The following is a 288,358-nucleotide window of genomic DNA, read 5'->3' as shown; positions in this document are numbered from 1 at the left end:
CTTTGGTGAGGTTATCTTTTGTGGATGGTCTTAATGCTTGTATATGTTCATCAGTGTTTGGGCACTGAAGAGTTAGGTATTTATTGTAGTCTCTACAGTCTGGGCTTCTTGTGCCCATCCTACTAGGGAAGGCTTTCCAGGTATCAAATAAACTTGAGTCCCAAGCCCAATAACACTGTGGTTTTTGTAGACTTTTAGAGGTAACACCTTGGTGGTCTTGGATGAGATCTGGAAGAATTCCCTGGATTACCAAGCAGAGACTCTTGTTCTTTTCCCTTACTTTCTCCCAAACAAAAAAGAGAGAGACTCTAAAATAGAGTTTTGCATTATCAAACTTTCAGTTTCACAAAACTAAGCGCACACAGAGAGAGAGACTTCATCTTGGAGTCCTTAGTTTTCTGGAACTGAAGGTTTGTTGATGCAAGTACCCCCATAGCCACCACCACCGGGATCTGTGCTGGGTCAGACTTGAAGCCAGTACAGCATTGGTTCTCATCCAAGACCCACTATAACTACTACTACCTGGCGACCACCTATGTTCACTCAAGGTCCTAGTGCTCTACAATCGGAAGGTTACAAAGACAGCCAGGTTTGTGTTCTTCCCTTCAGGGCAGTAAGTTCTCCCAGGCCCCAGGCAGGTCTAGAGATGGTGTCTGAGAGCCAGCAATTGATATCCAAAACCTTAGAAATTTACCTGATATTCTGTTCTGTTGTGGCTAAGCTGGCACTTAATTCACAATACAAAGGTCTCCCTGCACTTTTCCCCCTTTCCGTGGGAATTATGGGAGCTACAATTCAAGATGAGATATGGGTGGGGACACAGTCAAATTATATCAATGGGCTTCATATTGCATTTAATGTTACGTTGTGTTTAATTTAAGGACTATTTTGCCACAGAGTTTTTTTCAATGTCTACTCTACCCTCAGCTTTGCATCTTCCCTTTGTCCCAGACCTCAGAGCAGTCTGTCTTCATGCTCTTCACCTTTTCTATCTATAACTTGCTACTTGACACATTCCAGACTGGAGATAAAGTACAGGTTCTAGGTTGTTGTAATTAAGTCCATTCACAGGTAGGCACTGTGATCCTGGATCTTTGGGGTGAGGTCTTCTTTGTGCTTTCACTGAGTCTTGGCTGTGTGTTTTTGCCCAGCTTGTATTCTTACCTCCCCCATATGCAGAGGGTTTGTTCCTCTTCCACAATTTAAAGGTATTTTTTTACTGGTTTCTGAAGGGTGACAGTGTTTGCTGCCTGTTCTCAAATAGTGTCAGGTTTTTTGCTCCATAGGAGAGCTGCAGTGCAGTGGGAGAATCTGGAGGAGGGGATGAGTCGTGGCTCAGTTTCCATTTCTTACCGCGGCTTTTGTTCTTCTAGCACAGTTGTGTACTATGGAAAAAAAAAAAAAAAGGCTTTTCAGGGTTCTTGTCAATGACTTTTGTGAGCATCTGGTGATAACTTGTGGAGAAAAGCCGGAAGGAGTACCTATTTCCCTAATGCCTTCTGTCCCTAGAGTTTCTCTATTCTCTAACTAGTAAACACACATCCTTTTAAAAATCCATATTAAAATGTCAGATAATTTTTTAACACGTGTTTGGCAGCATCTCACCCTTCCAGGTAAGCAAGACCTCATGCCAAGTCTCTTTGTGGAGGCAAGTGTCTTTCTTTCAATTTTAAAAGCAAGAGTTCAAGATATTCACTAAATGAGAATACGATGTCATTTTAAAGCTACCATTCATTGTACAGTTACATAGCTAACCAAAGCAAGTAAGATGAGGAATATGTTACTGTCCCCAGCTTCAAAGAGGTGCAGTATCCACACGGAGACAATCACAGAAACAGAGACATTGAATACAAGGTATTACATATCATAATCACATGCAAATAGCTAGCCGGGGATATGTGGAAAAAGGGAATATCCTATTATTAGATGTTTAATTCCATTACACTGTTGGACTCTAGCCTAATATTGGAGCCTAGCCTAATATTAGTTATCAATTTAATCTATGACAAGGGTTATGCTCAAAAAGATTATAAAAAATTCATGTTAATTTTTATGCTGAGGTGACTGGAGATAACTCCTTTTCCCCTCTTTTTCCTATTCAATCATAGGCTCTTTTCCAAAGAAGAGTGCACAAAGAAACTACCAGAGAGATACGGGAAAAACAAAGAAAACATTTTATTTCAGAAGCTCAGAAAGAACATTTTGAGAAAAAAAATTGTTCAGTGTTATAGTAACTGTTTGGGTCTGTACATCAGGGCAAATTGGTTCTATGGCCATATTTTTTGCCTTATGGTTTCAAAATAGAAAGTTTTCCCTATTTTCCAACCTTCCATAAATTCAGAATTCCAAGCTATCATTCTGTAGTTTTCCAGAGCAAGTTATTCCCTGACATGAAATGCAGAATGCTCACAAGTTGATTAGTTGAATTATTGACATATAATGCTGCTCAGTGATTTCTATATGCTGATTATCTTTATTTGCTAACCAACATATTTTCTGTCATTCACCAAAGTTATTAATGACAAGAGATTTTTATAATGGTAGTTGTCTGCAAAGCCTTTGGTGATCAAGATATTTACATTTCACAAATACAGCATTAAGGTAAAAATTCAATCTTCATGTATCTTCTTGTAATGATAAAAACTCAAAAAATTTGTAACTCTCAAAAGATAGTGAGGCACAGCAGTCATTGAAGACCTCATAAGTCAAAATCACGTGCGGATTGCTCATCATTTTCTCCTCCTAGGGAATTGCAATATAGATAATGTTATTCTTTTAAAAATCTATTTCTGAATACACTGTGAAAAAAGAGAAAAAATGAAAATCTAAAAAAAAGAGATAATTCTTTAAAATTTTCAGTGTGGTATATATCTGTGAAATGGATAAAAACCCAGATATCTACATATTGAAAGTGCTTAGCAAGGAGTAGCAAAAAAAAGGAAACAAAACCTGGAACTAAAAATAAAATAATCATACACCAATTAATTGTGGAATTTGGAAATTATCAGTAAGACAATTTTTAAAATAATATTCCATGTCTTTATAAAAGCAATATTTAATTTATATATGTATACTTTTATAAAGTATACATATATATACACACACACACATATATATATATAGTTTACAGGCTATTATGGAACAGAGACATTACCTAAAACATCGATGCAGAGAAAATGACAACTAATATTTGGCTATGTCTTCTGTCTTCTTTCCCGGTATGTTTCTATATGTGTAAGTGTGGTATATACACTCATGTATAACAGATAATTATTTCTAATCATTTTACTATTGCATGTAGTATTTTATAACATTCGTATTCGTATTGTGCTATGTTTTTGTATGTGTATATGTGTATAAAATGCCTGTATCTAATTGACACATTACATATTATTGTGCATCTACCATTTTGCATCAGCTTTTACTTAGCTTTATGCCAATAGCATTTTCCAAATCTTCATAGAATCTTAAATGCTATTTTTTGAATGAATGTTTAGCATTACCTTGTATAGATATACTAATTTTATATAATCATTTTCAAACTGATGCACATTTACTTCATTTCCAAATTGCATAATATTTAAGGTGTTGCCATAAGAACATAAGTACTCACTTTTCTGTGGGCATATCTAGTTAGTCATAGAATGAGTATTATAAATTACTATATAAAAATGAATATGTGGCTGGGCACACTGGCTTATGCCTCTAATCCCAGCACTTTGGGAGGCTTAGGTGGGAGGATCACCAGAGGTTGGAAGTTTGAGATCAGCCTCACCAACATGGAGAAACCCCGTCTCTACTAAAAATACAAAATTAGCCAGGTGTGGTGGCACAGGCCTATAATTCCAGCTACTCAGGAGGCTGAGGCAAAAGAATCGCTTGAACCCAAGAGGCAGAGTTTGTAGTGAGCCAAGATCACACCATTGCACTCCAGCCTGGGCAACAAGAGTAAACTTCTGTCTCAATAAATAAATAAATAAATAAGTAAATAAATAAATAAGTATCAGGTTCTTGATACATATTTTTCGAGAAACACAATAGCAATTTTCAGTCTCACTTAAAGAATATGAAAATTAGCATTTAAATTTCATTTTAATGAAGATTTGCCAGTTCACTTGGAAATCAGATAATCCTCAGGACAAAAATTGTATGGTATGTATATCAATTATCTCAACCAAACTGTCTGTCTCCACCTCTCCCATCAGTCAGTGACCACAAAGTTCAAGCAGACATGCGGCAAGCAGATATATTATAATGGTATTGACACACATTTAAAAAATCAATACAAAATACCACAACCTAAGTTATCCTATAGATATACATTAAGATAAAAAAAAGTTTAAGACTCAATTTACTTTATATGAGTTAATTATAGGAAAATATTATAACAAACTCTAGTGACATATATTATGCAGTAAATCCTTAAAGATAATTCTATTTTGAATTGGTTAAATGTGGTAACTAAAAATATTCTATTACAAATACAATACTTAAGCAGCCTATGGAAAGAAAAAGTTTAAAAATAAACAGTGACAAAGATAGTTTGACCACTCAAATACAAGATACAAATTAACCTATAAGACCCTGTAAGAGAACTACTGGGTACATACTAAGTCCCAGGTTCTGTGTAAGACTTGGGATAATTGTAAATGTACAGATAGGCTCCATATTCTCATGCCACAATCTAATGGGGGACAGAGATAATAAATCAAACATGCATAACAATTATATATTAACAATGGTGACATCTATTATAAAGAACAAGTAAAAAGAAGTACAGTGTGTTATATGAAGGTATAACAGAAAAATTTGATCTTGATGAGATGTTAGGAAAGTAAAATTTACACTGAATGCTGAAAGATGCTTAAGAGTTAGGCACAGAGGAAGGCAGGGACTTCTCAAGAACCAGAGACAATCTATGTAAGAACTTGAACCAGAAAATACCTTGATGTATTTGGAAAACTAAAATAAAGTGCACTACTCAATGTAGTGAGTTTTAAATATAAGAGATAAAATTGTATCTCAAGAGCAAGAATTTCAATCACAGAAGTCCTTAAAGGCCACGTTGAGAAATTAAGAGTTGATCTTTAACAAAAAAAGGAGCCTGTTCAAAAATGTGCTTCAAAAAAGTAAAGAAAGAAAACCTATGGTATCTGAAGGAAATTTCACAGAAAAGATGCAGAACTATAAGAATATCTTAAAATTCTGAACTCCATACAGCATATATATCAGTTTTTACTTTACTCAGTAACAATGGTAAATACATTCCCCCAAGTAACCAATATTTGTATCACTTAAGAGAAATACTGTATATTAAAAAATGGCTAGGAGAAGGCAGACCCTCCTTCAGATACAGGAACCAATAATCTTCATCACTTAGACACATTTTTCCTAAACATTAAACCATAACATAGCAAATATCTACGTGACTCTATTAAAATTTTCTGTGATATATCTCATATATACAAAAAGGTGTAACTATTGCATGACAAATGGGACTTCTGCTTCCAGTTAGACTGTAGAAGTTGATGAAAAAACACTCTAACAATTAACAAAATCAGATAAATTAAAATGCTTATTTTTTTAAGTGTCGGAGAGTTGTGGTTACAATGGAACTTAAAAGACCTGCAGTATAAAGGACAAGCCTAGGTGAGAAGAAGATGGGGTGCAGGGCCTACTTTCCTTCCTGAGGGTCCCTAAAGGAGTCTTAGCAGGGGCAGAATTAGAGCATCTGTCATGGGCAGAGGACCCAGATGAGTAATTAAAACCAGGCAAACATGGAGAACAGTTACCATTTTTCTATCTAATCATTCTGTTCCCCAAATCTTAGACTTTACTTTTTTTTATTTCAGAGAAAATCTCAACTATTATCTATGCACATGTTGGTTTCCTTCCTAATTTTTCATGTTATCTTCTGATTTACCAATTAGATAATTAGATATTTCTCTTTTTAACACATTTTCACTAAAACTCTTCCATAATTTCTTTTCCTTATTTTCCTAGTGGCGAACTAAATATCTGTTGACTGACTGGTTGGTCCACGTCCATATGTTCCAAAACTCTAGGTCAGACAAAAAACAGTGTCCTCATTGAATAGGAATTAGTGGAATTATATGGAATTTAAAGAAGCTTTATTGAAACTGTTAGAAAAAGAGACTGTTTTTGACAAACCAGAAGCAAGTAACCTGTTTCACAATTACTGGGCACTATTCGATTAGAAAACTATTAATAAGTTTTGAAAATTTATACAATTACCCTTTATAAATGCCATCATAAATGGTTTAAAGACTATATTCTTAAAGAAAACAAAGAGGCTCTTCAAAAATTGCTAAGAAATAGGTTGATCTGCAATTTAGATACTTATGTCAATATCAACTTTTCATCTGGTGTGCTGTATTGAACTCTTAGTTATTTGACTGAGAATTTTATATGACAAATGATTATCAAGTGATGTTACATGGTTCTTTTTGTTAATATTACCCAGGAGTTTTACTAATTCAGAAACTTTTCACACAATTCAATTATATAAAACATTGGATTAAAAAAATGGGAGAAAATTTTAGGTTAATAAGCAACAAAACAAATCAGTGTTGCGTACTGTGTGTTCATTTTCAAAACGGTAATTAGAGCATGACTATTTGTGTAAATTACAGATTAATTAAATTTCACAAGGGTTAATTTTATGCTCATAATACTTTATTTAAATGTTTTTCCATGTGCAGTAGCTCATACCTGTAATCCCAGCACTTTGGGAGGCAAAGGTGGGAGGATTGCTTGAGCGCAAGAGGTTGAGGCTACAGTGAGCCATGATCACACCACTGCACTCCAGCCTGGAAAACAGAGCAAGACCCTGTCTGGAATAAACAAATAAATGTCTGTTATAATAGTAACAATAATTCACAATATAGAACAGAACCAGTTTAAAATATAAAAATTTGTCAATTGAGTATCAATCCCAGTAAAAATGAAAGACTTTAAAATTTGCCTGCAAATTAATCTGAAGTTATTATTTTGTGTATAAACACTAAGGAATCTAAAACATACTAATATTATATATATATATATTCAATGATAAATGAGAACTAAAATATTCAAAATATTAAAAGACCCAAAGTAAAATAAATTAATTTTTATAAGATATTGTTGAGAATTTTTTAATCATTTATTCAAGAATTCTATAATCATTTTGGTTAATTCAGAAACCAACAGCAATATAATAAGTTTTTGCTTTAGAGTCAGAGAATCATGGGTTGAAATCTCTGCTTTTAAAATTTACCATATCTTTTACCCCACAAATGCAATTTAATTTATCTGATTCTCAGTTTCTCATTTATTCATGAGAATGAATAAATAAAATGAAAGGGACAAATATTAATCTCCTGTGCATGTGTAAAAATCAATTACATTCATTTTTATGAAGTATCTAATAGTAGGTTCAACCTGTAGTGAACACTGAGAAATATTTTCATTTGAATCAATAAACATTTTATCACGGTTCACAAAGTTATTCACATATTTTTTTAAATCTCAGAAGTTCTATATGCAGCAAGAATTAAACCTCAGTGAGCTGGCAGAACCTCTCCCTGAAAACACAGGTGGCAGAGGAGTAATGAACATCAACAACTTGTGTTTCTCCAGATTGTAAAGCTGAAGGATTACTTACATGTACATTGGTATGAAAATAGCTTGGTTTACAATAGTGAAGTAAAGGAAAGCAAAATATGGCTTGGAAGATAAGGATAGTCTCTTTAATAAATGGTGTTGAGAAAACTGGATATCCACATACAAAATAATTAAATGAGACTCTTATCTTACACAAAAATCAACATTATATGGATTAAAGACCTAAATGTAGACCTGAAACCATAAAAGTCTCAGAATAAAACTCCTTGGCTGGAAAGCTCCTTGATATTGGCGTTGGCAATGATTTTTTTTTGACTGACACACCACACCAAAAGCTCAGGCAACAAAAGCAAAAGTAAGCAAGTAGGATAAAGTTAAACTAAATATGTCTGCACAACAAAGAAAACAATCCAAAAAAGGCAGCATAAGGATTGATGGAAAACATTTCTGAACCAAATATCTCATTAACCAAGGGACTAAATACAAAAATATATAAGGAACTCGCACAACTCAATAGCAAAAAGCAAAAACAAACAAACATTCGAAAATGGGCAAAGATCTGAATAGACGTATTTCCAAAGATGTCATACAAATGACCAACAGGTATGTTTAAAAAATGCTCAACTCTATCAATCATCAGAAAAATACAAATCATAACCACCATGAAATATCACATCACATCTATTAGAATGGCTGTTATAAAAAGACAAGAGGTAAGATGTAGTGAGCAAGGGCGTTGAGAAAAGGGACTCCTTATATGCTGTGGACAGAAATGTAAATTATGCTATTATGAAAAACTATATGGAAGTGCCTCACACAATCGAAAATAGAACTACCATATGACCCAGAAACCCCTCTGCTGGCTATGTACCCGAAGGAAATGAAACCAGCATTCTGTAGAGATCTCTACAGTTCCATGTTCATTCTAACATCATTCACAATAGCCAAGGTACAGAATTAACCTACATGTTCATGGATGAATGAGGACATAAATTGTGGTACATATATATAATGAAACATTATTCAGCTGTACAAAAGAAAAAAATACTGCCGTTGGTGACAACACAGCTGAAATTGATAGACATTATGCTAAGTGAAAGAGGCCAAATACTGCATGATCTCAGAAAGACAAATATGGCATGATCTCATTCATATTTGGAGTCTAAAAATAAGCTGAATACATAGAAACAGAAAATAAAATAGATAGAGCAGTGGTATAACCAGAAGCAGGGAGGAGAAGGAAATGAGGAGAAGTAGGTCAAAATGTGTAAGTTTGCAGTTATATAGAATAAGTAAACTGAGGGACCTAATGTACTGCATGAGGACTGTAACTTAATAATATTGTGAAGCATAATGAAAATTTGCTGAGTGTAGACCTTGAGTCCCATTTCCTCAAAAGAGAAAGTAATGTTAACTATGGAAGGTGAGGAATTTGCTGACTAATTTGCTTGACTAATTATTTCACTATGTATGTGTATACCAAAACCTTATTCTATATACCTTATATATATGCAATAAAATAAATAAATAATGAAAATGTAGTAAATCCAAATTTGAATGTACCATGCATATAAAATACAAAATGCACCTTGAAGACTTACTATGAAAAAGAATGCAAAGCAACTCATTACATTTTTTAATACAAATTTCGTGTTAATAGAGTAATATTTCAAATACATTCAGTTAAATATAACTTGCCTCTCTCTAACTTTGCTATTTCAAGAAAGTTACATAAATGGAATCATCTAGTATATGATCTTTTGGGACTGATTTTTTTTTCACTCAGCACAATACCATTGAGATACATCCACGTTGTGCTTATCGTTAGTTTATTCCTTTTTATTCTGTTCAACATTGACCTGTTGTAAGATATTTTTTTTTTTTTTGAGATGGATTCTAGCTCTGTCACCCAGGATGAAGTGCAGTGGCGTGATCTTGGCTCACTGCAACCTCCGCCTCCCGGGTTCAAGCTTTTCTCCTGCCTCAGCCTCCTGAGTAACTGGGATTACAGGCGCGTGCCACCACTCCCGGCTAATTTTTGTATTTTTAGTAGAGACGGGGTTTCACATGTTGTCAGGCTGGTCTCCAACTCCTGACCTCGTGATCCACCCACCTCGGACTCCCAAAGTACTGGGATTGCAGGCGTGAACCACCGCACCTGGCTGAATTTTGCCTCTTATGAATAAAGCTACATATGAACTATCAAATAAAGAAGAAGAAAATGCATGAACTATCCAGTTTAAAATCTAAATGACAAAACATCTAAGACAACAACAGAGCTGCTCGGTACTTAGACAAATAAAGGTAATCTAGGTCTACAGTGCTTTCTACTTCTGGCTCAGTCCTACTCTCAGTAAGTTCTATGGTAGGCTTTGTGAGAAAGGGGGCCAGTCTATGTTACACTGTATTTTCCTTTATTTTTTTTTTTTTTACCTTTTTTGTTATTAAACCAGCACAACCCTATCTCTTTAATTTTATTTCACGAATGCTCAACTTCTCATGCTTTGACCCAAAATTTAAATCTCTCTAGTGACTTTTAAAAAACTCTTGTTTTCCATTGCCTTTTGCTTCATATTGGAATAGAATGGTTCCTAGGGGAATAGGTGAATGAATCAGCAAATGGTCAGCAGGTGAATGTTAAATAGACTCAGAAATAATAAAAAGGTATAAATTATTGATAAACACAACATGGTCCCTAGGGGACAATCTGGGCCAATGTCCTATCTTCAGTTTACTGTTTGAAGAATAAATGTTTTTAGCATTTAACTTTCTATTCCAAGCTGTATATTCTATTTTTTAAAGCTACTAAATTTTATAAAATTCCATCAGTATTACGTAACATAATTTTCTTTTTAAAGATTAAGAACTAGATAAGAACTTTATTTGAAAAAAAGTGTATGTACTGTGAAGATTGTTATAGAAAGTCACAAATATTTCTTGAAAATCCTGTATGAAACACATAACGATGCAAAAGGATAGATTATTGATTGACTTATTTCTATTGGAACTGTATTTAGACTCCAAATGCTTAATAAAAACACTAAATTTATGTAAACAGAATTTCAGGAGCATATGACAGTAAATGTCATAAAGAATATTACTAAAAGTATTTTTAAAAATAGTTAGATTATCATTTGAGTATGTATATTTGAAAAACATAATATTAATTAGAAACTGCTCCTATCAAAAGATTAGGAGCATAAGAGGCCAATTCATTTTGTCAATGGCTTTCCCTGGATTATCTAGAAGGAAAGCATGAGACGGTGATACGCCTCTCATCTGAAATATTGCAATAGCTTCTTAAATTGCTTCCTAGTTTTCCACCTAGGTGCTTTCACCTCTGATCATATTTTCTTTTTTTTCTTTTGTATTTTTGAGAAAGGATTTCACTCTGTCAGGCTGTAGTGCAGTGGTGCAATCATAGATCACTGGAGCCTCAATTCCTGGCTTCAAGTGATACTCCTGCTTTAGCCTCCTGAATAGTTGGAACTGCGGATGCGTGCCATTAGGTCCAGCTAATTTTTAATTTTTGTCAGGTAGAGATAAGGTCTTTCTACATTGCCCAGGCTGGTGATCATCTCCTTTTTTCTTTCTTTCTCTTTCTTTCTTTCTTTCTTTCTTTCTTTCTTTCTTTCTTTCTTTCTCTCTTTCTCTCTTTCTGTTTCTCTCTTTCTCTCTTTCTCTCTCTCTTTCTCTCTCTCTTCCTTCCTTCTTTCTTTTTTTTTTTTGATGGAGTTTTGTTCTGTTGCCCACACTGAAGTGCAGCGGCACAATCTTGGCTCACTGCAATTTCCAGCTCCTAGGTTCAAGCAACTCTCCTGCCTCAGCTTCCTGAGTAGCTGGTACTACGGGTGCATGCCATCATGCCCAGCTAATTTTTGTGTTTTTAGTAGAGATGAGGTTTCACTCTGTTGACCAGGCTGGTCTTGAACTCCTGACCTCAAGTGATCCACTCACCTCAGCCTCCCAGAGTGCTGAGATTACAGGCATGAGACATTGTGCCTCTAACTGGTGATCATATTTCTAGCATGCTTAAAATCATAAAAATATGCCCCCAAAATCTTCTTTGAACAAGCATAATATTTGGTATGGTCCACAATGGGCATGTGTCTCTTGCATCTTGTGTCAGACCCTGCCTTCCTTTCTGTGAGCCTGCCATATGTATTCCCTGCATTTTCTCCAAACTCGAAGTCTTTGCCTGGAATTTCCACGCAAATTCATATCCTAGTCATCCTTCAGATATTGAATAAGTAGTTAATGTTCTGCCTTCTCCCTCAACAAAGACTAGGCTAAATTTCAATATTTCAATATTGCGTTTATGTCACTGTGTATCACTCATTTGTATTTCTTAGCAAAGTTGCAACTTTAATAATCTATTTGTATGAGTATTTGACCAATCTTTATGCCAACAGACTGACAAAAAAATAAAAAAGAACCAAGTTTTCTTTTGTTCCCCAAAGTATCATCAGAATTTAGCACTATTTCTGGGAAATGGTAAACATCCAATAAATATTTTTCAAACGAATCAATCAATGAAAATGAGATAACATTCTGTGATTTCAAGAAGTTGTATCTACAGTTAATATTGCTCTTCTTTGGAAAACTCAAGACCACTTACTGTGAACAATCATTTTTTGTTCAGTAAATCCTATTAGCTACACATGCACTTACTCCCTTTTCATGTGCAAATTAAGAAAATAGAATACAAATGCTTTCCAATGTGGGTTTATTCTCTTTCAGATACGTATTTAAATGGTTTGTCATCCTGAATTCTAGCAATATTGCACATTTATATTTGAAAGCACTTAGTGATGTCAGAAATAATTATCAAGTAATATGTAAAAGTATGTAATTACTTTGTGCTGACGTGGCACTTGTAAAGTAATTGCTTGAGGGGGATGAATACTTGAGCACACATAAAAAGTGAAATTAAATAATTCTGGGCCAAAAAAAAAAAGAAGACACGAAGGCTATTTGTTCCATGACAAAACTAATAACGTTATAATAAGAGGAAAAAAGAAGAGTGATATAGATAAGATAATGAAAAGAAGAGAAAGAACAGCATGTGTATGTGTGACTTTAGAACTTGTCAATATCGGACTGCTACACTAGACTAGTTTTCTCTCTCTCTTCCCTACCTCTCTAATAAAATAGGGGTATTTAAAATGAAAGTGGAAACATAATCTTCCTAGTTTCTGTTTAAGTATGTATAAATACGACATACAACATTATTTTCACACAGTATATTTTGAAAAATCAAAATGTTATAAAATGAAAAAAACCAAACAGATAACTGCATAATCTGGTAACTTTCTAAATAGTCTAGAAGAATTTGACCTGTTTTGAGTCTTAGTTCAAGTGAACAACTATAAATGGCTCATTAACATTAGTAATCCAGGAATGACACTGCCCATTCATCAGAGAATGTGTGATTAGGCAGCAGGGTCTTAGTCTAGAGCCTCATCTTTTCTAATTTTGAAAGGCAGTGGGCGTATCTCATTTCTTCATATTAAATGTCTATGATGCTTATTTAGATTAGGAAGCATTAATATTTCCTCAACAGATGAAAACAGATGGCAAGCCAGCATCTTTTAAAAAATAAATGTATTTGAATTTTAAGAGGGAATACTGTTCACTTTGCTTAAATACATTTCTGTATCTGTCTCATTTGTCAATGCTGAAATCTTAAATCAGTCATTAATCCAGTATGATTTTTACCTAAAGGTAATAAGCACAATTGAATTTCATTTTGCTGAACTAGATGATAGAAAGTAAATAACTTTCTCTTCTTCGATGTTAATCTGCATTTCAGTAATGGTTATGATTGTTCCCATATATCACACACTTTCTGTAAATTGGCACTTTGTAGCTCAGGAAAGAATACATTTTAGAGGCTCTATCCTGGCTATAGAGCTACATTCAAAATAATGTGTCAGAAGAAATCCTGTGACAGCAAGTTATGCCCATATTCCAGTGCATTAAATATTATAGAATATAAAAGTTAAATATTAAGTGAAAACATCTATTAGCTGAAGTTCTTCAGAGAAACAGAATGAAGTGTGTGTGTGAGTGTGTTCTTGTGTGTGTGTGTGTAAAAAATCTTCAAGATGAGCCAGCAGGTCATTTATCAATTAAATGAGTCCATTGCTAGTCAATGTCTTTATTACAGATCCTCGACAAGTAGATAGATGGAATATAAAATTATATAAATATAAAAGCCAACTGCTTAATCAAATAACTTTTTTGCTAGAGATGTCCACCACTGACTATAAAATTTAAGAAGTTTTTTTAATGAATCTTGGGTAGGGAGTAAACTATACAAGAGTGAGCAAAATGACCTCCAAGGAATAATATTAAAAATACGTATCAATGCAAACATATTTAGCATCTGTTATTTATACTTTGTGTTCTAAGATTTTAAAATTTAAAATATATGTAGAATGGCTGAAGTCTTTTTTGAACTCACTCCTCTCTAGAAGTTCCCTGCTAGAATGACCACCATCATGTTTGCCTGGATTATTTGAATTTCTTTTATTTTATAATCAGTTATAGTTATTCTTAAATAATATCTTGTTTTGATTTATGCAGTTTATTTTCTCTCATTAGAACACTAACCATAGTTATGTAACTGAAGAGACTGGGCACTATATAAAAAGATGTATAAGAAAGATATCTATTAGTCTCAAAATGTAAAAACATAAGCTAGTTTTCACAATTACTATTAAATAACTGTTGCTACATGTTGAGTTCATAAACTACATTGCTACCATCTGTGCAGAAATACTACACTGAGCCATTGATAAGTATTGTAAATAGAAAATAAATGTGAATATTTCATGGTTCCTGAATAAAAATGGGAATACTCATTGATCCCCATGATAAAACTACAAAACAAATAAATTATAGACAAAAAGTAGACTCAGACTCTAACAAAAATTAATATAATAATTCCCTTAATTGTTTTTGAATTTTATTTTCAATCGCGGGCATTCAAGCTAGAAACTAGAAGAAAATAAAAAGACTGGCCTGACATGATGGCTCATGCCTGTAATCCCAGCACTTTGGGAGGCGGAAGCAGGTGGATCACTTGAGGTCAGGAGTTCAAGACCAGCCTGGCCAACATGGAGAAACCCTGTCTCTACTGAAGATACAAAAATTATCTGGGCATGGTGGTGTGCATCTGTAATCCCACCTACTCAGGTGACTGAGGCAGGAGAGTTGCTCGAACCTGGGAGGTGGAGGTTGCAGTGAGCCAAGATAGTGTCACTGCATATAAGCCTCCGTGACAGAGTAAGTTTCCATCTCAATAATAATAATCATCATCATCATCATCATGATAAATAAGGGGAAATAATAATGACTAGTAGAAAATGGAGAAAATATGTAAATTAAAATAAGACAAGTAAAAACATAGTAAAATAATTGTAATTGTGTTCGTTCACATATTGAAAAATATTTAAAGCACTAACATTTTTATTTCAGTATAATTACTGAACAAAAGCTAGAACTAAAAATTAGGAATTTTCTTTTTTATTCTTGTGGTATTACTACAATAAATCTGTCTTACCAGGTCAATTGATTTTGTTTTAATATAAAAACTATAATCCTTAAACTCATATAAAACCTAGATTTTTTTCAACTATCATAATTTCCTGTACTTATCATACAATCTCCAATTATAAAACATCTTCTGAAAATGATGTGGGATCATCTGCTGTAGAGGAGTAATGGTGTCGTAGCATAGTTTATTGTGTGTAATGCTGTGATATTGTACAAAGAGAGAAAACATACACTACGCCAGACAACCTTGGTTTAAATTTCCATGTTGCTGTTTTCTTATTGTTATGTATTTGGGCAAATTACTTAGTCTCTCTGTTCCTTAGATTCCTCATCTGTAATATGGGATTAAAAATAATACCTGGTAAATGTGAGAATAAAATTAGTTAATATATAGGGAGACCTTAGAGTAGTAACTGACACAAAGTAAGCTGTATAAAGTATTAGCTATGAATATATTAAGAAGTAGTATCACAAATATTTTTAGCATGTTTCTCACAATTAAGCACACATTTTTCAGGGCAGCACTGAAGTTCTTACCCAATGTAACCTGGTCTAATTTTCTAGAAATGTTTATTATATTTATGACTGTAAGCCATTGTTCTGTAGCTTTTTATATTAATACACTTTTATATCGCCACCAAATTTTTAAATTGGAGTTTAGAATTTGAAATCTCTGCAGGAATTTGCGACCTAGGCTTAAAATATTTCTAAATTGTCACCTTGTTATCAATGCCACCTTGTTATTTTGAAAACATGGTTAATAACACTGACTAATTTCTTGAAGTCACTAGCTTATTTTGGGAAAAATCTTTAATATGACGGGGATACATATGCTTTGTTGCTGAACTGAACTCACACAATGGACATGCTTAGCTCCCATACCTGATACCTCATGAAACATGAACGACAGACACATGCATGTAGAACCTAACCCTTCCATTTTCCCTGACACTTCCATTTACAGAGAGAAGTTTTGCTCATACAGGTTAGATCTCACTCTGCATGTTAGAGCAGGACTATAAAAACAACTGTGCAAACCGAAACTGTGCAAAGAGATCTTAAAAACCAAAGAAGAATATACAATTGACTGTTCAGGGACCTTTAACCATTTTGACAAAGCATTAAAAATTCTCACATTGTCGGTTATGAATGCATGGGAAAATAAAAAATATATTTAAATTTTATTTCGCAAACTGAAATTTAAAATATTAGAAACATAGACAAGTAGAATGTTGTATTCTTCATAAAATTTTGTCAAGACTAGGCGAAAAGCTCTTGCTTCCTTCTTAGTATACCACTTATATTAAGGAGAGAAATAACTGAATAATTTAAAAAGTTGTAAAGTTCGATTTTGTGTCTCTATTTTAGCTTGTTAGTTTTACATCTTTCGTTATTCTTTTAATGGTTGCCCTACAGAGTGCAACATACCTCCTTGATTTATTAAAGTCTAATATAATGTACTTCTATTAGCATTTTTCAGAAAATACAAGAATTTTAGAGCACTTTAACTCTATTTACATCCCTCTTAGGAATAAAACGAAGTCAGATAATTTTTCATATTTAATGTCCAGCATTCAAATATTACCCATCTTACCAGGAAGTAAGGCTGCATGACTAAAAACAGAGCAAAAAACAGACCATATAACATATCCATAGTAGGTTCAGATATCAGAAGTATCAGACACAGATCTTAAAATGTGTATGACTTATATATGCCAGAAATCAGATGATCTGATAAAGAAATACACTAACTTCTATGCTATGAAAAATACCAAATGGAAATTCTAAACCTGAGTAACACAATAAATTAAACTTGGAGCTGAAAATATGGATCTAAGCTTTTTTAAATAGAAGAAAAAATGTATAAATTGAAACATAAGTGTCATTCTAGGTTTATTCCAGCAATACCAGTTTACTTTATCATTTAAAAATCAATTACTATGATTTGCCATATTAACAGAATAAAGGAAAATGCACATTCCAATAGATCAATTGTATCTAGATACTTATTTTTGACTTAAAATTATGGCAAATTAAGAATAGAATAAAGCATGTTCAATCTGATAAAAAAAAAGTATGTGAGAAATAAAATTACAACATGATAATTCAGTTGTGCTTTGCTTCCAACTCTATCTGGCAAAACTCTGTGGGTTAGCACCCAAATCTGCTCTTTTTTTCTCCCTGTAATTATAATAGAAGCTTAATTAATATGAGTAGCTTTTGCTGCAATCCCAAACACTCCATCTGGTGGTTACTTGATAGAAAATTGTGAGAACAAAAGCACACAGCTTATCTTATGTATGAAGTCCTATATTGACCCTGAGTTTGCCACACATCCTGTGTTTCTTTTACATCTAAGAGGTAGGTGTAAAATATGTGAATTATCATCAACCTAAATGAAAACAAAGAATCTATCTACAAAATTGAGAAAGATCTTTTTGGGAATTTTTCCAGTAGATTGCTTGTACAGTAGTCCACCTTATCTGTGAGGAATAGGTTTAAAGTCCCCCAGTCAATGCCTGAAACTGCAGATAGTACAGAACCTTATATATGCTGTGATTTTTTCCTATACATATACACCTAATATAAATTTTAATTTGTAAATTAGACACAGTAAGATTAACAACTAATAATAAAATAGAACAATATAACTATATACTGTAATAAAAGTTATATAAATTTTATCTCTTTTACTCTCTCAAAATGTCTTACTCTACTGTTGTGTTGTGCCAGCTATGTTGCCACAAATGAGATAGTTTTTCTCTTTTTAAGACTGTATAGTATTCCATTGGGCATTTATACCATATTTTCTTTATTCATCCATTGATGGACACTTAGGTTGCTTCCATATCTTGGATATCGTGAATAAAGCTAAAATAAACATGGAAGTGCAGCTCTCTCTTTAAAAACTAAAAATAGAATTACCATATAATCCAGCAATACCACCTCTGGGTATATACCCAAAGGAATTAAAATTGGTAAGTTAAAGAGATATCTGCACTTCCATGTTTATTTCATCATTATTCACTATAGCCAACATATGAAAAGATGACTTTGTTAAGGAAGACATAAATATAAAATTTAAAAAGTAAAACAATGCTTCATTTGAAAACATCCAAATGTAAAAACTTTCTGTGTAAGCAAAGAAATAAAAACAAAATTATAAGTACAATCTATTTATTGCACAAAGCATTAATGGCTATGAATATTTAAAGAATGCCTAGAAATCAATGAGGAAAATGCAAACAACTAAATAAGAAACTTGGCAAAGAATAGTGTAAACAATTCACATACACACGAAGTGAATGGGGACAAAATTCCCCATTAACCAGAATAAATCAAATGGAAACAATAAAATCTCATTTATTTCCCATGACATTGGTTAAAATTCAAAAGTCTAACAATAATATATAATGAAGATTTGGAGAAATAGGCACTCTCAAACACCAATGGTGAAAGTACAATAGAACAGCCACCTTGGAAAGCAATTGCTGCTATACAGCATAGTTGAAAATATATATATACTGGTAACTGAAAATATTGTGTTTCTCTTTGGAAAAATTGTATAACCTTTTTTCTTAGTTTTCTAATTTCAAAACAAGTAATACTGGCATGTATTATAAAAATGTTATAGGGATAAAATCAATAACCAAATGCAAAGCACTCAAAATCTGGTACTATTATTTTTATTATTATCATTAGTGTAAACTAGGAGACACTAATATATAGGCACATGGAGACATTTACAAGCAAGCATTGCAGCACTGTCTGCAAAACAAATGAGTGTAATGTAATTACTCATCAATAACATAGTGAGTATACAAATGAATTAGTCTCATGCTTAAATATTCTTAGAAATAATTTTTAATATTTTTTTAAAAAAATAATTAATACATACCAGATACTTCATTTAGGCTTAAATGATATGAATTTGTTTATGATACTAATTCTCTTTAGTATTAGTATAGTATAATAATAATAGGCAGATAAATCCATGTTCAATATGATGCTGTGAACCACAAAACCAGACAAGTAAGGAGACTGATTTTATTCAGGCTACTGCAAAGGAGAGAGCACCTTTCATCCTAAGATCAGAGCGTCTCAGCTGAGTGGTCCATACTAGATATTTATAGGGACAGAGGATAAGTTACGGACTGGATGATTTATACCTGGGATTGTTTTGTAAGGAGGGGAAGTCTCCATCAGTAGGCTGGACAGGAAACATTTTCTCTGTGTTTCGCTAGTTTAAGGGGAAAAACATTTCTAAACTTAGCTAATAATTATTGGACAAAAGAATAAAAGTTGGCAGGAGGCAGAGTGAGTTCAGAGTGAGTTAAGGTCAGCCCTTGTTATTCATAAGTTGAAAACCTTTTAAGGTAGGCAAATAATACCAAAAAGTGTACGCACACACACGTGAATAAGTTCACTTACGTATGTGAACTTGCAAACGTAAGGCTGAATATTTGATGCAAATTTTATGATAGGCAATACCTCTAGGAAAAGAGAAAATGGAAGGTATCTTGCATTAGATATCAAAGTAAACTTTAGCTTTAACTGGAATATTTATTTAAAAATAAAACAGGAGGTATTTGTGACAAAATCTTAACATTTTTTCCTGATCAGTGAGACTATATATGTCCCAAGAGAATTATTTTCACGTATTTTATGATTTTATGAAATTATGAAAATGATAAAGCAAAGTAATCAGTGAAAATAAAAGAAAGAAAAATGGAAGTGATAAAATAGAACAGAAGAGGTGAACAAGGGAAAGGAAAAGCATGAGCTCAAGAGTGTGAAAATGGGGGAAGTGTTACATAGAAGAACTGGAGTATTTCTGCTGTTGTGTTGTGGAGGACATTTAAGTCTTTTGTGAAAGTAAAAGTGACAGACGTCAGGTTGGAGTGCATCAAGGGATGAGTAGAATGTGAGAAAATGAAGACACAGCAAGAAATATTTGAGGAAAGAAAAGGCAGAAATAGAAAGGCAATGAAAAATGTGTAAGGATGCAAGGAATAGCTTCTTGTTTTATTTGGCTTTTGTATTATTTTCGCAATGAGAAACAGTAAAACAGTCTTTCTCAATCGTGGCTACATGTTAGAACCACCTGGGGATTTTAAAAATTGCTGGTGCCTTGTCTTATTCTGTTCAGGCTACCATAAGAAAATACCACAGACTAGGAAGTTTAAACAACAGACGTTTATTTCTCATAGCTTTGTAGTTGGGAAGTTCCAGATCCAGGCGTTGGCCAATTCAGGTTCCTAGTGAGAGCCTGGTTCCCAGTTGGAGATGGCTGTTTAAAGAAGTCATTCACGACACTTGTTAAGATTGTAAGAACATATGAAGTGGAGATTTACAGGCAAGGAGTAGGGTGAGGTCAGTGGACAGAAAATTATGAAGTGGAAACATCGGGGATTTTGTTATTATTTTTTACCAAAACAGTTATTAATTAAAAAATAAAAGAAAGGCAAGGTACAGTGGCTCACACTGGAAATCACAGTGCTTTGGGAGGTTAAGCAGGAAGAATTACTAGAAGTTAGGAGTCTGAGACCAAACTAGGCAACATAGCAAGACCCCGTCTTAACAACAATAACAAAAAAATAAAATAAAAAAATTAGCTGATTGTGGTGGTGCACACCTGTAGTCCAAGCTACTAGGGAGGTGTGATGGTTAATACTGAGTGTCAACTTGATTGGATTGAAGGACACAAAGTATTGATCCTGGGTGTGTCTGTGAGGGTGTTGCCAAAAAAGATTAATATTTGAGTCAGTGGGCTGGGAAAGGCAAATCCACCCTTAATCTGGTGGGCACAATCTAATCAGTTGCCAGCAAATATAAATCAGGAAGAAAAATGTGAAAGAGAGAATTATATGCATATATCCTATTAGTTCTGTTCCTCTGATAGAACCCTGACTAATACAGGAGACTAATGTGGGAGGATCACTGGAGCCCAGGAGTTTGAGGGAAACAAAACAAACAGAAAAAAACAAAAAGAAATACATTTTTAAACTTTATTTTCTGTTAACGTCACTTTTACTTTCTTCATGGAGATCCAAATTTCTGATCTATATATTATTTTTCTTCCATCTCAAGTTTATTTTTCAGTTTTATTGACTTATAATTGACAAATAAATATCTTCTTTTGACATTTCTTGTAGATTACGTCTGCTGGTGATAAATTCACTAAGTTTTTGTTTTTTGAGAAAGTTTCATTTCTCTTTAACTTTTCAGAGATGATTTTTGCTGAATATAGAATTCCAGGTTGATTTTTTTTTTTCCAATACTTTCAATACTTTGCTCTCCTCTTGCTTGAATAATTCCTAACCAGAAACCTCTTGTGATTCTGTTCATTGTTTCAGTACAGATAAGGTGCCCCACTTCACCTCCCGCACCCCCCAGCTTCTTTCAAGATTTCTCTTAGGTTTTATGCAGTTTGAACCTGATATTTCTAGGTAGAGACTTTTTTGTATTTATCCTGCCTCATGCTCTCTAAACTTCCTGGCCCTATGCTTTTGTGCCTGCCATTAATTTTGGAATACTTTCAACCATAATGACTTTCATTTGCTCCATCCTCTCTTCTCATTCCAGTATTACAACCGTATGTGTGTTACACTTTTGAAATTATCTCACAGTTCTTGGATATTCTGTTCCTTTTTATCATTTTCATTCTTTTTTTTTCTCTTTGCATTTCTGTTTTGGAAGTTTCTATAAACATTTCTTAAAGCTCACTGATTCTTTAGTTGGCTGTGTAGCATTTTCTGATAAACCAATCAAAGGCATTTTAAAATTTTTATTACAGTGTGTTTGATTTCTAGCATTTCCTTTAGATTATTTCTTAGGGTGTGCTTATATTACTTATCTGTTCTTACATGTTTTCTACTTTTTCTATTAGAGTTCTTCGTATATTAATCATAGTTATTTTAAATTCCACGTCTGATCCTTCCAAAATCTGTTCTGTTTCCGAGTTTAGCTTTGATGCTTGCTTTTTCTCTTAAAACTGTTAACTTTTGTATTATAGCATACCTTTTATGTTTAAAGGCAGGCATGATACATCAGTTGATAGTAACTTGAATAAATTTGGCTTCAGGGTTAAGTTTTAGATTAATCTTGTTGAGTGTGGCTATGTTTAACATTTGTTGTAGCTGTGGGTGTCAGACGCCTCAATTTCTTCGTTTGTTGTTTTTGCCTCCCTTATTGCCTTTGGCTTTTACTAACAACCTCTTATGTACAATTTACAACTTTTTCAGCTATCATCCACTGTTATACTGGAGTCCTGTTTGTGTAAGACCTGTTTGTGGAGTCCTCTTTGTAAGGTGCAGTATTGGTGAAGCATCCTATAAAATTATGATTGAACCTCAGTCGTTAAATTGGTCAGAGTTCTTGGGCTGTGACCTTCACAAATGTGAAGGTGTTAGTTAGAGGAAATGCCCTCTCCTACACGTAATACGTATTTCATGCAAAATATTTTACCTTGGAGAGCACGACTTTGTCATGGAGAAGGTGGAGGGAATATTTCACAATGGTTACTCTTTTGGGCTCCTCACCATGAGAAGCTGGTGGGTGTCCTTGAAATAAAACCTTTAAAAAATGTGGGGGTGCCCTTGAGACTTAAGACTATGACCCCTAGAAATTTCTCATTCTCATGCTATTCTACACTCAGCCTCCAGCAATTTGTCAAAATTACCATTTAAGTGTTCCCAGTACTTTATGGCTCATTGGATTCTGCTCCAGGTAAGTTCAACTTGGCTGTGATTGTCTGGATTTGCCTGTCTCTCCAGATTTGGGGTAAGGGGTGGTTATTGTCCTGTGACCTCAGTTTTCAGATATACCAAAGAAAAATCATTGAACTTTAGTTTTTTTCTGTCTTTTTCTTATTTTAAGGACATGAGTGAAGACTTCAGCTCTTACAGTTTGGATCTTTAGATGAATTCTTAATATCTCAATGACATAAACAAATCTGAGCCCCAGTTTTATTGGAAGTGAAAAGCACACCCTATTGGTGAGAGTTGAGGGAAACAATGAAAATGATTTTTTTTTTTTAATTTGGCAAAGCATCTGAAGCTCCAACTGTTACATGAAATGCTATTGACAAAAAAATCCCTCCAAGGCAGTCAGTGTTAAGAGTCCCAGTGATTACAGAACTCTAACACTGGTTTGCTATGAAAACTAGAAAGCCATAGGTTCTATTCCTGGATCTGGATAAATTCTCTGTTCCTCCTTTCTTTAAAATTTATAAAAGTCCAGTTTTTAATGCCTGTTTTATGGGCTATATTCACTTGCCTACAGTAGGCAAATTTGTTAGTTGTATGCTATGCACTAGGCACTGTTTAAGCACTTGAGGTTAAATAGTATGCAACAGAAAAAAAAATCCCTGCCCTCATGCAACCTACATTCTCATGTAAAGATAAAGAAAAATGAGAAAAATACATAAAACATAGTATGCTGGATATTAGTAAGATCTAAGAGGGAAAAAAGCAGACAATGGAAACCTGGGGAAAGTTATTTTAGATAACATGACCAGAAAAGAGCTCTTTAAAAAGATAGAGTAAATGCCTGAAGAAGGTAAGGGTCTCAACCATGCATCATAACTGAGGAAAACATTCCAAGAAAAAGGAAGAGCAAATGTGAAGGTTCTGAGTTAGAGCTGTCCCAGAGTTTTAAGGACCAACAACTAGGAAGCCAGTGTTGCTGGATTTGAGGCTAAAGGATGTAAAGTCAGAGAACAAAAGTAATATAGACAGGAGGCAGGGAAATACTGGGTAGAAGAGGGTGGTCCCCAGTGAGGGCCCCACCTTCAAGCCTTGACCCACAGCCCCAAATGAAAACTTTGCATCCCTGTTTTCCGGCTCCAGTGTTGCCTTTTCCAAAACCACCCTGGCCCATCCTGGCCCCCATCCTGTACCAATAAAATCCCCAGGCTCCACTGGCAGAGCAATGACAAAGAAGGAAAGAAAAGAAGCAGCAACTTGACATTGGAGAGAAGCAGCTTGACTTCGGAGGGAAAGCTTGATGGTGGGACCTCGGAAAGGAGCCTGGTCCGGGCCGCCAAACTCCTGCAGAAGAACACCTTCCCATTCCACCCCCTTTCCAGCTCTCCATCCTGCTGAAAACCACTTTTGCCGGCAATGAAATCCCCCACATTTACCATCTTCAATTCATTTGTGTGACCTGATTCTTCCCGGATTCTGAACAAGAGCTCAGGATACAGAGGGCTGTCACACTGAGCTGTTAAACACTAAATCCATCCATGGACGGCAAAGCTAAAATAGGGCACTGTTAACACATGCCCTCTTGGGCTCTGGAGGGTCACGGATACCCCCCTAGATGCTGCCGCAGGATTGCATGGAGTTCTGCTTCTGCCAGTGCCCAGAGCATTCATCTCAGTCCCTGAACCTGCTCACCTGCATGCTCCCCACCCTGCAAGGGGCTGAGAGCTGCAAGTTGGGTAAATGAGCCACCCCTTTCACAAGTCCCGCAAAGGAGTCAGGGAAATTTTCGCATTTCAAAAGCAGAGTAGAAAGAGAAAACTCATCTTACAAGTGCTTATGTAGGATCTTGTGTCTGTGTGTGTGTGTGTGTGTGTGTGTGTGTGTGTGTTTGTGTGGAGAGAGAGAGAGATTGAGAGAGAGAGATGAGGGGTCTTGCAATGTTGCCCAAGCTGAATTTAATCTCCTGGGCTCAAGTGATCCTCCACCCTCAGCACCCTGAGTAACTGGGACCACAGACATGCACCACTATGCCTAGCTGATTATTTTAATATTGCCAGAACTATAGGATCAAATCTGGGTAAGATAGAAATCCACTGGAGGGTTTTGAGCAGAGACATGACATAGTTTGACATAGGTTTAATAAAATTATTTGACCAGCTGTTCCTGAGTAGGGAGAAAATTATTGAAAGAATTTTTTAAAATGCATGTTTTTCCAGGCATGGTGCCAGGTATGTATTATAAAATAAATAGAGTTTCATTTTATATCAAAAACCATCATCTATGACAGATGGTAGAATTAGTGAACTACAGGACTAATAATATTTGATCGAAGGAAGATGAAGGAAAGGGAAGAAATACACAGAGGCAGACATGGGTGTTGTGCCATGTTCTCAGTATCCTAGGGCTGGGGTCAGAGACTGACATAAAAGAGGTGTCACTGAAAGTAGAGGAGGAGTATTACAAAGAGAAAAGATAACAAACTTGGAGTTTTGCTAAGATGCGACTCTGACACAGCTATCTTATTCTGATTCCAGTGCAATTCCTTAGAATCATCTCAGCACTTTTATCCATTAAATTTTCCTTGCTTGCTGCCTGAGACATAGTTGTCTTCCTATTTAGTCTGAAAGTTCTTTAGTTAGTTTGCTTGACTTATATATAATTGTTATCATTCCTTTGCCCACTTCCCCAACATCTTCATACAAATATTTCTTTCAGATACATGAAAATGTGACCTCATTTTCTGATAACTGTTTCTCATGTGTATCAAAGCCCAAAGTGTTTAGCAATTCAAGAATGATATATTTTATTCTTGCTGAATATAACTTTAATTTTCTATGGTGATCAATAAAAACAATATAAATTCCTTTAGGAAATGTGTCCCTGAGAGAGGATAGATACATAAGTGAAACACGAACCTGACAAGAAATGAGAATCCAATAAACATTTACACATTAACTTGAGAGCACTTTGCAGCTTGCCACATTTCTCTAAATTAGGATTTGATATAGTGAGGCTTTATGAGAGATTTTCTCCTGTAAGAGCATTATTAAAGTTATTCACACTACATTTGAAGTCTTAGATTATTGAGAATCATCATTTCTCTGTCAAAGCAAGTATTAACTAATTGGTAACAGGGGACTAGAAGGTGTGAAAAAATACACATGGTCTTAGAGGTAATTTATTTTTTGAAAGCAGTTGTTGACGGTTTGACATTACACTTAGTTAACACTTCTAGGGGCTTTTAAAATTATTCTCTCTGTCAGGCAGAACAGTTTCTATGCTTTCACAAGACTTATGAACAGACATTCCTTTTTTGATTTTCTTTCCATGCATTTGAATTAAAATGCAAACCTCTGTTGCTGCCTTTGCCAGATGCTATACCAACATTTGTAACAGCTGCAATGTCCTTTACATTCAGATTTAACATTTTCACCTTTCAAAATGACAATTATTTTCAATATTTCGAATGTCTCTTTGGCAAGTAAGGAAGATCCCAGAGTAGAGCTAAAAATCTGTTCTATATAAATTCTGGAAAGAAGAGACGCTTAAGCAGTTGGCAGTAAACACCATCAACAACGACTGTATTTCTTGCTATAGAAAATAGTCTGCCTTCTCCAAACATCTCACATTTTATTATAATTTCAACCGTTTCTCTGCTGGATGATGGTGACCTTTTCAGATAATAAAAATTTTGTAACTGAATTATGATTTTTTGACAAAATCAGCTGGAATTAGGCTTCACTGAGGTATTTTAGACATTGCTAAAAGGTGTGTAATACTTTTACCTAGACTGGGTGCAATGGCACAGCTTGTAATCCCAGTACTTTGGGAGGTTGAGGTGGGTGGATTGCTTGATCTCAGGAGTTTGAGACCAGCCTGGGCAACATAGTGAAACCTCATCTCTACCAAAAATACAAAAAATTAGCCGGGCATAGTGGCACACACCTGTGGTCCCAGCTACTCACGTACTGAGGTGGGAGAATCGCTTGAGCCTGGGAGGTGGAGGTTGCAGTGAGCCGAGATCATGCCACTGCACTCTAGTCTGGTACAGAGTGAGACCCCAAGTCAAAAAACAAAACAACAACAACAAAAGTTTAGCTACCTGCTCCTATGACTGCAACTACTCTGGCAACTTGGTTTCTAACACTGGAAATGACTTAAAAATGGCAATTGTTTGGGTTTTTTCATAATTAGCTATAACATTGGAGCTGAGTGTGGTGGCTCATGCCTGTAATCTCAGGACTTTGGCAGGCCAAAGCGGGCGGATCACTTGAGGGCAGGAACTCAGCAAGGACCCCAGACCATCAGCACCTATAGGAAAAGTAAACACAATTTCTTTCTGGAGGAAGAGAATATTAGCCTAAGACTCATGTTATTTGTATCTGTTTTTCTTAAATAAAATGTCTGATATACAAAGATCAAGGGAAATAGTGGGATGCATCACAAATGACCACAAACTAAAATAAATGAATAAATAAATAAATAAATAAATAAATATCAGGAGATAAAACTAGGCTTAAAAACTTCATCAGTGAACCAGAAACTCTAAAATTAGTATAGTAGATTTGTAGAAAAATTAAAATTCTAGAATAAAAAATACAGTAACAAAATTAAGAGGTCCCAATAGATGAGTTTATTAGCAGATTTAAAACAGCTAAAGAGACAGTTAATAATTGAAGACAAGTCAGAAGAAAGCATAGAAAGTGATAGGCAGAGAGACAAAAGATGGGGAAAGAAGAGATGGTATGAAAAACTGACATATGTTTAATTGATTCACATGAAAAAAATAGTGAAAGTGAAGCAGAAACACAATATTCAAGTCTTAAATTTTTGCAAATTAAAGACACCAATCCTGACATGCAAGAACCCAAAATATTTTCAAGAAAGGATAATAAAAATAAACTTACAACTTGTAAAACTCCAGAAAGCCAAATGCAAAGAACAAAGTTTTACATAAAGAGCCCCAAAACAGATGATCTTCAAAAAATTGAGAGTATGAAACTAATCTCTAGAGCAACAGTGGAAGTCTAAATAAAGGTTAGCTTGTGATTGATGGCAAAATCACAGTCTTAGTGTAAAGCAGTAAAAGTTTACTTCTTGCTCACGTCTCTATTCAGTGAGATTGGATGGATCGCATCCATCTTGTATGCATGGCAGAGAAGGCACGATTGTGGGCAGAGAAGAAAGGGCAGAAAGATTCCACAAGATGATTTAGAGAACTATGACCCAAAGTACCTTACTTCACTTTCTCATATCTCACATTGGCTGGAACCCCAATATATGGTCCATACCTAATTACAAGAGTCTGAAAATGTGGAGAAGACCATTGTTTGGTGAAACCTAGCCATCTCTCATGATTTTGTACAAGTAAAGTGAACACATTGAAGTATGTCCTTTTGAGCAAGCTATATACATATTTTTTGGCCCAACAGAAGGATGGATTCCTAAAAGATGTGTAAAATAAAAGTTTCAGAAGCTTTAAAAAAATCTAGGCTTGTGGTTTCTTTGGCAATATAACTTTCTCAAACTCTACATTGCATTATTTTAATTTTATTTGATTATTCAAATTTATTATTATTTATTTAAATGATTTATTATTTAAATTTATTTGATTTTTTCATGCGCCAGTAACAATATCCAATAATACTCCAAATTGTTTTATTCAATCATATTCATAAAATATGCTCTTTTTTTTTTTTTTTTAACTTTATTGACTTTCCTTTCTCTCTCTATCCCACCCCTTTCCCTTAATTCAGGCTACTCCAAACTTATTATTTTGGTCTTTGTTTAAGTTATTTTATCATTTTATCCAATTGGGTAATTTAATTGTTTGTAACATTCTACTTATGTTTTAATATTTTCCCTGAGTTACTATATTTAACTGAATAGTTTTGCTCAGCCTCTGTCTTACAAAGCCTTTCTAATATTTTCTATTTTGTCCTGATATTTTCAACACTTCAAGGTCTTGATTTATAGTGTTCTTTATATTACCATTCACTTTTTGACTTGTAATCTTATCAATAATTTCTTAAACTGCCATCCATGTCACTGCAAGTTTAATTGAATATTTTGTCATAGCATAATACGGATCACCAGATACTCTGGTGAACAGATTGTCTAGTGTCCTGTATAAACAGAGAATACATGATACATTTCCTCCCTTCACAATATATGGTTAGCATCTTATCTCTTGTTTGTATAAGGTCACGGAGTAAATCTGAATTTCAGCATGTACATACTTCTCCATAACCCAGTAACTTCATCTGCAGAAGAATATGTACCTAAGTTTGCAGGAAAAATAGGTTTCCAGTGTGATGCTCTGTATATGTGCAATTTCAATATTAAAACACTCAAAATTAAGGTTCAAAGAGATATTAAGCATCACTTAATTTGCAGTCTAGTAGATAGAAGACCAAATTCCAAACATTTCCATTTCTCACACTGTTCATTCATTTTGATTCTGTTCAAAAAAAAAAAAAGTGAAAGTATTTTGAGTCCTTTTACATTTTAACCAAAGTTTACCTGATCAGAAGTGGGCATTCAGTTACAGAACATAAGATGAACCTACCCGACTTCTTCCTCAAGCAGAAAAGTTATTTCCACGGTTCTCAATGTAAAAATTGAGTCTCACCCCTAGGCACATAATGAGCAATCAATAAATTCTAGTTGCTTCTCTTTAAAGACAAGAAAGACACATTGCTTATTTAAAGCCGATGTATAAAGCTAAGCCATCTGTACAGTTTTATTGTTCCCTGCGGTAACAGAACTATCAGGGATTGCTAAAGAGATGGTTGTTTAAATATAAACACTGAAGGCCAATCCATCTAAATATTGGAGTGTGTTTGCATGTAAACTGATTAATACATATTTAATTTATGCTTAATAGTAAATTAGGACTACCATCAAGATAGACTTCACTGAACTTGAAAATCAACAAAATCTGTAATATTTATTTTCAGGGACCAACTTCTATTCTAAACATATTTAAATGGATACTTACAAACTTAAAATGTGTATTTTTTTGTGTAAGTGAAACTCAAAGTTCACTGAGAACCACTTTAACACTTATTTAGAAAACTATTCAAGTTACTAATGCATTTCCCAGCATCTCAATATATCAGCAACCAAAAGAATAATGTTATTTATAAATATTAATAAACATACTCTCCCTTAACACCAAAAGGTAGATGCATTTTTATACATGAGGTGTCTCATATTTACTTATTAATTCTCTAATAAGCAATTATATAGAATTTTGCTTCCAAGAATATCTCTGAAACTTCTAGGCTTGGTATTTACCTGCTTCATGAAACTGGTTATTTATCTGAAAAGAAACCTATTATTTAACAAAAAATAACTCTTTGCACTCTGTTAAAGAAGAATGAACAAAATCAATGCAATTCAATAGCTGAATTTTTAACAGGTAATAGCCTTTACACATACATGGAATTATATGAAAATTCCCAGTCTTTATGTAATGAGAGCAGTCTGGATGTTTGACTTGAATATATTATGTCACAAATTTTCTAGAATAAGACTGAGAGGTTTTTTTTCTAACAGTTTTAATATACAATAAAATCCCAAATGTATATAGACATTCCACCACTGAATTAACTTGTCACATAGAATCTTGGTTATACCCATTGTGCCAAAGAGTTTCTGTATATTTAGTGAATAGATACCGAAACATCATAGAATGTCACAAAAACAGAAAATATATTAGAAATAATTTAGTCCAATACTGCATGTTCTCATTCATAGGTGGGAATTGAACAATGAGATCACTTGGACACAGGAAGGGGATCATCACACACCGGGTCCTATTGTGGGAGGGCGGGGAGGGATAGCATTAGGAGATATACGTAATGTAAATGATGAGGTAATGGGTGCAGCACACCAACATGGCACATGTATACATATGTAACAAACCTGCACGTTGTGCACATGTACCCTAGAACTTGAAGTGTAATAATAAAAAAATATTTTAGTCCAAACCCTTTCTTTTCAAAGAGAAAAGTGCAATCTCATATAAATGCCACTCCAAATCCTCCTAGTGGCAGAAGCAAGGCAGGTCTGACTCTTGACAGCACTACATGGTAAGGGGCTTGAACCAACTACCTTTCTTCTGGCTTTACTCCCGAAACTACCTGGCTAAAACATGGGAATTGGTGTTATTGTGTAATAATTACTCTGTACGAGGATGAGCTGAAAATAACTATCACCATTACTTGACCAATAAAAAACCAAGATATATGAATGTAAGAGGTATTAAATTCCTAGAAGCATGACTCAGTTACCCATTATTTCTCATTAAAAAGTCTCATGTTGATATTATTGACCTTTCAAGCAATACTTTTCTGAGATATTAGATGAGTAAATAGAAAATCCATTTACATGATTCAATGAGTGAAACCTCTGTCAACTAAAGGGTTATATTACGAAGCACAGCACATTTGGATGACTCATTTAGACCTCTAATTCTGTTTGAGATTTACTCCATTAAGCTGAAAACTAAATATAATTGGCTATAGTTCTAAAATAAGACATAAAGATAAGCATTCTATTAGGAATCTGTTCTATATAAATAATTTTATAATCTATTTTTTATAAAAACATTTTAGCAATTGATAGGCATATGAATTAGGGTAATTTAAATGGGAATTGAAAAATTCAAATTTTTCCTAAACTGCAAAATAATTCTTTATCTTAACAAAGAGACTCACTCTCAACAATATTCAACATATGAGAATTAAGGACAAAGTATTACCTATAAATGACCACATTTTCTCTGCTAGAAAAGAACTACCTACACATAACTAAATTAGAGTATAACTTAAACACTAAGGGTATAACATACAGAAAATAAAATAGAAACTGTAGTGCAATGCAAGAGATTGTAGCAGGCTAATGGCATTGCTTTAATATATAGTTAGTACATATGTGTTTGCTATTACAATACAATCTAGAATTGCACTTAAAATAGGTTGTTTTAAAAGTTTAGCAAAAGAATAGACTAACTGATTTTACTCAACTTGAGATCTTTTAAGGAATTAGTAAAAATAATAAATAGTGCTTATAAAGTCCTTACTATGTATCAGGCTTTATGCTTATTATTTTAAGAAGGGCTCTACATTTAGTTCTCATCTCAGCCACTGGAGGTGGTGGGTACTCTTATGCCAAATCTAGAGTTGAGGAAAGTGAGATATATCAAATTTGCCCATGAGTGCAGCCAATAAGACGAAAGTTAGAGACTCAATTCAGAACTACAAAACTTCAAGGTCCAAACATTTAGTCATTATGTGCAGAGAGGTAGTGGCATGAAGGAGGAAGAAACCAGCTCCTAGTATGTGGCAGGCACTGCCCCAGATTCTGGATATAGGAGTGAGAAACAGGCAAAGTCCTTATCCACATAGAACTTAACATTCTAGCCAGAGAGACAGGTACTAGACAAGCAAAAACATAAATACATATTAAAATATAGACTACAATACAATGAGTAAGTCATGAATAAAAACATTCTATGTGAGATTATAGACTGAGTGCTCTCTTAAAGACGTTGATCAGAAGAGGTATCTCTGAGGAGATAATATTGAAGCAAAGGAATGAATGAAGCAAATGAGTCAGAGAACATCTAGAATATCAAGAGAAAAGGTGTTTTAGGGAGGGGAACAAATAACAAACCCTGAGGTAAAAGTGTGCTTGGAAGAATAGAAGCCACTGTGACAGGAATGGCATAAACCAGAAAAAGAGTAGTAAGAAATGAGATGAGAGAGGTAATTAGGAGTCAGATCATGTGTGACGCTGAGTCCATGAAAAGGACTTAGGATTTTGTTTTGCATGGTGTGATTAACCATTGGAGGATAGAGACATAGAAGCTTCATAATTTGATGTATATTTTAAAAGACCCATTCTGAAAGCGGTGTAAAGAAAAAACAGTGTATGACCATGACTTGCAGTGAAGGTACTAGTTAGGGGATATTATGGTACGTCAGGCAAAACGGATGTATTAGTATTGCACCATTTCTATACGTAGTACTAGACTAGATGCTGGAGATTGAGGGAGTAAGAAGCAGTCAGATTGAATGTTGCTTTTGATCACAGATTTAATTTTATTTGCTGCTGGATTGTAGATGTGATGTGACCAAAAAAGGATTAAGAAAAATTTCATAATATGGCTTAAAAATATATCTTCTAAAATTACTGGAGGATAAACAGACTTGGTCTGAGAAATAGTCAAATAATCAGTGTGTACATATTAACTTTGAGATTCCAGTTGGTTTTCCATGTGAAGATGTTGAGTAGCAAGTCCAATATAGGATTCTAGAGTTTAGGAAGAATTTAGGGATGGAGATGTATCTTTGCACTCTTCAGTGAGTTGCACTATTCAGTGATGTATCTTTGCACTATTCAAAGAATGTATCTTTGCACTATTCATAATCAAGGAGACTAGAAGATTTCAAGTAAACCCTTGGTGTACATAGAGAGGTGCTTTGAGGACTAACTCTAGAGGCCCCTCAAACCTTAACTTTGGAGAAGAGATGGAGGATTGAGTTAAGGGATTGAGTTAAGGAGGGTGAGAAAGGGTGGAAAATGAAGTAAGAAAGTAGAATGTGATGTTCTGAACATGAAGTATAAAAAGTGTTTCAAGAAGGGAGAGATCAACTCTCAAATATTGTGGAAGGAACAAGTAAAATGTGGACTAATAATCTGACATTGACTTTGATAAAATAGAATAACTGGTGGTTACCAAAGGGACTGAATTATTAGACTTCATAGTCCCAGCAGATACTAAAACGTAGAAAAATATAGAAAATCCCTAACTTGACTTCCTCCAGGGATAGGTGAAAAGTTTAAAGTAGCTGCACCCAACCAGTATAATGTCTGGATGTTTTCTGTGCCAGAATAACAATATCCTAGTTAGGCTACTATGAGAAGCCTCTTGCCTCAGGGTCAGAAGATCACAATTAGTTGCAAAGTGTAATGGTGGTAAAGAGAATATTGCACTTGTGAACAAAAACTGGGACTCTGAATTAAAGAACTGGGTTCCACGTTCAGTTGCTTCACTCAGAAATTCTATTACACTGTTGCTTAACTTCTCCGTTTCATTTTCTTCAATAATAAAGTGTTTTAAAAGTTTTCAGCATATAAGCTTGCTTTAAGAACTTAGTAAATAGTTGGTTCATTATTACTATTATTATTGTGACAATGGCAAAAGAAGAGACCCCCTACATCAAGCTCCCCACACACAGAGCATTAACCTTCCATGTGCCAACCCATTTTCTGCACTGAAACCAGAATAATTGTTCTAAATTTAAATGTAATTAAGAGGAATTGTTAAAACAGGGAAACTACTCTGTATGATACTATAATGTTGGATACAGGTTTGCTCAAACCCATAGAACATCAAGAGTGAAAGCTAACATAAACTGTGGTCTTTGTGTGACACTTCCGTGTCAATATAGGTTCATAGACTGTACCAAATGTACCATTCTATTGACGGTGGTGGAGGTTGTGCATATGTGAGGCAAGAAGCATATAAAACTCTCTCTACTTTCTGCTCAATATTTCTGTGAACCTAAATCTGCTTTAAAAATAAATTCTATTAAAATTTAAAAATAAAAACATACTGGCGTATCTGCATATTTTATGAGGATCAGAGGCAATATATTTTACAAGGATTGTTGGCCAGGGTGCAGTAGGAAGAGGATATAATTGGAAAACCGAAGTTATTGGTACCTTCACTTCTACTTAGAATGGCCTTATTTTTGCTAATATTTCTGCAATGGATAGGAAATTAAAAAGACAAACCACGTATAAAACGATGAGTTGCATTTTCCACATATATATGTGTATATATATATTTGAAACAAAAAAAATTATTAATAAACCCTTAAGTTATTATTTTGGCTAAAAACTTGTCTTCTCCAAAGTGGAAGTAGCCCTGAGAAACACAACATAAGAGTGTATTAGCTGTGGGGTCATCAAATCTGTGGACAGAATGCTTGGACTCAAGGCTTATCTCAAACACTCACTAATTGTGTGACCTTGGACAAGAGATGCAACTTTTTAAAATTGACAGATAAAATGTATATACGTCATGTGAATCATGATATTTTGAAGTGTATATATGCATTGTGGAATAACTAAATCTGCCTTTTCTCCAAGTTGCTCCTAGATGCTGAAGAATGCCCTGGGGTATTATTAAGTAACGTCCTGCTTTCATTATCCAAGTGGTACCTTAATATCCTGACATAGCTGATTCAGCCGGCTAAACTCACTGGGATCAGATAATGTTTTAAACACTATGAGACTCCAGTGTAGCATTACATTGACTGAAAATTGTGAAAATCAGTTTTAATGGTCCACTTCAACAAGAACTATTACAGTTCCATTTTTAAATAAGAATAACCATTAACATAATAAATGGTATCCTGGCAATATAAACTTTTAAAAATTCAAACTGTTCTTTGTAACTAGAGCTTGGCTATTTTAAATATGCTCCTCAAATCATTGAGGCTCCTGGCCTTGCAATTCAATAATGTCCAGATAATACAACTAATGTATTTAAATGTATAAAGATGTATCTCATGGCTTTCTGCAGACCATTATTTTATTTCATGAATGTAAATGGTCTCATTAGCCAAGATTGCCATGGGCGTAAAGCATCAACCAGGTCTAAAAGTGCATTTTAAATGCTTTCATAATTCTTGGGCACCTTTTGAGAATTTTAGTGTTTTCTTTTTAACTGTCATTCATGAAATTAAGAAAAGAAAAGAAAATCACAACATAGAAGGGATGAGGTAAAACTCAGAAATTAAAGCCAGAATGAATATGTGGTTCCTCTGTTTCCTAACTAGAGACACTGTTTAAAATCATCTGAAAATATTGTAGAGGGGATTGAAGAGACGGGAGTTTTGAAGTAACATCTCTAAGGGAACTCTTGAATAAACGAGAAAATTCAAAAAAGCCTAAGGGAAACATGAATGTTAAAATGACAGAATTTTACTACCCACTCCCCATCTGCCATAATCTTTTGTCATAACTTGTAATAAATAGCTACGTTTCTAATTGAGATTCTAATGAACGCTAAGAGAGTCTGAGTGGGTTTTTGGAATTTAAAGGAGGGGAGGGAAATAAACTCATACAACAAGGTTTCCGAAAAATCTAAATGGTTTAATTACTCAGTGGTTAATTTGTAAACCAGATTATTAGTCACTCAGTTTTCACAGTTGACGTTTAAAACGTATAAAGCCATGGAGTTCAAACATTGGGATGAGATCGCCCATTCAATCTAGTGTTAAATATATACATAAAACTTAGCTCCTCTCTCTACCTACTGAATCCATTTTAATGAGTGTGGGGACCAGGGAACTGTCACTTTTATCAGAGTAGGACCACTGACCTGCCTTTTGCTTTATCACCAGTTGTGTGCCTATGGCTAAAATTTCATGATCAAATTAAAGGCTAAAGAAAATTATCCTCTTTTAATCACAAACCATATAATCCTCAGGCCAATTATATTCTTTATATTAGTAATATGACTCTCTCTAGGTTGCAAGGAGTCATGACCTCCTTGGGGGTCTAAATTCCTGAAATAACTAGAAAGTTATTGATGAGAATTTTGAGTCACCCTGGGCAATCTACCTAACTCTGCTGCTTGCAGAGACAATGCTTTACATGGATTTTTCTCTTCCAGAACACAGGGTTTTAAAGCCTGGTTTCCTGATACTTACTGAATCTATGAGACAGTCCAAAAACGGGGCTGGCAAAAACCAAGGCAGTTTCTCCTGACTCCAAATCCTGCACGTCTTTCCTTCCCAATGCAACACAGCAAAACATGGCAGACCTTCTAGTTGGACGCTCATTCCCACAGTCACACACTCACCTGACGCTTGTTTGGGTTGCTATTTGTGTGTTTTCTTGACTCTTTCTTTCACAAAACTGAAAATAATTTATGTGTTTTCTGACTTCTTTTAAGTTGCATCATTTTTAGTTCAATATTAATGATACATAGAAGAGTTTTTTGTGTATAAAATTAACTCAAGCTAAAACATATTATTTATGAAGATAGTAAATGTTGGATTTGTTAAGTTACTTGTAAGCATAAAAAAGACAAAAACAAAGTGGACTAATGAGTTAATTCCCTAACATCGCTGTAGGAGGTAAGAGCAGGGTAGTTGTTCAAAGGCAGTTTTGATTGATCTTTCACCTTTAAATTTCTGAGTATACAATTGATCCATCTCCATCGAGCTTTCCAGCAAGCATGCTTTGTTGATGAATTTATATTTTGGAGACTGGATGCTTCCTCAAGTATCGTGTTTTTGGAAGGGGCCATCATTCCCTCTCCTTCAGTCTATCTGACCAGGCCTGGTAGAAATTACATAGGAGTTCAATGAAAGTCTCTCTAGACAGGTCACACTGGGATTAGAATTCAGGTTCTAGCAATTACTAACAAGAACCTGAAGAAGTTGAATGATTACTGTAAGCCTCAGCTTTCTCATCTAGCAAAGCAGGTAAATACAGAAACTGCCTTATCTGTTGCTAATTATCTATCTATCTATCTATCTATCTATCTATCTATCTATCTATCATCTACCTTCAACTGCAAAAGTTGAATTTGAAGATATTTTTTGAGACTTTGCAACAAAGTCTTCTAGATTGCAGGATTATAAAAATGAAGAAAATATACAGCTCTCCTTAAAATGTTTGCAGCTTAGGCCGGGCGCGGTGGCTCAAGCCTGTAATCCCAGCACTTTGGGAGGCCGAGGCGGGTGGATCACAAGGTCAGGAGATCGAGACTATCCTGGCTAACATGGTGAAACCCCGTCTCTACTAAAAAATACAAAAAAAATTAGCCGGGCGTGGTGGCGGGCGCCTGTAGTCCCAGCTACTTGGGAGGCTGAGGCGGGAGAATGGCGTGAACCCGGGAGGCGGAGCTTGCAGTGAGCAGAGATCACGCCACTGCACTCCAGCCTGGGCGACAGAGCGAGACTCCGTCTCAAAAGACAACAACAACAACAACAAAAAAAAAAACACAAAAAAACCAAAAAACAAAAAAAAGTTTGCAGCTTAGTTGGGAATTAGAACTTCCAGTGTGGGGAGAGTTAAGTGTAACAGAAAGACCAAATCAGAGGTCCATTGGGAGCTTATAAGTGGAGCACATAACCCAGTCTTTATGCTTATTGTGCATTTTGGGGAGCAGTGGTGGAGATGAAGAAGGGAAGAGAGAGGCAGCAATGAAGAGAGCCTCCTGGGGGATTTTTGAAAATATATTCTTGGTTTATGAAAGTGATTATTTCCAGTCATTATTTTTTTATTAGTGCAGGAGTATCTGTGTTAAAATAGAACAGAGTTTCCTTAAAGGATAAAAACATTCTACCAAAGCAAGTGACTTTAAAAGCTGGTCAGAATATAGGTAGAAAATTAAATATCCATTACCATATATTTTGTATTGATTTGAAAAATGCCAAGTTATTTTCCTCACAAAATAGCAATTGTCATGTGCATAATAATGGGTCTTATTAAGATAGAACTGTAATAGTTACTATAAACCTTTAGGAACTAAATTGTTTAAAGTATGGCATATATTTTAAGAGCACTTTTCCTTCTTTAGCAAATTAACTTTTACATGCTCTTTAGCAAAAATGCATGGATCACCATTGGAAAAATATCTCCTGAATGCTCTCACACCTCCATCCAAGTCTGATTTATATGTCCACATATTATCTTTGCACTGTCGTTGTTGGTTTGCTAATCTATGCTTTCTGCTAGACTCCTAGCCTTTATTGGAGTAATATACAGTTGACCCTTAAGTAACATGGGCTTGAATTGTGTGGGTCCATTTATATGTGGATTTTCTTCAACCTCTACCACCCCTAAGGCAGCAAGACCAACCCCTCCTCTTCCTTCTCCTCCTCAGCCTACTCAACATGAAGACGATGAGAATAATGATCCACTTCCATTTAATACATAGTAAATATATTTTCTTTTTCTTATAATTTTCTAAATAACGTCTTTTTTGTCTAGCTTGTTTTATTATAAAAATAGAGTACATAATACATATAACATAAAATATATGTTAATCAACTTTTTATTATTGGTAAGGCTTCTGATCAACTATAGGCTTTTAGCAGTTAAGTTTCTGGAGAGCCAAATGTTGTACACACATTTCTGGCTGTGCAGGGATTTGGCCTCCTTTACCCCAGCATTGTTCAAGAACCAACTATAATCTATTCTTGTATGTTGTTATTTACATGTCTATTTTTTAGCATCGAACTTGACTCTAATAACTTTTACCAACTATATGGTGATTCAACTAGCGAAAGGATTAAACCGATCAAAGCCATATCTTAATGAAAGCCGTGACAGAAAGATTCTGGAGATTTGATTTAATAGGCAGAATCATGACCTGTCTCCAAAAAATACCATATCTTAATCACCCAAATCTGTGACTGTTACACGACATGGCAGAAGGGACTTTGCAGATGTGATTAGTACAGACCTTGAGATGGGGAGATTATCCTGAATTTTCCAGGTGAGCCTCAAATGTGGGGAAGGTGTTTAAAAGTGATAAAAGGCAGCAGAAGAGGAGAGTCAGAGCAATGATCAGACAGAGAAAATATTGCTGGTTTGAAGATAGAGGAAGAGGGCCTCAAGAGGAAAAAAGCAAGGAGATAGATTCACATCTAGGGCCTTTAGGAAGATACACTGCATGATCTGGCTGTTACCCACCTTCGATCTCTCTTCATTTTATGTCATGCTACCCTTGACTCACAGTGTTCTGGCTGAACTTGGTTCATTTATCATCCCTGCCACTGCTCTTACCTTCAGTATGACATGCTCTTCCCCTACATTTCCCCTATCCTAATTGATCTTACACATCCTTCCTGTTTCAGTTCAAGTGTCATTTCCCCAGATAAACCTCATTGGTCAAGCTCTCCACTCACCCTCAGTAGAGGTCAGATCACTTTATTATTTGCTGTCACTGAACTATTGTTCATTCTATTAGAGTACTTACTTCATCCTGTATTTGAGCATTCATCAGAATGATGGCTACCTTCCACCAGACCAGAGGCAATGTGAGAACTTAGACTGGATTTGTTTTGCTTAACATTGTGTAACCAGCCACCGCCGTGTCACAGTAACTGGTATAACTCTAATAAGAACCAGATAAGAAATTTTTGAAAAAAACAATTTATTAGTGCATCTCAAAATAAGATATTGGGAGGTTTAGTAATATGGAATAGAGAGAAGCAATTTCATTAACCTACCCTAAATTTTGTTTATTCACTACGTATAATTCCCAGATTCCTACCAAAATAACATATTCATTATTATTGCTCTCCCAAATATTTTTCCTTACTTCTTGATCACAGTTTGAGGTGACAGATACAATTATATTCAGTTTAAGGATAAACAAAAGCAGAGTTGTTAAATGTCATAGCCAAGGAAAACGTTAATTTTATAGCTAGGACTAGAACTCAAATTTTCTGATCATAAAATAAATGATGTAAGACTCTTTCAACTAAGTGTATATTTCTAAAATGGCCTGACTCAAATATTGACATGGAAGTTCCTTTGGTATTCCGGGCTAGTGACCACTTTTTCAAAATTTCTCTTTTGAGACATAATCAAGATTCTGTCATCTTAAGATCTCAGAGCTCAAAGAGCATGTAAAAATTGAGCAGTATGTTAAGGTGACATATTCCAAGGCCATTGAAAGACTCATAACTCAGAGGACATATTAACAAGCAGTACAAGTCCTGGAGTGGTGTCAGTTCGAGACAGAGAAGCAAAGGAAATGAGATGAGTTCCTTTAAATAATGCCAAGATCATAAATTCAAGAGTTGTATGAAAGAAAATATCAACAATGGGTAATAGAAGATCAGCAAGAAAAATATTTTAGTAACATGATATGAAAATTGTGTTACACAGCATAGTCTATTAAAATCTTAATTTGATATTTTCATGACATTAAAAAGAATAAAGTATATATAGCCCTAAAATATTACTTATCTTAATTTTTAAATTAGTTTCATTGAGGTATAATTTACATAAAATTGAATTCCCACATTTTAGGTGCACAACTTGATTAATTTGAACAAATATATGTAGTATAACCACCACCATCAAGACATAGAACATTCCCATCACCCAAAAGAGTTTGACTGCACCTTTTTGCAGGCTGTATCCTCCCTTTTCCATGGTCTTGATAACCACTAATCAACTTTCTATCACTATAATTTTTCTTGTTGCAGGATTTCATATAAGTAAGACGATGCAGTGTTCTTTTGTGTCTGTTTTCTATCACTTCACATCATGCTTCTCAGATACATCTGTGCTAATTGCATATATCAATGTTGTTTTCATTTTGGGTGGTTCTTATTTTCTATCTTCTACCAAAGTCCTTGTCACATTTTTTTCTTCTACCAAAGTCCTGTCAAAATTTTTATATAAAAATGCTTTAAAATGAATAGTACAATTAATTTAAAATTGCTTGCTTTGATTTTAGCCCCAAATAAATGGTTTCTGATTTTCAAACCCCACATCTCTTTCCCACCCACAACTAAGGCCACAGGACTTTGACAATCCGGTTCTAACCAAGTACCTAAAGAAGAAAACGACTTCACTTCCATTCTTGACTCATGTCTACTAAATTGCATGCTTTTCTCAGTTGAAATTCTCTAATCCCATGATTTTATTCACCTATATAATGACAATTAACAAAATTGTGTCTTTAGATCGACTGGTCACCTGAGCACCAGACCTTTAGTATCTTCCTCTTGATCATATCTACATGGCCGTGTCTGCCCCCACACACAGGTCTGCTGGAACTGTGAAGAGTTTAAACTTTTACATTCCTTAGAAGCTAACAAGCCTTCCTGTCAGAGTTTCGTGGATGCTGGTGGAACACATGAGACTCCTGAGCCAGAGATGAAGGACTTCATCCCACAGGCACAGTAGGCAGCATGAGCTTCATGTTGCTTCAGTTTCTCGCTCCTCCCAGATCTCATCAGGTAATGTGAAGTGACCTGGGTAGAAGCTGGACACACAGTGGGTATATGTCACTGCTTAGAAACCATGACCTTAGGAAACTCCAATCTTTTAAGGGGACTGCAAGTGAACCTGTCCAATCATTGCCCCAGAAGGAATCAGTGCCTTTATTTCCTTAGACAACAAACGAATCTACCCTCTGCCCCAGAGGGAGACGTTGTATCTATTTATGTTTGGTGTTTCTATCTCCTTAGAAAGGCAACCCAGAACAAAAGATGCTACAAGGAGAGCAGAAACATAAGGGACTCAAGGAAAACTATCTCTCAAGAATCTCAATCCCCAAATCCTCAAAGTGCAAAGCATAACATCTTTCTTACTCTCTCAGAAATTTCTGCCAAGTGTGGTGGCTCACACCTGTTATCTCAGCACTTTGGGAGGTCAAGGAGGGAGGATCATTTAAGGCCAGGAGTTCGTCACTAGCTGGACAACACAGTGAAACTCCATCTCTACAAAAAATAATTTAAAAAGCAGCTGGGCATGGTGGCATGCACCAGTAGTCCTGGCTACTTGAGAGGATGAGGTAGGAGGATGGCTTGAATTTGCAGTGAGCCATGATCACACCACTGCACTCCAGCCTGGGTAACAAAATGACACCATGACTTAAAAGTAAGAGGAAGAAGAAGAAGCAGAAGCAGAAGCAGAAGAAACAGAGAGGAAGAGGAAGAGGAAGAGGAAGAGAAAGAAGAAGAAGAAGGAGAAGGAGGAGAAGAAGAAGAAGAAGAAGAAGAAGAAGAAGAAGAAGAAGAAGAAGAAGAAGAAGAAGAAGAAGAGGAGGAGGAGGTGGAGGAAGAGGAAGAAGAAGAAGAAGAAGAACAAGAAGAAAAACAAGAAGAACAAGAAGAACAAGAAGAAGAACAAGAACAAGAAGAACTACTCTGTTCCTGCCTGTTGGTTTTATTATCGCTGCTAATATTGTCACCCAAAAGTATGAGGATAATACCTGACTTAAATGTAGTTACTTTCTCCTTCTTGAAAATGTTTATATCTAAATAGTTATCAAAATTATCCTCTTCTCTGCATTCTTATAGTGTATTTTTAACCTGAGTCCTATTTGTTACTGTTCTGAAGTGGAGCAATCATCTAGAATAGTAGTTCTCTAAGTGTGGTTTTGGGTCAGCAACACCACCATCAACAGAAAACTTGACAGAAATGCAAATTCTGGGCCCCACTCCATAATTACAGAGTCTCTGGGGGTAGAGCACAATAACTGCTTTTGCATGTCAAGTCTTCCAGGTGATTCTGATGTATATTGAAGTCCTAGAACTCTCTGTTCTCAGTTGTATGATCTCCAGTCTTCTCTGAAATAGATTGTCCTCTTTGCCATAAAAGTGAGTCCATAAGAACACAAACCTGATCATATCACTCTCTTGTGAAAATTTTTAATATCTTTATAACTGGAGGATAAAGTCCAAGATTCTGCTTAGGTAGGCTGCTCCAGAAATCCCTCCTAAAAGCTTTAATTTATAGAAAACCCTTCATCCCCTCACAACACCTGTGCATATTTTTAATAAACTACTTTAAGAGGCAGTTAGACTTCAAATTAGACTCACCTGAGATTGACTTTTTACTGTATACTAATTGTGTGTCTTTGATGAAGTAATACATCCTTTTTAAACTAGCTTTATCCTCTGTAAAGTTGGGATACTAATGGCACCTGCCTCAGAGTGAGAGTATTTAATTCAATAAGACATATAAATGCACAGTGCATTCTCCTTGTTAGCACAGGCTTATTTTCCATTACTTAAAATTTGTTTCACTAATTATTATTTATAATATTTATTATTATTATCATTATTAATAATTATTATTATGGTTGTTATTCTGGCAACACAATATATATTACAGGTCTATGCTTACCTAACTGTACTCTTCTCTTATCTGAGTGATAACTGCAGCCCTGACAAATGGTTTTAAATAAATGTTTTTTAACTAAACCCACTTAATATGTTGTCAATAAAATATATAAAATCAAAAGAAATATAAAATCTATATAAATAGAAACTCATTCAGGTGAATAGTAATTTATATATTTAAGCCACCATAAATAACAAAAAAAAATTTCAACTTATATTGATTTGGCACTTGTGCATTACCCTTGAGAATACAAAGATTGATAAAACGTAATTCATGTCCTCACAAAGCTCAAGGCCTCGTGGGGGAAGACATTCTAGTAAGCAGATACATTGCAATGATGTATTTCATAAGGATATGTGCTATTGAAGTTGCCTCTCCCAAAATTTGATAGAATCACCGCCTGGGCAGGAAGGAATTGGGGAAATGTTGTATCCAAACTCATAAAATAAGGTACTGCATATTGAGGATATAAAAAATACAAGCTGGCAGAAAAATTTGTGATTTCGTCTCTTACAGCCTCTTCTTTATTGTCGAATAAAGTTGGTGATAACAGCTTCCCATTGAATGGAGAAGAAATAATTCACTTAGGAAATACTTTTCGTCCAATTGGGACTGAAGATTGGTAAGATCTTGACAAATGCTGTGTTGGGAAGTTTGCCAGGAGATATTTCTAACTGAGCAGCACCTTCGAGAAGTAGGACATACATGCACACCAGAATCAGGGCAAGAACACTCTTCATCTCTTCCAAAGTAGAACTCATAAAAAGAGATGATGTTGTGCTTCCAAAACTAAACCAATCTTAATGTTCCACTGATTATCTCAGGTACGACTGAGGCTATCAGACATCCTGCATAAAAATGACTGGAAACATGAAGCAAATTTAATCATCTACAGAAGGAAATTAACATTCCCAAGAGATCTTTTAAAATTATTTTTATAATTTCAAAAATTGATTCTTCCATAAAAATAAAAAAAATGGATTTTATGGAAGCTTGAAGATTTGCTCAGTATCTCAGTTTTTAATCAGACACCCTTTAAGAACTAAGAATTCCATCAACCCTTTTCCCTGCAAATTATACAACATTGTTGCTGTCATTGTCATCCAGGTTAAAATGGTGGGTCTTTTCTTTAACATGTGAATTTTACAAATATTCAATTTTTGTATTATAGGCTGTTTTTACCTTGCATTAATTTGTAGAGTGAAACTTTCTCCACTTATTAACTAGGCTTTCGAATAAACCTATTTAACACAAAAAAGTGATTGCCTAGAGTGAGTAATTTTTTAAAAACCTACATATCCTTCTAGAAAATAGAATAGGACAATATCCAGAATGTCTCTAATAGGAAACAGTGTCTGCCATTTAATGCCATTTTTGATAACTGCAAATTTTCTTATACAAACAAAATTTGAACTGAAATTTGCAGAGGTTCTATAAAAAACTTACTCACAGTATTTGGGCAAATAACTGCAGTCAGGTATCCAGTTACCTGTAGAGTGAATGGATAACCTTCACCCACAAACATCTCCACTTATTAAGGACATGGATCCTCTAATGTGAGGTTTTCAAGTTTCCTTGAATCCTCTTGTACAACTAAATATACTCCTGCAAAACACTCCTGAATGCTTCTGGTCATATATTATTCTGCTCCCTCCCTCTGACGATATGTTACTGTAATAAATCATCACTACAGCGCACTGCTGCTCTGATGAGCTGTTGCTTCAGTACACCATTGAAGCTGTCACAGGGATGATGTATGAGAAAGGCATACTGATGATATTTTACGCAAAAGATGGTGCTACCCGGGGAACAAAAGGTTTAGGAGAAGAATCAACATAATTACCCGATAAAAGTCAAACCGCACACAGCATGTTAGGAAATGCATTCATGGGTATGGTAAATCACTTCCCCTTAGTGTGTGGTACTTCTGGTGCTACTGTCATAAGCCTCTTTCCCTGAGCTACAGATTGGTCTATTATAAACATTTTTTTTAGTGGAAGCAAAAGCTTAAAGGGTGAAATTAAAATTCACCTAAAACTCAAATGTATAGGTTTACTCACAGAATCTGTACTGTAAACTAGTAAACTGGTACTGAAAGTTTTGTTTATGTTGTTGGAGAAGGAAATATTCCCTATTTGGAATGACCATGTGGGATTATTTCCCGGGAAAAACAAAACCTTAAAGGGTGAAATTAAAATTCACCTAAAACTCAAATGTATAGATTAACTCGGAGAATCTGTATTGTTAAGTAGTAAATTGGTGCTGAAAGTTTTGTTTATGTTTTTGGAGAAGGAAATATTCCCTATTTGGAATGACTATGTGGAATTATTTCCTGGGAAAATATTAATGCCCAGGCTAAACTCAAGAATTAATTAAGTTTTACACTCAATTACTTACCATGTAACATTTAAATGTCTGAGGAGCCACCTTTAATCATGACTGCTGGGACAAGGTGCCAAATTATTTAATTTAAAAATAGCCTCCTGATTTTCATTTTTCTTGCCTCAGTTAAAAGAACATAAAACCAGGAATATGCAGTTCCCTCAAGTTCTCAGAGAACTAAAAGCTTGACACTTTTCTTTCTTTCTTTCTTTCTTTCTTTCTTTCTTTCTTTCTTTCTTTCTTTCTTTCTTTTTCTTTTCTTTTCTTTTTTTTAGACAGAATCTTGCTCTGTCACCTAAGCTGGAGTGCAGTGATGCCATCTGGAAGTCTCCGCTTACAACCCTGTGAAAGCTGATTCTCCTGCCTCAGCCTCCCAAGTAGCTGGGATTACAGGAGCTCACCACCATGCCTGACTAACTTTTGTATTTCTTAATAGAGACAGAGTTTCACTATGTTGGACAGCCTGTTCTCGAACTGCTGACCTCAGGTGATCCACCCTCCTCAGCCTCCCAAGTTGCCGGCATTACAGATGTGAGCCACTGCACCCGACCAATTGATGCTTTCTATATCTAGTTCTCCGTATGTAGTCAATGCTAAATAAATATTTGTTGATTTCATGTAAACTTCATAATTACTAGTTCCTTTATGATACCAGCTTTATTCCATGATGAGAAATATCCATCAACCAAACCAAGCAAATGAAATGAGCAGAAAGTATCCTAGAAGAAGAAGGAAATTTTTCTATGCTAAGTTTTTGAGGATTTTTGCTTGTTTGTTTTAAGTTAAGCTCTTGTAAAGAAAACAATATGGGGGAATGCTCCACATCAACCCCAGGATGAGGACCAGTACTGGTCTGTGGCCTGTTAGGAACTGGGTCACACAGTGGGAGGTGAGCAGCTGGTAAGTAAGTGGAGTTTTATGTGTATTTACAGTCGCTCCCCATCACTCGCATTACCTCCTGAGCTCTGCCTCCCGTCAGATCAGAGGGGCAATAGATTGTTACAGGCGTGTGAACCCTATTGTGAACTGCGCATGTGAGGGATCTAGGTTGTTTGCTCCTTATAGTAATCTAATCCCTGATAATTGATTTGCAATGGAACTGTTTGATCTCAAAACTATCCCCCACCACCAGCCTGTCATCGGAAAAATTGTCTTCTATGAAACCAGTCCCTGGTGCAAAAAAGTTTGGGGACCTCTGCTCTACACCTTCATGCAATCAATTAATTGCTATTTTGCTCATAGTTCTAATATAATTGACAATACATTTAATATTTGATCACATTCTGTTTTCATTTTCTATAAAAATTCATCCAGGTTGGTATAGGTAGGTTTTCAGGAAATTGTCTAACGAGCATCTGTACAGATTGCATTTGCTTGAATTGTTAGAAAATGTAGGTTAGTCTCCAAAGAAGACATAAAAACTGCCTTTAATTTTTTACTTTGTTCCTTTTTCTACCTTCTGGAAAATACTTAAATTAGCTTTTCTCTGGAACGTTGACAACTTATTGCTTCTTAATCTAAATCGGGTTTTGGTAACCTCAAAATCTCTTGTTTAAAAAATCTTTTCCTCTTCTTTTATGCTGTATAAAGCTTACCTCAACCATCCTAACCTCCTGGGTGGTACAGCAAGGAGGTGGCCACTTGTTAGAATAAATCTCTCCTGCAACCATCTGCTTTCTGGTAGATGCCAACAAAGGCTCAGATAAATCTATCCACAACCAAGGAACCTGGAAGTAAAATACTGTCCGGGCGCAGTGGCTCATGCCTGTAATCCCATCCCTTTGGAAGGCTGAGGCAGCCCTACTAAACTATAGCTGCTTAGGATCAAGCGTATTTTCTAACATGTGCAGAACGTGCAGGTTTGTTACATAGGTACACGTGTGCCATGGTGGTTTGCTCCACCTATTGACCCATCCTCTAAGTTCCCTTCCCTCACTTCTCACCCCCCACAGGCCCTGGTGTGTGATGTTCCCTTCCCTGCATCCAGGTGTTCTCATTTTTCAACTCCCACTTATGAGTGAGAACATGCAGTGTTTGGTTTTCTGGTCCTGTTTTAGTTTGCTGAAGATGATGGCTTACAGCTTCACCCCCTGCAAAGGCCATGATCTCATTCCTTTTTATGTCTGCATAATATTCCATGGTGTATATGTAACATATTTTCTTTATCCAGTCTATCCTTGATGGGCATTTGGGTTGGTTCCATGACTTTACTATTGTAAATAGTGCTGCAGTAAACATGCATGTGCATGCATCTTTATAGTAGAATGATTTACATTCTTTTGGGTATATACTCAGTAATGGGATTGGAGGGTCAAATGGTATTTCTGGTTCTAGATGGAAAGATATTTACATGGCCAAAAAACATATGAAAAAAAAAGCTCAAAATCACTGACCATTAGAGAAATGTAAATCAAAACCACACCATCTCACGCCAGTCAAAATGGTGATTATTAAAAAGTCAAGAAACAATAGATGCTGGCGAGGCTATGAAGAAATAGGAACACTTTTACACTGTTGGCGGGAATGTAAATTAGTTCAACCATTGTGGAAGACAGTATGGCGATTCCTCAAGGATATTTTCTTGCTCTTTTTAACCCTCTTCACTAGGTCCCTATCAAGAATTAAATAAATAAGTGTTAAGTGAGGACATGCAAATAAAATCATTACTGCCAAATATATGAAGCATGAATATTTGTAAATTCAACATTTACTTTTAGTATAAAATCTCTTTCTATGCATATTATAGGTATATCATAGATAATTTAGACATCATAGGTAATTACCTATCAAACTTGTTGGTGTTCAGTAAATATGAGCTTTTTTTCTCTCTCCTACAAAAAGCAAGAGTATCTACAGCATGTGAACAGTTCAAAGAATGTAAAGCGCTGTAACCTAGAGTCATCTTCCTATGAAGATTTGGATCATTGTTCAAATATTGATCAGCATAGTGTTGTGGGAAGAACATGTGCTTTGGATTCAGACAAAGTGTTAGTAAGTGTTTCAACCACTTTTTTGAAAGTGTGAATTTGGTAAATTTCTTAACATTCTTCAGTTTCTATCTTTAAAGTAGAAATAATCACACTTACCTATTACAGAAAGGGTTGCTGCAAATATCAGCGCAATGACCTTAGGATTGTGCTGGTTGGAAATGGTGACTCAGGAATGTTAGCTGCATCTCTAACTCAGTTACACCAGAGTTATGGATAATTAATTATCATATGATTAAGTTAATATCAGTGTATTCTATTATGAGACTTTAGGTGAAGTTATTAATGTGCTTGGTGTTCTGTCAAAAATATATAATCCTTTTATATTTACATAGTGCCGCTACTAGATTATTCAGACCTCAGTGGCAATTAGAAGCTTAATACCAAGTAGAAGGGAAAACAGCAACCATTGGAGTCTATGGAAGAGGAAAGTGTTAAAATGGTTGTGTAAATTGTTAAAATGGTTGTGGAAATTGTTAAAATGGTTATTAAGACTTTGTCTGAATCCAGAGAACATGCTTTTTGCTTTATACTAGGGACGTGTGTGTGTGTGTGTGTGTGTGTGCGCGCGCACGCGCAAGTATTTGTGTAGTTATGACTTACTCTGCTTTGCAAGACTGATTCAGCCTACCAGAATCTAGGTCAGAATCTAACCTAAGCATAACATTTACATAACAATAAAGTCCATCAGATATTATCAATTTATTTATTGATAATAAAAACCACCGTATGATTTAAGAAGTAACCTGGTGAAAAATATTGAAAAAATATATTTTACATAACTTTTATGACATTACTTTTATGATATTATGAAGGTAAAAATCCTGTTTTCATAAAAAGAAAATCTATGATATATATCATTTGAGCACAATATGGTGTGTTTTTTAGAGAGATAGTTTGAATATTATTACTCTTGGCCTCATACATATGTGGTTCAGCAATTAAGCATAAGCAAACATTAACAAAAATAATTCAAAACAGATTGCAATCGAAAATAGAAATCATGAAGATTTAACGGGGCTACAAGAATGTTATTTACCTAAAGTGGTAGATGATTAATGTATTTTCAGAATTATGTTAAAAAAAAAAACAAAGAACCTCAACAGAAAAAAAAAATACTTATCATTGTAATCCCAGCTTTTACATTATGGCACTCCATCTGTTTCTTATGAAGGTAGTGTAATAAAGTGTATCCTATTGTAACACCAAAGAAAGAGATGGCTTGATATTTGTAAGTGTCATTAATGGACTTTATATAATCTCTATCCACCTATCTATCCATAAAATTTGAAAAAATATTTCTCATTCCTATATTTATTAATCAGTATTTCAGAAGTCATTCACTTTAGAGTGCGTAGTTTACTGTGGAAAAGCATAGAACCACAGTGGGGTTCAAGACTCACTCAAATGACAATTTTTTTTCAGCTTGATTTTTTTTAAGCCCACTCTAACTTCACTCATCTGGCTGATGATTCAGGTTCTGTCATTTTGCTTTTCTGATTTCAGTTTTCTTTTTTCATGAGTCTTACTGTAAATAACATGACACAATAAAATGCAGCCCAAGGTAGTAATATATCATTTCTATAACAAAAGTAGTTTACCTTAACCCATAAGACAGTTTTGCCATGCAGATTTGGAGTATGATATTATGGCAATTTGTAAGCTCACCAAAAGAAATTTTGGAAAATGCAGTGTTATATTACTTTCATGGAAATCTTATATTTAGCTTTATTTTCTTTTCTCATTAAATAGTAGCACCTTTAATACATTGTAACTGATGAGAATCTCAACAGATATATTGTAAATGTGTGTGCCTATGATTCAAGGCTTGGAGAAGGAATAGACTAAGGAGGATCTACTTAAGTACCACCTATGCATAACTGGCTGCTACATCTTAGAGCAGGAATGATAAACAGATCTACAGTTTCAGTTTTTTGGTACAGCATTTTTCCCTCCACATTTACCTATAAAGCCTATAAAAAGATAAAATTTTCTTCTTGAAAAAGTATTTTATAACAATTCCCATCACCTATCTTAATCATTAAGTTCTCAGACTTTGTTAACCACTTTTAAATAATATTTTTTAAAAAAGAGTGAGTGAACAGGAAGCAACATGAAGGAGGCAGACTGAATAAGGAATACTATTAAACTATCAGGGTTAGGATTTAAACCAAAAGGGAAAACATAGGCACATGTAGAATAACAATAGTGAGGATGCACATAGCAATACTATTTGGAGGGAATCGTGATGAAATAAAGTGAATATATTGGACTAGGAATCAGAAAATTTGGTTGTAACAGTGACTACCATTAAATGGTATAAGATGTTTGGTAAATTCATATTATCTGTCTGAGTTTCATTATATTCGCAAAAGGTTATACAGCTCATGACCTGCATTACACTTTTCAACTCTACATTTCTACAATGTTGATATAATTTCATAAAAACAAAATAGGGGCAACCCATTTTGTTTCAGCACACAGTTTTTTAGATATAAGAATTTGTCCAGCATTGTGTAAATTAAAAGACTCAAAACTAGAGAGTCAGCAACAACTACAATGCAATCATGACTACAGAATAACAACCTCTCAAAGGGACTATAAAATGCAGCATTTGATACTCTGCAATTTACTTACCTTCAGGGCTGTGTCTTTGAGCAAAACTGTCTAATGCTGTGACCCCACACTTTTAAACGTTCCTGGGCCAACGTTCTCATATGATCATTGGAACAAGCAGGTGTAATTTTTCTTTTTGTTTTACAAAGGGCTTCATGTTTTGCTTCAATTTTGGAGCTCTGGCAAACAACAAGCTGCACCTACTCCATCCCACACTGAATGACTCACCATGATCAAAATGAAATATAATAGAAATTACTATGCCAGTATCCAGCCCTAGTGTAGCACACATACACACACACACACACACACACACCCCTATTTATCACTATTTGGCAAACCAGGGCTCATAACTCTAGGTATGATGGACTGAATGGTGGCAGACCAACACTCTTAACAAGAACATTAAGAAAAACTAAAAGAAAAAACAAACAACAACAGCAAAAAATAAAAATAAAAAATAAAACCAACCAACCAACCAACCAAACAAACAAAAAAACTATTAAAATCGAAACTTGTGAAAGAGGGAAAATCAAGATATTGGTTTTCTAAAGAGGAAAGCACCCCAGAGATGTGAGCTGACTGTCTGGAGTGGCTTTTTTTCCCTAGGGAAAATGATGTGTCTTGGCACAGGGCAAGAGATTCGCCATTTGAGTTTTGTAAAAACAGATGGCTGTGACCAAGGGGCAGGGGAACCAGTGCTGCTTTGTGTGATCTTGAAAGTTTGGAGAGACAAAGAACTGAAATCTGACTTGTCTCAGAGGTAGAATTATTTCTCATTGCATGGTATATGCTGAATTCTGAAACCAAGCATGGCAGAAGACTGAAACACTAAGAAAAATGTCTATGACAAGTAGAATTCAAAGCAGTCTCCCGAGATGATGAGACAAATATTAGAACAAAAGTATCCCTAAGAGCAGGTTCCTGATAAATTCACAAGCTCTGAGTTGAATGTCCTGCAAGAGGATGTCTGTGTTCAGGGGGAAATAGAACCAAGCCTTACCAAAATCTACTGACCTCCATCTGATTGCATTAAAGTGATCAGACAACACTGTATCTCTCTGGCAAAAGAAGTCAAACAATTGAGCAAAATAGAAAGGATTTTAAAAAATATATTAATTGATTTATTAATTTAAAAAGCTTTTAGGAAAGAAATCAAACAAAGAAAGGAACCCTCTCTAAAGGAAAATAACATTGTCTGCAAATTCTACCATATTTCACCTGATGGTCTGGCACTCAATTCTCCATCTGCAAATTCTACCATATTTCACCTGATGGTCTGGCACTCAATTCTCTTAGTAGCCACACCAATAACGAAGACTAAGAAAAGGGGAATATTTCCTGTTTCAATAATGACCAAGAAACAAGAGAGAAACCACACAACAGAAAAATCATAGGTAATTAGAATATTACAGTAAACTACAAAATAACATCCAGTAAAGGACATTTAAATATTGTAAGATTGTTATGTTTACTATAATAGATTTTATATTAAACCAGTAGATGAAAACAGTAAGATTGTTGTTAGAAAACTGATTCTAATAACTGATAAAAAGTCAATTATGTTCTACATTGTATAAGAACATAAATTCAAGAAATAGGAAAGTTTAATAAATAAAATTAAGAAACCAATGGATAGTGTTAACATCAGAATAAACATAATAGAAGACAGGTCCATAAAAAAATAGCTGAACTGAGGCAAGAAAAGAAATAAAAATAAAGAAAAGCCTCAAAGGCATGTAGGAACCAGCAGAAATATCTGACATGTATTTAGAATTGAAAGAGAAAGATTATGAACAGAAAGAATACTGCAGTATTTAATGACCAAGTATTTTCAAACTTATGAAAGACATCAATACACATATCCAAGAAGTTCTACAGATGGGGAAAGCAAAGTGACAGCACTTTTTGCTTGACTAGAGAGCTAGAATGTTGCAAATCTGCTCACATTTTCTCAGAAAACTTTGCATAGCAAGCATGCCTCTGAATTCTGAACCCTAAATATGTCAGGTTTTTAGGCCACCTTGGTTGGTGGTGATATGATTACACCACTGTCCAGGTTGCTGAGACTGAGACTTCTCTCTTGCCGACCAACAAGACACCACCTATATTAGACTGAAAGCTTTGGACAGTAGATGGTAGAGGCACTCACTAAATTCTGACCTAGTGGCAAATGGCAAAGGAGTTCCAGCTTTCTGAAAGAGTAGTACGAACTTATATTGCAGGCGTTGCCAAATAATTGTCAATTTGTCTTGGTTCTTAGGTGACAGTGTGAGAGCAAAGAAGGCAGTGGCAATGCCAAAGATAGCATACCAAATGCCACTATTTTATGTAATGGACTCAGTTGCAGTCACAATGTCCAGAAGAGATGGAACAATAAGAATAACAACTAAATTCAGTTGCTAATCGTGGCCTGTAAGCCCCCAGTTAACGTTAGCATTTTTCACTTATACCGAGCTGTTTATTTGAAATATTGCATCTCTTACAAATTCTGTAAACTTTAACTACTTAAGGCAGTGATTTCCTTCTTTCTTCCTGGAATGCTCTATTGTTGCTTTTGGACCACCCCAACAGGATGGGGGAACTGATTGAGGAATAATTCAGGTGTCAGACTATCATTTCTCTATATGTTTGTTTTCCTGATCAGAATCCACTATGTATTTTATGAGCATTTGCAATACAAGCACGTAAAACATCAACAGTACTTATATATTCACCAGTGGAAACCAGAATAATATATTATTTGGATCCAAAGTGTCCCTCCCTCGAAGATGAAAGTATAAACTAGTATTTTGCACAAATCTAAAATGATATGTGTGAATTAAAACAATGTCGGTGTTAAGTGATCTTACCATAAAATAAAAAAAACTATGTTAGGTGATGGATATGTTAATTCACTTGATTACAGTGATCATTTCAATGTTTCAAAATGTCGCATTGTACACTGTACATATATATAACTTTTTTCATTTTCATTTTTGATAGAGACAGAGTCTCTCCCTATGTTGTCAGGGCTGGTCTCGAACTTCTGGGCTCAAGTGATCCTTCCACCATGGCCTCCCAAAGTACTAGAATTACAGGTATGAGCCACTGTGTTCAGCCCAATATATATACATTTTATTTGTCAACTACACCTCAATAAAGCTGCTATAAAAAAAAAAAGACAATGTCTATAGGAAAAAAAAATAGAATTAATAAGGGAATCTCTCAAGAAGTCGGATACAATGCCAATAGAATAAATGAAAAAAGAAAAAAAAAAATAGGCCAGGCGTGGTGGTGCATGCCTGTAATCCCAGCACTTTTGGAAGCCAAGGTGGGAGGATAGCTTGAGTCCAGGAATTGGAGACCAGCCCAGGCAACATAGGGAGATCCCATTGCTACAAAAAATTTAAAAATTATCTGGGCATGGTGGCTTGCATCTGTGGTCCCAGTTACTCTGGAGGCTGAAGTTGGAAGATTGCTTGAGCCCAGAAGGTTGACGGTGCAGTGAGCTGTAATCACGCCACTGCACTTCAGTCTAGGTGACAGAGTGAGACTCTGTCTCAAACAATGACAACAAAAGACACTTGTTTATTAGAAACAAGAAGCAGGAAATAAAATTTTAAAAGTGATGTCATTTGGAATGGCATCAAAAAACTTTATATACCAAAGACTAAATCTGAAAATACTGCAATTGTATTTAAATAAATTCTTAAAATCTAAACACGAGAAAAAATTCCTTCATTTGTGGATTGGAAAATTCAATATTATAAAGAAATTAATTCTTCCTAAGTTGATCTAAGGATTCAATCCATCCTAATCAAAATTCTGTCAATTTTTTGTGGACTCTGACAAGCTGAATTTTAAAGAATGAAAATACAAAGAATCAAAAACATTTGAGAGATCTTGAAGAAGAACAAAACAAGATGGTTTAGTCTACAAGATATCAAGGCTTATTGTAAAGCTGTAGTAACTACAACGCGGTGGCTATGGGACAAGAGTATGTAAATAGACCATTAAAATAGAACACAAAGTCTGGAAACAAACCCGCTCCTATACAGATACATAATCTATAACATGAGTGACAAATGAACACTGAGTCAATTTTATGAAAGATAAATAATTCCATATAGAGTGTTGATTTATATGTTAAAGATAAATAATAATAAAGGCTTTAGAAGGAAATATAGGAGAATATCTTTATGTTCTTCATATCCCATGGCAACATTTTCTTAAGTAGAACACAAAAAATACCAACCATAATAGCAAAAACAAAATTGGATTACATTAAAGTTAAAAACTCTACTCATCGACAGTTAGCACTGATAAAATTGTAAGCCACAGACTGGGAAAAGATATTTTAGACACATTCAACAATGACTTACGTGGAGAATATATGTCTCTTAAAAATCAGTCAGAAAAGGACAGTCACATAATTTTAAAATAATAAATAAAAATTCTGCATAGGTTTTTCAGGAAATAAGATATCTAAAATCCAGTTAGTGCATTAAAATGTGTTCAGCTTCATGGCTGTTGGTACAATACACATTAAAATTGTAATGCAATAGTACCACACATCCACTGGAAAGGCTTTAAAAAATAAAAATAAAATAAAATAAAAAGTAAAACATATCAACTGTTTGCAAGCAAGTAAAAACCACCAGGTGTCTCACATACTACTAGTAAACACATAAATTGGCTTAACCACTTTGGAAAACTGGTGCCATCCATAAAGCTGAAAATATGCATGTCTTATGATCTAGCAATTCTCTTAGGACAAAAGGATATTCAAAAGAATGCATACATATGTTCACCAAAAGACATTTACAATTATATTATTTGCAGCACTATCCATAGTAGCCAAAATTGAGGGGAAAAATGTCCAGAGGTTGATGAATAATGTATGACATAGTCACATAATTGAATATTGTATTGCCTTGAAAGAACTAAACTATGTATAACAACATAGATGGATCTCATGAGCCTAATGCGGAGTGAAAGAAGCCATATAATAAATAGCGCACAAATTGTAAGATTCTACTTACATCAAGTTCAAAAACAGACAGAATGATTTATTATCTAGAAGTCATAATAGCCACTTCTTTAGAGAGGAGTAGGGCCCAGAAAGTGTTCCTGGGGATCCATTAATGTTCTGTTTCCTCTTCTGAGTATTGTTATAATGAAATGTGAGCTTCATGAGAAGTCATTGAGCTGCATCATTACAATTTGTTCACTTGTATAAGTATTTCTTTATTAAAAAGTTTACTTACAGAGTCAAAAGCCAATAGCTCTAAAGGGTTATGTTTGTGCTGCAGCAAATGGACTGGGTAGAGTAGGTTGAGTTTCTTGTTAGGCTGATTTTCAGTGGAGATCTTGAGCATTCAAGATGTTTATGTGGGGGTAGGCTTGGAGTTCAAACCTTCATGTGTAGGGGAGAAGATGAAACCAGCATTGGACAGAGGTAGAAGGCAAACTGTAATGCAGTCACAAAGACAGACTCAGCTCACCTATGGAGAGCTCAAAGCTGGACAGCTCTTAAGAGTTCTTCACAATGGTGATAAGGGCGTCTCACCTTCTGGGTGACCAGTTATTGGACATGGCCTGCCCCTGGAAAACCTGTAATCTGAGTTAGGCAGTTTTCTTTAGCTGGAGCCACCCAAAGTCAATGTGAGCAAAGGTCATCTTCCCGCAGGATGCCCAGCAGACGGGGAAATCAACTCTCCATTCCTGTAGGGGTCTTTTGGTGGCCCGCCACAACATTCACCACACAGAGGATCCCATCTGAAGGCTTGAAGAAAACAGTATGTGACAACGAAGGGAAATGGAACATTGAACAATGTTAAAATAAGTAGGAGGATATCTCCTGTTCAGTCATCCTAAATTCTCAAGAATATTCTTCCCTATAGCTAATCTTAATCTCTCATGGGGCAGTTTTAAATTCATTTAAATCTGGCATCAAAAAGTAAAATAGCTGCTGAATAAAAGAAAACTTTATTTCTACCCTTTCAAAGCCAGCACTGTAACCTACACCTACAAGCCCAGACAAAAGATTTTAAATTGCTGAGCTAAACATTTCAATTCACAAAGGCTTTTGCATTTCCTCTTGTAAAAACCTTTGAAAGAATTCAGTAAAGTGGCAACCTTCTTTCATTTTTCCTATGTCTCAAAATAAGAAATAAGACAGATTCGAAAAGAGAAAAATCACTCTCTTAAATATTGAGCAACATTTAGACTCAATATTTTTCCAAATTCTAAATTTAATACTTGAATATTTTTGTTGCAATATATCATTTGGCAATAATCAGAGGTATAGATGAGACTGGTTAAATGACTACGATGTTTTGTTTCCTTAAGCTTGATTGAGATTGTATGAAGACCTCAAATATTTACTTTATGCTATGTATGCATATTAATTACTCTGCCTATTATCATCATAAATCATTCTTTCCCCTAATGGCATACTTTTCACACTAATAACTGAAAATTATAAAGGCAAGCAAACTAATCTATCGCACAAAGACGATTGATTTTGTGAATTCAATGAAGCTTAGCCCTATATGTCTAACAACAACTGTCTGGTTATATTTTTCCCTACCCTTGTGCTATAAATGCCATGTATTAGGAGCAAAATCTCGGACCACAAGGAAACTCTATTACTCTTTAATATCTTTTTTTTTTTTTCCTAAGACGGAGTCTCGCTCTGTCGCCCAGGCTGGGGTGCAGTGGCGCGATCTCAGCTCACTGCAAGCTCCGCCTCCCGGGTTCACGCCATTCTCCTGCCTCAGCCTCCCGAGTAGCTGGGACCACAGGCGCCGCCGCCACGCCCAGCTAATTTTTTGTATTTTTAGTAGAGACGGGGTTTCACCTTGTTAGCCAGGATGGTCTCGATCGTCTGACCTCGTGATCCGCCCGCCTCGGCCTCATAAAGTGCTGGGATTACAAGCATGAACCACCGCGCCCGGCCTATTCTTTGATATCTTTAAGAAACCACAGGAAAATAGGAAATACGCTATCACTTATAAAAGGGCAGACTATAGTGTCGGCAAATTTATCTAATCTAAGTAAGAAAGAACCTTGGTAAACTAAAGCATTATGACATCCCTAAAACCTGATATGGCCCAAGTCATATCAGGAAATACATTCCCTTCCTTTGAATTGATACATATTCCTAGAATTCAGGAACGGCTTTCTATGTTTATGTCTACCATGCATGGTACAAATGCTATAGTCATGAACGAAAAGCTTACACTTTCTCAGGCACAATTTGTTAACCTATTTAAAACATGCAAAATCCCTATTAGATAGGTTTCTTTTTTTTTTCTCTGCTTTAATGATGAAGAAATGAAGTCACCAATGCCTTGCTCAGGGACAGGAGTAACTAGAGAGTGGTGGTGAGATTTCAACCCAGGCATCCACCCAGGTGGCAGGGACTCCTACTAGGCTGTCAAACTACACTGCCCCTCTTGTATCTTGGTAAATAGTTCAAGTAAGTACATGCTTGGATTAGCTGGTATTTCTACTCTCATGTTATCTTCATATTAGTACTGTGTAGTAAAGAATATGTTTCATAGCACTGGTGATGTTGGACAAGGCAAGTGTTGCAAATGGAGTTCTGTTAATAATGAAACTATGGAACACACACCAACAATCTAAGAAGTTGTTACAATAGGCTTTTCCAAGGCTCAGAACCAATGCTGTAAATGCTGCGTTGCATCATCAGTCATGATCATCATCAAACAGCACTTTTTTCCTTTTTCAAGAACAGTCTATTGGTGGGTGAAAGCATCATGACTTTTAATCACTGGGTGATTAATATACTACTCAGTATTTCTGTCCTGAGTGACTGAAAGAACTAGGTACAACTTGTACTTTTGATGTAACGGCTAGTGCCAGCTAGTTTCCCCAGAGAAGAAGAGAGGACCAGACAGGAGCTGGTATTTCAGCAGAAAATTTAATCTTATTTTTTTTTTTCTCTCAAAGCAATCTTCAGCATCATCTACAATAATCTAGAAACCTCAGTGTTAAAGAAGAAATCTATGAGAATTGTACTCTAAATTAAGATATAATATTATGTTTTTTTAGTGGGGAAAGAGGGAAGCATTGTAAATGACACATCTCTTCACTGTATTTTCTTCTTCATCATCGTCATCGCCCCTTTCCCTGACTTGAGCGCATTTAATGAAGAAGTAATAAGATCAGTCACAAAATCAATATACATTTCCCAAACAAATACTTAAAGTAAATTATGTTGGTCTAAACAAAGTGAAAACTGTGCTTTTTGAAAGGGCTGTATTTTCACATTAAAGAAAACAATGAAAAGTTAAAAGTCCATTTCATTTTCTTCCTTTTCCAAATTTAATAATGAGGAAAAATAATTCTTAATATAAATATTTTATAAAAAGTTAACTGACTCAAACCTTTCTCAAAATCAGTTACTTTCCTTTTTAGAAGTTTCACATTGCAAGTTCATTGTTTCTATGTATGCTATGAAACTGCTGAGGATCACGTATATTACATCCTTCAACATTCTTTATTTTTATGCCAATTAATTATGATATGTTCTCCTTTATTCTAGAGCAGGGAGCACATACATCATCATGTTTTTCTTACTGCTTAGTACCATGGAAATTCAGAAACAGATTTTTAACTTGTCCTCTGAAAATAAATAAATATTACTTTTAGGTAGCTTCTTTTTCTTGTCCCTTTTTTCTTAAAAAAAAAAAAAACTAGCATTTTGTAATAAGTGAGCTCAAATATGTTTTAGAGACAGGATAAATAAATAAAATTAAAATATTTAGATGTAATAAATCAATACACAGAAAAAAGAAATATTAAATAACACATTAGACATGAATTTCAAGTTTAATGGTATGTAGAAAGATCACTATGATTTTGCAATTTTTATATTCACATTCTGGAAATAAAGTTTTGTGCTATGTAAGTTGTAGGTCCAGGTATTAACTATAGAAGCTATGCTTCTCTGAATACATCCCTTTATCCTTCCAAGTATACTGTTATTTTTTAGCTATATGTGCCAATTTTATTCTGTAATATGGTCACTGTAACTATAAAACAAATTCAGCAGATGCAGGTCACTTAAAAACGTCCAATTCAACTGTGTGCTTTTTAGAGTAGATTTGTCATGATCTCTAAATCAATCAAAGGAAAAATATTGTTTGCCAAGTATTCAGAGAAATAATTGCCTGTTATCTTCTTCGGAAAACAAAACAAAACAAAATGGCCAAAGGGTAATAAAAGAAAAGCAATCAAATCAGTGGTAAAATGGTGCAACATTGTGTCCCTGTGGATAGAAAAACTTCGGAGAACAGAGGAGTCTCCCTGAGCCTGATGGTTCAAGGTTTTTTGAAGATGAGATTGAGGTTAAACCCAAGAAAATGACAAGAAGATGAAACAAGACATACTGTAAACAGAGCTACAGATGTTGGAACATTTCAGGCTTGAGTAGAAGGTTCATGTGAGGAACAATGAGAACATTGGGGTTAAAAATTAAAATTTTTAATTAAAATTTAACATTGGGGTTAAAAATTAAAATAGTATCATTCTCAAAGAAATGGCAATTTCGTAAATGAATGTAAGATTTTTCTCCTGACTGTTAACTGCCTCAGGACCCCATCTTCTCCGTTCAGTTTCCACAGAGAAAGGGCCTCTTCTAGTCTCAAGGGCTAGGCAAGTGACAATCACTTTGTGCCTCAGTTTCCTCAGCAGTAAATTAATGATAGCAGTATCTAACTCATAGGGTTGTAGTGAGATTCAAATGTGTCAATGCATGGAAAAATACTTAGTACAGTGCCTGGAGCTTAGAAAATTGACAATAAACATCAGCCATTATTATGTCAATACTAAATAAAAACTCCTTCCACCTCGTATATACTTCTAACTACTTCAGTGATTCTCTTTCCTCTACAAAGTCTAATTGATGGAGGGCAGGTGAACCCCTAAACTGGGGCTTCACCTGGGAGGGTTTTTGTCTTCACCTAGGAAATAATCCAAAAGCACGCTGGCGGAGTCAGCAATTTCATTGTAGCAGCAATGTACAGTAGCAACAGAGGTATTGTCCCTCATGGAGCAGGTCTACCCCATGGCAGCTGTGCCCAGAGCAGCAGTATATGGGGTGTGGGTCTCTGTATTTATACCCACTTTTAATTATATTAATTAGCATGTAATTAAATGTGCTTATAAATACAACTGCCAACCAAATTCAGTGGGCCATGCAGAACTTTCTGGAAAAATGTTTCTAGAACTTTTGAGGTATTTCCAGGACCATATAAGGTAACTTTCTGGTCTTTGCCAAAGCCCATTGCCATGGCATTTATAAACTGTCATGGCACCAGTGGGAGTGTCTTCATGTTAATGAGGAGTGAGGGCAACTAGAGCTTGCTTTCATCGCCATCCACTGGTTTCAGCGGGCTTTTTCACTGCTCCCTCTTTCAACAAGATGTGGCTTTAATTAGCAGGGTTGCAGCCAGGGTCAACCTGTGCTCAGAAAGTAAGTCCTGATGAATTCCTACCTCATAATGATATCTCTTGATATTCAAGCTTACTCAGTTATAAAGATCAGAGGGTGTTCTAGTCAGGATTCTTCAGGAAAGCAGAACCGATAGGTTAGAGATAGATGATAGACAGACAGATAATAAGGAATTGGCTCACATGACTGTGGAGGCTGAGAAATCTCAGGATTTGCAGCAGGCAAACTGAACATCCAGCAAGTCGGCAGATGGCGTAGTTCCAGTCCAACCCCAAAGGCTTCAGAAACAGGACAGCTAATGGTGTAGATTCCAGTCCAAGTTGAATCTGAAGACAAGAGAAAGCAGATGTCCCAGATGGAAGACAGCCTGGCACAGACTGAAAATTCTTTGTTATCTCACCTCTTGTTCTTTCTTGTCCTATTCAGGTCTCCAAGGATTGGATGAGGCCCACCCACTCTAGGAAGTGTAATTTGCTTTAATTAGTCTCCAGACTCAATGTTAATGTCATCCAGAAATAGACTCTCAGATACACCCAGAATGATGCTTAAGCAAATGTCTGGGCACCCTGTGGCACAGTCAAATTGACTCTCACAGGGAGTGAGAGTCACAATGTTCACTCCAATTTGTTATTTCATTCCATCTGGTATTTGTCAGTTTCCTAGCATTCCACTGAAGTTGGCCTTAGTAATATTACTTCTACTCTGCATGTGATCAAATCCATGTATCCTCTTCCCCTCATCTAGCTTGTTCTCTCGGCTTCACTGGAGACGTCTATCATTTCCTTTCTGACTTCAATGAAACCACATGTTTTCATGCTTAGAGTTTCGTTTTCTAGGCCTACTTTTTTTTTTTTTTAACCTGACCTTGAAATGTTTAGTATTTTGAGCACTTTCCCTTTAAAATACTACATAGGTAGGTTATTCATCTATTGTATCTCAGCTCCAAAATCACTCTTCTATAGTTTGCTCTGTCATACAGGCCTGGAACTCTGCAAACTGTAGGTTTTAGACTCCTTTGTCAGACAGCTCCTTGATCTGCCTATTTGTTGGTCTGCCTAAAAGGAAAATTAGAAGATAAGAGGAAGTTTTGTTGTCCTGGTCACATCACACTAGCAGTTCGGTTTGCCCTATTCTTCAGAAAATTGTGGTCATTCCCAGAATCAACCTCATTTACATCAGTACCACCAGGAGGAAACCATTCAAGTTCTTCTGTTACCTATGAAACCTATTAGATTTCCTCTGTTTGAAAGTTCAAATAATGTTTCCACCTTCCTGACTGGATTCTGACTGATACATCGTTACACGCTGACATTTTCACTTTAAGATATTCAGCCCAGAGCTGGATTTCTATTCATGTAATTATGTTTTTCTTTTTACAGATTGATCTTGGTATCATTTGAATACCATGGAATTCACTATATTTAAATGTACAATTCAATGACTTTTAGTATGCTTCCAGAGTTGTGAAACTATTACCGCAATTTGATTTTAGAATCTTTACATCACCCCTGTAAAAAATGATGACCATTTGCAGTCTCTCCCCATTCCTTTGTGCAGCCAAGGCAGCAATATTACTTTATTTCTCAATTGATTTACTTTTTTGGGACATTTTATGTAAGTGGAATCAAACAATATATGGTATTTTGTTAGTGACTTCTTTCACACACCATAATGTTTTTCAGGTTAATCCAAATTATAACCCTTAAGAGTACTTCTTTCTTTTTACTGTCAATAATATTCTATTGTATGCATACACTACATTTTGTTTATCCATTTACCAACTATTGGATATTTTCTCTCTTTTTTGGCCATTAAGGGTAGTGTTGCTATGAGTATTTGCAAAGAAGTATGTACATATGTTCTCATTTCTATCAGGTATATACCTGGGGATGGAGACATTGGATCATATGGTAACTCTGTGTTTAACATTTAAAGAAACTTCCCAACTATTGTACAAAGTGACTTCACCATTCTACATTCCCACCAGCAATGTTTGAGGATTTTAATTTCTCCACATACTTTTCAACCTATGTTCTTGCCTTTATTTATTTTTTTTATTTTAGTCATTCTTGTGGGTGTGAAGGAATACCTCATTATGGATTTAATTTCCATTATTTAGAAACTAATGATTTTGAGTATGCTTATTGGTCATTTGTGTAAATTCTTTGATGAATGTCTATTTAACTCTTTTGCTCATTTTTAATGGTATTTCTTTCTTTTCTTTTTCTTTCTTTCTTTCTTTTTTTTTTTTTCAGATGGGATTTCACTCTCTCTGTTGCCTAGGCTGATTTTAAGGCCCTGGTCTCAAGTGATTCTCCCACCTTGGCCTCTCAAAGTATCAAAGTACTAGCGTTAACTTTTGTTCATTGTTAAAATATTATTTTCTTATTACTGGGTTGTAAGACTTTTAAAAATCTCCCTTCTCAGGTCTATACATTGCAAATATTTTTTTTCCCAGTGTATGGCTTATCATTTCACTTTCTTAATGGTGTCTTTAAAAAACAAAAGTTTTTAAGCTGATGGTCTTATTTTATTCTTCTTTGCTTGTCATTCTGGAGCTATATCTAAGAAATCTGTCCAGTACTTATTTGTTTTCTCCAAAATTGCTTTTATACGTTTAACTCTTACATTTAGTTTTATCATCAATTTTGCCTCGTCTTATAATAAATTTCTATATCAATTAATTTTGATATCTTCACTTAGATGACTGATAAGATCTCAGACAGCATCTCAGAGTGAAGGTGCTCTTGGAATTTTTCACAAGTCTTGGAATTTTGTCTCCTTACACTTCCCTTTCCAAGCAAGCATTGTGAGTATTCATTTATTTAATAAATATTAAACATTGAATCATCTTTAGTCCTATCTTTTTTTCACTTCTCCCCAACCAATTTCAGCATCTCAGTTCTGTCCAACTCTTTGTATTTTCACTACTCTTATCCTAAAAATCAGCCAGCTTATTAGTTTTCCAACTGATATCACCATTTCCTTCCAAATAGGTGCAATCTCTACTCCACATAGAAACAAAATTGTCTTATAAGACTTAAATCTGATTGTGTCACTCCCTTGCTTAAAACAATGCTCTTAAAACAAGAAGCTCTTAATAGGTTTTAATTGATTGTTTCCTGCTGTAGGCCTGCTTTACAGTCTGGGGAAACCTATGAGCCCCTTCTCAGAGTAATGGTTTTAACTACGTAAAATGACATATATAGTATTACAAAGAAAATTGCTGAAGTACACTTATCAAACTATTTTTTAAACTAATTTGTGAGATAATGTAAGAAATTCATTTAATACATTAAACAATAAAATTTAATGGAATGTTAAAACTATTACACTTACATAGTGCTGACAGCACAAATGTTGAGATGTCTGCAGCAACTATAAAGTACCATGAAAATATCTCTCATTTCTTTTGATGACAACGTCACAGGCTCTTCAAATGTGATGGTTATTTGGTAAATTTTATTATGGGTGGGTAAAAAGGATGCAGTATTGACTTATTCAAGTGAAGAACCCTTAGTCCGTTTTCCGGGTTTTTGTTTGTTTGTTTTGTTTTGTTTTTAGTTATAACAGATTACCTGAGACTGGGTAAGGCTGGAAAATCCAAGATCAACGGGCCATATCTGGTTGGCTTCCGGTGAGGGCATTGTGCTGTGGCATAACATGCTAGAGAAGTAGAAGGAAAACCAGACAGGTGCAAAAATAGTACACAGGAGAGGCAGCCTCATTTGATAACAACTTGTTCTCACAGTCACTAGCCCAGTCCCTTGAGAACTCATCAAGTCTCACTTAATGACCTATTGACCTCTTAAAAACCTCACCTGTTATTGCTGTCACTTCAGGGATGAAGCCACAACCCGAGTTTCAGAGGGAACAAAAATTTGAACCATAAAAGACCCTTAAATTCTATCCACACGTCTCCAAGGAGTGACCCCTAGTAGGAATTCCTAGGAATGGTTACAATTGTGTTTACAGCAAACCCCTTACCACGGCTTAAAAGACCCACTTGATTTGGTACCCACCTGCCTTTCACCTCAGTGCCTGCCCTTTAATCTCACTCACTAAGATCTAGTCTCACTCTGCCTTACTGTCTCTCCAGGAGTTCTAGAATGTGCCAAGCTCATTTGGCACAGGGTCTTTGTACATGCTGCTCCTTCTGTCTGGAATATTTCCCCGACTCCATAGCTGCTTCCTGACCAGTCTTCCTCAGCACACTTTATTTTTGTCATAATAAAATGAATCACACATTTTAACTATTTTATGCAATGGTTTTACTTGCTTAAAAATATTTTCTCTCCTACTAAAGTATGTTTGTGGGGCTAGAGAACAAATATAATGCCGTCAATTATATCCCATCCCCTGACATAGAGGAATCACACAGTTACCGGTATATATTGCAAAACTAGTGTTAAATAAATAAATGATCCTATCAACCTCCACAATCTTTCCCCTGAATGTCATTTTTCCAAGTGTACTATTGCAATAGCTGCAGCCCTTGCTTTCTTACTTGTGTGTTGTTGTTGTTGTTGTTTGTTTTGGAAACAGAATATCACTCTGTTGCCCAGGCTGTAGTTCACTGGCATGATCTCAGCCCACTGCAACCTACACCTGCTGGGTTCAAGCGATTCTTCTTCTTCAGACTCCCGAGTAGTTAGGATTACAGGCGTGTGCCACCACGCCTTGCTAATTTTTTATATTTTTAGTAGAGATGGGGTTTCACCGTGTAGGCTGGGCCAGTCTCGAACTCCTCACCTCAAGTGATCCACCCACCTAAGCTCCCAAACCTGTGTTATTTTTAATGAAACAGCCAGAGTTGTCTTTATTTATTTTTATTTAATTTTTTATTATACTTTTAGTTCCAGGATACATGTGCAGAACGTGCAGGTTTCTTACGTAGGTGTACACGTGCCATCGTGGTCTGCTGCACCCATAAACCCATTATCTACATTAGGTATTTCTCCTAATGCTCTCTTTCCCCTTGCCCCCCACCCCCTGGCTGGCCCCGGTGTGTGATATTCCCCTCCCTGTGTCCGTATGTTATTGTTCAACTCTCATTCATGAGTGAGGACATGCAGTGTTTGGTTTTCTGTTCCTGTGTTAGTTTGCTGAGAACGATAGTTTCCAGTTTCATCCATGTCCCTGCAAAGGACATGAACTCATCCTTTTTATGGCTACATAGCATTCTATGGTGTACATGTGCCACTTTATCTTTATTCAGTCTAGCACTGATGGGCATTTGGGTTGGTTGCAAGTTTTTGCTATTGTGAATAGTGCTGCAATGAAAATACTTGTGCACGTGTCTTTATAATAGAATGATTTATAATCCTTTGGGTATATACCCAGTACTGGGATTGCTGGGTCAAATGATGTTTATGGTTCTAGATCCTTGAGGAATCGCCACACTGTCTTTCACATTGGTTGAACTAATTTACACTCCCATCAACGGTGTAAAATGTTCCTATTTTTCCACATCTTCTCCAGCATCTGTTGTTTCCTGACTTTTTAATGAACGTCATTCTAACTGGCATGAGATGTTATCTCATTGTGGTTTTGATTTGCATTTGTCTAATGACCAGTGATTATGAGCTTTTTTTTATATACATGTTTGTTGGCCACATAAATGTTTTCTTTTAAGAAGTGTCTGTTCATGTTTTTTGCCCACTTTTTCATGGGGGTGTTTGTTTTTTTCTTGTAAATTTGTTTAAGTTCCTGGTAGATTCTGGATATTAGCCCTTTGTCAGATGGAGAGATTGAAAATTCTGGATTGAAAATTCTTTTCTTTAAGAATGCTGAATATTTCCCCCAATCTCTTCTGGCTTGTAGGGTTTCTGCAGAGAGATCTGCTGTTAGTCTGATGAACTTCCCTTTGTGGATAACCTAACCTTTCTGTCTGACTGCCCTTAGTATTTCTTCCTCCATTTCAACCTTGGTGAATCTGACGATTATGTGGCTTGGGGTTGCTCTTTTTGAGGAGTATCTTTGTGGTGTTCTCTGTATTTCCCGAAATTGAATATTGGCCTGTCTTCCTAGGTTGAGAAAGTTCTCCTGGATAATATCCTGAAGAGTGGTTTTCCAACTTGGTTTTATTCTCCCCTTCACTTTCAGGTACACCAATCAAACGTAGGTATGGTCTTTTCAGATAGTCCCATATTTCTTGGAGGCTTTGTTCATTCCTTTTCACTCTTTTTTCTCTAATCTTATCTTCCCACTTTATTTCATCAAGTTGGTCTTCAATCTCTGATATACTTTCTTCTGCTTGATCGATTTGGCTATTGATACTTGTGTATGCTTCACTGAGTTCTCGTGGGCATTTTTCAGCTTCATCAGGTCATTTATGTTCTTCTCTAAACTGATTATTCTAAGTAGCAGTTCCTATAACTTTTATCAACGTTCTTAGCTTTTTTGCATTGGGTTAGAACATGCTCCTTTAGCTCAGAGGAGTTTGTTATTACCCACCTTTCGAAGCCTGCTTCTGTCAATTCATCAAACTCATTCTCTGTCCAGTTTTGTTCCCTTGCTGGCAAGGAGTTGTGATCCTTTAGAGGAGAAGAGGCATTCTGTTTCTTTGGAATTTTCAGCCTTTTTCAACTGGTTTTATCTCATCTTTGTGGGTTTATCTATCTTTGGTGTTTGATGTTGGTGACCTTTGGATGGAGTTTTTGCATAGGCGTCCTTTTTGTTGATGTTGATGTTATTTCTTTCTGTTTGCTAGTTTTCCTTCTAATAGGCCCCTCTGCTGCAGGTCTGCTGGAGTTTGCTGGAGGTCCACTCCAGACCCTGTTTGCCTGGATATCACCAGCAGAGGCTGCAGAATAGCAAAGATTGCTGCCTGCCCCTTCCTCTGGAAGGTTCGTCCCAAGGGGCACCTGCCAGATGCCAGCCAGAGCTCTCTAGTATGAAGTGTCTGTCAACCCCTGCTGGGAGGTGTCTCCCAGTCAGGAGGCAGGGAAGTCAGTGACCCACTTGAGGAGGCAGTCTGTCCCTTAGCAGAGCTCGAGCACTGTGCTGAGAGATCCAGTGCTCTCTTCAGAGCTTACAGCCAGGAATGTTTAAGTCTGCTGAAGCTGCACCCACAGCCGCCCCTTCCCCTTTGAACTCTGTCCCAGGGAGATGGAAGTTTTATCTATAAGCCCCTGACTTGGGCTGCTGCCTTTCTTTCAGAGATGCCCTGCCCAGAGAGGAGCAGTCTAGAGAGGCAGTCTGGCTACAGCAGCTTTGCTGCACTGCATTGGGTTCTGCACCCAGTTCGAACTTCCCAGTGGCTTTATTTGCACTGTGAGGGGAAAACCGCCTACTCAAGCCTCAGTAATGGCAGACGCTCCTCCCCCTGCAAGTTCGAGCATCCCAGGTTGACTTCAGACTGCTGTGCTGGCAGCGAGAATTTCAAGCCAGTAGATCTTATCTTGTTGGACTCCCTGGGGGTGGGATCCACTAAGCAAGACCACTCTGCTCTCTGGCTTCAGTTCCCTTTCCAGGGAGTGAATGGTTCTGTCTCACTGGTATTTCAGGTGTCACTGGGGTATGGAGAAAAACAACAAAAAACAAAAAACTCTTGCAGCTAGCTCAGTGTCTGCCCAAATGGCCACCCTGTTTTGTGCTTGAAACCCAGGGCTCTGGTGGTGTAGACACCCAAGGGAATCTCCTGGCTTGCAGGTTGTGAAGACCGTGGGAAAAGTGTATTATCTGGGAAAAGCATAGTGTCTGGGCCACATAGCACTGCCCCTCATGGCACAGTCCCTCATGGCTTCCCTTGGTTAGGGGAGGAAATTCCCTGACCCCTTGCACTTCCCAGGTGAGGCATAGTCTCACCTTTGGCTCACACTCTGTGGGCTGCACCCTCTGTCTAAGCAGTCCCAGTGAGATGACCAGGTACCTCAGTTGGAAATGCAGAAATCACCTGCCTTCTGCATTGGTCTTTCTGGGATCTGCAGACTGGAACTGTTCCTATTCTGCTAACTTGCCTGGTCCCAGCGTTGTCTTTATAAAATGCATATCATATTGTCACTCCCTTATATAACACTACTCGATGGCTTACTTAGACAAAATCCATAGTCCTTACTTGTCCTACAAAAACAAGCATGGCTTCACTGTTGCTTTACCTCATCCATTTTAAATGTTTTTTCACTCTTATTAAGCAACCATAAGTTAGGAATTTCATTTCTGAGTGGTGAATTTTGCTAGTGTTATTTCTACTTATGGGAATAAGTGTCCTTTATCTTTTTCTTTCATTCTTCAGTTCTCAACCTAAATGTCACCTCTTTAGAGGAAATATCTCTGAATATGCTAACCAATTAGGTTTTCCCATGGTTTTCACGATTCTCAAATGTGCCAGGAATTTTGCTTTGCAGTAGTGAGTTGCTTTGCGCTCACTGTATGATAGTGAGTGCAGAGTGGATTTATCATGAAACAAATAAAGCTTAAAATCCAGAGCCTTCCTGTTTGCATGGACCCTGTCCAAGACTATTGACAAGTCTTAAATATATTTAATTGATGTTATGCTCTTGCAAAAATTTAAATGCAAAGGGTTCAGTCTACTCTTTCTCAATATTCTGGCCTATTATTTATCAAATAGTAACTCACATTTATCTGTATGTTAGTGTAAGAGCCATGAGCATTTGTAAACTATCTTAAATAAAACCTATAAACAGAGTTAGCCTGGATGAGAAAAAGCTGCCATGTCCCTGCTTTAAACTGTGTATCCGTATAGTTTCATGACAAACGGAGACATTAAGTGGAGGATGACACATCTAGTGCAAAAATTACTGTGCTGGAGAAGCCAAGGAAGTCATGAAGACCTACTACAGTGAAGATCAATTTAGTCATTTTAATATATCTGTCAGAGAAGTGTAAGGTATATTATCATCAACTATTTTAAAGATAATGAATCATAAATTGAAACATGGTCTTACTAGAAATCAAAGCAACACAAATTAAAATAATGGAACACTATGTATCACCTATCAAATTGGCAGAAGTGAATAATATTAAATTATGGAAAGGAGACCAGGCGTAGTGGCTCATACTTGTAATCCTAGCACTTTGGGAGGTTGTGGCAGGAGGATCTCTTGAGCTCAAGAGTTTGATACCAGAGTGCATAACATAAAGAGACTTCATCTCTACAATTTTTTTTTTTTTGATTAGCTAGATGTGGTGGTGCATCCTTGTAGTCCCAGCTATTCGGGTGGCTGAGATGGGATAATCACTTGAGCCCAGGAGGAGGTCAAAGTTGCAGTGAGCAGTGACCATGCCACTGCACTCCAGCCTGGTGGAACAGAGCAAGATCATGTCTCAAAAAAATAATAATAATAATAAATTAATTTTTAAATAAATAAAATAAATTATGGAGAGGTAATCATGTGACACTTTCTCCTAGACTTTGAGAAGCAATTGGTTGTATGCAACAGGAACTTTCATAAGGATCACAAACATTGGCCTAATAATTTAACATCTAGGATTCTATCAAGGACTGTAGGAAGATTTATATGTAAAAATTATATATTTTAATTTTAGTTATAATAGCATATCTTTGATAATGATGCATTGAGTAATAGAAAAAATGGTTAAATAAATTGTGCTACATGTATATGATAGTGTTTAGAATTTTATTTTTTATTTATTTATTTTTTTAAAGATAGGTTCTAGGTCTATGGGTCAGACTGTAGTAGAGTGGTGCAATCCTAGCTCACTGCAATTTTGAACTCCGTAGAATGCAGCGATCCTGCTGACTCGACCTCTAGAGTAGTTAAGAATATAGGCACATGTCACCATGCCTAGCTATTTTTAAAATTTTTGTAGAGATGGAGTCTCTCTATGTTGCTCAGGCTGGTCTTGAACTCCTGGCTTCAAGCAATTTTCCCACTTTAGTCTCCCAAAGTGCTAGGATTATAGGCATGAACCACCACACCCAGCCAAAAATTCTACTTTGAGAGACTTGTTAAGGAAAAGAGAAAATATGTATAATATATTGCTAAGCAAAAGAAAGGAGATTAAGATCCAAGCATGGTGGCTTACACCTGTAGTCCCAGCTACTTGGGAAGATTACTTGAGGAGTTTGAGGCCAGCCTGGGAAACATAATGAGACCCTGTCTCTAAATATAAAGAAATAAATACTAAAAAGAAAAGAGACTGAAAACCTGTCTACATAGTAAAATCTTAGTTATGTATAACTACCAGAAACAAATATACCAAAATGATAACGGAAGTTTTCTCTGGTACAGAGATAATAATGCACAGCTTTTATTTTCAATTTTTATTTTTCTATATTTCAAATTTTCTGTAATGAGAATGTATTATTTTTAAAACATGATGAAAAAATACTATGTCATATAAGCAAATTAAGTCATTTTAATAAGAAAAAAGTGGTTAAAGTATAGGCTTCTTGGACATAAATGGAGATTGCATACACTCAGGAAATTGTAGTGAAAACAGACAAGATGAATTCTGATGAATCAACTCTGCCTCTTGTAAAGGTTTTCTTCTTTGGCACTTGGGTGGTGTTGGGTAATTAGCATGATGCTGACAGATGCTTAAAAGAAGTGTTTGAAATAAAGTTTTCTGACTTACTAATGAAACTACAAGGACAAAATCAAATGATTGAATAGAACTCGTGATCTTAGAAAAGACTGATAATGAATACTAAATTGTAATGAAGTCCACAGTAACACTGAAATGCACCATTTCATTTGCCGTTAACCTTTCTGGTATGCTACTCAGAGGTCTTTAAATTCTTAGGACAGGATACCATTTAACGACAAGGACAGGTGACTGTTTCATTTAAATGAGCACACTTTACTAAAACATGGCCGGGGAAGAAAATCAGTGAATGATATATGTGAAGAGATACGGAAAATCTAGATGAAATTAAGGCAAAAACAAAGGAAGGGAAGGAGTGTTTTTCACAGAATTTAGCAAACTACTGATACTTCCATATGTGTTTTGGATACAGCACATTTTTTCAAAGTAATAAAATTTTCGAATGAATAACAGTCTTTTACAGATATCTGACAAGAAACATTTAAAGCTAATTCCATAAAGCTTTCTTCAAGTATTTATTCAAATAAAAAACAATCTCTGCAGAGAAGTTCCGCTAAGGGAGCAATTCAGTAGTGAGATCTGAGTTGGAACACATATTGTTGGAAATTGGCAGTATTGAAAAAAATAATTTTGCAACATTTCCACTATCACATTTCATAGCAGCAGAAAATTGTGAATATCAAAGTTACGCTTCACAGCCCAGGTTCAGGATGAGACAGGTGGCATAGTAGTATGAGAGATGAATCAAAAACATAGGGTACTCTTTCACACGATACTACAAGTTTTGAGTTGATTTTATTTTTAGCTTTGTGGTTGTAATGTCACCAAAAAATTCAGAGGCAACGCATCCAGTTGAGTGAGGAAAATAAGTGCACTATAATCCTCTGTTTTCTGCTGCAACTCCTAACCGCCTTCCTAGTCTCAGCATCTGATCCATGCTACCAGCCAAGTACTTTCCTGAACCCTGGTAAATGGCAATGCCTGCTTCCTAAAGCAAGGTTATTCATTCCCTTTCACTAATGTAAGAACTTCTCACATGGGTTTAAGTTTAGGGTTTAAGACAGCACCTATTGACTACCTCACGGCTTCTGCAGGTTAGAACTCTGCTAGCTCGAGTGTATCCTCAGCTTAGAGTCTCCCTAGCCTCACTGAAATCAAGCTGTCAAGGCCTGAGTTCCTTATTGGAAGCTCAGAGGAAGAACCTGCTTCCAAGCGCATTCGGGTTGGTGCTTGGATTTAGCTCAGTGGGATTGTAGAACCAAAGTTCATGACTCTTAGCTCTCAGCCAGAGGCCTGTCTTTGCTCCTGGAAACTTGCTCCTGTATCTTCTCAGGCTTTCTGTGAGGCCCCCTCCAGCAGGGAGAGGTGAGACCCTCTTATGTTTCCAATCTTTCTGATTTTGCCTTCTGCTGCACTTCTCTAACTCCAGCCAGAGAAAGTTCTCTGCTTTTAAGGACTTTTGTGAAGACTCAGAGAATCTAGTTAAATCCCCCCATTTAAGGTCAGTAACCCTAACTACCTATATGAAGTTACTTTTGTAATGGAAGGTGACATATTCAGAGATTCCAGGGATTAGGAAATGGATTTCTTTGGGGGACCACGCTGTCTACTACACAGGTACTAGATGTGTGCCAGATAATTTATTATTGACTTGTTTTCATTGAATTTTAAAAATAATTAGAATAGATTTGTAAGATACAACCAGTTTTGTAATTTTTAAGATGTTTTCAGAAGAGCTGTAATTACCTGGTCATTTAGAATGTATTACAACTTTCAAGTAAAAAATTCACCAAATCCATTAGAGCCATTACCTTTCAGAGAAAACTTTGGGCATTTGCTCTGCTTTATTTATCAGTATTTTGACAAAACCAACAAGCAAACCCCTCACAAGAATTTTTCAATCCTTAGTAGCTGCTTTCTGTCATTAAATTCAAGAAACTAAGCATATATTGTTAACCAACATTTTATTAATTTATCTCAATAAAGGATTCATTTTGCAAAAGTGAAACGTCGTATTCTTTGATAAATATCATCCCATTTGAGCATTTCACAATGCATATATATCAAAACATCAAGTTTTACACTTTAAATATGTGTAATTTTTGTCAGTTATGCCCCAGTAAATGAAAAAAATAAAGTATGATAGTTATCTATAAAATAAAATTGCATCTAAAAGTATAAGTCTAAAGCACTATTGATGTATATATGAGTTATTACACATTAAATAATAAGCCAAAAACCATAAAGAAACTGACATTTTAATGACTACACTTAAGCAATGATGACTTACAATTTAAGAAGCAAAATAGAAACATTTTAATGAGGATTTCAAGATCATGCTTACCATGGACTGACAGCAAATACTTAAAATTTCAGGAATTCCAAATACATACACACATACACATACACAGAGAGAGAAAGTGCTTTACAAACTTGCCAATTACTGTATGGCAACGAGAATTCACAGAATACTGATTTAGAATTCTTAGTAAACTGATCTGGTAGGGCATCGCTTTAAAATTATGAACAACTAAATAACATTTTTAAAATAAATTGTTTTAGATCTAGTAAAAAAAAAAACCCTATGTTGTTGGTAAAAATACAATTTTGTGGAGATATTCAAAATATACATTTTTAAAATTTACCTTTTTGGACACTTCGCATCCTACTAGCAGGATATTCTTTGCCAGTGAGCGGTATGCAGACTAAGTGCCTCTCCTGATACATGAAAGCCCTGATTTGCCACATTTCCTATTACCATGATATGAATACTCTCACCAGGGCCCATTTCAAGGTCTCCACATGATGTCACTGAACAGGTTGCTAGAAACATATGCACATAATCAGATCTCCTGAGCAGGCTGGAGGCAGCTCCAGTACACCACAATCTGTAACCTGGTATCATACTTTGAGAAATATTGTTCTGTGGTTAATGTGCATCCGTCATCATCAAATTTCATTGTCAGACAGACTTGGGTCAATAGTCCAACTCTTTTCAATGACATCGACTTAATAGCCTCTGCAAACAATTAACTCATCCATTAAGAGAGGATAATACTACTTTCTTAACAGTTTTGTCATGAAGATTAAATTATATAACATATGTAAAGTGTTATACCCAGTGAATGCATTAACTCATATTATTATTATCATTGTTACAAATCTGTTCTAGAGAAGCAGATTTTGCTACCCCAGATATAGAATAAACTCTGTAAATAAGCTCTGTAAAACATCATAATGAGAGTCTCCTAACAATATAGCATAATGTACAAAATATTTATGAGGTTTCAAGAATAGCCTACACACACGTGCATGTGTATACACACACTGAGCCCAGTACCTTTAGAAAACCTACTGTACTAGTCTGTCCTCACACTGCCAATAAAAACATATCTGAGGCTGAATACTTTATAAAGAAAAAGTTTTAATGGACTCACAGTTCCACATGGCTGGGGAGGCCTCACAATCATGGTAGAAGGTAAAGGAGGAACAAAGGCAGGTAAGAGAGCATGTGTAGGGGAATTGCCCTTTATAAAATCAGATCTCGTGAGACTTATTCACTATCATGAGAACCGCATGGGAAAAAACACACCCTCATTATTCAATTTCCTCCCACAGGGTGCCTCCCACAACATGTGGAGATTATAGGAGAGACAATTCAACATGAGATTTGGATGGGGACAGAGTCAAACCATATCACCTACTATGCAAGTGTCTTTACTTATCAACTGATTTTAACACTCAAATATAGAAAGAAATGACAAATTTTAAGGCATGGATATTTATAAGCTCCATTTCGTATACCATATTCTTTGAATTATTGTTCCAAAATATATGGAAATTTTACTTAGCAAAAGATGTTTGAACTAAATCATTCATAAATGCTTTCCTAAAAATGACTAAGAGAAAAAACAGAAACAAACTATACTGAAAACCATCTTTCATATGAGTATCCTGAAAAATATGCAGTATTCTTGCAAAATATGTTTGGAATATAATCTATATTTCATGAAGTTTAGTAACTTTTTTATATGACAGCAAAAAGCACTTTAACATATAAAAGTAATAATTTGACATTTTTGAAAGTGTTGTTTAGATCTCAAATGATCCCTATTTGTTAAATAATCTGAATACCAGTCTATGAATATAATATCATACCAAAATGAAATAAAATAAATGTAAGAGAAGCCATGTAAGCAGATATTTGTGTGCTGGCAAAAAGTGGTACAATATGTTCCTTTCTCTTAAAATCTCATTATGTTGGTCTAGATTAATTTCTTTTTCCAAAAGATATATTAAGTTTATTTCATTCCAGAAAGATGGGGCCTGTTACTGATTAGTTGAACAAAGACTAATATCAAGCCACTACTGATTTTCCCAATATATTTAACTGCAGCAACCATGTGAATCTGTATGCACATTTTACCATCATTGTCTGTATCTATTCCATTTCAAAGTTCAGATAAAGATTTCAGATAGCTTTGATAGATTGTAAAGAATATCGTTTTATTGTCTTTATTTAGTTCCCGAATTTCAGGTAGCAAGTAGTGAGAGTTTAAGATATCAAGCAATTTTAATCTAAAAAAAATTATTGGTTGCCCAAGGCCAGGCGCAGTGACTCATGCCTGTAATCCCAGTACTTTGGGATGGCAAAGGCGGGAGGATCTCTTGAGCCCAGAAGTTCAAGACCAGCTTGAGTAACGAAGTGAGACCCTGTCTCTGTGAAAAATCCAAAAGTTAGCTGAGCATGGTGGTGCATGCTTGTTGTCTCAGCTACTCAGGAGGCTGAAGTGGGAGGATTGCTTGGGTTCAGAAGGTGGAGGCTGCAGTGAGCCATGATTGCACCACTGCACCCACCCTGGGTGGTAGAGTGAGACACTATCTCAAAAAAAGAAAAAAAGAATTATTTGTTTCCTGAAGTTGAATAGCAAGTGACTCATAGAACTACAACTCATGAAAATCTTACACTTTAACTGATCATTACTAAAGCTATGTTACAGATGTAAAAACTAAATTGTGGCAATATGAAGTGATCATTCTTTCAAAATACAGACAGCAAGCAGCAGAGCTGTGTTTCAGTCCTTACATGTATAACTACAATGCCTGTGATATAAAACACTAAGCGAAATTGGCTTAGATCCTTTCATTGACATGTAACGTCACCTTCCAAAAGGCCAGTGATGTTTTAACTTTGTTTTTACTATCCTTTTAAACGGAAGACTTTAATTTTTGATATAATCAAATTTATTGATATTTAGCCTTAAGATTTGTGAATTTGTTTTTTTAATCTTATTTAGCAAGTCCTTCACAATATAGAGCGTAATGATTATCTTCCACAGTGATATTACCAGTATAGTAAAACCTGTTACAATCAGGTTTTTAATCCCTCTAGAGTTAGAGTAAGAATTAAGTTTTATTTCTGTCCTTTTGACTAATCAGTTTTCTCCAAATGTTCGGTTATTTATTATTTTCTTTTGATTTGGGGGCCACTTTGTTGTAAATTAAGTTCTTATAAAGTTATATACCCAAATAATATCTTCCACTCTTCTGATTAAAACCTCTAAAATTTTATGTAGTTTAAATGACAAACTCCTTAACATGGAATTTATTTCTTTATTTATTCCCAAAATATCTACTGAGCTTCTACTATGTGTCAAAGCTATCTGTCAGAATTAAATACCATCTCTGCCTTCATGAATCTTGTTGTCAGGTATCACCGCCACTGAACAGGTAATTACAAGTGGATGGTGATTGGAAAGAGGAAGAATGAGTTGCTATCAGAGTGTTCTGGGTGCCTGCTAAAGTCTAGGGGTTAGTGCATGTCCTCATTTATAAGTGAGAGCTAAGCACTAAGCACACATAGACATAAACATGGGAAGAGCAGACACTGTGAACTACTAGAAGGAGGAGGGAGGGAAGGGATCACAGGTTTAAAAAGTACATATCACCCACTACCTAGATGATGGGATCCGTACCCTAAACTTCAACATCACACAGTGTTCCCATTAACAAACCTGTACATGTACTCCCTGCATCCAAATTAGAAGTTGAAATTTAAATAATAGTGATAAGTCAATAAAAATAAAAATATGGGAATAAGCCATTAATAAAAATAAAGTCTGGGGATTAGGACAAAGTACACTATGTGAATGACATTTCCCCTAAGAAGGCAACGTGGAAGCAGAAGTGGCCAAATGAGGGGTAGAAGACACATGAAACAGGTTTCAAGCAAAGGAAATACTATGTTGAAGGACATAGAATACATGCGGATTGCGGCTTCCCCTAGACACTGGGTCACTTCTCTAGTATAGCTGAAGCAAAGAAAATGTCAGAGGTCAGATTCAGATTGCCAAGAAGTGTCAGAGGTCAGATTTAGAAGGTCTTTGAAGCCTTACACAGACCTTTCCCATCTGCCCAATAGCTGAGCTTCATTTCTTTTACTTTCCTTAACATTCTTGCTATTTTCAAAACATACCATGTATTTTCACATGTTCTTGTGTCTTTCAACATGTTCTCTCTGTTTGTGTTGCCCTCTTACTTCTCCCTGTCTCCAGTAAACTCCCACCATGTCCGTCATTATTTAATTCAGCCTTTACTTCAGTCCTTAAGCTTGTCATACTTTTGTCAGTCTAAATGATGTCTTGGCTAGCAGAACACATACCTGTCACCTCCATTAATATGCACTTAGATCCATTTCTTATTCACATATTACCCAAATACTATGCTGTGTGTAAGTACCTTTTCTCATCTTTCTGAGATAACTGCATAAATCATGGAATGGCCATAAGGATTAAATGAGACTATTGATGTAAAGCACTTGGCATGGTGTCTGGTACATAACACACCTTCAATGAAATTCATTATTTGTATGATAATTATCAGGTTTGTCACTACTACCATCATCATCATCCTGCATTTTCCAGAGACTTCTCTGAAATCTTTCACTTCTTAGAAGATATATATCCCAGAAACTATTTTTATCCATATGTACTTGTCTTTTATATTTGTTATGTTTTGTTTCCTCCATCTTCTCTGGGTTGGAGAACAAGAACCTAGTACTGAATCCATGGTTTGTGTCAAGGCCGGAAGAACATTTGGTCTGGCTAAAGTGTGGAAAGAGATAAAACCATATTCAAGCCATTCTGAGTCCTTTGCTTTCTCCGACTTTCTTATACACATTAAAACTCCCCAATAATAGAAAATTTGTATCATTTTTCCACCTTATCTACCACTAAAAAATATCCATTTATATATCTGTGTATTCAAAAAGTAATATAGACCTGAATGATGACTTCTTCCCCAAGAGCTCCGGTCTTAGTACTTCAGGTGTGCTTCAGACCTATAGCGACCATGGCTAAGGAGGCATCAAGCGTTCCAGCCCAAGCCAAAGTTGACCATAATTGAGGTCAAATACTTCAATTATGCTGCATGCTAATCTAATATTTTCTCAATATATGTCTGTCTAGTTATATGTTCCTTGCTTTGGAAAACGCATATTTGTTTTGTCATTTGATTTTTTCAGAGTAGCTGAAAGCATTCATTTTAAGTACTAAATTAGAAGTATGAATTTAGTCAGGTAGCGTGATGCCTCCAGCTTTGTTCTTTTGACTTAGGATTGTCTTGGAGATGCGGGCTCTTTTTTGGTTCCATATGAACTTTAACGCAGTTTTTTCCAATTCTGTGAAGAAACTCATTGGTAGCTTGATGGGGATGGCATTGAATCTATAAATTACCTTGGGCAGTATGGCCATTTTCACGATATTGATTCTTCCTATCCATGAGCATGGTATGTTCTTCCATTTGTTTGTGTCCTCTTTTATTTCACTGAGCAGTGGTTTGTAGTTCTCCTTGAAGAGGTCCTTTACCTCCCTTGTAAGTTGGATTCCTAGGTATTTGATTCTCTTTGAAGCAATTGTGAATGGAAGTTCATTCATGATTTGGCTCTGTGTTTGTCTGTTATTGGTGTATAAGAATGCTTGTGATTTTTCAAACTATACTACAAGGCTACAGTAACCAAAACAGCATGGTACTGGTACCAAAACAGAGATATAGACCAATGGAACAGAACAGAGTCCTCAGAAATAATACCACACATCTACAGCCATCTGATCTTTGACAAACCTGAGAGAAACAAGAAATGGGGAAAGGATTCCCTATTTAATAAATGGTGCTGGGAAAATTGGCTAGCCATAAGTAGAAAGCTGAAACTGGATCCTTTCCTTACTCCTTATACGAAAATTAATTCAAGATGGATTAGAGACTTAAATGTTAGACCTAATACCATAAAAATCCTAGAGGAAAACCTAGGTAGTACCATTCAGGACATAGGCATGGGCAAAGACTTCATGTCTAAAACACCAAAAGCAACGGCAGCAAAAGCTAAAATTGACAAATGGGATCTAATTAAACTAAAGAGCTTCTGCACAGCAAAAGAAACTACCATCAGAGTGAACAGGCAACCTACAGAATGGGAGAAAATTTTTGCAATCTACTCATCTGACAAAGGGCTAATATCCAGAACCTACAAAGAACTCCAACAAATTTACAAGAAAAAAACAAACAACCCCATCAAAAAGTGGGCAAAGGATATGAACAGACATTTCTCAAAAGAGGACATTCATACAGCCAACAGACATATGAAAAAATGCTCATCATCACTGGCCATCAGAGAAATGCAAATCAAAACCACAATGAGATACCATCTCACACCAGTTAGAATGGCGATCATTAAAAAGTCAGGAAACAACAGGTGCTGGAGAGGATGTGGAGAAATAGGAACACTTTTACACTGTTGGTGGGATTGTAAACTAGTTCAACCATTATGGAAAACAGTATGGCGATTCCTCAAGGATCTAGAACTAGATGTACCATATGACCCAGCCATCCCATTACTGGGGATATACCCAAAGGATTATAAATTATGCTGCTATAAAGACACATGCGCACGTATGTTTATTGCAGCACTATTCACAATAGCAAAGACTTGGAAATCAACCCAAATGTCCATCAGTGACAGATTGGATTAAGAAAATGTGGCACATATACACCATGGAATACTATGCAGCCATAAAAAAGGATGAGTTTGCGTCCTTTGTAGGGACATGGATGCAGCTGGAAACCATCATTCTTAGCAAACTATCACAAGAACAGAAAACCAAACACCGCATGTTCTCACTCATAGGTGGGAACTGAACAACGAGATCACTTGGACTCAGGAAGGGGAACATCACACACTGGGGCCTATCATGGGGAGGGGGGAGGGGGGAGGGATTGCATTGGGAGTTATACCTGATGTAAATGACGAGTTGATGGGTGCAGCAGACTAACATGGCACAAGTATACATATGTAACAAACCTGCATGTTATGCACATGTACCCTACAACTTAAAGTATAATAATAATAAATAAATTAAAAAAAAAAAAAAAAAAAAAAAAAAGAAGTATGAATTTAGTACTTATAATGTACGAAATTCCCCGGGCACGGTGGCTCACGCCTGTAATCCCAGCACTTTGGGAAACCGAGGCCGGGGGATGGCATGGTCGGGAGATCGAGACCATCCTGGCTAACACGGTGAAACCCCGTCTCTACTAAAAAATACAAAAAACTAGCCGGGCGAGGTGGCGGGCGCCTGTAGCCCCAGCTACTCATGAGGCTGGGGCAGGAGAATGGCCTGAACCCGGGAGGCGGAGCTTGCAGTGAGCCGAGATCGCGCCAGTGCACTCCAGCCTGGGCGACAGAGTGAGACTCTGTCTCAAAAAAATTAAAAAAAAAAAAAAAAGATGAAATTACAGAAATTAATTTATAAAAAACAAATTTTAATGTTGATTCTCTTTTAAAGTAAGCTTAAATGTGATTAATATGTAGCTCTTGATAAATTGGTATGGTAATAATGAATGCATTAAGTATAGCAATGATAATTCCGAGATCATAGAACATAAATAATGTTAACAGATATTATCATCCCATGCCATTAATGATCTCTGATAACCAGACATTAATTCCTACTAGTTATAAATCACTGTTAAGTTCAACCCACTATGTATTTATAGTTTAGTTTCTATATACAGCCAACCATATATATGCATCCCTTTTTTAAGGTTTTACTTTAAGTTCTGGGATACATGTGCAGGACATGCAGGTTTGTTACGTAAGTATACATGTGCCATGGTGGTTTGCTGCATCCATCAACCTGTCATCTAGGTTTTGAGCCCCGCATGCATTAAGTATTTTAACACACTCTTCGTTCTCCTCCATTTCTATTTCCTCTGCTCAGTGATAAATTGATTGCTGCTCAGTTCAGACACAGAATTGAGCACCAAGGGACTCTGACTACAAAGTGATGTTAGAAGGTCAGGATGAATCATAGCAGCTAATTTAGATCTCCATACATGAAAAAAGATGAAAGAGACAACCTGCCCATAATTTTCATATTATAGCAGAGGGTAGAAATAACAAATATAGACAAGGATTTGATGTTATGCCAAGCATTTATTTTTCCAATACATGAAAGTTCATATAAGCATAAGTTATCATTTTATGTTGCTATGGCAGTCTTTAGAGAGCTGCACACAAAATGTGCCGTCAAGCCATACACAAGAGAATTGAACTTGTATCTTGAGAGAGGGAGGAAGAAGGATATGTGGCAGTTGGTTAAAATAAGGAGTTTATAAGATGAAATATACAAACATAAGTTTGTGATATTAGAGACTTAAGCATTCAACAGAATTTATACACTCCTAATGTTGAAAGCAAGACACTAAAGATAGAATCTATTCCACTGACGTTATTTATATATCACATTTGAAGGAATATATATGCTTTAGTAGTTAGAAGAATACTTGAGCTAAAGTCAAATATGAAAACCAGAAGGCATGGACTAGCGATAGGATGAATGCTCCGAGAATATGAGTACCTGTCTTTTAGAATGGGAGCAATCACCCTGCAAAGTAAATGACTAAGAGAAGCAATTAGCATAAAGGGTTTTTAAATGTTGTTAAATGATCATATAATTTGAAAGAGTCATAAAGGTTCGCGTCATTATAAGGACTATATACAACACTTACATATTTTCAATGTACTTTATGATCATTAACTAGTAATTAGTGAAAAACTTTCTCACGCCAGAGAAATAAATGAAAATACATTTTTTGCTTTCCTTACCATATAAAATCTCCTAGCTTGTAGTGGATTTAAACTCCTTGTTTTTCTTAGTATCTAGCAGAGGTCTAAACCTTTATGATTTGTGCCAGTGTATTTACAGAATGATTTAAAACATTCTTAACAAGTTAGTATTCAAACATCATTAAATATTTAATACTGGAGGGATGCTAAAAGTTATCTCCTGTTCCATGAGAATAGTGTTAAAGAACACAACAAAAGCTTATTAAAACTGCAGAGCTGGAGCAGCAGAAAAGTAAGAGAATCAGAAATTAAAATCATTGTTTCAAGGCAAGCTATGACTAATGAAAATGTACTACTGATCATTACCTTGCATGTAAACTGCTTTTATTGACAACCACACATAAAATCACCAGAGGAGGTATGGAGAGTTATAGGAAGGAAGGAAAGCAACAAAAGCATTAAATCTTACAGTAACTATTTCAAGTATTGTTACATTAATTTACACGTGAAGAAACTGAAACCGAGAAGGGTTAATTTAATAGCCTAAAGAATAGAGTAAGCGAATGTCAGAACAAGGATTCCAAGTTTATCTGATTCAAAATGGCTTCATCTCCTTGTCCTTCTATTTTCACTGCATCATCTCTGCCACTTCATTACATGCATAAACAGCGTCTAAATCTGAGTCTTGTACTGAGAATTCTGTCCCCTAAAGAATACATAATGTACCTAAGTTCCCGAGATGTGAGATTTGATACTAACGTTTTCTAAAGTGGGAGAAGTAATGGGGTAAAGAGGGAAAATGAAAGTTACATTGCTCTTAAAAATGCTGCTTTGTGGCAAAGCATAGTGATTTTGCTAGTATTCCTTGTATATCTATGCAAACGGGTTTCAGGGACATAAGGAAATAAATAAACGAGGATATTATGTGTTGCTTTGGAAATGACTAGGCAGCTGCCATGAGTAATTCGCTTGTATTAATTCTTGACATTCCTCAAATATAACTTAACTATTATTGTTGTCTTTGTAGATTCATGCTCATGCCAAGTATCAAGAGGAATGCTCTCATGGACTATTCGGAGCCCCAATTTCTGTAACTATCACTTCTCAGTGTATTGAAAGCTGCTAAACATTAGAATCAACTGAACTGACTTTATTGTTTTATTACACTATATCAAATTGGATTCTTTGAGATTCTTATTCTCCAAACAATGAAAGGAATAAATATAAACTGTGTCTGACAAGTGAAGAAAAGATGGAGATCAATAGTTTGTTAAAATAATTTTGATGTAAGCTATTATTATAAAATAAAATTTTTGTAGAATAATGTAGGTATGCCACTGTTACTAAAAAGTTTTTTATGTATTCTCATCATTTAAAGCAAATATAGCAATATGTATTAATTTAAACTCAACAAATTTTACTATTAAAATTATATCTAGATAGAAACTTATAATATTCAAAACACGTTAATAAGCAGATTAAGAAAATGACCTAATTTAATAAAAAATTACAGTTACTAGCTTGTGCCTTTGAATGGCTAGTTCAAATTATTAACAATTTCAGGAAAAAATTTTAAATTAGTGATATAAAACATAATATTTGCAATGTCCTTAGGTATTTGTCCTAAATTTGATATCATATGGTTTCATGTTTATGAAGAACTATTTCAACCATGTCCTAAGTTGGTTTACTACAGTGTTGCATATGACATCAGTTGAACACTCATAAGACGAGTGTTTGAATAAAATAAGTTAATAAATGATAGACATCTCCCTGAGTACTTCAGTTTACAGCAGTCTCAGATTTTTTAAATAAAAAGATAAGATTATTCAAACAGTGAATTCACACTCTGGTGTGCTCAGAATCACCCTGAGGGCTTATTAAAGTTAGCTGGGCCTTACTTACAGAGTTTCTGATATAGTAAATCTGAAAGAAACATTGGGGTAAAGGAGACTGGAGCAAGATTTGCGTCTCTAACAAGTTCCCAGGTAATGCTGATGGTTCTGCTCAGTGATCATCCTTCAAGAGACACTGCTATAAAGAAGGCTATTGAAGGTGTTTAGCCACCTGAGTATGAGAATTCAGAGTATTCTGTATAATACTTCATGACCAAATTGACTAGCTTGATCACAGTAAGGCAATTTTAAACTCATTCCAGAAAAAAAGGTTTGATTTTCATAAATCATTCATAATGTAGTTATTTTATAGTCTTCATAATTAGGTGAAAATATTTTATAAGATAAATATATTACCTAAATACTTCTTTGGGCTACCAGTCAGATTTAAGTTCAACATGCATATATGCCACTTTGGGTCATGTGAGGACTATCCAATCCAAGCTAGACCCACTTTGTTTAAATTAAACAATGAGACTAAAACATCAGAATGCATGAAACTGAAAACCCAAGGTGACATTCTCCTAAACATTTAGTCATTATGGGGAAAAATAACAAAACAAGATAAAAAAATGAAACAAAACTGTTAGTTATTCATGTGTTTCAGCCCTTTCTGATATTTGCCAACCTTATAACCTAGTATATTTTGATCATCTGTAACCTATTATATGAGTTACCCACATCATTAAACTCCTTTTGGGAAATAAAAATGATGGAATATATAAAACATATTAGATGCAGCCAATAAATAAGCCATTCCATTATATGTATTTGACCATGCCTACCCTGAAGGAACCTAATAAAATAACACTTTCTTAGCATATCTTTGTTAAAATATAGCTGGTAGTAGATTTGAACAAAATCTACATGGTTCATTATGGGAAAATACTAATTCGCAAAGTTTATTGTTTTAACATGAACTAGAGTTTTGTTTACAAACTCTAGAGATACAACTTAATGAACAAAACTGATGAAACCATGATTCAAGAAAAATATTAATTGAAGAAAGAAAATTACCTTTGACTAAATAAAAGATAAATTATGGGTTAATTACCCAAGAGCCAGACCCAAAACAGAGAAATAATGTTTAAGGTCCAGAATTTACTTAATATATAGGTAATTAATATCATGAGAAATAAATTTTAAAACCCTAAACTACCTATAATTAGGAAGCATTTAATAGGTTTTCTTTTATCTCTATATTACTCTCTTTCTTCTAATTTTGATGATAGTTTCGATGGTTTGAAGCTGTACTTACGAATTAATTTCACAAGAACCAGCCAATACCGTTTATATATGGTCCAACAGTATAAAACAATGATTTACAGTGACTTATGGTGATAAAGAAAACACTTTAAAGCCCATCTGGCAACCTCAATGCAGATGGCCAGGATTCACTGGACAACTATTGTCTCCCTAAGCTGGGGTCAGCCATAAGGAGATTAGCCATGGATAATTATTAATTCCCAATTGCTTGCCGGGCCGTATGGGAATACATTCAACTATGAAAAGCATCAAACTGTTCCACTTCATATAATAAGAAAAGCAGATAATCAATGACTTGAAACAAATGCTAATGACAGTTCTGTGTACAGATCTGAAGCTGGCACTTGAAGAATGTATGCAAATACAGTAAAAAATATGTACATTATAACAAGCCCAGCAATATTACAGGATAAATTTTATGTCTCTAGTAAACAGAGCAGAGTATCAAACTAATTGTTCAGAATAAATGTAGAAACCTCAAATAAATTTATTTATTTGTGCCTCAAGTATGAGAGAATGAATCAGCATGGTAAAAATAGAATACTACATTTAGAAGGGTATGGACCTTGGAACACTTTGAATGACAAGACTAAAATAAGGAAGAAAGACAAAGTCCTGAAATGCTTAGGTATAAATGACTGTTATGTAGGTAAAATCCACATGGATTCATTGGAAGAGGGCTAAACATTTCATTGTGTATATGGGAACTTCTACTTCTGGTCAAAATGGAATAACAGAGGCTAGATTTATTCTCTACAATTGCAAAGCCAGAAAAATAAAATCAAATCACTCTTACAACATGAGGCACAAAACAATGAGAGACACTGATTTCTGAGGGACAGAAACAAATTAGGCGAACCCTCCAAATACCCTCAGATGTATTACCAAAAATAAATTATGTGGACAGAAAAAAGGCACATGAAAAGGGCTCAAGATCATGAGTTATTAGATAAACACAAGTTAAAATCACAACTAGATAGCTCTACATGTCTACTTAAATGCCTAAAACTAAAAAGACTGTGCTTGTAGAGTGTTGGTGGGCATATGGAGCACTTGAAATGCTTATGTACTAGTGTGGTAGATAAACATACACCCACCACAGGGCACAGCCAATCCTAACTTAGAGGAGATGAATGCGTATTTTCATTAAAAGAGTTCTACACAAATATTCATAGTAGCTTTATCTGAAATAGCTAAAAACTAAAAACAATTGAAATGTCCACCCACAGGATTATAGAATATCTATAAAATGGGCTCTGAGACAGTGCCCTCAGAGTAAAGAGGCTAAATAAATAAATAGAGAAAAAGAAAATAAAGCAAAAAACAAAGAGTTAATGTTCAGTTACCAGAGGAAGAAACTATGGACACACATAGCAATTTAGTGTGGATGGGTATTAAGTGTTTATGCTGAACAGAAGAAGCTGGATTTAGAAAATGCATTCCTTTCATATAAAATTTTAGAAAAATAAACTATTCTATAGTGAACCAGATCATTGGTTGCTTGTGGATGGTGGAGACACAAAAGGGCAAGAGAACAAGATTATAAAGGGGCACAGAGAAATTTTGGGTGGTGATGGATAGGTTCATTTTCTTGATTATGGTGATGAATTATCACCATGTGTGAAAACATATGATACACTTTAATCATGTACTGTATATTATAGTTCAATTATACCATAATAAAACTGTAATAAAAATAAGCAAATAATTCCGTACATAAGAAGTTGCAGATGTGACCTATCTGTATTGGAAAATGTCAACTAGAGCATGGTGAAGAGGAGAAGTTGTAGGAATTCAAAGTGTTGCAACCATAGATCAGAATGTGAGATCCTGGCAATCTTCGGTATTGTAGCACACTATATATATATATAGTTATATAGATAGATAGATAGATCCTGGCAATCTTTGGTATTGTAGCACTATATATATATATATATATATATATATATATATATGTATATATATAGTTATATATATATAGTTCTTTGAATATATATATAGTTCTTTGAAAGATATATAGTTATATATAGTTCTTTGAAAATATATATATTCAGAGAATATATATTCCTTTTGAATTCATAAAATTCTTTTGAATTCATAAAAAATTCCTTTATGATTGAGAATGTAAAAATAAGTTTTCAAAAATAAATCATATTATATAATTTGAAGAAGTTTGCAGGACAAAGAATTAGCAATAACAGGAAAGTTAATAAGAGAATATTAGGTCAAAGTTGTACTTTAATTTTTTGGTATGACAAATCATACAATCGAAGCAGCATTAAGAAGAGAGATGTCTGAGAAGTCACAATATCCAAATGTAACACTCACAAATATCTATTCACTTTGGTTGCTTCAACATATTGAATTTAGTGTGTAACAGCTGAAATTGTGCCATTTGTTAAATGGCATTAGTCACAATGAGTTTGGCTTCTCTGATCAACTTGGGTGCCCTAGAGACCTAGACTTTGAAAGGTTTGTAAAAAATGTTTTTATTCATTTTAGGAACAATTTGTGATATATTGGACAGTGAGAGAAAATGGCAAAAAATTCTAATATCAGATGATTTGTGGACTAAAATTATTTTAAATGTGCTGCAAGGATCATAACTCATAGGGCTAATCAATAGCATTATTAGCATTATTAATTGAAAGGCATTGATGCTCTTTACGAGTTTATAACAGCTGGGCTAGAACACTTAGGGGATAACAATTATCTTGAACCCACAAAGCTTAATTAAATTGGGATAAATAAATAAAATTGGTAAGTCAATCTAATTAGGATCAAATGCAGTGGTGCAATTATATTTTATTATAAGACAGAGCCCATGGAGTTGAAAAATAATCAACTTCCATGAAAAATACATTAAATGAACAGCAACCTTAAGGAGAAGCTGAGAAGAAAGTAACCCATTATGCTTGGTCATCTTAGTCTCAGGTAAGAGAATATGTCATTATTTTAGTAGTATCATACGATTGACTCAGAGCCCTCTTTAATTTCACGCTATATAAAAGTCAAACAAGGATACATAGTTCATTAAAGAGTATAGCAAACACAATTAAAAAAAAAACTTTTAAAGCAGTATAGCATGCAACTTTTCTAAATGATATGTAGAATTAATCAGGAAATATTTCAAAAATTACCAAACATAGGGAATAAAGTATACATTGTTTTCAAAATGTTATATCATCCTTCTAAGAAAACTATGATGTTTGTGACTTTAAAATAATAATGTTACAGGATAGAGAACTAAGACTCTCAATGTCCTAAACTACAACAATAAAAAGTTAATATCTTCATTACAGAAGAGAGAGTCCAGCCCTTTGAGATGAGCAGGGACCAAGTTGAATCTATGGGGCAGTGACCACAGACTAGCCTCTTTCTGTAACAAAAACACTTCCAGTTTAGCTCATTGATCATCACTTAATATTATCCTAGATATAAAAACTTTTTAAATTGCACTGCAGATAATGTCAAGATAACTCCAAGTTTTCTCTGTAATTTAAGAAATATACCTTGAAATTGTAAATATTTTCTGCATATTTTATGAAATAATGAATTTAATAACCAAAAAGTGGCAAAGAAAGAGGGCCCACTCTAATCGTTGCCCAACTAATTTTTTCAACATATATTTTTGAGTCAGTGGATTTTAGAGTAGAAAAGGAGAATATTTTCTAATGCCAGATCTCCTTGTAGAGCACTCTGAGCTATACAACATTTTCAGTAATTCCTTTAACTTTGAATTCACATCAGTAGGCTTATTGTTAACTTCTAACATCTCTTTCTCACAAAACTCAGATCAATAATTGGACTCATCTTCTTTTTAATATGGCAATGCTCTTAATTTCTGGTGATGGTATTCATCCTAAACACTCTTTCCAGTTTATGTGACAGTCCACAAAGGTTGTAGTACACACAGAACCAATATTTCTCCTCTTTGTATACACTACAATTAAGTCAAGTGTGAATTTCTGTTCTGGATATGAGCAGTTTCATCCAAGTGTATATATCCTAGTTTACAAATGTGATTACTTTTGTTATTCCATGTTGTATAGCATTAATATGAGGTGTCATTTAATAGTTTCTTTTGACAAATAATCTTGCCAATGGCCCGTTTTTCCTGCTTTGCATGTTTCTCAGCAATAGTGTTTCTTGTTTACATTCTGGCTATGAGACATGCCACTTTGAATTGTGCCTTTGTAATTTTGTCTACTTTTCTACCTTTTAATGTTAAATAATTAATTATATGTAAGAAGGATTTGTTATTAAGCTTGTGGAGGGAAAAGATATTGATTCATTCAAGAAATTAATGCATTCTATAAATCATGATAAGCATTGATGGCTCATGAGACTTTTGATACATTTTCATATTGTGCACCTCTGTGGCAACTAGGGCTCTATGAATTGCAAAGTTAATAGAATGCAATTTTTACCATTCATGGAGATTCCTTCTTCTTTTTTTAAAGCAAATTTTTTTAAAAGCAGCTTTTCATGAATTAATTAATACAGCTACAGAATCACCTGTTCAAGAGCATATAAATTCACATTCTGTACTGGCACTAGGCCCTGATTATTTGCATTAATAATGTTGTTGTAATCATTATGTGAATAACATTACTACATTTTACTTCAATAACCCATGTTTTGGCTAATAATTCAGTCAGCATTTTGGAGATTTAATAGAACACAACAGTAACGATTAAAATGCAAACTTAATAAAGATAATGACAAAAAACGGATGTAAAATTACATTTACAAATGACCCTCTGCTAATTTAGTAGCAGCCAAGGCAAACTCAACAAGGTGGGCCATATAGCACAAAGTGATATTGTTTTAAATGTAATGAAGTTTGCATAAAAGACTTATAATAAACTCTTTATTTCAATTTGTAAAATGAACATGCATTTTTGTTTCAAACTGTTTTTCCCTGTAAGTCACAAAACTGCCCAAAGACCAACAGGTTTTGGGAAAACTTGCTCCAGTGACTTCCTGACTTGGTATTAAAACTTATTCTCTAAAAGACAAAGTTTCTCATTATTTTAAAAATTATTTTAAAGAAAAGATGATCATGTTCCACCAACATTTCCAAGGTACATTAAACCTATATTCCAAAAAGATTTTTTACTTTTCACATTAATACAATTTTTCACTTATTCTCTGTTTCAATAAAGAATTTTGCTCAACTGTCATGCCAAATAGTCTTCTGCCTCATTTAGCTGAAGATTGTGACACATAAATAAGAATAAAATAGAAACGAAATAATGAAATGTAGGCCTAGAAGGAAAAAAACTGAGGCAAAATTAATATAAGTGGAGAGTTTATTTGGTAAATCTTGAGGATTGCAAGCAGATAGCATAGATTCAAGTCTCTCTGCATACACACTCCAATTAGCAGCAGTTACAAGTAGGTTTTTAAAGAAAAAGAAGAGGCAGTTCTAAAGTTGTTCAGCAGGAATTTACATTAAAATAACCTAAACTGGCCAGGCATGGTGGTTCATGCCTGTAATCCCAGCACTTTGGGAGGCCGAGGTGGGCAGATCATTTGAGGTCAGGAGTTCGAGACCAGCCTGGGCAACATGGTGAAACCCCATCTCCACAAAAAAATACAAAAATTATCTGGGCATGGTGGCATGCACCTGTAGTCTCAGCTACTTGGGAGGTGGAGGCATGAGAATCAAGAATCGCTTGAACCCGAGAGGCAGAGTTTGCAGTGAGCCGTAATTGTGTCAGTGCACTCCAGCCTGGGCAACAGAGCAAGACTCTGTCACAAAAAGAAAACAAAACAATCAACTATTAATTGTCTATACATTGTTCTTTATTATCACAAATTCCAGGAACGTGAAGATAATGGATAAAACAGCTGGTCAGGAAAAAAGTGGCTTTAAACAATTGACCCCAGGCATCGGAGCCATGGCAGCAGCTGACTGAAGTTCCATACTCCTACCACTCCTGGCCTGATAAATTTTGCATGCCTCACATAACTCAAACTGCTCTGGGCTATCTTCCTTTTCTCAGAAACCTGATGGAAATTTAAACACCTAAGAACACCCATGAAACCTACAGCTGAAGGTGCAGTTGTATAAGGTGATTAGTTTTATACCTCGCTCTTTTTCCTGGGGCACACTTTTCTTATTCTTTGTTTTTGCTTTTGTTTTAAAGGTCAGTGTCACATAGAGTTTTGACATTTTTTTGATATAAAAAGCTAATAACATAACCCATCAGATTATGTTTTGGAGACACTGGATTACAATAATATCTAATGGAAATAGAACAGTATGAACTTCAAAGAAGCTCAAGGAAAAAAATATGAAAACTAATGTATTAAAACAAAAAAGTTGATAGATAAGGCAAATGTAGCCTATAGAATTAAGCCTCACTTCTGTGCCAGTGAGAAAGGAAGGGTTTCTGCTTTTTTTTTTTTTTTTTTTTTTTTTTTCTGGTCACACAGGCTTATGATCTGCAGTGGTACAGAGGAAAACATGTTTGTAAAAACGAATCTGGAGTGAGCCAATCTGACACCAGCTTTAATAAGTTCCTGGCTTAGAGCCAAGGGAGCTGAAGTACAATGATACATTAAAGTTAATGACAATGGTTTTTACATTATACTAGGACAAATCACCACTTTGCAACTGACTAGGGGAAATAACAACAAACTTTGTTTCACAATCAAATAAATACTAATGGGAGAGAGGGAAAGAAGAATGTAATTTAAAACTTAGTGTTTTGTTGATGAAAAAAGTCAAATTGTAAAATATTTGACAAGCTTCTGAGCCAGATGTGAGGGCCATGACCCATGACACAGTCTCAGGAGGTCCTGAGAACATGCCCCCAAGTGGCTGGGTTACAGCTTGATTTTATACAATTTAGGGAGATAGAAGGCCAGGTGCGGTGGCTCACGCCTGTCATCCCAGCACTTTGGGAGGCCAAGGAGGCACGCAGATCACCTGAGGTCAGGAGTTCAAGACCAGCCTGGTCAACATGGTGAAATCCCATCTCTACTAAAAATACCAAAATTAGCTGGGCGTGGGGGCTCACACCTGTAATCCCAGCCACTTGAGAGGCTGAGGCAGAAGAATCTCTTGAACCCGGGAGGCAGAGGTTGCAGTGAGCCAAGTTTGTGTCACTGCACTCCAGCCTGGGGCACAGAGCGAGACTCCATCTCAAAAAAACCAGAGAAAACAAAAAACATAAATCCATATTGTATTTCATTAAGAAACTCTTTTTTTTTTTCCTTAGAATACTTAGGTGAATCACTTTAAATGAAAGCAGAAAAAAACAAAAAACAAAAAACAAAAAACACTCCTCTAATTGATAGGTGACCATAGCAATAAAATGCCATATAGCTATTTTAGAAATTACAGCCAATTTAAAAATAATTTCAATCCGATTTGCAGGATTTCCAGAGTCAAATCACAACTCAAATCTTAAAGCAGTATTTTCTTTCTGCCCATAATCTACAAGTTGTCCATTTTGGCAATGTCCTTTCAAATGATGCAATTAGCGATCCCCAAGCATGAAAAATACTCAGAATTTCAACTGATATTTTATAATTTTCTGAAACTTGTTTGAAGTTAAACTATTCTTTTAAAACTATATAATAAATTAGTGGCTGCATATCACTGCTTCAAAAGTCTACCATTTGATCCATTGTTTGTTTCACATAGCAAATGTTAATATCACTGAGAGGTGTTTTCACCAATAATACAGATTGGTTTTGAACTACTAAAATTTTTCCAGAGCTAGGAGATTTGTTTAAACCTAGTACAATTATGTATAAACCATGATCATAAAAATAAGAATCATAAAAATACCAAAGCTGGGAACACTCGTTCTATTTCATAGAATGAGGTAATGGCAATTTCAAAAATCAAGAAAGAAAAAGAAAGAAAATCCTATCAAGGCCTAAATTATAGCATAGAATCTAAAAAATAAGAATTCTTCTGTTACTCTGTGCCATTTTTATCTTTCTTGCGTCAAGATACAGTACTCTTCAAGCAAGTACAAAGATTTTGAATGCTGGTCCACATGCTAGTTTAGAAAACCCTTTCCATTTGCAATCCATTATTTTTGAAAACTAAGAGCACATACCCAAGGCATGGCTTGCACAAACGTAAGGAGGAGAAGGACAGAGTAATTCAGAATAAGTAAATAATCACTTTTTTGATGGCTGCGAATGTGCCAATCATGTATTATAAACATTTTAAACATATTAACACATGGATTCTAATAATAGTACAGGATTATTAAACAGAAGTATTTATTCCTTGAAAGCACACAACAGCAAAGAAGTCTCAGAAGCAGCAGATTTTGATAGTTAAACATCTCATCTGTACTTGACTAGTTTTCTTTGTTGCTAAATTGATGCTGATTTTAATCCTTTTTTTTCTTAGATGTAACCTTTATTACTCCCTTAAGTGGCCTTGATTTTTACCATTTAGCTATTCATTTTTTTTCCTGCTTATGAAATTATGTTTTAAGGCCTTATTTGATATAGCTAGGGACCCAAAATGCCTTCAGTTCTCCTCAATTTGCCTGCAGTTTACACCGGCTTCTTCCTGAGAGTAGACTAGACCTCTGATTTACCCTTTGCTTATAACATTTACTGTAGAAAGCTTGTCATTGTTAATCCTTTCTCTGCCTCTTTGAGATGTAAATCATTTTAAAACCTCTTTCTAGTTTTACAACCCAGGGATGTCTTTCTCAAGGACCTGGGAGCCATCCCTCTGAAATGCAATCAGCAAGGAAGATAGTGCCTTACCTCCCAGTCTCTGTGGAAGGGTAAGGTCTTCACTTCACTGGGCACTTTCTCCCAAGTTGTAAAAGCTACTTCCTTTCATGAAGATAGGAGGAGAAAGTTTACTTTTCCTTCAGGTAAAGCCAATTAGCAAACATAGAATGCCTAAGATCTTTCCACTCCAGCTCATACAAATTCTGAAGCTTTCTACCCCGTTGTTTCAGGGGAGTTGAGTGCAAACTGAGTTCTGGCCTCTCTCTTCCGTTGCAAATAGCCTTGAACAAATTCTTGCTTGCCTGTTTGACTGTCTGGTGTAATTTTTTGATTTGACAACAGCATTTCATAATAAGTTTGCCTGTGGTCACTATTTTTAATTTTAAAAGCACTTCCGCATGTACAAGCTAAAATGCATCTTCTCCATAACTTGTAATTGGCAAGAAAGTTCTTTAAAGTACTGACTTTTAAATGTTATTTTGCTTGCCCAAGAACACAAATAAAACCATGGCTACTGTTTATGGATCTCTTCCTACTTCCATAGGTAAGTCTATTGCATACATTAAATCAATTCTCATAACTATCCCATAATGTAGGGAACTGAGCTGCTTCAGCAGGAAAATTGGGGCCCCTAAATGAGGCCAAACCTCAGCCATGTTGCAGCAGCAGAGAGATTCTGAGAAGTGTTTTGGGAAAATGATATGCAGACTTTTGCTTTTTATATATCAGTAATCTCAAAGGAGATAGATCAGAATAGTGTTGTCAGTTCTCTTCTATGGAAGGACAATTTTTAAAAAAACAGTGATAAAGTTGACTTTATAACCAGTTATAAAATCGACTTTATAAAGGAAAAATTACTTTGAAACCTAAAATTAGAAGGGATGTTATTTGAGAGTTAGGATAGCTTTTTAAAGTAATTAAATTTAAATTTCTGCAGGAAATCATCTATCTCATGGTTATTATTGTCTAATTTGGAAATCATTAGTTTAGAATGCATAAGAATATTAAATCTTGGAATGAGAACTATAGAAGTTATGCTGGAAAGTATTAGAGAGAAAGAAAGTGATGGAATATGGGACAATGAAGGCATGAGTATGAGCATTCAAGACAGGTGGCTTGGTTTACTTACCTAAGGAACAATGAACAATGATTACACAGATCTGAGTTAGGTACAGTTGAAGTTGTTTCAATGCTTGGAAAGACCTGAAATCCCCTAACTAGATCAATATGAATTTTGCACTAATTAAAAAAGGTGATGTCCTCTCAGAAGTCCTAAGCACGGTGGTGCCTGATAAGCCTCTAAGTGAAGAAAAAGGTGGCTCATCCTCCAAGCTGAAGCAGACCTGGGAGAGGACACATGGCTTGGCTAGGAAAGAACAGGCTGGATCTCAATCTGTACTCCTTGTTTTTGCTGGGTGCTGTTATAAATTTCACAAACTGTTTTTTTTTTTTTCCTGCGGAGGCTCTGAAGCCCCAGATAGTGTTTACGTTTTGTTCTCTCTAGCTGATTAATGCTTGTGCGCAGCACTCTAGATAGCATAATAGTGTAAATCTGCCCCACATAATTTATCCATCACGAAGAAATTTAGGAGAACAAGGCCTGCTTTTTTCTTCTTCTTTTTTTTTCTTTTCCTTTGGATCTTCGGCCTGCCAGCTTGCCCTATATATTTTGGACTGGCTAGCCTCCACAAATATGATAGCAAATTCCTTAAAATTTATCTCTCACTGTCTTGCTCTCTCTCTCTCGACACATACACACACACATAAAATGCTACATACGTGTATATGTGTATGTACATCTGTATCTGTATGTTTGTACATACAGATATGTACACATTTCATGTGTGTGTGTATATATATGTTATATACATGTGTGTGTGTGTGTGTGTAAGATTTAGATTTAATTAAGTGCCCTACATTTTATCTGGCTATCCTAGTTCGAAGGAAAGTCACAGGAAGTGTAGAACAGACCTAGCATGACAGACTGATTTCAGTAATGTACCTAATGACCATTAATTTATCAACTTATTTGTATTTTCTTTATGACAAGCAAACACATGAAAAGCTGATTTTAGTGCAAACTATGCATGTCCAATGCCATAGATGCCCAACGTCATTGGTCCTAAGGAAAAAACAAATTGAAATTAAAATCCCAATGAGATACCACTCACATCTACTAAGAAGGTTAAAATTAAATGGACTGATCATACCACGTGTTGACAGAGAAACTTGAACTCTCCCATGTTGCTGGGGGGAATAGAAAATGGTACAAGTTTGGAAAAGTTTTCCAGTTTCTTAATATAGTTAACAAATGCCAACTATATTATCCAGACATTTACACAAAAATACCAAATCCCATGTATATACAAACTATTATGCACAAATGGCTATAAAAGCTTTATTGGTAATAACCAGAATGGAATGCAATCCAAATGTCCCTCAGGAGGTAAATGGATGAACAAACAGTATATTTATTAATGAAATACTAATAAGCAGAAAAAAAGAATGAGCTATTGTTTCAACATCAATAAATCTCAAACGATTTCCCTGATTGAAAGAAAACAGATTTTAAAAGATTATGCACAGTATAATTTAATTTACATAAAATTCTAGTAACCAATCTATAGTAACAGAAAGATCAGTGCTTTTCTGTAAAGGGCATGGGTAAGGGGCAAGAAAAAAAGAATTATATTTAACAGGAACACTTAGGCAATCAATTTCTTTCTGGGCACTGCTTTGACTGCACCCCCAACCTTTTGAAATATTAGATTTTTGTCACTTATCTTAAAAGATTTAATAAATTATCTTTTGATTTTTTTAAATTCTATGATTTATTTAAAAGTATTTCCAATGTTGTGGGGCTTTTTAAAGCATCTCTTTTTTATTTCTAACTTAGTGTTATTGTGGTCAGATAGTATAGTCTGTAAGATTTCACTTTTCGAAACACATTGATCCTTATTTGATGCCAAGCCCATCCTCTGTGTTGGTGGATATTAAATGTGAACTTGGAAAATATAATTTATATTTTTCACTTGTTCAGTGCAATTTTATTTTTTCTTTTTTTTTTTTTTTTTTTTTAGATGGAGTCTCGCTCTTTTGCCCAGGCTGGAGTGCAGTGACGTGATCTCGGCTCACTGCAAGCTCCGCCTCCCGGGTTCAAGCAATTCTCCTGCCTCAGCCTCCTGAGTAGCTGGGATTACAGGCACCCGCCACCACGCCTGGCTAATTTTTGTATTTTTAGTAGAGATGGGGTTTCACCACGTTGGTCAGGCTGGTCTCGAACCCCTGACCTCGTGATCCACTCACCTTGGCCTCCCAAAGTGCTGGGATTACAGGCGTGAGCCACCGCGCCCAGCCTGTTCAGTGTAATTTTCTATGGGTATAATTTAAGCTCTTTTGGTTTATATTGTTCTTTATAGTTATTGCTGATTTTTAAAATTATTTTTATTTCAATATGTTTTGGTATACAGTTGGTTTTGCTTACATTAAGAAGTTCTTTACTGGTGATTTCTGAGATTTTAGTGAACTTGCCATCAAAACAACGTACACTGTACTCAATATGTAGTGTTTTATCCTTCACTCCTCTCTCAACCTTGCCTTCCGAGTCCCCAGAAATGATTGTATCATTGTTACGCCTTTACGTCCTCATAGCTTACCTCCCACTTATAACGGAGAACATACAATATTTAGTTTTATAATAGCCTCCAGCTCCATCCAAGTCGCTGCAAAAGACATTATTTTGTTCCTGTCTATGGCTGAATAGTATTCAATGTTGTATATATACCACATATTCTTTTTCCATTCGTTGGTTGCTGGGCCCTTAGGTTGGTTACATATCTTCACAACTGAAAATTGTGCTCATATAAACATAAATGTTCATGTGTCTTTTTCATATAATAACTTCTATGACTTCTTTTCCTTTTGGTAGATACCCAATAGTGGGATTGATGGAAAACTTACTGTTTTCCATAGTGGTTATACTAGTTTGTATCCCCACCAGCAGTGCAAAAGTGTTCCCTTTCCAACACATTCATGCCAACATATATCATTTTTTAAAAATTTTTAAATTATAGCCATCCTTGAAGAAGTAAGATGGTATCTCATCTTGATTTTAATTTCATTGCTGAAATTAAAATTAAAAATTTTTAAATCTCCATCTGTTAATGTAGATTTAGCTCTTTTTAACTGCAGACCTTCCAGTTTTATTTCATATATTCTGAAATTCTAATCAATACACATTTTTACTTGTTACATTTTCTTGATGAATTGATGTGTTCATCATTATGAAATAATTTATCTCTGGTGAGATTTATTACTTTGAAGTCTGCACTAATTGATGTTAATAAAACTGCACAAGTTTTTAAGCAGAAAGTTTGTCTGGTGTATTGTTTTCCATATTATTCATTTCAACCTATGCTTGTTTTGATATCCACACCTACACTGTGTGCATCTTTTATATACAACATACAGCTATTTCTTGATTAACATCAAGTTTGAAAACCTCTTGTCTTCATTGAATTATTTTTTTTTCTATTTATATTTGCTGTAATTTTTATATCTTTTGGCTTACGTCAACCATCTTGGTATGTGTCTTCCATTTATCATTTCTCTTTTTTTTGTTTTTCTGTTACTCCTTTCTCATATTACATTGGCTTAATTGGCTGGGATTTTTTTTTTTTTTTTGTATTTTCCTTCTTTCCTTTTTGGGCTTTTTAGCCATGTTTATTTTCTATCATTAATATTTAGTGTTTGTGCTAGTTTAATGATATTCAACTTTATCAGACTGCTAAATTTCAAAGTTTCATCACTTCACACTTCACTCATGTGCTCCTTTTCATTCAACAGCTGAATGCCCTCTGGTTTCGCCTACGTCTGTCTTCAAATGGTTATTTTTCGTCTATTTTAATGATAGAGTGTATCGTTAACTACAGGGAGATTTTTCTGATATAAGCTACTTCACCATCACCAGAAATGTAAGTCTTCATTTAATTTTATACACATGATAACATATATTAGAAATTTCAGAATAAATAACACATTATCAAATATCTCTAACAGGTTATTAAGACTATTCCAGAGATATTTGTTGTTTGTGTTTGTTTTCACATCATGATGTCTATTTTAGATCTGACATACACTTCTTTAATATGTAAGGCTGAATGTATCTTTAATGAATCACTGAGATTCCTTATTCAAATTACGTTGGTAGCCTCACCTCTTTTTCTTCTAGATTTATTGTTCAAAGCAATATATTTCAAGTATATGCTATGTATGACTCAGAAGGAAGTCTTCACATTTATCGAGTGAAATAAGATACAAGAGAAGAGTTTTTATCTTGTCTCAAGAAGTTTACTATACAGTTGAATACAACAAACATGTTAAAACTAACTTCAGATTTTTAAACCTGGCAATAAAGTGTGTAATGTGTGTACAGATTTACGGGTCATAAGGTTTAGGAAGGTCTGTAATGTCTTATTCGCACACATCATTGCATCTTCTCTCACTCTCAATTACAGTTTTCAAGCTAGAACTCCTGAAGACCACTCACTAGTTAGACTCAGATAAAGCAAATTAGAATTCACACAAAAGGTACATTTTAAAATACTTTTTAAATGGATATAATGCTATCAGCTCTTTCACAGGAGTTAAGAGAGTCCCCCAAAACCAATGAATCAGAAGCTCACATTTTTGAATACTTTGCTTTTCCTTTGTTCCGTGGTTATGTATTCACTGGTTTATATTTGTGTTTGTATTTAGAAAGAGTATAGTGTAGTCTATAATCTCTCTGGATTTTTATGATAAAGGAAGGTAATTATTTCTTCTCTGTTAGAATTATCTTGGAAAAAATAAAAGTACTCAGTACATTTGATATGATGTGTTTACCTTTTTTTTCCCCCCATATCTAGATAATTAAATGTTATTACGGGGTTATTATCAGAGAATTAAAGCCATTACATGGTCAAATTTAAAATCCTTCAACCAGAATTAAAAATACTTTGTCAGTACAAGTATTGACCAAATACACAAACCCAGTTTTCCACTCTCAAAGAATGGACTGTCTGGGTACTTCTGAACTATTTTTTTCACAACACTTGTTATTATTTTTCAGGTTGATGTGGATTCGTTTCTACATAATTATCTGATTTGTTTATAATAATGCAGGCATTCTTACAAAATACAACTGGCATCATGCCTAAAACTCAATACTTTAGCAAATTTTATGATATGGATTCCAAACTTATTTCAAATTAGCAAAGCTCTTCACTGGGTCTGGAGTGAGAAAATCCCATAGAAAAGGTGAAAAAGCACCAGACAGAGTAAAAGAATCACGGAGCATATGAACAGTCATATATTTCAAGTTGCTAAGGGCAGTCTTGTAAGATGCTGAGGGACTATTGCCCTCTAAATTGTCTCTTTTCATTCCTCTGTGTATTTTATGCTTGTTTTAGAGGCTCAAAGGCACTGGATTTATTTCTTGTGGAATGCAGCTTATATTTTAGTCTCCTGTGTTCAATTTTACATTTTCCAAAGTGCACTACATTTAATAAATCTAAGTTAACAGTTCTCAAATGAATATGGGCAATTGTCAACACAACACAACACAACACAACATATTTCTGAGCTGTTTAGAGGTTGTGGCACATACTCAGGAATCATGGCACTGCAGTGATATGCACACATGATTAAAAATGCTTTTTTGCTGCTTGCGAATGATGTACAATTTAAAAATCAAATCATTTGACTTTATTTTAGCTTTAAGCATATTTTAGCTTTAAGCATATTTTAGCTTTAAGCATAAAGTTTGAAAGTGATACAGAATATCTGAAATTGAATGTCCAAGACTAAGGATATCTGCAGAAATACTCAAAGAAATAAATTATTAATCTTCAGATAATTCAGTTATATCAGCACCTGAATTATATCCTGTTGCTCAACACAAAAGGAATAAATATACTACTTGAAACATTATGTCCTTTACACAGAAAAGAAATTCTAAAAAGTGAGTCAATTGCAGGTTCAAAACAAAGTTGAAAAAATAAACATAGAGGAATCTCTTTTGTATTAAACTCGGGAAGCACCTTGAAAAGGAAGTATTCATGTAAGTTCTTTTTCAGTGTGATGCAAAGGTTTGTCTCTAATTTTTAAAAAAAATCCTTAATAAAGTAAAATGAATTTAATGATTGCCATTAGAGTAAATATTTTTTTTCTAGAAGTAAGAAAGTTAAGAGATATCATTAGGTACCTTTTAAGAGATATTGTTCACATGAAGGCCATTACAGTTATGCGCCTAGTTCAGTGGGAAGATGTATGAGTTTGCTTTATTTATATCCTGAATTATAAGTAACTTAAATACCCTAGCAAGCTGCAAAGAGAAAATAGTCTTTCATCTTACAAAAGACTTCATGCAGCTGTCCTAGTTTTGTAACATTATAGGGGAAAAAGTTCTGCAGGTATCAATACCCACGTTTTATCACTGAGATATAGTAACGGGAAGTACATGTTCCAAGGATGGTGATACAGTTATTTGTGCTTTTTGTCCTCATCCCAATCTCATCTTGAAGTGTAATCCCCATAATCCCCAGGTGTGAAGGGAGGTACCAGGTGGGGAGGTAATTGAATTTTATAGAGGTGGTTTCCCCCATGCTGTTTTTGTGATAGTGAGTGAGTTTTCAGGAGATCTGATGGCTTCCTAAGCATCCGGCATTTCCCCTGTTAGCACTCTCTCTCCTGCCACCTTGTGAAGAAGACGCCTGCTTCTGCTTCACCTGGCACCAAGATTGTAAGTTTCCTGAGGCCTAGCGAGCCATGCAGAACTGTCAGTTAATTAGACCTCTGTTTTGTATAAATTACCCAGTCTCGGGTATTTCTTTATAGCAGTGTGAAAACGGACTAATATAGGTGGTCTTTATGTCTTTGGCAACTTATAAATGGAAAACAAACTACGTGAGTCAGAACTGAGTCTTGGAATCCAACTTGAGTTGAATGGCAAAATATATACATACATACATAAGAGGATAAATATTTGACATCTGGCCTCCTTTCTTTCATTAATAATTCTGGTGGTGTTTAAAACAAGCTTTCTAAATCCCTGTAGTTTGCATATTCATAATAAGTATAATAATACATTGACTTAATATCTGCAGGCTGGAAAAATAAATTAGTTCCCAATATTAGATATGTGAAATAATTTCTTTCTTAAGTTGCCTTTTCTTTCTTTGTTCAGGTTATAGTTCCAATTTTTAATCTAATTGTGTTTCAGAAAGGCAATTTTCTATAGTTTAAAAATATTTTCCTTGTAGACAATATCCCCAACTCACATGCTCTCAAATGGTTTGCAGTTATTAAATACTTTTTATTCTCATATTTCAAACTAGTTATCTAATTAATCTGTATTTACTCTATAATACAACAAAATGAAGAACTACTGAAAAGTTTAATGTTTTCTGAATACCTTTACCATCACTTCTAGCTTCATAGGAAAATAGGTATGAAAGGGCAGAAACAGACAAATAGTGTTCAAATCTTTGTTTGTTCTTAGAAGAAAATGAATGTTTTAATTTTTATACAATGCATGCACCTTTACAGTGTCCTTGAATGTAAAGTGCAATGTAATATCACACACGGTAACTTTTATTTTTCTGGGTATTGCCTGTAAGCAAGGCAAAATTGTTTGAGATGCAAAAGAAAATCTTTGAAGAGCATTTTTATAAAGTAAAAAGGACTTCATTCTTAATAATTCCGATCGAATGCATCTCCAAAGAGAAAAGACGATCAGTGCAGTTAAATGCCCTGTTGTATTCCAGTAGAAACTTATTTCTCCTGGGTGGATTTCGGCTCTTCCTGTGATGTAATTCAGGCAGTTTTTAGGCACCATTCCTTGTCTTAATGCTTTGCTTCTAAAATAGATAAACTTGATGACTTTAGATTATTGCTCTCCCTCAAAATTTAATCACATTTTACTTCTTTCAAGAAGATTTAGATACTTAGAATGCTAGAGTCAACTACAGAGTATTTATTTCTCTTAAAAGTTTTATTATTTGAATTTCTATAGACTTGAGAAAGAATTTCCATTCAGTAGACCTCATCTTTTCAGATTTTCTTAGAATTTGTGGACATGTCTTACAAATCTCCAGTCATACAAAAAAGTAAAGCATAAAGAGAATTAAACAAATATTTCAAAAGTTTAAAATGTAATATGAAAACTGGAGCAGTAGAATAGTGATGAGTTGTAACAGGTTTTCACATTGGGGATGTCCTTTGATAGTACACGATAATCCTGAAAAGCCATGTTAGTTAATTGGATGCATTCAAAATATGATATTCCATTTCTTAAAGGGAACTTTGGGGGTAGTAGTGAACATAGAAAGGTGTTCAATAATATTGTTTTTGGATCTCTCTCTTTTTCTCTCTGATAGAAATAAAATTAATTAGGCAAGGGTGTATTATTTTACTCATATAAATGGTCAAATTAGTGATGTGTTAATAATTAATTATCATTAAGCGGGACTGAAGATTTCTTCAACTTTTTTATTGAACTTTTTTTTGTTTTCTTTAGTTTTAATTTTTTAGTTTTTTTTATTTTTTTGAGACAGAGTCTCACTCTGTCACCCAGTGTGGTGTGCAGTGGTGGAAACATGGGTCACTGCAGCCTCCCGTCTTAGCCCCCTGAGCAGCTGGGACTGCAGGCACATGCCCAAGTAATTTTTTATGTTTTGCAGAGATGTGTCTCCCCTGTTGCCCAGGCTGGTCTCAAATTCCTTGCCTCAAGCAATCCTCCTCCCTCAGCCACCCAAAGTGCTGGGATAGACGCCTAAGCCATGATGTCTGCCCATTCTCTGACTTTTAGAACAAGTTTCTACCACTACTCTTCTAGAAATAACAAAATGATGCAAGAATGCTTGGGCAGGTGGGAGGAGCGCTTTCATTCGTGAGTGGTTTCATACTTACACAATGAAAGTCACTCAGTAATGCCAACCATAATCTAGACCACAAAGACTCCCAAACAACTACCAAAATTAGACATGTTGTCAAATAGGCCACAGTCATAGGCTAGTTCTATTAGTTCATCCATTTGATTTTATTTTTTCAAAGTAATCCAGGGATTTCAGTTTGGTAAGATTTCTGTTTATTTGGCAAATGCAGTGCCTAATACTGTTCTAAGTACTACTTCATAAGTGTTAATACATTTAACTGTTTTAGCATGCATAGGAAGTAGATTATATTGTTCTACCCACTGCATAGATGGTACATTTGAATACAAAGAGGCAAATCTTTTGCCTGGAGTCACTCAGAGAATAAGTAAGCTAGGAACCAGTAGGTCTACATCTAGTGGCTAGACATGATGGTGCCAGATGGTCTCCCCTAATGACTTCTGAAAAATTCACCTTAAGAGGTATGTGTGTGTGTGTGTATGTGTGTGTCTATGTGTGTGTGTATGTGTGTGTGTGTACGTGTCTGTGCATGTGAGCAGGTTGATAATTTAGTAAATCAGAAATTAGAAGGTCAATACACACCTTTGCTTAAATAGTATATGTACTGTGTTGGGATGTGGGAGTGTAGGGACAATTTTAGTTGATTTCTGGACATGGTCAATAAGTTCAATAAGTGTTGAGCCCTTCCTGCTGCCAGAGGTTCTAGGGCGTTTATGTGATCCTTTCCCTTCCCTTAGTTATCTTCTTCACACTTGTATCTCATCCATCATTAAGATTTATTCCACTTCCTCACATTCCACTGATGATTTTGCTCTTCTGTTTAGCAAGAACAATGAAAGTAACCCAAGAAGAAATTCCGCATGTTCCCACTTGAACATGTTCCCATTGATACTAGTATCATTATGACTTATTATCTCTATTTTTCCATTTCTGGACTCTTCTTTTTTTTCTACCTAAGACCAATCTTTATGCATTCACTATACCCGTTCACTCTCACCTTCTAAAAGATATCACTTCAGAAATTTTCTGTCCTGCATTGGTTAGCAAAAATAGTGAACTATTGTCTTATCTTTAAAAAACTCTCCTTTGACCCTGCATTGTCTTACAGCTACGTCGTCCTCTGCAATCCAACCACGTCAACGTCCAGAAGCCAAGGACTACGAGTAATAGACATATATAGTTCAACAATACTGAGTTTAACTGTGATTCCCAACAAAGGAGAACACATAGTACATAATTGTTGGGCATCTTAGTATGAGGATGTTAGAAAAGGCATATTATCAGATCTTGTGCTTCAGTGACATAGGAAAGTTTCAAGAAAGCAAGGTCTCTGAATTTGATGCTGCTGGGAATTAGGATGATATCCTGATTGAGTATCTTAAGAAACCTTATCTAAAAGGCAGAAGGAATAAAGGGAAAGGTAAACTTGTTGAGTTCATTATACACAATGATATTTTATTTTATTATTTATTTATTTATTTTTGAGTTGAAGTTTCACTCTTGTTGGGCTGGAGTGCAATGGCGTGATCTCTGCTCACTGCAACCTCTGCCTCCCGGGTTCAAGCGATTCTCCTGCCTTAGCCTCCAGAGTAGCTGGGATTACAGATGCCTGCCACCACGCCTGACTAATTCTGTATTTTTAGTAGAGACGGGCTTTCACCATGTTGGTCAGGCTGGTCACAAACTGCTGACCTCAGTTGATCCACCCACCTCAGCCTCCCAAAGTGTTGGGATTACAGGCATGAGTCACTGTGCATGGTCCACAATGATGATTTAAATAGGATTAAGAGAAAGTTTAAGGTTCTTCAGTGGCAGATATTTAAAGGCAATACTATTAATTACACACAAAATTATATTTTATCTTTTGCCAGCCTTTAAAGCAGATAAAATAAGTCCCCCTCCATTTTATTGTATTGTGTTAGTTTATTTTGTCACTTTTACCCTTTGCTTACATATAATTTAAATTTCTTAAAAATGCTTGAATATGCAAAATGCTTCTCTAGTATACTCCGGATCTGTCAGTTGCAAGTTTTGACAGTAAATAATACTCAGCAATGACTCAAACCATTAGGCATTTATTATTTTCTTAATAAGTACAATGAATGAGAATGTATCACTTAAAATACTTCATGATATTTTCAATAGCTACCATTATTTCAGATAATATTTTCTAAAGAAAATTTCTAATTTTAAATTAATATGTAGATTTCCATTAAATGAATCTATATCAAACCAATCAAATACTCTGCCATTCACATAGTATTAAAAAGTGATGTTGGTTACAATCTTTATAGACCTTTATTTAAAAAAAAACTAATTGGATTATTTTAAAATTAGTTATTATCACCTAATATTCCAATAATAAAATATGACCATGACTAATAATTATAATAACTAATTTTTGAACAAACCAATTAGTTTGATAACATACATATACTTTATAGATCATTTCTTAGAATCTTGCAAAAAGAAATACTGACATATGGAAAAAAATTACTGATTAGCAGCTCTTTGGCAATCACCATAGAAACTATTGTACTTCCAAGTCTGCATTGTATGCATCAGTATTGCCATGTGCAAATCTATCTTATTTTATCTTATCTATTTTGATTTATCTGGGGAACTAAGATAATGCTGTCTTTACTATTCTATTTCTACTGTAATTAAATATTTCATTTGTTATTTATTAAATACAAAAAGATTTCTTCATGTAATCTCACAGAAGCTAGACTGTCAGGTTGTAGTTTCAGAAAAACATTTAGGGAAAAAAATGCCTTCTGACTGTGAATTTATACAATGAAATTGTATAAATTGCATTGCATTTATACAATTTTTAAAGAATCTGGAACCTTCCCTAGCTTTTCTTTATATTTGTTGATCTTGACATTTTTGAAAAATATAGGCACCTTATTTTGTATAATGTTCTTTTATGGTTTGTATTGTGTCCTTCTAAATAGAAATAGGTTATACATATCTGTCAGGAATAACACAAAAGTGATGTTGTGTCCTCAGTGCATCATATCAGGACACATTTTACAACATTTTTTTCTAATCTTATTGATCAGCTAATTCATTGGTTCAGGCAGTGTCTCCCATATTTCTGCACCAGAAATTATTGCTTTTTCCTCTGTAATTAATAAATTCCTTGTGAAAAAAAAGTTGAGTGTTATGTAAACATGTTTATTGTCTCATGTTATACACTAGTTTTAAAAAACTTTGATGAATTTCTACTTTCATCATCCCTTCAATATTTATTGGTTGGCATCCTACTACAAGAAAGTACTTGTATGAATCTCTAATTATTTATTTGTTTGTGCCAGCGTGGACTCAGGTTATAACTCAGGTTATGCTCCATGCTCTTAAAGCAATATCTCTGTTAGGAGTAATACTTGAGTTTCGTTGTCCCACAGCCATGGAAAACTAGGATGTGGACACACCAGAGTGAGGTTAAGTGTGGAAATTTAATAGGCAAAAGAAAGAGAAAAGCTCTCTCTGCTGCAGATAGAGGGGTCCTGGAGAAAATGAGTTGGCACTCCTGTGGTGAAGTGCAGGAGGTTTTACAGATGAGCTTGAGGAGGCAGTGTTTGATTTACACGGGGCATGAAAGATTGGTTAGACCAGGTGTGTGCCATTCGCATTGTGTGCAAAAATCTGGTCACCCCTACTCTAATCTTTGATTATGCAGTTCGGTTCTTTACCTGGCCGGTGCCATATTGCCTGCTTCTTTTACGGTACGTATGGTGACAAATAAAAGGGAAGATGAAGCCTCCATGTTGAACATACCTGGCCCACAGGTAGGCTTTTCCCAGTGGAACAGCTGCCGGCATTCACCCATGGATGCTTCCAGCTTGCTCATCTATGTCCGCAGCTTGATTTTTTTTAGGCCGCTCTTTGTTAGAAAGGAAATGATTTTGGGGGCTGCTTTTTATTAAAAAGAAAGCCTTACCGAAGACCCCTTTGTCCTCACTATCTGCCTCTCCTGTATCGCTCACTATTAGCACTTATTTTGATGGTCAAATTGCAAAAGACTATTTGAAGTGCTTCAAATCAATGATGTTTATAAAACTTTCCTTACTCAATATGGAGTTGGTTCCCTGTATAATAGTAGAATGAACATATAATGAATTTTATTTGCTGATCCCCATGGTGGAGAACCTGACAGAGGCACCTGTTGGGACATTTTCTTTTTCTTTCTTTCTTTTCTTTCTTCCTTCCTTCCTTCCTTCCTTCCTTCCTTCCTTCCTTCCTTCCTTCCTTCCTTCCTTCCTTCCTTCCTTCCTTCCTTCCTTCCTCCCTCCCTCCCTCCCTCCCTTCCTTCCTTTTCTCTCTCTCTCTCTCTTTCTCTTGCTTTCTTTTTGAGACAGAGTCTCGCTCTGTCACCCAGGCTGCAGGGCAGTGGCGCGATCTCGGCTCTCTGCAACCTCCACCTTCTGGGTTCAAGTAATTCTCCTGCCTCAGCCTCCGGAGTAGCTAGTACTACAGGCGTGTGCCACGATGCCCAGCTATTTTTTTTTTTTTAATTTTTAGTAGAGACGGGGTTTCACCTTGTTGGCCAGGATGGGTTCGATCTCTTGACCTCGTGATCCGCCTGCCTTGGACTCCCAAAGTGCTGGGATTACAGGCATGAGCCACTAAGCCTGACTGGGACATTTCTATGGTAGTTGTTAGTGATCAGGAGGAGAGGATGCCCTGAAATGCTAAGCTTTTCACTCCTAAAAATTCTAATTCAATGTGCAGTATGAAGTCTGCAGAAACACCCTAAACAAGAATTCTGTTATGTAACAGGAATTACTATGACTTAGGTAATCCAGGAATCACATTCAGAGAAAACTGTCTAGTAGCTCTAGTAATAATATCTCTTTAACTCACTGTTGTATAGCCAGTCCCCACCCCATACAGATGCTTACTTCTAAATGAATGAATGAATGATAAGATTTACAGAAGCTGAATTGAAGATGGGGAAGGATTTTGACATGAATTACAACCAATTTGAATAATAATTTTCTATAAATATCCTACTTTCTTGTTTTCAATTTTTTGGTCTTTTTAAATCAACCTCTATTCTGCTCTAAATTACTGTACTTTCAAGCAACATTGTTTGAAACTTTCGCTAACAGTTTGAATAGGTTTAAGAATGCAGACACCTTTTTCTAATTGTTTATATATTAATAGCCTTGAAGATGATTTCAACTGCAAACATAACATGTTATAGCGGTTATCATAACAAAACTGTCCCTTTCCTATTTCTGGTAGATGCATTTGTTTCTCAGTGTGGTTAATACTGAGTATTTTTGTTTCCATCATGCCTTCTACTTCTAGCCCTCATCCATTGTTTCACTAATTCACTTCTAATCTTTACAGTTGCCCAAATTGTTTATTGGGAATTCTTTTGCATTCCTGTTTGATTTGTATGTACACCAATGTGGTGCTATGAAGGTGAACTGATATTTAAAACTTAAAGACTTGCCTACATAAATTTGACCATAAGCCCACGTCACACATTTTCTCACCGAAACATAGAGCTTAAAGGGTTATCTTTTTAGAGACCTTTCCCTTCTGAGCACCTGGAGGAAAAACAATAAACTTTTAATTACTTATACTTACCTACCTATGTGATGTTAACACATACATTTAACAGGTGAAATTACAGTATCATCATGTGAAACCTCAAATTATGAATGTTCATAGCAGTGTTAAGGCAGAATGGAAGTAACCTGGGTCAGGTCCTGCCCTATCACTCAATGCTTGTGGAATGTTGGCCAATTCATCAAACCTCTTGGAGTTTCACTTTCCTCGTGGGTTAAATGCTGGTAATAATACATGTCCTCAGAAAATACATGTGCAATAATAGTGAAACATACTTCATATAAATATGTTTCTTAAATTTCAGTTCAGGAGCATTTATGTGATGAAACCTCTCCTGATATAATTATACATAATAAAAATAATCCATAATGCATGTTTAAAATTTAAAAATGTCCTTTCTAAATAATTGGTACATATTATTCAACTAATTATTTTCATTTTGGAAGCTAGATATTACATGCTTAGGTTAAGGAAAGTGAAATATGAACCTTTTTAAGTTTTATATATAAGTGAGACTTTTCTTTGGTCTCTTGTGCATGCTTATAGTCATATGCACATTCTACTTAACCCACCATGAACTAGGAGACTAAATTTCATTAATTTATTATTCCTTTTGATGAGGGAACTGGATGGTTTTAAGTACAAAGGATCTATGCCTGTCGTACAACCCTGGCATTGTTAACATCTTAGGAAAACAAGTAGTGACATATGCTCATCCCTGACCCACCATTGATGAAAAAAAAAAAAAAAAAAAAAGAAGACAGCAATCTGTGCCTTGAACTAGAACTAAGAGAATCCCCTTTACTACCAAACTGTGAAATGGCAAAAGCACAGGTTAGTTATCTTTATGAAACTTTAAATCAAGATATTGAAGACCACCTAGAAGTGATAAAGATCAGAATTACTCACTGATAAATCAATTGAGAGCTGCAGAATTGACCCAGTCCTCAACTCATTTGATTTTCTGGCTATTGAATATATTGTTAAAAGGATTTTGGTGGACTAAAGAAGTAGGAAGAGAGTATTTAAAAGAGAAGAAAAAAACACAAAATCTTAATTTATGCCACTTGAACCATGATTATATTGTATCTTTTCTCTACAACCCAAATAAATCCCCTTTTATTAGAGGAAAAAATAGGGCTTTATTTTGATCTTCACTAACCCCAGAGAAAGTAATCCAAAACACCACAGAGAGAAAAGATAAATGAAAACACAGAGCCCATATTTAGTTATCTGATTTTAATTAAAATTGCTTGGGCATCCTGATCACTTTTCGTAGGTGTGCCACACATTTTGATGAATGTACATAATTTATTTTTGCTAGAATTGAAGCTTCATAAATTTATAACAATATTGGTTAAATGGACCATTAAGCTGAATAAATTAAACCAAGTCGTACAAAGTCGGTAAAGCTTCCTATAAAGATAGTGGCATAGGAGGCTTCAGGTGAAGTTAAGCTACCATGAAAAAAATGGGAGACACCTGGCATGGTGACTCACACCTGTAATTCCAGCATTTAGGGAGGCAGAGGCAGGAGGATGACTTGAGACCAGGAGTTAAAAGCCAGTCTGGGAAACATTATAATGAGACCTTGTCTAAAAAAAAAAAAAAAAAAAAAAAAGAAAAAAAAGTGGGGGCAGTGGAGGTATCACACAAGGCAATGGAACATTCTAGAATTCTGATTAACAAAGCTCACACTGGTTATAAGCACGTTAAACTGTATTTTATCCTTGTCCCTTATGTTCTTTCAGATTATCTTTTTTTCTCTATGTAGCAGATTAATTTCTTGCATTCTATTTTTTTGCGTCACAAGTTCCTTCTTACACAGTGTCTAATATAGTATATACACTCTTCATAGTACTTCTAGCTTCAAAGATATATTTAAATCTTAAATACACTGTTTGGTTATTTTGCAAGTATACACCATCATAGATCATCTTTTCATTATTGCTTGTGTTTTATTCTATATTTTACACAAAGTTTTTTCTTGTCATATTTCTAATAGTTACCATATATGAAGTTCTTGGAGATTTCTATGAACCATCTCCCTCATGGTGTGTTATCATCTGTTTGGTCATTTTTGACTACTAATTCATATTTGGTCTAAAATAATCTATGGGAGGTAGGGGTGAAACTGTCCTCAAATGACACTAGCACCTTTATGGATCTTGGCTTGATGCAGGTACCTTGCTGCCTTCCACGAGCCCAGCGCTGGGTTGGAGCTGCTCCCATGGCAACTTCAGTAGATCTGTTGGTTGACAGTTTAGCTTCATAAAATTTAGCTTTTTCTTTTTCTTTTTTCTTTTTGGAAAAGGTGGAGGGCTTGTTGGGATTTTTCTTCTACCCTGTGAGCCAACTATTCAATAACAAGTTTATGAATCTGCAAAGTGGGTAACCCTCAGAAAATCTGGTCTGCCATGTTTTTATGCTATCATCCATTCTTAAAACAATGTCCCACCTCAAAGACATAACAGAGTATCAGGTGAACCAGCCCTCAATATTTCAACATAGGTTCTTTTCTATTTTCCCTAAGTGTCGGCTGGTCTGAGAAATAAAGAGAAAGAGTACAAAAAAGAGAAATTTTACAGCTGGGTCTCTGGGGGTGACATCACATGTTGGCAGGTTCCATCATGCCCACCTGAGCTGCAAAACCAGCAGGTTTCTATTTTACTAGGAAAAGAACTCAGCAATATTTCTCCTACTCTTTTTCTGCAATAAAGAAAACATGACTCTGTTCTGCCCGGCCCCACAGGTAGTCAGAACTTATGGTTATCTCCCTTGTTCCCTGAACATTGCTGTTATCCTGTTCTTTTTCAGGGTGCCCAGATTTCATATTGTTCAAGCACACATGTTTTACAAACCATTTGTGCAGTTAATCATCACAGGACCCTGAGGCGACATACATTCTCATCTCACAAATATGACGGGATTAAGAGATTAAAGACAAGCATAGGAAATTATAAGAGTATTGATTGGGGAAGTGATAAATGTCCATGAAATCTTCACAATTTAAGTTCAGAGACTGCAGTAAAGACAGGCGTAATAAATTATAAAAGTATTAATTTGGGGAACTAACAAATGTCCATGAAATCATCACAATTTATGTTCTTCTGCCGCAGCTTCAGCCAGTCCCTCCATTCGGGGTCCCTGACTTCCCACAATTGAGAATAGATTGAGACATACTGGTGAAGTGCCATCAACATGACAATATAAATATTTCCATTTTCTCATTACATGGAAACATAATTTAATGTCACATCCTGATTAAATTATTTTTTAAAAAAACAATCGCAAGGAAGTTTCACAATCCTAGTGAGGGAACTGAAGCCTAATTAAGATTGGAAAGTCAAATTATTAGAGTTTCAGCTATCTTCTTATCCTCCTAAATCAAACCATTATTTATTGACAGTCTAAGATAATAGAAAAGATAAAGGGCAAAATGTCCCAAAGTTTTTTTTTCTTCTTCTTCTTCTTCTTCCATTTCTACCATTTATTTTATGTGTTTTTTTTTTTCCCATAAGTTACAATTATTCTGGTCATCAAAGTTTTTCCTTAAAAAACCTAACAATGCCTAACTTGAGTGATTCACAGACTTACATGAAAATTGAAATCATGTATATGTTAGAATGTTATGGAACTTAAAATTACGTATCTATAGAAAAACTTTATTATGATAATTTTATATTAAAAAATCAGTCACTTAGAAGAAAATGTTAAACTTTAATTACAATGATACTCATTTTCTGTACCGAGTTGTCAGGAGGTATATGTTGGAAACCAGGTTGGCACCACCATCAGAGCTGAGAATGATGACAATAGAAGTCTTCATTGTAGTGAGGTACCAAGAATTGAGGAAATTATTTTCTTCCATGTATCTTACTCTGCAACAATTTTTTCTTGTTTTTTTAAAATACAGCAAAACACACAAGAAAATACAACAATACACTGAACTCTCACATTCTCACGGCTTGTCTTCCTACATTTATTTCAGTTCAGAGTACACTTTGTATGTATCTCTTCACTTGTTAGTTCTGAAACAGTACCCTATTTCTTATATTTGTTTTAAACATCTCCAATACTGAATATTGTAGAAGCCTATTTGCCAGAAAGATAGCACTTGAGCTGAATGAAAATAATCTATTCGGTTCTGACATACATTCTGACCTCAAGTTTTATGCTTCATGGCTCATTTCCAAGGTTAAGTGAACTGGATTTTCAGGATCAATTCTGCAGTCAATTGAATTAACATTTTTAAGACTGTTTTATTATACAAGTGACTCTTACATAAGCAAAAACATTTCAAAAGTGGTTTTAATTCTTTTTAATGTAACTGTAATGGAATTTCATAAACATAACAGTTATAGTTTCATTGAAAGTAATACTGTGTGTTTTACTAATGTGAATTGTTCATTCCTCTAAATTTCTGAAAAAAAATTCTGAAATCTCTACTAAAGAGAACCTTTACAAATGTGCATTTTTTTCTCAGTATGCTCATATAATTTAATTGTAGAGGTTGGATCTAATTTAAAAGTCATTTACTTTACTTCAACACTTAGCCTCAAATTGTGTGTGTTCCTGCATATGTGTATGTATGTGTGTGCATGCTCTCTGTCTATATGTATACACACACACATATGCACACATAATTCAAAGACAAATACATAATATATATTATATATAAGTTGTGTAGTGAGTTGTTTTTCCTTTTCCTTTTATTTTTGGACATTTAAAATTACTGCATGTAAAATGAAATTGGTATATAGTTATCTAATGTTTTAAAACTTGATTGTTCGTAAAGTATTGGTCATATACAATATACAACATATTCCAGATCTTGAAATACAAAAACATAGTGTTTATACTCACAAAAATAGAACACGAAGCTGTAGGGTACTGAATCATATAATTTTTTCCAGCTTATAAAAATATAAACTATTACCATAATTATATTCATTAATAAAATGAAAATGCAAGTTTAAGTTTTTGAATGAAAGTATGCTGTACTTCTCAACATTCTCATTAGTTACATAGTTATTAATATATTTGTTTCTAGTGTCTGTTCACATGAGCATAAAATAACCAGATAACTAAGAGCTAAAGTTGAGAAGAGAGCTTATTAACATTCATCTTGGCATCACTGACAAAAAGTAATATCTATTGTATATTATTTTTTAGTTTCCTAGAGCTTCTTCATTCATGAGATTAAGATGAGCTATTGTAAGATATAAGAAGTGAGTTTGAGTCATCAAGAGTACATTGCATTCAGAATAGTTTTCATGTTAAGCCAGTATCATTGCATTCTATTTTTTTCAAGTGTATAAATTATTAATTACACATATGTCACTGTGACTTTAAAAAGTATTGTATTCTCTAGAACTTCATTTTCTTTATCTACTCTGGATGCCTGGAAGACCACTTAACTTATACTCATTATTGTCTTTTTATTTTCTCTATTCTGGTGTTTTGTGTTCAGCAATGAGGTTGGGATCATCTAAAGGCAGGCCTTTGTGTTCTACTCAGTCATCATCATAAGTAGGAAAGATTTGTTCTTTATTTATAATCCCATTCACATATGGATATCAATTCATATAAATAGTTGAATTAGGTTGGGTTAAACTTCACTCTTTTAAGATCTTATGAGTGTATTTGAGTGGCTTCAATTAATTATGACAATTTTCTATTTGAATATTATTTCCCAATTTAGGATACCAAATTGCATGTATTTTTCCTTAATGTATATATCTCCAAACAGAAATTCTCTGTTTACCATATAACAATAATTGACCGTTTTACATAATTCCCATTATTTCCCATAATAAAGCTCTATATTTTTATAGTGTTTTACAGTTTACACAGTCTTTCACTTAATCATTCACAAGCCTCTGAAACAGGATAGTAGTTAACTCAATTTTAATCATGAAGCTATAAAAGTTCAGAGAATGAGAATGGCATCGAGGGCACAGCAAAAATGTGGTGAAACTGAGCTTCTGACCTAGATTTTATAAGCACAGACCAGAGGTAATTTCTGGTATACCACACTGACACCAATGCCCAGTAACATTTCATAACAAATAATTCACACTCTATATTCTGTGTTAACAATGAGATTAAATCTACACAATAATATGTGACAATTTCTCAAATAATTCAGCTAAATGTTCTTTCCTTAGCTACTGAAATCCTTATCCTAATATAAATTAGATGGTTACAGCAAATAAGATATTTCTCCTTTCATTCAGTACCATATTTTCTAGTCTTATTGCCTAACAGTCACTTGGCAAGTGACAACAATATGCCAGCATTTACCAGGCATTATGAGACTCTTATTTTTACATTGCTTCAGATACATCTCTCGAGGTCCCAATCACACACGTAAAAACACACACACACGGACACATCCTTTTCAGTTAAATTCTGAGCCAGTAGAAGTTAGCATAATAATGAAAAAGTGTCAGAATGCAACACACACTGCCTGCCTTGATTTGCTTGAAAAATTTTACCCACAGAATCATACGTTACAGTATCCACCAAATCACAGCCTTAAACATCTCCCATGTTTGTTAAGGTCTTATCCCACTCTTCTGAAATCATTTCAATTATATTTAAAATGCAAATGCTATTAGTCCTTTCTTGTTCTTTATTATATCCAGCCAACTAACATGACTGTATTAGCTTTCATTGCCAACTTTGATACACCATCATATATACACACAATATACATTATTCATAATTAAAAAATAAACATACACTAACATAAAATAAATTGGTTTATCTATTAGTTGTCATATATATTTCACCTGCCTCCAGGCATCGTTGACCAGAAAGAGTTAAAAAATAAGTTGAAGCTTTCATCAACTTTAATTTGATTAGGTCAACTGTAAATAAAACTTTAAATGGTGACTTGGAAAATAATTAGGGTTATTATTAGAACAGTTTGTAAGCGAATATATGTTAAATTGAAAATCTGAAGATTAATATTTACAGCTAGTGCTTTAAAACTTTAACATGTTTAAACTAAATCATTTAGCTTCTTGCAGTGTGTTTAGCTTAGTTTATTTTAAGCTCCTGTAGATTTTATATTTCAATATAAATGCTAACACTATTTGCATTTGCATTTCTTGGGCATGTGGGTCATATCACAAATATCATTCCTACGTTGTGTAACTATGCCGTTGACATGAAAATAATTGCCTATGTCTGTTTATCATCCAATGTAGTAAATGTAATTGTGCATCAAGATAAAATAATTTAAAACATCCTCAGAGCGCAGAGTGAAAAGGCAGCTACCATCACTTAACCACTACTACCTCCTGCATGTATCTTGTAGACAACTAATCTCAATTGTAGTCATAAGCGAAACTTCCTGGCAAATCAAGATATTTACCAGATCCCCGATCTGGTGATTGCTTGTAGAAAAATCTACTTATTGCCTGTAAATTACTACCTAATTTTTTCTTGATTTTGTTCCTTTAGTTGACTGATCTAGGAATATTTCTTTGAGAGACTAATTTGTGAATTGAGATTGATAATTTAGGTTTGATCTCCAGAAATCCATTTTCTTAAGATTTGATTTTTATATTTTTATGCTGATTTTAAACAATGCAATGGTGACATTTCAGATTAAGGGCTTGGGTGTATTTCCTTGACATAGACAGTAACAAGTAAAATGCATCTGATTTTTCAATAAATTAAACTGTTCAAAATGGGCATAATTTGGCACACCCTGAGTTTCTATTGATGCTCCTATATGGACAAGCGGAAAATATTTAAATATATTGACTTCCTGAACTATTATCTCTACTTAAAATTTAGCCATTGTTTTCCATAAAGAAGTGAATCCTCTCCCTGTCTACAAGTAGCTCCAAGGATTTCACGTCAGGAAATCACTACCATATGCATTGATATTTAGTAGTAAAATATAGCATAAATTCCTTTCATGTCATTATTTTAAATCATATAAATTCATAACATATTTACAATTATCACACGTCCTTTTATAAAATAATTTAAGCAGTAGAGTGCTGGTAAATGTTTAACAACTTGTTCTCCAGAGAAAAGGGTAGTGTTTGCTAATTACTGTTGTGGTCGAAATAATCCCACCAAGGCTGACATCAACATACCAAAATGATACCACTGTATCTGGAGTTGGGAAGAGATATGCATAATTAGTTCTTGTGAGCTCATTCTAGTTGGTTTCAGTATAATACTGAATTTAAGCAACTTGATAATATATATTTATTTAAATGATTTTTGGAGAATTTTCCAAATAGATTTAATATTAATTTTATCAATCAACTCTTCAATCTCTGTTTTTAAAACAAAGCATATATCTCAAGTATTGTCAGTCATCATATATAGCATTAGTTTTCAGAATAAAAAAGAAAACTAAAATAAGCAACGGCAGAACATTTACTACTCTTACAATTAAGCTCAGACGACTTCATGTAAATACTACCTATTTTAGAAACATTCTTCCAGCCATCTTAAGAATTTTTTTTAAATTAAAAAAAAACACTGAATCAAATTTAATACTGCATTGATATAATCATCTGCACATAAATAGCAATTGGGTATATGCAATAATTTTAAATTATTATTTAAATGTGAACCTTTCTTTTTCCAATCTATCACTGGTAAACATTTGAAAAAATTAATGAGAAAAAACACACATTTTAAAAGCAGAAAAAGAAGGGTGAATGATATGTGTTCCTTTTCTAAAATACATCCACACCTCCGTTTAGTGATATGTGCAACAATCAGCAGGTTTGACAACATAATCCAAATGTACTAAACTATTTCATCTTCTTGCAGACAACAACGGGATTATTACAAACTGTATTCTCAGCACCTTGCTGATTTAACATCTATGTAATTCCTGCACCACATTCTGATTTTATTAAACTGGTCAAATACACTGTTTTTTTTTTTTCTTAATTTGAAAAACTTGCATGTGTGATTAAAAGTTATGAACAGTATATTTCACTCTGTTATAATTTTTTAAAATATATATGCATATTAATACAGCAAGAAGCATATCTATATAGTTATAAAACAATGTTTACAAAACTTTATTCAAATTAAAGAACTGTTTGCAGGTAATCAAATTTATTGGATTATCTATTTTTATGAAGCTGAAGGTCACTTTTACATACTTCATTTCTAAAGTTGGGCTGCAAGTTTACAGAATCCGACGTAGTTCTTCTTTGTGTAATCAACATATTAATATTCTAATTTCACTGTCTGCCTTTCAAAAAGCACTTTTAGAACATGATTCTCTATACAGTGTTTACTATCTGTAAATGTATTAGGAACCCAACAATGAATTATTTTCAAAAGAGAAAGGAAGGAAAATAATAAATCCATTGTTACTTGAATATATATGCACATTAGGCTAGTATTAACCTAGGAAAAATAATAGGTAGAAATATCATTTTGGTCATGAAAGTCATACTCTAAGAAGCTCATCTCAGACTTAAACAATATGATGACTTGCAATTGCCTTCCTTCCTTTGACAAATCTAAACCACATAGAAATCATACATTGCTTGGTTAATTCTTGAGGGACATATTTGCATCAGAATTTAAAGATGGATTTTAATCTTTATAACATTATATTGTTTAAGATTTTTAAGAAATCAGTATTTTACTCAATATGTTTGCAACAAGAAAGGTTGGGTTCTTGAAAGTCTTTGGAGCATGTAGAACTCATGACCTTGAAAAATAATTCTTGCATCAAAGAAAATCTCAATTCGCTCTGAAGTCTTTCTAAAATACAAATATTTTATTCCAATGTTTTGACATTCTAATGGCTCAGAAGAACAATTTATATGTCCTTGTAGCTGTGCTCCTCCTTGAGATGTGAACTGCAACAGGGCTCAATTGCTTTACTATTATTTCTCCATTTCCATGCTTCATTTCCTTCATGTAGCTCGGGCTGGAGAAAAATCAGCATGTTCTGATGAGTTTAATACTATGAGGCAGTATGATGGACCTGAATTTAGTGGAGATTGGAGCTCCAAAATAAATACAACACCATGTGTCAAATAAAAAAGAAAAGATATTCTCCTGTATGAATCAGAAGAGAGAATAAAAATCAATGAATAGACAGCAACTTTTTTTTTTTTATCATACCTACACAAGCATCTCAAAACTATCACAAACTTTAAACATTATTTACCTTTTTCTTATTTGGAACACTTCATAATTTATTGGATAAACAATGGTTTATATTGCCTTAAACTAAATTTTACTGGCTTTTGTGGCAGGGTTTTCAGTTAGGAAGGAATTTCTGAGAATTTATATATTGCTAAATAAAATATTTCTGTTAGTCAAGAGCAACATAATTCTGTTGGATTCAATAATATAGTAAGCTCTAAGCATCTCTGTAAATTAAATTTGTCCCAAGTTTTGATATGCAAGAAGTTCCAGGGTTTTTCAATAGCTCATCATGTTCTCTTCCTCTCAATGACAGTACCATGAAGGTATGTACAGGGCATCTTTGACTCACTGACAACACAGGGCACTACTTTCTCATAGAGGTTTGGTGCCTTTGCAGGTAGATGAGAGTTGCTATCTATTCACAAACCACTGAGCATTTCTTTTTATCAAAAAACCTTCAAACGCTCAGAGTCTGTGGTCAGTGCAGTCCCTTAGATAAGTCTAATGAAGATATGCCTCACCAAGGCAGAAACCTAAACAATTAAAAATGGAGAAATATTTACAATTATCTCTCTCCAGCAAGTGGAGTTCTTGTTTTCTGTATGTAGTGGTTTATTTTATTTCATTTCATTTTATTTTTTGCTGTTACTTTTTCTTCAGTACATTTCAAATTAAGGTTCCAAGGCTATGAGTACAAACTCTCTTGGCCAGTCCCATACATGTCCGCGAGTCGTTTAAAGCGAGGTCCCCAGTCACTTAGGTAGTCATAGTTCTGATCAGAGTTTGAGCTGATGGAATCTAAAGAGCTGAGTGACTCAGCAACTGAGCCATTTCCTTCGAAAGCATATGTCTGCAGGGAGTCATAAGGAGGAGCACCAGGATCAACATCGGCTTCTTTTAATCTTTCCCAAATAAATTCCCTAAAGATGACATTATCTGGGATGCTTTTAAAAGCTGGTCGACTCAGGAACTGAATTTCTGGAGTCACATCCCTCCGGGTCTTGGTGTCTCGGATGACGTTGAGGTTTCTCAGTGCAGCCATGTCAAAGGCTTCCGTGTCCTCCTCTCCCCCGCCCTCATCGTCGTATCTCACAATATTTTCTCTGATGTCTCTTTCTTCGTCAAAAATAAGGGGCTCTTTTTTCCGTCTTCTCATGGTGACGATAAGGAGGATCAACACTGAAACAATGAGACAGGAAGGGAAAGTTTCAGTAAACTCACCCATTGCCCCACGTCATGGTAAAATTAGGCCCAGGACACTGAGTTATAGGTTTTCTTCCCTTTAAAGAGAAATGAATTGGCCACCTATTTCCACGAGGATTCACAGCGGTAGATGTGCTAAAATTGCTAAAATGGCTTTAAAATAGAACACTTTCATACATCAAGGAACCCTTTTTCACACCTGTTCAGAACTGATGTCTTCCTCTTTAACGTAACCTCCAATGTATTTGATAGAAGAAATTGAAGGGCCAGTTCATAATAAACATAATCATTTCAAAGCCAGGAAACACAAAGGGATTTTTTTGAACTCCTTAATTGCTGGAAAGGCAAATTGAAATTCATAAATGTTTTGTGTCTAATTTAACAACTGCAATTTCAGAAAGAAATGGATTATAGCATTCAGTCAGGTTCTTTGAAGAAATGCCTACTCCTTCTCTATGAAAGTCAACTGTTAAATAAAATCCAGCATGTCAGGCCATTTACAAAGATTAAAAGCTTCTCTATAATAAATTGAGTCCCACTTTCATGTATAACATACTGAACTTGGTCTTTATCCATTATACCTACAGACAGAATACAAGCTGTGAGATTTTCAGCAACTGTCCAAGCTAAATTTAAGAAATGAATCACCCCTTTAATGTTGGGAATTTATCTTCCTATATCAAAACTAATAATTAAATCTTAAAGCAGGAGGTTGCACTGTAAAACAAGTAAGAACAACTACACTGGCTATGTGGGGGACTTAAACAAACAACGTATTCTGTGCATTTTTCACTAGTATACACAAATAAGGGAAGTGCTCTGGCCTCCGAGTGACTGCATGCTCCTTGATTTGGGAATACATTTCATTTCACTGCTACTTCAACTAAACTACAATGAAATAAAAAGGGTGTTCTTGAATTTTGGAATTTAAAAATATGTAAAGCAATGAAGTACCTTCATTCGTCTACAAAATACCTTTTAACAATTTATATTGCATCAGCTTAAGATTTTTTTCTGGAAAGTCGGAACAGCCCAAAACGTATATTATGTGGATTATCGTTTTGGGTACGTTATTGTCATCATATTTTTAAAAGCGGGCATGAAATATTTTTAAAGTATCTTGTAAACTTTTTACTCTGGCATTAGGAACACTTTGGAAAATAAAAATATAAAACCAAAAAGGGTATCAATGTGTTTAACTGCAGTGTACTTAACTGCAGTAACTAGGGGTGAGGCATACTCCATCCCCCACCTCAGTGTACTTTCAAAAACCAAAAGACTGAGCACTTATTTAATTTTAAATAAAATGAATTCATCTTCAATAAAAATATATGCTTTCTTAAATATCTGTCAGCTATCTGTGTTAACATCATCAACAGGAATGTGACTGATAAACAAACTGTACTGGTGATCTGTGGAAATAGTTGTGAAAACAATTTTGTGTGTGTGTGGCACTTTTTCCTTATCTTTCCCACTGGATCCTACTGTACTGCTCTTCTCATAAGCTTTACACTTTAAGGATGACCTACAGTTCAGAAACTGATACATTTCTGAGCTTTTATGGCCAACTTCTCATGCTGCATTGGCACAGATATGCCTGCTCTCTTTTTGCTCCTGTTTACTTCATTTGGATATTTTCAACCAGCTTCACCAAGAGGGCATATAGGTATTAGGTTGATGCAAAAGTAACTGGTTTTTGCAATTAATAGCAAAAATCGCAATTGCTTTTGCACCAACCTAAGTTCAAAAGTTACTGCTTGTATATCTTTCAGTTCCCATTAAGTAGTCTGGTATTCACCTTCCTTCCCTGTTAAGCAGATTGTCCTTTCTTGTCTACTTAGAATTAGCACTTTCACCACTCTAATGCCTTGTGGTTGTCAAGGTACACGCCAGAATGCTACAACAGGAGCTGCAGCTTTGGTGTCAGAAAGGCCTTGTCCAACCTTCCTACATATTATCTGTGTGTTGTTGGAACAAGTAACTTTCAAACTAACTGAAATTAGCAATATATGATAATCATAGTCCACATCAATCTTCACAGTATGGACTGAAGAGATAAAGAACATTGGAAATAACATAAGTAGAGTTAGCAGAATCCCAGTTACTTGTCAGTGTGCAACAGAGCAGTTTGTTTTTAAGGTAACAAGCAACATAGAAAGTGTACCATATATGGCTAGGCATATGTACCAAAGATTAAATGGGAAATAGGAAAGGTGGTGCCGTGAAAAATGAAGGTCTGCATACAGGACATATTATTTAACACTCACAACAATTCTCTGGGGTAGGGGTTTTCCCATTTGATGATTGTCTTAGACACATAAAATAACTGTCTAAATGTAATTAAATGCAGTAGTGAGGGGTGAGGCATACTCCATCTCAGTCTGTCTTCAAAACCCTCATGCTGTTTATAACACTGTATGTGTAGTACTTTCATAGAAGGTGATTAAAAAACAAAGGCTAAGGGTGACAAGTATGAAAGCTCAAAAGGTAATTGCTTGCTCAAGAAAGACAACGATTTTAAAAATACATGGATGAAAAAATAATTATGTTATATTTATATACAACTTTAGTTTCTGAAATTTTTTACATAGTTCCCCCAAAATGAAAGTAACTGCAGTAGAAAGAAAGTAGAACCCAGTAGAACTTGTTAGTGAGAAATCAAATAAAGGAAAGCAAGGAATGAAGAGGGATGTTGAGAGAAAATAGTGATGGGATGTACAGATGGAAGCAGGTAGAAATAAGACATCTGTTACACATGTTGAACAGCAAAATTAAGGAGGAGAAAGGTCCAATTGAGAACAAAAGGATGTAAGAAATGAATGAGTATGAGAGTCAGTAAGGGTATAAAGAGGGTAAGAATTACATAATAATTAGATGCTCTTTTAATTTAAATCAATGTCTAAGTAGACAAAAATATTTCAAAATTATCAATTCTTTAATTATAATAAATATTGTCATAAATATATACCTATATATAGTATATATCAATTATTTCATATATTCGATTAAATGTATTTCATGCTACTGATAAACTTGACTTTTGATTCTCAAATCTTCAAAGTAAAACTCTAAAGTACCTGTGGGTATATCAGCCCTAAGGTACAATACACATCAAGGATATTAATGTCTTATGCAGTTCGCTTTATTTCCCAACCTTGTCTAAGGCAAAGAAAACCATGGTATTTTGGAAGGTCAGATAATTTAACATTTGAATGACCTCAGAGAGTATTAATTTCTAACTATGTAAGTGCATATAAAAAATAGAATTTAATGTTTATATAGAACAAGAATTAATTGTTCTTCATAGACTATGGTGTTAATCACTGTATTAAGAAGAACACTCTGCCTAAATAAGCATAAGATTATATATTTTAAGAGGTTTTATCATTTCTCTTTTCTGTCATATGACCTCTACTTCTGAGTGGAAATAGAAGAAAAGATTTAGTTCTAGCTGAAATCTAGTCATATTTGACACTTAGATTGTTGTGGTTGTTCAGGAATTTACATATCTGTTTAACAAACATATGTTAACCATTTATGACCTGCACTAGGTATTGTAGTGTAATGTTGCACATAGAAGCAGACATGTAACATTTACTCATGGACCTTACAATTCATTGGGGGACCAATAGATATTGATCCAAACATTAAAATAAATAAATGCAAAAGTGGAATTGTAATAATTGTTCCAAAAGAGGGAAATGTGATCTTAAAAGAAATATACTAGGGGAAATAGATGCAGACAAGAAAGACTTAACTGCTGATAACTGGAGGCTGAGGGTAGGGACGCGAAGGAGATGTGATATGGAGGAACATGTTTGGTACAGTGACGACAGTGAGCAGATATTTGAGGCCAACGTGACTGGAGGACAAAGAAAGAGGTGAGGTAAGGGTGGAGCTGTAGGCATGAGTCAGACCCTACAGGCCCAAGAACAAACGTATTTTAAGGACCGCATGATATAATCAGATTGCTTTAAAAAAAATTAAAAATTAAAAATCATTCTTACTGGACCAAGGAGAGGAAGATAGGGCAGTCGATGTCAGAAAATAAGTTAGAGTGCTATTACAGCAGTAAAAGCACGATGCAGGCCTAAATTTCTGGTTTTGGAATTCAGTCTTACAACATTCAATTCAGCATTTTCTGAGCATCCTAGCAGGTAGGAAATAGTGCTACCTACACTTGGCAAAAGCATATCAAGAGAGGGTTCCTACAAGTAAGCAGTTCCAACACTGTAGACTGTATATTCACAGATAAATATAGTATGAATCTTAGTGCAATTCATTGTAAGAAGATACAGACATGCATAGGTGCAGAGAAATATGCAGAAAAGAGAATTACAAGAATAAAACTACATAAAATTACAACACCCTACTGCGAACTATGTTACAAATTTTGATGTAATTCTTTATACTCTTTTGAACTGATGTGTTGTTAGCTTGATTTTTGTTTTATTTTTAGTTTTTGGAGACAGAGTCTCACTTTGTCACCCAAGCTGAAGTGCAGTGGAAGGATCTCGGCTCACTGCATCCTCGACCTCCTGGGCTCAAGCAATATTCCTGCCTCAGCACCTCCAAGTAGCTGAGACTACAGGCATGCACCACCACACATGGCTATTTTTTGTACAGACCGGGTTTCACCATATTGCCCAGGCTGGTCTCAAACTCCTTGAGTTCAAAAGACTTTTGCCATTTTGCCCAGGCTGGTCTTGAGCTCCTTGAGCTCAAGCGATCCTCCTGCCTTGGCCTCCCAAAGTGTTAGGATTACAGGTGTAAGCCACCATGCCCAGCCTTTTGTCAGTTTTAAATTAGTTTTAGTTGTCCAGCAATTGGATAGAATCATTCTCTCAAAACCAAGATAAATAAAAGGAAGGGAATATGGAGAAAAATATTGATGTGCAAACACACACCATACTACAAATCAGTGGGCACCTTTCTTCTCAGCTGTACTGTGATCTTTGGCAGATGTCTATCTGCACAGTAAAGTGGAGCATGATTTCTACTGGACTATCGTCAAGTCCTGTGGTCCTAACCAATCTTCCCACTTGATGATAACCATGGACTTACTGGTCTCTACAATTAAGCATCCCTTCTTTCCAATGAATGTATTCTATTAGGAACTGTCATATCCTCTTAAAGATGGCAGACACTTTAGAAGTCACCTAGATTTGCTCTACAGCAGGGATGTCCAGTCTTTTAGCTTCCCTTGCTCACACTGCAAGAAGAATCGTCTTGGGCCACACATAAAATACACTAACACTAATGATAGCTGATGACCTAAAAAAATTGCAAAAATATTTCCTAATATATTAAGAAAGTGTACGAATTTATATTAGGCCAAATTCAATGCCGTCCTTGGCCACATGTGGCCCGTGGGCCTCAGGTTGAACAAGTTTGCTCCACAGGCACGTGTAGTGTTCAGCTTGTCTTGAGTTCAAAACCTCATTATCATCCTGAGTCCCCTACTCTGGATGTTCTGTGTCTGGAAATGTCAGAATTCTCAATATTCAGTTTTGGCACCCAGAACTAGCAGACTTCTGCCAATGAAATCTGATCACCACAAAATGATACCATTGCTAAATAAGGCTATATATATACACACACCCACACACACATACACATACATATATAGTTATAAATATATATACCCTTTATATATATGCCTATATATGTATATACATATAAAATAAATATATTTAAAATTTTTAATTTGTATGTAATTAGGGAGTAGAAGTGCAGACTTTTTACATGCATTTATTTGCAGTGGTGAAGTCTGTACATTACCCAAATAGTGAACATTGTACTCAACCAGTAGTTTTTCAACCCTTTCTCCCCGCCAACTCTCCTACCTTTTGTAGTTTCCAATGTCTGTTATTCCACCGTGTTATATCCATGTGTACCCATAGTTTAGTTCCCACTAAGAATAGGACAGCTATAATCAGTTTAATGATTAGTGTACCTATACGGTATACTTGAAAAATTATCTAATCAAAATAAAAAATCTGCCAGCACAATCTGTATACTATTTCAATAATTTATTTTAAACAATCATCCACATTGACATGCAAGTATAACTTAGCCTTCCAATAACTTTCTATTTTGCATTTGGCTTTCTAAGGCTACTTATATTAAAGAGAAAGTAACTCCACTAATGTATTGTTTTTTTTAACATATTTAAAATGTTGAATCTGGTATCCTTTTAAAATCACTCAGTCATGTAAATTACATCCCACTAGGTTTTTACCTAGCCTAAAACTCTGTAAAAAAAGTTTTTAAAAAACCAAATCACATAAATTTATATTTGTATCTGTTAAATATCACTTTCTTAAGTTTGATCCATTGTTTAGTGGCCACTCCCACAGGTTTAAAGCCTAAATTCCATTTAATTCAATAATATTTTTAATGAGTACTAATTGCTAAGACTGTAAGCCATGTGAAGGGCAGTGACTTTGCTTTCTACAGATTTACCTTAAGCACAAAGAATAATACATGATAGTAAGTATGTGCTCAATAAATATTTGTTAAATGGATTAATAAATTATAGGCAAGGAAATGTGACTAGAACTATGTAGACCTGTTGGACTTGCCATCAACAAGCCCAACATTTTGAATAAAAAATAAACAGTTAAATATTATAGAATGAATTAAATATATAGTAATATAAAATATACTAGGAAAATTTGTATGGGAAAGGGATTATTTCTGCCCAGGATCCTCAGAGAAAGTCCAACATAATAGATGACATTTGAAATGTGACTTGAGGGATGAGTAAGTCTTTACCAAAAACACCATAATCTATATGGTCTCTTATGAACAATCATCATTTCTAATTAGCCATAAAATAGTCCTTTAAATTTTCATTGTCTACCATAGTTGCCACTAGCTACATGTGGCTATTGAGCACTTGGAATGTGGCCATTCTTCATTGAGATACACTCTAAGTGTAAAATAAACATATGATATTCAAGACTTAAGTTTCTTTTTTTAAAAAAGTAAAATACTGTCTTAATAATCTTCATGGATTACATATTAAAATGATAATAGTTTGGTATAGTGTGTTTGAAATACATTTTTAGCATTTATTTCAATAGTTTCTTTTTACTTTTTCTAATAAAGTTACATGAAAATTTGAAATTACATATGTGTTTCACACTGATGGTTCCCAATAACTTTATTTTGGACAACTGATCTAAACAAAAGACTGAAACACCAGAATAATCTAATTGCATATGGTCTTAGATGTATTCTCATATTTATTGTCCAATGACATATTGAATAATAGGACAGCTATAATCAGTTCAATGATTAGTGTACCTATAAGGTATACCTGAAAAATAATCTAATCAAAATAAAAATTCTGCCAGCACAATCTGTATACTATTTCAATAATTTATTTTAAACAATCATCCACATTGACATGCAAGTATAACTTAGCCTTCCAATAACTTTCTATTTTGTAATTCTTCACCATGTATCGATCCTGTTGATTTACATGAAGTTTATTAAAAATCTGTCAGTTTTTTCTACTGGGCACTAATTATGCTTTAGTAATTTTTTTTCTTTTTTGTTTATTTCAAAAATTGTTTAATTCTGTTTTTTAAATTTATTTTTAATTTTTTGAGACATTTTAATTTTTTAAATTAAATTTATTTATTTATTTTAATTTTTCTCACTCTGTCACCCAGGCTGGAGTGATCATGGCTCACTGCAGCCTCAAACTCCTGGGCTCAAGCAATCCTCCTGCCTCAGCTTCCTGGGCAGCTGGGACTTTGGGTGCACGCCACCATGCCTAGCTAATTGTTTTATGTTTTGTAGAGAAAGAGGTCTCGCTTGTTGCTCAGGCTGGTCTCAAACTCTGGCTTCAAGTGATCCTCTGGCCTCGTCCTCCCAAACTGCTGGGATTACAGTCATGAGCCTCTGCTCCCAGCTTCTTTTCCTTTTAATATTGAACTGAGTTTGAATGTTGTTGGCTTCAGATGGATCACAAATAACCATGATGAAGAAACATGGTATCCTCACTCTTTTCAGGGTCAACTTGAAACTCTCTCCACTGCCTCCAGACACACTATTCCATCAGAGCTCAAACAGGGAGGACATTAAGTGGACATGGTTTCCTGAAATTTTCCAACCAACATTTATCTTCATATACCCTCAATATTATTAACTTTTATTTTATGTAAAAGTAGCCTACTCCACATTGCCACTTTCTTATATCCTGATTGCTCTCAAACCAGAGCAATCTGAGTTTTCCCTGTATTTCCCAGGGACCAAGGCTACCAATGACTGACATTTTGCTAAATCCAATGAGCACTTTGTGACCCTTTTTTTACATGGCATGTGTGTCCTATTTGACACAGAACCTCATGGGAAGTTGTGTGGGCCAGCTCTCTTGAACTTACCCAATAGTAAACAATGCAGCTGCTTGCAGCCAGTTTAAAAGAAAAAAAAATTTTATTTTCTTATTTCAAACTATATATATATTTTTTTGTAGCCGCTCTCTTCTGAGAAGTACTTACAGTAAATATTCCTCAAGTTCCATACTTGGCTTCTTGGCTTTTCACCCCACATTCTTCCTAGGCAAGCCCAGTGAAACCCCGGGTTCAACTGCCTCTTGTATGGCAAGAGCTGATGTCTCTGACATCTAAATCTCTCATTTATCTCTTTGGATAACCAGACCGTATTTTAAAATGACTACTCCTATTTTTGATAATACAAATACATGTACTCGTCAGAATATAATAAATGTTCAAAACAGTAATTATTATCATTGTTATGATTTGTTATGACCACTTCCTTTACTGATAACAACGTTCTGTCCAATGGCTCTCATTCATACACCATTAAAAATCTGTAAGTTTAATCTCATTAACGTTCCTCTGATTTGTTTCCTATCTTGTGTTCTTTTCTCAAGTAAGAGAATACCCAAACCAGAAACTCCAAGTCACCTTTGACTCCAGCTTCTTCATTTCCTCTTTGCTTCAACTCTCCATCACCGCATGCTCCACTCAACCAATTCTTCTTACTCACTGTAACCCACGGAATACGTCTCAAGTCCCATCCCTCAGTCCATGGCTCCTGCCTATTTAAGGACCTCATCTGCGTTGAATCCCTGTTATTCCATTTCCTGGATGTATGGAGGTAAGTGAGATCTTTTACTTCTTGCCTCAGTTTCCTGCTCTCCAAAATGAAAATCATAGTCTTTACCTCTTTGAAACCACTTCATAGTAACTTTATGAAGATTAGGTGAGTGTCTAATTGTAAAGGGCTTAAGTAGTGTGACCCACATAGGCAATATCTGTTTTTATTCAATAATAGGTCCTACATTGTGGAATTTCTACAATAAATTCATACGATTCAGTTCCAAACTTTTTGGGTCTCACTAAAATTTGAGTCGTGTAACTCATACACAGATAAAATGTAAACTTTACCATGCTCTCACTTGTGATTTTGATGACCTCCTGTAATGTAGTTAATTTATCTGTTATCTACTCTATTCTAACTGATGGTAGAATAATGAATTATAGAGGATACTAGACCTATTCTTGAAGGGATTAAAATATGTGGATAAGGTTGCAAAATTCACTGTAGAGTACAATAAATAATATTTATGGATTAAAAATATTGTCTCTGTATGTGCCTATGACAGGCCCCAATAATATACTGGTTAAGAAGACAGACAGACTTGAAGATCACTACATTGAAAAGCTTTTATATTTGAGCAAAACAAACAAACTTATATAGTTACAAGTTGTGATAAGCACTACAAAAGAAATAAATACTATGATGGAGAAGAATGGTGCTTAGGACACTCCTCCTGGGGAGATAACACTGAAGCTGAGGCATTAAAGATAATCTAAACTTGACAGGTGAAGGAATGCAGCAAGAATGTTTCAGGAGGAGGGTAGCACACTTGAAAATAATGGGAAGAAACGCACTGTGGGTCCTCCTACTGGGTGAGAGAAGGATCCGACAGCCTGATACCTTAGAGAGGTAAGCAGGTGGCTGAACATGCTTGCTTTGTGGACCATGATAAACATTTGGATTTCATGCAAGTGCATCTTGATGCTTTTGAAATGTTTCAAGCAGAGACGTAAAATAATTTATGTCTTAAAAAGGAAAGTGATAGGAAAAATGCGGGAGTACCAGCACCATCTGGTTGTGATCAGAAAAGGATGTCATCAGAAGTGGCATTTAAGCAAAGATCTGAAGGATGAGTGGAAATCAACCTGTCATTTTGTCTGGATTTATGTGCTACGGAATCTGAGGCTCATGCAGATCCCCAGTAACACAAGGCTAAAATTTTATCTTGCGCTTAGGGACCCACTCTACCACTTTTACTTTTGCAAAGGATAACTAAAGATTCATAATTGATATGATCCAAGTGAGTGATTGAGATATCAATTGTAACATTTAACTGAATTTTAAACTGATAAATAAAATATCTCTGACATCTCTTCTGCAATATTTTGTCTATCTACCTTTAGTTATACATTCTAATTTGTTTTCTTTTTTTTTTTTTTGAGACGGAGTCTCTCGCTCAGTCGCCCAGGCTGGAGTGCAGTGGCGCCATCTCGGCTCACTGCAAGCTCCGCCTCCCGGGTTCACGCCATTCTCCTGCCTCAGCCTCCGAAGTAGCTGGGACTACAGGCGCCGCCACCACACCCGGCTAATTTTTTGCTTTTTTAGTAGAGACGGGGTTTCACCGTGTTAGCCAGGATGGTCTCGATCTCCTGACCTCGTGATCCGCCCGCCTCAGCCTCCCAAAGTGCTGGGATTACAGGCATGAGCCACCGCGCCCGGCCCTAATTTGTTTTCTTAAGCCATTATGTAGTTCCATGGCTATTAACCTGAAAACATCATTTAAATTCTTTTAATTTGTGACACATCCATTTTCCTGAAGAGTTAAAGAGATAGACCAAATCTCAGAAAAAATGTCCTAAAAATATAGAGTCTTGGGAAACAGAAAAAACAGGGTCTAATGGAGATACTCCTACGGGTAACAAAAATAAGTCAAATCAATTATTCTTTTCTACAATTGAGTACATTCAAATCATTCATGCTTCATTCATCATGCATGTATGGAATGTTCTGTATGTGTCAGATCAGCATCTGATCAGCTGATATAAATAATGATAAAATAATGCTCAGTCCTTGCCTCTAAAAGCAGTCTACTGGAAGAGATGGACAAGGAGATAAACCAATGAAACAGACAAGTCAGCCATGTCAGATGCTCAAAGACTACTAGATACAAGCTGTTGTGGGGTCCTTAGGAACAGCACCCAACCTGGACTCAGAAGCCAAAGAAGTGAGCCTTGAATTTAAAAAAAAAAAAAAAAAAAAAAAAAAAAAAAGTGACCCACTTGTAGATTCTGGGAAGAGGTATTCCAGGCAGAAAGACAAAGTAGAATGAGTCTTAGAAAAAGCAACTGATGCCATTTGACTAAAGTACACCAAGTAAGTAGAGAAAAATAAGGTTGAACTGGGTGAGAGCTGTCTGGTCCTGGAGAGTCTGTTATTTTAGTCCATAGACAATGGGGTTTCATGAAAATACAATTTTAAGCTGGGGTGTGTCAAAATCCCATTTACGTTTTAAAAGCTTACTCTGCAATACTGATGGATTGGTTCTGATAGAGAATGGTAGAGTTGCCACAATTCAAGAGGAAAAGAAAGGACCCTGGACAAATATCAGGTGCAACAATAAGAGACAGAAACAAATTGATCCAAGGCCCAACAAACTAAAGTTAACAGTATGTGTGGACTAACTGACCCTGGAGGATGCAAGCGAGAAGAGAGAGGCCTGACTGATTCCACTCAGAAAAACATATAAATGGGGTTCAATAAGAAAAAGAGGCAGACATGTAGGAAAATTGCTCAGGATTGATGTTTTTATGGAGATTTCAACTCTCCAATAGAACAAGGAAGCTACACTGGTCGACCTGCTGTGATAGATCATATATGCTTAAAGGGGCCAATTCTTTCCAGGTCTCAAGAAAAGGAAAAGTTTAACTAAAAGGGATCTTTTCCCAAAACAGGTATCGCAAAATTCATTTCCTTTAAATGTGTGAGAGAGAATGATTTCACCTCAGTCTCAGTTAATATAGAAAAAAAAAATTCCTGGGTACAATGAATGGTTTATGCACAAAGACAATTTGTATATTAGATTTTGGTTGTACTGGAATATAACCGCAAATTTAACATACACCCTTCTAAATGTGTTTTCTAAAGACTGGAAGGAATTGGAAGATACTCAGAGTTAACTGGATAAATAATAAAGCCACTATGTGAAACACAGCAAAGATACTCTGCACCTAATTTGGCAGTGCCCAGGCTGTAATATCCACAGACCTATTGGCATTTCCTAGAAATGGAGGGTTCTTTCACATGGGGAAACACATATACAAAAATACCTTATAAAGAACATTTAGGAGGCAGGCTTCCCTGTGTTTGGGTCCTGACTCTGACACTCGTTCGCCCTATAACTTTTTGTGTATTTCCTCTAAGTTGTAGTCTTCTTATATAAAATGTGGGCATAGTAATACTTGCCTAGGAAATTTGTTATGAGCATTAAATTAGATAATGCTTGTAAAGCACTTAGGCTGATGTTTAGCACATAGTACAAGCTTATGAAATGCAATTCATTTTTTATTATACTCATGCTTGTTTGAGAGAGGAACACATCTGCTACCATAAATTAGCCAACTGTAGTCTGCACATTATTATCTCTAGGGCTGTTATGCCAATTATGTTCTATCATTATAGATTATGATGGGGATCAATTTTTTTTACATAGAGCTACCACTTTTTTTTCTATGCAATTTAACGTATTTTTTCCTTCAGTAATGCTCACTATCACTTGCAAAAACAAGAAAGTATTTTTCTGTTGGAAAAAAGTCATGAATAGCCACAGTTACTGGTGACCAAATATAGTTTAGTACTTGGGAGATCAGGGAAGAAAAGTGAAAAGATGCATGACAGCTAACTGTCAAGCTGACCATCATAGACATACTGGAAGAGACTGAATCCCATGCAGTGAACAGCAAGTTTCTACAAACACCTTATTAAACCTGAGTTTATGAAGTTGGGCTGGTCTAACTAATTCCAATTGTTTCAGAAGAGCAAAGAGCTGGAAGGAATGCTACAGGACTTCAATTACTGTGACCTCGAAGTCCAAGTACAGAAACACCCAAAACTTAATATAGTAAATTCAGTGGCAGCTTTATTGTGCAAGAAACAGGTTTTATTTTTGTGTGTGTGGAGGAACAGAAAAAATTTAGCTGTAATATTTTCAGAATAGGAGTACAATATTTAATATTGAAACCATATTTTTAAACAAAACAGCTGAAATTCTTCCCCTTTATTAAAAAAATCTACTGAATAATCTAATGTCTTAGTCATTCATAGATTTTTTTTTCCTTTAAAGTATTTTTAGCCTGGTAGAAGAATAACTGTGTATGTCTGTAAGTGTGAATTTAACTATGATTAAAAATGCATAATTAAATTAGTATTGATGTTACTCATGGGTTGTAATTTCTATTCAAAATTTAGAATACCAGAATATCTTGCCCTATATTGATGGACTTTTTCTGCATGAAAAATAATTGAGGCATCTAATTGATTATTTTATGATGAAATGTGAGTATAGCAATAACGTATCTCATTCAAACTGTACTCACTGTAAATAAAGGAATCCCATGTTCTAAGTTTTGGATTTTTTTTTTTTCATTTAGAGAATTCAGGTGCAAATAAATTAGAGAGAGAGGTGAGAGCAAGAATGAGAAATTAGAAAGCAGTTCATCCATAAAGTTAGAAGAATACAGATAGAGATGAAGACTGACAAATACAACTTCAGGTAACATGAATTATTTCAGCAATATATAGGAGTAAACATTTTTATATTTTCAAGATGTATTTCTTGTGCAGTTTAATAAAAATCAGTGATTGAGAATAAGGAGACCTAGAATCTTATCCCATCATATCCTCTAACTGTACTCCTACAAATCCTCAAACCTACCCTATACCTCAAGTTCTCCCTCTGTAAGGTTTAGGTTAGGATGGATACCTGGGATGCCTTCCAGCATTAAACTTCTGGTAACGTCAGTGCATCCCCATCCGTCATGTTACAAGTAGCTTTAATTTGTCACATCACTGGAACACAGACTTAACACGTAGTCAAGTGCTTTTATTTTTTAAGAGTCTAAAGTCCAGGTACTCTATAGTTTCATTCTTAACTGAACTTGATTTTCAAGTTGTTATTCCCATCTCCACCTCCTCACCTTGCTATTTCCTAGTAATATTTGTTCAGAAGTCTTAAAAGGTTTGAATTACAAATCCTGGTACCTAATGCCTAGAAATGAGACTCACACCACTTTCTGAGGTGTCATAAAGAATGAATTGTGTACTAGAACTCCATTTTCATGCCAGGCTGCAGGCCTCACTTGCACCCCCTTGTGAATACTGAATCTCATTGACTTCAGCACTTACTGTGTGAAAATCCAGAGTCTACAATACTGGCGACAAAACTAAAAACGTCTAAAAATTCCTGATTATCTGCTTTTAAAAACTTGGGAAATAAGACACAAAGAGACCACATTTCTGAACTAAAATGCTAGCATTTGATGATACTGATTATTGTGTGGTCACTATAGAAATGGGAGCTGCAAGAAGAAGTCCCTTGTTCCAAACTGTATTTCAGTATAATAGACTTTGTTTTACTTAAGGTTTTGGAGACTTGAAGTAACTCTTAAAAAATGAATAAAATATAGGGCACAAAAAAATTGACCCTTAGAAGTAGAAGAGGGATTCCAAATTTGGTGTCTACTTAAGCAATATGTTCAAATTTAGCAGAAAGAGTAGCCATACTTAAATTCTGACAAAATCCCTCAAACCTTTATGCACAGACACACACACAAACACACACGCACATACTGTATGTGTATACTTGTATATATCTAATAATGAAATCTAATAAATCTCTATTTCAGTGGCTTTCAGTAATAATTAGCTGATAATTTTTAATTAATTAGAATCATCAAGCAACCTAAATCGCAAAAAAAAAAACCCCAAATTCAAAGGTGAAAGTATTTACTAAAGTGAAGCAAGCTTCATCAGACAGCCTTAAAATAATCAAAAATCAATTCATTATTGAGGATCATTAAAATTGGGGGAATACAATCTTATTCCTTTAAGGCATAATCTAAGTTGTTTATGACAAACTGACCAAACTTAAAAAGTCTTCCACACATCATCTACTTGTCCTCTCATTATTCTTTCTGATTCTGTGCCTTCAAGCTAAAGATATTCTAAACATGGATGGAATTTTTAAATCTTCTAATGTAGGTTATTCTGCTACTATAAAATAAATATGCAATTTACATCTTTTTTATTAAGTTTTAGATTCCAAAATTTAAATCTTTTGACTTCCCTGGGCCACACTGAAAGAAGAATACTTGTCTTAGAACACATATAAAATAGACTAACAATAGCTGATGAGCAAAAAAAAAAAAAAAAAAAAAGGCACACAAAAAAAAAAAAAAATTTCACAAATTTTTTTTTTTTTTTTTGTTATCTTTTTTTGAGGGAGACGGAGTCTTGCTCTGTCACCCAGGCTGGAGTGCAGTGGCTGGATCTCAGCTCACTGCAAGCTCTGCCTCCCGGGTTCACGCCATTCTCCTGCCTCAGCCTCCCGAGTAGCTGGGACTACAGGCGCCCGCCGCCTCGCCCGGCTAGTTTTTTTTTTGTATTTTTTAGTAGAGACGGGGTTTCACCGTGTTAGCCAGGATGGTCTCGATCTCCTGACCTCGTGATCCGCCCGTCTCGGCCTCCCAAAGTGCTGGGATTACAGGCTTGAGCCACCGCGCCCGGCCTATAATGTTTTAAGAATGTTTAAGAATTTGTGTTGGGTCGCATTCAAAGCCATCTTGGGCTGCATGCGGCTCACAGGCCACAGGTTGGACAAGTTTGTTTTAGAAGCTTCTAGACTAATAAAAAGTTGTTTGCAATTTTTTCAAAATTTAATCCCTTAGATTCTAATTAGATTTAGCAGGTAATTACTTTCCATTTCTAAAGAAATTCTGAAAGTTTCTGCAACTGTGTCAAGTTCTATGCAAAATACAGTTTATTTTCTTTTAGATTTACTTGTTTAGCTTGAGTTACTTAAGACAATAACCTCCATTTTCATGACAGCATTTATAATGTATTAGTAAATGGGTCTTAGCTGATAATTTGCCATCAGTAACACTTAAAATTTATTGAACGTTCACCATATGGTAAGGTATATTGAATGTTTACTCCGTTCTTTATATGAATTGTTTGATTTAATTCTCACAACAATCTTATGAATCTAGTTTGGTTATTTTTCACTTTTAAGCTAATTAACCAGTTACTGAAAGATTAACATTAACCTTGGGAAGAAGGAGTGCAAGTTGGAGGCAGAAGTAAAAGCTCAGTTTACCTAAATCCACAAATCTAGTTTTTAAACATTATACAATGGTGACTATCATTGTAAATGCTGTTATATAAAAATATCATAAGTGGATTCACTAATTATATTAAAACCCAAGAAAACACAGAGTGTAGTTTCAGGTAACATATTAAGTGCTTGTTGTCTGTGTTACAGGCAGTTACACTGAGAAGAAAAATGTTGCTTTGGAATGAACCCATTACCCAATGTCTACATTAGACGTCTCCCAATTTTTAAAAGGATGCTGCAAAATCTGAGTTCCTGCAAGCCTGAGTTATAAATTGAATTTAACCGAGTAACCAAGTAATCATAGAAATGCACAATTAAATGTGCTAGTATTTAATACTTTAAAAGTATAACATTTGCATTGCTGAAATTGTAATCATTTCAAATTTGCAAATTATTTAAGAAAGCCATCTTAAATATTTTCTTTAAAAAGTAGAATATAAAGCCATAATTTCTAAAATAAGCATATTATCAAAACAATATAGAAAATGTATTGTCCAGTCTAGTGTATCTCCTCTGTCGAGTGCTCTAAAGCAAAGAACGGGGATAAGATAGATTATTTTTAATCTTAAAAAACATTAATTTAAAGCATAAGCCATTTATCTTCACTGTTGTTTTGAAAATGAAATTGATAGAACTTTTGTCTGAGTTATACTTTAAATATACCACTGGAAAGTGTGGCCAACAATTGTATTACTTAGTGAGCAAAACACCATCCAGGCCAGGAGCGACGGCTCACTCCTGTAATCCTAGCACTTTGGGAGGCCAATGCGGGTGGATCACCTGAGGTCAGGAGTTCAAGATCAGTCTGCCCAACATGGTGAAACCCCATCTCTACTAAAAATACAAAAGTTAGCTGGCTGTGGTGGTGTACCCCTGTAATCCCAGCTACTCAGGAGGCCGAGGTGGGAGAATTGCTTGAACCTGAGGGGCAGAGGCTGCAGTGATCCGAGATCCTGCTACTGCACTCCAGCTTGGGCAACAGAGTGAGACCCCATCTCAAAGAAAAACAAAACAAAACAAACACCATCTAGTAGAATGTCTGCATATGTTCACCAAATGGAGAAGAAAACAGGCAAGTCGTGACACATGGTTATTGTGACAGCTCTTTCAGAGCAAGTCCTGGAAACAGTACCTACCCAATAATGTCAAGACACAGGCGAGTATTGCTATCAGGGCTCCTGTACTGAGGCCAGCAGGTAAGACATAGGCCTCTGCATTGCAGGTCTGGGCTACACCGTCGGCATCACAGTCACACACGCGGATGGTGAGGGTGTTGGTGCTGCTAAGTGAAGGAGATCCACTGTCCACAATGAAAATTGGCAGATAGTAAACCGATTGTTCCTGTCTCCGGAAGCCGTTTCTCCTGGTCAATATTGAGGCTGTATTGTCTAGGATAACGAAAGCAAATGTGTAACACAAGATTTCTGATGGAATCAGTCTTCCCAAACTTTATTTAAGTCACTCTATTTTCTTTGATGCCTTAATTAGGGAAATCTCTGGAGTTGCAGATTTATTTCAACCATTTTCTTTGAGTTCTCTGGGACAGGGGGACATTTCCAGTTTAATACATTATAAGATACTTATGTTATTCTACACAGTATAACAAAATAAATAGTTATGAAGTAAAACAAAATACAAAAATGTTTATGCATCACTTATTACATTAATTGCAACTTTATAAAAACTACACCTTTTTACTTATCTTAGATTTTACACCATAAACTTATAGAAAGGATGGTACATATTAACAGCTTAAATATTTTGCAGCATCATCATATAGTACAGATAAAATTTTCAATCTATCCTTTTTTTGACAGGTTTCAAGACCAATATTTAAAAAGGGTAAAATCAGCTATTTTAACTTTACTTAAATTGAATATACAGGGGTATTCAGAATAATTTTATTGTAAAATTTTAAAAATTCTATATTCGTATTTATAGCTACTCTATGTGTATAAACATTTTGTCAGTGATAAAACAGGCCACTTATGTTCAATTTGTATTCAATATTTGATTTCATCTAAGCAATTATAGTAATTATAAACTTTAAAAAAGTGATCAATAAGTCTTTATAACATGTGTGATTTATATATAAAAAATATGTTTTGTCTCTGTTAGCAGTTTTCCAAATAACTTGTCTTAATTCAATAATTAGAGTATTTATGAGATTTTTAAAATTAATAGCTATTAATAAAAATATAAAGGAAAAGAAGAAAAATCAGGATCAGAGTTTCATGCAGTGTGCTTTTATATATTTTTCTCTCTTCCAAATTGTCAAAAAGATTTATTCAATGATAGCATGAAAAAATTAATGGTACTCTAGTGAAACAGCAGGATGAAATCTGTCTCAAACAGCACAAAACAGCAAGCTCATATTAGACTGCAGAAAATGTATTACATGCAATTATAGAAGAGACAGTAATAAAATGATTTGATTTTCAGATTCCATCTGGTAGATTTTTATGTAAACAAATCTTTTATTTTAAAATGTATGAATTCGAGAAGGTATTCAATAAAAAATTAAGCTAGAGTTGTTGAAGGATATGGTTTTCAGTAAGTTCCTGTACATTTCACAATAGCATGCAGGCTTATGCCTTTGCCTCCTACCAATTCAGATGTCAGATGCATTTATGACTTGATACAAAAAGTTTTAGAAAGTTGATTTGTAATCTAACATGACTGATATCAAAATGACACACACACACACACACACAATTGAGGAACACAAGCTGAAATGCCTAAAAAGTGAGAATATGACTCTATATTCAGAAAAGCGATCCTATGGAAGACTTCTTAAGAACTGACTTTCTCTGTATTCATTTGTTTTCCTTCAAGGTACAGTCAAGGGAGCTCTGGGCTTAAAGTAGATAATTTTTCAATTGTGTGACAATGTGGATGTCCTATAGATGCAGACATTTTAGTGCACGTGCTGTACAGCAATCATGGTGGTATTGGATGATGACACATGGGGGATATATTCACATTCTCCTTGTGAAGGTCATAAATTCCCTTCTCTGCATTTGTACCAGACGAATCTAAATGCTGAGAATTATTCTTCTTAACTATGTCTAAGTCAGTGAGTCTGGAGTTACCCATGTAGAGAATGCTCTACCTTTTATATTACTAAAGGGACACAATAGTATTCTCATTGAGTAGGAAATAAGATCAGGAAAAATTATTATTTTCTGATTGAATTGTTGAGGCCTAGGTTGCGCTAAATAAGGTGATGGCTTCAGGCAAAAGTTCTTGTCCACCTTTTGGTAGTAAGTGTGTTTTAAACAAGCCAGTACTGACTAGCAAATCCACTTCTGTATTTTTCCCTAAAACCAGATTTACATAAACAATATAAATTTTTAAAAATAGGTATTTTCCATGTTGTTGGGGGTACTATTCACCCTCTACGTCAGTTTCAAATGCTCTCCTTCCTCTAAAATAAATATCTTGAATAAAAACTCATACAAATATATAATTCAAAATTAGAGAATGATAGCAGGTTCTCATGCTTTAAGTTCTCATAATTGTCAATATATAACATTATGCAAAACTAAAATCTACTTATCGGTATTTGTGTTTTTTTACTGTAATGATATTTAGGAAACCGCTAAGACTGTTTACCTTTGAAGCAGAGAAATACAATCTGACATGAGAGGGAGTCATTTTGTTATTTTTAATATTTCTTAGCTCATAAATATGTCATTGTTTTATTATTTGCATGAATTACATTTGCATTTATGTAAAAATAAAAGAGTAAAGGGTGTTATTATTGAAAACATTAAGTCAAAGCTGATTTAGATTAAAATGTGTAATGTCCAGTTCTTATGTCTCAAGTTGCATCTATGAGCACAGTACTTATTAGGGTATTTAGTTGACCATCAACTTATTATATTATTTGAATAATTAACTTGGTACACAAGTAAAAAAATGAGTGCCTATAAGAAAACAATAAGAAAAATCTAACTTTCCCTCCTATTTGGCTTTAGGCCTAAAATAAGTTAAATAGCACCTTTTCCTTCATGACAGTAAATCCATAGATAAAAATTACTTGAGGTGCTCATTGCCCTTTAATTAATGTCTTTGCTTTAAAAAAAAAAAATCCATAATCAGTATTCCTGAGGGAGAAAAATACTTGCTTAGAGTACCTGGACCTGCTGCCTCTATCAGTAACAATATTAATACATTACCTTTGTTATCTTTCAATGAAAAGTTGTGGTTATTTGTTGCATCCGTTGTTAAGCTGAAGTAAAACTGATGTCCATTGGATGGCTCATCTTTATCCACAGCACTGATTTTCTGGATAACCTAGGAAAAGAGAAAGTAAAAGTTGAAAGCACACTGGTGTGCTATGCTTAGTTTTCTGTGTCAGGACAAAGCAGTTTTACACTTTATAATAAATACCATCTCCCTGAATGAGCTAGGGAGAAAGGATCAAATGTATTATTATGAACCCAATCTAAAAAAGGGCTCGGAAAAACAAATCATGTCCTTTTCTTAGTTCATGTTTGAATTCACTTTTGTGAACTTCAGAAATAAGCTGTTCCAATTGATTAGACATCCCGGGAAACATCACAAGACACTGAACAATAGATGAACAAACCAACCTGAGATTGAACTGCACTTAATTCTTAGAATTGTAAGACACTTAAACCTGGTTGTGTAAGGTGGAAACAGCCCAATCAGCGTACTATGCTATCTTTCTCCTAAAGGAGTTTAAGTTCTCAGCCATTTAACAGAGCTTTTACAACGTTTACCTTTTCTTCCTGAGGAATTTTCATCACCCCAATTAAGCTGGAATTTGAAGGTTCCTTTAATATTAGTTCATGCTACACATCAAAGTGTTAGTTTTGCTGAAACAAGCTGATTATGTTTTATCTCAAAGCTGGAAGAATTTCAAAGGCAACTGCTGCTGGATATTTTTTAAGAAACCACAAATTAGAAGCAAAGTGTTCTGAAGACTCTTACCTGCCCTGGCTGGGCATTTTCACAGACGGTGGTCTCATAGTCCATGGCAAATTCAGGGGCATTATCATTGATGTCAAGAATAGTGATGGCCACATAGCCTCTTCCTACTTGAGATGGATTCTCTAATAAATAAGACAGTGTCTTATCATTTACGCTTTGCCCCTCTAAAGCACAATTCTAATAATAAAATGACTAAGCTGAGAATGAAATCTAGAATCATAATGCTGTATTACTTAAAAGGACCTATAGATAATTGAAAATATGATCCAAATACACACTCACATACATTCATATGTATGTATATATGTATATATGTGTGTATATATATACACATATACATGTGTATACATATATGTGTATGTATACATACATATGTATACCCAAATATATACATATACATGATTATATGTGTATTTGGATATACATGTATATATATAAATGTATATTTATAGTCTATATGTGTACTTGTAGTTTTTTAGTCCCTGATGAGAAAATTGTTGAAAGAAGAATAAATGGTAAACCATGAATTTCAATATTCTTTGATGTTAGAACTCATATTTGCATGACTATACATTTGTATTATCAACACATGTATTATAAATGCATACATATTAAAATACACAATATATCATATACATATATACATGCAAATATGCATTCAATTTTCAATAGTTTTTATTACTTATTATTTTATTTTATTTTTTATGAGGGACTAAACTTAGTTAATATCAGAATATTCAAATCCAGATGTCTTGGTTATAGATCAATGTACTCATTATTATAAGCTATTTCACTAACTCCATAACAGCATTAACATGATATATGAATTGTGATCAGAAAACAAGAAATCCTGTGAGGGCAATATAGGGCCATTGTTTTTTAGTCCTTGGTTTTCATAAATTTTGTAATTATTAGCATACAAAGACAGTGAAGATAAGTATATTTCACAACTTAGAAATTTGGTATTCTCAAGTTTTCGTTCAATTCATATAAGGAACTATTTTAATTAAGTTGAATTTACAACCTCATGACAATCGATTCTCCACTCACTGTCCTCCATCTTAATTTAGTTTTAAGCCTCACAACTTACGGCTCTCCATTGCAAGTACTGTGATATTGTGAACAGCATTTGTCTCTCGATCCAAAGACTTGGCAGTTGTGATGACCCCACTGTTGGCATCAATATTGAAGTATCTCTCCAAGTCTGTGTTTCTGTCAATTGAGTACCTAATTGAACATTGAAGAAAAGAAAAGCCTTCAACATGCATGTTTGATTATAATTTGCTAAAACTATTTCATTATTTATGTAGCTCATCACTAAATCCTACTGACTCTCTGATCTGTCATACTAATCACATAAATGCATGCCTTGTTTAAAACTCTACCCACATATTAGATGGTTTATAACCTGTGTCTCACTAATATATTTGCTTTTCTGTCAGACAGTACTAAATGAACACCACAGTGATCTTCACAATGGCTTTGAATATGCCATTAGAACTACAAGTTCATTATTACTACTATTATTATTTATTTATTTTTGATACAGGGTCTTGCTGTCACCCAGGCTGGGGTGGAGTGGATCACTGTAACCTCGAACTCCTGGGCTTAAGGGATTCTCACACCTCAGCCTCCTGAGTAGCTAGGACTAGAGGCATGCAACACCATATTTGGCCATATTATTATTATTATTATTATTTGTAGATGCAGGGTCTTGCTATGTTCCTCAGGCTGGTCCTGAATTCCTGGGCTCAAGTGACCCTTCTGTCTCAGACTCCTAATATGCTAGGATTATAGACGTGAGCCACCATCCCTGGCTAAATTCATTATTATTATTATGACTCCTGTAAACCATTTACAATATATTTGGTAACCCTGCTCACGATTATGGACCCTTCTAAAATGAAACATGTAAATATCTTGCCCATTTTTATATACTTAGTAACATCTTTTGTTCTGACAGCACCAACCTGTTATTAACCCTCTTTCTTTTCTTTTTTTTTTTTTTAAATCTTACTCAGTGGTCTTGACGACATGTTTCAAAGTAGAACCCCTGAGATTGCATGGCTATTTTTGCATGTAAAAGCCTTTTCTCGAAGTATCTGTAATCCAAATATTTTTTCAGCAGTGAAAAATTACTGCTCCACTTGTATTTTTGTCTATGTTATTATTTGTTTTATACACAGAATTCACCCTCCCCTCATGATGATCATCTTCAGGTTCCTCTCACAGTCTTTCTGGTTGGGTGAGATGGCTCTCATTTAAAAACAAACAATTAAACAAACGAACAAAAGAACAAACAGAAAAAAAAAGCATACACCCACTTTAGACATGATGATTAGTAACTGCTTCAACTACACTCATGATCCATTAAACATAATGGTCTTTCACGTTCTTCACCTTCTTGATTCCTGATTTGCTCCTTTACTCCAGTTGTCATGGATTCTTATGAACATACCCTTGACTTGTCAGCTCTAATATACGCATCACTGTTGGAAACTCTACTTCAAGCATCTTACTCTCTGTTCACCACGTCCTACTCCAGCAATTCTCCATCCTGACAGGGATCTACAGTTTATTGACACTAGCAACATTTTCTTAAAATCAGTTTGCCTTTATTTCCTCACATCTCTCTTACCAATTTATGTACTATGAGCCCTCATTATTAATCCTCCTGTATATATGCCTATTACATCGTAATATATCAAACTTAGTGACATCAAACAATAATAATAATACATCTTATTTTGTTTGAGTCAGGAATTTGAAAGTGTGTTTGTAGGGCAGTTTTAGCTCTTAATCTCACAGAAGGTTGTAGTCAATGTTGGCTGGGTCAACCGTGATTTGATGATTTGACCGGGATTTGAGGATCCAGTTTCAAAGTGTCTTATTCACATTGATGGCATGTGCATGGCATGGATGGCGAGCTGGTGCTGCCAAATGGACTCCTCTTCACAGCACTGCCTGAGTGTCCTCATGGCAGGAGAGCCAGCTTCCCCCATTTTTCTCAATTTATCTGACAGTGTGTTTTTTCTTCTTTAATTTCTTAATATGATGAATTATATTGATGAACTTCTGAATATTAAACCAATCTTATGCTTCTGGGATAAACTCTACTTTATCATGGTGAATTATTCTTTTATATATTGCTTGATTGAGTTATCTAAATGTTCTGTGGAAAATATTTGCATGAAAGTCTTGATCAAAGTTTTCTTTTCTTGTACTACATCTACCTGGTTTTGGTAGTAAGAATAAGGCTGTGTAAAAATGTTGGGATGCATTCCCTCTTCTTATATTTCCTGAACAATACTGTGTAGAATTGGTAATTCTTCTTTAAGTGTTTGGTAAAAATTTGTCACTGAAGTGATCTGGGCTCAAATATTTCCATTTTCAGAAAGTTTTTAACTAAAATTATAATTTATTTAATAGTTATGGGATTATTTAGGTTATCTATTTCATGTTGAGTTTTGAGAGTTAACACTTTTTGAATAATTGATCCATTTATTCCAAATTGCCCAAATTCTTTGAAATTATAAACTTTATGTCAGTAGATGTGTTTATAGTATTTTCTTATTCTGTTTTTTATGTTTGCAGGGTCTGTAACATCTCCTCTTTTGTTCTTAATATTTATCATTTTTTCTGGTTTTTTTTTTTTCAGTGTTGGTAGAGGTTTATCAATATTTAGGCCTGTTCAAAAAAACAAGCATTTAATTTTATTGATTTCTGTATAATTTGTTTTGAAATGCATTGTTTTTTGCTCTTATATTTATTGTTTTATTTCTTCATCTTGCTTCGGATTTATTCTGCTAATGTTTTTCTAATTATTACTCCAGGACAGGGGACAGTAGAGGGAAAATAATGGTAAACTCATCACAGGTTTGGAGATACTTTGTAGTACCCTTATTCACTAAACTACCTGCTAATATTTACTTTTCAGAGTTCTGATGGCTCCACTCTATCCAGGTTTCATAGCTGCATTTACTGTGAGATACAGGGTGGAATATGTTTACTTAGAACAGGATTATGTGTGTATCTATGTATACATATGTATATATACACATACTTACATACTACATATATATGTATGCAAACAATATACATATATAAAATACACTTCTATGTAAGTAATATTCAATGGCAATATGACAGCTGATATTAATGTTTGATAAGAGGACTGTAACTTAATGAGATTAGAACCCATACATTCATGCATCAATTGAGCCAATATTAAAGCCTGAATTGTTCTCTTTGTCAAATCTCTAAGTTAATAACTGAGATAATGTTTGAATATTCATGAAAAAATAAATGTCTAGATTCTTAAAAGCAAAAAGGCCTTGAACTTGACAGACATCGGTCTAAATGAATTCATGAAATTCCCCACAGGGCTAAAGTCAATAACTAAAACACCTGCCTCTCTTATCAATAGTCTCAAAGATCTTAGCATTAGAATAAAAAACATTAAAGTGGAGAATTTATTTAATATGCTAAATGTCTCCAACCACTATTTGCCTCACAGAAAACCACAAATAATTTAGGGATCTAGTTATAACCTAGGCCTTCTCTATCTGTTTTGAAAAAACGTAGGCCACAAAAGTTTCTATCATTCAAATATTTATCATTTCTGAATTATAAATTCTGCAGCTTCCCCTATAGATATATTTATTTATTTATTTAGACAAAATCTACTCTGTAGCCCAGGCTGGAGTACAGTGGTGCAACCATGAGCTCACTACAGCCTCAACCTCTCAGGCTCAAGTGATCCTCCCATCTCAGCCTCCCAAGGAGCAAGGTCTACACACGTGGGCCATGTGCCAAGCTAATTTTTGTATTTTTTTTAGAGACACGGTCTCACTATGCCTCCAGGGCTGGTCCCTAACTCCTAGGCTCAAGCAATTCTCCTGCCTCAGCCTCTCAAAGTATTAGGATTACAGGCTTGAACCACATACCACGTCTGGCCCCCCTTCTAAATTGTGTGTATTTGTTAATAACTATAATTCCCACTTAGATCTCACTAAATAGCATATATATATATATATGGTAATTTATGATGTTATAATTTCCTTATGTCTTCCATTTATTCATTTATGCATTTGGCAATTATTCTTGAGCACCTGCAAGTGACATACTTCAGGAAATACATTACATAAATAATTTTTTTAAACTTGCAACTGAAATAATAAATATTGAGGAAGAAACTAAGAAGTTGTTATGAAGGAGGTCAGGGTATGTTTGCAGAAAGGTATTGACTTGAGAAGACATGGGATGCTTTGGCAAACACGAGGTTTAGACTGACAATCCAGAACGGTCCTGGTGGTTATTACATTTCTTAATGACAAGGACTTGGGATCACCTAGTATTAAAGGGGTTTCCTATTTCTACCAGTCCCTCTGGACATGCAAAAACCTTAAGTTGTTGTATAAAGCATTAGCTAATGTATAAAGTTGCTTGAGAAAAAAAAATCCTTAGGTAAGAAAAATAAAGAAAATACAGATACTTTTTAGAATGAGAAGTGTAAAATATCTCTGCCTTAGTAATGTGGGAGGGCTCATTGAGTCAAGAGAAGAAAGGCCCTAAAAGAAGTCTGGAAGGACACACTATTTGATGTTGTGGATTGACTGGCCCAGGGACTTGAGAAATGCAGTTGCCTGAGTTCATTGAAGGCTGAACTAGAAGTATGAGGATACGTGATTTCTTAATCATGAACCACCACCAACTACAGTGCAACTTCTGACGCCATTAGTGGTATGTGGACTTAGAACAATCTCTCTAGCTTCTGCAAAATACAGCCTAAAATACTTGGCCACCTTTAGTGTATGTTGGAGTGAACAATCAGAGAGATCACTTCCACATTTTTGAGCAACAGCAGTTAAGCCTCTGCCCCATCCACTTACTATGCTGACAGCTCTGTATCTCAATATCCAGTCTCAAACTAGTTCCTGAGATTTGTGTACACTGCTTTATAGATGCCTGCACTATGACTAACACAATCTCGATACATCTATGAGCAAATTTATCAACCTTTTCCCCAAATTACCCCACCTTCTGAACTTTTCTCTTTGCAGGATGTAATATTTAAAATGTAGTTTACCTTCTTTCCTTAATTCTCAAACAAATATGAAAAGTCATATAGTGGCAGAAACTTCCATTTGCATACCTAATAATTATATTTCTCTTACGTCCTGTTAAGAGAACTGTGCTTTTGTTAGAGTCAGCCATACGTCCAGCTGAAAAATTATATTTGCTAGCCTCCTTTGTAGATGTGGTGTCTTTTTATTTAAGTTTTGGGAAATGAAGTACAAAATACATTTTTAGCCTACAGCCTAATTGAAAAACTCCTTAAAGCATGAGTGATAGTTGTTAATTTATCTGGTATTTGATTTCTGCCCTTCCCCTTTCTCTCACCTGAGGCATAAACACAATGGAAGAGATCCAGAAGCCATATTGTAAATAAGCGGTGACAAGTGCTTAAAAAATGAAGCCAAGGCTCTTGATGGCATTATACTGCCAAGGTGTCAGTCCTTGAGAGCATAGCTCCCGACTTCTCATTAGTATGTCATTAGTGTTAAGCTTTGCTGCTACTAGCCAAGCACAATTTCTAACTAACGCAAGCATATGTTATTATTGAGGTTATTTCAATACTGGACTCTAAAATTTCACAGTTGGGGGTTGGATCCAAGATTTAGAATCATGACTATTTGAGCCAGTTTTCCAGCATACTATGTTGCATATACATTAATTGTAGTTTCAGCCACCTACATCTATATAATTCAGCTTCTATTTGGTTTTTTTTCCCCCCTCTGCTTTCCTATCTACACTCATAACCAGTCAAACTGATGTATTAATTGGTGAACAAATATATGCCACACACATCTCCAATTCTGTGCCTTTTCTCATGTTGGTCATTCTGTATCCCTGTTTTTCCTCGTTTCCAATTATTTCAGTCCTGCTATTCCTTGAAGAAGACAAACTAGTAGCATTAAAGCAGCATGCCTTTCCAATTACATCAGAAGTCATGCTTTTTAAAGAAAACCTGCAGGGTGTGTGATCCGTGGAGTTTACCAAATGTTCCTTGTGCTACACCACCAGGAACCATAGACTGAGGATTAAGGGACAGTGTTTCTGGCCATGACCCTGTCACTAACCTACTGTACTAATTGGGGCTTTTCATCTGTGCTTTTTCTGTTTCTTCATTTGCTCAATGAGAAAGGTTTACAAGATTAATTATCATTTTCAGATCTAACACTGAATTTTTTAAAATGAGTTTTCATATAAGATCTCTTCTACAGCTACACAACAAGAGGGTTTCTGCAAAAGACCATATCTCATACATCTGTGTGTCTTCAGTGTTTGAACATCTGTTACAAAATGAATTCCCTAATGAATACCGGTGATTATCCTGCAGCTATTTGATAAGCTAAAGAGATCAATTAAAATGTTCTTCTTTATATTCACAGGTAGCATTCTTATCACCAGCTATTAATTTGCATATCAGTGTTCACAAACAGAAAGTGGGGGTGAGTGAGCTAGATTAACACAAATATATCATCAGTACTCCCAAAGTGGCAAAAGATAATGTAATAAAAAAGCATCAGCAAGTTTCATCAATTGAAATAGATGAATAATTTGAATTGAAAATTTAACCTACTATAAAGTTTGTCAGTATGTGTGTGGGCATTTGCATGTGTCTATGTGGATTGCTGTAAGGATCGTACAGGTTTGATATAGACCTCACCAAAATCCTGGAACCATATTTTCTAACTATGTGGCCAGGGATGTATTTACTTCTAAGAACATAGTAATAATAATGCTTGCCTCTTAGGAATTTAATGATAAGTAAACTTCAAAATAAACTATTGAGTCCGGGCCCTGTGGCTCACGCCTATAATCCCAGCATTTTGGGAGGCCGAGGTGGGTGGAATGCTTGAATTCAGGAGTCAGAGACCAGCCTAGGCAACATGGCAAAGCCCCAGCTCTACAAAAAATTAGTTGGCTGTGGTGGTATGTGCCTGTTGTCCTAGCTGCTGGGGAGGCTGAAATGGGAGGATCACCTGAGCGCAGAAGGTAGAAGTTGCAGTGAGCCATGATTGTGTCACTGCACTCCAGCCTGGGCAATAGAGTGAGGACTTGTTTCAAAAAAAAAAAAAAAGAATAAAAATGACCTATTGATTTCTGAACTTAATGATAGCAGACACCTTGCTCACCCCTCTTCTGACTACGTCAACATAATTTTCCTTTAGGGTTTTAAACTTTTTCAAATCTCATATGCAATCTTCATGGCACTCAAGAGGTCCAGAACGTTTTGGAGAAGAGACGGCCACATATATCAATATATGCAAAAAAACAAAAACAAAAACAAACAAAACCTCTGCAGCAAATGTGAATCTTAAACAGAGAGCTGCAAGAAAAGAGTTGCAGCTGATTCATCACAGTTGCCACATTCTGAAGAGCCTGCTACAAGTACTTACAGAGGAACCCTACTCCTCTCCTTTTCTGAAGATTGGTCATTCAACTTTTTCCTTTGATTCTTTGAGCTATACCCAATTATTCCAATAAACTTCTTTCTTTTTTTAATTAACCATGGCCAATTTCTGTTGATTACAGTTAAAGAATGTTAAGAGGACAGTACATGATAAAAAGTAATATTCCCTAACTTTTTAACCCCATGAATAATTCTCTACCATTTACACCAAGAACATTGAATTTTGGTATTCCTTTATTAATGTGACTTTTCATTAAGTATTTTATTTAATAAATTATATATTATATTTTTAATATACGTGTGTGTGTGTGTGTGTGTGTGTGTGTGGCAGGGCATCACTGTGTCACTGAGGCTGGAGTGCAGTGGCATCATCTCAGTTCACTGCACCCTCCACCTCCTGATTTCAAGAGATTCTTCTGCCTCAGCCTCCCAAGTAGCTGGGATTACAGGCATGCACCACTACACCTGGGTAATTTTTGTATTTTTTGTAAGGACAGGGCTTCACCACATGGGCCAGGCTGGTCTCAAACTCCTGGCTTCAAATGATCCACCTGCCGTGGCCTCCCAAAACGCTGGAATTACAGATGTGAGCCACTGTGCCCAGCCCTCAATAAGTATTTTAGATATGAAAAATACTGTAAGAAACAAATCAGAACAAATGTAATTTTCAATGAATTTATTTAACCTGGAGTCTTCCAAAAAGGTAACTAAGAAAGGCTTCGCTGACAGCAGAGCTTTGTAATTCTACAGCAATATAATAAAACATGAGAAAACAGCCGGGGTGGTGGCTTATACCTGTAATCCCAGCACTTTGGGAGGCTGAGGCAGGTGGATCACCTGAGGTTAGGAGTTCGAGGCAAGCCTGGCCAACACGGCGGGACCCTGTCTCTATTAAAAATACAAAAATTAGCCAGGCATGGTGGCGGATGCCTGTAATGCCAGCTACTTGGGAGGTAGGGGCAGAAGAATTGCTTGAACTTGGGAGGCGGAAGTTGCAGTGAACCAAGATTGCACCACTGCACTCCAGCTGGGTGAAAGAGAAGAGAAGAGAGAAGAGAAGAGAAGAGAAGAGAAGAGAAGAGAAGAGAAGAGAAGAGAAAAAGATGGCTCAAATAAATTAGGCATTTCCTAGAAACTTTAACTCTACAAAAATTATCTCTGGATAGTAAGTACACTACTCTAACAAAAACACTTTATGTTTTCACCAGACATGAACATATACTCTCTTTTTTCATTTTTAGTGGTAGTTATGCTAAAATGAGCAGTATTTTGAAATAGAGTACAGCTTATAGTCTTCTCACAGATTTAATATCCGCTACTTTTTAAGTTAATCAGTTTTACTGCTGCTATTATTTTTCTGTATGTTATGTTATCAGCTTGCTAATTTTCTTAGAATAAAATAGATATTCACAAATAATTTAGATTTCATATGTGCACATAAATGCATTAATACAAGCTACTCAAAAAATACACATTGAATTATTCAAATACTCCAAGTATGTTCACACTAGTCACAAAAAGGAATTTCTGATATACTATTACCAGTTTTTATGTGAGGGTATACAATACCAGGAATGTTGAAAAAGCCCACAGGTAAATATTATCCAAGAATCCTTTAACATAAATATAAACATATTTCTATAATTAGATTATTAGAAATGCTTAAAATGATGCCTAGTACTTTTTCTTTTCCTGTATTCATATCTGATCTTATTTGTAATAATATCATGTTCCATTTCATTGGTCATTTTTAGCATAGGAACTTTGGGTTTGCTGTGATGCCTGCAGAAATGAATTTGCTTATTTCATAATTTAGTACTAGGCTTTCAAGATATAACCAAATAAAACATAAATGTATTTTGCATGATGTTTTCTTGGCTTGTCCAAATCTTGCCATCCCTTGAAGCCCTACTTACTCTACCTCTCCTTCACATGAAATCTCACAGCCTGAACTTGGAGTGCTGATTATTTATCTTACAATTTGCCATATTACAGTGCTGGCATATTTTTCCCCATATTGTTTAACTTTTATGAGATCTTATTACTTCATCCAGATTATAAGTTCCTTAAGGTCAGAGGAAATGTTTTATTTATCTTTGTTTTCTCATTAGCATTTCCCCAGTGCCTTGCATAACACAGGTTTTTAATGAATGCCTGTTCAGTCATTGATCAGTCTGCCAATGCTGACATGAAAAATGAGTCAAATCCTCTAGACTTTAGGCTCTTCTTACAGCTTTTACCATCTTGGATGAGAAACACAGAAGTGAAGTTTCTATCATTCAGAAACATGACCAGAATCAACAGACCACAATCTGTCCTTCCAAGTTCAAGAGATAAAGCCCAATATTGAGTACTTAGGGCCAAAATACATGATGTGATAAACAGCTACTTATCAAATAACAAGCCAGAAACATGCTTGCCCTCAATTACCCATTTTTCCTAAAAAAAAAAAAAAAATTTTCCTCTAAGTATTCTCAAGTATCAACTAACTTCCACCCTTGGCTTTGACTGCAATTTTAGTTTACATATGGTTTTATTTCCACATACCACCCCCTGCCACAAACGGACAGTACAGTGTACATGAAATGGTGGTTTACTGGACTTGCGGCTTAATCTTTCCATCTATGACAACTACACTTGTGAACATCAAAATGCTCAGGTTCCAATAGTCATGTAGGTGCCCCAGTCTTTTTTAAAGGATTCACAGAGAAGAGTTATGCTTGGTTGGTACTTCAGTAAAGTAGGTAGACATTTTAAAATGCTGCGCAAAGCAGGGATCATGTAGGAAGACAATATCAACTTTGCCTTGCTGGGGGCAACTAAATATATATTTTCTAGAATTTTAACTTATTGCCTCATATATCAGAAAATATTACAAACATAAATGACATATGCTAGATTTCAGTATTATACAACAAATAATGTCAATAAATTCAAAACTAATCATCCCATTGGCTATATTATTTTACAAGTCAAACCCTACTGGTCTAATTTTAAACAATTACAACAAAACAAATAATGCTTTTTCATTCCTCAAAGAACTACAATATTGCTAAAGGTGTAACGCACAAAGCTCACAATTGTTAAGACTCCTCATGCTCCATCTCAATCTGGAGATTCACTTTTCCTAGTACCTCAGAAGACTGCTATTTATTCATCTATTAACATATGTTTTATTATGTTAAACATATATTATGAGACAGGATTTACATTTTGATAGTTATTGGAGTGCCTAATGCAAATACATGTTTATATTCATCAAAAAGCCCTACAGTATGTTATATCTTTTGGAATATGTATGAGTACAAAACAACCTGCAATATAGATTGCCAATATGGTTGCGTATAAAATGCTATGTCTCTTTTACTGACTTCATTAATCTCAGAATTAAAATGGCATGAAAACACAATAACCTATAATAATAGCAATACATAAGGATAATACATGGTAATATTTAAGTCATGATTCACAGTTTAAAAGCTTCATTTACTTTCTCTCTCTTAGTCAATCATCAGAAAATCCTGGGATAAAGCATCAGTTACTTTTCCTTTTTGCTGGCTAATACAAAAACATAGGAAGCAAGGTGACATCTCCTAGGTCGTTCCACAAACAGCAGTGCTGGGAAGGAAACCAGTCTTCAAGAGAATGCATGAGAGTAATGCAGACTCAACAAATTATAAAATAAAGAGACTGGCCTCTTAAGGGATATTATATTAAAGGATAGAGGAAGAGAAGTATGAGAAAGACAAATGCAGAAAAAAAAAAAGGTGCAAATAATTGTGCTGACCTTATGAAAATCATGTAAAAACTTTCAAGTATGTAAGTATTAAATGTGACTCAAGAAATTAATTCTACAAATGCAAAAGAAATATTCATATATTCAAAATAAAAGTTTAATTCACTGGGGACAAAGTCTGTCTATTTCTCTATTTGTGAGATAACAATGTAAGCTAATACTAACTTGAACTTTCAGGTCACCGTCATTACTTTTAAGGAAATGAAAGTGGGGTAAAAAATATGGTGCTGGGTAGGTACTCTTTCACTGATAAAGACCACAGAGATTTTTACTTCCAAAATCAGAATTTCAGCCTTTGACCTCTGTCCTTCAGAGAACAGACCTGGAGCTCACTTCATCTCTCTCTAGTCACTACTTGCTCTTTCTCAAGTCACCTTCCACTTGGGCCCTCTATTCCTTCTTATTCTTCAAATTATTATATAATAACATTGACATTTTTTCAACAAAAATACTATAAAAAGTGAAATATTTTCTATGAAAGGCTTCAACAGAACGACAACAAGGGACTGGGTAATAAAGAATTTGAACAGGATAAAAATATCAATGCAATCAATGAAAATATTCTTAAATCCTTTCATTTTACTTATTCATTTATTTATTTTAGAGACAGGGGTCTCACTATGTTGTCCAGGCTAGAGTGCAATGGTTACTTACAAGTGCAATTGTAGCTTACTGCAATCTAGAACTCCTGGTCTCAAGTGATCCTCCTGTTTCAGCCTCCCAAGTAGCTAGAACTACAGGCATTTGTCATCCCACCTGGCTCCATCATTCATTTTAGTAGTAAATTATGATATATATTAATGTCTTTCTTTCTCCATATCTCCAACTTTATGAAAGCATGTCTCTCTTTCCATTAAATTAAATGATTCAAGCAAAAACCAAATTGTCCTAAGCAGCTAATCTATGCCAGTAATTGTGCTGTGGTTGATTGTTCATGAGGGCAAGAGATTTAAGGTTTCACTAAGAGATGGAATGCTATAACAAAACTCACACTCATCTTTGCCCAAATTAATATAACTTGGTATGTGGGGCTGAACTGCAGTCAGGAAATTTTCTTGACCATGAAGGCAGGGCAATTACAGAGAAGAGGGGAAGGCTTATTCTATCTGCTATATTTGTGATTCATAAATATTCTTGTGCACAGATTATATTCTCAGAAATGGTCTATTATCACCACATTAAAAACAGTATAATCATCAATACATTCTGAAATTGCTGTCTAGATAAGGACATAATATGTATGATCTCATTTTTTAAATAACTATTATTCTATACCAATCCTTTACAAGGTTCTCTATATATATACACACACATACACGCATACATATATGTATATATACTACTTTAAAATATGTGTGTGTGTGTGTATAAATGTATATAATCACTTTATTAGTTTAGAAAGAAACAACATTATGGGCTTTTTTAAACCAACAAATATTAAGTAATTTTCATGATAATTTAGAGTCAAAGTCCAGACTTATCTCAAAAGTTAGCTGAAAAGCACTTACCATTGTTAAATATTATTTAAATCTAAAAATCTGTAGATAGCTTATAATTGAACATATCTGAATATAAAATAATCATTGTGTTTTCTTTTTCTTTTTTTACCTTATAGTCTTTGTAATCAAAATCAAACCTTTATGTTGAAAAGTGAAGTATTTCACTTACAAACCCAAATAAGACATATAATACAATAGACATTTTATTTCAATTATATTCTATTTTTTATAATGTTAACTTAAACAAATAAGTCTCATAGAAACACATGTATACACACAAAAACACATGTAGATCTCAGATTATAAATTATAGCTAAAAAGTGCAAAATGTAAGGTTGACATATTTTGAAATGCTTATATATCACCATTGTGTCAGTATTAAAGATATTATCTGGCTATAACAGTGTCTAGCCTTGATATAAGACTACTGAAAGGATATTCTTAATAGTCTTTACATGTAGATAGTTTTTAAAAATTTTTTAAGTGGAAATATTAAACTGAACAAATATATATCGTTCAAGTAGACCAATATCAATAAAATGATTTGTTTTCAAATTAGTCCCTAATTTGAATTGCTGATATAATTATTTTTCTAACATATGCATGTATCCTACAACTAAAACATGCATCGCTTCATTTTTGAACATGCTTTGCTTTAAAATAGGTTCAGGATAATCAATTGAATAGAAACATAAGCTATGGCTTGTAGATAATAATGGATGACTAAAAACATGGCTCATTGATAATGGCCTTGATAATCAGATGACGATTTTGAGTTAGTAAAATGTATATTTCTAATCCTGTTTTACCTCTGCTGCTATAACTCTCTCTATATATATATACATATATATATAGTTTTTTATTTGTTATGAACAAAGAAGCATCATAGCATAAAACAAGAGTTGTGAATAAAGATGCACTGTTTGTAAAACCATAGAAAAGGAGAGCAATGACTTTTTACCTCACAGGGCTATTGGAAGAATCTGGGTCATGAGCTGCTACAGTGCCAATGATATTCCCAACCTGGGTAGCTTCTGACACCTCCATAGGGTACAAGGGTGAAGAGAACACAGGGGGCTCATCCACATCTTCCACAATTATCTTCACGGTTGTTGTGTCGCTGAATGGACCCAAGCTTAGAAAGCGGGGGTCGGCATCTTTATTTGCAGCTTCTATCCGTAGTGTGTAACTTGTTTTGGCTTCAAAATCCAGTTCCTGTAAAGAAAGTCATTAGGAAAATTAAATTACCGGTTAAATAGTCAGCAAAGCAGAGCCTTTTCATTTATGAATGTCAATAAGCACAGGAAAGACTCTGTCATGTAAATGCACCATCAGCATTCAAAAATAATAAATAACAATGCCAATCAGAATTCTTGCTGCTTTCCTGGCTCACAAACAATGGTTAGTGCTTCTGAATCAACTTCATCCACTCTGCTGCTATACGCTGCATGAACAGACAGATATCAGTCTTTGGAATATTATTTGAAAGAAAAACTGGTCAAATTTATATTTTTCCAACAGGGACTTTCAATGTAATATTCTTCCACCATGTGATTTAACTGTACTACCCACGGTGTACTTTAAAAATTAAGAAAAACATCACTTTCTATTGAATTTCTCATTTAAAGGTCAGTGATTTTGGGTACTCCATTAGGATTCTGAGTTTTCAGGGCACTCAAAGTGTGGTTGCAGGGGCAAGTGTGCCATCCTGAGGTTGTTCAATCTGCAAACATGGCCAGTTCTTCTCCATGAAGCACCCATCATGTCTGCCTTCACTATTCCTCCATCAAAATATACTAGATTATTGGGGGAACCAGCCCCCAATATTTCAATGTAGGTTCTTTCTATTTTCCCTAAGTGTCAGCCAATCTGAGAAATAAAGAGAAAGAGTACAAAGAGAGAAATTTTACAGCTGGTCCTTTGGGGGTGTCATCACATATTGGTAGGACCGTGATGATGACCTTGAGCCATAAAACCAGCAAGTTTTTATTAGGGATTTTAAAAGGGGAGGGGGTGTACGAACAGGCAGTAGGTCACAAGGAATCACATGCTTCAAAGGGCAATAAAGATCACAAGGCCAGGCAAAATTAGAATTACTGATGACGGTCTCTGTCCCACTGTGCAGGCATTGTCTTGATAAACATCTTAACAGGAAACAGGGTTCGAAAGCAGACAAACCGATCAGACTAGAATTTACCAGGCTGGAATTTCCCAATCCTAATAAGCCTGAGGGTACTGCAGGAGACCAGTGTGTATTTCAGTTGTTATCTCAACCGCATAAGACAGACAATCCAGAGCAGCCGTCTATAGGCCTACCTCCAGGAATGCATTCCTTTCCCAGAGTCTCAATTATTAATATTCATTGCTGGGAAAATAATTCAGTGATATTTCTTCTACTTACACATCTGTCTATAGGCTCTCTGCAAGAAGAAAAATATGGCTCTATTCTGCTTGACCCTGTAGGCAGTCAGACCTTACGGTTATCTTCCCTCATTGCCTGAAAATCGCTGTTGTTCTGTTCTTTTTCAGAGTGTACTGATTTCATATTGTTCAAACACACATATTTTACAATCAGTTTGTACAATAGTGGTCCTGAGGTGATGTACATTCTCAGTGTATGAAGATAACAGGATTATGAGATTAAAGTAAAGACAGGCATAAGAAATTATAAGAGTACTGACTGGGGAAGTGATAAATGTCCATGAAATCTCCACAATTTGTGTTCTTTTGCCTCAGCTCCAGCCTTGGGGTCTCCGTTTGAGGTCCCTGACTTCCCACAACACTAGGTCTCTATTTTAGGAGGTTAACAGTTATATCTCAGAATCTTTACACTGTATCTAATTTTCCAACAGGATTTACATGCTACAATTTTCCTAAAAATTAGTGAACAACTCAAACCACATGAGAGCTGAAAAAGGTTATAAGGACAATTAAACTAGTTGCACTAGCACAGCATCATCTTTGAAAAATAAAAATCATATACACAACATGTAGACGTTGTTTGTGACAATAACATGCTCCTTTTTCTTCAGTGGATACAGAAAGTAACAGCTTTTTATGACTTTCAATTTCAGTCTCACCACTGCAAAACTGTCCCCAAATTCTTTTTACATTTAATGATGTAAAACAAAAATAATTAAAAATAGTTAAAAAAAGAACTGCATAGGAATACTGCAAAATATAATACATATTTTACTTAGTTGTCAGTATATAAAAATAAAACATTATGAAATGTGAGCTAATATGTAATACTGAGAATTGTAATTCTAATTCATTCACTATATGTTTGGGTGTACGTATGTGTATATATGCAGGCACACATTTATTCCAACTTAACCCACAAAGGATGTGATAACCAAAATAAATAAAACAATATAGTTACATAAGTATAAAATAGGTATAAAATAGGATATATATACACATACTGTATTATGTATCATATATCCCATACTGTGTACAGTGCATATTCACTTTGCTACATAAAATATAACACATATATACACACATATACACATTTTATATAAAAATATATATATATACACATTACATATATACACATGTGTGTACATATATATATATAAGAATATATACATATATATGTATGTTTGCACACAAATATTAAAGAGATCCCATGGTTTATCTCTCAGTAAGAAAAATGAAAAAAAAAGTGTATAAATCAATACAGAAAATAGGCTTACAATATCTAGACCAGACTGTACTTACTAAAATGCTTATTTAACATCTGTCTTAGCCACTAGATTTGAAGCCCTGACCATTTTGTTCATCACTTTTACTCCCAGTACCTAAAATGCTTTTGATACATAGGGGAGTCTTAATACATTCTTGAGCCTCCTTTTCTTGAATTAACACAACAACAACAACAAAAATTAGAACACAGATATTCAGGTACAAGAGGCTGAAAATTAAACTATATATCTGACCCAAAGAATCCTGCTGGTCAAAGTGAGAGACAAGGGAAGAAATATAGTCAGGTATATTGTTTTTCTTGAGCACAAAAACACTTTATAGAATTGCTCCAGAATGAAAAAGTTTCAATTCTTATCTAAGGTTTTACATAAAAATGTTGGGGCACATGGAAAATACTGCCATAACAACATTGTATTAACAAACTCAGTAATATTTTTATGAGGCTAACTTTTTTGGTTTTTTATTATCTAAGAGTTGGTTTTGTCCAATGGTGGTCAAACAAAGGTGAGAATCAGAACCTACCAGAGACCCTTCTAAATCATGTGTGGCCCCTTCCAAGGGATTTTGATTCAGCAGGTGCAGGATGAGGCACAGGCAGATATAGTTTTAGAAGGCTCATCAGGTGATTCTGATGCAAATTTCCTCTCAAGAAACCTGACCTATTCATTAAAATTTTCTTGGGCCTATATATAAATTCCAACCTTTATTTTGGGGACACTTCTCAGAAGCATTCTCATTTACCTAAAGGCATCTACTGAGAAATCAAAACATACTTGTAAATAGTTTGGATAATAATCTCAGTTTGTCCTTATATTCTTTATAAAAATTACTAACTATAAGAGAAAACTTATTTTCAAATATGATGTGTCTGTATGTAAAAGAATATGCTTAGAAATCCCATTTGTCAGCTCCTTTCAAATCAATGCAAAACCACAACTTTATTTATTCAGGTTTTCACATTAGCAAAAGGCATACCAAGTATTTCTGTATTCAAGTAAAAGTTTGTCTCCCTTATGAAAGAATAATTTAAAATTTACTGCAGAAATGAATGCAATTTTTTATAGCAACTTATTTTTTTAAATGTGTCTAAAAGGCAGTAACACGAGGTATAGACATCTGGATGCTAAAAAGTCATGATGAAACACAGCATTATGCATGATGATTGGTTGCCTAAAAGCTATTATGAAAATAAAGCAATAAAAGAATTCATGCGAAAGTCTATGAATCAAGATTACAGACAAAAGGAATTGCTTCACAAAATTATTTTCAGAGCACATCAGAATATGCCAGGATCTAGTTTTCAAAGAGGGGAACAGTGTGATGAATAAGACTGTTAAGCATTTGAATAAAAAATAAAGTTTTACAGTAAAATTTACTTTTTATTTGATTTCTCATTGTTGATTTCTAGATAAGTAATATAGTCCATAACGATTAGAATTAATTATTAAGATTATACTTGAAGAATAATAACAATTGAGAAAAGACACTAAAGAAAGAAATAGAAAAAAATAAAAGTAATTTCTAAATAAATTATCTCAATGTTTGAAAGTACATTGTATTAGTTCGTTTACTGGCTGCTGATAAAGACATACCCGAGATTGGGCAATTTACAAAAGAAAGAGGTTTAATGGACTCACAGTTCCACGTGGCTGGGGAGGTCTCACAACCATGACAGAAGGTTAAAGGCACATCTCACATGGTGGCAGACAAGAGAAGAAGAGCTTGTGTAGTGAAACTCCCCCTTATAAAACCATCAGATCTCATGAGACTTAATCACTACCACAAGAGCAGTATGGGGGAAAACCGCCTCCATGATTCAATTATCTACCACTGGTTCCTTCCCACAACACATGAAAATCATGGGAGCTACAATTGAAGATGAGATTTGGGAGGGGACACAGCCAAACATATTATACGTATAAGTGGATACTTACATAATTGGAAATTTAACCAGGATTAAAAAAAAAAAAAAGCTTCTTCTCTCTTTTAGCGTCTCTAGCATTCCCAGAATGACTCTGTGGCTTCACCACTTCAAGTCTGGAATCAAATAAGGGACATACAGACCGGTAGATACTTTTTGAGTGACATCTGTGTTAGAGACACTAAAAGAAAGAAGCAGTTTTTTTGTTGTATTAGTTTCCAAAGTACAAAAGTAGTCTTTAAATGTATAATTAATTTTAAATTTATAATTAATTTTAAATTTATAATTAAATTTATAATTAATTTTAAATTTATAATTAAATTTATAATTAAATTAGGATTAAATAAAAATAATTAAAAAGATTAAATAAAAAGAATTCTGTGTAAGGCAAGGGTCTGCAAACTTTTTTGTGAAGTGTAAGTATTAGTGACTATTAGCCTTTGCAGGGCATACATTGTCTGCCATATGAAAATGAATAAATATGATTGTTTGCAAATAGTAATGTTTTGATAGTTAACTCAGATTTTAAATTCTATATGGCTTTCACGTATCATGACACAGTTTTCTTGTTTTGAGATGTTCCAATCATTTAAAAATATAAAACCATCTTTATCTCCTGGGCTGGGCTAAAATAGGCAGGCAGTTGTTTGCCAGTCTCTCATCTAAGGAGCCCAATATGGTAAGGCTAACATTACAAGTGATTAGCATCCCGTACACTTTCTCTCTTCTAGTATATATCACCTGCTGCTCCTTCTTTCTCAGATGATTCAAAAATTGTATTTATTTCTCACATAACTTAGTCATTCCTCTCAGAGAAATTTTCTAGAGACTATCACCTTCTTAATAAGCATTTCCATAATCCCCTTACCTATGTAATAAAACTTTTTTTATATTAAGAGCTAACTACAAAGAGTTGTACACACAAACACAACTTTAACATGCATTTTAAAAAATGTAAGATTAGTGTTTCTTTTGCATTTTATATTTGTGTCCGCCCCCCAAATACCACCAAAATTATACCACCATACGTTCAAATCCCAAGGTGATGCTATTAGGAGGTGGGACCTGTGGGATTTAATTAGGTTTTGAGTGTGGATCCTTCATGAATGGTATTAGTGCCCTTATAAATGGGACCTCAGAGAGTTCCCTCACCCTTTCTGCTATGAGAGGACACAGGATATGGCTGTGTATGAACCAGAAAGAGGGCCCTCATCAGACACCAAATCTTGACTTTGGACTTCTCAGCCTCCATAACTGTGAGAAATAAATATTTGCTGTTTAAACATCCAGCGTATATTTCTGTTATAGTAGCCCAAACAGACTAAGACAATATTATTACACATGAAAAGTAAAGAGCAAAGAGTTCTAGTGAAAGTCCAAAAAGCCCACGTTTAAAGAGCACAGATACTACATGAACTCACGGTCATGTGTATCCATCACACTGTATAATGCTATCCTGCATAAGCCCTTGTTGACCTCACCAACTTCATGAGGTTTTTGTAAATTATTGAGAAATAAATAGCACCTAGAACAGTGACTGACACAAAATAATCACTGTATAAATATGTGCTGTATTACTATTATGCTGTTATTAGAAGCATTATTTCCTGCTAGATAATAAGCAAATGGAAAGTAAAGAGTATATGTTTCTCATCTTTGTTCCGCTCTGGCACCTAGGTTGTCTTTGGCAAATTCTATTGTTGGATTAAAAAATATGACTATCACAAATAGTGGAGTCTCAAAGTTTCCCCTGCCACTTGTAGTCTTTTCAATATTAAAACAAGTTAATTACTGAATTCATTTAATAAAATCATTGCACTTTATTTTTCTTCATTAATATAGCTTTGCTTCTAGTTTATAGCCAAATATATACTCATTAGGTTCAATGACCTTCTTACAGATCTTGCGCGTTTAGCCAATGATGTTGTTAATGTTTCAGGAATTGATCCAAGTTAAATCCTTCTAAAATTCTCCATTCTGTTCTCTTTAATGGTAGCATGACACTATCACAGCTGGATAGTGTATGTGTATATGTGTGTGTCTATATACTAATGTCTTATGTTTAATGTTGATTTTGTTCAATAGTTCTATGATGGATTGCCATCATTAAGAGTATTTCTTTCTCTGGAGATTCTAGCTGTTTTTTCAGATGAAAGTATATTTTGTAGCTTTCAATATCCGTAGCTTTTCCTTACTTCTTGAACAAATAAATATGAATATTTTTTCCTAAATGGGCTTAAATGAGATCATACCTATGGAAAAATAACCCTCATTTATAACTTTTCCCTTACAATAATTTTATGTTAGGTCAGGCACAGTGGCTCACATCTTTAATTCCAACGCTTTGGGAGGCCATGGTGGGCAGATCATGAGGTCAGGAGTTCGAGGTCAGCCTGGTCAACATGGTGAAATACTGTCTCTACTAAAAATACAAAAGTGAGCTGGGCACAGTGGCACGTGCCTGTAATCCCAGCTACTCGGGAGGCTGAGGCAGGAGAATTGCTTGAACCCAGCAGGTAGAGGTTGCAGTGAGCTGAGAGCATGCCACTGCACTCCAGCCTGGGCGACAGAGCAAGATGCCATCTCAAAAAAAAAAAAAGAAGAAGAAAAATTCTCTAAATAAATATACTATCCAGAATCTTAAACCTGATCTACAACCTTGGATGAGGTATAAGAGCAGGAATAATTCTGTACATTTAAATATAATGATTCCCCAAGAATTTTCCAAAGTAAAATACATCCTCTTTATTATGAACAACTGCATTCTGTGGTTTCTATTTTCATATTTCCCTGGGTTATGACCAAGAAGGCCTTATGCTTCTTCTAGCTTGAGTAAATTTAGACAGGTTTCTTTCTAATTTTAGGTCCCGATCTCTCTTTCGAAAATTTGTCATTGTAAATCTTTTCTCTGCCCTTTTAATATGCAAATCTTTTAAAAATCCTCTTTACACTTTTGTTAACAAGGAATGTCTTCCTCAAGGACCCCAAAGCCATTTCTATGAAATTTTATCATTAAGGAAGACAGAACCAATACATCCCAGTTTCTGTAAAAGGATAAGAGCCTAACTTCAGCAGAAGCCTTGTTCCAAATTGCAAAACTATCCCCTGTCATGACGATACAAGAACATTTACTTTCCTATTGGTTAAAGCCAATTATCAAATACAATTGGCCTATGATCCTCACCCTCCATCCTGGTTCATAAAAACTCTGCAGCCCTTTGCTTTAGCCAAATTGAGTTTGGACTGAGTCAGGTTTCTCTCTCCTATTGCAACAGCCTTGAATGAAATCTTCCTTACCTGTTTAACTGTCCTGTGCAATTTTTGCTTTCACAGAAAGTGTTTTTGGTAGGTAGATGAGGGCTCTATTTTGAAATTTTTGGGACTCATGAATTTTAGCAAGAACTTATATTTTCTAGAGAAGAAGGTGAGAGAAAGATAATATATAAACAACAAATACTATATTCTATCTAGGTGCACGCTGTTGTTGCATTCATAGAGGTCTATGGGTTATGGGGGACACGAGCTCTGGAGGCCTTGCCAGCTCTGTGTATTCTCTGCAGCGGAACTGACACTTTCTTATCATTCTAACGGTACTAGACTTGAGATTCCTATAACAGGATCCTAACTTTATTAATCTTACAAATCTACAATAGATATGATTATTTTTGAATAAAATAGAGATGTACTGATTTACAGAGAAAAAAAAAAATCTAAGGCCAAACAAATTACCTGAAAAACAGTAAAATAAGTGTAAGCAAATTCAGAATAAGCAAAAGAGATTACTGGTTGTCTCCATGTCTATTTTATACTTTTATGACAGTCATTATCATTATTATTTTAATTATACTTGAACACAGATATTAGGACAGTACATGAACAAACACTTGCAGTTTGCAAATATATTATTACCAGTAGATAGAAAGTATCTGTGCTCCAAAGGTAGGTTGAAACAAATAGAATAAATAATGCAGAAATGATTGGAGACTAAAACCATAAATTATACAAGACATGATCAGGAATACAATAATGATATAAATATCAGGAGATATTATTTTCATCATCTAGTAACACAAGTTAACATTGAGGAATGTTATCATCAAAGTAACCACAGCCATCACGTATTATTTTAAACTGAGCACAGAATTTCTGGCTCTGCCTATCCAGATTCTTATTCATACTTAGTTAACGAGTGTTTTCCTTTCTCTCTTCTGTTCTCCTGTCTGGATCAGCTTTCGCCCCCACAGAAATGTTCCAGTTTGATTTCTGCATTAATTAATTTCATACTGCTACAGTAACAAATTACCAACGTCTTACTGGCTTAAAAACAAATTTATTGCTTTATAGTTTGGGAGGTCAGAAATCTAAAATCAAGTTGTTGGCAGAGCTTCATTCTTTCTGGAGGCTTCGGGGGAGAATTGTTCCAGTGTCCAAAATCTGCAGTATTCTTGGCTCATACCCCCCTCCTCCATCTCAAAGTGCATCACTCCAAGCTTGGGTTCCGTTACTGTATCTCTTTTTTATAACACTGACTCATCCTTCTTTCTTCTTTAAGGAGCCTTGACTGCACCCAATTATGTGATCCAGGATAATGTTCCCATTAAGCTCCATAACTTAATCACGTTTCCAAAATTCACTTTACCACATAAGGTAAAACATTCACATATTCCGTGAATATCTTTTTGAGGAGGAGGCATTATTGTGTCTACCACAGCCTCCTACTGTGAACTTAGGTAGTCTGTTTTGATTTTATAAGCATAAAGCAGAAAACAAGCCTTGGAAAGGACGGCATTTCTGCCCAGCATCTAAAACCTGGTTTACCTTACAGCTCAGGCCAATTCCCATACTATGCTGAGGTCAACATTTTCCAGTGTGCACTATAGCTATACCCAATGACTTCTAGAGGGTTTCATACATTGTCTGGAAAGCAGAATCCACATTATGACCTGAAGACACCTTAGCATATGCTTTCCTGGAACCCTTCATCAAACAGTGGCAAATCTTAACTGATCTTGATCAATAAAATGACTTTGTGAGATAGGCTAACAGAGGAGAAATGATGATGAGGGAAGTAGGCAGATCTGAGATTCAGTATTTTCTTTGCCATTTCATGAAGTGTAACCTGAAGGTTAGTTAGTCTCTCTAGAGCAGTGCTGGATCTCAACATATTTTTTTGACTTTCCCTGTGTCCACAATACCGTATTGCTTCTTTCTTCTCAGGGATGTTTTTCCCTTCACTACCTGAATCTAGGTTGTCCTGTGTCTTGCTTGGGTTGATATAATGTGGCAGAAATTATGATGTGCCAATTTTGTCTAACAGCCTCAAAAGACCATACAACCTCTGTTCTTACCATTCTTGACATAAGCCCAGGTTACCCAAGGGATGACAGGAGGCAGAGGTCCAGGCCCCTTGTTTTCCGGGCAGACAGACAGCCACCTTCATGGAGGCAGAGCCACCATGCTGAACAATAGCTGACGCATGTGTGAACCCACTTAAGACCAGCATAAAAACATTCTACTGAGCCCAGGACAAATTAATGACCCACAAAATCATGAGCTAAGGAAATTAAAGCACCAGGTTTGGGGATGATTTATTAAGCAATAAGGTGGTTGATACAACCACAGATAGAAAGAGAATGAGAGTTGGTGACCAGTTTTTGTCAGGTGATGGTAGCATATCCTGATAAAATGAACCAAAATAAACTTGAAATGGCCAAATTAAACAGTGGAGGAGAAGTCAGATCTTGACATGGGAATTTCTTTGAACTCAGCAAGAACTCCAGTTCCTTGACTATTCGAATCTTTGCCTTATCCGTTATGTCCCATCATTACTATGTATCATAGATGTCAGGATCCATCAATTCTCTCTTCTATTGATAATATATGCAATTTCTTCTATTCATCTAAATATAAAAATTTGTTTATTAGCCTTTTTAATAAGTTATTTTTAACTCCTCTTAAAATACCTTAATTCTGGAAGAATAAAACAGTTTGCCTTCTCTGAGTCTTTCTTTGCCACGATAACTTACATTTTTCAGTTTCACCAAGAATTGTCTAAAGCCTTCTTTTCATCATTTAATGTATGCCCTCCATGGATGTTATCAATGGTCTCTTTAATTTCTATTACCATGCATGTGCATATAACTTCTAGACCTAACAATGTACTATAGACCTTTTCCTTGAACTACAGACCTATGTTCATGACTTCTTAAACATATTTACCTTGCTATTACAGTGCATCAAACATCACTTGCTCCAAGCCATCCTATACATCTCCATCCCATTCTCAAAGAACAACACAAGTATTCAGCTATTTACACAAACTAGAAACACTGGCTTTGTCTTTAAATTCTCCTTTTAACCTTCCTCATACAATTATTAAATTCTCTCCTATCTACTTCCTATATATCTCTTTCTTGGAATCCTACCCATTGAAATTGACCCAGGAATCAACACACCATGGGAGGGCTGGGGGGAAAGGAAGGACAATTTTACATGATCTGTGACTTGTACTCAGCAAAATAAATTCCATAATGGACTCACTGGAAAACATCTTTGATATACACATATTCTGAGAATACTGCTATAATAACTATCAAAATTTAAAAAAAAATCAAACAAAAGCTGAAATACTCTTAAGTGAACAAAATCAACAAAAGTTGAAATAATCCTAAGTGAAAAAAGTCAGTGCCTTTTGATCAGGTCAAATGTGTCAACATGTAAATTAGTATAATTTTCTTCAAAGAATGTTGATTTCTTATTTTCTTTTTTTTATAAAACTCTATGTTCATCTCTACTCTTGACTACTCAAGCACAGGTAAATTTATACCTTAATTAGCAGAAATAAGTCTATATACACAAACACACACACATAATGATTAAAACAGTATATACTTATATACATAGTAACAATGATTGAATTAAGTGGAAAATATAATCTGAAGTCCAGAAGCTCACCAAATTTTCTTGGCCTTGAAAACTAAAATAATCCAAAATTTATGCCTTATAATGGTCTAATGAGAGCAATGTCTTTGCTCAATTTTAAGAAATATGCATCCTGAGCAGCAGGATTAATTGAACAAAATGTTTGAAAGAAAATAAAAATGAGAGGAAGAAAAATAAATTGGAATTAACCTTGGTTTGATTTTCTCTCACCACATATCAGCAACATTTATGAAATACTAAATGAAATACATATTTGATTGTGGAAATTAGCCCTCAATATTGCAAGTAATAGGCAAAAGAAACATTTCAATACAAGATAGTAAACCCCAGATCGTCCACATCTGTGCAGCTTGAGTTGAAGGTTGGAAGGACACTGTGCTATCTAACTTAGCGCAGTGAATGGCAGGCAGACGGCATTAACAGCGCCTCCACATCTTGCTCTATTATTTTGACTTCATTCAGCCTTTCATAGGGTATGGATATGAGAATATTTTGAATCTAGCACAGCAAAATTAGCCTTTAAAAGCCTAAATGTCTTAATAGTGTGACAATGTGGACCACCAAAGAAACCACATGTCAGATACTGGATGCTAGTGTCTTTCATAGGAAATTAATTTTGAAAATGCTCATTTTTTATTCTATAGTAACTCCATAGTAATGTGTTTTATAGAAAAAAATCCATATTTAATCACAACTGAGGACTTATATTGAAAACTGAGGTCCATTGGAGGAGAGCCTCCTATTATATTAAAGAAAAAAATTGAAAAAAACTGAAGTACCTAATTTTAAGTTATGATAGCAAATGTAAAAAGAAATAATTCTAGGTAAAACAAAAACTATTGTATTCACTCAAATGTGATAATCTCTATGTTTACACTATGTAAATTTTCAAGTCCTATTTAACTGGTTATAAAGGGTATCACAGAAGCATTCATAAATGGTCAAGAAATAGTATTTGCATTGCTTTAACTGTTTAAGATGAAAATTTCATCATCATTTTTACCTTTAAACTATATAATTAGGTTTATTCTTATAGGAATGATTAAATCATAAAAAACTCTATGTCATTATTTACAGCAATCTTTAGCCTTCCAAATTCTGCACATTTTGTCATATTAATAAATATTTTCTGCATAAGATATTGACACAATAATAGAATAACCACCAGCATTTTTTCATGTTTCTCTATTTATTCTTTTTCAAATATTTATTTTAAAAATGATTGCTTTTGTGTTTTTCTCTTCCTGCTTCTAAAATTATTCTATGCCAAGTATAGCACATTCAGATGCTGCAACATACAATGACAATTTTCACAAACTGGAATAAATCTCATTGTACATATAATAGTACATTATTTATGAAAAGGGTATGGACCAAAGCTTTATTATAGTATAGAATAGAGAGAAAATAGATTCAGATGATTATCAAGCATGGTTTGCAGGTAGAAAGTAATTTAATTACAATAGAAGTTACTCTATCCAGATGGACATTGAAACTTGATTGTCCAAATGTGAAGTAATATTGAGACATTCAGAACCACCAGAACAAGCACATTTATGACTTATAACAAAAATCTTGTCAACATCTGAGCAACGTCTGATTGTAAATGTTTTCTTATGTGGAGAAGGGACTGGGAGACCAACCAAAAAACTGTTCGTTTTGGTGGACTGCTATCTCAGTAAAATTTTAAAAATATTCTGCAGTGATAAAAGGAGGCCAAATTTATCTCTTTTTTTTTTTTTTCCAGAATTTCTGAGTTTTAGTCTTCCAACTCGGATTCAAAAATCCATTCTAAATTTCACATACAATGCCACTACTTTCTGGGACAGAAAGAATACTGAACTTAGGGGACTCATATATTGTTTTGCAGATCTCTCCTGCTGTGAAAGGTCCCTGGGAAAGTTTTATCTAGGGTATACTGTAGGCTCCATGTTTATTTAAATCTTGGTAAATAGAATTGAAAATCAAAATCCTGTCTTGTTAGGGCCACAAACAGTAAACTGTTAGTTCAGACTGAGGAATCTTAAGAACAAGACTTCCTTGATTCTGAGAAAACAACTCCAAATAAACTCCAGTTACAAAATGGTAAGCAAATATTTTCTTCTGAAATTGAGTATAGAGATACCGTTGGCCTCACGATGGAAAGACACCTGGAAATGGGGGTAAAGCCTGCCTTTGTTGAGCCAGCACATCACATTCTTTTAAGATGGAAGGTTTTAGGGATGTGAATGAGAGTGATGGATATTCCTTACATAGGTCCTCACAGGTTGCTCTTCCATGGTTAGAGTAAGCCCAGAAACTCACACAAATGTTCTCATGAAGTATATACAGTGAGTGTATTCATTTTTAACTTGTTTTGTAGCTCTCATTATTGAAAGTTCTCATTAATTTAACAAAATTGTGATAAATTATTTTAGAATTTCTAAGTATATAATATCATTCTATAATAATTATTTCACTGCTTGCTTTCAATTGCTGATATTATTCTGTTTCCCTTAGTATTAGGTAGATTCTTTTAAGACTAGTTGGAATAATAAAAATATATAGTTTTGAGTTTAAACAGCAATTTTTTAAAAAGATGTATTTAAAAATGAAGAAGTTACATCAGGTATAAAATAACAAATAAATTTTTTAAAAAAAGTTAAAAAAAAAATGAAGAGGTTAGAGGCAGGTTATGAACTAGGTGTGGGGGACATAAAAATAACTTAAGAAGTGAAGCAATGATCACTAAGCTTAGGATAATGTCAAAGGGAAAATAAACAGCCAAGAGCTATCATGACAGGAAGAGGCAAGGAAAGAAATTTAAAATAACTTCAAGGCTAAGAAAGAATAAGAAAAGACAGAAAGAAGAAGGAAAGAAGGAAAGAAAGAAAGAAAAGGAGAAAGAAAAAAAAAGAAAGAAAGGAAGAGAAAGAAAAGGAGAAAGAAAGAAGAAAGAAAGAAAAGAAAGAAAGAAAAGACAAGAAAGAAAGAAAAGACAAAGAAAGAAAGAAGAGTGAGAAAGAAAAAAAAAGAAAGAAAGAGAGGAAATGTATTTATAACCAGAAAGTAATAACTTTTTAAATAAATATTGATATTCATTATAATACAGTCCTTTGAAAAGAAGCGAAAGGCTTGAAATGAATTAAAGTTATCACAGACACTTCCATGAATAAGTGTTTAAGGGAAATAAACAAATATTTTAATTTTCTACTCATATTTTATTGAGCTGCACCTAAAATACCTTACAATATGTATCATGTGTAATCCATTCTATTTGCAAAGCATTGTACCTATATGTTCCTATTTATCTACAGCAGTTTTGTGAAGGAGCATTAAGAGCCCTCTCATTTATATTACCTCATCTGTTGCCCACATTCCCTTCCTCATTATTCTCCAGTGAAATTGCCCCAGTTCTTCTTTCTGTATTTAGCAGGTTATCTCATAAGTGAAGTCTCTGCACAGGTGGTTACCTCTGTGCCGCTTTCCCTTGTCTACCTGAGAAAAACAGTGTTATGCATCCACTATTCAACTTCTTCCTCAGGGCATGTTCAAATCCTTGAAAGCCCTGATAGAACTGACCAGTTGGCTGACAGATGGGGCCTGAGTTCTCCTGGACACTTCTAAAAAGCCTTGGATATTTATTCAATCCTTGTGACCACAGCTAAGTCTATGAAAAAGATCACAATATTTATGGAACTGGGACATCTACATTCCATGATTAGACCAGTTCCCATGACTGAAGGGACACACACACACACACACACACACACACACACACACACTCCCTTCCTAGAAAAAAAAAAAAAACACATCTTGCTGGTCCAAGCGCTATGCTTCTTCTGTTTACTGTTTAAAGAAATAACAGGAGCGGTTTTTTAGACTCAAAAGATGAGTATGGTAGGGGGCATGAAAGCAGAGCACAGGGGAGTCAGCAGGCAGGGGGAGGTTTGAAGAACTGGAAAAAACTTTACGTTGCTTTCCAGGAATTACAAGTAGTTTAGTGACTGCTCTAGATTGTTGAGTGAAACTGAGGAATAGTGATATGTATCTGGCAACCATGAGTCTGAAGCACCACAATTTTTTTTTTTAATTTTACCTATTTCAAATAGCAAAGTTTCAAATATCTCGTTTTAATACCCATGTATCCTATTCTGATGAGTTAATGATCATAAAAATTTTACAGACCATACTGCTTAGGTTCATGCCTTCTGTTGCTATATACATTATTTAACTTTTAGAATCTAATGGTTCTGCCTCAGAATGGTAAATATATTATCCACATTAAGATAAAACTTAAAAATCAGATCTATTGGCCGGGCGCGGTGGCTCAAGCCTGTAATCCCAGCACTTTGGGAGGCCGAGACGGGCGGATCACGAGGTCAGGAGTTCGAGACCATCCTGGCTAACACGGTGAAACCCCGTCTCTACTAAAAAATACGAAAAACTAGCCGGGCGAGGTGGCGGGCGCCTGTAGTCCCGGCTACTCGGGAGGCTGAGGCAGGAGAATGGCGTAAAAACCCGGGAGGCGGAGCTTGCAGTGAGCTGAGATCCGGCCACTGCACTCCAGCCTGGGCGACACAGCGAGACTCCGTCTCAAAAAAAAAAAAAAAAAAAAAAAAAATCAGATCTATTTTCCTCACTAGAAAACTGAAAGCAAGTTTAAGAGATCCCACTTCTAAGCATCTAATAGTTCTTTGCAGTTCATAGAAAGCATATGAACAATGTTTGAGGATAACAGGACAAATCCTGGATTATTCTGGAACCAATTACAGGGTAAGAGGCATAGAAGCTACACATAAACTTTGAATTATATATTTCAATACATTAATAAAATAATTGCTGAGAATAAGAAAATTATGCATTAATGGTAAATTTTCATCTAAAAACCAGATGAATATACAATTGACCCCTGAAAAACATACGGGTTAGGAGAACCACCCCCGACACAGCCAAAAATCTGTGTATAACTTTGGATCGCTCAAAACTTAACTACTAACATCCTACTGTTGGCCAGAAACCTTACTGATAACACAATTAGCCTATTAACACATGAATAGACTAATATCGTCATATATTTTAGGCATTCAATACATAACTACTTTTTCTTAAAATTTTCAAGATGTCTAGGCTACGTAAGTCATCTGTGAGTATTTTCAAATTGTCACAAATTAAAGATGGCAATATAGTTATTGAAAAAATATCCATATATCAGTGGACCCACTTAGTTAAAGCCCATGTTTTTTAAGGATCAACTGTATAACACTATAAGCTTAAACTGCAGTAAAACTCAAATGTATCATTTCCACTATTTTTAGTCAACTCCTACAGAAGTTATTTTTTTTTTTTTTTTTTTTTTTTTTTTTTTTTTTTTGAGACGGAGTCTCGCTGTGTCTCCCAGGCTGGAGTGCGGTGGCGCGATCTCGGCGGCTCACTGCAAGCTCCGCCTCCCGGGTTCACGCCATTCTCCCACCTCAGCCTCCGAGTAGCTGGGACTACAGGCGCCCGCCACCACGCCCGGCTAATTTTTTGTATTTTTAGTAGAGACGGGGTTTCACCGTGTTAGCCAGGATGGTCTCGATCTCCTGACCTCGTGATCCGCCCGTCTCGGCCTCCCTTATGTTTGTTTATTCTAATGCAGATGAGAAAGTAGGATTGTTTGGACACTGGAACATATTAACAGACAATAAAAAATTGTAAAATTTTTGAAAATTAGTTTGGAGGTGGAGGGAGCTTTGGAAATAAAACTTAAGCTCCTATATACGAGTTAATTTTCCACTATCTAGTATCTACTCAGAACTACATGGAGAAGAAGGAGTGTAGGAAGAAAGCAAAAAGTAACATTTGCTAAGCCTAAAGATTTTTAGCATGAAGAAAACTGAGATTTTGTTTTCATTTATCTCCATGTTGATATTATCTGCTCTGTATAAAAGCACCATAGGTATTTTTAAAAATATTTTTACCTATTTCAAACAGCAAAATTTCAGGTATCTCGTCTTAACACTCATGCATCCTATCAGGATGAATTAATGAACATAAAAATTGCAGACCATACTGCTTAGGTTCATGCCATCTGTTGCTACACATTATTTTACTTTTAGAATCTAATGGTTCTGCCTCAAATGGTATATATATTCTCCACATTAAGATAAAACTTAAAAATCAGATCTACTTTGCACGTTAGAAAGCTGAAAGCAAGTTAGTGCCATCCCCTTAAGAGTAATAAACTATGACTAACTTCTTAGTCTAAATTATTGTTCATATAAACAGTGTATTTAGGCTCAAAATAATATAGAAAATCATGATAGCATTCAACATCTGAACTGTCTACTGATGTGTATAAAATCCCTGGGTAACTAAATGTTATTTTTTTGACCTTTGATAGCTACTCGGTTTGGTTCTACACTTCATAGTAATTCAGGATGAACAAGAATTGTTTCATTACATATGAAGATTTACCTTGGCTACTTATGACACAGAAGTAATATGAAATTTTTCACCACTGTTGTTTCTTAAGGTTCTCCTGTACATTCTGTGTGCTTAATTATTCCTAATCTTTGATGTTATATAAGAAAACAAAGAATTAGACAAGTATTTATGTATTAGAAGCCATTTAAGAAAATAAAGTTTAATTTTAGTTGCTAACAATCACAAGTAAAAATAATGGAGTTTTGACCTCATATTCCGTGAAAAAATTGTTAAAATATTTAGCTAACTTCTCATATAATGGTTGATGAATAAATATTTAATAATAACCAATTATTGACTTTTATTAGATTCAAAGCATCACTCAGATTTTGGGCAGAAGTAACGAATCTCTAGTATCAAAACCAAAAATTCTATTAATCTAAATTTTTAAAAATTTGGAATGTTTTTAAATCATAATTTATTAAACAGAAGATTATATCTTTCTTAATACCTAAGAGAACTTCATACATGAAATTTGGGCCCACTGAATACCCTGTCTGTGACTTATTTCTACATTTATAAAATAATTACCATCTCTAATAATAGTCACAGTAGATTATACAGTGTTTTTAATGAGATTTAGTTCAGTTTGGCCTTTGAATAACTCTTTTATATATTTAACAACATTTCAATTATAACAATAACTATTGAATATTACATATTATTGAAAAAGCAGTAAAGGTAAGATCTAGAAATGATACTACTAACATTTTAACATTTTTCTTGTAATCTGTTATTCTGTATAAATATACTTTTTATAAAATGTGACTTTGTAAAAGTTTGGATACTGCCTTTTTAATAATTTTTCAATAAAAATTTTCATATTTATTTGCAAAAACAACATCATCACATTACTACAATGATGGATGCAAATTTCTTAATATGATATCAATTATTTACCATTTCTTCAATTGTTCAATATTTTATAATGTTTCCATATTTTCAGTGTCCTAATAGTAGCTTCATGAAATTGTTGAGAAAATAAAATAAAGCCTGTAAGTTACTCAAAAAGAAAAGCCTGACAGATATTAATTGCTAGCTGTAAGAATAATGATTGTGATGCTTTTCTATTGTTATAAGTGATAATCAAATTTATCCTTGCAATTTTTTCATGAGTTTTATGCTTTTAGATGACATAATTTTTAACCTAGGTTTTTTATGTCTCCTTTTCTAACAATTTTCTAAAATTTCCAGAAATGATATAAAATTGGAAAATAAGTTTTATATTTCCTTTACTAAATCAAATATTTTATATTGAATTTAGAATTTTCAAAGATTCGTGCTACCTTCATTATAATATATAAAATACAGGTAGTTGTTCAATAAAAAGTTTCAGTTTGCATTAAAAATTCTTGAATGTGAACAGATTGATTTCAGATGACTCTTTGAAATCTTTGAGCAGCATTATACCTTACTGAATTCCTTTTATTTTAGACAACAAAACAAAACATTTTACCAACAGTTGGCCTACTCTAGTTATTAAAACTTTTATACACAGATTGTAACCAGCTTAGCTAAAACAGCAGCTGTCCACTGGAAATAATTGCAGAAATGTATTTCTCATTGGTCTGAAATCAAACATATGTTTTCCTATAACAACTAAAATATAACTTTATTTATTGATATGTGCTAATTATTGAAAAGCATTAATTACAAAGTTATACACTGGATTTTCATACTGACAAAAAATTCATATCTTAGGGATCAATATATTGATATATTTTTAATGTTTCAAATAGTTGATAAACTAAGACTACATTTTGAAATAACAGCTTTTGAGTTATTATTTTTGATTAAATACTTGTAAAAAGTCATGTCTCTATATTGAAAAGAGAAGAGTCCATTTTCTCCTATAACTGTGTTGAGAACTAATTTAAATATATTATGGAAAATAATCTTTAGTTTAGGCTGTACTGACTTTCCGTCTCTTTCACACTCTCTAGAAATTACGATAGGTTTTACAACTTTTCATGCTCTTCTTGTATGAAATATTCAAGTCTCCCAATTACTATAAATTTTAAATGGCAATAATTGTTAATGTAGCAAGTCTTCAACATTTTGGTTTCTACTTGAAATTATATTATTTTCATTCATGGAGAAAATAATAGCATATGTTGTTTGCATACACGGCTTTTGGTTGATTTTAGGGTTTCATTAGTGGAACAGTCAGGGCAGAAACATATTCATCTCTCCAAATAGGTCTTTAAAACAGCACATTGCCAGTCTGCTTTATTTTTATAGTGCTATAGATAACGGCTGTGAGTTTCTTAAAGAATAGAATTGATGGGTGTTATTACAAATGTAACTCAAGGTTCCCTAAGAGTCTGACACCTAAAAATAAATGCATAGCTTATCTTACTAAAATTAAAATAGTAATGATCCCATATGGCCATTCGTTTTGTCTAGTGCATTCTCCCATCAAACAGACAGGACTTCTCAGTAATCTGTGGTAAGAGATAAATAAAGAAAACATTACCTTCTGTATAGTAATGATTCCTTCCTGTGTTTCTTTGTCAACAGAAATCTTAAAAATGCCCAATCCATCACCATCCACAATTCTGTACTCCATTTCAGCATTAGCTCCAATATCTGCATCGGCAGCTTTAATTCTGGCCACAACTGAGGCTACCGGTAATGACTCTGGGACGTTATATTGATAAGATCCTGTGAAATTCAAAACAAGAAATGAACACATTATACCAAGACAACTAATAAAAACTTAACTATTGGGTTATTTTGACCTCATCTTAGCGTAACTTCTTTTTATTTTTTGATAAAAAATATGCTAAGATAATGGAAAACAAAAGATGTTTCATATAGCCTTAAGAGATTTGATGGGGATGATTAGTTAATAATCATTGTGATAGCAGAAATAGATGGTGAGGAAAAGCAAGAGAAGAATCTCTAATTCCTGAATTTCTGGTGGTGAGAAATATCCTACACTGAAAAATAAAAATAAATTTAAAGTAATTATAATTGATATATAATTATTAAATGTAATTCAATATAATAATTACAATAATGTGTAAAACACTAGGAAATAAAAATAGAATAGATTGGGCTTCCAATGGGCAAATACAAGCCTAAATCGTTTTCATAACTTAATGTTGGAATTTTCTTAGCATCTTTTACCAAGAGAGTTTCAGAAAACTGGGTAAGAAAACTGGATAAGAAAGGATAAGAATGATTTGTGTGGGTCGTACGTAGAACTGATTTGGGCCACAGTGGTCCAGGAGCCTAGGCAATATTAGTCGAACTGAAAAAAAAAAGCCAGTAAAAGAGAAAAAAATAATTTTAAAAAATTTTTGTTTAAATTTTGTAATAACTCCTCATCGCCATCCCTCAAACTAAAGAAAAAGTTTGGGGGCAGATGAAGAAATACATGAACCACATCACTGAGAAATGAGGAAACACCTCAGCACACTATATTCCTTCACTATTTTTTCTCTAATCATTTACTTTTTCCTGCCTCCTCCATCTTTTTCCGTTTCCTTTGGTTGTTAAATTTTGTTGCATTTGTCCTGTCTTGGGAAGGGAGAAGAAAGGATTCTCTCTGAGAAGAACATAGAAAGGAAAATGTGTCTGTATGATGGAAATATGTATTAGACTGAGACTTGTTTGCAATTTTCTAGATTTTGTGAATAGTTACTGTTTGTTTTTAAAATGATTATAATATATGCTATTACTTTTGAGTGACCCCTTTTACACATCTCAAAGTGTCCTTTGTAAAATTCAAAAATGTCAAGGTTAAACTAGTGATTCAATGGTAGAGAAAAATCCCAGCAAAAATGAATAACAATGATATATCCTTGGCTTTTTTCACTTTAATAAGTTTGAGGGGAATCTATAATGGCCTAGAAAACCTATATCTTACTAAAATTCTACATAATTTTATCAATCTAGGCTTAAACAAAAAGAAAGCAGTTCATTTCATTATAAGCCCAAGATAACTGCATTATTTGCTTTTATAATTCTAAAAGTCCCTCCTTCTCCATGATTAGCCATCAAGATCACAATTAAGAATAGGCTTACTTAAAGAAAATAATGCTAAACTTGGGGTCATCTTTTTATATTACCAGGAGATATCATTTCTTGTATAATATAAATATTAAAACTATATAAGACAAAGATGAAAATTTTAAAGAGGCAGTCATTGAAGGAAAAAACAGTGACACTCGTATTTGGTCAGAAAGCTTCCTTTTTTGATACAATTCACTTCTAAATTCTGTTGGTAGGGAGTTTAGTTCCCATTTGTACTGGAAAAGCATTTTAGAGACATTGTACAGACATTGTAGTCTGTATAATCTCTTTATTTTCTTGAGCATTCTAAAGAAATAACACACTTAGGGAAAAAAGGGAACTAAAAAGAGAGTGAGGTGAAACGTTTTTTCAAACAGCACACCTCTGCCTAGAGAATTTTTTTTCTTTTTTCTTGGTTAAGTCAAAAGCCCCTTTGGTCAAATAAGTGGAATTGAGGGCATTTGGTTTTTTAGTTCTTTAGATTGGTTTTTAAAACACTGAATGTTTGCACAAGAAAGATGTGGGGGAACTACTAATGGAATGTTCAGTGTGCACAAACTGGCTTTAAAGAGTGTGAAATGAAAAAATGGAAATGTTTATTAGTCTTTTTTAATTTTCAAAAATAAATCAATATTTTAGTGCATAGAATGAATAAAATGTATTTGAATATTTTTAATGGGCAACAACTTTATAATTTACAAAATATAAAAAGTAATTCTTAGAAAAAACACTAATACATAAACACAATTAGTAATTGTCTAGTATTGAAAATGTGAATGAAAGAAAAATCTTACTACATTTAAGACATGGTAGTCAAAATTTGCATTACTTAGAAGTAATGCAAATATATGATGGCTTCTATTTCTTCTCAATACCCTTATAATCCATATTGCTGAATCAAAATTATGTCTCTAATGAAATGTAAATTTGGAAGAATGAAGTAAGATAATTATTTGCTTTAGAAATATTTGAAAAAAGTCATTTTAAAGACGTATTTTATACTGTCAGGAAAAGTTATTACACTTGTATCACTTAAGAAAACAACTTACTTCGAGGAAAGCGAGGTGGGTTATCGTTGACGTCCGTTAGGGTCACAGTGACTGATGTAGTTCCTGACAGTCCTCCATTTTGACCAACCATATCCTTTGCCTGAATAACAAGCAAATACTGGTCTTTAGCCTCTCTATCCATGTTTGGAAGGGCAGTCTTGATGACTCCTGTAAAATTTCAAATCCCAGTAAAACCCATCATGAATCACTGCATTTATACTAACAAAGAATACTGATACAAGTAGTAAGTCGCTCTTGAGTTGTTGCCTTTTGTTGTTTCGTTTGTTTACAAGTAGTTTTACTGTTTATTAAAGACCAAAGGAATATGATAGTTTTACACAATGTTACAAAACAGAGAAAACGTTATTAACGTGGTTTTCTCAATACTGAATAAAGAGGATTATCTTTAGGTTTCAGGGAAAAGTGGTTAAGAAAATAACAATTTATAAATAAATAAAATGGCCTTTTACCTAAAATAATGGACAATCACCTGTACAAGTACACAGCAATGAACTCGTCCTTTTCTTCCATCTCAACAACTTATAAAAATGCATAACCACTTATTATCAGTTTTCAAGTTAAATAATATTCTTACTATCCTTAGCAACAAAACTTTTGTTTAAATCTGAGCACACTAGCTCTCAAACACAAACATACACATACATCAGCAACAGATCTGTATTTTAAGCATTCAAATTACACTTATTTGAGAAGTCCAGGTTGCTTATTTATTTTTTGACATTACTCATTTATTCTCTTACACGAACTGTAGTTGGATGCTATTGTCACGGTAATCCAGGCTCACTTTACGTAACTCTTTCAATGAATCCTTATGTGTGTCTATATATTTTATAATTGATCTTTGAAATATTATAATAAAAATGAAAAAAAAATCATATACAAATTAGGTCCAGGTGAAGTATCTAATACATATTCTTCTTAGAGCCATAATGATTTTATAGATTTTTCATGTTTGCTCTTCAATACTTCTGTTAACTCTAATTTATAACAAAGCAAATATTGACTTCCCTAATACTGTCACCAAACATAAACAATCTTTGTGTGAGAGTTCTGGGACATATCTCCACCTTTTCTTTTCTGTTTTTTTGTTTGTTTGTTTGTTTGTTTGTTTTTTTTGCTGTTAATCATCTTTATTTCTGTAACCCTTTTTTTAAAAATTGAGCATTACTTATTTTGAACATGACTAACACATATTTCATTTATATGAAAAATATTAATAAAACGAGTTATTTTTAGAAAGGAAGTCCCACTTTTATGTTTTTTAAAAAAATTTGATTCATCTCTCATTTTTCCTTCTAATATCAATATGTGTGTTATCGTCTGTGCATATTTATTGTGATGGAGAGAAGTCTATAACCCCTCAACTAATCAGTAAGGGAAACACTGCAGCCTCATCCTCTCAAGGGTTTGCTTAGCGGAATTATTTTTGAAAAGAAATATAGCATCGTTAAGATCGAAGTCTGGTAGTCAACGTTTCTCACTTATTTTTCACACATCTAATTGTCTCTTTATAAGTGAGCCTATAAATAACACCTTTCCAAGGCAGAAATCATCACAAAGTTTGCAAATCAATGCAGGTAGGAAAGGTAATTTCCAAATGCCTCAACTATTGAACATATTTTTGACAAGAATAACATAATTGGGAAAAGTTGATTTGAAATAAGAACGCCCACTACTAATAGATTTCTACTTGTAAGGCATTTGCTCGCTTTTACTTTTAAGTAAAAACTGTCTAAATTTGGAAAAGCATTCTCATACATTGGATTTCATTTGTGTTTTGTCATGTATTATATAATTGTATATATAAATACACGCACAGACAGAAAATTGTTAATATCATATTACTGAACTAGTAAAGTCTAGTCTTGACCAACTGGATACCTCTAACTCTGTGAGATTTTCATGCTTAATAATAATCAATAATTTTAAGTCACATAGGCTTAGCAAAAAAAAAAAAAAAAAAAAAAGGAATTCTATCTGTGGGCTCTTTGGAAAAGACATTGGCTCATATTTTAGGCTTTGTGAATAATAATTTTTCTATAACTACATCATCTGATACCATAACTCAGAACTTTTCATTTATTTATAATCCATGTTCACAAAAAGCATTGTGCATGTGAAACATAAACTTATATTGCTATTGTTCAAAGTTGTTTTTAAGTATAGGAAAAAAATCTGATGATCCAATATCCTATCAGCCTCAGATGATTTTTTTAATGCATATTCAGCTACTATTGAATCTTTTTAAAAATTTGGTATATGTACCTCATGTAACAGATGATAGCCATTTCTGAAATCTTCCGCACTTTAGGGAAGGAATGGAACACAGGTTCTGCATACTCAGGCTTCAAATTACCCTCAGGAGTCTAGACAACTGCATGAACCCAAGGATTAATAAACAGGGGCTGGGGAGATTCACATTGTGAGGGCTCAACCCTTTAGGTTTGTTCTCACCAAAACTAAATAAACGTTTTTGGATATCACTTTGACTGGACTACCATTCCAAGGGGAATCTCAATATTGCAAAATCGGCTTCCTCAGGGATCTTATTAACTGAGGAAGTACCTTCTCACAGCAACCAGGATCTGGGTCATCTGCACTTCCAACTCCCAAAGCCCTTCATGCCTCCTTCTCTCTCCATTACAGCCTTTATTGTCTGTAGCTATTCCAAGAATTCTAAAACCATACAATTAGACTTTAAAGAAACTGGTTTCCTTATGGTTTTTATGTACTTAATAATATATATCAAGAGGTAAGTGATACCAAACAGTCAAGCCCCCAAATTGGGACTTAGCCCAGGAGGTTCTTGGCTTTGCCCAAGAAAGAATTCAAGGGTAATCCAGTGGGTTTTGGATAGCAACTTTTATTAAATGGTACTGCTGTTTGTGGAGCAGTGCTAACTCATAGTCACTGTGCCCAAACTCTGCAATCTATGGTCTCTTGGCAAAGTTATTTATACTTATGTAAACCCAATTTCAATTACATGCAAATTAAGGAGTGGGTCAATGCAAATTGAGGGGTAGATTATTTAGAAATTTCTAGGAAAAAGGGAAGTAACTTCCAGGTCATTGCAACAGAGACGGGTGGTAACTTTCAAGTTGTTGCCATAGTATTTATAAACTGTCATGGCACTGGTGGGAGTGTCTTATGCCAATGAGCAATGAGTGCAGCTAGGACTGCTTGTGTTGACATCTGCTGGTTCCTGCCAGTTTCTTCACTTTATCCTGTCTGAACCAGATCCTGTTTTGGTCAACAAGGTTGTGACCAGAAAATAAGTCCTGCTGGTCTCCTACCTCATAAGGACCATGAATGAACTAAAGCCATTTGGTATGGCCACCACCAAAATGGAGCCGCCAATGAAGGCAGCACCATTGAGATATGGACAGGAGAATGATGCAACAGCAAAAAAATAATTTCAAATACATGTAGTTTGGCTGTTTGCTTTGCTTTTGTTCTAACAGAACTAATTGGATATCATGTTAGCTCTCTTGGTAACTCCTTTAAAGATAATTATTTTTGTGTGATTATTCCCTAGTGAATGAGAATAATAGAAATAACTGGTAATGAACTGAATATGTATTTATGTAATCAGTTTCTGTCAATATGTATTCTTAGTATTTAAAATATCTCAGTGATGCTTGTGACTAATATTAACTTATTCTGTTTTACATTATATCAATGAGTGCTATGTTACATGATGTTTAGAAATATAGTACATATTCAGGAAAAAAAAAATCCAATACGATGTTTTGCTAATAAAGACACAATTGAATATTTTAATGCAATGTGATCAGCTGTTATGCTATCTCCCCCATGCACATTCTGACTGGATAACAATGATCACTTCTGTAAATTTATTCTGAGTCCTAACTGCCACCTTCTTTCCCTTGGACAGCTCCTGTTGGAGCAATTCACCAATTATAATAAACTCAACTCATTCTGTAACATATTGATAACTATTGAAATTAAAAAAGAAAAAACTCGAAACCTTGAGGCATACAAAGTTAACTAAAAGTAAATTAGAAATAAAATGGAGAATGGGATGTATAAACATCCTTAAGTACGTGCATCTTTGAGACTTGAATTGCATTGTGAAGATAAATGTACCACTTTATATTTTAAAAATATTATGAGTGCAATACATTGTGTAGTCTTGTGTTACATATTTGTAGAATTACAGAGACGAATACAGATTGGGGTCAAGCAACACTCTTTCTTGCAAATGTAGACACTGAGGCAAGAAGAAACAGATCCTGAACAAAGCAGTTTCAAGTTAAAAAAGATATTCATGATGCTTGAAAGTTAAATTTCAAAGGAACTTAGAAACTGAAATGAGCACAAATGTTTCAGGCTTGCTTTCTATTTTTAAAAATATCCTTTGATGATAATCGTTTAAATACTGGAATACAAATTATAAATGAATTTCATATAATAGGCAATAAAATCAAGTATGGCACCTTTATTACAGACATTTATCAGTAAATCAAATATGAAAGAAATGCACAGCCCTGGCTATGCAGAAACTATGTTACTGATTAGCTGAGAAAACTCTTGGGAGGAGGAACCTATTTATAAAACAAAATCACAAAAGTTTTTGGATGCTCATTTTGTTTTACACTTAAGATAAAAATCTGCTAATGAGTTTCTATTTCTTCCTAATTTTGTGCCTAAGCTCTGTATTATTTGACTTGTCTATCTGTAGTGTAGATACGAAAGAGCTGTAAAAAGATGGAGAAGAGCCAACAACAGTGAAGTAGTAAAGTTGGAAGCTTCTGGAACATCAAAGAATTCCAGTGCTGGCAGAAAATGAAGAGTCATTGAGGAAAGGACTCTTTTTGCAACCTGTGGGAGATGTTCTCAGCAAGCTTTCAAAAGAGACAGCACTCTTGCATAGAATGAGAACCGGGAGTGTGTGAAGGGTGTAGTTGGAAGGGGTCACTTGTTATGGCAATACCCTTTACATAAAATTATGATGTAATAGGTATGCATGCAACACATAATGCAGTCACCACGTAATCATACTTCTTATGTCTAAAAAAAGAAGTCCTAAATGACAAATGATGTTTAACACTCAATTCATTTTCCACGGCTTGCTTCATGGTCAGGTGAGCTGTACCATCATTCTTACCCTGTACTTAGTTTAAAGCTCTGCTGCTGATGTCTTCAAATCCTTAATCATTTAAGAATAAAGGACCTGCATGTTCATTTTAAGTTACGAATTAGGTAGCCAGTCCTCCCATATATCACATAGACCCCAAAAAGTTATCTGTTTGCTTGCAGGTTACAAAATAAATAGATACACCTTAGAATGATCTTAAGTATGTTTAATGGAATAAATGTAATGTCCGTAATCCCCTAGTAAGTTTGTGGACACTATGAAGATAGGTGTTGAGAAGTTTGAAGGGAATGTGCTTTACCTTGTTTCCAGTGTCATGCTACCTTGCTTGTTAAAGTCAACCGTCAACACTGGGTTTTGCAACTACTCACATTCTAGCTTGGGGGAAGGAGAAATTGATGCAGAAAATACAGTTTCCCTCTGGTCATTCAGCCTGTAAATAGTGCTATAGATGAAAATTTGTGCTCTGAGATTTTAGTCATGTTATTTTCTTAGAAATTGAGAAGAAGAAATTTATAGAAATACACCTAACAGTGATGGCTTGTGCCTATGGTTACATAATTTTTATTTAGCATAATTTCAACATTTTTCCTGTCAAAATTTTACTTTCTGACCCAAAACCCTCAGATTTGAAGGAGAAATAATGTTATTTCTCACATATAAATGAATCAGACAGACATCAGGAAAGGAAGACTAACAAGACTAAGTGAACCTTGATTTACAATTCCCCATGCCCTTTAGGTCTGAAAACTTCCCATTTCTGTCAGAAAAACATGTAATTTATTTTTTCTCACAAGAAATGTACTCTACGTATTATAAATTAGCAGAGAGGAAAAAGATGCCCAGAATATCTCTGCATTAATGACCATGTAAAAAGAAGTTCCAGTGATTACCATAGTTACAGTATTAAAAAAAACTAAACTAAACTTTCCTCTTCTCTTGAAACACACAATCCCTTCAACTCTGAAATTAAAATCAGGTTTGAAGTATTAATAATGTAATCCTATGACATATACCATTGTCTAGTTGATCAACCGGTAAGGCTTTATCTCCATAGTGTTACATGGAAATCCTGTTATTCTGCTGCAAAGCCAAAATCACAAGCCAATCATTAGTAGCAGCAAAATATTTAATCCTTGAACTTAATACACGCTATTTTTGGACAAGTTATATAAGGCAGGAGTGTATGATTGTGAGCAAATTGTCAGGAACTTGTCAATGTCTTTTTAGGTTGTCAAGAGTAGGCATAGAAGGGAAGAGGTGGGTGTTTGAATTTAGGTTTCTCAGATCTATCATCCAGTCAAACAGAAGCACGCTTTCCACATTCACAGGATTCATATCATAAATCAAATACTTTCATTTACTTCTCCTTTAATACTTGCTTAATCATGACTGTTTCTTCCTTGTTAGACTTTCCATGTGGTTTCCAAGCCCCATCTCTACACTGGTATAAAATATGCATTCCATCTCTATGAAAGCTCTAATGAATGAGCTAAGATTGAATTTACTTCTCTGTTCATGCACATTACAATGGTCATTCCCAAAAGGTGTTCATGAGAATAAATTAATATTGCCCTTTTTATAAATATGAAAAACAAGATCAATGACATTAAAATATTCATTTAGGATTACAGGTACTGATGAATATTCATAATCATAAATTTATATATTTGAATAATTCTAACTCCATGATAAAGGCAAAATTATTTTTAAAAAGAGAAAACATGGATTTTCACAGTGATTAAAAAAATCAGTGTTATTCACACCCGCCTGTGTGAATCAGTAATATTCACACCCACCCGCCCTTCCCTACACACACAGGACCAGAAAAACTGAATACATTAAAATATCAATTAATAACCAAGATAACAATGTCCCATGGTATAGTCAATGTAAACGGTTTCAGCTTAAAAGCAAAACAGAACAAACCAACTACATATTCTATCCATACCACTTTTCAACCCAGTACAAATTGTTCCCCCAAATTAAAAAATAGATATATTTAGTTTCGCTTTTGATTTGGCAGATCATCACCCTAACTGTTATGTTTAAACTTATTTCCCTGAGAAAAGTACCATCTGGAAGAATAAACTGAAACTACTACCTATTATATTACATGGCAGAGTGGTTTCTGTTTGAGATGTAAAGATTACCATGTATAATTTCCTGTGTGAATGAAAACACAAAACAAAACACAAGTAAAACTCTGAGGTAAAGTATCAAAATTTCCTTAAGCATTCAGGAGATAGAAACTGAAATACTTTTGAATATATAGCATTATTTTTCATTTTGTTAAGACACTGATGACTAAAATAAAATATTTTAAATGGTGATAAATCCTCAATAATATGACGCTTACCAAAGTAGACATATTGGGAGAAGCAGAATAAAATAGTATGTTATTAGTGTCAACTATATTTAGAAATAATCATATTAATTGTAAGAAACAAACAAATTATGACTCTACAAGAATGTCACATTTCAATTTTTACCTGTCTTTGGCTCCACTGAGAAGTATGGCTGTCCTTGCAGAATACTGTAGACCACTCTGGCACTGTTGCCATACGTAGGATCATCAGCATCTGTCGCTGTCACTTGTACCACTGAGGTCCCTAGACGCCAATCCCAAAACCACTGAATTAAAAACTTCCAAATACCACAAAACAAAATAACTTACAAAATGTTACTGATTCCACATTAAGCTTATTTGAAATTTTTCATTTATCTTTTTCAAGGCACATAAAAAAATTGATACCGTATTATTTTAAAATAAACCAGCTCCAAAGAGATGACAGATATTAACAAAACCCTTGAAATATTTAAGGGATAAGAAAATATTCTGGCAAAAAAAAAAAAATACCATCGATGATGCACATTAGGCTGGGATATACTCCGAATCGGATGGGACTGAAACTTTAGGTGTCTCATCCATTGGGTTCAGGTAATATATTTTCATCAAGAGCAGCTTCTATAAGACTCAATCACTGTCTAGAAAACAGCATGATAACAGCATCTTGGACACTTGAATCATTGCAGGTACAAAAATGTCATGGTTAAGATGATCCAGATAGAAACCAAAATGTCATTAACTGGTAAAGAATATTTGATGCACCTAACTGGATATTAGGTGGCTACCCTATCTCCTTGGGATTTTTTAAAATTTTCTCTGCCAATTGATTTAAAAACAAAACAGGAAATGAAAATTTAAACCAAACCTCTTCGGCAACTTTAAAAATTGCATAGATAGGTTTTTGGTTGTTACATATGATGTACAACATATGATGTTACATATGAAATGTTGTATTCTTTCTTCATTTACTATGTATTCACACATTCAATATGGAAAGCATTTCTTCTGATCTGTTATTTTTTTCCATTTGGAATGTAATCTTTAAAATATCAGAAAGACTCATGTTTGCTTAGTTTATATATTTAGTTATATACTATTATTTAGTAAATATCCTGTCTTTTAAATATGGAACAGGTCCCTTTCTTCATGTATTCTTTAAGTCCTAGTTTGTTTCAAATAATTACCTGAATATGACATTTTAAAGCTAACATATTTTTAGATTGATTTCTATGTAAATATCTCTTTCAAAATGCCTTAAGCAAGTCATTAATGTCCACTTTGCTATAAATCCACTTTATTTTCTATATATATTTCATTGCCAATTCCATTTTCTTTAAAATTATGTGGAAATTATGAAAGTTAAGTGTACAGTACTATTCTTTAAACCATAAAGTTTTATTTATTTTATTTTATATTTTGAGACGGAGTTTCACTCTTCTGCCCAGGTTGGAGTGCAATGGCACAGTCTCGGCTCACTGTAACCTCTGCCTCCCGGGTTCAAGTGATTCTGCTGCTTCAGCCTCCTGAGTAGCTGGAATTACAGGCATATGCCACCATGCCCAGCTAATTTTGTATTTTTAATAGAGACAGGGTTTCTCCATGTTGGTCAGGCTGGTCTCGAACTCCCGACTTCAGGTTATCCGCCTGCCTCAGCCTCCCAAAGTGCTGGGATTCCAGGTGTGAGCCACCACACCCAGCCTGAAGTTTTTTATTTTATGGACTTAGATGATTGTGCTCTGCAGATATCTGGTGGGGCCAAGATGGTAAATAATGAGTATTTTTAAATCTTTTTTAAGAATTAAATTTTGAATATTTTAAATGTTATAATAAATTACATTGATGTTCTCTCTTTCCTCTATATGTATCAGCTTTACAATATTTATTTTGGTAATATTCCTAAGTATGATTTTGCTACTTCATTTTAAAAGAAAGAAAACAATTTTAAACCAAATAATAAAAACTAAACTTCAGTAAGTTTGGCTATGAACAATAATACTTTTTTTTCCTGAAAAGTTCATTATCTCATTTAACACATATAGACACACAAACCAGATAACACACACACATATTCACAAATAAATTTAAACTTGCCATGCCTGTCTATGTTCTTCTGGCAATAAACAAAATATCCTAAAGGCTTACTAGTGTGTTTAAAATTTTAGGATTAGTTAACATCTAATAAAAAAAGATCCCTGGATATTAAACACTGAAAACCTGCATGGCCTATATCATACTATTTGATGGTTATTATACTTGGTTAGACTTAAGCACTTTGATTAACTGTAGTGTTTGATAAACTGTAAGTCCATACAACATATGTTATGTAGTTTAGGTATTCCATGTTCTATGTCCCAATTTTTATATTAACTTAATTGTCTGAATCAGTGTCAGATAAACCCTGAAGACATCTGAAAATAATTTTCTGAGAAAGTTCCGAACCCATTTGAATCAGCCAAGTAAATAATTTAAATATAAATTATTTAAGCACTGCGATATGGGCCAGGTGCAGTGGCTCACGCCTGTAATCCCAGCACTTTGGAAGACTGAGTCGGGCAGATCACGAGGTCAAGAGATCGAGATCATCCTGGCCAAAATGGTGGAACCCCATTTCTACTAAAAATACAAAAATTAGCTGGGCGTGGTGGTGTACGCCTGTAGTCCCAGTTACTCAGGAGGCTGAGGCAAGAGAATTGCTTGAACCTGGGAGGCGGAAGTTGCAGTGAGTCGAGATCATGCCACTGCACTCCAGTCTGTAAACACAGCAAGACTCTGTCTCAAAAAAAAAAAAAAAAAAAGAAAGAAAAGAAAAGAAAAGAAAAAATAAAGAAAAGCAAAAAGGTATTGTGATATGAAACAGCATGACTATCAATGACTATTACACACACTTAAATAACATAAGTTATTTAACTTATAACATATATTAAGTGTGCATAATAGTCATGCTGTTTCATGTCAGAGTACCATCAAAATCAAAACGACAGTGCACTATTAGATTTTTTTTTTTTTTTTTGAGATGGAGTCTTGCTCTGTCTCTCAGGCAGGAGTGCAGTGGCGAGATCTTAGCTCACTGCAATCTTTGCTTCTAGGGTTCCCGCCATTCTCCTGCCTCAGCCTCCCGAGTAGCTGGGACTACAGGTGCCCGCCACCACGCTCAGCTAATTTTTTGTATTTTTAGTAGACACAGGGTTTCACTCTGTTAGCCAGGATGGTCTCGATCCCCTGACCTCGTGATCCGCCCATCTCTGCCTCCCAAAGTGCTGGGATTACAGGCATGAGCCACTGCACCTGGCCACTATTAGCTTCTACAACAAAAAGTTCACATCTACACAATTTGCATATCTATATTCTATATGGGAAAGGAAAACACTGGCAAGCCAATGAAGAACAACCAAAATGTCCATGAGAACTAGGAGTATGAAGTTGAATTAAATTGCTCAAACACATCTCAAAAATTCCTTATTTACCAAACATTACTAATTTGGGGAGGAAGATGTGCCCTTTCTTTTTTCTAAAATCTTCAATATTTTGTAACAGTTACTGTTGCTGCTGCTCTTGTTGGTAAGCAGGAACAGCAGAAAGCACTTGGAAGGTGTGGATGGTAGTGAGGAAGAGTGAACACACCTGTTTGGTCACAGAAATGCTAGCAATGCTTACATATGTGCTAATTATAGTAAGATCATGCCACTATGGTTCAAATTCTTCCTGGCCACAAACATTGATTCTTCTGTCTCTTTGTCATTTGGCATTTGCCTAGCAGCTAGAGGCATGGTGGTGCCCCAAATAATTTCCCCTCTCTCTTCTAATAGGAACAGAAATTTAGGGCCACTAGACTGCGATCCCTTTAAGAGCACACATTATACACATCTTTGCAACCCCACTCCTCAGGGTCGTAGGTATGTTGATTGTATGATTGGATGAATGAAATGACCTTTAAAAAAAATAAATCACATTGGTTAAAATGTCCATGTATTAAAATACAAGTTCCATTATTATTTTAAATAAACTTCCTATTTCAATATTAAAAACAGCAGGAAATTAATATATAAATCAATCCATCTCTCACCCAGTCTCGTAACTTTTTATTTTTTTTTGTAAGATTGCCTACACTTAAATTACATGCTGGCTGTAAACTATTCCAAAAGTACTTGAATAAATGAAATTTAAAAGAGAATTTCTATTATTCGATATAAATAAAGTACACACTAGAAGTACTTTACTTGCTATCTTTCTAGTAATGGTGCAATGACAAAAGGCCTTTGAACAAAAAAGCCTTCATTTTGTAAAATATATATCTCCAAATGGGTATCTCCTTACCATTGCTATAAATTCACTATAAATTTTCATTCATTTAAGTTTTTGGATAATTTTTTTTTAATTAATGGTGGCATGGACACATGGCAGGGAACAACACACACTGGGGCCTGTTGAAGGGTTGGGGGAGGAGGGAGAGCATCAGGAAGAGTAATTTAGGGATGCTGGGCTTAATACTTAGGTGATGGGATAATCTGTGCAGCAAACCACCATGGCACACGTTTACCTATCTAACCTGCACATCTGCACATATATCCCTGAACTTAAAATTTTGAAATAATCAGTGGTGGTATGTGGATGGCCATTTGTAGGTTCAATTATACTCATTACAATTAAACAGATCAGCCGATCCAAATATTAGCCTGGCTAGCCATCAATGGCCTTCTTGATACACTGGCCATAGAGAGATGTTTAGAACAATGAATCAATATCTTAATATCATGGAAAGAAAAGTAAAAGATCATCACTGGCCTGTGTCTGGAAGAATTCTATTTGTTAACCTCTGAGGCATCACTGTAATCATTTAAAAATGTAAATAAATATCAAGTTAAAAAAATGTAAGAGTAAAGTAATTTCCTGAAAACACTGAAATAGCTGTACAAAAACAATTTCCTAATTTTCCATACAAATAAATAAATAAGTGAAGTTAATGGATACTGGCCACCAACATGTCTCAAACGTTTCCCTCACCCTAACTGACAATTGCTACGTACATACAGTCTATTCAGTACTTAAGGATGATTTAATTTTAAATAAAAAACTCCCCAAATCAGCCACAGCCTACAAAGCAGATTGTTCTTTACTTACCCACAGGAGACATTTCTGGAACTCCTGCCGTGTATGGGCCATCCAAAAATTTGGGTTCGTTGTCGTTGATATCTTGAATTTTGATGACAAACTCCGACTCGGGCTCCACGGGTTTGTTGGTGAGCCTGTCCAGAGCTTGAGCTCGGAGCGTGTAGTAGGCCTGCTCCTCACGATCCAGTCTCTTGGTGGCATGAATATCCCCAGTGTTCTCATCAATAATGAAAATGGAACTTGCCCCTTCGCCTGACAAGATGTATTTGATGGAACCATCTCCTTTATCAACATCAGAGTGAAGCTGGTGAAAAATTCATGTGAGATGAGATTAACTTACAAGAGAGTCAGCGATACGGAGATATGTAAAAATAATTCTTATGTCAGGTAGGAGTACACGAAATTTTATTGTTCTTGGAAAGATAAGCTGAATGCTTATTGTGCACAGCAGAAAGGCTATGAGAATGTGTCAGCTTGTACTTGTGAGCAAGACAATTTCATTTCTTCCTGTAAACAGTCACATTTCCAAAGGTATCTTATATCAGTCCCAAAGTTGGGAACTGATTGTAGTGTTATTTTTTATTTGATCTGTCCTTGCCAGTTTTAGCCATCTTCTTTGAACAGAGCAGGCATTCAGTAAACATGTATAATTGATTGATTTGATCTACTCCAAGCAAAGAAACTTTCTATAGAACATTTGTAAATCTAGTTCCAACATACCATTTAATACGCTTAAAAAACCCCCATATTATTTAAGGGTGCCCTTCTCTCCCTCCTTCCTGCCCTGTCCCAACTCACACTCCTTTCTGTGATTAACGAGTATGGCTGGATGTCCAGTCTCTAAATCTGTCTCCAAATCCTGTTCTGTATTTTAAAAATTGGAGCTGAAAAAAAATGACACAGCTCTCTCAAGTAGGAATTTTAAATCAATACACGCATGGGACTTCAGCTAAACCCTTTCTTGAAATACCAAGAATTGCATTCGACTTGCATGATTAAGCACAGCATCAGCAGCACAGCAGTCCCTCCAGATTTGCGTTTCACATCTGGAGCTGTCCCTGCTGTATGTCAGAACATTATGCTGAACACAGGAACCTCAGGAAACTCAGACGTAATTACACATTTTCCTGAACTTCATAACCTGAGAAACGCGCTACTCAATACGTCATCTCAACAATCTTTCACCCCCTATAACTGCCATCATTCTGGGCTTTGGTTAATATGAATGTAAAATCCAATTTACCAAATAATAAAGCTTTTCGCTGCCCTTCAGAACTACGTTTGCATTTTTTAAAAGACAAGGTGCTAAAGAGATATAAAATATGAAAAAAAAAAAAAACACCGAGGAAAGTATGGACACAGTACATTTTCATCCTTCCCTGGTAGCTGTTGAGGACATAGCTTTTTGTACCTTGAATTTCTGTAAATGATTGTTTTACTGCACTGTAACAGCTGTGTTTATCCTCTGCTTACAAGTACTTGAATACCTGATTTATCTTTTGGTTTCGATAGGACTACATAATACAAAAAGTATATTTCTGGCACCAGTTATAATTTAATTTTTTTCAGTGTGAATTATCTAGTGGATCCTAAGCCATACGTTTATTCAGTGTACGGAAAAGGTGTGTTCTTCAACTATTGTGAATTATTTAACTTTCTTAAGTCATTTTAAGGGTTATGATTATATATGTAACTCCCTCTAATTTATAATACAAAGGGTGAAATATGAGAATTATTATAGTTTTAATTATTAAGAACTTCCTAGATGTCAGTCACTATGCTTAACATTCTTTTTTTTTTTAACAAAACAATACTTTTATTTTAGGTTCGGAGGTACATGTGAAGGTTTGTTACATGGGTAAAACATTATTTACATAGTAACTCATTCAATATTCACATTTGCCCTTAATCCTACTAACAAATGAGGAAACTGAGGTAGAAAAAGGCTAAGAACCTTGCCTGAAGTGGCCCAGCCAACTCTGGCAGACACAGGATTATGAAAACCGGCAGGCTGGTCTAAAGCCCACATCCCCACTCCCTATAATGAGATCCAGCCTCCAGGATAGGAACTGTTGTGCTGTCTGCTAGGGTCTTCAAGAGTTGATGCAAAGGGGAATGTGAGGAAAGAAGGGAATATGCAACCAACCCCACCTGATCACCCCCCAAATCTTCAAAAAGCTCAGTGCTTCGAGTGGTTTCCATCTGTACGTTTTATGACTTACCAACAGGGTCCCTTCTTGCCATTACATAACAATAAACTCCACCACACTCAGTAGCACATAGCGAAAAACTTGACTCCCAAGACAAATGCAGATGATGGATGAAAACAAGTTGTTTTTAAAACAAGCTTCCAGTCCCTGGGCCGCTCAAATGCTCAATGCTGCTCTCCTAAGGCTCCCTCACCCTCATCTGTGCTCCCATGGGGCGGCAGCTGGTGGCAACTTATCTACACGTTACTGCTGACAGTGGCGTGCAATGTTAGAACATCCAGAAGACCACAAGAAATATCAATTATACATGAGTCATGTCTTTAATCAAAGCTTTTTTACACTGAAATCACATGAACGATTTTCATTTACAGAACAAAACCTTATGATTCATTTACCTAATTCCTACCAGCTGATCACTGTTTTCGTGGCATGGTGCTACAGTGTCCCTGTGGCATTCCAAGTATGAGAAACAAAACAAATCTATTTTCAAGAAAAATCACTAAGTAAGTCCTGACTGTGAACTTCAACCTGAGCTCTGACGCCGCATTTTATTAAACATTATGGGGTTGTCAGTTGTTCTCCATTACTGACAGCATCAGAACTTAAAAAAGTTTCATACTGCTGGATTCTCCAATCATTCAACAATCAAATTCTTCCTCTTCTACTACCTTCCCGTGCCCCACCCATGCCCCACCACCCCCAGCCCCGCACACATCCTGTTTCAGGAGCCCTAAACTTTACTATTCTTCCCATCGCTGACAATTTTCTCCCAGCTGGTACCATCACTAGGCTTCTAACCACTGCCAAAATTCACAAGCAGAAAATTGCTTGGAGCCTATGTTCAGTGTCTTTGCAAAGTTACTGTAAGCATCTGTGGTTAAAAGGGACCAACTTTGAATTGTTAAAATGGGTACATAATTATCTGAGGCATTCAGACATTTAATCTGTGAGACTTTGTGCATTTTACTAATCCTAATAGGTGGAGTGAAACCCACACTCTTAGTAAAAAACTCCTCTCTCTTTGATGAAAAAGAATGCTCAGCAAAGAAGAAAAATGTTCTCAAGTAGAGAAATAGCAAATCACGTTCTTAAGTTGACAAGTGTCTATGCAGGCACGTGCACGCTCACGGACACACACACACATGCATGGACACATGCATAGACACCTTTGAGAATAACTATAACAACCCGAACAGAAAAATGTTACTCTCCGCTGTGAAAACCTTTGACCAAGAAAAAAACAAACTATGTTCCTATAAAATGGTAAATAAGTACATAAGCAAAAGAAACAATGCCACCAAAGACAAGTATTTGTGCTCTATTTGGGGGCAGAACAGCGAATCACCTAAGTCTATTCTACTCACAAATACCCTTGCAAATGTGAACCTGAGATTAGCCTAAACAATAATAAAAAAAAATATTAATAAGCAGATAAAATTTACCTTTACTGCCTGGGTTCCTAAATCATTTTCAAAGTATTTGTTTTGACTTCAAAGTAACTATTTACAGATTTTATTTTTTCAAATGAGCACAAAACATGAGAGGCATAGAAGCTTAGTTGAATCTAGCTCATGATAAGGCAACAGATAAGTTGAGGAGGAGGTACGATTATGTAAATCCTGTGTCATTATGTCAGCATTATGTATTAATATGTAAGAAATATCAGACTCTCATAAACTACATAGACCATGAATGCAAATTACATTTTACATGTACCCTAAAATATATCTGTGAATAATCCATTAATGTTCCATCAGGCCCTGCTTCATAGAGCAACCCCCACCATGAGTCTATTGTATCCGAGCCCTTTTTCATTCATTCTGAACTATAATCCTAGTTCAGAATCATCAAACCTTTCACTTGGGCTATTGCAAAACATCTCAATTATTTTTTAATTTAATAACTCACATTGTCTAGGCTGTCAGAATCAAATTATTTCCTCTAAAACATATATTAAATTCTATCACACCCCTCATTAAATATGTTTTTGTCCACAAGAGTATCTTTATTGATAAGTGCTGAAAGATAACACTGAGATATCATAATATATCATATTTGCACAACAATGTTAGCTCTGAAGGACTTTCATGATGGATCAGCCCCTGGGCATGGCCTGGAACTTCCGGATGGTCCAGCCAATTGTGGCTGATTATTCTAGGAAGCATCTATTGCTATGTTTATGCTCATTTTAGAGCCTATGGAAAGTACATCTGTGCTATTTCAAAGTGTATGGAACATTTACTGGGCTGACTCTTGATCCTCCTTCTTTGGCCTTTTCAGCATGCTCACCAAATATATTTAATTGCTTCCCATGGTCTATGGATTTAATCGAAAATTCTAGGCATGAGTCCCAATCCGATTCCATTCTATCTCCCTGGCCTTGTTTTTCCACCACATCTCACAGTGTAGTCTATGGTCCAAGCGTGCTGGACTAGTTCTCACTGCCTGAGCATAGCAAGCATTTCCCATGCTTCCCAACACACCCACTCACAGACATCCAATTCAGCTCGATGCAAGTGCCCTTTTTCTGAAGTTTTACAACTGTCCTGTTAATTTCCCATAGTTTCTTATTTCAATTTCTATGATAGAATTCATTTAATTCTGCTTTATATTGAAACCCTAGTTATTTTTATATTCAACTTTAATTTATAAACTCCTTAAGAACTAAGTTCTTTTTATCACTATGTGATAAACAGACTTAATAAAGTCTGTTGTATTAAATTTGGTAAATTTATAATCCACTTTGTAAAATAGCAGTATTTGTTTTATTTCAATTTCTGTCCTTGTAAGTTTTAATAGCTTTTTAAAGAAAAACAAAACAAAACAAAACAAAAAACATCCTATATCTCTGGTTTGTTCTCCATAATCCTCTGAACCACTTAGATGGAGTTCAGATGCCTTGCTTTGTTGCTCATGGTAACACTTAGTGTATGATTTTGTACTTTCACACTTACATGTTTTTGTTCCCCAGGAGACGGAGCCCTGGTAGAAACAGGCATCTTTCTTATTCCTGTTTCCTCAGCTTTTATACAGTAGTTCTCTCTCCCTTTTTTTCTCTCTCTCATAAATACACAGACATACACACATGCACGTGTGTTAAGGGAGGGTTGAAACCCACTTGCACGTCCTTGGCTGCCAGAATATCCATTACCTTCATTAAATTTTTATCCACCTTATTTTTAAATTTAAGATTGTAGAGACCAAAACTAAAAGAGCAACGCACTGATGTTCTGGTGATCTTTTTACATCTATATAACCAGATTACACTTGATATGAACTACCCGGTCTACCACTTTCAATTTATCTGCTTAAATAAAAGTCTGAAAATGGAAAACATCCTCTATTTAGGAGATGAAGGTGAAAAAAAAAATCAATTCAGTTTATTAATCAACTTTTCTTTCCTCTAGTACTTCTTAAATTCTGCTTGTTATTTGATCTTACTGTTGATCTTGTCTTTACTACCTAAAGCTTAGCCATGTAAAATGGAGACCAATATATTCACACTTGAACTTGCATAATTGTGACCAGTACTTGAGATGATACAGTGGACTAGGATTCATAAAGGTAAATTATTGTAATGTTAGAGTTGCACTTTTTGATGTCTTTGCCTTTGAAAAAAATACCAAATTTTCATGCCACAGAAAGACCATCTACAAACATAAGGTGAAATTTTATGAAAGAGATAATACGTATTGTGAAAGCTTTAACATTAATAAATGAAACTAGAAACTAAAGCCTCTGTGATGCTCACTGACTTATTTACAATAAGGATGACAATAATTGCAGCTTTGTATTAAATGTTTCCTTATAATGAACGTTGGAATAAGAAAAAATACATTGTAATATAAATAAAACACATACTGGTGCTATTGCATTTGTGTCAAAAAAATGAAGTAATGCTAGCAAAGTAAAAAATGTGTTTTTCAGAGCAGTAAGTTAATCAATCTGAGAGTGATTTGTATTAAATATTAATAAAGTATTAAAAGTAAATTTTACCACTGATTTACTTATTATAGATTCCTGACTTTTAAAATTTAAAAGTGTATTCCAGATTATTAGAACCCATGCAGGGTAAGTCTATTAAAATTTTACAAGTTTACAATTACAAGTACAGAAAGTAGATTTAAACAATGATTGGCAGAAGTATAACTGCCTGAATATACATATGATAAACAAATTTTCTTTTCTCATAATGTCTTTTAATAAATATTTTCCACATACCACTGGATATGTTGCAATTATCAAGCTGTTGAAGAAATGTTATAGATGAAAACAAATGTATGAGTCATTTCTTTCTGCTTGAAGTATTCCTAATTTATAATTATTACTGGAATTCAAGGTAATGGAACACAATTTACTTGTAAAGCATCTCTAATGAAGACAGTGGTTTAAGAAGTAAAGATATTGTTTAACAAACAGGAATAAAGGAAAGAAATATAACTCAGGAAGTACATGGGTAATGGTAATATTGCTGAAAAATTCATTTCTTCTATTAAGTAATAAAAAGAAAAAAATACTACTCATATTGTTTTTATTCTCAGAAAAAGTTCACAGTAAGTCACTTGTGAGAAACAGCCATTCTAGGGGGTCACAGTCCATTTTCTTAGAAGCAGAATGACCCAATTGGAAGGTCAATGCAAAGAAGCCCCAGGTATGGTTGGCTACTGAATCTCATTCTGCTCCATGTTGTGTTGTCTTGATGGTGCTTGAGTCCCAGTTTATGCATCTGTTATAGATCCATATCTGTAAATGGACAATTGGCTTTGAATGTTGGAGTGAGGATAAAATAAAAAGATGCATTTGGAAGTAATTTTGTAAAATTAAATTTTCCATCCATATTAACACATTTCCATATAGTGGTGTAATATACTTATCTGCATTCCTTAGGGAAAACAGTCCCGCTTTGGAGTGAAAAGGTCATAGATCTGTGCCTACGACATGGTTACTTAAAGCTTCACGTTCACAGACACAGCTTTTTCATCAGGGACCAAGAGACAGCAACTCAAAAAAGCATTCTTTATTCCACACAGCTACATTCACTTCCCTAAAGAAAACCCCACTCATCCTGTCTCTGATTGCTGTCTCCAGGCCAGATCCACAACTCTCACACAACTTAAGAAATCCGCCTACAGTCGAATTCTTAATGATCAGAATTGAAGCTGAGGCTTCATTTTCGCTTAGTGTAATTGTGAATGCTTCATGTTCTCTACTTGCGGGCTCGCCGGATAGGAGAGTACCTTGCTCTCTTAGTTGTAAACTCCATGAAATAGGCCAGAAGCACTTAAAAGCAACCCCTGGAGAGACTCAGCTTTTTATCAAAAGAATAACTTTTAATTTTACTTTTTAAAATGAGACCGGTTGAGCAGGAAATGTATATAACCAAGGCAAAAGCAACACCACTCAAAGTGAGGTATCTGTTTTTTGGAATTAAGATAAAAACCGAATTTGAGATGAATGGCTTAGCAACTGTTATAGTAAGCTCACCAAATAATTTCATGTCTGTTGAACCCAAATACAATGATAAAAATAATGGGAATTGATTTTTTTTATCTAAGAAATTTATTTTTATTGCATTTTACAAAACTAGCATCAAGTGACAATAGTATAGTGTGTTCTTAGAAAAACAAATGTGTGCACAAAAACATAACCAACAACAAAACACACCTTGGCCTTTCATCACAGATCCATTGAGAAGCACTGGGCCCATGAAAAAAACCCTACATGAAAACTGTTTTCAATGCTTCTAGGCAAAAGTCCATCTAACACTTCTTCCCTGTCATAACATTAGAGATGACTGGAATATACCATGATGAAGGCAGAGAGCAATCTGAGAGCTCATCTTTAAGACTTGCACAAATGTTTTGTACCTGGCATTTTGGAGAAGGTATGCACGTACATGTTGCAGACGCCAATAGCATAAGGTGTTCGCAAAATGTTTCTCGGAGTTGTCTGCACTACAGTGCTTTGTCCATTAGAAAATATCAACGATAACAGCTAAAGCAACGGAAATAAAAGTTCAGAGTCTCCATTTGGTTGAGGGGAGAAAATGTCAACACTTGTATAATCTAAAGAGAGAATTTTCTAAAGCATCTTTTCAATTCTAATGTAAGAATAATGTTTGTTCAATGTGGTCTAATGGAAGCCAATGCCTGGACAAAGATATGGACAAACACAGAATGTCAGAGATAATGCAGAACAAGGAAGGGAAACTGAAAAGGAGCTAGGTAAGAGGAGGACAGATAGTGACTTAGCCACACCTCTTTTTCCCTTTTATTTTTTATGGGGGGGATGGACTCTCGCTCTATTGCTCAGGCTGGAGTGCAGTGGCGCAATCTTGGCTCACTGCAAGCTCCGCCTCCCAGGGGTAAGCAGAACATTGAAGACCAAGAACCAAAGGATCAGAATGGGATTGTCCTTCTTACCTCACTCCTATTGACTCACTGGGTGTTGATGTGTGCTTCTCATTCCTACAGCAGGGTGACTCTACCAGGTTCACAAGGTATGTCGGTCCCATTCTCTTGGGACTCCTGGCACCAAGGGACCAGCAGACTAGGACAAGTGTCACAATCCTGGTAAGTGTAACCTATCTTGATCATCAGGAGGAGGTGGGCTTCTGTTATCTAATGGGGGTTTCTGTTAGTGTCTGGGCACTAGAGTGTCTCTTGATGTTCTCTTGTCCATCTTAATGGCAAATGGACAAGTGAAAGAACCTGTCCAAGGGGCAGCTGGAGATGAGAGGGATGTGATGAGTACCACTTGCAACCTGGAGATTCTTAATCTTCTCGTGAATTCTAGCAGGAAAGAGGGCCTAACATATTTCTGCAGAACTGTTTCCTGAACTTACTACATGAAGCAAGTGGATATGACTGGTGCAAGGGGCTGACTCTAGGGCATGTCCTGAAAGCCTCCCAGATCCCCTCCCTGCTTCACCAAATGAAACACTGGTGTGCTGGTGGCCAACACATCTCAGCTAAGTCCTTTCCAAAAGTCGTCCTCAGTTGAAGAGAGCCACCTTGACCAAAGGTAACACATCTTTCTTAAGAACAGGCTACATCCAATGATGATTGGCTGCCGTGAGCCTTTAAAGCTCCTCCTTCTCCCCTTAACTCAGGACAGCTATAAAGACCTTTCCCTACTCCTGAACTCTCCATAAGGTCAGCCAAGTCCTAGGCTGCTTTGTTCAACAACTTTTACTGCCCAATCCTATTTCCTTCTTTTCTCCCTCACAAGTGTTTATTCCAAGAATGCACTCCAATAAATTCCTTACGGGCAAATCCACCCTGGTCCAGGTCTGTTTCCTATGCAACCTTACCTGCAGCATGCACACACATTACCAACCCAGTAACTAATGAATCACAGAGCTTGGCTCCTTGGTACTCATGCATACCATGCTCTCTCCTTCAGAGGCACAGGTGATAGAGGGGAACATGTATGTCATTTGTTGAGAGATGTGTACTTGTTGATAAGATGCAGCAGCCACTGAAGTAGAGGCTGTCAAATGGCAAAATTCGTAAAAGTTGTAGCCCCAGGCAGTGAGTCACTCGTTTCTTTCAGTAGATATCTGACATACTCTTATTTTTCCATGCTCTCAAATGCTTTGATTTATGGAAACTTCACACTGTGAATGGACCAATCCCAAGAGCATGAAGAATTCATTCTGGTGTTTTTTATTTGAGAAGAGAAAGAAGCAAAATCGCCTTAGCTCTGGGAAGCCAGCGACCCAGTTTGCATGCCTTCCTCCTCAGTTCTCTGTGTCAAGGGTTGAGTATCTTAGGCTCACTCAAGTGCTGTGATGCTCAGATCACACTACTGTATAATTCAATCAGAATATCCATCCATAGTCCCAGCCTTTTTTATTCGTAAAAGCTTCCTGGGTCAAACTAGTTAATACCCAAGGTAAGAGCCACTGGCCTAAAAAGAAGAGAGAAATACAGAGGAAGTTTGAGGACAATGTTCTTCCATTGTACTATCATTTTGAAAGACAGAGGAGAAATAGGGTTATTAGCTAGTTATAAAAGAGGGAAAATAAGCATGTCTGCAGAACGTTTGAAATAATTTGCTGAGAAGGTACAAATGTTTAAAAGCTTACCTTAAAAAGTCTCTGGCATAATTTCAATTTCAAAACACTAAAGCTTCCTAAATGAAAAACAAACCTGGTTCACATAATAAGACCCTCCATGGAATATGTAATTGTCTCTTCTAAAATAGAGCTGATATAAAGAATAAGAAGACTATACTCTAGCCCAGGTGACCTAAGGAGGCCCAAGAGAGGTTTTCTTCTCTAAGCAAAATATTATTTAGAAATACAGAGGAAAACAAAGTCTCCTCTGAGCTCTCTCAGGGACTCATCTCTGCAACCAGAGACACTTCCATCCCCTGCTTTCCTGCACACTAACAATCTTGACTGCAGTTGTTAATGCCCTAAGGATAAACATTTTCATAAAGAAATGTAAGAAAATGGGCAGAAATCAATAGGAAGAAAAAGGGAAAAAAAGAGAGTGATGTGGAAGAAACAAGCAATGACCATAATAAAGTCAATAATTAGGTTGATGTGAGAATACGACATTCTCAAATAGCCATTAATATTATCCCATGGACTCTGGAAAGGTATATTGGCTTTCCAAGGAGAGATTGGCCATGATTTGTTGTTGTTGTTGCTGTTGTCTTTGCATATTGGCTGCTCTGGTGTTAACAGGAGGCCACCACTAACACTGCCTGGAGAGAGTCGACCACATCACGGAACTGATGAACAGGCAAGGGAGAATCAATAACACCATTGCTTGAGGAAGACGCTTTCTGCAAAATTCTGTTTAGCTTTTCAGCTGTTTAATTTCTGTTTAGATTTTTAAACTGTAATAGGTGTCCTATTTTCTTAACGGCTACATGTATTTCACAGTTTGACTCTTCACTCCTTCTGCCCAAATGAGTATCAAATACAGAAGTATACTCAGTTATTTATTAATCCACAGAACTGGGATTCAAGATGAATCAAACAACCTCTTCAGCAACATAATTAGAATTGCTCAAGCGAGTCAGCATGATATTAAAACTGCTTCAAGCCTGTGTTATGCGTTAACATGCATGAGAGCCATGGGATTTGGGGTCTCATGCCCTTGTGTTGCTCTGATGTTGGGCAACCTGCAGCCATCATTACTTTCTCTGGTCTTTACTTTGTTCATCTACAAAACAGATTGAACCAAGGGGTCTTAAAGCTCTCTTCTATTCCCCAAACTCTGTACATCTCATCTAAATAAATGTGAGTAAACTACAATAATTAACTCAGTCAATAAATATGTAGTAGCTACCTAATGAATATTGTACATCCCAGGAACTGCACAAGGCATGGGGGACTTGGGTGTGTAATGTTGTCTTAGTTTAAAATAGTTTATAACGTGACACATAGGAATTGTGTAGTTATGCCACCTGGGGAAAGTCAGGAATGTTTTCAGAACATGTTCAGACTATTGTATTCAAAAAAATTCTTCTATAATTTCAAAATGTCTATTTAGTTATGGCTTGTGGAAAAAAAAGGACATTAGGTCATTTATTTCCGGATGCTTGGGAGTGACGATCTGTGTTTTCTTTCTTTCTTTTTTTTCTTGTTTTTGAGACGGAGTCTTGCTCTTTCGCCCAGGCTGGAGTGCAGTGGCCGGATCTCAGCTCACTGCAAGCTCCGTCTCCCGGGTTCCCGCCATTCTCCTGCCTCAGCCTCCCGAGTAGCTGGGACTACAGGTGCCGCCACCACGCCCGGCTAATTTTTTGTATTTTTAGTAGAGACGGGGTTTCACTGTGGTAGCCAGGATGGTCTCGATCTCCAGACCTCGTGATCCACCCGCCTTGGCCTCCCAAAGTGCTGGGATTACAGGCGTGAGCCACCGCGCCTGGCCCACGATCTGTGTTTTCTTGTGTATACCAGCTTGCAATTTGGTTAAGATAATTCAACAAAAGAAAGTAATTTTGATTTAAAAATCTATGTCCCAAGGCAAAATTAGCCAGGCGTGGTGGCGGGAGCCTGCAGTCCCAGCTACTGGGGAGTCTGAGGCAAGAGAATGGCGTGAATCTGGGAGGCGGAGCTTGCAGTGAACCAAGATGGCGCCACTCACTCCAGCCTGGGCGACAGAGTAAGACTCTATCTCAAAAAGAAAAAGCAAAAAAAACAACAAAAAAAAAACTATGTCAAGTACATACACAAAATATATTTAAAGGATATTGTACTAGTCCATTCTCACACTGCCATGAAGAAATACCCGAGACTGGGTAATTTATTTTAAAAAAAAGTTTTAATTGACTCCCAGTTCTGCATGGCTGGTGAGGCTTCAGGAAACTTACAATCATGGCAGAAGGCACCTCTTCACAGGGCGGCAGGAGAGAGAATGAGGGCGGAGCGAAGGGGAGTGTCTCTTATTAAACTCAGATCTTGTGAGAACTCACTATCACGAGAACAGTATGGGAGAACTGCCCCCCATGATTCAATTACCTCCCACTGGGTCCCTCCCACGACATGACGGGATTATGAGATTACAATTCAAGATGAGATTTGGGTGGGGACACAAAGACAAACCATTTCAAGTATGTCAATATAATATGTTACCTGAACATGCAATTTTCAGGACAAGTGCATTTATTTGAAATGACATATTATGAATGGTACTTACTTATAATTTACCTAATATCATGTACAAATCCAATTGGTATCACTTACAAATACACACACTAAGAATGTTCATTTGCTCTTCATTTCTCTGAGATTTACAATGTTATACATTTTCTCTGTACTTCATCCTGTCACATAATAGATACATAGTTTAGATGTATTATTCTATTTCAATTTTAACTACTCAAAACTCCTTGCAGCAGTACTGGGATGATAATGATTTCCTGGTAGAAACCTGCTTCTGAGGGATATTATTATAGGGAAACATTCCTGGAGGGCGTAACTTCGGATGGGTGTTTCCTCCCCTATTATCCATGTTGCTTCCATTAACTAAAACATCCTTTGCTGTGGGGGAAAAAAGTATCAACTAAATCATCTTTCTTTTACATTGCTTATAATTATTAAAAACATATCCTACAACTGAATGGACATGTGTCAAATATAAAAAAATTAGTAATCACTGTTATGAATTGACTCTGAACTTCAGTACTATGTGAAATGGGAACATTTTAGCAATGATGAAATTATGATGGAAAATTTCCTGGAACACTTGATCCATTCTAATTTAAAATCCTATCACTACTATTTCTCTATTCCTTAGACTACTTCATATTTGCAACCTTGAATTTTATTCACTCCACTTCACAAATTGTTTTATAGCTCTTTTATTCAAATAATTGACAGCTAATATTTATTGAGCATAATTATGTGTTAGACATTGTGGTAAAGGGTTCTTTGATTCTTCTGACAAACTTTTGTGGTAGGCATTATTGTACTAATTTTATACACAAGAAAACTATGATTAAGAGGACTCAGGCTTTTGCCCAAGTTTACGCAATAATTTCACAGACTTGAATGCAGGTGTCTCCAACAACGAAGCCAGTATTCTCACCCACTACACCACCCTGAGTGTGCCCATTTCCACTCCCACCCATCTCCTCTCAGAAGACATGACTTAGAAAAGCTTGGATTCTTACATTTCTCCACATGAAAAATCCAATCATTATTAAGACAAAAACGTGAACTTAAAACAACTAAATTTTGGGGGTTTTTTTCTGACCCCTCCTTGTCCCTTGCTCCCAACCCCCAATTGCTTGTCAATTCACAATGTTCCATCTCCATAGCTCAATAACCTCCTTTTTCTTTGTCTCTACTCCACCCATTACTGCCCTGAATCAGGATGGTTTTATTTCTCACACAGATTAACAGCTTAGCAATTTATACTTTGTATAGTAAAAAAGACTTGTAGACGTTTAAAGGGTCACCTACTCTTCAACATCTCTAATCCATAGTATTACATGATTATCATGTGCATCTTATTAAAATACATCGCTATTCTTCTCTAGATCGAAATCATCGATAGTTCCCTACAACTTTCCATATTAAAGATCAGCTTAGTATTCAAAATGTTCAATGGTATGGTGTCATTGACTGTAATGTACACTATAATCTTACATACTACCACAAAAGAAAAAAAATGTGTATTATCACTTTAAAACATTATGTATCATAACAAGCATCCTGATTTTGGAAAGTAAAATGTGGAAAAAGATGCATTTTATAATTGATAGTATGTGCTATTTTTGATTCTTGTCTCCTACTTCCTACTTCTAATTCCCTATTCTTCTATATTCCCCCTTCTGCCCTGGGAATGCACCAGGCTTTACAAAGCAACAATGTATCACCCACAGCTTTCCTATAATCAAATGCATCAAATTCTATAGCAAAATTATTCATATTTTGCACTTTTCTAAAATAAAAATCAAGAAAAACCAAATCAAAGTGTAAGGAGCACATGAAGTCATGAATATTATGTGTTGTTCAAAGAAACATGATGACAACAGCTTCAATCAATGCCAGCATTTTGTTTATTACTGCTAGTGCATGTGTTTTCTTCACATCTAAGATTATCTTACCCTTATTTTCTTTACAAAATCAAGTCTCCTTTGCAATCACACTGAATGACAGGATACTTTGGTGATTAGTACAGTGTGATGAGATGTTCTAGGGAACTTATAATCACCATCATTAACAATAAATCTTACCTAATTTTTGAGATCCGATCTACAGACATAGCTGTGATAATATTGTTTTAAAGGCTTTTAATGCAGAGAGAAATATTTCTGCTGTGTAATAAAATAGAAATAAATGTATTTGCTGGAATTTCTCTCTCTCTCTCTCTTTTTTTTTTTTTTTTTGAGACTGGGTGTCGCTGTCACCCTGGCTGGAGTACAGTGGCACTACAAGACTCCACCTCTCAGACTCAAGCAATCCTCCCACCACAGCCTGTGGAGAAGCTGAGATGATACATATATGACACCACATCCAGCTAATTTTCATATTTTTTTAGTATTTTTGTAGAGACACGGTTTTGCCCCAGGCTGGTCTCAAATTCTTGAGCTCAAGTGGTCTGCCCACCTCAGCCTCCCAAAGTGCTGAGATTACAAGTATGAGCCTCTGCACCTGGCCTCAGAATTTTTTTTAGATTTATTCAGAAAAAATGTTTCATAAACTTTATGTGGTGGAGAGTGAGAAACTCACCCACTGCACACAAATGCTCAAGTTGTAAGACATAATTACTAAATCTCCCAATACAACTAAAGAAGAGCGAGATAAACCAGTAGCTGATGCTCCACAGAGTACAGCATCAAGGAAAATACATTAAACCCTCCAAGGCAGGGTCTCAGAGGTGGGAGAGCCAAGGGCAGAATGCCAGATGAGGATTTGTTAAGAGGGATGCTGTACTGCACTCCCCACTGCCTCCCTTATCCTTAATAATGATTTTTAAAATGTTACAAAATGCTTGATGTAATTGGTTTTTTTATGGAAATTGGCAAAGAGCTGAGTTTTCACGCAGGCCAAACAGAATTAGCCTGCATGGATAAGAGGGCTTCTGGAGACTGGGTAACAATGGATAGAGTGAAGAGTGTTTTGATTTTTTTTTTTTTTTTTTTTTTGCTTCTCTAGAGGGCACAGTGCTACAACATTAGAATGCAACTCTGTGGCCATATAAAGAAAAAGCAAAAAAGCTGAAAACCTACTATTCCAGAATACAGTATTATCCACACACATATTACCTCAGAAGGAAGATGCATAGATTCTCCTATCTGCATTGTCCTTTCTGAAATTATAAGGTGAAAACGCTGTAAGGTAAAACGGCTAACACGCAGCCCTGGGGTGGAATATTGCCTGCTGCCTCACCTACAAGCTTCTCTGAGGGAAATGACACGGGGCCTTTTCAAGGTTTAGTTGTTTGATTCTTTACACTTATACTCAACAGACATTGACCTCGTTTTGAGCCCTAGGGGGCTTATCAATTTACTCTTCTCGAGTACAGAAATCAGAAAACCCTCCTTTTTCCTTTTCTTCTTTTCTTTCCCAAATTCTCTAAGATGTCTTCCCTATTTTGTCAGTCATAAAAAAAAAAAAAAAAAGACTGGCTGCAGCAGACATTCTGGGGTTCCATGGAGTACAGCTAGAACTTTTAAGAGCCATTTTTAAATGCAGAGAATGTCAGCCTCAGGGGCACTTAAGAAAAATATCTAACATACCCCTATGTAATAAATAGTTCATGTAGTTTGCAAACCTTAATGTCTGGGTATGGTATAAACACATTAGCATACTAGGCAGAGAAAGTTTATTTAGTCAAAGGCCATTTAATTAAAAACCAGAGATAGCCATTTAAAATAAAGGCCACAGAGAAACACATGAAAGATAAGGATGACTGGAGAACACACACAACCATTAGAGTAGAAGGAATTTAAACTAGACAAGTTGCATTTGTTTCCCCAATAATTCTGCCACATTCTAAAGAAATTATGAAACTAGGGACAGTGTTTACTGAACAGAATTCCAGAGTGAGCATTACACGATTATATACATTATGTCATGTCACAAGGCTCCTAAGAATTCCATAAGCCATTTTCTGTATCTTTAAAGAACAGAAAATAAGTCTTGACATAAGCTGGCTACACTGTAACATTATTGGACTAATTCATGCAGTGAGAATTCACAGCATCTGACATCGGATTAAACAGAAGATGGCCCAGAGTGGAATGGAGAGCATGGTCTGTGATCAAGTCGGTTTGACTCTACTGCTTATTAAACTTTCTCTCAGCTTAACTTTCCCATATGTACAAATGAACCAGTGAGAACAATGTCTCCTCTACCTCATTTTTTTAAGACTCCAGTGAAATAATGTAAAAGAACACAGCTTACCAACCACATAATATTAAATAAAGGGAATTATGTTAGTGCTACTGGATCAAGAACACCACATAGAAAGACCAGGGTTTCAAATCAAACTGTGTTACTAATGTGTATGTATAAACATATGCAAAGAGCTGGCCTATTAAACGTGTAACATTGTAATATACACAAACATGCACACATACATAAACACTTATACATGTACTCTCAGATGTTTCATGTTTCAAATGAAGATGATAACCAGAGACTAAAAGACAGAGGTGTCATTTCTCATATTCAGATTAAATCATTCTTCAAATATTTTATACATGTAAAGGAAGGTTGCCTCATAAGTAAGAATATTAATTAAATCTTTAAACATTTTTTACGTTTTTGAAAGCCTGTTTTGTAAGTAACTAGAGTTCTTTTCTATTCAAGGTGTCTAAATAATGTACTGTTACAAAAACAGCAATGGTTCATAGGTACCTCATACTTTAATGGGTCCATTTTGAACTAATCAATTACCTTTTGTTTGTTTGTTTTGTTCGGAGACAGCGTTTCACTCTGTTGCCCAAGCTGGAGTGCAATGATGCAATCTCGGCTTCCTGCAACCTCTGCTTCCATGGTTCAAGTGATTCTCCTGCCTCAGCCTCCTGAGTTGCTGGGATTACAGGCGTGCACCACCACATCAGGCTAATTCTGTATTTTTAGTAGAGGCAGGATTTCCTAATGTTGGCCAGGCTGGTCTTGGACTCCTGACCTCAAGTGATCCTCCCGCCTTGGCCTCCCAAATTGCTGGGATAGCAGGCAATCAGTTACCTTTTATACATAGTCTGTAACAATGATTTTCCTATAAAGACTACTAAGTCTACTTAATGTAGTATTTTTTTAAAAAAAGTATTCCTGACTACTTGGGTGAACAGAAAAAGAGAATGAAGAGGAGAAAGAGAATATAAAAATCAGTGTATTGTAGAGTACTTGTTCTTACCCTTCACTCTCAAGGGACCTTGTTAATAATCAAGCTTACAGTCTATTCTTCTTTATTGAGAGGCATTAAATAATATATGCTTCACCATCAAACAGGTTCAATTATTTTTCCCATATACCTCTATATTTTGACTATTTCATGCATGCACACCTCCACATAGATATCCCTCAGGCAACTTTTTTTTTTTTTTAGACAGATTCTCGCTCTGTCGCCCAGGCTGGAGTGTAGTGGCATGATCTTGGCTCACTGCAAACCCCGCTTCCTGGGTACACGCTGTTCTCCTGTCTCAGCCTCCCGAGTAGCTGGGACTACAGGTGCCCGCCACCATGCCCGGCTATTTATTTATTTTTTTGTATTTTTAGTAGAGACAGGGTGTCACTGTGTTAGCCAGGATGGTCTCGATCTTCTGACCTTGTGATCCATCCACCTTGGCCTCCCAAAGTGCTGGGATTACAGGCATGAGCCACCGCACCCAGCCTCCCTCAGGCAACTTCAAATTTAACATGGTCAAACTGCAACTTAATCTTATATATTCTTCCTAGAGCCAAAAATAGTGGATTTGTCATTCATTGAATAGAACATACTATGGGAGAGGTCCCCTTGCTGGTGCTGTAGATGCACCAATGAGTAAGACACCTCCCTACCTCCTTTCCCTCTGCCTAGATCCCTCCTAACATCCTCAACTCCATACTTACTGTTAAACATCTCACAACCACTCTACTTTCCAAATAATCATTATTTATCTGATCCTTTTAACTTCATCCATGACCATTTTTCAGTCCTCACCATATCCTGCCTGGAATATTTAAACTCTCACCGACTTGGTTTTCTGTCTCCTGTCTTACCCACCACCCCAAATGTTACAGACTTTGACTGTAACAGAATTGATGTTTCTAAAATGCAAACTGGCTCAGAACCATCCTCAAACTTACCAAAAGACAAACAAAAACAAAACAATAACAACAACAACAAAAATACTTAGCACATATATTAAACTTTCATGATGTGGCTGGCTGTTACTGGTTGTCTTCGTTTTTATTTGTCCTATACTTTGACCATCTGAATCAATTACAGACTCCTAAACAGATTGTATTTTCTCCAGTCTCTATGCCTTTGCATAAGCTGCTTCTTTTGAACAATATCTTTTTCTCTAATCCCATTTATTTAGGAGTCACTTTCTCATTCTTCAAGGCTCAGCTGAAATATTACCTTCTCTTTAAAGACCTGCCTGATGTGCCAGGCTGATTTTCATACTCTTTCCTTAATCATCCACTGCACATTTATAAAATTCACCAGCAAACGACACTGAGATTACATGTATGTTTACTCATATTACAATCTGCAGGAAGGACAACAATATTTCTTTGCATATTTTAAATCCGCAGTATGGCCACATGGGTGTACAAATTACATACACCATATATATTTGTTCAAAGGGTAAATTAATATCCTTAAAAATATTCATGATAACATAACTTTTTATAGGACCATGATAGACTACATATTTCTTCTTGGTTTTTTACACTTCCTTAACCCATAAGTTTGATTTTCAACCAGGCAAACTGTGTTAGCTATAGGTAAGATCTAAACTTGGGTAGGGCAGAACTGTACAGAAAAAATCCTTATTGAAAATTTTTACTCACTGGAAACTTTTTCATCTAAGCAAAAGCAGGTATAACTCTATTTCCTCTTTTCCATTAAAATAGATATAAAAATAGCATTCACTATTCTGTTCTTTGAACTGCGCAAGTGTCTGGCAAGTGGCATCAGCAAAGGTCTATCTGATCCATGAGGTGGTGTTTTCCGAAGGCTGCAGGTGGCTAGAGGCTCAAGCAAACGCATCAGTTGAGCAAACCAGCAGATGGCCCCTGTGATCTCTGCATCTGAAGTGGTCATCTATAAACATACCTGCTCGCACCACACAGCATGGCTTGCAGCTACCAACACGAACTTTACACACCATGTGATAAGTAGGGTCTTTCTTTTTCTTTCTCTCTCATTCCCTCTCTCTTTCTTTCTTTTAGAATTTCGTATTTTTTATGTATTACTTAGGACGAGTAGATTAGACAAAGCAAGCACTCGGAAGCCAACTGTTTTAGTGAAGATGACCACATATTGTTCCCTGTGCGCAAGACTTCTGTCTGTAAACTTAATTGATGATTTTAGACAGTAATGTAAAATTTGCTATGGATTTTAGTGGTGTGTCCTTGGTACATCCAGTCAGGATGTTCGTATTAACCCACGCTTTGCAAGCAACCAGTCCTGTGTCTGGAGCCCAACAGTTTAACAAGTTGTTCACCTGACAAACTTGAATCAATTCCTGATTATACAAGCTTATTTCCAGAGTGTGTTCAAATGAAGAATGGAATTCAGTAAAAATATTGGAGGAAAAACCCCCAAAATTCTTAGAGTTAATATATGTTTTTCTCTTTGCCTAATATTTTAATACATGATTTCAACACTTTGATTTTCATATAATTTAATCTGTTAAAAAGTAAATGGGATTTACTCTTCTCCATTCTTCACACTAACTGGTTACTCGCTTTCTCTTAAATTTCATCAACTTTTTCAGGAAATACATTATCCGTGTATCTACTGACTGTATAGTCCCGTTAGCCTCAGACTACTTAAAAATTGTAGTATTGTAGCTATGTTCACCTGTGTAATGTATTTTAAAAACACATACATCACATCATCTGCTAGGTGCTGAGAATGCAAAATTGAGAGCAGATCCACTCTCACCCGAGAGAAGAGCAGTCCACTAAATGGGTAATCACAGCTCTGCCTTATGACTTTGTGGTTCCTGCCTTTATATATCTGGAAAGGCCATCCAGTCTTTCATTGTTGCTGAATTTAAAATCAAAGCAGCTCTAACTTTGACCTTTTTTCTGTCTGGACCCTCATTACTTATACCAAATCTCCTGAAATGTAGATGAAGAATTCCTTAAAATATGTTACTTGTATTTGGTAACTACTCTCCATCCTCCTGCTGGTAGGTAAACGCCTGCTGAATCTTGTAGAATGAGTGGCAAATGCTCAATAAATCCCTGTTAAATTAAATTGAACTGATGTCAAAATCATTTCCACTAGCAGGAGCAGCACCAACTATGGCAGCAATAGAAGCAATAATTGGGAACAGCGGATAATCACCCCCTAGTCAAGTTCTAATAATCCTTCTTATATGTAGAAGGAATGTATGTTGCATAATTCGATCAATTTAAAACAATAAACTGTTTTGTCAGAAAAGCCCTTTCTACATATATATGAAATCTACTGAGATGTTAAAATAAATAATTTTCCATAAAAACTTTGTTTCATGCCTGACTTCTGGGCTGCATGTGTCGAAAAATACTGCTAATGATAATGATCCTGAATCTGTTTTGGTGAAAACACATAAATATGTGACAGTCTCGTATCAGGGGAAAAAAAAAAAAGTTTTCGTTGATGGGCATGAAACTTAGGAAATAGAGGGGGCCTAGCGGTTTGCACCTACAATCCCGGCTACTAGAGGGGCTGAGGCCATAGGATCATTTGATGCCAAGAGTTCGAGACCAGCCTGGGCAACATACCAAGACTCTGTCTCTAAAAACATAAATTTTGTTTAATTAGCTATGCACAGTGACATACACCTGTAGTCTCAGCTACTCAAGAGGCTGAGGTGGGATGATTGTTTGAGACCAGGAATTTGGAGCTTCAGTGAGCTATGACTGTACCACTGCACTCCAGTCTGGGCAACAAAGCAAGATCTTATCTCAAAGAAAAAAAGAGAGAGAGAGAGAGAGAGAGGAGCAGCCAAGGAAATTATCTCTGACTCAGAGTAATCAGACTTATCATACCTCTTAAAGCTATCTTTTACAACATCATTTTAAACAAGAGCTGAATCCCATCACAGACATTATATTAATATATTCAATTAAACATTATTAGTACAGATTTATGGTTTGCTATGCAGAGGGAGATTTACTCTGAAGCTAGTGCAGGCTAAGATTTAGAGCTTCACACTTGCATAGGTCATTTTAAAATCCAAGAACTGGCAGGGAGGTTGCGGGCTTAGGAACATAATGGTAATTTTGTAAAATGTCCAAAATAAATTTTTATGTTATTTGAAGCTTTAAAACCCATATATTTTATGTCAGCCTGAGACCCCACAAAACTCATATCTATCCTTGGTTATCACTTGAAATGTTAGGTATGCTTCTAATGTCATTTGTCAATGAGATCAAACTTAGCTTGAAAAAAAGTACTTTCTCATTGATCTCCCTGATATAATCAGGTCCATTCAGTGTACAGACAGAAGCTTGAAAATATGTTAAATATTACAGTAAAAATTTCATCGTTATCCATTCATGTTACAACCATATTAATGGGCAGCTCTACCTCAGATCAATCATCACCATTTATTTATTCAGGGTAATATCTTGGGGCCTAGGGAACCAAAAGCTGCATGCCAGTGTATGGGAAACATGCAGGTGCAATCAACGCCACATGTATTTATAATGCGTTTTAAACTGAACATCTAGCATCCTGGTGTAATATGCTGGTAAACATATTCTACTGCTGTCCGTACTTTTACAAATTTTATTTCTTATGTTGAAAAGTTTAACTTCATTTTAATTTTTGTGTTACTTCCTTGAGCAGAAAGGAACTTTTCTAAAGGAAAGAATTTTGCGATCATAATTTTCTTGCTTTTTATTTGGCAGTACCAAAATCAGAATAAAATTAATAAATATACCCTCCATAATGTATACAATGAACTCAAAACTAATGCCACTAGGAAAATAATATATATTAAGTTTCCCTAAACTCCATTAGGTATTTTTTCATTGTTTGTCACTTAGGTTTTTTTTTCCCTTTTTTTCAAAGATTTTAGAGGTTTTCTTCTATATATGTAATATCTACTACATTGGGCAGAGCTGACTTAGAATGCTGGCTAAGAATTTATTGTTAATGTACCCTCTACCACTAAAAGTTCTATCCTAAGGAATGTGATTCTTAAATGACCAGTATTTGCCTGAAGAATGACTCAATTAATTCCATGCTACAACTTTAACCAGACATATTTTTACTAAATTGTATTTAACGTTGTACATAACCTTATCTGCAACACTGTCATCATATTCTAATGAAATGACACAATTTTCATGCTATCTCTACAGAATGCTATATATCATATCTGTTCCCATTATTTGAGAAAAGCCTAATTATATCTATATATATATGACATATATTGTATGACACATATGCTTGTTTTAGACATATCACGGTTCTCTAATTATCAATTTCATAAAACTTGTCAGATACAACATACTGGATTCAGCCAAATTATAATTTAAATGTATTGCTTTACAAGTGGACTGTTGCAATAAATTAACCAAAATTCAAGTTAACTAAAAATCAGCCCAAAAGTCATTAATTGAACTACAGTTGCCACAGATATCATAAAAGAACAAAAGGTCAATTTCCTGATTATTATTTATTTATTCATCTGCCTATTATAAATATCTTTATCTGGAAGGGAGTTACAACGGCTGACAGGGACACTAAATATAATATAACACATAAATGGACAAGGGTAAAAATGTGGAGACATAGAAAAGAATTAGTAATAGGAGGGAATCAAAACATGCTATGCAGAACTTCTTGACATTTGTTGCATCAAAAATTAAGTTCTGAGAATTGTGGCAAAAAATTAAAAGCTTAGAGATTTAAAGATCCAACAAGCAGATGAAGTGCAATGATTCCTGATATAAAGTCCACATAATGACTTCTCTCAAGGAATTCATCAAAAGAATACTGTGGAATGAAATTAACAAGATTAAGGACAGTATTTCTATAGCAGACACGAAGAAGGGTTTTCTAGGACTTCTTCTCCTTATCGTATATTTTAACTGCAGTGCAACATCATTATGTCAAAGAGCACTTCACCCACTGGAATTACACGGTGAGTCAGATAATTCACCAACTTTGTCAGAAGCTGTTTCTCCTTTCTTTTCATACACTACTTACTTCAAACTAGCCACGCTGGCCTTTTTTACTTCCTCAAGCATAGCAAGCCACGCCTGCTTAAGAGTCTGTGCTCTCACTGTTTCCAGTGTCTGGAATTCACCTTCCCCAGGTGTCCACTTTGTTCATTCCTGCATTTCTCTCTGGGCTTTGTAAAAATATCACTTTAGGTGAAACTGACCACCCTTTTAAAAATTACAACTTTTCAGCTAAGCACGGTGGCTTGTGCCTGTAATCTCAGCACTTTGGGAAGCTGAGATGGGTGATTAAGCCGAGGAATTTGAGAGCAAACGGGGCAACTTGGCAAAACCCCATCTCTACAAAAAAAAAAAAAAGCTGTGGGTAGTGATGCCAGCCTGTGGTCCCAGCTACTCAAGAAGCTGAGGTGGGTGGGAGCATCTCGTGAGCCAGGGAGGTGGAAGTTGTGGTGAGCCAAGATCGCACCTTTGCACTCCAGTCTGAACAGAGCCAGGCTCTGTCTCAAATAAATAAACAATGAATGAATAAATAAATAAATAATTATGCCTTATCCATTCATTGACAGCCTTTATTTCTATTTTCTTAGGTGATTTATCTACAGTATTTATCAGCATCTATTACACTCTTTTAAATTTGATTTTGTTGTGTTCCTCACTAGAATATTCTTGTCATATTCTTGGTGTCTTTCTGTATCTTCATTTTCAGCTATTAAGACTACTCCTTGAACAGCTGTAGTCAGGATTTTCATGAAAAAGGTTAGACTAATAAAATACGGTGTCAGGCACTTGTGAAGCCCCACTGCAGCCTACATCAGTGACCCTCAAGGTGCTATCTTCAGCCCACCAACGTCCTCACAAATTCTACAGAAATTTTTGGACCACTAAATTTTCCATAGAAACTCTATATACTGTTAAGGGTTAACGTAAGTACTTGACTAATTTGGTATTCATAATCTAAAGTTAAGACACAACGGTCATTTGTAGATTAATTCGAAGTTCTACAAGAGACACGGCTGTTAAGAAATAGTGCATTATTTTGCCAACCTCCTATATTGTATATGTGCATAAACTGATTTAAAAATCCTTTGTTTTCAGAAAGGATGTTGGATGATCAGTGATGTTACAAACTTTTCAGAATGTTCAACTATTGCTATTCTTGCTTATAATTATCTTTCTGTTAATTTACCTTTTATTATTGTCAATTTTCTTTTCTCTGGATTGTTTATTTGGCTGGATTCATTACCTAAAAACAGAACGTTGAAGTGTTCATGCCCTGTGGTCCAAAAGCTTACTCTTTCCTAAATAGATAGAGTTGATATTTATTATTGTAGGAATTTGTGTTTGGGAATTCATCTACTCAATAAAATGTATTTATCTGTGGTCATTCTTGAACATACACAGACCAGCAAAATATCTGAGTGTCCTGATTCACATATTCCCAACTAAGGCTGGAGAAAGCAACACCCCTATCTCCTCATTCTGCTTCCATATTGTAAACAATTATCCTTTTTGTACTTTCTGTTTGTGGTTTTTTTTTTGGTGACACATTTTTCCTCTTTTGCACTTTCTGTTTGTGGTTTTGCTGTTTAAAATGATCCCCAGATATAGCGCTGAAATGCTTTCCAGTGTTCCTAGGCACAAAAAGGCTGTGATGTGCCTTAGGGAAGAAACATGTGTGTTAAATGAGCTTTTCCAGGCATTAGTTACAGTGTGTTGTCTGTAAGTTTAATATTAATGAATCAATAGTATATATTAAATAATATATTAAATTACACAGAAACACACATGAAGCAAGGTTAAGGGTTGACCAGTTCAGGAAAACGTTGGGACCACAGTCTCAAAGAATCTAATCTCGTATTTCTCCTAAGAGCAATGGTTCCCTATGCACCAAGTCAGTGTTCATGGTGTCTATAGAAATAACTATCATAGATGAGAGTCAACTGTACATAAATTATCACTCATCCAAAAGAAAATTTTGCTCTATTTTAACATATTTGTAAACCCCACATTCCACTTCTACCTACAAATAGAAATCAGGCTGAGCGAAGTGGCTCATGCCTGTAATCCCAGCACTTTGGGAAGCCAAGGCGGGGTGGATCACTTGAAGTTAGGAGTTCAAGACCAGCCTGGCCAACGTGGCAAAACCCCATCTCTACTAAAAATACAAAAATTAGTCAGGTGTGGTGGCGCATGCCTGTAATCCCAGCTGTTCGGGAGGCTGAGGTGGCAGAATTGCTTGAACCTGGGAGGTGGAGATTGCAGTGAGCCGAGATGGTGCCACTGCACTACAGCCTGGGCAATGGAGTGAGACTCTGTCTCAAAAATTAAAAAAAAAAAAAGAAAGAAAAAGAAAAAGAAATCAACCAATAGGGTAGCTAGACAGAAAGGTTGTTTGCTCTATTTGTAGTTCTCCCTCTTAAGTATCAGACAGCTATTAAGATGTGACAGAAGAATGACTTTTAAAAAGGAATAGAGTGCAGAAAGTTGAAAAGGTAAGAAAAAGGATTTGAATTACATGTATTGTTTTGTATTTCCTTCTCTCCAATAACGTAGCCTTTTAAAATGTCTAAAATGTGAAATAATTCCAAACTTGTACCAAGAAGCTACATTCAAGTATATAAAATGTTCAGTGTAAAAATAGTTATGTTATATATGCTTGCATATATTTCTATGTAATTTATATGTATGGTCAGATTATTTCATGCTATTTAAAACATAAAATTTAAATGTTAACCTGATTCCTTATTTAAATTAATTCTTTTTTTCCCAATCATGTTTTATTGCCTGCCAAATGTGGTTGACATAAAATTAAATATATTTGAAATATATACAATGAAAAGTAACATGAGGCTAATCTAAGTAAAAGGGCAGTAAGCACCACTCTTGAATCTGAGGATTCAGTGTCAATTCTCTGATAAACTGGCAATGATGTAGCCACGAGAAAGAATCAAATTTAAGCTCTGCCAGATGTTTCTCCTGAAACACTAAAAGAGATGCAATTCTTCCCATTCCAACACCATCTTGGGAAGATTCTTAGTTGTGTTTTATAGCTCCATGGACTTCCAAAGAGTACTGATGAAGAGCATATGTGAATCAAGTGAAGATGGGACCATAGCTAGTGCAAATAAATGAGCATCAGAGATTTGGACAGAAAAATCCTCCTATTTTCTCTGGAAAAAAAAAAACAAAAAACAAAACAAAAAAAAAAAACCGGAATAGAGAGAGGCAAACATGGCAGGGAAGGGTGCAAAACTGAAGGAGGAATGCCATCTCTGCAGTGGGCAACTGCTAACCCTACCCCTGTTTTTCTCTGAGAGTGTCAGCTTTCTTAAGAGCGGGACACCTGGGGCACAAAACTTTAAAAAGTGCTCACTCTCAGACTCCTGTAAGTTCTGATTGCAGAAGAGGAGAATGGAAGGATGGTGGATATCCCGGGAATAAAAAGAAACCAGTTTCCTCTGTGCAGTTTTCCTGGTTTGGTTTTGTAATTTAGTCCATCATGTTCTATAATTCTGTATGAATTCAGGGTTGCATGCTTTTGAGTCAGCACGGCACTAATTCTTTTTTTTTTTTTTTTTTTTGAGACAGGGTCTCGTTCTGTCACCCAGGTTGGAGTACAGTAGCGTGATCTCGACTCACTGCAACATCTGCCTCCCGGGTTCAAGGGATTCTTCTGCCTCAGCCTCCTGAGTAGCTGGGATTACAGGCACGCGCCACCATGGCCGGCTAATTTTTTTGTATTTTTAGTACAGACGGTTTCGTCATGTTGCCCAGGCTGGTTTCGAACTCACAAGCTCAGGCAATCTGCCTGCCTCGGCCTCGCGAACTGCTGGAATTACAGGCGTGAGCCACTGCGCCCCTTTGCCCTGCTTTTTTTTTTTTTTTTTTTTTTTTTCTGGAGACAGAGTCTTGCTGTCTTGCCCAGGCTGGAGTGCAGTGGAACCATCTTGGCTCAATGCAACCTCCACTTCAAGTTATTCTCCTGCCTCAGACTCCTGAGTAGCTGGGATTACAGATGTCTGACACCATCCCCAGCTAATTTTTGTATTTTTAGTAGAGAGAAGGTTTCATCATATTGGCCAGGCTGGTCTCAAACTCCTGACCTCGTGATCCACCCATCTTGGCCTTCTGAAGTGCTGGGATTACAGACGTAAGCCACCACGCCCGACTGGCGCTAGTTCTAAATAAAAATAGTAATGATAGACACAGGTATCCTTAGCATTTTATTGTAGATCGGCATAAAATATAAAGGAAATCTCATTGAGTGCCTGAAAAATACAGACTAAAATTGCTAAATAGCTGATAATACTTCTCAATGAGACACAATCAAGCTCTGACAAATGTGAATCTAGAATTTAGCTTTTCTAAGGAGACACTGCAACAAAACCAACAAAGGTGGCATTGCAATGGCCATATTCTTACATACTCTTTAAAATTTAAAAATTACATAATAGCTATAATTTGGTGAGTAGTAATTATACTCTAGTGGTGGGTGGGAGGAGAGCATGCATTCCTACTAGAATTTTCATTCCATAAACGGCAGGGAGTAAGAGAGGAAGCGTGTTACCCAAAGTTATGTAGTGATGACTTCGTGATGCAAAGACAAGTATGCTTTCCACTTAACCAGATGCTTCTGCTTGGATGGATAAAACGTAATATCCATTTGAGTGGATAAATTTGCTTCAGGTTTAGAGAGTTTTACTTTTCACCTGTAGGCTAGTCTCACTTCAAAGATCATATAATAAATCTCCTTTTGGAGACTCTGGAGCTTTTGGTGGGTTTCACATGCATTTTATCAAGAAACCTTGAGTATTTGCACACTCAAATGTAGAGAGTTTGCCCTAAAACTCATGTACTTTTCATCTGGATATAGTCAACCGACGTGATTATTTTTATTTATGAAGAAATACTTATCTTCACATTTTCTTCAGCTTTATATCGCAGAATTACATTAGAGGAAGCCCCTGTGAATAATTACTTTCAGCATCAAGTCTTTCATTTTATTTAATTTGTGAAAAGAGGAGAAAAATAATCTCTGATCTTCATTTTTCTTCTGATTTTTCTAGAATAACTGCCTACCCAAACTGATTTGTTAGCAATGGCAATTCCTAAAAGCCTGGCAAAAGTTCCCCTTTTGGTCAGTCTATGCGCCTCCCTCTATATGTCAGTAAAACTACTAGAATTGTAAAATATTTGGTTTCTACTAATTTATCTTTCCAAAGGTATAAAAATGCCTGTTTATAGAAGTATGTGAATCATATCAAGATGTTCAGCACCTTTTCCCTGAAAACTGTCAGAATTTCACTACTCTAAAAATGCAATCAGTATTAATTTTGAATACTTAAGCTGCTGATATTTAAATGCTACCACTTGTGGAACTAAAATGAATTTGTCAAACTCAGATTCTGAATTTAGAACTTTATGGAGTACAGGATCGGTAAACCTCAGCGATATAATAGGTTGGAGCCAAACTTCAATAAATTCAAAGATTCAATGAAGTTCTGACCTAAGGCATGGTCGAGAAAAAGACAGAGAAAGAAGGACAGAGAGTGAGAGAAAATTAACTGAGAGATTAACAAGCAATCTCATTTATTTAGTTCCACTAAGCATCACTTTTCTTCAGTAGAATCCTAATGGCACTAGAATCTCTTGCCTCCTGGGAAACTCTCAAGAATTTCATTAGCTTTCAGGATTTGGAAAGTATTTGAGAATAGAACAATCCTCTCTCTCTCTCTCTTTCTCTCTCTCTTTCTCTCTCTCTCTCTCTGTGTGTTCTACATTTTTTTCAAATGTGTGATTTGAAAAGCTGTCCTATATAATTTTAATTCTGATTTGATTCGGAATACGTAAACTATTAAACCAGCAGTCAAATCCTGGAAGTGCTTCTGGTATATATAAAATATTACTTGCTGGGCACAGTGGGATTCACCTGTTGTCCCAGTTAATGACAAGACTCCATCGCTAAACAAACATAAAATAAAGTATAAAATACCATGTATCACTCATCAATAATTGCCAAAAGATAGTTCCAAAGTATTACTCATAAATAATCACCAAAATGGGTGTATGTGTTGCCAATTCTGTTCTTACTCTAATAATTTATAAATATAACTAGTATCTGTTTCTCCCATCAGAAATAACTCTTATTTAACATTTAATACTTTATATACTTCAAAGTATTTTAGCAGGAGTTATCTGATTCAAAGGTGACTCCAATTTTAAGGAGGAGGGAGACCTGGCATCACAGTTCCTTTCTGATAGATGAGAGAACAAGGAAAGGTAATTTAAAGGACTTGTCTGTTGTCACAAAGTGTGCCAATGTGATGATTCTTGCTTGAGTTCATCCTTGTTTTTTCTTTAGACCAAACTTGTCCAACCCAAGGCCCACAGGGTACATACAGCCCAAGATGGCTTTGAATGCAGCCCACCACAAATTCATAAACTTTCTTAAAACATTATGCATTTTTTGGCCGGGCGTGGTGGCTCAAGCCTGTAATCCCAGCACTTTGGGAGGCCGAAACGGGTGGATCACGAGGTCAGGAGATAGAGACCATCCTGGCTAACATGGTGAAACCCCATCTCTACTAAAAAATACAAAAAACTAGCCGGGCGAGGTGGCGGGCGCCTGTAGTCCCAGCTACTCGGGAGGCTGAGGCAGGAGAATGGCGTGAACCCGGGAGGCGGAACTTGCAGTGAGCCGAGATCCAGCCACTGCACTCCAGCCTGGGCGACAGAGCGAGACTCCATCTCAAAAAAAAAAAAAAAAAAAAAAAAAAATTATGCATTTTTTTCTTTAGTTCATCAGCTGTCATTAGTGTTACCGTATTTTATGTTTGGCCCAAAACAATTCTTTTTCTTTCAATGTGGTCCAAGGAAGACAAAAGATTGGACATCCCTGCCTCATTCTTTAGGTTGTTTTAAAAATATGCTTGAAAATAAAGCACCTGAATTAGGCCAGTTAAAGAAAGTAGCAATTGAATGCAGAATAAAAATATGTGCCACTATTATTAACAACTAATCCTTAATTAATGTTTGCTGTATATAAAACAAGAAGTCTTTATATAGGTTAACTTATTTAGTCTTGACAACAATTGTATTACATGAGACCTATTGTTAAACCCATTTTACAGAAATTAAGTGGAGAAAAGCTGAGCCATTTCAAAGTAAATAGCAATGCTGAGACTCTCAGTCACATCTTCCACACTCAGCATCACAATGAAAACTACTAGGCTAAACCTCCTCTCTATGCACTGGCATAATCATAATTCATTACTGTCTATGTCATCTGTGTTAGGAAACGTAGCGAAAGACAATCATACAACATAGGAATTGCCACATAACTTCCAATTCTCTATGAGAATACAAAACAAAAAGCTTCCATCTTTCCATGTTACTTTGAAAAAATCCTCACCTTCTGGGTTCAACACCCATTTCCTGTCTGTATCTTCAATACTTTACTTACCGGGTTCACGCCATTCTCCTGCCTCAGCCTCCCAAGTAGCTGGAACTACAGGCATCTGCCACCACACTCGGCTAATTTTTTGTATTTTTAGTAGAGGCGGGGTTTCACCATGTTAACCAGGGTGATCTTGATCTCCTGACCTCGTGATCCAACCGCCTCAGCCTCCCAAAGTGCTGGGATTACGGGCGTGAGCCACCGCACCTGGCCTGAAATGTGTATTTTTAAGACAACTCCTGCTTCCACTAAGAGATGGACCTCAGGCTACCTGATCACTCATCAGTGATTTGTACAAAGAATTTCTGAATTCAGGAACCTAAAGTAAATGAATTTTAAAGCCCCAAGAAACCCTAATATTAAAATACAATAAGAAGAAGAATATATTTTTTCTTTTTAGTGAACATATATGATATTCATATGATATTTATATTCAAGTTTAAGGCATTTATATAATTTGATAAAATCACTACATGTGATTTACGTGTATTTTATGACCAAAATTATATACTTTATATTTTTTGGTGAATTCCAAGACGATGCTTGGAAAAATAATAAAAAGAGCTGTTGTATGACTGTTGAACCTCCGAGGTAGCCTGAACTCCTTCCTCCTTAAACTTTCTATTTCTTGCACACATGCCTTAGCTCTGGTTGAGCAGAAAGTTAAAAGTTAAGTAAAAAACTGAAAAACTGGACTTTATCAATGTGCCCAGAGTTTACAGAGAAATTAAACATAAATTGGAAGCCACAGACAGGGTGAAGAGAGCAGCACTGAGAAAAATATACATATAAGATGTCAGTCATTCAAATATTGTTTCAGTCATAAATATCCCCTGTGAAATCTGATTTGGATCTGAAACAGAATGCACTTCCTCCTCTGACCCTAACCCTGAATCCACACTTACTCATATGTATTTTCCATCATCGGTTGTACTCATGTTTCCCACAGATGATCTAATCAATGGGAAAACTGTATTGTTTCAGGTCATTACGCTTCACAACTGCTCTTCCAAAATCACTGAATGCAGCTGTGCAGCCATAGGTAAAAGTCTCCTTGCAAGCATTACAATGATCAGCCAAGAAGATAACTTAGCCTTTGCATTAAAATTTGTGTTTTTAATTTCAATAGCAAGCTTTAAACTTTATCTCATCACTAGATACTAACCTTGTAAAAATCACTTTTCTAAGGTTGTGTCTATGCCGTATAATGCAGTTACTTTTATTTTACTTCATATTATAGACTCTACATTTCATTATAAGCCTTATGTATGACTTCAGCTTAACAAATGTGATAATTTTTCAATGTGATAATTTTCATCTATTTCTTTCGTAATCCTTTTTAACTGTTGATGGCCACATGTTCTTAGGTGTAATTAAATCAAATCCCAATGACTAGAACTCCCCAGTATCTGCTTCTCCAGATAAAGCAAAACATATCAGTTAACCACCTAAATTCAGCTCTTATGCTTCAGTTGAGGAAATTATGTAAACTGCATCAGAGATAGAGTAGATGAGAAATACAGAACTGAGTTTCTCAGATATTTTATGGGAAAGAAAATGCCGATTTTTATCTTATTTCTTCTTCATTGCAAAGAATCAAGTGCGGAATGTGTAATCTTTTCTTCTCCATACAGATTCCACTCCAATATGGACCCTTAAATGACTCACAAATCAGAAAAATCTAATTTAAGCATGGTTTGACTAATTTCACTGGTGATCATCACAAATCTTTCAAACTCACATCTGTTGAACATTATGTATGTGTTGTCCAAATTTTGATTGTGTGTTTTCAGTTAAATACCTTAAAACATGTCAGCATTTTAACGAAGGAGATAAGCAAACATTCTAAGGGAAGCATTCTTATCAGATAATTCTGCACTGTTTACACACACAACTTGCTAGAATGATGTTAATCATTTTGGTTCTGGTACTTTAATTACCATTCCTGTAACACAGCCCCATCTTGAGAAATTACTCTTCTGCATTTATCTTACAAAAGACAAAGATTCTAGCCTAACTAGAAATGTAGATGGCCTCCCCATACTGGTTTGTTTTCCCCCAATGTCTTTTGGCTCTTTCTTTTTTGTTTGCATGGCAAAAGGACAGAAGGTAATTCTCAGGCTCTTGGCCTGAGACCTACAGTTGACTGAAGCAAACATGGGTAAAATTTCTAAACCTTCAGTTAAACTATTTTTCTAATACTGTATTTTTTTTGTTTTTTTTTTTTTCTTTTGAGGCAGAGTCTCACTTTGTAGATCAGGCTGTAGTGCAGTGGCATGATCTTGGCTCGCTGCAGCCTCCACCTCTCGGGCTCAAGTGATTCTCCTTCCTCAGCCTCTCAAGTAGCTGGGAATACAATAGGCACAGGCGATGATGTCTATATATATACATATATATATATACACATATATATATATATATATTTTTTTTTTAAGTAGAGATGGGGTTTCACCATGTTGGCCAGGCTGGCCTCAAACTCCTGACCTCAAGAGATCCATACATCTTGGCCTCCCAAAATGCTGGGATTACAGGCATAAGCCACTGTGTCCAGCTCTAATACATTTTTGAAACTGCTATGTAAACTTCTACTTGTTAAAACTAAACTATAGATTACATTAGTATTGTCAACAATTACTTGTTATTCATTCATTTCCTATGAATTATAATGAATTTAGGTACTTGCTATGAACTGAGTCATGACCCTCCACCCTTCAAAATTCATAAGCTGAAACCCTAACTCCCAATGTGACTGATTTGTAGGTATGTCTTCTGCAAGTTTACTAAGGTTAAATGAGGTTATGTGGTTGTGACTTGAATCCCATAACACTGATAGCCTCATTAAAATAGTAAGAAATTTTTCTCTTCTGCCATATGAGGACATGGAGAAGGCTGTGCTGTCCTCAAGCCAAGAAAAAAGCACCACCAGAAACTGACTTTTCTGGCACTTTGATTGTGGACTTCTCAGCCAGAACTATGAGCAAGGAATTTCTATCGTTATCTAATCTGATATTTTGTTATGGAAACCAGAACAGACAAATACAATACTGAAATTATATCTATCTTCAAAATACGATTGGTTGATATTATGACAGAGTAGTATTAATTTGAGTTCTAACTCTACTAAAATTTTAAGATTTTAAAAAATGATAATTATTCATTGTAGACATCTGATATGCCTTCTAGCTCTTCTCCATTATAATTCTAATGCTGTTCCATTATTTTACTTATTTTATTACCAAACATATACATTACTTGAACTCTAACATAAGAACGACACCTTTCTAATTCACAAGGCTTTCTAAAGATTTAATAATTACTGACGAGGCAACAGGAATATAAGTTTTAAACAAGAATAATTAGAAGAAACTGTCATTACTAATTTTTTTCAACGTTGAATATAATTCTATGAGTTGTTTAGATTTCAACCCTGTGAATATATTAAAATGTAATACATCAGATTGTAATGTCTTGTGTTAGTTCTTTAACTTATAGGATTATAAGTGTTTATTATTCCAAAACAATGTTTCATTTGTAATTACGATGGCTAAGTATTTGGAGCCCAACCTTACAATGCAAAACAATTCTTTCCATTTTGTAGGCAATGTGCGGAGAAAGCTCTTATTTTTAACTCTATATTAGTGAAAACTTTCCTGCAATTCTGGACTATAAAGAATATTATTGCATGGTTCAGAAAAAAAATAAGCAAAATCAATTGCCCTTTGACATCTTAATCGATGCATTTTTGAGAAACAGTCAATTGCTGCATAAAATTATGAACATTACCTAACTGTCTTACAGATTTTAAATCTGGCTCACACTCCTCATTCTAAACATGGACAACAGATTGTACGGAATCAACCCTTGCACCTCCCTCAAACCAGCAGTAGTATTTATTCCCATCTGTAATGAGAGCTTAGGTTATTTTCTATCTCTTTCAAGATTTTAGAACTTCCAGATAATGTTCATTCCATGGAGGAACCTGACAGCCGCCCCCTTAACCAAGTGATCAAACTCAACATCATTATGAATGAGTCATGTCAGCATCTTCTATCTTCTGACGTGATACAGTGAGAAGAGAAAAGCATCACTTCTGTCTTATACTTGCCAAAAATATATTCCCTGAAACATATGCATTAAGAAGAAACACGAGACAGGGTCATATTATAAGATGTTCTACCTAATTATGGGTCAGAATGACAACGAAAGACTAAGGAACTATCCCGGACTGGAAAATGTAAGTAAACAGGACAGATGAAAGGTGTGATATTGAATTGGTTCCTGCCAGAAACAAGTATTTAATGCTTTATTAGAACAACTGGTAAATTTTGAATATGTGCTGTTAATTAGTAAATAATATTGTATCAATGTTAATTTACTAGCTTAAATAATTGCTGTAGTCAGGTAAGATATTACCATTTGAAAAAGCTGGATTACAGAATAGCACTTTGCAACGTTATTTATAAGTTTGAAATTAGTTCAAAATAAAAAAGTTTAAAACTTTACCAATTTGATCACATTTTACAGATGAGAAAATCAAAACTTATTGTTTCAGGGCTGTGTTTAAAATAACGAGAAAATTGCTACTTTAACCTGGAGTTTCTGCTTTCTGATCTTTCCACCATATAAAGCTTCTGTCAATATAGTTTTAGAAAACTCTGCTCTATTTTCTAAGAAGATAATTTGCTTTTACTTTGATTTGAAGATTGTATGAAAAAGATACAAAATCACAGAGGTGCACCAGGTGTCCTCATGCAAGCATTTGTTCTTGGATCTGTGAGTTCTTCCTCTGTGGTAACCACCTCCACAGCTGTTGGTTAGCTTTGGGATTTACTGCTATCCACTATCATAGGGTTACCTGCTTGGCTTATCAACCAGACTGTGAATTGTATGAACGAGTTTGTTTTTTAATGCTTCTATCTAGCACATTATCAATCACAGTAAAAGTATGTGATAAATATTTGAAAATAAAAAGGAGAAAAACAAGAAGAAAGAAAACACAGAGGGTAGGTTTAGCAGCATACAACAGATTTTCTTGGATACAAAGTTAACCATGTTTGTACAAACTAGCGTTTCTCTCAGGTAATCAACCTAAGGCATATAATCAATATAAATCATACAAAACAATGAGGACCCAATTTCTCCCAATATAGTCCTTGCCTACATATGCTCAACCCAGTGAAGTCTCAGTGACTGTCCTGCTGCTTATCCAATTCTGTCGTGTATCCTGGTGAGTCACGGAGGGCTGCAGATCCCGTGACTCTGTATCTATGAGCAATGCACATAAAGCCTGTCCAAACAATTACAGTGCACTTTGTAGAGAAAAAACTCAATCATCATTTCAGTTTATATCTTGTCCTTTGCACCTAAAACCTCAAAATAAATACAATGTTAAAACACAGCTAATATACATTTTGGGAGGCAGATCACACGAGGTCAGGAGTTTGAAACCAGCCTGGCCAACATGATGAAACCCTCGTCTCTACTAAAACTACAAAACCCATCCAAGTGTGGTGGTACATGCCTGTAGTCTCAGATACTGGGGAGGCTGAGGCAGGAGAATTGCTTGAACCGGGAGGCAGAGGCTGCAGTGAGCTGAGATTGCGTCACTGCAACCCAGTTTGGGTGAGAGCGCAAGACTCCATCTCAAAACAACAAGAACAAAAAAACACAACTAATATAGACTGTATTTGAAAATGTTTGCTGTTTTAATCACAAAAAAGGAGGCAAGTAGACTGCACATAAATACAAACATGGTTAAAAAGGCAGAATTTTTAAATGATTTTGATCAAAATACATAGACAATCAGGAAATGTGGAGTCCAATCTAGAGTATCTAGCTCAGCTATAATCAGGCAAATAACTGAAAGTCCTCCATTCTGTCCAACTTTTAGCTGTATAGTTAAAGCCTTCGGTAATTATAACCTTCATTTCTGAACTAAGATGACTTTTTAAGATAATTAGCCATATTAAGCTGAATAAATAGTGGGTTTCCGCATTTTAGTGGCACAACCTAACATGTTATTTACAAAATGGTAAGAATAAAACAAAATGACAATTGATTCGTTTATTAGAGCATTATAAGAGCTAAAGATAACTGCCAAGAAGTATTTCTAAAAATCTGAACTTATTTGCATCTGATAGAGCTGATCCGTGTCCAGATTTCTTTTGAAATCACCAGGAATTTCACACGTCTATCAGCAAACTGACAAAGAACAAGTGCCTTTACAAATTAACTCTGGTTGTAAAGTTACTATGAAAATGGGGTTTCTACTCATTACTAGAAAAAATAAACTGTCTTTTTTTCTTCTAAGAGTTGACCTGGTGTTAGGCAATCTACATTTTCAGAGGACACTTTTCCTGTTCGTCTTTTCTCAACAAAATCTATAACCTGTAAATGTTACTATGATGACTATGTTCTCTCCTGTTGCTCATACTTGGCATTCATTATTGACCTTTTCTGTATCTAATAAAAAATTTTCCAGTTAAGGAATCTAATTTGTAACCCAAGTTTTTTAAAATAAACACAACCTATTTTCAATATGAAACTTTCTTTTTGGAACACTGAATGTATCTTTAGATATCAAGAGGTAGATAATTTCTTGGTGAGAGATACAGCTGAAGTATAATTAAATGCATTCAAAATGTTCACCAATACTTCCAAGTTAGCTTAAATTTAAAGCAAAGCCAATCCTGCAAACTGCATTTCTATGTATTTGATTTGTACTGGGGTAATAGGTATAAATTTTCCCTGAATAAGCTGGGAAAAAAGGGGAGTAGTAAAAAAAAAAAAAAAAAAAAAAAAAGCAAGAGTGATGTTAACAGCTAGGGGAGCGATTGTGGAAGAGGCACGGCACGAAGCACACATTTCAGTGAAAGTAATGGCCTAGGGCACAGCGATCAGCTGGCAGCCCATTACAGTTAGGAAAGATGAAAAACACTTAATACCTGGAACAGAGGCTGAGTGGTTTTGTAGACAATTTTTTTTTTTCCGTCAGATAATTAGGGGACAAGGGGACATCAAGTGAGTAATGCCAAGGTGAGTAAAAGACTGGGCTGAAAAAATGCAGTGTGATCCAATGAAATGGGTGGAAACTGTGACCTCCTACGTACCGTAAATAACCACGGGAGGGGTGATATAAATGAAATGGAGAAAAGACAGGATCCTCCCCCCTTCCTTCTTCCCATATAAAAACAAGAAAACAGGCATGATGGTAATTAAAACATACATGCAAGGAAAGGGGCACTATTATTTTTTAAAACAGAACTCAGAGTAACACCCAAGGACTCCTTCCTTCAGTCTATACATTTAGGGTCAGGGGTTTATCAACTTATTTCACAAGAAAATGTGGGAAGCTAATGACAAAGGTTGCACCATCAGAGTCTAGCATAGCCCAGAAGTCTGTGCCCTGGTGGTTCCTGAGTATGAGTTCTAGAAGCACTCCTGGTTCCACTCAACAGACTGTTCTACTTTGGTCTTTGGTTATCATATGTAAAAACCAACTCAGTAAACTACCTAAAATAATATGCTTGAAAGCCATATTATAGCCTCATTATCTTCAATGTCTTAATGACCAAATTTTATTGACTGAAGAGTCATTTAATTGATCTTGCTGCTCACTTGCCATTAACATGGACTCGAAATTTGAAAGTCTAAAATAACTCACAGGCATAATTTCTCTAACATTTGAAGTTCTTCTATTAAGGATTGAATTTTTTACCCATTAATTAGATCTCCACCATAGTTTAACCGTATATAAATAATTTCTAAAAGCTGCATTGTTCAGCACCCCCAGAACAGACATTCCTATAATTAACTGGAATAAATATAAACACTATTAGAACATAAAATAATATTGGCTTTCATCTGAGGAACCACACAGATAACACTTGACATGTAACAAAATAGATGATCCACAACTAAGTTAATTTATAATATGTAGTGAAATATAAAGTATAATAATGTCTAGAGTAATTGAATGTCATAAATATTTTAATTGATTTATTCAGTAACAGAATTGAATTGTGGATACCGTTTTTCTATTTTAGAGATTAGAAAACTTAAACTTAATGATATTAGGCAACTTGCCTCCAAGTTATACAACTAGTAGAAAGTGGTAGAGCAAGAAAATAAAAATGATGTCAATTTGACACATACTGTAATTATCCATTATGTGATCAAGTTAAGGTATAAAATGTATCAAAGTCATCACCCATATTTTCCAAATTACCCAAATAGCTAGATTGCATTAGGATGACTAAGAGTGTGACCATCTAACTAGCCTCGGTTGAATATACATCTGTGAAAAGCACTGATTAATTAGGTTCTTTCTTTTCTTTCTATGATTATCTGCCCAGTCATTTCTTCACATCTTCTTCTATAACTTTCAGTTCTTTCTGTCCTATAGACATATCTGGGCATAGACATCACCTCCCCAAACTAACAAAAAAAAAAAAAAAAAAAGAAAGAAAGAAAAGAAAAGAAAAAGAAAAGAAAAGAAAATGTGTCTATTTACCCAAGTAATAAAAAAATGTACTTAAGTCAAAGTTGTTATATCTCTGCTTATTCAGACCACCAAATTATTAATAAAAAGGATAATTTCATCATCTCAAATACAAAATCTATAGTACTCAAGTTCTCTGCCACTTTTTTCCAAGGATATATGAAAATTGTTCCTGTAAGGCCTTGTATTTGTCTCTCTTGTCTATAAATTCTCCCTCCATCTCAAATTATGTTACAGCCATTTTTCTGTATTTTAGTCAATTTTTAAAAAACTTAAATCCATTTCCATCCTGGACAATTTACTATGAAAGGCGACACTGAACTCCCAATATACAGCATGCAAAAGATAAACATGAACTAATTTCTGTCATATAAACATAAGTGACCCTCTTTGATTACTTGAAAGGGAAGTACATAATGTTTCTTGTTAACTACACAATTTCTCTTAGAAAAATAACACCGTTGCCCAGTAATTTTGTATGTATACGGAATTTAAGTAACATAGGGGCATATCTCTTCATAATTTTAAATGGACTTATAGGAGTTTTATGGAATAAGCATTCTGAATTATTATGTGAAGGTTGTGAAATTCAAAAGAAGGGCACTTAAATTTTAAAACTATATTGATTTTTTAAATGTCAACTTCACCCAAGCAACTCCATTTAACACCAAATTAAATGGCATTTACTTTGGAAACATTTTTGCTGCTTTTAGAAAATTTTACATTGTCACAAAATATGATTTTGCTTAATAACTATTACTTCCTTTTATACGTTACTTGAATATTACAGATCTGTCCATTTAAGAAAGTTAGATGACTGTGTTAAATGTCCATTAAAAATGAATGAAATTAAGAGCTAGTTTCCTAATCAAATCCTGATCATTATGGTTACTCTTCTCAATTTCTTTATAAGAAAACAAGTAAAAAGAGAGTGAGACAGAAATTTAGCATATAAAAGTATAGTAAATATGATGGTGTTACTGGTAGAATGGCTATAAAAATATATATTTGTACACAAAACACCTCTGTATTTACATAAGCTTAGGTAGGAAAATGCTATAACTGGACCAAAAAAAAAAAAAATCCTAATTCACATCCCTAGAAGCCTTTAACTTATTAATATCCTTTTGTTTACAAGGCAGTAAAAGTCAGTATTTATAAAATATAGAGACATTAAAATGAAATAATAAATATAATACAGATTACCTTGATTGATGTAGATGTTCATCAACAAAAATAATTTTTGCCCTTACTTAAGGTGCGCTCAAACGAAGAAAAGGACCCATGGAGTAAATCACCAAGATTATTCCTCTACCTTCTAAAGTTGAAAAATTGATTTGTAAATAAACTCATTAGGTAGCTATGCTTCATTTTACCAGGAAGACAAATATAGAACTGACAGAATGAAGTGTAAAAATACAGAGGCACAGATTTCTTGCTAATATACCCTATTTAGAAAACCTTCACCAGTACTCAGTACCAAATTGAGAGACTCAGTAGGCCTTTACAAATATTAAAATAACTGAACCAGAAGTAGACCAGGAACTGGGAACATGATAGGTCAAATGGCAGAGAAAAGGTCATGCTTTCTAGAAGCACCTTTTGGTTCAGGAAGTTCTGCAATGAAAATCTCCTTCTCAAATATTCAGACAGAAGGAAGCTGTGAGAAACAATGTCTATCCAGCTAACACCTGGTCACGCAATAAATAAATGCACCATGAACTGCCCATCACTTGTCTGATACCGTTTCTAACTGACATCTGTCCACCATCATTTTTAATCCAAAGGAAAATGTTTAAAGCAACCTAAAATACACACACACACACACACACACACACACACACACACCCCATCAAAACAAGATTGCTAAGAAAAGTGGGTTTAAATGGTTCATAATTTAGAAACATTAGGCTCAATAGTTTCACTTTGCAGTTTTTCCACTGCAAGTATGAGGGAAGGATATCTAAATATGAATGTTAGCATGGACATCATTTTCACAACAGCCCAAAAGCAGCAGCTGAAACCAACTGGCTATAAGAACCTACCACTCTTCATTTTTTGTGAATAGTCTTGCTCTACTTTGGCAACGACAGTTTTATCAGTGTGTTACAACCATGGTAAACTAGGGCTCTGTAGAATCCTCATCTGCTTTTAGGAATGAAGCATCATTCCCTAAGATACAGCTTCACTGTAATGAGTATTATACCCTGATTACAACTTCGCAGTGGCTATCGCCAAAAACCTTCATTAAGTCTTTCATAGAAATGATGTCTTGTATTTATCATCCCCATAGCAAAAAATATATATATATATATGTGTGTGTGTGTGTGTGTGTGTGTGTGTGTGTGTGTGTGTGTATAGCAGTTTTTCATCCAACCACAGACATGGACAATAATCATTTATAACTTTGAAAGGTCACATACCCTACCTTTCCTACATAGAGGGGGTCTGAACCCATGTATTCCTCCAGCACAAAGAACTGATTCCACACCCAGCTGCGCTTGGTCCGGGACCTCCCTGATTGGAAATAGGGCTTTGATCTGGACCTTGAGAGTTCCGCTTGACTCATCCCAGAAAAACACAGGAAAAGAGCTATTAGCTGCAGAAAATGGCAGAACTCCACTTTGCCCAACTTCATCTTTTTTTCTTCTTTCTTTTTCCTGTGTAAGAAAAAAACCTTGACAAGAGAAAAGGCACAGTTCCAGTTGGCTTAGTAGCTCTTGCCTCCGGCAGGGTGTCAGCTGGGAGTCCAGAGATAATAATTTGTAGAGTGTTGGATTGGAAGAGGTCACCACTGCTGAATAGCCTTCGCCAAAGAATGGTGTAATAAGTACCTATCAGAACAAAGAGAAGAGCTGGTGTCAGGAACCAAAACACATAGTAATAGTTAGCATTTATTTACTAGCCTACTATTGATTTTCTTAAGACTATACAAATTTCCTAAGATTATACAAATATCATTTTTGTATAATTAAAATATTAATTATATACTTAGAAAATTATAATAAACATTGCTATATTTGTGAATTACATAAATACAGCTGATGCAGAATTATCTTCATTTCATAACACTACTTTAAAGTATCACTTTTCTTCTAGGGCATTTTATTTGAGCATATGGTTTATTTTACACAAATGTAGCAGCATCATTTTAAAAATTATTTTAATGTTAGCCTTTATTTTTTTTATTTTATATTACAGTGATTTTCATTCGTTGGTATTAGAATGTGAAAGCAAAGCAACTCAAAGCAGAAATTTAACCAAATGGGAAGGACATATGCTGGTTTAAATCTCTTCTGTGAAACTGGAAAGAGAAATAAAGAAGTATGAGGTGATGCAAAACTGGTTGATTGATTCTGAGTCACAGAACACCAGCTGTTTTGATGTGTTCTGATTTGATTGTGATCAGCTGAAAAGCTCAGTAGTTTCCATTTTCCATCCTTCGAACTTATTGTCATGTATGCTGTGTAGCATGTTAGCTTATGCTATTGCACTGCGGTTACTTGCTATTTTACAATTATTTATTGAGCATCTTGAAGCATGAGTTGTGCATAGTAGGGCCTCCCTACATAAACATTGATAGAACTGAATTACGTTGACCAACAGAAGAGTAAGAAAACTCAGCTGTAGTTGTGAGGCCCATTCATTGTTGGCATGCACCCAGGAGGTGCTTTAGCAGAAGCATGGAAAAGCCCTTTTATTCTAATGTCTATTTTTTTCAGTTACAGAATTCTGATTATGCAAGAGATATAAAATCAGCTACAAAACAAACTTTCGAACACACCCTTAAAACACAGAGGAATGAGAATTTATGACAAAGTGCTCACTTAACTCACTATGTTGCACTTTGGTTTATGAATTCATTTTACCTCCTATAAATAAATCAACAATAGAATAATTAAGGCAAAAAAGTATCATTTGCCTATTTCTGTTTTTTGGGGGGTTTTTTTGTTGTTTTTTTTAGGGAGACAAATATAGCGTTGAGAATATAAAGCCAAAAGCCAAAAAATGTCTCCCCATGAAGGCAGAAAATGCACTATCCTCATAAGCTTTTCAGTCTTTCTAACTGTCCCTTGTGTAAGAGGAGTGTCTGTTATGCAATAAAAAAAAATACTTTTGATAGTCAAATTTAAGAAAATACTATACATAGTAAAAGAAATGTGAAATAAATATATACATATATACAAATTTATCAAATTTTTAAATAGTTAACACAACTAGAACAGTGTCCACTGACTTTGTGCAATGAACTGTTAAAATGAATGCATACATTTAAAAATATATATCTATAAAGTTTTGATATTCCAGAGGGCATTTAAGAAAAATCCAATGTTCATCTAATTATTGTACCTGAGAGCCACCAGAATGGTAACTCTTTTTAGAGCACATTAACTGCAGCCTGTGCAGAGAACACAATCTCCCCAAATCCAGATACCCTATCCAAGGATCAAAAATAAATTTATTCCACTTAGAAACCACCCTAGAGCGCCAGTTGTTCTAGACTTTGACTTATAAAGAACAAGTAACTTGGGATCATTCCTTGGTGTTTCAATATAGGTACTTTAATTAAGTTGAAAGTTTATTGTAGACAGGTCTGACTAACCCACCTGAAAGGCATGCTTCCTATAGTTTAAAAAGGCAGGGAGGTGCTGAAATTTTGATCTGGGCATGGTATACTAGCGTAGAGATTAGTCCAGTAATGAGACGAGAATCGTGAAGAGTGGTCTTCAGTAGGAATGGCTGACAGAATGGGAAGGGGCAAAGTCATGTAGCTTCTTCCTTCAACTAGCGGCAAACCAGTCTCCTGGGGATGGGGAGGGATGGTTTAGAGTTCTGGTCAGATGGCTGAGACAAGCATGTGAAGCCTGTGGCCATAGAACAGTTCCAGTTTCACCCACTCTTCTCAAGAGAATGAATTATCTCTTAAAGACAATGACATAAACACTTTGGCTCCAGATAATATGTTTTTTAGATGCAATAGAGCAAAATTATATCATTTAGGCTACTTTATGTTTTGAGTGGATGTGGTAACATTGTTTCAGAGAGTGACAATACATTCAACTTCTAAAAACCTAAAGAGCAAATGAGCTTCTGGAATTCAATACTTGAGGAGTTAGTTACCAGTAGACTGTTTGGTGTCTGCATCGGATAAAGATTCAAATTCCGGGCCAGTCACGTCTTAACTATCTAATCTTGAACAAGTTCAATTCTAAGAAGTTCCAGAAATAAAGCCTTAAGTCTCTCATCTATAAAACAAAGATAGTAATAATGGCACCTACTTCATAGGATTAAATGAGCAAATCATGAGATGCCAAAAATAGTGCCTGGCAATCAAAAATGTGTTTTTAAACAGCTCTTGGGATTATTATCATATTTTTAGTTTGAAACTGGCTATGTTAAAATTAGTTTATGGGTTGATGTTAGTTTTCACTGGAATGTTATCTATGTTCAAATGTTTTAGACAACTCTTACACCAAGTGAAAGCATTTTGATAGTTGTAGTTGGTTCCAGAGAACCATATGGTCATAAATCAAAAAATCAAGATGAATACAAAGGCGCCAAAGTGCTATATATAACTCTTTATTTCTTAAAGGCACGCCTTCTGTAATTTTTAGAAATCAAACACAAATATCAGAACTGGAGAAATTTATTTTAGTTCACTAGGTGTTTACTGATGAGGAACAAAGCACACAGTCTGGACTAGGGATAAGATCACAGGATTCACTGTCCTACGAGCTCCACCACTTGCTGTATGACCTTGGATCGCTCTGGGATTTTATTTTCCATATTTGCAAAATGAAGCAGCTGAACTCAATTATCTTATAAAGTCTATTATTTTTTCAGGACCTACTTTTCTACTTTCTGACAATTATGTAAAATTGATTTTGTTAGCTCTTTTAAAGCTGTGATAAAATACATATTGTTAATAATAAAAGATAATGGGGGCTGGGCGCTGTGGCTCATGCCTATAATCCCAGCAGTTTGGGAGGCCGAGGTGGGAAAATCATGAGGTCAGGAGATTGAGATCATCCTGGCTAACATGGTGAAACTCTGTCTCTACTAAAAATTAAAAAAAAAAAAAAAAATATATATATATATATATATTAGCCGGGCATGGTTCCACACACCTGTAATCCCAGCTACTCAGGCGCTGAGGCCCAAGAATCGCTTAAACCCACGAGGTGGAGGTTGCAGGGAGCCACTGCACTCCAGCCTGGGTGACAGAGAGAGATCCCGTCTCAAAAAAAAAAAAAAACCAAAAAAAAAACAACAACAAAAAAACAAGATAATGGGCAGAATGTAAAAGAAACATTTGACTTGCTTATAAAATGCAACATTCACTTTAAGAAGAGGTGTTTAATATACTCTTCTTGCTCTTGAAGATTATTTCTCTTCCATTCAACAAGACTGGGGATTTATCAAACTAGCTAGAACATATAAGAGAAGAGATTTACAGAACATGGCATGGGTGACATTAAAGTCATTGAAATAATGTCTGTGAAGGGAAGATACTTGATAATTGTACAACTCATTTTAATCAAGAGTTTTTAAAAGCAGCTAGTACAAACATAAACCTTGATGAAGAAGGAGACCCACCCTATCGTTGTATCTGTAGCATCTAAGACTGAAGTAGGCACATAATTGACATTCGGAAACTATGCAATGCTCACTTTCATTATGATCAACCTCATTTTTTAATATGAAAAGTTAACCATATAACAAGTCAAGACACAAATTCCTTGGTAAGTCAACCATGTTCATAAGTCACAATCACTTTCAAGAAAATTCCATTATATTTCTCTGCAGTATTTGAAGTATTTGCCAACCTCTTGAGCTAAATTATCTTTACCCTGATCCAAATTCTACCAGAGTGCACAAGGATATTTAACTGGCATTGTGTATATTATTAGAGGATGAAATTTTCTTTTTTGAGATAAATGTACCTGTCATACCCTTTGTGGAGTGCACTTCGAAAATCAGAAAATAGTGTGTGAACCATTGTGATCTGAAGTGACGATGTTTCGTAATGTGTTCCCCAGTATTTTTGGCAGTAACCAACTCTGCCAGGAACATATGTCCTCTATAGCAGCGGAAGAGTCGCATGGCCTCAGGTCAGGTGTCACCTTTCCTTATCAGTCTTTCACGAATGTTTGCCTTCCTTTTCAATCAAATCTCATTTTCAAGAGAAAGGTGAGTATAGCAGTTCAACTGATTTCATTCTGTCCTGAGCTGGGTATCATGAGAGAAATAAGGGCTCTGAAGCATTATTTTAAAAAGCCTATAGTTCTTTGTGGTTGTCAACCTGAAGTAACCCAAACTTAAACTTGAGAATTTTGTCATATATTATATAACCTCTTTATAAGGCTTTTTATATTCTCACAAATATCAACATGTAGAAAGCCACCACAATAACTTTTATTATATTTAAATGAACTTGAGTACAGAGTAACAAATTGTTGACTTTTCACAATGGATTATACATTGTCTCACAAATCTGTGCCCTAAAGCAAAAACATTGCATCCCTCTTTAGAAGTCTATGTGGTTTATCTTCTCTCTTTCTTCTACCTCCTTTCCCATCTGAGTTTCATATACAGGAGTTAAAAACAAGATTCACATCAGAAAAAAATGAGTACCCTGCATCCATGCATGTGGTTTGGAGAGTTGACCTCGTCACTATCTCTAGTCCTTTTTAAAAGTGCAGGAAAGAATATAAAATATGCATAGGTATACAGTTGAAAGAATGTCTACAGATCTGTATCAACTTTTGGACAGTAATAATATGGAACAAGATGGAACATTTCTGAAGAGAAAAACAAGAAGAACAGGTTATATCTGAGGAGAGAATGGCACAGAGGTAAATCACAGATGTCTGAGGGAGTAGTGGGCTACTTGATAAATGATTAATCTGAAAAGGAAAAAAAAATCTGATGAAGATTTAAAATGATTTCGTTTACTCTGATATTTTAAGGCTAAAACTTATATTTTAAAAAACAATTTATAATATTTTCCCATGTTTTACAAACTGAAATACATGAAAATCACAAGTAGTACTGTGATGAGTATAACAGACCTTAATCATCAGAATATAAAATGAAACACTGAAAAATATATTTTGAACAAACTGAAGCAAAAAGAAAAAAGAAGAGGTAAAAATCCCTTAGGCAGTATTTACTAAATCAACATCATTTGATATTAAATCGCTTGATCATGCTACCATTTTGTTCCAATTATTTTTGTTAAACTAAGTGGCAGTGTATTAGTTTCAAGTAGACTGTTTATTATCCATTTAACTTTAACAGCTAATGTTATTTTACCAAAACAAATTCATTACTATAAAGTTTTCTTGGAATTTCTACTCCACTTGACATCTCTAGGAAACCACTTTTAACAGGTCAAGTGACTATTGTGCTCTTAATCAAATGGTGTTTTCATACTTATAAACAATGACTAAAGGTCCTTCTATGCAAAAAAAAAAAAAAAAAAAATACTGTTATGCATTAGCATATCAATTACTAATCAGCAAAACTGCAAGTCTTCCAGAACCTGTTCCATTTAAAGTCAGCATGCTAAAAACATAACAAGTGTACATCATATTTAGCCACTGCACATTAACATATCACCACAAGAGTAGTTTTAAAAACATGTCTAATTGCCAATTAATTCATATGTTCTAGACTGCTTTTTAAAAAAGTGCACAGTGCTGTATGCTTTCTAGAAATAACATGTAATATAATATCTATTTGTTATACTAAAGGAAATATAGGATTCTTTTTGGTTTTGTGGCACTCAAAGTTGAACTGGAATGTTTGTTGCAGTCCAATATAAATAAGCAACAACTTATCACAATTAAAGACCACATTCCACCAAAGTTTCTCTAAATTCGAGGCAAGGAGCAGCTGCTCATACTCTCTGCTGTCTGGAGTCTGCCTCAGATTCAGGTCTTCTGAAACTGTTTTGAAATATACTTAATATATACCACACTAACACACAGCTTACTGTCAATTGGTAACGCTGATTTAAAGAAGTTGTGCCTCTCTTTTAAAAATTGGTATAGTTTATGACTAGATGGAGCATGGCAGTCCGAAAATAAATTCAATTATTTGCATTTTCTAGAAAAACAACTGTAGGAATGACATTTGAGGACTGTCAGTGTACTTAATAGAATAATCTACAAGAATCAAAAAATCCATAATGGTTGACTGACAAACACCTCCAGAATCTAACTGATATTCCCTGAGACATTTTGTTGGCTGACCTATGAAACATAATAGTACAAGAAATCACCGTCGGAATAATAGCAACAAAATATAAAAAATCTTGTTGACCTATTGGGAGTAAACTATCATTTCCAAGACTGCTTTAAGGATGAACTACATTTAGACAGCAGCATGTTTTTAATGAATCTCTAAGTAAGGTGAAAGATGCACATGTTTAAACGTGGAAATGACAGCATTCCACAGCAAGGGAACTATGCAAGATATTACCAATGTTTTAAGACCAACCTTCTATTTACTAGTGTGTTTGTTTGTTTGTTTGTTTTGTGTAGTCTGGGAGAAGAACTCTGTTTCTTTTTAGGAATTCCTTGGGTATTCAATGGTTTTATTTAAATTCAATGAAGAGATTGCTTCCTGATTCATCCACTGTCTTCTCTGAAGACTTTCATTTGCTCGTGTCCCCAGTACAGCTTCCACCTGTTACCACTGACGTCCTCCCTGTGATTTATCCCAGTCCACAAAGTTAGAGTAGTCTGCTTTGTGTAAAGGGTAGTACTTATCCGTTGTTGCTTTTGCCTATTTTTAATGTAGAACCACTTAATACATTTTTGGGAATGCCAAAGGGGGAAAATATGTTCTAATTCCCTCCCATTCATGACTGAGCAGATGTCAGAATACAACACTAGAGAGAAAATAGTCCGGGACAGAGTGTTTTCAGCGCTGAAGCCACACTTTATTTGGAACCACAACACTACCAGCCACACTATTCAGGACAGTGTCTAAGACATAAATAAAGAGGAGATTATTTCAATACTGAAGAATGCAATAGTTTGGTTTTCATTAGGGTTCATGTTAGAGGAAAAACATTTTAAAATCCTCAAATTCTGCTGCTCCTTAAGTTTGAAGATTCCCAAAGTGGTGGAACCACAGATTGATGACATGTTTGAACTGCAATAGAGGTTAAAAAAAAACAAAGTAGCCCTTTCTTTACTTTGAATACAATGGAAATCTACAGATTCCCAGTGAAATGCCCAAGGTCACACAGCTAGGTACTGATCCAATAGCCATTGCATAACTGGATGTAATGAGTGTTTTCAAGTATTTGTTAAAAATTGCTCATTCTGCTAATGAGTGCTTTTGCAATGTGTGATCTTTGAAACCATCTTTCCTAAAAGCCAAACAAAGTAGATTTGATTGTACTTAAATTTTTATACGACCATAAGTTTTAATTTTCTAAGGAGGTAATGGTAACCATAATTATCATATAGAAGGGCAGAGAATGCAGACTAAGAAGAAAGGGTGAAGGAACCTATTGTCTAGGGTTGTATGTTTCTATCTTACAAAAAAATGAAGTGTGAGCTGTATCCAAATTTAAAATTGCTTTTTCCCTTCTCAACAACTCTGGAATCCAAAAATAACTTCCTACTACATTATGACACAAGGTAGCTAACTATTTCCACTGAAATTTAAACAACAGCCTAGCGAACATTTTAGAAATAGGGTACCAACTCAGGACAGTATGTTAGGACAGAAAAATCTATATATGGGGCCATTTTGTTTGGCAAAATAAGTATCATTCCAATTGTACCCTTTCAGTTGGTGACATAAGTCCTACATTTTGAGATGACTGCTTGCTCCTGATATTCCCATTATAATCATCCTAAACTTAATGTTGCTATCTTCAGTTTCCAGTACAGTCATATATGAACATTAATTTGTTTCATCTGAATGCCATTTAAAGTTTAACATTACATTCAATAATTTTAATTTTGATGAAAGAGCCCTCTCTTTTCTACTTAAAAGGTATAATTTTTTACATTTTAATTAGTGAGGCTGGGGACTCTCTGTGATACGTGACTTCTCACGTAAAGAAACTGTGATCAAATCCATTAGCTCCCCGGGCCAGATAACATTACAACTACAGACCACAACCTCCTACTGTTAACTGGCCTAAATATGCAGGCAGGGGCCCTGGAAATGAATCACATAGCCTGTAGTGTGCATCTGGTTATCAAACATAGAAAGAAAACTTCTCAAAGTGGATTACAGACTCAATTTCAACCAAGCACAACCTCTGCCATGGGTGAAACGAATTTTTAAAAAGGGGAAACAAGAGTTTATAATTAACTAGAAGAAGCCTTTGTAAATTAAAAAGTAAACAAAGTAACAAGGTACAATCTTTCTGAATGATTTATGTAATAACAAAACGGTAAAATTATATCCAGAGAGTTTTTTTATAATTTATTCTTACAAGAAATCTTAGCTGTATCAACTTTAATGTTTAATTTACCCTTGTATTTACCTTGTGCCACGTGTGATTTATGTGACTTCAACAAAAGTCATCAGGTTTCAATAAACACTTTGCAAAATAGCAGAAAAGAGATTCTACCCGAATGAAAATCTATACTATAATCTGAAATGAAGATATGGACAGATGTCTGCATATTCATTTGCACTGGTAATTTTATCTGTGAGACTCACAGAATAACAAGGGGGAAGTGCTTGCAGGGGTATCTTTCTGCAGAACCAGCAAATCCCCAGAGGAGGCACTCGTGTATTGCTGGTTACAGCTAGATCCTCTCTGCTTGTCAGACGCTGGGGAGATGGTCACACACAAGACTCTGATCACATGTCTTCTTTCCTTGTCCTCAGCTCCCCTTTATCACCCCACCAAGTAGCATCTGATTCCTTCATCCAAGGAAGAAAAAGCTTCCATCTCAATCCCTTTGCAATCAACTAATGCATGTTAGTTATTTTAGAAGTTCCTGAAACTTCCAATTTAAGCTAAGGCTATGAAGCCTTCCAATCAAGTTAAAGACATTTGTGTGTGTGTAAAAGAGAGAGAACCGTGATGTGATACAAGCTATCAAAGCAATAAATGTAAAACCTTATAAAACCCAGGAAGATTGGAATCATTCAGCAATAAATATCCACAGCACAGAACAATCTGTGAGTTTAGTATTTTATAAAGTATTTCCGAAAGATCTGACAAAAAAAAAGTATTTGCTCAACACAAAAATGTATTCACTTCCTCATATCAGTACACACTCTGAGGAGTTTATATCAGCTTTGCCATCAAAAAAGCAAAATGCTGAATAACAGGGAAACCAGTAAAGAAACAGTGCCCGAGGCGAGACAGTCATTTGATTTTTAGGCCAAGGAAGGCTGAACAGTGGCCAACTCCGCGTGCTCTCCACCCTCTCTTCTTCATTGGATACTAAACACTAGAGTCAATTCAAGGGTAAATTGCAGTAATATAGATGCTTTACAATTATCCTTTTATAAGAAAGGAAAAAGTTCTGTGCTATTAAATCAATAAAAGAAGACTTAAGAAGAGTTGTGAGTCTGTCAAGTGATTGTTAACACAATTCTAATGACCTCTTGCAGCCCTTAATTACAATAATATCTCACGTTGTAAACGCACAATGCCCTTTTATTAAAGCTGCAAACCTTAATAGCTTTTAGCAGGGTGATGGTCTGTGCCACTGAGTATTGTTTTCTTTATTTTTCTTTCCTCAGACAGACTCGGCTAGCTTTCCCAGATAAGACTATTAACGTTGGATGTTACCTAATTGCTCTGCTGCCCCACTCCATATTAAACACTAACACAGAAGCAAGACTTTCACAAAGTTGCCAGTCTTCCTACCTGCCTCAATTCTTTTGCATTTTAATTCATATTGTTCCAAATAGCCTTAAAAAGAAAGAAAAGGATTCTTCATGCATTTCCCCTTGACATATAGTAACAAGAAAATATCTTAGGTAAATCAAACTCTAACTAGTTCGTTAGGAAAGAAGTAATTCTTGGTGAGTTACTGAAAGCTTCAAATGTAATTTTTTTTTCTTAGCTCTTTTCTCCCCTGACAATTTGCCTTTATTAAGACACTCTTAAAACTATTTAGATATTGTGTCTATGCAAACTTTCCTTTAGCAAAAGACTGCTACTGCTCCTAAACTCTTAAAATACACATATTTTGTGTGAGGTGTTATCTGCTTTTAAAAATACATACCATACTTGTCACTTGGCAAGGGCCATATATTAACAAGTCACTTACATTTTTCGGGTTTTTTTTTTTTTGTATAAAGTTCTGTTTATCTACTTCTGTATGAAAAATGATCTGAACACCTGTCTGGTAGTTACAGAAATTATGAGGACAAGTCTTACATAAAGGTCTCACTTAATAAACGATCTAGTAGAGGCAAGATATTTATTGCAAAGCAAAAGATGTTATAAGTACATTCCTAGTTCAGTTTACAGATCTCCAAAGCCTTGATACACCCAATCCTTGATGGTTTCTCAACAGCTTGCCATTTGCCCAGTGCTGGGTGAACTCATTGCCAATCTTTACTCACCTGAACTATGACATTTAAGAAATCCGTAGGGTTAATGATCTAAAACGTGAAGTGGTACAGAACAACGGGTCTTTTCTCATTAATCCACACTGGAAGGTTGAATACCAGCAACTAGCAGTGTACCATGCGCACCCATGAAGAAGTCCACCATGACTTCAGAGAAGCAGGGCGCCCTTTTCCCAGCGCACACTTAAGGTACTGCCAGGCGAAGGGGACGCAGGATGCAGATGAACCAGATCAGCAGAATACTAATTACAGAGGAAAAAAGCAAGGCACCCCGAGGTGAGCTCCACCTTCACGAAAGGTAAAAGGTGTCTAGAGCGGATGGTTCAAAGGACTCCTGCCCACAGCGGCGCAAACCCCCTTCCAGCCTCAGACCTCCGCAGAACCCGGCGGCACAGCCGGCGCGGAATTGTGCCCCCATCAGTCCGAGGTCGAGGGAGGAGCCTGCTTGTGTTCCTCTTTGAGGAGAGTGCTCCAGCCTGCCCATGTTTGCCGCTGCACCTGGAGAGTGCCGGGATTTGCTCTTACCCTCAACTACTACTCCTCGTGTCGCACCTGGTGTCTGTCAACACCCGCTTTCCGGGCCAAACGCCCCCGGCTCCGTCCACAAGCCTGTCTTGCCTTGCAGAGCCACGTCTCACGGCAACACGCAGTAACTTGGGGACGCCAAGGGAAACTCCGCACGGACATCCCCGCCCGCTCTCCGCTCACTGATTAGTCCTGCTTCCAAAGGCGCACAGCAAGGGCGCACATCTGCCCAGCGGCGCCTCCCCAGCCCCGCGCAGCCAGGCACACTCACCTGGGGCCTCGCTGCCCTCCCCGCGGCGTCAGACGCCAGGGACCCGGGCGTGTGCATCCGAAAGGACGTGCGCTCCGCTGCCGGGCTCCCGCGGGCTCTTGGGGACCCAGTGCGCGCAGCTCCGCGCGCGGGGCAGACTGGAGGCACCGGCTCGACACCCGCTCGGGCCCGCCCGGCACGGGCTCCTCCTCCAATCACAGCCCACTCCGCGGCGCGCGGGGACCCTGCCCCGGCCTCGGGCGCCCGGGGCCCGCTGTCTCCGCTCGCTGAAAGGGGCCCCTCCGCCTCGCCCGGGCGGCTGAGACGCAAGGTCCGGAGCCAGCGGGAGCGCGCGGCCGGAGAGAGGGCGAGAGGGCGCGCGGGAGAGCAGCAGAGAGCGCGCTGGAGCCGGGGCCGAAGAGGGAGGAGAAGAGGGCGACGGTGGTGGGCGGCGGGCGCCCGTTGTCAGTGCCGTCGGAGGCCGGCCCGGGGAACCACTGAGACTTCCGCGCCTCCCAGAGACCCGGTTGGGGCTACTGGAAATGAACGCGAAGACGGAGCCGCTCGGCCGCCACGCGCGCACACACACACGCGCGCACCCTCGCGCACCCTCCTCCACCTCCCGCCTGACAGATCTGTACAGATGGATTCCTTCGCAGGAAAATAAAGAAGAGGGGTGAAAGTAGGAGGGGCTGCAGCCCATCCATCTCTCCGCGAGGCATTTGCATCTGAAAGCACGGAGCTGGAGGAGAGTTTTGAGGGTATTTTCAAGCTGCCCCCCTAACACCCACCTTAGCCTGTCGTGAAAGCCGTGATCAATTGAGCTCCTGAGGCATGAAGTCAAAGTCATAAAACTAATCAGAACTTACAGTTTTCTTGCTTGATAGTTTTGCCCTTTCAATCTCCTCGGACTGCCCTAGTTCTGTTTTTTTTTTTTTTTTTTTCTTGCAGACAATTTTCTCTCCAGCTGGGCTCTCTAATGCAAAACTTCCAAAGTGTATGATTTACTCGCAGGGCGGGACAGAGGACCCTTGCAAGGTGTGGAAGGAAGGAGAGAAGGAAGGAAGGGGATCTGGTCTTTTCTTTAGAGCACGGTGCAGTCCCTGGAGTTGAGCACGCTTTGTTTTCCCCTGCTCTGGTGCTCGTTTTAATCTGATGACTGGGTGTTCTGTCATAGGGGTGAGGAGGGGGAAGAGATCATTTCCAACTACGTTCGTTTCATTTTTCTCACTCTACCAATGGAAAGTGTCCTCTTTCTATTACGCACTTATTCTAACTTAACCTTTGCAGTAATTCTTCGAATACCAGTTACATGGGCTTGTACTTGTCCGTGCTATTATCTCTGATTTCCTGTGCAGTCAAGCACACTTTTCTGTCCCCAGTCCAGCCTCTCCTGGTCATTTAACTGGCACCATGCCTCCCCCAGCTCGCCCTTTCAATTTAGTCAATGTTTAAAACCAAATTCTATGCTAATAATTCTAACAGCAATTTTGGACTCCTGTTAAGTTCCAGATACCATCCTCTGTTGCTTACTTAACATTATGCATTTTAAAAGTTCTAACTACAACCCCAAAACTCCCCAGATCCAGGGCTGCTTGGATGACCATTTCATGGTCCATTTCCACTCAGCTGTCAGCCATCACCCAAATTCAAGATGCTTAGAAAAGACCTCCGTATCTTTTCTTAGATATTAGCTTGAATTTCCCCTGTATGTTCTTTTCTGTCAGGGGCACTATCCTTCACCTGATACCCAGATATCAAACCTTGGCTTCATCTTTGAGCTCTTTGAAATGCTTTTCTGTGTTAAAATGCTCAATTATTCTGGCTCATGTAGTACAATCTTTAGATCAGCTTTAGATTTTTCTGGTAACGTTACATATATTTGCCTTGTTTTGCCTATGAACTGACTTCTGGGATGAGACTTTTTCTTATAACTTCTGAACTAAAAGCTTCAGGAGGGCAGTAATTAATATTCAATATCAGCAAGACACAGCACATGTTTGGCCCATAGTAAGCATTTCTTGAATAAAGAAGTGTTTGTATCCCATCTAGCATTTATCACAAATCTGACCATGTCAAGCTATTTTTAAACTGCTCATGGATTGCCTGGGTTGTTTATCTATAGGAGGTCATGTTGTGATTGGGAATCAGAAACTACGCTGTCTTCATCTACTGGCTTGTTTTGATCAAAGGATATTGCATAGAAAGGGAAAATATTTTGAGGCCCTTTAAGAAAAATGTATTTTTCCTCAAGTTTTCATATTTTTTCTCTTCTTACGACTACACATAAATATTGATTCCAAATGCATGCTTTCTTCTTAAACCATTCTACGTGCCTTCCTTTTTTAAAAAATTTCCTCAAACAATAACCTCTACAGAATCCAAAACAGGTGAAGTAATTTCACTTAACCGAAATTCTAGCCCTGGTTCCCACATTAACAGCTGTTGGTCTTAGAGGGAGGCCTAGATTCTTCTTGACCAAAAGGCACAACCTAGAGCAAGGGTAAGAACTGGGAATAATACAGACAGTAACCAAGGGACGCCTTTTATCTAAGGAGGCTGGGGATGGTCTTTTTCTGAGGAGATGGCACATAGACTGAGACATAATGATGACAATGAGTCAGCGTTGTACAGCTCTGAGGGAAGAATGATCTAGGCAGAATAAACAAGGGGAATGTCTGTGGCAGGAAGGGGTTGGATGTATGTACTGCAGACGGGGAGGAGAATGGAGATGGATTATGTTGTAGTAATGGACATGGAGTAGATCTTTCTAAGTCTTCCAGCCTCTGCAAGATGTTTCTATTTTATTCTGAGGAGGAAGCCCAGCATCAAGAACAGCAAATAAGAGTTCACCGGGCTTAAGCTGTTGTCAAATTTAGGGTCAACACATATTCTATTAGGTCCTGTCTCCTCTCCTTTCTTTTTCTCACGATTTCCGGTTTGATTAGAAGACCCAGTTTTCTGAGAAACACACACACAAAAAACAAACAACAACAACAAGAAACTGTAGTAGATGAATCCCAAGGCACTGCCAACCAAGGCACTGCCAGTTGTTTAAGATTCCTTGAACTGCAAATGCAAGCCATAATGTCTTACTTACAAAATTTCATGTTTTCTTATACATTTCAAATGTATGTTATAATATTTCTATCCTTACGTGTGTATATATTTTCAAATTCCCTCAGTTGAAGGCTTTATGTCTTTAGTGTTGTATATAGCATTATTTGAATAAATGTCCCCTTTTCTACCCTACTATAAAAAGTCCTCTTTTTAATTTATTTTCACTGTCTTGATTAAATTGAGAAAAGTTACCTGCACTGAAACTATATTTTGGAGAAGGAGGAATCAGTAAAATGTAGGAGAATTCTGTCATGGTTTCTGTTGGTATGAAAGGTATATTCTTAGACGCTTTATCGCACAAAGTAGATGCGATGCAAGCAAGTACTTTCTTATGAGATTACTGATCAGATTTTATTCATATTCATAACATTATGATCTTACTCTAAAGCCAAAGACATAGGCCTGGTATCTGGTAGCTAAGAAGAGAAGAGATGTAATCCTTGAGAACTAAGTAGTTCTAAACATTCTGGAGAACCTCAGGTAGGAAAACAGAGATGTGGCAGAAGGTAGGAGGCTCTCCCCATAAGGCCTCAAAAGGTCTCAAAACGTGGGGCCACTTATGGTTTCTTGTGAATGTTTCTCCTACTTTAACTGAGAATAATAATGAAAATCTGTATTTAATGCTTAACATTTTTTCTGAGGGTATCTGTGTCCTTCAATTTAGTTCATCAAATTAGATATGATTCCTTCTTCTAGAAAGTAAGGACTTCTAGCACAAGGTAGCCATTTAGTGCATATTTACTGAACCCCTGCTATGTGATTCCTCAACTAGGGCATGGGAACACAAAGATGAATAAGATTTAGTTCTTCAGGAACTTCTCAATCTACTGTGAAAATAAAGAGGTGTATACATCTCCACACACCACGTGATGAGGTGGGCACAAAATGTCACGCATGGGAGTACAACAAAGGAGCCATATGATGAAAAACCTTGAATGAAGGAAAAATGTTTGGAATGTGCTGCGAGGACAAAGAGACTCTGTTGAGGAGTGTTATGAAGAACAATGGTGATCACATTTGCATTGGAAGATACACCCTAGCCCCTAAGAAATGTTTAGGAAGTTGTTTTAGAAATCCAGTTGCTGAGGAAAACCTTGGCCTGGACTCTAGTTGTGGCCCTGGTATTATATGAAAGTTCCTTGGATATAGTCAGAAACTATAAATAGATGTAAAGATGTTTTGACTAGAGTTATCACTAATGGAGCATAAATAATCACTAAAAGAAGAAAGATGTTGGTACCTAAGATTGACATCATGGAGTGAACCCCCAAACAGCATCACTCATGACCATGCCACTTCATAGAGTAACTAAACTAGAAAAATCCAAAATCTGAGGTAATACAACCATTTTGCTTCTTCGGATACACTCAAGGTCTCCTCTTTCATTATCCAAAAAATTCAGTTTTGCACAAAAATGAATACTTACCTGGAGAATATACCACTCAGTTAAAGAACTCTAAAATATTCATAGAATAATGGAGCTGCTTACGCACCACAGAAATATTTAGAAAATGCAAAGATGGCCGGGTGCAGTGGCTCAGGCCTGTAATCCCAGCACTTTGGGAGGCCGAGGTGGGCAGATCACAAGGTCAGGAGTTTGAGACCAGCCTGGCCAGCATAGTGAAACCCCATCTCTACTAAAAATACAAATGTTAGCCAGGTGTGGTAGCACGCGCCTGTAGTCCCAGCTACTCAGGAGGCTGAGGCAGGAGAATCCCTTGCACCTGAGAGGCAGAGGTTGCAGTGAGCCGAGACCACGCCATTGCACTGCAGCCTGGGTGACAGAGTGAGGCTCCAACTACAAAAAAACAAAAAAGGCAAAGATGTTTGGTGGGATCTAAGGAATTTCACTGTGTAATCTGGCAGAAGGTACGTGCAAATCCTCATGGAAGAATTCTTTGGAGCTTTCAGCCCGTGCTACCAGAGACAGTGCTTCAGCTGGGAGTTTGTAGGTAACTTATTCCTTCCCCGAACCACTTAGAAAAATCCTTCAGAAAAGAAATGGAATGAAAGGACACCTAGTGGGGTTGGAAAGCAAGGGTAGAAGTCCATTTTAGCCCCGTACTCAGCAAACGAAGTTGTTCGTATTATTATTCCATTCTCCTACAGATACTTAGGGCTTCTTTTCAGGAGTGGGAAAATCTGTGACGGTTGGGTCATTGGTTAACATCTTAAGGTAGGAGTTTAATTTTCTCCACTACATGTCAAATTTCAATATTTTCTTTCTGAAGAACAAACTCAAACAGATAAACGTGTGATTTCAATATGGTGTCAAATGCGAAAGCAGAAGAACACTTACTTATTAAAATAGCATATGATACCACTGACGTGTGGTTGTACCTCTGGATTCAGAATAGTTGGGACAAAAATTATTTTTAAAAAGGAGCTCAGCTGGGGAAGCTGAGGCAGGAGAATGGCGTGAACCCGGGAGGCGGAGCTTGCAGTGAGCCGAGATCGTGCCATTGCACTCCAGCCTGGGCAACAGAGTGAGACTCCATCTCAAAAAAAAAAAAAGAAAAGAAAAGGAAAAAAAAGCAGCTCAAATCAAAATGGTCAGAAATAATACAGCTAGGGCAACACTGTCTCTTGAATTATAGTTGTTCCGTAAAAGCCTTCTAAAACCTCGAGAGAGAGAAAAAAATAATGCAAATTTCTGCTAAGCATTTCTCTATCTTTCACTTTGCCGTAAGCCATAGAATCTTTTTTAAAAAGTAGAGTTTTTGCAACATCTCAATTCATTTAACAAATATGTCTTAAGTATGTGCTGTGTAGCAGATTCTATGCCAAAACTTGAGAGATCTACCGAGGAAAGTAAGACCAAGACCCCAAGCAGGTACAGGCACGAATGTAACTAAAATACATAAAAGTGAAAGATTAGGCTGAACTCAGTAAGCAAATAGCAAGCAGTAGGGAATGGAATTTGAAGGAGGAAGATAGCACATGCTATTGCAGAGTACTAAAACCATTAACCAATGTGACATTTCATTTGAGGCTCGAAACATGAGTTGGATACAGACAGGAAGGGACAGCAGAAAATTGAAAGAATGTCCAGAGAACTTTAATCTTCCAGAAGCATGAGGAATTAATGTAATTTTTTTAAGCTAAAATGAGGTATATATAATTCTCTACTCACCTAAACAGAAAGAGAGCTTCCTAAGCATGCACTCACTCGGTTCACCTGTATTTGTACTTGGAGTACTGTTTCTCCCCTCCACTCCATGCCCACTGCTTTTTTTCTCAGAAGAACTAACCTGATTGCTCCCCACATGCAGATCCAGAGAGCTGGTTTGCCCTGGGTTCTGCAGGTTTTATAGCTGGTGCCACTCAATTTTATTTAGTGCTCTCCTAACACACATAAAATGTGCATGTAGAAATGACCCTACTTCCAGCTGATGCATTGAGCCGAGTACAACTCCCTGGTGTATGTGACTTTGAGGCTAAACTCATATTCAAAAGGAAAATTCAGAAGGGGAAAAAATATAAGAAGAAAACTACATACCTGAGAAAGAAAGATTAGATAAAATAAGCCAGTTTATTCAAAGGTGAACTTTTAGGAAGAGAAGGAGGTTTAATAAAATATTGAAATACTGCCACCCTAGAAGATACTTGTGGTGAAGAGCAGTAATCCTTTTATGAACTTGAACTACTTTGTGCGCAAAGGTGAATTCTGAGGCAGTCATTATCTTTGTGAACTGCAAGTGTCTCCACTTTCCACTTTTAGGTCTGAATGATTAAAAAGGGATGTAGCAAGCATCTCCTTCACTCTATCCTTATCTAGCAACAGGATTACTCTAAATTCAGAATTGAGGGAGGGCTCCAGCCTATAAAAGATTAAATAAAACACTAATTCATTCAGAGCGATGTTGTATATTAGAACCAACATAAACAAATAGATCTAAAAAACAAAATAAACGCAGTATTTTCTAGCCTATTTGTGTATTTATGTGAGAATAAGTTTTGATGGAAATGAACAATCATTATGCCACATTTATTTATTTAGGGCTTTTTATTTAACATTTAACACTGGCAGAAAAATGTTATACTTACAGTACGTAATGTAACAATTTACTTCCAAATATAGTTATGAGTACAAGTAATGGTCTAAAAGGGTTAATGAGCCTCGTTAAGCAACTGAATTACCAGAGGTAGCCACCGAAGATAATTGAGCTCCATACCATATGCATGAAATGGCCTATATAAGACATCTTTGAAGACAGGCATTTTTTTTTAATTTTATCAGTGACAAAACTGAAGTTTACAAAAGTAAAGGAATTGATTTATGACCTCATGGCAAACTTCATGTATGGATATAAGAATCTAAACCCAGTAATGAAGCCTGGTTGATCCACACAGCAATATTCAAAGCAAGATTCCTAAAGATCCTAGATATTCAGACCATTATTATTTAATATTTTGTATTTCAAATACCAAACAGGACTTTTGTTCACATTCCCTAGCTTTTCTAAGCAATGGAATAAGAGCTTGGTTGTAGCCTTTCTTGTTTTGAATTATTTGTTATAGCTTGTACTGTAGTGAATTTACAATTGTAAAAATTGAATGTATGTTTATAAATAATTTTATAAATTTTTAATAAATTATTTATTAAAAACTATAAGTATTTTAATAAATAATTTATTTGAAAATTATAAATATTTTTATAAATAATTCTGTAGATGTGGCTCTCAATCACACCTTGAAATTTCATTTAAATACTAATATAAATCATAATTCATATTTTTTATTTTGAGATGGAGTCTCGCTCTGTCTCCCATCATGCAGTGGCGCGATCTGGGCTCACTGCAACCTCTACCTCCTGGGTTCAAGCAGTTCTCTGCCTCAGCCTCCCGAGTAGCTGGGATTACAGGCACCCACCACCACGCCTGGCTAATTTTTTTATTTTTAGTAGAGACGGAGTTTCACCATCTTGACTAGGCTGGTCTTGAACTCCTGACCTCATGATATACCCGCCTCGGCCTCCCAAAGTGCTGGGATTACAGGCGTGAGCCACCATGCCCGGCCAAGATATCTTTCTTAATCCCCAAAAGACTATTCATTAATTGACCTTGAAATTTGTCTAGTATGAGTCTCATGTTTGAATGAATTCAAAAAAATGTAAGACAAATAATATTTAGGTGTTATAGTTTGACTTAATCAAGATGTGCCAGCTAACAGTTCTGATTTCACCCAACCTGCAGATAAACTTTGGCCCACACAGTGCTTTTTTTTTTTTTAAGAGTTTTAAGTGTCTTCTAGGGTTTGTCATTGAAAGATGATGCACGCAACACTCTATTTTTTACTTCTGTTAAACTCAGTGAAAATCTGACCATATCTGGTTTTTCATTTTGATAATATCATCTATGATTGAACTTCAGGATTGTCCATTTCTTTGAAATGGGCCATGTATACTCCAGTTCACCACAGTCAACTTACCCCTTAATTTAGCCGTCGGGCTTCTGTAGGCATGTGAGTCTAGAATTACTAGTATAATATCGAAGGTAAGATATACAAGCAGGCAGACGTCAAAGCCTAAAGTGGTTTTTATTTTTGTCATTTAACCATTAGACGTAATTAGATCTTATCATCCTTGTGTATGACAGTTGTGTGCAGTGTGTATTTGATGTGAATGGAAACCTCAGTACTAGCCCATTTGCATTATTACATACCTGGAAACCTTGAGTATCGTCCACTAGGTCATGTCTACCTTACTGTTTATGAGTTTGAAAATTACTTTTGACCAATTTTATTTTTTCCATTTTAAGTAAAATGGAATGCTTTCAAAGTTTTCCAGGCTTGGCAAATCTGTTGTATTCTTGGCAAAGCCTGGAAAACTTTGAAAGCATTTAGATAACTGTAGTAGAAGCAAGAAAAGCAAAATATGAATCATCCCATTCAGTAAAGACTAGTTATGAAACTCTCTTAAGTAATTCTAATATCCTCTCTCCTAGTAGTAAGATGGTCTAGATGTTAATGAATGCCACCAGTTTGTAAAAATTCTTTTCTTTAAAAAATGCAACTATTTTGCTTATTCCCAGAATATTTTCCACATTTATAGTATATGATCTTGTATTTCTCCATTTCTACTTCTTATACTGACCTTGTTTTGCTATTTTTACTTTTCGTATAAAAATTTTTAAAAAATTGATAATTACTGAAAAGAGTCATAAGAAGCACAAATTTTTAATGGCACATATTTCAATAGCACTGAAAGCATAATAATGCATTTAAACAAAAAAATTTAACTTTTTCAGGCATTAACATTTTAATTATGAAATAAAATACACTCACTTTTGTAAGTTTAAAGGGCATTTTAAATAATACTTTAAAACATCATGTATTAATAAACTATATTGGTAAAATAACTTGAGCATCAAAAGATCCATTACATATTTTTTAATAGACGTATAAATTTAGATATTTTCAGTTAATCTCTATGTCCTTATTGTAATAGGACAAGGCTCATCAGTATTAAAAGCATATACGAATCTATTATTATCTTGATAAGCATAAACTTGATAAGCATAAACATCTTTAGATGTTGTCTTTAAATATATTTTCAAAATTATGTGAATAACTCCAAAAACATATATAATTAATAAAATAATAACTCCAAAAACATATATTATTAATAAAAATACCAATAATACCAAAAATATCATCCCAGTACTTTGGGACGTAGAAGTAGGTGGATCCCTTGAGCCCAGGAGTTCAAGACCCACCTGGGCAACATAGAGGAACCTTATCTCTACAAAGAATAAGAAAATTAGCCTGGCATGGTGGTTCACATCTGTAGTCACAGCTACTCTGGAGGCTGAGGTGGGAGAACTGCTTGAGTCCAGGAGGTGGAGGTTGTAGTGAGGTGTAGTGAGTGCTACTGCGCTCCAGCCTGGGTGACAGAGTGAGACCCCCTCTCTCTCTCTCTCTCTGTCTCTCTCTTTCTCTGTCTCTCTCTCTCTCTCTATATATATATATGTGTGTGTGTATATATATATCTCTATATATATGTGTAAATATATATATATTTTTATATAAAAGGAAATGAGAAGCGTATGAAACAAATACAAAATAATAGAAATACCTAGAATATATATGTATGATATATATACATATGTAACTCTATGTTTGTTTTACAAAACAGAAGCCAGCAGGTGATATATATACACATCAGCTGCATCTGCATCCTCATTGATGTGAAAGTATGTGATGGTTGGAATGAACAAAATTGCTCATCTTGCAAATAAAAGCAGGTAACTTTTTCTCTATAAATTATCCCAAGTTAATGTTTACTGTAACCCATCATTAGATAAGCAGGGTAAAATGAACAGGTCACATTGAAGGGAAAAATAATCAGTGTGAAATATTCATTTTCACAAAAAAGAACCTTCCTATTGCTCCCAAACTGTAGGAAAAAGTATAAAACTAACTTAATAAGAAAGGCCAAAAGTAACAGACATGATAAAACGTACAGCATAAATTTCTTCACATTTCTGATTAACCGAGCTTAAAGTTCAGATATCACTGGGAATGAAAACGAAGAGTTTGAAATGTAACTTTTCTATATTTCTTTAAGGGCTTTAAGCACTAATTGGGGAGTTTCATCAGGAAGTAGAGGAAAATAAACTTTCTTTATACTCGTTCTGACAGAAACCACAAAAGATTCAAGTGGGTCTGAGGCAACATGGCCATACTCCCTTCAGTTGAGATCTTTTATTTTACCCTTTTCAACAGGACGTCAGTCCCCTTTTGAAAAGCTATTGTGCTCAACCAAGACCCTTGTGAAAGGCAACAGATGTTGCTAAGATTATACCAGCCTGTCTGCTATCTTGTTTCATTTTTAAAGAAAGAAGAGAGAGAGAGAGGGAGGGAGGGAGAGAAAGAAAAGAGAACAAGTCTTGCTCTAAATCATTGGACCATTTTGCACTTCAGCAAATCTGTTTGCACATGCTCTGCTGGCCTGGCAGAAAGGTTGGAGCCTTTTACATTCAGCTTGAGGTCAGTCCTAATGTGATGTTCAGTGGTCCTCACGCCTTTCCCATGAAGCCGCTGCCTCTGATTGCCAGAACAAATTGAGGTGATTCAAGCCACCAGCCGGGCCTAAGCATAACTTCCATTCACTGAGAAGGGAGGAAAAAGCTCAGTGCAGACCAACTGGGGTTGCCCACAATAAACCATAGGATTAGATTTGATACACTTGATATTAAGACATGGTCATATTGAAAAGTAGGCCATAATGTCATAAGAAAACTACAAGACAGTTACATGAATGACAATAAGGAAAAACAGTACTTGGGTGTTTAATAAGTTACACTTAATTACCAAATGCCCTGTAAGTTTTGCCTCTTCCTAACACCTGAGGAATTCTCTTTGGCACTTAGATACATCATAAACATTTTAGGTGCACCTGGTACATACAGAAAAGGTGGCTGAAAACATAAAGGAGAAACCTTTCATTAAATAAGGGGTCATGTTAAGCAAAGTGATGATCAGGCAGCATTTGTTAGTTTGTCTTCCAATTTAAGCATAGAATTAGATGAGCAGTTTCAAACTAAAAGCTAGATTTATACCAAAATGAAGCAGTAAAAGAAAGTGTCCAAAGGGTAACAAATGAGTTAGGTAAAAAGCAACATAAATAGATTTTAGTGACATTATCATCTTAGGTTAGAAATCGTTAGACAAAGAAATTTTAAATGTGCATGCTTCAAATTTGTTATATTTACTTTTGAAATAAAATGTGCCTAATCCACTAATTGACATAAGAACATTAGGTAAACATTATCTAAAAATAGATGAGCTTCTTTTTATTTGATGGAATTATAATCATTTAATCATTAGCATCAATCCTACATATTCCAGTCCCCAACATTTATTACAATGTTAAGGTTCAGGAAAATTATTCTCTGAGACCAGTGTAATTCCAGATCTCCCATTCATAGGCAGTGATGAGATTTTCATGTGTGAAAATTTTGCTTCAGAATATCTTTTCTTTGTATCCCCACTAGAACTGCCAGATATTGAGGGTAGAAAACATTCTTCGTCTATGTTAGTAGAGCTTAGTAGAGGCTCTTATATAGCATATGCATTTAGTCAATGAATGAATTATATTTACATGTTAATGTAAATGAAATTAATGTAATAACAATGCAAAAATAAAGAAACGCAAATATGTGAAAGCTACTGTATTTTTTTTAGCTGTCATTAAGCATATAGCATATTTTTGGATCAAGTTATTCACCTCCTAAATTATAAAGGGGGAATTATTCTGGCAATGAAAAGCCCGTTGGCCTTAGCTTTACTGAGTGAAAGCTGACCTTTAAGTGAATTCTATGGTCATTTAAATAGAGATTGACTCCACTGTTTCTGAAAGGATGATCTAAATTCTGCATAGTATTTAAAATTGAAATCTTTCTTCCATGTGGCCTCTATAATTTGTTCCTATGCGTAGCTCTTTTCATGATTGGCAACTTAAATATTTTTCAACTCTCTTGTTTCCTAATATATCTTAAAATGATTCTATGCCAAGAAATCTTGTTCCTAAAGTCAAGAATTCACATGGATTTTGGAATTTAGCCACAGATTCATTTGAAGTACATTAGATACAAATAGAATTATCTCTTCAAGATATACACATTATTAATAATGAAGACAAGGAATGGTATCTGTTTTGGAAGTTAGTTATCCTGCTGATATGGGTGCTAATAGCTCCATATCAAATATAATTTCAGTGTATTCATCCATTAGGGTCCAGAGTGTGTGTGATAACACAATGAAATTTACAGTGAAATTAACAGCAAGGAATTTATTTCATGACAATAAATTTTCAGGAAAAATAAACAAAGACATTTGACATAAGTGAAATGGAGCCAATTATATACTTTGATAAACATAGTTTTTTTTTTAATAATGCACCTTTCAAACTACTGAGGGGAATATGAAATACAAGTAGAACAGTTTTTCTAAAAACAGTTGACCTGTAGCTAGTAAAACAAGATAGAACAATATATTAAACACTCAAATGTGTTTTTTTCAGAAAAACATTCAAGGATGAACAATATTTTTCACCTGTGTAACTCTAGGCAACAGGATATGAATACGAGAAAATGATCCTGAAAATAATTAGACACTCACATGAGGAAGAGTAGCATCTGCAGTTACAGTACACTAGCTAGGATAGAATTACACCAGCTATCAATCTTCATGCTTCAGGGCAGAAGCTGCTCACCAGATGGGTCAGGAAGATATTCCCCCCTATGGTATAGTATTGTGAAATTAAGTGTATTATGGGAGGTTTATTTCTCTTAGTGAAACATCTGGCATTGGCCACCGGACGAGATCGACCCTCTGTCTGTTCCAGAACGATAACTCCAATTTTTGCTCACAAAACGATTGTGTATACCAATTGAAGTCACACAATCCTTATGACCAACCCTTCAATTCTTAAATACTTTTGCATTTTCATTAAACTTCTAAAAGAAAAATAGAAGATTATTTAGAAATAGTTTTCAATTATTACTGGAATTTCATCTGTCTTTATGAAATAAATAATCATAATAAAGGTAAAGAGGAAAAATATCCACTATGCTTATGTGGCCAGGACTGGCAGCTGTCCGTCAATATTGGTCTCTCTCTTCTTTGTGGACATTTGAATAAAGTACATTTTCCAGCCTTTCTGGAGCTGGGCATGGTTACAAGCCCAAATTTTTCTTAAAGGAATGTGAGTGATGTAGTGTGTGCACTAAAGAGAAATATCTGCCTCTTCTGTTCGTCCCCCTTTCCAGGCCTTTCTTGTCTGAAAGGACCATGCACAGAGCAGCAGTGGATACTGCATAGTAAACATGACAGAGCCATTGTCAACTTAGGTCACTGGATGATTTTGTTGCTGGCGACCTGCTTATCTTCCCTGAAACAATCACCTGAGAGACAAATAGCCTATCTTTTTAGTTCACTGCCTTTGGGTTGTCTCCATTATCAGAGTTTGCCTACTGTAATGCATCAACAATTTTCACATTCACATGTTTGTTTTCACCATCATAGGAATTCAGAATCTCTAAACAACTACAGGCAAACTATAAGGGCAATTGTTCATTTGTTAAATGTAATGTTTAAAAATGTATTAAATACATAAAATACATTTAAATATTGAAAGCTTTTTATGTATCATCCAGTACTCATTAGTATTATTTAATGATGTACTTGAAGGCTGATAAACCATAATTAGGTAGCTGTTCTCCTAGTGTTATATATTTGGTTTCATTCCAAAATGTGAGGACTCTGGAGACGGATTTCTTGAGTTAGAATTCTGACTGTACTACCTACTGGCAGTATGATTTTGTGTAAGTCATGTAGCCTCTATTTTCTAATCTATAAAATGGAAATGATAATAATGTCTAACTTTTTGGTTCACTTAAACCAGTAGATGAAAAATCATGTACATAGAATTCAGAAGGGTCCGTAGTATTTTGTGAGCACTCAGTAAATGCTAGAGATTTAAGATTAGTATCCTGAAATTTACTCTTACACTTTGAAATTTATATCTTCATACACAAAATTGTTCTCCCTTAAAATAATTTTCTTAAAAGTGACTAATACCTTGTCATCAGCCTGAAGATGTTTGAATAAAAGTGTTTAGGAGGATGTATTGCTAGATTTTCATGCTATGAGAACTGTAATAAAATTTCCATCGCTTCACTGAGAATGAATTCCACATACATACATTTTCTACTCATCTAGACATTGATTTGAAAATTAACTATTTCTTCCTGCCCTATTTCTGAATATATTATGTTTTTGTCTAATTTCTATGAGCACATTATATGTAACAGCGTCATATGGCAAATAGTAATTAAACCATAGTAACACAAGTTTTTGTTTCCTCCTCAATTTGTTTTTAGTATTTTCTTTTTAAAATTCTTATCCCTCTTAGTTGATACTTCTAAACAGAGGTACCCCAAATCTCATTATTCCACTGTCTAGGATTGAGTTTTTTTCTAAGTCAATAAGATTGGAAAGCCTTTTATGTTAGAGAAGTTGTAGTATCTCTATTACAAGTCAAGGTGATGTGTATGCAACTTACTTCTTGGCCAGGATCTCTATGACTTGCATTGTTGTAATCACTTATGCTGGAATTTCTTTCTTTGGATTAGATCTTAATATATTTTATGCAACCATTGATATTGTAACTGAAAGCAGTCTAAAACAAGGAGCTGATTTTAAGCCATAGGAATTTGCCGTTGAGTTTAGAATTGTTTTTCTATATTTATTCACTAACCGGTATGTTTTAATTTTAAGAAGTTTGAAATATACTATTTAATTTCTCATGATGTATAGCAGCTGTCTCCTTTTGTAAAGTGTGCTCAGAGGAATCTTTTTCAGTAAATAAAGTCTGCACCCAGACATCTCACTTTGTATACCATGGAGACTTTAGTAGGACTCTTCTCAGTGATAAACTGCCACACAGAATAATCAGGAGAGAAAGAGAAATCCAGTAAAGAAATAAATCTGTAGAAAGCAACAACCCTAATGATCTATCTATCTATCTGTCTATCTGTCATTATATAAAATATCTATTTTCCCCTGGATTGGAGCCCTGTGTGTAAGCCTTGGTGAGACTCAAAATTCGAATATTCCTTTTTTTTTTTTTTTTTTTTTTGAGACGGAGTCTCACTCTGTCGCCCAGACTGGAGTACAGTGGTGCGATCTCGGCTCACTGCAGCCTCCGCCTCCAGGGTTCAAGCAATTCTCCTGCTTCAGCCTCCCGAGTAGCTGGGATTACAAGGGTCTGCCACCATGCCCGGCTAATTTTTTTTTTTCTTTAGTAGAGACAGGGTTTCACCGGGTTAGCCAGCCTGGTCTCCATCTCCTTACCTGGTGATTCATCTGCCTCGGGCTCCGAAAGTGCTAGGATTACAGGTGTGAGCCAACGCGCCCAACTTATTTCTGCTCTTTTCAGAAGCTCATGGGCCACCAGTAGGGGTCTTCATTGCACAAGGGCAGAAATATGTAAAAATTTTGGAAGAGCTTAAACAACTTTTTTTAAAATAAGACTATCATTAAAAAATTGGACGAATGAAAGAAAATCCAAACAATACTGAAAATGAAAAATAAAAAGGTTTTCTCAGATAAGGCACAGCAAATACAGACTAACCAAGCTGGGACCACTAGGCCTGGATTTCATCTAGAAGAGAAGTGTGTGCTATGGCATCCCATGAGAGTGACCCCCAGGGAGTTACCATGCAGTTCTGAGAGGGGTCCACACTTAGCTGTCAGAAGAGAAGCTATAGCTTGAGGCATTATTGGTTCATAAGATTCACAAAAGAATGATCATAAATGTTTCCAGTTCAATGTCAAGGTTGGTCCAACAGCCTGAGTTATAAGTAGGATGATTATATACCTTGGTTTCGTTAGGACAGTCCTTGTTTAAAATTCCTGTTTTCAAATTTGGTGAGTGCTCCATTTCACTCTAATGTAAGCTGATATTGAACTCTGAATTATATTTGCACCCTGGCTCTATGACAGTACTGCGTCAAACATGCTACCTTGTATTTTATTGCATGCTGATGTTCACTCTGTCAGTAGGGGCAATTACTGCAGTGCAATTTATAAAGCTGCAATCAATGAGATGTTGGAAGTCTTAAGAGAAGACATTCTATACATCTCCAAGGAGCTTCATAGGGCAACCGCTTCAAATTCATCATGGTTCAAAGATTGGCTCTAAATCTAGGAGGCTTAGAAAACTGATTTATCAACATATCAGAAGTAATCCCACTCAAAAAGAATGATGCATAGCAGTTTTTCAATTTATAATGAGCAATCTAATTGGAGAGGCAACCAGACACTCCACCTGCAGGTGTATCACATAGGAAGCCACACAGTAATCGGGCTATTACATGGTGAGCATGAAATCACAATGAGGACTGTTAACTACGTGATTTAAAAGTGTGAAGGCATCAAGCTAAAATAGGCTCATGTATGTCTACTCAAATAGCTTATAATTTACTAGTATGTTTCCATTTTTTACTACCCACCTTCTTTGATCAACACTTTATTTATCTAGATACATTGCTAAGATTTTTTGGTTTGTTTCCTTGTTTTTTGCTTTTTCTTTTCTCCAAGCCTTATCTTATCTGGGAGCTATTGTCTTTGCTCATGACTTCACTTGATCTCTAATTCAATCCATCAAGTGACATAGGGGCTGTCTGATTCTGAAATCTTTCTTTCTCCACTACCCTACACCCAGAGCAGTGCCAGAATCCTTAGCAGAAACATTTCCCAATGGTTTTGAGATTGAGAGATGGAGAATAATGTCTTGTTTAAAAGCCCAACAATTATAGTCACTTATTTTTATAGCATATTAGAATTAGGCTGTCACATCGAAACAGCCTTAGAGTCTGCGTGAAGAGCACATGAAATGCTTTTGTCAAACAACGGCAAAAACAATAAGAAAAATAAAATATTAGCATTTAGTGAAAGACCTTATGAACGATTGTCATCCTCAAAGCGTGTAAGAGCAAGTTGCTTCTGAAAATTGATTTAGGGCATGCGTATGCATATAAATGTCTTCTTCAACATCAGTTTACTCTTTTGCATGGTATCATATCAAGTTGTATTCTAACACACATTAAGTAGGGTAAACAGCTGTTTTTAACTACCAAATGATGTACATAACACATTTTTTAAATTGTAGCATTCGTTTAAGAATTTTTTATTTGTATCTGCTGATGAAGTTTATTTATAACATTGAAGCTTCTTTGATTCAATTACCTATTCTTTAAAACATGGTAGAACCTCTTTTATGCTTTGAATGACTTTTTAAACCAGCCATGTAGTGTCATGAAGACAGCTGTTACTCACAAGTGAGTACTGACTTTGGGAAGTTGCTTTGCTTTTGTTGTTGATACCACCTTCATTGAGAGAAAAGTTTGTTATAGGGACACTCAGCTTGTTCCAAACCACATTCATTATCCTCTCTCTAAATATTGTACGTGTATGTGAAAAGTCAATATGCAGAAACACTAGATTGCAACAGAAAAAAAGAGGTTTAATTGTAGGGCCACTAAATGAGACGAGATGAGAGAAAACCTCAAATTAATCTCTCCAGGGAATGTGGGACTACGGGTTTAAGGGTTTTGGAGTGGCCAAAATGTAGAGATTATTGATTGATCGAAGAGTGCAGGGTGACGTTATGGAACAAAAAGATAAATAAACTGTATTTTCATGCTGATTTGGTTCCTCTGATGGGTCTTTAAACTGATTGGTTTCAGCCGTTCCACTGGAATTCAGGATCTGCTTACATATTCTTAAAACAAAAGCCTTATGTTTCTAACATCAGAAATTTTATCTATAGTAACAATGGGGTGCAAGTGGTCAGTATCTAATGCTTTGTGACTTTTGGTTAGGAGGCAGCGGGTGAAAGCACTGCCTGATTAATGCTTAATTACAACTATATTTCCATCAGAATTCTTATTAACTCTGTGAGGACAGCTTCAATATTTAGTCTGCCAGAGTGACTTCTCTCCTTCAGTTACAGCCATCTTCCTCTCTTTGATATTTCTCACTCTCTACACCCAGTTATCAAATACCATTTTCTCTCCTATCTGTTCTCCCCCTCATTCTGACAATCCGTGCCCAGCCTCAGGCCTGGGTTGTCATTGCATGACTGGCCTATGGAAGAAACTCCTAATTAGTCTCCCTGCCTGTTTGTTTTGCTTTGTTTTGTTTTCTGTGCTCACAGTTTGATCTTTTACACTCTGCTGCCCGTCATTTTCATCAACTAGACTGAATTACGCTGGTACCTTCTCTTTAAAACCTGTAGAGTCTCCTTATTGTCTCAGGGGACGTGCCACAGTTCCTTAGGTTGCATTCCAGACTGTCCAGGGTCTGGCCACGTCTCCCCTTTCTGCTCCATCTGGAAGCACACCTCTGTGTTCATATTGACTACTTATTATTCCCTGAACACAGACAACTTTTAATGCCAATTAACTTTGTTCATAGTGTTTGCTCTCCTACTATATCAAAGCCCCATTCGACCTTTAAGTCTCCATTCAAATGTTATTTCTTTCATAAAAACTTCTCTGAACGCTCTTGTAAGAATTTTTTCTCCTTCTGCAATTCCACGGAATGTTGTTTGTTTCCTAATAGAACACCAGCGCCTTATGTTTTTTATTAAAGTGCCTCTTCCTACCCTGCCAACAATAGGCGTTACCTTTTTCAGATAGTAAGTATGTCTTTCATAGCTGCATGAGTACAGTAAATGTTAGCTGAGCCGACTACCTGTCTGCTGGAGATGTAGCAGCACTGGTTTCAGATTTTTTTTTTTTTTTTTTGTCCCTGTGTTTTCAATCCATATGGGAACATATAGAATATCAGATATATCAATATATAAAATATCGAATCCTGGTCAGTTAGAGAGCTGGTTAATCACAAATGTTAAAGGAACGCTGGAGCTAAGGGAAGCATTGTGGTCTGTCCAACCTGGACTGTAACCTTTCATCAATACTGTGAGTTATATTAGACCAGTGAGCAAGATTCCTGTAAGACCCAATAATTACTTTCATTATAAGTACTGTATAATAGTTGTTCAATATCCTGAAATGGAATTCATAATAGCAAACCCACCTATACACTCACAATAACCAAAAATTATCCATATAATATCCCAACAAAAAATAAATGAGAAATTTAAAAAGTAGTTTATACTAAAATAATGTATATTTCAATACGTAAATGCTTGGTGGGGGAAGCAGAACTGCCCCTACCAATACCCAAAATGCCTGTACTGAAAATTTTGGATTTCGATACATTTTGGAAGGACAGAGGCATTGTCTTTTTAGAGATCTGGAATACCTATTCCTGGGTCTCTGTGATACATGTAAAGAAAACAGTGACAGATAATTGGGTTGGTCTCAAGAGCAGTGCTCTCTCTTTGTTGTTGTATGTTAAGGTCAGAGAGGCAGATGATCATCATTTGAATGGAGAGAATAAAGTTGTCCTGGACTTAAGGTGACCAGAAAGTGTGGGAGGGAAACATGGTTCAGTTGCCTCAAACAATATGATGTTATTGGTTTATTTCTTCGAATCCGTAATCTAGTATCAAAGCAGTCCTGCAGATATAACCTCTAATTGAGGAGTAAGAAAATTTAGAAGAATCTTTTGCTTCCAATTTTTTTCTTTGATCTCTTTATTGCCTCAGAATCTTCCTTTTATTCCTCACCTGATTTAATTGCAAGGAAGAGAAGTACAAAATAAATTAGCAGGTTAATACTATTGCTGCCAATTTTGATGTTTAGGGTTAGTCGTAAGTGCCAACATTCCTCCTTGGGCTTTTCCTGCTTTGGCGGGTCCACTGGAGTTGTTCCCGTATCCGTGATAGCTTTCTAATAAGGCTCGAAATATAATTAGACTCTACAATCATAACTTTTTGAAGTTGGTAAATCCATCGCACATCATATAATTCAATCCTCTCATTTGACAAGTGGGAAAAATAAGTTCTCAAGAGATTAGGTGACTCCAAGAGCTTTCAGCTTGTTGATGTCAAAGGCTGGCCTCGAACCCATATCCACTGCCTGCAGGCCCAGGGCTCTTTTCTGAATAACTCATTGCCTCCCTTAACTGCTGGCAGATTTAGCTCTTCCAGAGCTCTGACAGCACACGCAGCCTTTGTAAGCCACTTTTATTTCTTCCATTTCCCTCCGCCATGGTTCCTCTCCAGGCACATTTCTTCCAGTAACCTGTAGAACAAGGATAAATATAAAAAGTCATAAATCCTTGTCTAAATTGGCCTCCAGGATATATATATATATCTCTTCCTTCTCCATATATATCTATATTCCTTTATTTCGGTCAGTTCTCCAAGCCAGCTGGTGTGATTTGATGGAGACAGCACTGAGCTAGTTTCCTACCCCCTTAGCCTCTGTGCTTTATTAGGCATGTCATTATTGTTATTTTAAGTATCCACTAATTCCTCTGTACCACAGGGTTAGTAATAATATCTGTTATCTCCTAGGAATCCAGAAAGAATCAAATAGTGGTATGAAAGCACTTTGTAAACTGTAAAACACTGAACAAGTATAAAATATCTATATTTTCTTACTTTTAATTTTATAGTCATACTAAATGCATCCTGGAACCACCCTTCTGTCACCAATTTTCAAGCCAGTCTTGGGAAAACTGTATTTCTTCACTTTGCTGCTTTCACATCTGCTAATGGGAGTAAACCTTGTATTGTGGAATTACAGGGATTGGACTTAGGGAATATGTATCTCTTAGTGCAGACTAGGTACATTGTTCTGTACATAGGATTTGCATTCTTATTATATATTATTACTTTTATCTTTATTATTGTTGCTACTACTGCTATTTTTCACAAAGTCTCATTTATTTTCCTGTTTTCTTTACCCACATCTTGATACTCATAGCATTTCCATGACATATCTGGACGGGCCAATTTGTTTTAGAATTGTATCATCTTGATTCCTAAAGTTGTTAGTGAACCATTCTCTAACATTACTCAGTGGTCACAAATAAGGCCGAGGAATAATCATACTAAGATGGTGCTTTATCCATTCAGTTGCAATAGAATAATGGAAACATTGACTATAGCACATTTTATTGCTGGATGCAATTTTTGGTTATCTTGCAACACTTTATAACATACTTAAAATGAGATTGCATATGGAAAAGTTGAATATCTTGTGTACTCACTGTGTATATTGTTATGAATAAATCCCTAAGCTATAACAAATAAATGCAAAATAAAGTCAGGGACTTTCTTCTAAAAATGCTTCATCTTAAAACTGACAATAAGCTGGGCGCGGTGGCTCACGCCTGTAATCCCAGCACTTTGGGAGGCCGAGGTGGGTGGATCACGAGGTCAGGAGATCGAGACCATCCTGGCTAACACGGTGAAACCCCGTCTCTACTAAAAAATACAAAAAATTAGTCGGGCGAGGTGGCGGCGCTTGTAGTCCCAGCTACTCTGGAGGCTGAGGCAGGAGAATGGCGGGAACCCGGGAGGCGGAGCTTGCAGTGAGCTGAGATCGCGCCACTGCACTCCAGCCTGGGCGACAGAGCGAGACTCTGTCTCAAAAAAAAAAAAAAAAAAAACTGACAATAAAAAGTGAGAAAGAAATTTCTTGGCAATAATTCTTGGCAATAAACAAATGAAAATTAAAATTGAAAAGGAAAAGAAAGGTACCATTAAATACTGATTTCCTTTTTCCAAATTGTGTACTTCAATATCTCTGCACCTATCTCCTCACATTTGTTGGAAAGAAGAGTCCTGCCTCACAGACAAAAAGAGAAAAACAAAAACAAAACCACTCAATACATCCGTATACATCACTACATGTTTTAATTTAATTTAATGTCGAAATGTTTGTGATAGTATCATTTTCAGTTGGCATTTCCACATTTGTTACTAATATACGTGAAGATGAGTCTTTCATATGTAAAACTATTTTTAAAGCAACTTTTTTTTTTTTTAAAGAAAGTCTGTGAGAATCAGACGTATTGCGCTGGATTTTTAGGCAGTGACTCTCTTTAAAAACTGCTACATTATACTATATTTCACCTGAATAGAACATTTGTATAATGTACTTGTTTAAATGCTTCAGAGAGAGAGCATTTTTCTCAATCTGAAGAAAATCAGACTAGGCACAAATTCTGCAAGAAATACAAAGGTAGAAAATGGCTCATCTGTTCTGAAACACTAACACTCACTCTTTCCCTCTTTAAACACTCCAACTAAGGGCTAATTCCCACTCATTCTCTGTAAGTGATTATAGATACTGAACGGCCACAATTATGTTGCTGCATATGAATGTAGCGTTTGATGAATGTAACTACAACAATCACAAAGCAATAGAACTAAGAAGAAAAATGCAATAAACTATCATTTTTTAAATTGCCACACTGAAGCAAAATTATAACATACATACTAAGAAAGGCAAACACTCAGCAGATAAGATCTATTTGAGACAAAATTTTATTATACATGACAATAACTTGGTATTTTACTTTCTATTATGCAAATTAATGATCGTGCTTAGTCCATGTACTGTGTGCGAGAGAACAATCCTCTTTAATGTGTGCAAAGATATGTGCAATTAATAAAAATATTTTAAAGGAGTTATGCTAGATAATAAAAATTCAGACCTTCCTTAACTCTGAATTTAAGTCTTCCAATTTGTTTTCAAACGTAAATTTGGAAAACACTTTTTTAAAAAAATTATTTATTTACTTATTCTTTCTTTTATTATTATTATACTTTAAGTTCTAGGGTACATGTGCATAACGTGCAGGTTTGTTACATATGTATACTTGTGCCATGTTGCTGTGCTGCACCCATCAACTCGTCAGCACCCATCAACTCGTCATTTACATCAGGTATAACTACCAATGCAATCCTTCCCCACCCCTCACCCCATAATAGGCCCCGGTGTGTGATGTTCCCCTTCCCCTTTCCTTACTCCTTATACAAAAATTAATTCAAGATGGATTAGAGACTTAAATGTTAAACCTAATACCATAAAAACCTTGGAAGAAAACCTAGGTAATACCATTCAGAACATAGGCATGGGCAAGGACTTCATGTCTAAAACACCTAAAGCAACAGAAAACACTTTTAGCTTATTGTTATGCTAGTCAATTAGGGCAATGTCCTCTTACAAAGGATGCACTTTTGCCCCACCCAGTGGCCGCCTCACAAATAGCCACCCTTCCCCTGAGTAAGGTAATTCCTTTCCCTGGTGGGTTTTGGTAAGAGAAACCCAAGGGAATAACTTGTCCCTGTGGCTCAATGTGTACACGAAGCTATTGTTTCATCAACGCTGCTTCCATCTGTACTGAGCTGTGGAGCAAACACAAGAATGCCAGCCACTTCAGGACTTCCACCAAATGCTTCATTATGCAAGATCTACAAAGTCAACTATGCGTTCATCCAAAACACCAAAAGAAAGAGGAAATGCACATCTATGGTAATAAGATTGAGTAGGTGAGAGGAAGAGAAAGGAGGCAAAGTAATGTCATGAAAAAGAGTACAGATCCAAGAGGTTTCACTCTATTCTAATTATATAAATTTGAGCAATTCGTTTATATTTTGCTTATACATTCCTGTAAAAGGAAGGGAGTAAAACTTAAGTAAAATCAAGCAACGGGGAAAAGGTAAAGTCTCTACAAAAATTGCAAGACAATATTTAATATTTTTATTCTACAGGTCATACAATGTTTTTCTCTTTGTGTCTCATGCTTACACATATGCATGCACAAACTGAAAGACATAATTTTACTATCAATACAAAACTATAGCAAAATTAAAATTAAATTAAACGGCATTGATGAAATTACCTTGTCAAGGATTTGGGAGATGTGTAAGAAGTTTTGCTAGGAGATATCTAGATAAGTGACTGGAAAGAATGATTGCTTTATTTTTATAAAAGATTGTTTCTCTCATTGCTCCCATCACATTATCTAAATTTAGAAATTATCCTAAACAAATTGAATAATTTTATAAAAAATATTTTTCAGATTCTAAATAGTCATATTAGTGTAAAAACAATGCCACCATTGAAACCACATCAGCAAACTAAAAGAATAAAGAAAGAAACTTGCTGGTTACCTGTCAAGGATACCAGCAGGAGGTCTACAAGATGTCAAATTCTCCCCCAGAGGTTCAATAGCTAGCATGGATGAATGTAAGCCTCTCACTTGCCAGCCTGCCAAATCCTCTGACCACATGAACACTTAGATGATTTCTTAGTCTTACCATAAGAACTGATGTTTCCTTTTAAATAAAACTTTAAATATTTTGCTCTATCCGTGTATTCAACTAATCATTTATACACTCTTCCAAGTGATTCCTTGTACTCTTAACTTGTGACATGGTCCTAACTAGTGGAAAGACATTTCCCATGCCCTGTAAGCAATGGCAGTGTATTGAGACAAACAGTAATTAAAACAGTACTGTTAGAAAGTACACTCCACAGAGTGGTAGCGGGCTTGAGCAAGGGGCTAAAGAGTGCTGGTTACAGAATTTTCTGGAGTTTACATATCCTCTACAGGTTTCCCACTGGTTACTTGGTTACACCATATGTAAATTAGAACTTGGTTTGCAACCAGTCTGATTGGTTGTGGAAGGAAACTAATGAGAGCTGAAGTGAAGTTACAAAGTTACACCTTATGTAAATAAAGATGGCTCATGACCAATCTGATTGGTTCTGGGAGGGGACCAGTCAGAGGTACTTTCCATTTTGTATCTGGGCAGCGGTGCAATGGGAGTAGCCTCTGATCCTCTTGTTACTCGGATGTGGACAGGTGAGGTTTTCCTTTTGATTCAGTTCTAGGAAGTCAGCACAAATTAGCCTTAAGTTTCCTTTCTGCAGACCCTATTCTCCTGTCTCAAAATGATGGGACAAGGATGGCGATAAGCCATAGCTTTGTGGGGAAACAGCAGGAGAAAACCTATCCCAAAATAGATGTATCTGTGATTGTTTCCTTAAAAAAAAAAAAAAAAAAGTGTCTTTCCTATGAGTCCTGGAAAATGAGAATAATTCTAGATAGAACCTATGTCATCTAGGTCTTTTATAAGTGTCTTTTTGTCTTCTTGGTAAAATTGTTTCCAGATAGATGTGTGGTTCCTAAACTGTGACTTGAAGTCTCCTGGAGTCTCTGAGATATTGTTCAGGGTCTGCTAGATGCTTCCTTTTCGACTACATGTGTGTGTACGATTGTATTTTCTTTGTATTCTTCAAACCAAATGGTGTATCTTAGCAAACTGAATGCAGACCCAAATATGAGAATCCTACTTTAGCTAGAATTAGATTTGCAAAAGTGTTAAAAAACATCAAATATCATTGCTTTTGTTTTCAAAAATATTACTTTACCTAAAATATTTATATCCTCAGTAGTATTTAAAAATAAAAAAGGTCCTTGTCCTTATGAGATCATTATCTAATATAAAATATTTTAATCACTCATGTGACTTTATGTTATATTATTAATACTTTTTGAAGTCATAATCTAGCAAGTCAGAATTTCACAGAGAAGAATTTATTTTTGTTTCATTTGGAATATTGCATTAGAAGCCTGAATTTGTTCATTACCTGTTACAGGTCTATTTCTTTTTTTTTTTCTTTTTTCTTTTTTTTTTTGAGGCGGAGTCTCGCTCTGTCGCCCAGGCTGGAGTGCAGTGGCGTGATCTCGGCTCACTGCAAGCTCCGCCTCCAGGGTTCGAGCCATTCTCCTGCCTCAGCCTCGCGAGTAGCTGGTGACTAGCGGCGCCCGCCACCGCGCCCGGCTAATTTTTTGTGTTTTAGTAGAGACGGGGTTTCACCGTGTTAGCCAGGATGGTCTCCATTTCCTGACCTCGTGATCCGCCCGCCTCGGCCTCCCAAAGTGCAGGGATTACAGGCATGAGCCACCGCGCCTGGCCCAAATCAAAGATTTTTAACGTGGATGCATCTAATTTCTGATTTCCAGGTTTGTTGTTATCGCTGTTTGTTTATTTTGCATTTTTGTATATGCAGAATTTTGAAAAACTTTTATGGGGAAATGTATATATATAATATCATTATTTATATATAAATTACTTTATATAAATTATATATTCATTTATATTTTACTTGCTTATACATTACTATAAAAGGAGGGGAGTAAAATTTAAGTAAAATCAAGCAACTGGAAAAAGGTAGTCTCTACAAACATTGCAGAAAATATTTTATATTTTTACACTTGATCTTAGCCAAAAGGCCGAGAAGCGATATATTTTATATTTTTATTTGACTGATAATACAATATTTTTCATTTCACTTTCTTAATAATGTTCTTTGATAACAATAATTTTTAATATTGATTAAGTCCAATTTATCTTGTTTTCTCTTTTTGCTCACACATTTGATGGCACACCTAAGATTCTATTGTCAAAGTCAAGGTCATGAAGATTTGCTCCTTTGTTTTCCTTGAAGAGTTGAAATTATTTATATATATTAGTAATGATATTATATATAAATAATGATATTAATGCATACTTAAAGACAGTTTTATATAGATGTGTAAATATATAGTTGTTTTAACCATCTTAAGTATGCAATTTAATATCATTATTTGCATTCACAATATTGTGCAACTGTCATCACTATCTATTTTCAAAACTCTATTAACTGCCCAAACAGAATCTCTGTGACCATTACAGAATTACTCCATTCCTCCCTTTGCCTGTACCTGATACCTCTAATTTACTTTCAGTCCTTATGAATTTAACTATTTCATATAAATGGAAACATAAAATATTTGTCCTTTGTGTCTGGATAATTTCATTTACCCAAATGTTTTCAAAGTCCATCTATGGTGTAGCATTTATCAGAATTTCATTCATTTTTAAAGCTGAATAATATTCCATTACAAATACATACCACTTTTTGTTTATCCATTCATTTGTTGTTGGACACTCAGGTTGTTTCTACTTTTTGACTACTGTAAATAATTCTCCAGTGAATATTGTTGTACAAGTAACCGAGTCTCTGTTTCTAATTCTTTTGGATATATGCCTAGAAATGAAATTGCTAGGTCATATGATAATTCTATCTTTAGTTTCCTGAGGAACTGCCAAGCTATTTTTTATAGCAATTGCATCATTTTTCATCTCACCAGCAATGTATGAGGGTTCTGATTTCTATACATCTTTGACAACACTGGTCCCCCACTCCTTTGGTGTTGCCATTGTTATAACCATCCTAGAAAAGGTACGAAGTGGTATCTTCTGGTTTTGATTTGCATTTCCCTAGGACTAACGGTGTTGAGAACCTTTTCATGTGCTTAGTGGCTATTGATATGTATATTCTCTAGAGAAAAGCCTTTGCCTATTTTTTAATTGGGTTACTATTTCCTTGTAGACAAATTCTAGTAGTTCTTTGTCTATTCTGGATATTAAACCCTTATCAGATAAACGATTTGCAAGTATTTTCTCCCACTATACAGGTTTTCCTTTCACTTTCTTAATAATGTTCTTTGATCACAAAATTTTTACTATTGATTAAGTCCAATTTATCTTGTTTTCCTCTTTTTGCTCACACATTTGATGGCACACCTAAGATTCTATTGTCAAAGTCAAGGTCATGAAGATTTGCTCCTTTGTTTTCCTTGAAGAGTTATGATTTTAGGTCTGATATTTAGGTCATTGATCCATTTTGAGGATATCAAGTTGTATGATAGTGGGATCCATTTTATTATACATGGTACGGTATGATCATGGTTTGATAGAGATATCCAACATATTCTTTTGCATGTGGATCTAGTTGTCTCAGCCATATTTTTGAAGAGACTGTCTTAGTCTACTTTCTGCTGCTGTAACAAAATACCACAGATTGGGTAATTTATAAATAGTAGATGTTTACTTGCCTCACATTTCTGGATGTTGGGAAGTCCAAGAGCATGGCATTGGCAGATAATAAGGGCATTCTTGCACATTATCCCATGGGGAATAGGTAGGCAGGGACGTGAGACAGAGAGATACAATGGGGCTAAATCCATCCTTTTTTCAGGAGCCCACTTCCACAATAACTAACCCATTCCTGAGATAATAGCATTAATCAATTCATGAGAGAAGAGTACTCATGACCTATCTAGCTTTTAAGGGTCTCACCTCTGAAGACCATTACAATGGGAATTTAAATTTCAACATGAGTTCTTCTTCCATTTAATGGAAAAGGAACTTTGGGCCTTTGCCAATAATAATTTGGCCATAAATGTAAGGTTTTATTTATTGACTTTCAATTTTACTTCCTTGGTCTATATGTCTTTCCTTATACCAATACCTTACTGTTTTGGTAACTGTAGTTTGTACTAGGTTTTGAAATTGAAAAATATAAGAACTATGACTTATTCTTCTTTTTAAATATTAGGCTTGCTACTTAGGTCCCCTTGCAATTTTGTATGGATTAAAAAATCAGATTTTTCATTTATGCAAAAAAGGATGTTGGTATATTGATAGGTTTGGGGTTGAGTCTATATATAGATCATTTTGGGTAATATTGATTGACATCTTAACAATATTAAGTTTTCTAATTGAGAAAATAGGATACATTTCTTTTTTAAATAAAAAGTCTTTAATTTCTTTCACCATTTTTCTTGTAGTTTTCAGCGTTCAGATCTTTCATATCTTTGACGAAATATATTCTTAAGTGTTTTACTATTTTAGATGCTGCTATAAATGGCATTTTTTTCTTAATTTCCTTTTTGGTTTGCTCATTTCCAGTGTATAAATACCCATTTGATTTTTGGGTATAGAGTTTCTATCATGCATTTTTTCTGCTTCTGTTTATTAGCTATAAGTGTTTTTTTTGGTTTAGTTTAGTTTAGTTTAGTTTTGTTTTTTAACTTATAGTGTAATCTTTAAGGGTTTTCATGTATAAGATGATTATATCTGCACACAGAGAAAATTTTAGTCCTTTCCAATTTGAATGTTCTTTGTTAATTAGTTAATTTACTTAGTTTTGGCTAAGTGCCCTTTCTAGGACTTCCAATGCTATGTTAATTAAAGCAGTGAAAGTGGACATTCTTGTCTTATTTCTGAAAATTTTTCAGTCCTCCCACATTGAATATGCTATTAGCTGTGGATTTTTTATATATGGCCTTTATCATAATGAGGGAGTTTCTTTCTATTCCTAGGTTGGGTATTTTTTTATACTGAAAGAATGTTCAATTTTGTCAATTTTTTTTTCTGTTCAATTGAGATTATTGTGCATTTTTTTTATTCCATTAATATTATGTATTCCATTAATTGATTTTTGCTTTTGAAACACAATTGCATTCTTGGGATAAATCCCACCTAGTCATGATTTATAATCCTTTTAATATGCTGTTGAATTCAATTTGCTGATATTTCTTTGAGGCTTTTTGCATCTCTGCGCATAAGGGATATTGACCTGTGGTTTTCTTTTCTGGTGATGTCTTTATCTCACTTTTGTATCTGAGTAATGCTGGCCTCTTAGAATGAGTTAGGAAGTGTATCCTCCTTTTCAATTTTATGGAAAACCTTGAGAAGTATTGGTGGTATTTGTTTTTTAAATATTTGGTAGAATTCACTGGTAAAACCACTGGTTCTTTTTCTTGTTAGGAAGTTTTTGATTACTGTTTCAATGTCTTGTTACACAATGGTTGAAAATTTCTGTTCTTTCTTGAGTCAATTTAGGTAATATGTATGTTTCCAAAAGATTACCTATTTATTCTAGGTTTTATAATTTTGTAGTGTAAAATTGTTCATAATATTATTTTACAATCCTTTTTATTTCTGTAAAGTTGATAGTATAGTCAACAGTTTTATTTCTGATTTTATTTTGGTCACTCTAGCTAAAAAGTTGCCAATTTTGTTGATGTTTTCAAAGACAAGACTCTCTATTTTATTTATCTCCACTCTAATATCTACTATTTCTTTCCTTCTTCTAGCTTTAAGTTTAGCTTGCTCTCTTTTTATAGTTTCTCAAAATGTAAAACTAGGTTCTTAATTTGAGATCTTTCTTCTTTTTCAAGGTATGCATTCATAATATAAATTTCTCTTGTTATTGCCTTTACTCAAACATATGAGTTTTGATATGCTGTGTTTTGGTTTTCATTTGTCTGTATTTTTTTTAATTTCTCTTGTGACATTTTTCTTTGACTTATTGGTTTTGAGTACATTATTTTATTTCCCTGTATTTATGAATTTCCTAGTTTCCCTTCTGTTATTGATATCTAGCTTCATATCCTGTGGTCAGAAAAGATAGATTATATTATTTCATTTTTTAAAATTATGTTTATTATTATTTTTTCAGTTCCAGGGTACACGTATAGGACATGCAGGTTTTTTACAAAGGTAAACCTGTGCCATGATGGTGTGCTGCACCTATCAACCCATCACCTAGGTATTAAGCCCAGTGAGTTTTGTTCCCTTCCCTCTGTCCATGTGTTCTCATTGTTCAGCGCCCACTTATAAATGAGAACACACAATGTTTGGTGTTCTGTTCTTGCATTAGTTTGCTGAGGATAATGGCTTCCAGCTTCATCCATGTCCATGCAAAAGACAAGATCTCATTTCTTTTTATGGCTGCATAGTATTCCAAGGTGTACCACACCTTCTTTATTCAGTTTATCATTGATGGGCATTTGGGTTGATTCTATATATTTGCTATTGTGAATAGTGCTGCAATGAGCATACACATACGTGTACCTTTATAATAGAATAATTTATATTTCTTTGAGTATATACTCAATAATGGAATTGCTGGGTCAAATGATATTTCCGGTTCTAAATCTTTGAGGAATCTCTACACTGTCTTCAACAGTAGTTGAACTAATTTCCATTCCCACCAACAGTGTAAAAGTGTTCCTATTTCTCTGCAACCTTGCCAGCATCTGTTGTTTCTTGACTTTTTAATAATCTCCCTTCTGACTGGTGTGAGATTGTATTTCATTTGCATTTTTCTAATAATTGTTTTGTGGCCTATTTGATCTGTCCTACAGAATGTTCCACGTGCACCTGAAAATAATGAGTGTGCTGCTACTGTAAGGTGTTTTATATAGATCTGTTAGGCCTAGTGGGTTCATAGTATTGTACAACTTATCTATTCTCTTATTAATCTATATATAGATGTTTTATCCATTATTGGAAGTGGTGTATTGAAATTTCCAACTGTTGTAAAATTGTCTACTTTTCCCTTCTTTTTTTTTTTTTTTTAATTTGCTTCATATATTTTGGGAGCAGTTTTATTTGGTACATATGTTTTTGTTATACCTTTCTGAGAAATTGAAATTGTTATCAATATGTAATGTCCTTTGTTGCATGTAACCTTTTATTCACATACAGTTTGCTTTGCATGATATTGGTATAGTCACCTCAACTCTCTTTTGATTATTATTTGCATATAATACCATTTTCCATTCATTCACTTTTAATATATTGTGTCCTTGGATCTAAAATGAGTATCTGAGAGACAGTGTGTAGTTGTATCATGTTGTGTTTTATTTTAAAATAACCCATTTACATTTAAAGCAATTACTGGTAAGGAAAGACTTATTTCTACCTTCTGTCATTTTATTATTTGTTTTCTTTATGTCTTATAGTTCTTTTTCTTTCATTCCTTCCATTCCTGCATTCTTCTATGTTTAGTTGACTTTTTTTAGTGAACTCTGTTGATTCTCTTCTCATTTCCTTCTATGTATATTTTTAAAACATTTTATTTGTGGTTTCCATGGGGATTACATTTAAAATCCTAAATTTGTAGCAACTTGATTTGAATTGATATCAACATAACTTCAATAGCATACCAAATTTACATATGTCTACAGCTCTATCTTTTTACCCTATATGCTGTGGTCACACATTATATTTTTATACATTTGGGTCCAATAGTAGAGATTTATAATTATTTTTATGCATTTGTCTTTTAAATCCTGTAGATAATTTTTTTAAAAATTTACTTCTTTCTTACTTTTACTGGGAATGAGGTGTCACAATTTTCTGTAATCTCATTTTTGTAACACTACTTTGTAATTTGAGAAAAATCAGGCACTCTGGATTTAATTTATTTTCACAAGTTTTTAAATAGATAAAATATTAACACAAGAATAGTACTATTAAGAAATGGTGGAAAATTATAGTACTAACTTTCCAAATGAAGAGGTGTTTTATGCCTTAGTTTCTCTGATCAAATTAGTAATTATAATGCTGTCTATTTAAAAGATAAATTAGCCTCATCTCTAGACTAAGATAATCCTTTCATTCTAAATTTTCTGATATATGTTACAATTTAATGAGATTTAAATATTATTATTACTATTATTATATGATGATCAATATTAAAATGTTATATTTACAAATGAAAAAGTTAAGTCATTATTTTATATTGTTTTTCATAAATAAATCTCTTTCTGGGGGTGCTTAAACACTAAAGGCACATTCTAAAAGATTTTAAGGGCTAAGTCAGTATTTAAATCAGATGAGCATTCATGAATTTTGTAAAAATAAAAATCATATCCTCATTATGTAGTACTTTTATCTGCCATTTTTTTCTCCCAGTCTATTAATAATTTTAATCTTATAATTATTCTTTTATTGCTGTATGTTTGTCAGTAAATGTAGTCCCAGTTACCAGAAGGCTGCTAATAAAATGAAAACTCAATTAAGTTAGTGTTTTTTTAAAAGAGGAATTCTCTTATATTATTTTAGAATTGATGAGTATTCGTTGGTTGAACACTTACCTGAACACCTCCCCCAAAATAAAATTGATAGTATAAAACTTTGGCATAGTTCTAAAGAAAAAAACCCAAAAAACAAAAAACAAAGGTTTTTGTACATGCAAATATAGCCTTTAAAACTATTCAGCATTTAAAATGAAATAATGCTATTAATTAGTGTTAAATAGAGAAATTTGTCTATTCAAACGAACCAGTTAGCTCGATCTGGTATAAAGTATATGTGTGCATCTATGAGCATCAGTGCTCAGCCAACTACAGCAGAGCAAGTCTAAGTCCTGTGTCAGTGAATCTTGGCCAAAGCAACTAAGCTGAGCTTCAAATCTCTGCCTGATTCCAACACTCTGTTCAGAGATTGCAGCTGGAATGATCCTATACATGTATAGAATTAATAGCATGGTTTGCCTAGTCATTCAGCATTGAGTGTACATGTCGGCATACATTTTGAAGTTAATTTGCATTTCTAATTGATAATTTATTTTAATCACCTTTCAATGCTGACTATGTGAGTTAACTCAAATGTATTGGAACATTATCTGAAGCATTTCCAAGGAAAATAACTTTGTATTCCATAAGAAATATATTATTGATATTTTTAATAATTATAAGGAAATAACCAGATCACACCTAATAATCTCAAAGTCACAATAAAGATGTAAATGATGCTTCTATTAAGCCTCTTCTCTTTATCTTTTCCAGTTATCATTAAAAGTAGTCAATATTTTAGGATTTTCAATCCTAATACTCAAGTAAAACATATTTAAATATAGTTTTGTATATTGATTTGTTAAGACTTCCAATGTCTCAATTTCCATTGCATAACAACTGAAATTTCACTTACTCATCTTTAACTCGTAACATTTTATCTCATTCATAATGTTTAAAGCTTTCTTAGTCTTTCCATTTGCATTGAGAGACATTTAAGCCCTACTTGAAACATCCATAAAATGGAATGGTCTGGAGCGCTTAGAAAGTGAGACATAGCCAGCCGGGCGCAGTGGCTCATGCCTGTAATCTCAGCACTTTGGGAGACTGAGGCAGGCAGATCACGAGGTCAGGAGTTCAAGATCAGCCTGGCCAACATGGTGAAACCTCATCTCTACTAAAGATACAAAATTAGCCAGGTGTGGTGGCATGCACCTGCAATCCCAGCTACTGGGAAGGCTGAGGCAGAAGAATCCCTTGAACCCAAGAAGTAGAGGTTGTAGTGAGCCAAGATGGTGCCACTGCACTGCAGCCTGGGCAATAGACCAATACTCCATCTCAAAAAAAAAAAAAGAGAAAGAAAGAAAGTGAGACATAGCGCACCATCCTCTTCAAGAATATGACCAAAATATGTTATAAGGAGCAGATGAAGTGCCCCATAGTGTGTATGGTAGAATAACCTGTATAAGTATTGTCATATATAATAGTCATAACCATACGTGGATTTTCAGCATGTGACATGCGGCTACTTCAAATTGAGATGTACTCTAAGTGTAAAACACACTAATTTTAAAGACAATATTTAAAACATCAAATATCTCATTAGTATGCCTTATGTTGACTTGTTGAAAATACAGTATTTCACATATATTGAGTTAAATAAAATGTATTATTAAAAGTGTTTACTTGTTCTTTTGTTAATTCGGCTATTAAAAAATTAAGATCATGCATGTGGTGTACAAGTGTGTGTGTGTTGTCTTCTATTGGATACCACTTAAATACAAGATAAAAGTTGGTCATGTATCCAAATATTTGCATGTATATGTAAGAGAACCTTGGTGAGGATCTAGAAAAGGTTGGGGACTTAGTGAATTGGAAAGGTAGAAATACAAATAATTTTATTTGTACTCTAAATATGTTACCTTTGTAATCTTGTAATCTTTCTTTTTCTTTTCTTTTCTTTTCTTTTTTTTTTTTTTTTTTTTTTTTGATGGAGTTTTGCTCTTTTTGCTCAGGCTGGAATGCAATGGTGTGATCTCGGCTCACCTCAACCTCCTCCTCCCGGGTTCAAGCGATTCTCCTACCTCAGCCTCCTGAGTAGCTGGGAATACAGGCACCAAGCCCAGCTGATTTTGTATTTTTAGTAGAGATAGGGTTTCTTCATGTTGGTCAGGTGATCCAACTGCCTTGATCTCCCAATGTGCCGAGATTATAGGCATGAGCTACCATGCCTAGCCTCTTTCTTTCTTTTCCTTTTCCTTTTTCTTTTCTTTTCTTTTCTTTCTTTTTTTTTTTTTTTTTTGCCCCTTATTTTAAATAAATGTATCTGTGGGTGGATGGATGGATAGATGGATGGATGGACGGATGATGAGTGAATGGATAATGGATGGGCAGATAGACTAGCATGCCAGCAGGCAGACAGATAGATCAATAGCATGATAGAATGAAGAAAGAGAAAGAAGGAAAAAGCAGAGAGAGAGAGAGAGAGAGAGAGAGAAAGAAAGAAAGAAAAAAAGAAAGAAAGAAAGAAAGAAAGAAAGAAAGAAAGAAAGAAAGAAAGAGAGAGAGAGAGAGGGAGGGAGGGAGGGAGGGAGGGAGGGAGGGAGGGAGGAAGGAAGGAAGGAAGGAAGGAAGGAAAGGGAGAAGGAGGGGAAAAAGGGAGAGAGAGAGGAAGGGAGGGAGGAATAAAGGAAGGAAGAGAGAAAGAGAAGGAGGAAGGGAAGAAAGAAGGGAGGAAGGGAAGAAAGAAGGGAGGAAGTGAGGAAGGAAGGAAAGGACACAAACTTTTATTGTAGTTTATGCACACCAGATGCTTGTTCTCTCATTCTGTCTCTGGGCAGAAAGAATACAAAAGACAGAAAAATCACCAAGGATCACTCTAAGAACACCTCGTTGTCGATATTACCTAATTTTGCACCTTGGCTGCAGTAATAGATTTATGTTCGCATCTTGCTTCTTGAAGACAAGCTCCACATGCTTTATCTTAAAATTAGTGACTGAGCTCCTGCCTCAGCACACATTGCAATGCCAAGTCTGTCTATGATAATGACTTGGTCTTTATTTCTTTTGGGGAAAGAAGTTCTATCCAGATACTATATCTTCACATTGTTGTCCTTCCCCTCAGTGACCAGATGCTTCTACATTTACATTCACCATGGGACTGGTGCTTAGACAGCTCCCTATCTTATATAAATTGACATAAAATCATTGTATGTATAAGGTACATGTGATATTTTCATGCATACATTGTGTAATGATCAAATCAAGGTAATTAGGATTTCATCACCTCAAATATTTATCCCTTACTTGTGTTGAAAACATTTCAAATCTCTTCTAGCTATTTGAAAATATATAACAAATTATTAACTGTAGCCCACCCCACTAAACTATCAAACATTAGAATGTATTCCTTCTATCTAACTGTATTTTTGTACCTATTTACCAACTTGGTTTTATCCATCCTTTCCAATACCCTTCCCAGACTCTGATATCTACCTTTCTACTCTCTACCTTCATAAAATCAACTTTTTAAAGCTCCTGCACATGTAACATTTGCCTTTTTGTGCCTAACTTATTTCACTTAACACAATATCCTTCAGGTGTATCCATGTTGCTGCATATGACAGAAATTTATATTTTTTATGGCTGAAAATATTTTATTCTGTATAACTACCACATTGCCTTTAACCATTTATCTGTTGATGGAAACTTAGGTTGATTCTGTATCTTGGCTACGTGAATAGTGCTGCAATAAATACCAGCATACATATATCTCTTTGACATACTGATTTCGTTTCTTTTGGATATATAGGCAGCAGTGGGATTGCTGGATCATGTGGTAGTTATGTTCTTTGTTTTTTGAGGAACCTTCACACTGTTTTTCATAATGGCAGTACCCATTTACACTGCCACCAACCATGTATAATAGTTCTGTTTTCTCAGAATTCTGGGCAGCGTTTGTTATATTTGTTATTGTCTTTTTGGTAATAGCCATTTTAACTGGTATGGGATGACATCTCATTGTGATATTTATTTGCATTTCTTTGAGAATTAGTAATGTTGAGCATTTTAAAAATATACTTGCTGGGCCAGGTGCGGTGACTCAAGCCTGTAATCCCAGCACTATGGGAGGCTGAGACAGGCGGATCACGAGGTCAGGAGATCGAGACCACCCTGGCTAACATGGTGAAAACCCGTCTCTACTTAAAAAAAAAAAAAAAAAAACTAGCCAGGCGAGGTGGCGGGCGCCTGTAGTCCCAGCTACTCGGGAGGCTGAGGCAGGAGAATGGCGTAAACCTGGAAGGCGGAGTTTGCAGTGAGCTGAGATCCAGCCACTGCACTCCAGCCTGGGTGACAGAGCGAGACTCCATCTCAAAAAAAATATATATATATATATACACACACACACACACATTTGCTGGCTGTTTGTGTGTTTTCTTTTGCGACATGTCTACTCAGACCTTTTGCCCATTTTTAAATCAGATGGTTATTATTTTTGTTACTGAGTGCTTTTGCCATCTTCTTCTGGCTATTAATCCCTTGACAAGTGGATATTTTCTCCCATTCTGTATTCTCTCTTCACTCTGTTGATTGTTTTCATTTCTGTGCAGCAGATTTTTAGCTCAATATAATCTTATTCATTTATATGTGTATTTGTTTCCTGTGCTTTTATGTTCTTACCAAAAAAAAAAAAAAAAATTCTTTGTCCAGGTCAATGCATTATTTTAGTAGTTTCATAGCTTCGGTTCTTGCATTTAATATTTTAATCCATTTTGAGTTGACTTTTATACGTGGTAAAAGATCAGAATCAAGTTACATTCTTCTGCGTGTAAACATCCAGTTTCCATCTTTTGCCCCATCCATACCTATCATTCTGCTGTCTGAATCTCAGCGCTCTCCACACATTCCTTTCCCATGTCACGTGCTGGTTAATGAAAAAGAGAGAATATTACTTTTATAGAAAACACAAAGCTGTTGTGTGGAACCACTTTTTTAAAAATATAATAGAAATGATCATTTACCTGCTCTTTAAATTGTATTCAGCATTATTAAGGTTATACCATGTGATAGAGATTGTGTTACTGAGATCAGCAACCTAGCCTTTTCATTTTAAGAAATAACTATTGCTTCTAATAGTGTATCTTCAAAACATTCGAATACTTTAATCACTTCTAACCCTGGAACTTCTGTCTATTATAAGTTAGGATTGATACAATGACTGTGTACAATGTGGTAGATTATTAAGTGTGACTTATTAAGATGTTAAGTGTTTCCTATGATTCAAGATGAAGTAGTACCAACTTAGTATATTATCGATTTCCCTCCTTTGTGCTGATTTACCAACTTTGTAATTATAAATGATTTAGTCAGCAGTGGACTGTATTAAAGTCTCACTTTGGTTAATTTTCCAGAACTAGGGAATTGAACCATACACCTGAATGAAATGCCACAGTCTTTACCTGCTGCTTTATCTATTTTTGAAACTATCCTCTTTTAGCATCCATTCATAAAACCCTTTGCTTCAGTTAATCAAGATTTTCTCTTTAACACATTAATTTTTTGTAGGGAGAGGTAAAGTTTTTAACTGATATGTGAAACCAATACAAAAGAGAGATTTCCAGTGAAGAAAATAGGAAGTTTTTATATAAAGTTTAGAATATGTAGAACAAATTTTTACAATAAAACAACATTTATTTCTACAATAGTTTGTAAAAAAAAAAAATCTCATTTCATACCAACCTCATTTCCAAAATACTTTGTTCTAGTTTGAAAACATCATTATATTAATCCAAAGGGTGTCAAATGTTAATAATGCACATAAACTCTCATATATTTTATTTAAATATTATATGAGTACTTTATTATTTGTAAAGCCATGCATATTGCAACAGCCGAGAACTGGATATATCTGTCTAACCTATTTCCACAAACAAGTAATCCTTTATTACATGAAAAATAATTAGCGCTTATCAAAAACATTTTTTAAAATGCTCTGAACATGACGTCAGAAATGAAATATGCATCTTTGAGTAATTACACGAAATGACTTACATTTATGTATCCAAAATAATTGAAGGTAATCAAAAACTTCTTTCAAAATACTGTAAACATGTCACTATCAATATCTAAGTTTCCATGTAAAAAAGTTCTACTTGTTAGTGAGTTTATTCAACTTAAACAACTAATTCTAAAATCACACCTAAAATAGCTAATTTAGTGAAAATAAATGA

At 35.3% G+C, this 288,358-nt stretch overlaps 1 protein-coding gene and 1 pseudogene across 3 annotated transcripts; both read right to left on the bottom strand.

Moving 5' to 3' along the window:
• Positions 1–113,606: 113,606 nt before the first annotated feature.
• Positions 113,607–249,413, bottom strand: CDH7 (cadherin 7). 3 transcript variants are annotated; one of them, XM_021930206.2, is made up of 12 exons: positions 248,892–249,413; positions 236,952–237,357; positions 194,556–194,850; positions 189,580–189,699; positions 181,951–182,118; positions 179,358–179,545; positions 158,825–159,078; positions 145,180–145,316; positions 144,090–144,211; positions 143,312–143,429; positions 140,267–140,518; positions 113,607–122,641 (listed from the first exon to the last, which is right to left on the bottom strand). In XM_021930206.2, exons 2-12 carry the CDS (start codon positions 237,159–237,161, stop codon positions 122,148–122,150), a joined length of 2,358 nt encoding a protein of 785 aa, XP_021785898.2. In that variant the 5' UTR covers positions 237,162–237,357; positions 248,892–249,413; the 3' UTR covers positions 113,607–122,147. The 3 variants fall into 3 exon arrangements, with proteins under 3 accessions (XP_021785898.2, XP_021785899.2, XP_021785900.2); XM_021930207.2 differs by lacking the exon at positions 248,892–249,413 and adding an exon at positions 248,090–248,874; XM_021930208.2 differs by lacking the exon at positions 248,892–249,413 and adding an exon at positions 248,621–248,874.
• A 26,180-nt stretch (positions 249,414–275,593) lies between these two features.
• LOC116271564 lies at positions 275,594–275,738 on the bottom strand (annotated as a pseudogene).
• Positions 275,739–288,358: the final 12,620 nt, after the last annotated feature.

This window comes from Papio anubis, chromosome 19, assembly GCF_008728515.1.
Source record: "Papio anubis isolate 15944 chromosome 19, Panubis1.0, whole genome shotgun sequence".
NCBI lineage: Eukaryota > Metazoa > Chordata > Mammalia > Primates > Cercopithecidae > Papio > Papio anubis.
This window is presented reverse-complemented; position numbering and strand designations above follow the sequence as displayed.

Excerpts from the sequence above, each read along its gene's own strand:
- CDH7 (XM_021930206.2), bottom strand. The coding sequence starts at position 237,161 with ATGAAGTTGGGCAAAGTGGAGTTCTGCCATTTTCTGCAGCTAATAGCT. Across the intron at positions 189,700-194,555 it reads TCCAGAAATGTCTCCTGTGG|GGACCTCAGTGGTACAAGTG; the intron begins GTAAGTAAAGAA and ends ATTGGCGTCTAG. Across the intron at positions 159,079-179,357 it reads GAATCATTACTATACAGAAG|GAACTGGATTTTGAAGCCAA; the intron begins GTAATGTTTTCT and ends CTTTCTTTACAG.